The 288358-nt window shown below is 39.7% G+C and overlaps 16 protein-coding genes, 4 long non-coding RNA genes and 1 other non-coding gene across 50 annotated transcripts in view; 14 read left to right on the top strand and 7 right to left on the bottom strand.

Moving 5' to 3' along the window:
- Positions 1–121, top strand: part of bglap (bone gamma-carboxyglutamate (gla) protein) — a 1796-nt gene extending 1675 nt beyond the window's left edge. The window contains exon 4 of the mRNA XM_017482009.3: positions 1–121. This exon is cut by the window's left edge and continues 234 nt beyond it. The gene's annotated coding sequence lies outside the window, so the exon portion shown is untranslated.
- A 1841-nt stretch (positions 122–1962) lies between these two features.
- LOC108273049 (WW domain-binding protein 11) lies at positions 1963–8724 on the top strand. The gene is made up of 12 exons (XM_017482006.3): positions 1963–2126; positions 2715–2800; positions 3162–3193; positions 3291–3384; positions 4249–4445; positions 4562–4695; positions 4931–5052; positions 6299–6472; positions 6553–6666; positions 7009–7296; positions 7383–7568; positions 7862–8724. Exons 2-12 carry the CDS (start codon positions 2737–2739, stop codon positions 8464–8466), a joined length of 2010 nt encoding a protein of 669 aa, XP_017337495.1. The 5' UTR covers positions 1963–2126; positions 2715–2736; the 3' UTR covers positions 8467–8724.
- A 130-nt stretch (positions 8725–8854) lies between these two features.
- ddx47 (DEAD (Asp-Glu-Ala-Asp) box polypeptide 47) lies at positions 8855–14212 on the top strand. The gene is made up of 12 exons (XM_017482007.2): positions 8855–9315; positions 9439–9532; positions 10848–11036; positions 11259–11330; positions 11420–11538; positions 11630–11701; positions 11860–11976; positions 12276–12422; positions 12832–12969; positions 13109–13179; positions 13640–13769; positions 13976–14212. Exons 1-12 carry the CDS (start codon positions 9199–9201, stop codon positions 14117–14119), a joined length of 1410 nt encoding a protein of 469 aa, XP_017337496.1. The 5' UTR covers positions 8855–9198; the 3' UTR covers positions 14120–14212.
- Positions 14213–19089: 4877 nt separating this feature from the next.
- On the top strand, positions 19090–19171 carry trnas-cga (transfer RNA serine (anticodon CGA)). Its single transcript has one exon. It is a non-coding gene; the product is annotated as a tRNA-Ser (tRNA).
- Positions 19172–20294: 1123 nt separating this feature from the next.
- Positions 20295–28195, top strand: LOC124628729 (uncharacterized). Of its 4 annotated transcripts, none has more exons than XM_053683996.1 (8): positions 20295–20486; positions 21590–21656; positions 21780–21821; positions 23489–23618; positions 24026–24133; positions 24261–24629; positions 26317–26473; positions 26740–28195. In XM_053683996.1, exons 2-8 carry the CDS (start codon positions 21600–21602, stop codon positions 27242–27244), a joined length of 1368 nt encoding a protein of 455 aa, XP_053539971.1. In that variant the 5' UTR covers positions 20295–20486; positions 21590–21599; the 3' UTR covers positions 27245–28195. The 4 variants fall into 4 exon arrangements, with proteins under 4 accessions (XP_053539971.1, XP_053539970.1, XP_053539973.1 ...); XM_053683995.1 differs by having other exon boundaries at positions 23471–23618; XM_053683998.1 differs by lacking the exon at positions 21780–21821.
- An 8126-nt stretch (positions 28196–36321) lies between these two features.
- LOC108272979 (zinc finger protein ZFP2) lies at positions 36322–51282 on the top strand. 2 transcript variants are annotated; one of them, XM_053683946.1, is made up of 12 exons: positions 36322–36596; positions 39149–39215; positions 41390–41537; positions 42197–42304; positions 42432–42539; positions 42665–42772; positions 42889–42999; positions 43552–43823; positions 46271–46338; positions 46467–46657; positions 47024–47089; positions 49433–49565. In XM_053683946.1, coding segments are annotated over exons 2-12 (1239 nt in total). In that variant the 5' UTR covers positions 36322–36596; positions 39149–39158; the 3' UTR covers positions 49435–49565. The 2 variants fall into 2 exon arrangements, with proteins under 2 accessions (XP_053539921.1, XP_053539920.1); XM_053683945.1 differs by lacking the exon at positions 47024–47089 and having other exon boundaries at positions 36335–36596; positions 49433–51282.
- Positions 39233–40866, top strand: LOC128634058 (uncharacterized). Its single transcript, XR_008397247.1, has 2 exons — positions 39233–40111; positions 40237–40866. It is a non-coding gene; the product is annotated as an uncharacterized LOC128634058 (long non-coding RNA).
- A 1354-nt stretch (positions 51283–52636) lies between the features above and the next one.
- On the top strand, positions 52637–83337 carry LOC108272479 (zinc finger protein 665). The gene is given in 12 exon segments (XM_053683992.1): positions 52637–52832; positions 53167–53343; positions 53887–53953; positions 57684–57831; positions 57935–58042; positions 58142–58252; positions 59654–59925; positions 60578–60645; positions 60774–60964; positions 63492–63593; positions 64292–65362; positions 82087–83337. Coding segments are annotated over 10 exon segments (3093 nt in total). The 5' UTR covers positions 52637–52832; positions 53167–53343; positions 53887–53896; the 3' UTR covers positions 83052–83337.
- A 5638-nt stretch (positions 83338–88975) lies between these two features.
- On the bottom strand, positions 88976–94031 carry LOC124628719 (zinc finger protein 239). The gene is made up of 6 exons (XM_047158928.2): positions 93875–94031; positions 93665–93733; positions 93152–93246; positions 92719–92845; positions 91632–91897; positions 88976–89969 (listed from the first exon to the last, which is right to left on the bottom strand). Exons 3-6 carry the CDS (start codon positions 93218–93220, stop codon positions 89238–89240), a joined length of 1194 nt encoding a protein of 397 aa, XP_047014884.2. The 5' UTR covers positions 93221–93246; positions 93665–93733; positions 93875–94031; the 3' UTR covers positions 88976–89237.
- A 5852-nt stretch (positions 94032–99883) lies between these two features.
- On the top strand, positions 99884–110632 carry LOC128634057 (zinc finger protein 883). The gene is made up of 5 exons (XM_053683993.1): positions 99884–100338; positions 100619–100753; positions 100844–100938; positions 101663–102334; positions 109443–110632. The coding sequence occupies exons 3-5, from the start codon at positions 100870–100872 to the stop codon at positions 110406–110408; spliced, it is 1707 nt and encodes a 568-aa protein (XP_053539968.1). The 5' UTR covers positions 99884–100338; positions 100619–100753; positions 100844–100869; the 3' UTR covers positions 110409–110632.
- Positions 107435–141248, top strand: LOC108273002 (zinc finger protein 850). Of its 2 annotated transcripts, none has more exons than XM_053683955.1 (3): positions 107435–107588; positions 128130–128224; positions 139284–141248. In XM_053683955.1, exons 2-3 carry the CDS (start codon positions 128156–128158, stop codon positions 141051–141053), a joined length of 1839 nt encoding a protein of 612 aa, XP_053539930.1. In that variant the 5' UTR covers positions 107435–107588; positions 128130–128155; the 3' UTR covers positions 141054–141248. The 2 variants fall into 2 exon arrangements, with proteins under 2 accessions (XP_053539930.1, XP_053539929.1); XM_053683954.1 differs by lacking the exon at positions 107435–107588 and adding an exon at positions 127900–128039.
- On the bottom strand, positions 114875–127836 carry LOC108273019 (zinc finger protein 239). 2 transcript variants are annotated; one of them, XM_017481985.3, is made up of 3 exons: positions 127681–127836; positions 127496–127590; positions 114875–117787 (listed from the first exon to the last, which is right to left on the bottom strand). In XM_017481985.3, exons 2-3 carry the CDS (start codon positions 127565–127567, stop codon positions 116849–116851), a joined length of 1011 nt encoding a protein of 336 aa, XP_017337474.2. In that variant the 5' UTR covers positions 127568–127590; positions 127681–127836; the 3' UTR covers positions 114875–116848. The 2 variants fall into 2 exon arrangements, with proteins under 2 accessions (XP_017337474.2, XP_053539938.1); XM_053683963.1 differs by lacking the exons at positions 127496–127590; positions 127681–127836 and adding an exon at positions 123035–123252.
- Positions 141249–147718: 6470 nt separating the features above from the next.
- On the top strand, positions 147719–149413 carry LOC124628722 (uncharacterized). 2 transcript variants are annotated; one of them, XR_006983357.2, is made up of 4 exons: positions 147719–147808; positions 147940–148101; positions 148395–148556; positions 149366–149413. It is a non-coding gene; the product is annotated as an uncharacterized LOC124628722 (long non-coding RNA). The 2 variants fall into 2 exon arrangements; XR_006983356.2 differs by having other exon boundaries at positions 147940–148556.
- Positions 149414–153935: 4522 nt separating this feature from the next.
- On the bottom strand, positions 153936–159438 carry LOC108273035 (uncharacterized). Its single transcript, XR_001814223.3, has 3 exons — positions 158733–159438; positions 158548–158642; positions 153936–154651 (listed from the first exon to the last, which is right to left on the bottom strand). It is a non-coding gene; the product is annotated as an uncharacterized LOC108273035 (long non-coding RNA).
- A 2107-nt stretch (positions 159439–161545) lies between these two features.
- Positions 161546–187595, top strand: LOC108273032 (zinc finger protein 420). Its single transcript, XM_053683994.1, has 3 exons — positions 161546–161645; positions 169623–170243; positions 185836–187595. The coding sequence occupies exons 1-3, from the start codon at positions 161577–161579 to the stop codon at positions 186493–186495; spliced, it is 1350 nt and encodes a 449-aa protein (XP_053539969.1). The 5' UTR covers positions 161546–161576; the 3' UTR covers positions 186496–187595.
- On the bottom strand, positions 187491–214498 carry LOC108272977 (NACHT, LRR and PYD domains-containing protein 12). 4 transcript variants are annotated; one of them, XM_047158915.2, is made up of 14 exons: positions 214352–214498; positions 211925–212061; positions 209604–209720; positions 209051–209167; positions 208576–208692; positions 205905–205958; positions 203921–205702; positions 203115–203309; positions 202361–202537; positions 199983–200156; positions 196453–196626; positions 194174–194347; positions 188777–188950; positions 187491–188119 (listed from the first exon to the last, which is right to left on the bottom strand). In XM_047158915.2, the coding sequence occupies exons 2-14, from the start codon at positions 211975–211977 to the stop codon at positions 188113–188115; spliced, it is 3315 nt and encodes a 1104-aa protein (XP_047014871.1). In that variant the 5' UTR covers positions 211978–212061; positions 214352–214498; the 3' UTR covers positions 187491–188112. The 4 variants fall into 4 exon arrangements, 3 of the variants coding, with proteins under 3 accessions (XP_047014871.1, XP_047014870.1, XP_053539918.1); XM_047158914.2 differs by lacking the exon at positions 214352–214498 and having other exon boundaries at positions 210551–212057; XR_008397237.1 differs by lacking the exons at positions 187491–188119; positions 188777–188950; positions 194174–194347; positions 196453–196626; positions 214352–214498 and adding exons at positions 198980–199275; positions 199383–199713 and having other exon boundaries at positions 210551–212057.
- A 7188-nt stretch (positions 214499–221686) lies between these two features.
- LOC108273006 (zinc finger protein 135) lies at positions 221687–225075 on the top strand. The gene is made up of 4 exons (XM_017481943.2): positions 221687–221874; positions 221957–222015; positions 223767–223819; positions 223936–225075. Exons 3-4 carry the CDS (start codon positions 223799–223801, stop codon positions 224872–224874), a joined length of 960 nt encoding a protein of 319 aa, XP_017337432.1. The 5' UTR covers positions 221687–221874; positions 221957–222015; positions 223767–223798; the 3' UTR covers positions 224875–225075.
- A 2882-nt stretch (positions 225076–227957) lies between these two features.
- Positions 227958–232660, top strand: LOC108273023 (zinc finger protein 501). Its single transcript, XM_053683964.1, has 3 exons — positions 227958–228087; positions 228178–228272; positions 231463–232660. The coding sequence occupies exons 2-3, from the start codon at positions 228204–228206 to the stop codon at positions 232384–232386; spliced, it is 993 nt and encodes a 330-aa protein (XP_053539939.1). The 5' UTR covers positions 227958–228087; positions 228178–228203; the 3' UTR covers positions 232387–232660.
- A 5558-nt stretch (positions 232661–238218) lies between these two features.
- Positions 238219–245837, bottom strand: LOC108273033 (uncharacterized). Of its 13 annotated transcripts, none has more exons than XR_001814212.3 (10): positions 245684–245834; positions 244670–244920; positions 242248–242344; positions 241909–242058; positions 240904–241626; positions 240334–240666; positions 239905–240067; positions 239683–239812; positions 239311–239478; positions 238219–238687 (listed from the first exon to the last, which is right to left on the bottom strand). It is a non-coding gene; the product is annotated as an uncharacterized LOC108273033 (long non-coding RNA). The 13 variants fall into 13 exon arrangements; XR_001814217.3 differs by having other exon boundaries at positions 238219–239478; positions 240904–240997; positions 241155–241626; XR_001814211.3 differs by having other exon boundaries at positions 238219–239478; positions 245672–245835.
- Positions 245838–254489: 8652 nt separating this feature from the next.
- On the bottom strand, positions 254490–270035 carry LOC108273009 (zinc finger protein 239). 7 transcript variants are annotated; one of them, XM_053683967.1, is made up of 5 exons: positions 267857–267894; positions 267672–267766; positions 266857–266950; positions 259225–259585; positions 254490–256296 (listed from the first exon to the last, which is right to left on the bottom strand). In XM_053683967.1, exon 5 carries the CDS (start codon positions 256294–256296, stop codon positions 255526–255528), a length of 771 nt encoding a protein of 256 aa, XP_053539942.1. In that variant the 5' UTR covers positions 259225–259585; positions 266857–266950; positions 267672–267766; positions 267857–267894; the 3' UTR covers positions 254490–255525. The 7 variants fall into 7 exon arrangements, 4 of the variants coding, with proteins under 4 accessions (XP_053539942.1, XP_053539941.1, XP_053539943.1 ...); XM_053683966.1 differs by lacking the exon at positions 266857–266950; XR_008397240.1 differs by lacking the exons at positions 254490–256296; positions 259225–259585 and adding an exon at positions 260058–261922.
- Positions 270036–286363: 16328 nt separating this feature from the next.
- LOC108272478 (zinc finger protein 239) overlaps positions 286364–288358 on the bottom strand; it is a 10381-nt gene continuing 8386 nt past the window's right edge. For both annotated transcript variants that reach the window (XM_017480898.3, XM_047158932.2), the window contains one exon: positions 286364–288358. This exon is cut by the window's right edge and continues 186 nt beyond it. In XM_017480898.3, coding sequence (XP_017336387.3) covers positions 287606–288358 — 753 coding nt within the window. In that variant the 3' untranslated portion in view covers positions 286364–287605.

The following is a 288358-nucleotide window of genomic DNA, read 5'->3' as shown; positions in this document are numbered from 1 at the left end:
TGTGTGTAACCCGAGAGTGGAAATGTCAATAATGACATCACACGATGACATCATCAGTCGTGCGCATCATTGTGTTAGAGATGAAAGAGGACGTAGTAATTCACATGTCCATATACTTTCTGTAACAAATAAAAGTTAACATTTCAAAAATGCTCTGATTTCCTGATTGTTCTCTTCAGTGATTTTCATTTTAATCTAAAATAAATAATAATAACATATAACTGAGACATGGCGACTTTCACACACACACACACACACTCACACACACACACACACACACGCACGCACACACACACAAACATACACAAATACACATACACACACACGCACAAACATACACACATACACACACACGCAAACATACACACGCAAACACACATGCAAACATACATGCAAACATACACACATATATACACACACACGCAAGCATACACACATACACACACACATACACACACACACACACATACACACACACACTCACACACACATACACACTCACACACACGCACACACACGCACACACACATAGTGTTAATTACATATTCACCCTCCTGCTTTTCCTGTTCTATGTGTTCCTATTTTCTGTCTTGCTTAGCATTTTCTTTCTTTTTACTCTTCCCTTTTCTCTTTTCTGGTCTTTCTTTTCCAGGACCTCTCTCTCTCCCTCTCTCTGTGTCTCTCTCTCTGTCTCTCTCTCTGTCTCTCTCTCTCTCTCTCTCTCCCTCTCTATGTGTCTCTCTCTCTCTCCCTCTCTATGTGTCTCTCTCTCTCTCCCTCTCTATGTGTCTCTCTCTGTCTCCCTCTCTCTGTGTCTCTCTCTCTGTCTCTCTCTCTCTCTCTCCCTCTCTATGTGTCTCTCTCTCTCTCCCTCTCTCTCTGTGTCTCTCTCTCTGTCTCTCCCTCTCTCTCTCTCCCTCTCTATGTGTCTCTCTCTCTCTCCCTCTCTATGTGTCTCTCTCTGTCTCCCTCTCTCTGTGTCTCTCTCTCTGTGTCTCCCTCTCTCTCTCCCTCTCTATGTGTCTCTCTCTCTCCCTCTCTCTCTGTGTCTCTCTCTCTGTCTCTCCCTCTCTCTCTCTCCCTCTCTATGTGTCTCTCTCTCTCTCTCTCCCTCACCCTCTCTCTCTCTCTCCCTCTCCCTCTCTATGTGTCTCTCTCTCTGTCTCTACCTCTCTCTCTCTCCCTCACCCTCTCTCTCTCCCTCTCTCTCTTTCTCGCTGTGTCTGTCTCTCTCTCTCTCTCTCTCTCCCTCTCTATGTGTCTCTCTCTCTCTCCCTCTCTATGTGTCTCTCTCTGTCTCCCTCTCTCTGTGTCTCTCTCTCTGTCTCTCTCTCTCTCTCTCTCCCTCTCTATGTGTCTCTCTCTCTCTCCCTCTCTCTCTGTGTCTCTCTCTCTGTCTCTCCCTCTCTCTCTCTCCCTCTCTATGTGTCTCTCTCTCTCTCCCTCTCTATGTGTCTCTCTCTGTCTCCCTCTCTCTGTGTCTCTCTCTCTGTCTCTCCCTCTCTCTCTCCCTCTCTATGTGTCTCTCTCTCTCCCTCTCTCTCTGTGTCTCTCTCTCTGTCTCTCCCTCTCTCTCTCTCCCTCTCTATGTGTCTCTCTCTCTCTCTCCCTCACCCTCTCTCTCTCTCTCCCTCTCCCTCTCTATGTGTCTCTCTCTCTGTCTCTACCTCTCTCTCTCTCCCTCACCCTCTCTCTCTCCCTCTCTCTCTTTCTCGCTGTGTCTGTCTCTCTCTCTCTCTCTCCCTCCCTCCCTCTCTCTCTCCCCTTGCACTGTTTCTATTATTTTTGTTATTATTAATTCTATCGTGTGTTTCTGTGTGAGTGAGTGAGTGAGTGTAATGAGGCACTGTGGCCGGTCGGAGGAGCTGTAGGCGTTGTACTTGTGAAAACGTTCAGTCTTGGCTTTAAAAACAAAAAAAAAATCCACCGCCGAAGAAGAAACCCGGAAGTAGTTGTTGAGTGTTTTCCGCTCTGTGTAAGGTTGTGAGTGAAACATGGCGGATTTACAGCATGCTAGCTCTGATTTTGTGTTGATGTAAAGCTGTTAGGAGCAGTGTTCGGGCTGGTTTACACTTTACACTCCGGAAAGGGGATTTTTAAATCCCGGTCTTTTCTCTGAGACTGAGGTGCAGTAATGTTAAATCTGCTGTTTAATCTGTAACGCTAACAGGATTAGCTCAACTAGCATCAGCTGCAGGAGATTAGCCTCAGGCTAACTGTTTATGAGCGGCTGATTTGTGTGTGTTGATTATTTGACCAGAGATCGCATTATTAAAAATATAAGGCTACAGTTCCTCCTCCTGAGAGGCGTTGTTAATTCCCCTGGGGAGATCATTAAAAGTTCAATATTCAGGGCTGTGTTTGTGGGCTAAATGGATTTTTCCTTCTCTATAGTTGGATGTTTAGTATGTTTTTGTTCTTTTAAACACACCGCTTCATATAATCTGTTTGATTAATACCAAACACAAGCTCACACCAGGGGATTAATGTGTTTTTATGTGCCATGGAAAGCTCGTACTTTACTCTGGAGTATTTACGTAATAACATCTCGCGAGATTTGACATGATGAGATCGAACTGTCCTTTCGTTCATCACTGAACTACTTCTCTCTTCACTGGAAATCATGTTATTCACACTGTAATCCCGGATCTTTATTTCAGGAGCAACAGTAATGTGGATTGAAAAGTAATAATAATAACGTGTGTGTGTTTTAGGTGAAGGTGTGCGTTGGAGATCATGGGGCGTCGATCCACCTCGTCCACCAAGAGTGGAAAATTCATGAACCCTACTGACCAGGCCCGTGAGTGTACACACACACACACACTCACAGTTGATCCTGGTTACCATGGTGATTAAACTCCTCCATCTAGGACGATGTGGAATTTACATGAGATGAATAAAGATGTTCTCAATGAGGTCTGATGAGATACTTCTACAGAACGCAGAGAGAAAACACTGGATCCTGAAATAATGGCATTTTGTTGGTTACAGACATTACCATGTCTACTGTAAACATTTTAGTGTTATTCACGGGATAAAAGTTTCCTGACGAAACAGAATGTAATCAAATTTCAAGCTGCGTGAGATTTACATCCATGATTGGAATTTGCTTTAATCATAAGCTGTACTTTGTGTGTGTGTGTGTGTGTGTGTGTTTGTAGGTAAGGAGGCCAGGAAGAGGGAGCTCAAGAAGGTAAAGGCATCTGTCTTGTGATGACTGAACAGAGTTCATTTATATCATCCTGTGTGTGGCATCAGATTGTGTGTGTGTGTGTGTTTGTGTGAGACAGAACAAGAAGCAGAGGATGATGGTGAGAGCTGCTGTTCTGAAGATGAAGGACCCCAGACAGATCATCAGAGACATGGAGAAACTGGATGAGATGGGTGTGTATACTTTTCTTTTCACCCCTGACCTCATGGGGACAAAGGGCTTAGGCCCTGTTTACACTAGTACGTTTTCGTTTTAAAATGAACGGATCCTCGTCCACACTGGCATTTCCACCGTGTTTCAGAAACGATCTCCGTCCACACTACTCAACCGAATGCGCCTGACACATGATCATTCATGCACACTGGACATGCGCATACAAGTGTAAACAGGTGATCTGTGTAAGAATGACAACAAAGCAAGCAAAGCTTGGGGTTCAGTATGCGTGTTGTTGTGTATACGATCAAGGAAGCGTAACGGTCATGTGGTAGGGGCTTGACAAACCAGGGAAGGACACGCAATGATCCAGAAGATCCAATCAGGGGGTGAATGTGGGCGAAGCCACTCCTTCGTTTTCAAAAGTCTTCATTTTGGTCTGTTTACATTGAAATGCAAGCCCGGAGTTTTCAAACTAATATGGGGTCTTCGCCGTTTCCAAAAGTCTCCGTTTTCCAGGGTTGGAAACACCGGAGTAGTGTAGACGACAAGCATAACCATAGCAACGGTTATGCATTTTAAAACGAAAATGCACTAGTGTAAACACAGCCTTAGTACCCTGAAGAAGTGATTAGTCGAGTCCCGGTTCCCATAAATAAGTGATTCGTCAGTAAGGGAACACCTGAATGAGTCCCAGTCCCCGTAAGGGAACACACAGGGGGGATTGAAATTAGCTACACATTTGTGTTTGTATGTAAGAAACCCTGTGAATGGGGAAAAAAAAAATTTAAACTTCAGGTCCAGGTCAGTTATTTCCACAAAATGAGAATGTTTGGTCTCCAGTTCATTAAGACAATCATGAGCTTGGTTTGTGTGTGTGTCAGAGTTTAACCCAGTACAGCAGCCCTTGCTGAACGATAAAGTGCTCCGTGATAAGAGGAAGAAGTTGCGTGAGACCTTTGAGAGAATCGTGCGTCTGTATGAGAGAGAAAATCCCGAGACGTATAAAGAACTGCGGAAACTGGAGCTCGAGTACGAGACCAAACGAGGACAGCTATCCCTGTACTTCGACTCTGTCAAGGTGAGCGTGTGGAACTCGTTTTTACATTATTTATTAATTCAGTTATACTCATTATAACATGGAATTTTCACCCACATGTAAGCACATTTTTGAAGTCTCTTTCTGTTCTCCATTAGAATGCCGAGTCGGTGGAGGTGGACAGTATTCCTCTTCCTGATATGCCTCATGCACCTTCCAGCGTCCTAATTCAGGACATCCCGCTGCCAGGAGCCCAGCCGCCATCAATCCTCAAAAAGACCTCCACCTTTGGGTAAATTAAGAAGAACATAATTAAAGTCATTCTTAACTAGTTAATAACTCTATTTGTAATCCTTAACCTATTCCCGTTCTGAATGTCCCGAACGTTTGGTACGTTGAGATTATCAGGAGAAAGTCCCAAAAATATTTGGGAATTTTTGTGGCGGGGGGATTGCACCGTGACCGGTTCTGATTTACAGTGTGTAAACGCCTCGCTGAATAAAATATACTCACTCTCTCTGTCTCAGTAAAGGGACCACGATGTCATCTGCAGCAATTGCTGGGGTTCCTCGGTTACCACCTGGACGTAAACCCCCTGGACCTCCACCTGGGCCTCCACCACCACAGATACTTCACCTCTATAAACCAGGTGCACAGTTACAGACACACTGGGACCTGTCTACACCAGACCTTATAAAACCCAGACATTGAGACGTCCCAAGACAGTGACACAGAACCAGAGCACACGGTGTGGTTTGAGGAAAAGACCAGACACATCTACAGTATGTCCATCCCAAGACCAAGAACATAATTCTGGAGGTTCAAACACTCCACAGAATGAGGCATGAAATTGCAAAACCCACTTAAAATCAGGCCTAGTCTGAGATTAGATGAAGATATAGTCAGACATGGACAGTGGGCCAGAACTAGACCAGACATACCGAGGTCCAACCTGTGACCAGACGTGGCAATTTCCAGCTCCTTAAGAACAACACAGTAGTTGCATGAAGATGCATGGTCTAGCCTGAGACCAAGAATTGGTATTTCATGGTCCAACCCCTTAAAACAAAGATCAGACATGTCAGTGTCCAGTCCCATAAGACCAAGACTAGGTTTGCTGAGGTCCAACATCTCAAAACCAAGACTAGATGTTCTGAAGGTTCAGACACTTCACAGAATAAGATTTGACATCGTAAAACCCACTTAAAATCAGGCCTAGACTGAGATCAGATGCAAATATACTCAGATATGGATAGTGGGCCAGAACTAGACCAGACATACTAAAACCACATATGCCAAGGTCCAACCTGAGACCAAATGTGGTAAGTTCCAGCTCCTTAAGAACAATGCAGATTTACATGGTCTAGCTTGAGACCAAGGACTGGTATTTCGTGGTCCAGCGACTTAAGACCAAGACTAAATGTTCTGAGGTCCGACATCTAAAAAACCAAGACCAGACGTACCAAGTTCCAGCCACTTAAAACCTCCTAGTCTTCATAGACAAAAACCTATAGAGATGTCTCTAAATCATATCCCTTAAGTCACTAGAATACCAAGACTAGACTTCTTTAGACTAGTCTAAACACCAAAGTTCTCCTTCCAAAAAACATGGACAAAAATCGGCCTGTTTAAAACGTGCTTGCTATCGTCTTTGCAGATCTAGAACAAGTCATATACGTGACAGACCCCCCAGGCTCACAGTTAACTTGCCCTCTCCACACCAGTCACCTCAAGATCTTTAGATCAGTGCCTGAGTTGTTTCTAACTAGTCACTTAGCTCTAGTTGATTGTATGTGGAGTTTAGGATTAAGAACAACGGTCTGAGTCACACTACTAACCCTCTTATACCCACATTCACAGCTCGGTCACATGATGTTTGCTTGTGTTGGGTACAGGAGGCGAGGCTGACGTGGACATGGCTGATCGAGACAGCGATAGCGGCTCAGAGGGAGGAGAGGAAGACAGTGAATCGGACGACCAGAGTGACGGAGAGGGGGATGAGCTGTCGGAGAAGAGGGGCATGGGAAGCCGACAGGATGAACGAGAGAGGGATGAGGAGAGAGAAAGAGGTCAAAAAGAGAGAGAATTGCTTTGGGATGGTTTGTGTCATACTGCATGTGGTGCTCATGTTTATGTGGTTGGTGTTTAGGTCGCACTGTGCGTTTTGCCGATATTCCACAGCCGGCGAAGAAGCGAAAGAAGAGGGTTGTGAAGAAAACGAAGGCTATTACACCTCTACAGGCCATGATGTTGAGGATGGCAGGTACTCTGTCTCTCACTCACAGACAAACACACCCTACATCTGCTCCGCTTAATCAGAGGTGGAGAAACAATTTATTGTCATGAACTCTTGAACTGGATTACTCTCACTTTCACAAATAAAAGCATGGCAGTCAAACTTTCTGCAAACATGCTACTTGTAAGACTGCAAACAGCAGCTAGTTACGTTATCTAGCTAGATCAGGCTATTTGACTCAAATGAAACAAATATGGTGATGTTCTTTGCTGAAAGTCTATACCATGGATATCTAGGGTCCTTATAGTAATCTCTCTGTCTGTGTGTGTGTGTGTGTGTGTGTGTGTGTGTGTGTGTGTGTGTGTGTAGGTCAGTCGATTCCAGAGGAAGAGGAGGAGGTTGAAGAGGAGGAGTACACAGACTCCGATCAGTCCGACAGCGAGAACTTGGAACCCCCCGGCGACAGCCAATCAGCTCCCTCGCTGAACAGACTCCCACCACCGTCAGCACCAATGGGAGCACCGCCACCTCAGCAGCAGCCACCACCTCACCTGCAGCCACCGCCAATCACCGGCCCTCCTCCTTTAGGACCTCCCCCTGCTCCTCCAATGAGGCCTCCAGGCCCACCCTCAGGTCCGCCTCCCGGGCCTCCACCAGGTGAGTCAGGAATATCAGTGTGCCAGAATTCAATCCAACTAGATGAAGGAAAAATTGAGTGTGTTGTATTGTGTTCGTATCTACAGGTGCCCCTCCATTCCTCAGACCTCCCAATCTACCTGGTGCTCTGAGGGGGCCGATGCCTCGTATGTTGCCCCCTGGTCCCCCTCCTGGGCGACCTCCAGGCCCACCCCCTGGCCCACCACCAGGCCTTCCTCCGGGTCCACCTCCAAGAGGACCTCCTCCCAGGCTGCCTCCCCCAGCGCCACCAGGTGTGTGTTGTTAGTATTATTACTAGTCTTTATGAGGCTCACATATCCTTAAAAATGGGAGTCTAGCTTTTCGTCATACCCCTCAAGTCAGTTATAGAGACGTACTAAGAAACTGGAAAAAATGTGACTTTAATACTATGGTAAAGAATTACCCCAAAAACATTGGTCATTCTTATCAGTGGCTCAAGTTAAGCTGTACTGCATGTCTGTTTTTCACATGTGGACTGTTTTATTTCTGTCCATAACCTGTTCTTGTGTGTGCGTGCGCGCGCATGCTCACGTTTTTCCTGTAGGAATTCCTCCCCCTCCTCCTCGCGCTGTTCCTCCACGGATGGCTCCGCCTCTCTCCATGTTCCCGCCCCCTCTGAACCCCAATATCCTGAGTGCCCCTCCCAGCATTGTTCCTCGTCAGAAGCCGCCAACTTCCTCTGCCACATCTTCCTCCAGCGATCCCTCCATCTTAGCTCCACCTTCTCTCTCTCTCTCCATCCGCCCATCGTCTCTGCAGATGCCCCCCCCTCCGGGTACCGTTCCCACCCCTGTCAATCCCGCCACCCACACCATAGAGAAGCGCGCCAACATCACGAGTGTCCCCGGAGCTGCAGGCCAATCGGGCGCTGCCACTATATCTGCAAAACCGCAGATCATCAACCCCAAAGCGGAAGTGACAAGATTTGTTCCCACAGCACTACGTGTGCGCCGAGAACGAATGGGCCCACAGGGGGCCATGTCCACCGAGAAAGGAGGGAGGAGGGAAGAGGAGAGGGTGGGGCACGGCCTCAAAGCAATGCCCTCAGCAAATCTTGCCAAGCCCGGTTCAAGCTCCGCCCCTCCCAGCATGAAGACGAAGGACCAAGTGTACGAGGCCTTCATGAGAGAGATGGAGGGGTTACTGTGAGACAAAGGGGGTGGGGTGGGAAAGGTGAAAGATGATTGGTCGAAGAGGCGAGGTTAGCGTTAGCATTTCATTTCTATGCTAGCATCCATTAAGTGAACCATTGTTTGTGAGATCAACAGAGCGATTCGGTCCTTACGGGAGTTTGAAGCACCATTTTTATATTGAGTTTGTTTTTCTGTATGTAGATGTTTAGTGTCGGAGTTGGAGATGGAATAATGTGATTGTTTCTGAACTAAAATAAACACCAAAACCCTCTGAGACTTTTTCCCTGTGCTTTTCTGTTTGTTTTTCTCTGCTGATTTGAATTATTTCTTAAAAATTAAGAATAAATCAGTCCAGAAAAGTCTTCATATTTATTCAGACATCTACAGTAAACAGGTCTGTATGGAGATGTTAAATGTTAAGTGTGATTCTCTGACAGTAGGACTAAAACATACTTTACATCAGGAATTATGCGTCCTAATTATACTGTATTAATCAGCCTCAAACTTATCAGAATATTTTAAATAATTTGTGCAGCTAATAAAGTTTTAATAAATAAATAATGCATTTTTATATTTTTAAAAAAAATAAAATAAAACGTTTTATGTCACGGCGTTTCAACGGTTTTTCATTTATATGTTTTTGCCACACGCTCCCCTGGGAACGTCATTGCCCATAAGCCATCGCGGCCACGCTTCCGTCACTTCCGCTCTTGCGCAGTTCGTCTTCACAACACGTTGGTCCTGAAACATGGCGGAGTCACCGGACAGAGCTGAAACCTGCAATCCAGAAATTTCTGCGGAATCAAATGAGGATGACGTTAATGTTATAAACGCGGAGGAGCCGACAAAGAGCTTTAAAGACCTGGTAAAGAGGATTATTAACATTTATACACACAGGAAATGAGTTAGAGATACCGAGCGATGTAACATTACTTGTGTGTGTGTGTGTGTGTGTGTGTGTGTGTGTGTGTGTGTGTGTGTGTGGTAGGGAGTAACAGAGGTTCTGTGTGAGGCGTGTGATCAGTTGGGATGGAAAAGTCCTACCAAGATTCAGATAGAGGCGATTCCTGTCGCTCTTCAAGGTGAGACTCGTGTGTTATCTCCAAAAACCTGTGCCTCTCTCTGTCTGTGTCTGTGTGTGTCTCTCTAACTGTGTCTGTCTCTCTGTCTGTGTGTGTGTGTCTCTCTGTCTGTGTGTGTCTCTCTATTTGTCTCACTCTGTGTCTCTCTATCTGTGTCTGTGTGTGCCTCTCTATCTGTGTCTGTGTGTGCCTCTCTATCTGTGTCTGTGTGTGCCTCTCTATCTGTGTCTGTGTGTGTCTCTCTATCTGTGTCTGTGTGTGTCTCTCTATCTGTGTCTGTGTGTGTCTCTCTATCTGTGTCTGTGTGTGCCTCTCTATCTGTGTCTGTGTGTGTCTCTCTATCTGTGCCTGTGTGTGCCTCTCTATCTGTGTCTGTGTGTGTCTCTCTATCTGTGTCTGTGTGTGCCTCTCTATCTGTGTCTGTGTGTGTCTCTCTATCTGTGCCTGTGTGTGCCTCTCTATCTGTGTCTGTGTGTGTCTCTCTATCTGTGCCTGTGTGTGCCTCTCTATCTGTGTCTGTCTGTGTCTCTCTATCTGTGTCTGTGTGTGTCTCTCTATCTGTGTCTGTGTGTGCCTCTCTATCTGTGTCTGTGTGTGTCTCTCTATCTGTGTCTGTGTGTGCCTCTCTATCTGTGTCTGTGTGTGTCTCTCTATCTGTGCCTGTGTGTGCCTCTCTATCTGTGTCTGTCTGTGTCTCTCTATCTGTGTCTGTGTGTGTCTCTCTATCTGTGTCTGTGTGTGCCTCTCTATCTGTGTCTGTGTGTGCCTCTCTATCTGTGTCAGTGTGTGCCTCTCTATCTGTGTCTGTGTGTGCCTCTCTATCTGTGTCTGTGTGTGCCTCTCTATCTGTGTCTGTGTGTGTCTCTCTATCTGTGTCTGTGTGTGTCTCTCTATCTGTGTCTGTGTGTGTCTCTCTATCTGTCTCACTCTGTGTCTATGTGTGTCTCTCTATCTGTCTCCATGTGTGTCTCTCTCTGTCTCACTCTGTGTCTCTCTGTCTGTTTCTATGTGTGTCGCTCTCTCTGTCTATGTGTGTCTCACTCTGTGTGTCTCTCTCTGTCTCACTCTGTGTCTCTCTATCTGTCTCACTCTGTCTCTGTGTGTCTGTCTCTGGCTCACTCTGTATGTGTGTCTCTCTATCTGTCTCACTCTGTGTGTCTGTCTCTATCTGTCTCGCTCTGTGCGTGTCTGTCTCGCTCTGTGCGTGTCCGTCTCGCTCTGTGCGTGTCCGTCTCGCTCTGTGCGTGTCCGTCTCGCTCTCTGTGTGTCTCGCTCTCTGTGTGTCTCACTCTCTGGGTGTCTGTCTCTCTTTAAGGGAGAGATGTGATCGGACTGGCCGAGACCGGTTCGGGGAAGACGGGTGCATTCGCTTTGCCCATCCTGCAGTCTCTGCTCTCGTCTCCTCAGCGTCTCCACACACTCGTCCTGACGCCCACCAGAGAGCTCGCCTTCCAGATCTCAGAACAGTTTGAGGCCCTGGGTTCCAGCATCGGGGTCAAGACAGGTCCGTTACAGCGTCCGCTCTACACGTTACTATAAAAACGATAATGTATTCGACTGAGCGCGTTAATATAAACCTGTGCTACTGTCAGAGCTGTTGTAGAAAACCTTCTGACCAATCACAATCCAGAATTCAACAGCGCTGTGGGATAATGCACATTGCATTTCATGTGTTCTCTTTTCATGAGAGAGAATTTTTAACAATTACCGTGTATGTTTCTTACAGCCGTCATCGTTGGTGGAATTGACATCATGTCACAGTCGATGGTGCTAGCTAAGAAACCCCATGTTGTGATTGGTGAGTGTGTGTGTGTGTCAGTCAGTTACTCCCATTTCACCTTGAGAACACTAAAGAATTTAAACTGTTTGTGTTTGTGTGTTTATCAGCTACTCCTGGTAGATTAATTGACCATCTAGAGAACACAAAGGGATTTAACCTTCGAGCTCTGAAGTTCTTGGTGATGGACGAAGCAGATCGGATCCTCAACATGGACTTTGAGTCTGAGGTAAATCATGATTACACACGCTACTGATGAAGCTGTTTCTCAAATCCTGATCTTCAGCCCTTCTGTCTGTGTTTCTCTCTCTGTCTCTCAGGTGGATAATATTCTGAAGGTGATTCCCAGAGAGAGACACACATTCCTGTTTTCTGCCACCATGACGAAAAAGGTACACATACTTCATTTCTCATTCATATTACAATTCTAGTGAGACGCTTAGTTACTGCTGATAAATACTGATGAATGTGCACTATCCATTTCAAAACGTGTGTGTTGTGTATGTGTGTGTGTGTGTGTGTGTGTGTGTGTGTGTGTGTGTGTATATAGGTCCAGAAATTACAGAGAGCTGCCTTAAAGGATCCGGTGAAATGCACCGTTTCTACCAAATACGCCACAGTGGAAAAGCTTCAGCAGTATTACATATTTATCCCGGCTAAATATAAGGTAACTTACAAGAAGGAAATAGCAAAAACATTATAAATATTTAGAATCGGGGTGTTCCTGTTTGAAAATTGCACGGAAAGATAATCTAGTATAAAATATCCTGGTTTCACGATTTTAACCGACTAATGATAGGGGGAAATGAATAGGTCGATGTTAATAGATGGGAATGTATTTACCTGATGTTTTGAGAAAGTCAGGTGGTGCTCATACATTGTAACTAATGATCACAACATTAATTTAAACATAAGATTGCATACCCACTCACTTACTGTGTGTGTGTGTGTGTGTGTGTGTTTCAGGACTGTTACCTAGTCTCCATACTGAATGAATTAGCTGGGAATTCATTCATGGTTTTCTGCGGTACTTGTAACAACACACAACGGGTGGCGCTGTTACTGAGGAACCTGGGAATCACTGCCATCCCACTCCATGGTCAAATGAGTCAGGTACACACATACACACTTGATACACTCGTACTTCTATTGTTGTACTTTGTGCCATCTAGTGGGGACCGGGACTGCTGCGTGTCCCCTAGTGGGGACCGGGACTGCTGCGTGTCCCCTAGTGGGGACCGGGACTGCTGCGTGTCCCCTTAGTGGGGACCGGGACTGCTGCGTGCCCCTTAGTGGGGACAGGGGACTGCTGCGTGCCCCTTAGTGGGGACAGGGGACTGCTGCGTGCCCCTTAGTGGGGACAGGGGACTGCTGCGTGCCCCTCAGATATACATATTCTAGACTTATGTAAATGCGTTGTTGCCTGTTTGAGAAAATATAAACACATCCACTATTACACACCTAGGGATGGGGTGCTGCTTCAAAGAAACCTGGGACTCACTGCTTTGTGTTGTTTCTGTAGAATAAACGTCTAGGTGCTCTGAATAAGTTTAAGTCGAAGTCTCGATCTGTGCTGCTGGCGACAGACGTGGCCTCTCGTGGGTTAGACATTCCACATGTGGACTGTGTCATCAACTTTGACATCCCCACACATTCCAAGGTAAAACAAAAACGTTAGTCAACACAGACATATAGATACACACCACAGACCACTAAAGTTAATAAAAAGACAGAAATTGTTATATATTCCATCAGTGTATGTGGGCTGGTTGTAAATTTTGTGTGTGTGTGTGTTTCAGGACTACATCCACCGTGTGGGCAGAACGGCCCGAGCAGGACGATCTGGAAAATCCATCACATTCGTTACACAGTAATCCAATAAAGCACACTCAACACACTGTTCATAAACCGTATTTGACACACTGTAAATAAATAAACCACACATAGTGTATGAATGGTGGCTCAATCAGTCATAAATCTCACCCTGCTAATAAATCACACTTTACACAGTCTATAAATAAATTATGCTTTTTAATACTCTAAATAAACCACAATAAAAACAGGAAATTACTCTCATCCCTGTGAAAGCATTACATTTAACACAGATAAAATAAATTAGATTAGATTAGAGAAGCAACTGATCAAATTAAATCAACACATTTAGTAAGTCACATTTAACGCTGTAAATAAACCATACAGCACTGGGGGGGGGATATCATAACCATCAATAAAAAACACCACATTGTGTAAATCATTAACTGTCAATAAATACAGTCAATAGATACAGGTGCAGCTTTCTCATTGCTGAATGTTGTGTGTTTTGTCTTTAGGTATGATGTGGAACTTTTCCAGCGAATTGAAACTCTGATTGGGAAGAAACTCCCTGCTTTCCCCACACAGGAAGAGGAAGTGATGATGCTAGTGGAGCGAGTGAGCGAGGCACAGAGATTCGCTCGACTTGTATGTCTTTTTTTTTTTAATGATTAACACTGAAAATTGTCTGTATTCGCTTGCAAATTAACCTATTCAGATTAAAAATTGAATAAGTGTGTGTGTTATTTGTCTCAAACACGGAATTCTAGATGACAACTGCTTGCTCAATGATACTATCCTCTCTTCATCTGTCTCTTTCCCTATTCTCTTCCTTCATCTTTCTCTCTTCACAGGAGATGAAGGAGCAGGGAGAAAATAGGAAAAGGAGGGGAAGAGACGAAGGCGATGATGCTGAACACTCGAGCGGTGTGCGGAAAAAAGTGAGGGGAGGAAAATTTGCAAGAGGAAAGAGTGGTGTCTCCAGAAGAGGACGCTAAACGCACACTTCCTCAAATGAAACTTCCTTGTATATAATACATTAATGATACATCTCTGTCTGTTTCTCATTAAATAAATGTTGTTTCTTCAAACTTCTGTGCAGTCAGTTCATTTACTTGTTAATCAGTTAACAGCTAGATTATGGAATATACCTTGAGATGATCAAATTATGCAGCTTCTTTCTAGTTTGGAGCATAAAATCGTTGTTAAACAACTTACCATCTCGTGCATTCACACAATCAGCAATTCTTTACTGTTGTATTTCAGCTGTGTTTGTTTATATCATTAAAACATATGGAAATTATCCAAATTTTAGTCTTTTTTTTAGTCAGTTATGGCATTCATGTATATCTATGAAAGTTGGCAGCTCCCAAAATATCCATAAGTTTTCATCCTCATCTATATGATTTAGAGAAAGGAGTTTACCAGTTAGGAACTCTAAATCCAGTCTTTCATTAAACAGGTGTGTTGGGCTGAGGAAGAAACCACCTTGATCTTCTGTGTAATAGGCTGAGATACTGTCCACTATACTAACGAAGAACACACAGCATGGGCCAACAAGCAAGCGTTCCCACACTTGGGAGGATTTGGGAAGCCGGTTAATTGCAGGAGGCAAAGAATCTATTATGCAGATTCTTTACAGAGGCTGTGCTGTAATAAAAAATAAAAAATATCAAAAAAAAAAAGCCTTGAAGCCTATGGAGTTTCCCTGTGCAGGTTTCAGTCCAGCTTGCAGTGAGCCAATGCTAGCATGGATTTTTTATTGCTCCTCCTGTAGTTGTGAGCCCACCTGTTGAGCTCTTTCTGCAGGAACTGAAAGCTACAAAAAAAAAAAAAATGTGGATGAAAAACGTCTTACTTTCGGTCCATAAGTTCATCATTGGAGTATGGAAATGTATTTACTGCCCAGTATATCTTTTCTTAACCTCTGACCATTCCATGTCATTTAGAGCTCGGAAATGGACAGTAAAATTTCTTCTAGGATTGTACTGCCTTCTTTCACCTATCAGTGGATTAATTAAATCAGCTGTGTTGGGAGAAAACACTAAACTGTGCAGGGGCTCTCTGGCACCTGGGTCAGGAACCTGTACCATAATATAGAGAGAACTGCATTTGACTGAGCAAGAAAGCAGCTTGGAATTCGTTGTCACAATTAATGGTAAAGTAGCCTCTCTATCTGGAAATCAAACTCCTGTCTTCCTTTAAACAGGTGGCAATACTGTCTGAGAGGAATAACAGGCAGGCAATTGTAAAGAAAATTGTCATGTTGGAAAGTTAACATTTACATTTAAATCCAGAGTGATTTACAAGTATCTCATTTGTACAACTGAGCTTGCCAGTGCTGGATTTTAAACTCACAAAATCTTAATCTTATTCACAGGAACACCATTGAGCTTACACAAACCTGTGGGGTTCCTAACCTCTGTAAACAGTATATGTCTGAGCACCTTAGAACAAAAATCATGACAAACTGTTGTGTAACATCCAGCATGTATTAAACATATGATCATGTTTAACAACAAACGATCAGAAAGAAATCAGTTTGATGACATGTGTGTGGGCATGTGTGTACAGAGTCTTTAGAGTCCCAAAGTCCTATGTACAAGCTAGAAATTACTGGAGCACTCTCACCAGCATGGCACATCATCAGCTGCATTACTCCAGCTGAAAGTCTGAGCTCGGCATGACATGTCCTTCTTGGAGTTTAAATGAGATCATTTGGTCCTTCACAAATGCCGACAGTACCGAGCATGACGGGAAACCACAAATTGACCAACGAACCAGTCCGACTCTGAAAGCAATCGTGAAAGCAGTGAAATAGACAGAATAGAAGAAAAAAAGAAGACTCCCTAAGTCGGCATACTAGCTCCCTTTTACAGTAAAAAAAAAAAGTTCATGAACTTCCTGCTTCTGCCTGGTCACATGACGGAAAATCTTCCTACTTGTCACAAGCCTTGCAGAGCTACAGTATACAGTCTAGCTACCATGAGGCATTATTACAGCAAAGGGGAAGCAGTAACAATAATTACTTTTAAAACACCTTATAACATCAATGGAGGTACAGGCAGACATATACAGTATATACATATACAGTATCTCACAAAAGTCTCTCACTAGGCCATCTTTATGTAGAGCAACAATTCTTTTTTTCAGATCCTCAGAGAGTTCTTTGCCATGAGGTGCCATGTTGAACTTCCAGTGACCAGTATGAGGGAGTGTGAGAGCGATGACACCAAATTTAACACACCTGCTCCCCATTCACACCTGAGACCTTGTAACACTAACAAGTCACATGACACCGGAGAGGGGAAATGGCTAATTGGGCCCAATTTGGACATTTTCACTTAGGGGTGTACTCACTTTTGTTGCCAGCGGTTTAGACATTAATGGCTGTGTGTTGAGTTATTTTGGGGGGACAGCAAATTTACACTGTTACACAAGCTGTACACTCACTACTTTACATTGTAGCAAAGTGTCATTTCTTCAGTGTTGTCACATGAAAAGATATAATCAAATATTTACAAAAATGTGAGGGGTGTACTTACTTTTGTGAGACACTGTACATTGTGCCCCTTTTGTGGCCCCACTACAATTTGAGGTAGACGGAGTTATAGTGCCATGTGTAATGGAAAAAAGGGTCTCTATGTAAAGAAATTGAGTCCCTGTCTTGCACATGATAGGCAGAGATACTGTTCGCTATACTAGCAAAGAACACACAATACAGTCAAACAAACATGGACATTCTAAACCCTGTGGATGATTGTGAAAATTGAGAATCATAGCAGGCAAGGAATTGTACATGACAACTCTCTACTGTGAGTGTACTAAGATGGCTGAATGGTTACATTGTTGGTCTTGAAGGCTACTGAAGTTACTTTGTGTTCAAACCTTGCTCTGTGCATCAACTGCAAGTGTTGCTGGTGTGCAGTTTCCTAATGAATGATTTGAAACGATGGTACAGCTTACCACTCACAAAGCATAATAAGAACAACTTGTAAAGACAATGGCATGTTAGAATTATCAGAAATTAAAATCCACTAGGGTTTCCCCATGCAGGTTCAAACCCTGCCTGCAGCATGTCAACTGTAGATTGATATTTCTTGATTACCTCCTTTCTGTACAAAGGTGACCCACGCTTGCATTTTGGAAAATATTATTCCTGCTGACATTGTTTCAGTTGTGGTAAGAAGAATTACCCTGTACTGAGCAAGAGAGCACCTTGAAATTAATTCTTGCCATATTTCGAAAAGGAAAATCTTTCAGAGAATCAAATCCTGGTCTTCCATGTGATAGCTGGTGTCACTGTGTACTAATCTTTACACCAGCAGGACAGGAAGGAATCATCCATGAGTTCTGGGGTGTTATACTGGCAGACACGGCATCCCTTAACATAATCCCAGACATGTTTCCGGACAGTGAGGCCACCAGGCCACCTCCAGCACCCTCAAGAGAGTCTCCCTCTGCGTAACTGTCCCCCTCAAGGATTGTTGTGCAAATAATGTAGAGATGTTTGTATTAATGATTGTGGTATTAAAAACTGATGTTTCTCTTCTTTATCCTTCAAGGGAACTTGGTGGTATAAAACCCCCTGGTGGTCCTAAAAAATAATCCGTTGGTCTTTCTCTTTATGGGGTTGATTTCTGGATTGCTGGTGAGTTATGGTAGGGTCCTTAGCTGTGCTTGCTGGATTTCTTCCCATGTATGGTGTATGCTCGCTGAAACCTTGGGTTGAGTAATGGATACACAAGTGCATCTGGCCCGGTCACCGTCGATCTCAATAGCCCATCCTGATTGTCCGAATGGAGAAGCACCTTGAGTCGTGGAAGCTACTCTCGGGTACAGAGAGGTAGGAAGCAAGGCTTTTTAAAGGTTCATGTGACCAAATGGAGCAAAAGAACATTTGTTCTTGTAGTCAGGCCTGGGGCTACTTGAGGTGGAAGGAATGGATAATAGACCTATCCTCTTTTACTTCAGGTAGAAAGAATTACACTGGATTGAGCAAAAGAGCACCTTGGAATTCATTCTGCCACATTTAATGAAAACTGAACCTACCTGTCAGGGAATCAAAACCAAAGGGCACCACTGCTGTGATGGCTGAGAGCGTTGGACTCGAAATCCAATGGGGTTTCCCCTCGCAGGTTCGAACCCTGCTTGCAGCGTGACAGCCACTGATGCATTTATTTTTATTGACATCGTCTGATTTTACTTGAGGTAGAAAGAATTACACAGGATTGAGCAAAAGAGCACCTTGGAATTCATTCTGCCACATTTAATGAAAACTGAACCTACCTGTCAGGGAATCAAAACCTGATCTTCAATGTGATAGGTGGCAACACTGTGTAACTAAACACTACACAGACTTTCCAGCCCTTACAGGTAGATGTATACATTGTACCCCTTTTATTACCATGTGACATAGACTCCATTGCCCCAGCCGGAAGGGTAGGAATTTCTTCCCATGAATGGGGTATGCTCGCTGAACCCTTGGGTTGAGTAATTGATGCAAAAGTAGCGCACAGCACGGTCGCAGTCAACCTCAATAGCCCATCCTGATTGTCAGACCTCATGATCGGAGAAGTGGCTTCATTCGTGGAAGCTACTCTTGGGTACAGAGGGGTAGGAGATAAGGCATAATGTAAGGTTTACATGACCGAATGGAGCAAAAGAACACCTGGTGTCATAGTTGGGCCTGGGGCTACTTGTGATGGAAGGAATGGATAATAGACCTATCCTCTAGCAGGCTTCAGTCCATAACAGCTGCCCCCAAGGTCCAGGATAACACAAAAGGTGGGAAGCAAATTCAAGAATGTTTGAGCTGAAATGCCATATTAGCATCCTTCATGATGCACGTGTCCACGTTACAATCCCTGCCCTGCCAAGTGAAATTTTAAAGACGATTGGCATGTTGGAATTATCAGAAATAAAACGAGCCAAGGGGTTGCATACAAAGCCTATTTTCAGCACCTCTGCTGTGATGGCCGAGAGGTTAAGGCGTTGGACTCGAAATCCAATGGGGTTTCCCCTCGCAGGTTCGAACCCTGCTCGCAGCGTGACATCCATTGATGCATTTCTTTTTATTGACATCGTCTGATTTTACTTGAGGTAGAAAGAATTACACAGGATTGAGCAAAAGAGCACCTTGGAATTCATTCTGCCACATTTAATGAAAACTGAACCTACCTGTCAGGGAATCAAAACCTGATCTTCAATGTGATAGGTGGCAACACTGTGTAACTAAACACTACACATCTACTTATAGGTAGATGTGTACATTGAACCCCTCTTATGGTCACGTGGCATAGACCACCTTCCCCAGCCGGAAGGGTAGGAATTTCTTCCCATGTATGGGGTATGCTTGCTGGACCCTTGGATTGAGTAATGGATGCAAAAGTGGCACACAGCACGGTTGCCGTCGACCTCGATAGCCCATCCTGATTGTCAGACCTCCCGATCAGAGAAGCGGCTTGAGTTGTGGAAGCTACTCTTGGGTACAGAGGGGTAGGAGGTAAGGCATAATGTAAGGTTTACGTGACCGAATCGAGCTAAAGAACACCTGGTGTCATAGTCGGGCCTGGGGCTACTTGTGATGGAAGGAATGGATGATAGACCTATCCTCTAGCAGGCTTCAGTCCATAACAGCTGCCCCCAAGGTCCAGGATAACACAAAAGGTGGGAAGCAAATTCAAGAATGTTTGAGCTGAAATGCCATATTAGCATCCTTCATGATGCACGTGTTCACGTTACAATCCCTGCCCTGCCAAGTGAAATTTTAAAGACGATTGGCATGTTGGAAATATGCTGTAATATCCGGGCTAGGATAGTATGGTATGTTAAATTATTCCCTATACACTATAGGAAAAAGTGAGTCAGATTGATGTATATATTGTGAAATGGCAGAAACAGTTGAGCACGTGATGTTGCAGTGTGAGGCATACAATATAGAAAGAATTCTGTTTGTGGGGAAATTAAGAGATCTTAGAATAGATATAATAACATTCAAAATATATTTCATAGTGCATTGAGAGAGGTGAGAGTATATATCATTTTCATTAATTCTTGGGGGACATAGGTTTGATTGGAAGGATTTAAGTGTTTTTTGTTTTGTTTGTTTTTACCACCATCTGAACTTCACACTCCATCCCTGTAGGTGGCGGTAATGCGCCTTACTTCTTCTTCTATTGTTTTATGGCGGTTGGCAAAACTGCAGTTGCTGTTTGTTTGGTTGTAGATTTCTGACAAGGCGAATCGTTTATGCGTTAAAATTATATCACAGTATTGCAATTAGACTAGATCAGGTTAACATTAAACCCTCGGCATTGTGTCTGTATTTACGGCTTTAAATCCCGTTCTGCTTTAAAGCCCACGGTGAGTTACACTTTAGCTTGCTAAATTAGCTGCTCGGCTAACAGTAGTGGTTAAGTGCCAAATTGATTTCTACTTGCTGTGTAAGTGCACTACATAGGGTAATAACACGACGGCTTCTAAACCCTATCTAGTGCTCTATATGTCCATTGGAGAGCCATGTGAGATTCAGCCTAGGTGGAGTCGGTTCAGCTAGCTGATTTATAAACACTGACTGGCTTATTTATTATTTATGTTTCTTGATTTATTTATTGACTTATTTGGAAATATTGACTACTAACGAGTCGATGTGTTTTTAAATCTGCACTAACAGCTATTATGAATGTTTCTGACTCATTGTGTAGGATGGGAATTCCAGCCCTTTTGAGTGAATCGGATCATTTGGCTCAGCTTACCAATAAGAGTCGACTCTTTTGGCTCATTGCCTGTTTCTTACCCTGTGTTACACCACCAAGTGAAAGATGTTGTTTGTGGGCGTGGCCTATCTAGTGTTTGTGGTGTTTTCAGTTCCATAGAGAGGGCTAATACCTATATATTGCTTTTAAAGCCAACTAGTTAAACACAAATTAAATAATGCATTAATCAGTGTAAAAGCTGCTTGTCTGATTTACTTGTTACATGCTGGACTCCGTATTAACTTTGTCCTGTGATGAGCAAATAAAGCTAACTGTATACTAGCTGCATAAACTCACCAGAGGCACCAACGATCTCTGCTACTACTTTCCAAGCTTTACTTTTCTTTGTAATTTAATAAAGAGAAATGACAGTACATATAGAATATACAGTGGTGCTTTAAAGTTGAACCCTTTTGAATTTTCTATATATGGGCCGTTCTACAGAATTTGTGCAAACTGCTGTCCCACAACCAAAATACACATTTAAAAAGCCTTTAAGTATTCAATTCTTAAATGTTTACTAAGATCCTTCTATTATCTATTGAAGCCCATAATAATCTTTAAAATATCAGTACGCTTATATATATATATATATATATATATATATATATATATATATATATATATATATATATATACTCATTATTTATTGGGTACATTATTTTACCCAATATTATCTTACCCAATTCATTTGTTATTGCAACCCTTTAGGCTTCTTATAATGAAATCAGCAGACGCCAGTCCATCCTGTGAGCCTCCTGCTGTTACACCTTCACAGGTAAAGTCTATGTATTCATTAAATTTTAATAATAATTATTTACAGTGGGGAAAATATTCAGTAGAATAATCAGAATACACATTGTTCTCCGCTGTCCTCACCACTCTGGTGCCTCCAAACCAGGCAGTGATGCTCCCTGTGAGAAGAGAAGCCCCAGCCCACTGGGTGAGACCTTGAACACTGACATTTATGGCATTTTGCAGACACACTTATTCAGATCGACTTACATTCGTCTAATTTATACAACTGAACAGTTGAGGGTTAAGGCCTTGCTCAAGGGCCCAGCAGTAGCAGCTTTGTGACTCATGACCTTCCAGTCAGCAGTCCACTGAGCTACCACTACCCATGGACTGAACCTGGCCAGACATCGCAGATGTTAGAGACACTGGCAGGCCCTTGTCACCAAGCTGTTTGTGTGTGTGTTGTCCAGAAGAGGTCTTCTGTGAGGTGGACCCCTAGGTATTTGAAGCTGCTCACTCTCTTGATTGTGGCCCCATTGATAATCAGGTGGCTGTAGTTCCTCACCTGCTGTGATTCCAGTGCTGAGGCTGGAGGAGGTATGGTTTCCCATCCTGACCACCTGGGGATGTCCAGTCATCCAGGATCCAATGGCATATGAAGGAGTTCCATCCCATGTTCTGGAGCTTTTTGCATAGGTGTGAGGGGATGATGGTGTTAAAGGTGGAGCATCACAACCAGCATCCGGACGTGCTTCCCTTTCTTCTGGTCCAGGTGGGAAAGGGGAAGGGTGTAGGATGTGGTTGATGGTCTGCAGTTCTGCAATTGTCATTGCCTTATAGCAGTCCCTGTGTTGTGTATAACAGTGATCCAGTGTCCTTTCTCCCTGTGTACTGCAGGTTGTGTGCTGATGAATCTGCCATGACTTTTTCCAAGTTAACCTTGTTGGGGCGGCTGTGGCTCAGGTGGTAGAGCGGGTTGTCCACTAATCGTAGGGTTGGCGGTTCGATTCCCAGCCCACGTGATTCCACATGCCAAAGTGTCCTTGGGCAAGACACCGAACCCCAAGTTGGCTCCTGATGGCAAGTTAGCACCCTGCATGGCAGCTCTGCTACCATTGGTGTGTGAGTGTGTGTGTGTGAATGGGTGAATGAGACACAGTGTAAAGCGCTTTGGATAAAAGCGCTATATAAGTGCAGACCATTTAAAGTCACCGATAATCACCAGCAATGTGTCTGGATTCTTTGTTTGTAGCAGTCCACTGTCCCTGTGTAGTGTCAATAAGCAGTGTCTGTGTGGGCCTGAGGTGGATTATAAACAATCTTGATGATGGCAGAGGTGAATTCTCTGGTTCAAAAAAAGGTGCGACATTGACGGCGAGGTATTCCAGGTCTGGTGCGCATAATTCCATAAGACGATGGGCCCTCTGTGCGTGGTCGTTTTTTTGTCATTGATCATAACACACACTCTACCACCCCGGATTTTTCCTGTCCATGCAGTGAAGGGAGAACCCAGGTAGTTGTACTGTGTGGTCTGTGAGTTGATCTGTTATGTACTTAATTTTCCTTAAATAATACAGTGAAACAGAACATATCTGCTTGCCAAATTCTGTGTTAACAGTCTCCTAAAATGCATTTATTGATAATGCACAAAGGGTCAGGACTAGCAGACCAGCATTCCTCCTTTCAACCTCTTTAGTGTTGAATGGTGTCCAATCTTATCCACAAAGGGTCGGTGTGGTTGTGGGCTTCTGACAAACCAGAGATTACAAACCTAGCAACCAGTTTCATAAAGATTATTTGTTAAATGTGTATTATGTACAGTGTATGTATTATTGTCCTTTGTTCTGACTTTAGCTGTGCAATGTTGTACAGACAAAAACTTCCGTGACTTCAGCTGGAGGGTCAACAAGCTCTGTGGGTCACTTCAGCCCTGAGGACCAACTGAAGGAAGAATTTCAAAAGAAGGTTATAAAAGAAGAACCTGAAGTTGATGACTACCACTGTAAGGAAAGAGGATAAATAACACTACATAAATTTTGACTCAAGTTATCTGCATTTGATATGTTTTCTATGTTTCTATTGTGAATAACATATGGGTTTATGAGATTTGCTAATCATTTGCATTATGTTTTTATTCCCAACTTTTTTTGGAATTGGGGTTGTACAAATATACAAATACAAAAACTAATACAAATATTAGTACTTGGTTATCGGAAAGAGCTGCTATTGTGTTTTTATGTGCTTGTTTGAAACGCTGTTTGCTTTCTTGTTTAATTAGGGTTCAGTTGTGTCTGGGAGTTCATGACATTTATCAGTTGCATTCAGTTCATTATAGACATTTATGTTTCTTCTCATTTTTGTATTTTATAAATGTTACTCATTTATGTCAATTTAAATTTTAAACTTTAGCTGGCAAGGCATCAAGCTGTGTGGGACGTGTCACCTCTGTGGACCAACAGAATGAAGCATTTCATGAGAAGCTTGTAAAAGACGAATCTAACGACGGAGATTACTTCTGTAAGGCAACAGGTCACATTAGAATCCAGCCACTGACTAAATATGATAATTCTGTTCAACCTTTTAATTTAACTAGATTTAATTTGTGGTTAATCTTCTCATATTTTTTCAAATAATGAAACTTTAGGTGGTGAGACATCAAGCTGTGTGGGAAAGAATGAAGGATTTCAAGAGAAGCTTGTAAAAGACGAACCTGAAGATGGAGGTTACCTCTGTACTGCAACAAAACACGCTAGGACATCAAGCTGTGTGGTCCACCTGACCCTTATAGACCAACAGATGGAAGGATTCCAAGAACAACCTTTAAAAAAAGAAGAACCTAATGAAGATGACTATCTCTGTAAGGTGCAGGGAAGAAGCAAGTTTAATGTTGAGCTTCTGGTGTCTTTAGTGTCTAAACACAGAGAACTTTATGATAAACGCCACAGTGACTACAAAAATGTTGATAAAAGGGAGTTGTTGTGGCAAGGAATTGCCGATCAAATAGGATTCGATGGTGAGTTTCATTTTACTTTTTTTTTTTCATGTACAGTGCATCCGGAAACTATTCAGAGCTTCACTTTTCCCACATTTTGTTATGTTACAGCCTTATTCTAAAATGGATTAAATTAATTATTTTCCTCAAAATTCTACAAACAATACCCCATAATGACCACGTGAAAGAAGTTTGTTTGAAATCTTTACAAATTTATTAAAAATAAAAAACAAAAAAAAGCACATGTATATAAGTATTCACAGCCTTTACTCAATACTTTGTTGAAGCACCTTTGGCACCAGTTACAGTCTCAAGTCTTATTGAGAATGATGCTACAAGCTTTGCACACCTATTTTTGGGCAGTTTCTCCCATTCTTCTTTGCAGGACCTCTCAAGCTCCATCAGGTTGGATGGGGAGCGTCGGTGCACAGCCATTTTCAGATCTCTTCAGAGATGTTCAATCGGGTTCAAGTCTGGGCTCTGGCTGGGTCACTCAAGAGTTGTCCTGTAGCCACTCCTTTGTTATCTTGGCTGTGTGCTTAGGGTCGTTGTCCTGTTGGAAGATGAACCTTCGCCCCAGTCTGAGGTCCAGAGTGCTCTGGTTTTCATCAAGGATGTCTCTGTACATTGCTGCATTCATCTTTCCCTCGATCCTGACTAGTCTCCAAGTTCCTGCCGGTGAAAAACATCCCCACAGCATGATGCTGCCACCACCATGCTTCACTGTAGGGATGGTATTGGCCAGTTAATTGGTATTGGCCTGGATTCCTCCACACATGACGCTTGCCATTCAGGCCAAAGAGTTCAATCTTTGTTTCATCAAACCAGGGAATTTTGTTTCTCATGGTCTGACAGTCCTTCAGGTGCCTTTTGGCAAACTCCAGGTGTGCTGTCATGTGCCTTTTACTGAGGAGTGGCTTCCATCTGGCCACTCTACCATACAGGCCAGATTGGTGGAGTGCTGCAGAGATGGTTGTTCTTCTGGAAGGTTCTCCTCTCTCCACAGAGACACGCTGGAGCTCTGTCAGAGTGACCATCTGGTTTTTGGTCACCTCCCTGACTAAGGCCCTTCTCTGTTTGGCCAGGCGCCCAGCTTTAGGGAGAGTCCTGGTGGTTCCAAACTTCTTCCATTTACGGATGATGGAGGCCACTGTGCTCATTGGGACCTTCAATGCTGCAGAAATGTTTCTGTACCCTTCCCCAGATCTGTGTCTTCATACAATCCTGTCTCGGAGGTCTCCAGACAATTCCTTGGACTTCATGGCTTGGTTTGTGCTCTGACATGCATTGTTAACCATGGGACCTTATATAGACAGGAGTGTGCCTTTCCAAATCATGTCCAATCAACTGAATTTACCACAGGTGGACTCCAATCAAGTTGTAGAAACATCTGAAGTATGATCAGCAGAAACAGGATGCACCTGAGCTCAATTTTGAGTGGCATAGCAAAGGGTGTGAATACTTATGTATATGTGCTTTTTTTGTTTTTTATTTTTGATAAATTTGCAAAGATTTCAAATAAACTTCTTTCATGTTGTCATTATGGGGTATTGTTTGTAGAATTTTGAGGAAAATAATTAATTTAATCCATTTTGGAATAACGTGGAAAATTGAAGCGCTGTGAATACTTTCCGGATGCACTGTACATAGGCTTGTAACTTTTTGTTCGCAAACTTTTAACCATCTTCACCGTTTGTGTGTTGTGTAGTGGAGGAGGTTAAAGTGAAGTGGAAAAGCTTACGCGATACATACACGAGGAAAAAGCGTGAGAATGATTGCCGGAGTGGACAGGCTGCTAAAAAAAAGAAGCAGTGGAAGTATATGAAGGTGATGGAGTTCCTCACAACATCAACTGAATTTCAAAGGTATTAACATTAAAACATTACAATACATAGCTGTGTGAGCTATACAGTATGTAGTGGATTGACATCATCACACTTCTAGTTCAGTATATTAGTTTGTTCTATTCTGTGTATAGGTAACATCTGCTGAATTTGGGTTGCCAGATGAATTGTACATTACAATTACTATATTTTTGGTGTTCAAACATTGACCTCAGGAGTATCAGTTCAAGATGGTTATGAAGTGTGGCATGGCCCACACTGAATGATGCTGATTTTTTTCTTTACAGTGTTCACAGGAACATTTCTGAAAACACTAAAGTGGATGACCAAAATGATGCAAGTGAAAGCGAACCAGCAAGCAGTTCTTCAGGAGCATCCATCACCAGCCCAGCAGTGATGAAGTCCAGTGCGAGGAAGAGAAAGCGGTCAGACATGCTGGACTTCTTGGAGAATTACCTGTTGTCCAAAGATGCCAGGAAAAGAGAGAAAGAGGAGCGCAGAGAGCAACGAAGAGAGCAAGAGAGAGAGCTAAAGAAAGATGACATTTACTTTTTTGTTCATGGTTTGGTACCTGCGCTAAAGAGATTGTCCCCATCCAAGCTGTCTTCGGTCAAACTCCAAATACAACAGTTATTGCACGATACTGAGTTTGGTCAGTCCTCTTTTTCTCAGTTTTCTCACAAATCGCCTATGCCCACCCATCAAGTCACCCCACAGACCTCTACAAGCTATGAGCGCTACAACTTTAGAATCAGGACTTCTGATGAAACCACTTTGAAGGCTTCTCATTGAGTACACCCTATGGGCAAATTATTTTGCCACATTTATCACAATTATTTTGTGGTAATAGGATTTTTAAGTGTATTGTGTGGTAGCTGTTGGTCAAAGAACAACTGACGTTAAAGTTAGAATATGCAGAATTGGAGAAATGAGCTAAGATTAAGACTAAGCTAGATTTTTGAAAACAAACAACTGAAAATATTCCACCCCCTACCTTTAGGGCTTCTTTCCAAGCCAAAACTCCAAAACAAATTAACATTGCGCTGTCTGAGTACTGCTGCATCAAGACACCAGGGAAGATCAATGAGTGCATGGGCAGTGTGTGTGCAGGTAGGCAGATATATATTAAGAGAGACAGGTAGAGGACCAATCATGGACAGGGTTTTTATTGGCCTGTGACTGCCATAGATAACGGAATTTTTTCTTTTCATTGTCAGAGCACTTGATTTATTGATTGCTGTAACAATTTAAAGTGAATCTAAAAGTCTAACACAAATTCTTCTCGAATACCTTTGAATGTACTAGCTTTAAATGTCAGTTACATTAAATACAGACATAAAGTACATTTAAGATAAAGATACAATAAATGGGCTGCATAGTTGACGATATTTGTAACCAAAGCCCTGGTTGAATCTTTACTGTGAGGTAGTCTGTAATGATGAAAAATGTGATTATTGTCAAAGTACCACCAAACGGTGGAAGTTTTTTACGCTGGGATGGTGGTGGTTATGGCAGGGTGCTTAACTTTGTAAAAAGACAGGTGCTTCGTGAAGTCCGGTTTACGTAGCAGATATTGACTGACAGTGGATGCAGTGGTAATGCCACTGGTCTGCAATCTAATCCACATCTGTGAATGGTATACCTTAAAACATAAGAATATAGAACTGTAGTATTATTATGATGATGATCATCAGTGTAAATTATGAATACACGAAATCTGAATAAAGAATCTGGTTACCAAAACATAAAGGCAGTTGTTTGGATTCATTGCTCAAATGAAATTGATCATAACATTCAGGCTGCTTTTCATGCATAGACATTATAACTCAATTTGCAAATGATCACACACATACAGCCAAGAAAACAACAAGCATTTTAAAACCGACAAAGTAAAAATAAAAGAAATTGACACAGTATAATTTATAATGCATTAATTAAAAGCAAGAGAAAATAAAAAAGTTTTTAAGGCCCCCTGAAAAGACACTAGTGACGGAGATGATTTTATGGCCAACGGAAGCTTGTTCCAAATTCTAGGGGCGGCCACCACAAAAGCTTGATCACCTTGAGATTTAAGGCAAGATCGAGGAACCGACAGACGCAGCTGATCTCCAGAGCGACGGGACCTTGAAGGTTGATACAGACTTATTAAGTCTGAGATACACTCTGGTGCTAGACCATGAAGAGCCTTAAATACCTATAGCAACACTTTACACTGGATTCTGTATGGAATCGGCAACCAATGTATTGAAATCAATACTGGGGTAATATGGTCTCTCTTCCTGGTGCCAGTTAAAAGCCTAGCAGCTGAATTTTGGACCAGCTGCAGGAGAGAGAGAGAGAGAGACTCCTGACTCACACCCAGATACAAAGCATTACAGTAGTCCAAATGAGAAGACACAAAAGCATGCACAACCTTCTCCAAATCATCAAAACAGAGGATGGACTTCAACTTTGCTATAGATCTAAGATGGAAAAAAGCTCAGTGTCAAAAAGAACACCCAGGTTTTTGACACAGGAGAGTTTTTTCCCTGGAAGCAATGCCAAGTTGTTTACATCCACCCCACATCCCCTTGGAACAAAAAGAATAAACTCAGATTTATCCTCATTTAACTGGAGAAAGTTGTTTGCCAACCAACACTTCACATTGGCCACACATTTATACAGAGATTCAATAGAGGGTTGCTTCTCATGTTTAATAGGAAAGTAAAGTTGAGAATCATCAGCGTTCAGATGGTAGTGTATGCCATGCTTATCAAAGATCTTTCCTAATGGAAGCATGTAAAAGGATAACAAAACAGCTCCCAAGATGGAGCCCTGAGGAACCCCACACATTCATGGAACAACTGATTAAGAACAGTTCTCTAGACAAAGTGAAATTGTTCTACCCTTAAGATATGAGGAGACCCATCCCAAGCCTAATCCCTGAATACCAACCTGGTCTCTTAGGCGATTGATGAGAATATCATGATCGACTGTATCGAAAGCGGCACTAAGGTCAAGCAGCTTAAGAGCAACACGACTACTAGAATCCACACCCTCAATCATTTAAAACCCTCAACAGAGCTAACTCATTACTATGACCAGCTCCAAAACCTGACTGAAATTTATCAAGTATGTTGTTGTTGTTAGTCAGGAGGTGAAAGTTCGGAAAGAGGAGCCGTGTTGCCAATGAGCAGCCAAGTCTCCATAACAAATAGAAAATCCAATTCATGAGAGAAAAAGATTGTTCAAAATAAAGGATTTGTTAGAAAGAGATCTGACTTTAAATAGAGTTAGACAAAAGTTGAGAAGTACCATACCTATTTCCCAACCCAGGGAATATCTTCTACCACTTCTACCACTTCTACCACTTACTCCTTCTTCAGGGTCACTGGGAAACCTGGAGCATTGGGCACAAGGCAGCATACACCCTAGACAGGGTGCCAGTCCATTGCAGGACACAATCACATGCCAATCAACCTACCATGCATGTCTTTGGACTGGGAGAGGAAACCAGAGTCCCCCCACAGCACCAGGAGAACATGCCAACTCTGCACACACATGGCCCTGGCGGGAACTGAACCCCAGACTTTGGAGGTGTAAGGCAAACAGGCAAACATGCTAACCGCTAAGCCACTGTGTGCCCTCCCAGGCCCTCCCATTTGTAATTTACCACCGTGGACTTCACGCCGCCATCTCAAATTCGACGATCCGCAATGGTTGCCACCCTGATCCAGATGAAAGACTTACAGGTACCTGGTAAGAACCGCTCAAAGTCGGCAGTACTTCAACACCATCTCGCACTGAGACCACAGCGCAGGAGAGAGTATTCCTCAGAGTCTTCTTTGACCTCACTAAGCATCCAGCTCACTTTCTACGCTTCCTTCTGCGTTTCCTCCACAAACACAAACACCCAGGCAGGTTACAGACTTGCGTCAACATCACTGGCACAGCATAGGAAGGGAGAGACCAGTTGACACTGGGATCATGTATCAAACAGTCAGTCACCTCTGTTCGAATATTTAAAAGAGCCAAATTAGCATAGACCAGAACAGAGCAAACCAGGGGTAAAATGCAACAGATAAGAAAGATAGAAACTAGAGTTGGTGTTGCGATAAACTTATCGCAAGCATTGAAGAATTATCCAGTCTAGGGACCATGAGGCATTATTACAGCAAAGGGGCAAACAATAACAATAATTACATATAAAACACCTTTTACCATCAATGGATGTACAGGTAGACATATACATTTTGCCCCTTGTGTGGCCTCGTTTGAACTTGAGGTAGAAGGAATTATGCTGGGCTGAGCAAGAAAACACCTTGGAATTCACACTGCCATGTGTAATAGAAAAAGAGCCTCCCTGTCAGGGAACTGAGTCCCAGTCTTGGATGTGACAGATAGAGATATTGGTCACTATACTAACAAAGAATGCACAGTATGGTCTAAGACACATTGATTTTCTGAACCCTAAGGAAGTTGAGAATCATAGGAAGCAAGGAACTGAACATGATAACTCTACACTGTGGTTGTGTTAAGATGGCTGAGTGGTTAAAACATTGTGTTTGAAGGCTATTGTAATTGCTCTGTGTTCAAACCATGCTTTATGCATCAACTGCAGTTGTGCAGTGTCCTAGTCAATGTTTTAAGTTGCACAAGCTGCATTTAAGGTGGTGGTTCAGCTTTTTCCACTCACAAAGCACCACAAACTAAGTGTTATAAGGGCGACTTACTGGAAATTGTAAAGATTGGAATGTTGGTGTGATCAGAAATTAAATGAAACAAGGAATTGCAGACAAGGCCTCTAAGCACTGCTGTAATGGCCGAGAGGTTAAGGCGTTGGACTTGAAAACCAATGGGGTTTCCCCCACGCAGGTTCAAACCCTGCTTGCATTGTGCCAGCTGTTTTTGAATATGTTGTGAAAACCTTCTTTTTGCACAAGGTGATCATACACAGCATATTCTTTGAAAGCTTAATTTCTTCTAACAATGTTTGTTTTTACTTGAGCTACAAAGAATTAATTTGGACATGCAAAGCATAATAAGAACCAGAAATTGTTAAGATGATTGGCATGTTGGAGTGAGCAGAAATTATATGAGCAAAGAATTGCAAACAAGGCCTCCCTCATTTACTAATGCTGGGATGGCTGAGTGGTTAAGGCATTGGCTTTGAAATCCACTGGGCTTTTCCTGTGGAGGTGTCAGTGAACATGTTATAAAAACCTTCATTTTGCACAAGGTGACCATACACAGCATATTCTTTGAAAACTTAATTTCTGCTAACAATGTCTGTTTTTACTTGAGCTACAAAAAATTGCACATGAGAGCACCTTGGAATTCATAATGCCATGTTTAATGGAAAATGAACCTCCCTGTCAGCAAATCAAACGCTGGGCTTCCGTTTGACAGGTGGCGATACTTTTTTTTACTAAACACTACACAGACTTTCTGACTGCACAGATTGCATCAGTTGGGAATCACAGGAGATAGGGTAACAAACATGACAATTCTGTGTACAGCTTTTTAAGCTTCTGTCTGCCAGGTTAGGGTTAGGGTTAGGGTAATGTTTGCCTTTCTAATGATGACCAAAAAATGGAATCCTAGAAACATGTACTTGATGTCAGCACTACATTATATTTCCTTTTAACCCAGTGTTTCTCAGTTTATATTCCTGTGGACCCTGCCCAGTTTCAAGTATAGGTCTCTGTATAACATAAATACGCATTTCCCAATCAGGGGGTATCTTCAAATCGGATAGGTGTGGTTCAACCATCCAATCAACTATGGTTATGGTTAAGGTTAGGGTTAACACTGTATGATTATGGTCAGGATTTGGTCGTCTGAGACAAATTCTGAGAATCCTAAAAGATTCTTATAATCCTAAACCAAAATCTCTAGTCTTTGATCGCTAGTTTGACATCTTACCCGACAGCTGATTAATGGCCATTGTGATAATTTTTTTTTCCTCCAATTAAATTCTGGCAGTGTCAGATGATTTGAGGCACAGACCGGTAGTGTGGCTTCTCCTACTCCGTACGAGTCTTCTTGTGTGCGTCCGTTTTACACGTCTTGACTGTTGTACAGTCTGACATTAATGACAAGTGAGATACTACAGTGTGACATGGCTTACAGCGGAGATCAGGTTCTTACAGTCTGACAAGCAACAGTCACGAAGGACTATTAAATATCGTACAGTTTGCACCTGGCTTTACTTTAACAAATCAGGTAAAGCAGCTGAAAAATGCCTATTCTGGTTTGAAAACGCCCAATAATAAGAAAATGACTTTTTTTTGTTCTGCAGAGACACCATACTCCCCACTCTCAAGAACTCCCTGCTCCCAACTCACATGACTCAACTGAAGGCTTTACTAATTGGCTGATGTGGTGAATCTGGTGCCCTGCGTGAAGTTTGCCCCCCCCCCCAACGCAAAACGTCAGCAAGATAGTCTCAATCGTTTGTGCTGGTTTGTGCCGTAAAAAATTTCGTTTGTGCTGCATCGGTTCAGGAGATATTAAAAGAATATTCAAAGGTTTAACGGCACAAACCAGCACAAACGGAGCACAAACGATTGAGACTATTTGGGGTGAATTTGGAGCATGTGGGTGGCTGAGTGACCCCAGAATGACCTATAAATATCTTTTAATATCCAGAATGACCTTTTAATATCTCCTGAACCGAAACAGCACAAACGAAACTTTTATAAGCACAAACCGGCACAAACGAAGCAGAAACGATTGAGACTATTTTGAATGAACTTGGAGCATGTGTGAGGCTGGTGACGTCACCGCACCATAATTCAATGCCTAATATTTTAAAAACGAAAGCAGCACAAACGAAACTTTTATCAGCACAAACCAGCACAAACGAAGCACAAACGATTGAGACTATTTCGGGTTAATTTGTAGCATGTGTGGGGGGCTGGGTGACCCCAGAATGACCTTTGAATATTCTTTTAATATCTCCTGAACCGAAGCAGAAACGAACATTTTTACGGCACAAACCAGCACAAACGAGTGAGACTATTTTGCTGACGTTTTGCATTGGTGGGGGGGCCCGAAATTCCAAAGTGCAATGGCCCCTGAATGACTTCTTCAATAGGTTTGATAATAGGCCATCAACTTACTCACTTCACACTGTTGACTGCTTCTCTTCTTCTCATCCTCTATTGTACTGCTGCTCATCTCCTCCCTTTCTCCCCCAAATCTGTCCATCACAACTGCTCAGGTGAGGAGAGATTGGAATAACTGTGTGCAGGAAAAGTGGTGATCTCTGATGGTGTCAACTCTAAAGTACTGAAGGCTTGTGCAGATTAGCTTTGTACATTTAAACTGAGCCTGAAACTGGAAAAGGGTCCCATCACTTTTGAAGTCATCCTGTCTAGTCCTGGTACCCAAGAAGAAAAATGACTACAGACCTGTAGTGCTGACATGACATCTGATGAAGTCCCTCAAAAGAGATTCACCTCAAGATACATGTGGGCACAGCCCTGGACCCCCCACAGTTTGTCTACCGCTCTCATATGGGGTGGAGGATGTTGTGATCTACATGTTGCACAGAACTTAGTCTCACCTAGAGATAATAGGGTGCACCGTTAAAGTCATGTTTTATGTCTTTTAAAATGCCTTCAACACCACCAGCCTACTTTCTGCTTGCAGCACACATGGACACTGACCTGGTGTCTAGGATCATTGACTACTGAACTGCGGGCCCCAATATATGTGGCTACATGTTGGAGAAGACTTTAATCAGTATAGGTACTTCACAGGCTCGCTCCCTTCCTATTACCATTTACACCTCAGATTTCAGGTATGACTCTGAAACTTATGCAAACATTCTCAGATAAATCCACTATTGTGGGGTGTGTTAGGGAAGGGAATGAGAAGGAGTACAGGAGCCTGATTAATAGCCCTGTGGTGTGGTGTCAGCACAGCAACCATCTTCAACTTAACACCTGCAAGACAAAGGAGATAGTGGTGGATTACAAAAAACAAAAAACATATAAGGTAAGAAAAATAAGTATATTCTATAATTCAGTAATGTTCATGTAGCACCTCCTTTAGCAACAATCATTTTGGAGAAAATTTGACCTACTCTCATTTACAATATTCAGTACATTGATGTTTGAGGGCATTCATTTATGCACAGCTCCAGCACAAAGATCCCACCAGAGCATCTCAACGGGGTTGCGGTCTGGAATTTTACTTGGCCATTCCAACATCTTGATTTTTTTCTTCTGTAGCCAGATGTTCATTTGTTGGTGTGCTTGGGATCATTGTCCTGTTGCACAACCCAATTTCAACCCAGCTTAAGCTGCTGGACAGATTGCCTCACTTTTGTCTCAAGAATATTCTGGTATCAAGTGATGTTCATCATTGCCTCAATGACTGCAAGTCCCAGGTCGTGTGGCTGCAAAACAATCCCAAATCATCACCCCTCCACCACCATCCTTCACAGCTGGTATGGGGTGTTTATGGTGATGCGCTCTGTTTGGGTTTCACCAGACATGGCACTGGGCATGATGACCAAACATCTCCACCCTGGTCTCATCAGTCCAAAGAATATTGTTCCAGAATGTTTGTGGTTTGTTCAGATGCAATTTTGCAAACCTATGTCATATTCCATATTCTTTTTGGAGAGACAAGGCTTTTTTTTAGCCACCCTTCCATGACAGCCATTCTCGATTCTAATTGTGCTGCTATGTGCATAAACATTTAATGTGCTTACAGAGGCCTGTAGGTCACATGAGGTAGCTCTGGGGGGTTTTCTTTATATCTCTGAGCATTTAAATGTCTGAGCATGGACTGAATTTGCTGGGACTACTGGGAAGATTGGCAACTGTTCATTTATAAACAATTCTTCACATTGTAGAATGGTGAATTTCAAATTGTTTGGAGATGCTCTTTAACCCTTCTGAGATAGATGAGCAGTAACAATTGGTTCTCTGGGGTCATGGCTGATGTCCTTTCCTCTTGGCATGATGTAGACACACATCTGATTCTCAGAACACCATATGAAGACTTTCTGCTAAAAGTTCTACCTTATAGAGATAGTTGTGTATTTCATTATTAACACCTGGCTGCTACTTACTCTCTTAAAGATAGTGGAAATAGGAAGGGTGTACTTATTTTCCCCACCTGGTTTCTGAATGTTGGTTTACTTTTTGGGGAAAATGACTACATATTGATATCTGTTCTTTTTTTTTTCCTTTTTTTTTTGTCACCTGAGGTTTTTTTGTTTGTTTATAGAAGTTGGTAAAGGTCACCCATTTGTTATTTCCATCCATCCATCCATCCATTTTCTGTACAGATAATCCTACACAGGGTCGTGGGGAGCCTGGAACCTATACCTGGGGACTTGTTTAAGGTGGAGGATATTCTGGATGGGGTGCCAACACATCGCAGGGCACAATCAGACACACAGCCATTTGCACAACCATTCACATCAATTGTTATTTTATAAATAAAAACACAGAACTGATGGAGCATTTACTTTTTTCCCGAATCACTCTATACTGCTACCATTTTGTATAATTATACACTCTCAATTGTCTCTTTTCTGCAGCTGTAACCCTGGAATTTCCCACCTGAAAATCTTATATCATCTCATACAGTGTCCTTTGGGAGTCTCCCTGCACAGCTTCAAATACCACTCAATGATTGATGGTTTTAAACCAGTGACAGTGTAATTCTATGCTTTTTTATATGTAGCATAAAATACTGTTAAATTAAAGCCATTTAACATGCACATGAATCAGTTTGTGTTCTAATTATCACCCCAAAGGAAAGGCAAATCTACATGGATCAGTTAAACTGTTCCACGTAAACTAACCAGATATAAAATGCCTCAGTTGCTGACCTTAGAACTTTTAATACTCGCTAGTTTATTACCAAAATGTTGGGAATTTCAGCCATAATACAGTATTTACAATGACACAATTTGTCAATAGTTTCCAGTAGGTGGCGGTGTTCAGTCTACTCCTGCCCTTTAGATTCAGACGAAGAAGGTGCTTTTTGTCTGGAGAGCTGAGATTTCTGACACAGCGAATCGTTTATGCGTTAAAATTATATCACAGTATTGCAATTAGACTAGATCAGGTTAACATTAAACCCTCGGCATTGTGTCTGTATTTACGACTTTAAATCCCGTTCTGCTTTAAAGCCCACGGTGAGTTACACTTTAGCTTGTTAAAATAGCTGCTCGGCTAACAGTAGTGGTTAAGTACCAAATTGATTTCTACTTGCTGTGTAAGTGCACTACATAGGGTAATAACACGACGGCTTCTAAACCCTATCTAGTGCTCTATATGTCCATTGGAGAGCCATGTTAGATTCAGCCTAGGTGGAGTCGGTTCAGCTAGCTGATTTATAAACACTGACTGGCTTATTTATGTTTCTTGATTTATTTATTGACTTATTTGGAAATATTGACTACTAACGAGTCGATGTGTTTTTAAATCTGCTCTAACAGCTATTATGAATGTTTCGGACTCATTGTGTAGGATGGGAATTCCAGCCCTTTTGAGTGAATCGGATCATTTGGCTCAACTCACCAATAAGTGTCGACTCTTTTGGCTCATTGCCTGTTACTAACCCTGTGTTACACCACTAAGTGAAAGGTGTTGTTTGTGGGGGTGGCCTATCCAGTGTTTGTGGTGTTTTCAGTTCCATAGAGAAAGGCTAGTACCTATATATAGCTTTTAAAGCCAACTAGTTAAACACAAATTAAATAATGCATTAATCAGTGTAAAACCTGACTGTTGATTTACATGTTATGTACTGGACTCCGTATTAACTTTGTCCTGTGATGAGCAAATGAAGCTAACTGTATACTAGCTGCATAAACTCACCAGAGGCACCAACGATCTCTGCTACTACTTTACAAGCTTTACTTTTCTTTGTAATTTAATAAAGAGAAATGACAGTACATATAGAATATACAGTGGTGCTTTAAATTTCTAAAGTTTAACCCTTTAGAAATGTGTATTTTATATATAAATATATCTGCATAAATATGACCTAAAACATCAGATTTTCACATAGGTCCTAAAAGGAGATCAAGAAAACCAATTAAACAAAATATTATACTTGGTTATTTATTAATTGAGGTTAATGATCCCATATTACATATATGTGAGTGGCAAAAGTGTGTGAAGCTCTAGGATTAGCAGTTCATTTGAAGATGAAATTAGAGTAAAGTGTTTTCAATCAGTGGGATGACGATAAGATCTGAGTGAGCGTCCTGTTTTATTTAAAGAACAGGGATATATCAAAGTCTGATCTTCACAACACATTTTTGTGGAAGTGTATTATGGCATGAACAAAGGAGATAGTCCACAAGGTCACAAAGGAACCCAGGGTAACTTCTAAGCAACTAAAGGACTAAAACAACCTCTCTTACATTGGCTAATGTTAATGTTCATGAGTCCACCATCAGGAGAACACTGAACAACAATTGTGTACATGGCACGGTTACAAGGAGAAAGCCCCTGCTCTCCAAAAAGAACATTTCTGCCCTTCTGCAGCTTGCTGAAGATCACATGGACAAGCCAGAAGGCTAATGGAAAAATATTGTGTGGATTGATGAGAACAAAATAGAATTTTTGGTTTAAATGAGATAGAGATATGTTTGGAGAAAGGAAAACACTGCATTCCAGCATATGGACCTTTATCCCATCTGTGAAACATGGTGGTGGTAGTGTCATGGTTTGGACCTGTTTTGCTGCATCTGGGCCTGGACAACTTGCCATCATTTATGGAACAATGAATGCGGAATTATACCAGCGAATGCTAAAGGAAAATATCAGGACATCTGTATGTGAACTGAATCTGAAGAGAAAGTGGGTCATGCAGCAAGACAACGACCGTAAAAACACAAGTCGCTCTACCAAAGAATGGTCAAAGAAAAATAAAGTTAATGTTTTGGAATGGCCAAGTCAAAGTCCTGACCTTAATCCAATAGAAATGTTGTGGAAGAACCTGAAGAATGCAGTTCATGTGAGGAATCCCACCAACATCCCAGAGTTGAACCTGTACTGTACTGAGGAACGGGATAAAACTCCTTCAAGCCGATGTGCAGGACTGATCAACAGTTACTCCAAACGTTTATCTGCAGTAATTACTGCACAAGAGGCTCACGCCAGATACTGAAAGGTTCACATACTTTTGCCACTCACAGTTATGTAATATTGGATCATGATGTAAATATTTTTGTCTCATTTATTTAATTTGGTTCTGTTTAGCTACTTTTAGGACGTGTGAAAATTTGGTGTTTTAGATCATATTTATGCAAAAATGTAGAAAATTTTAAAGGGTTCACAAACTTTCAAGCACAAATGTAAGACGACAGTATAAGATCAAACCATGGTTACAAGTTTTCTTACATTTTTGTGTAAATACTAGGTAAATATTAATTGTCTTATGATTGGTCTGAGAAACTCATTTGGACCACCGGCCTGGATTTATTGCTTTATAGCGTCATACTTAATTTGTATAGAATTAAGAAAGTCACATTCCACACGTTGCTTGTCATTGAAATTGCTGCCATATGCTTTCAACATACACCTACATTAGCTGCCTCAAAGAAGCAACATGTTCGAGTCTCTCGTTTGTTTTTAAACTAAACCATATGCTTAGCACAACTTGTGTTAATTTATTAAACATTCTGAAATTGATCTTGTGAATATTTTACCCAATTAATTTGCTATTACAACCCTTTAGGCTTCTTATAATGAAATCAGCAGAAGCCAGTCCATCCTGTGAGACTCCTGCTGTTACACTTTCACAGGTAAAGTCTATGTATTCATTAAGTTATAATAATAATAATAATAATAATTATTATTATTATTATTATTATTATTATTATTTACAGTGGGGAAATTGTTCACTAGAATAATCAGAATACACATTGTCCTCACCACTCCGGTGCCTCTGAACCAGGCGGTGATGCTCCCTGTGAGAAGAGAAGCCCCAATGTAGAAATTCAATTCAGTTTTATTTGTATAGCACTTTTAACAATGGACATTGTCTCAAAGCAGCTTTACAGAAATATATAAACACAGGATACAGATTTTAAGTGTGATTTTACAGATTTTAAGAAAGCCCTCAGCACACTGTGGGAGACCTTGAACACTGACATTTATGGCATTTTGCAGACACACTTATTCAGAGAGCCTTACATTCGTCTAATTTATACAACTGAACAGTTGAGGGTTAAGGCCTTGCTCAAGGGCCCAGCAGTAGCAGCTTTGTGACTCATGACCTTCCAGTCAGCAGTCCACTGAGCTACCACTACCCTTGGACTGAACCTGGCCAGACATCGCAGATGTTAGAGACACTGGCAGGCCCTTGTCACCAAGCTGTTTGTGTGTGTGTTGTCCAGAAGAGGTCTTCTGTGAGGTGGACCCCTAGGTATTTGAAGCTGCTCACTCTCTTGATTGTGGCCCCATTGATAATCAGGTAGCTGTAGTTCCTCACCTGCTGTGATTCCAGTGCTGAGGCTGGAGGAGGTATGGTTTCCCATCCTGACCACCTGGGGATGTCCAGTCATCCAGGATCCAACGGCATATGAAGGAGTTCCATCCCATGTTCTGGAGCTTTTTGCATAGGTGTGAGGGGATGATGGTGTTAAAGGTGGAGCATCACAACCAGCATCCGGACGTGCTTCCCTTTCTTCTGGTCCAGGTGGGAAAGGGGAAGGGTGTAGGATGTGGTTGATGGTCTGCAGTTCTGAAATTTTTATTGCCTTATAGCAGTCCCTGTGTTGTGTATAACAGTGATCCAGTGTCCTTTCTCCCTGTGTACTGCAGGTTGTGTGCTGATGAATCTGCCATGACTTTTTCCAAGTTAACCTTGTTGGGGCGGCTGTGGATCAGGTGGTAGAGCGGGTTGTCCACTAATCGTAGGGTTGGCGGTTTGATTCCCAGCCCACGTGATTCCACATGCCAAAGTGTCCTTGGGCAAGACACCGAACCCCAAGTTGCTCCTGATGGCAAGTTAGCACCCTGCATGGCAGCTCTGCTACCATTGGTGTGTGAGTGTGTGTGTGTGTGAATGGGTGAATGAGACACAGTGTAAAGCGCTTTGGATAAAAGCGCTATATAAGTGCAGACCATTTAAAGTCACCGATAATCACCAGCAATGTGTCTGGATTCTTTGTTTGTAGCAGTCCACTGTCCCTGTGTAGTGTCAATAAGCAGTGTCTGTGTGGGCCTGAGGTGGATTATAAACAATCTTGATGATGGCAGAGGTGAATTCTCTGGTTCAAAAAAAGGTGCGACATTGACGGCGAGGTATTCCAGGTCTGGTGCGCATAATTCCATAAGACGATGGGCCCTCTGTGCGTGGTCGTTTTTTGTCATTGATCATAACACACACTCTACCACCCCGGATTTTTCCCGAGTTCTCCGTCCTGTCCATGCAGTGAAGGGAGAACCCAGGTAGTTGTACTGTGTGGTCTGTGAGTTGATCTGTTATGTACTTAATTTTCCTTTAATACAGTGAAACGGAACATATCTGCTTGCCAAATTCTGTGTTAACAGTCTCCTAAAATGCATTTATTGATAATGCACAAAGGGTCAGGACTAGCAGACCAGCATTCCTCATTTCAACCTCTTTAGTGTTGAATGGTGTCCAATCTTATCCACAAACGGCCTGTGTGGGTGCGGGTTTTCATTCCAGTCAAGCAGGAGCCACACCTGATTCCAGCTGTTTAATCAGTTGATTTTGGTTTCAATAGACTCAGGTGTTGCTCATATTTGACCCTGTTCTACTGCCTTTCTTTCCTGGTAAGCAGTACTGCTAGTCACTTATACATATTAAACAAGTCTGTTTTATAAGGCATGAAAAAGAAAATTCTGACAAACCAGAGATTACAAACCTAGCAAACAATTTCATAAAGATTATTTGTTAAATGTGTATTATGTACACTGTATGTATTATTGTCCTTTGTTCTGACTTTAGCTGAGCAAGGCTGTACAGACAAACACTTCCGTGACTTCAGCTGGAGGGTCAACAAGCTCTGTGGGTCACTTCAGCCCTGAGGACCAACTGAAGGAAGAATTTCAAAAGAAGGTTATAAAAGAAGAACCTGAAGATGATGACTACCACTGTAAGGAAAGAGGATAAATAACACTACGTAAACATTTTTTACTCAACATATCTGCATTTAAATTTAAATGTTGAAACTTCAGGTGGTGCGATATTGAATTCTGTAAGACAGGTCACCCCTGTGGACCAACAGCAGGAAGTATCAGAAGCCTTTAAAAGAAGAATACTGTAAAGATGAAAACTATATCTATAATGCAGTGCACATTAGAATATAGACTGACTTTAAAAGTTGTGATGGATCAAGCTGATGTTTAAAATGTAGTTATAATAGTGATGATTGCCCCCTGTTGCCCCACAGCCGGTATGCAGACATGTTCTAGACCTGAATAAAATGAAATAACTCACTACAGCGAAAGGGGCCATAGTCTGTATTCATAATCAGAAAGTCCAGCATAACTTACATCACATATGACTATGAAACAGGATATCTAAATAACATAATCTACAAATATTAGTACTTAGTTATAAGAAAGAGCTGCTACTGTGTTTTTATGGTCTTGCTTGAAGCGTTATTTGCTTACTTGTTTAATTAGGCTTCAGTTGTGTCTGGAAGTTCATGACATTTATCAATTCAATTCCTTATAGGTATTTACTTTTCCTCTCATTTTTGTATTTAATAAGTGTTACCTATTTATATAAATTTAAATGATGCAATTTCAGCTGGCAAGGCATCAAGCTGTGTGGGACGTGTCACCTCTGTGGACCAACAGAATGAAGTATTTCATGAGAAGCTTGTAAAAGACGAATCTAACGACGGAGATTACTTCTGTAAGGCAACAGGTCACATTAGAATCCAGCCACTGACTAAATATGATAATTCTGTTCAACCTTTTAATTTAACTAGTTTTAATTTGTGCTTAATCTTCTCATATTTTTTCAAATAATGAAACTTTAGGTGGTGAGACATCAAGCTGTGTGGGATATGTCACCTCTGTGGAGCAGCAAAATGAAGGATTTCATATAAAGCTTGTAAAAGATGAACCTGAAGATGGAGATTACTTCTGTACGGCAACAAAACACTAGGGTCCAGTCTCTGACTAAATATGATAACTCTATTCAACCTTTTAGTTTAACTAGTTTTAATTTGTGGTTAATCCTCTCGCATTGTTTCAAACAATGAAACTTCAGGTGGTGAGACATCAAGCTGTGTGGGACATGTCACCGCTATGGACCAACAGAATGAAGTATTTCATGAGAATCTTGTAAAAGAAGAACCTGAAGATGGAGATTACTTTTGTATGGCAACAAAACATTAGGGTCCAGTCTGAACCTTTAACCTTTTAGTTGAACTAGATTTTAATTTGTGGTTAATCTCCTTTTTTTTTTCATCTTTTCAAATAATGAAACTTTAGGTGGTGAGACATCAAGCTGTGTGGTTCACCTGACCATTGTGGACCAACAGATGGAAGAATTCCAAGAACAACCTTTAAAAGAAGAAGAAACTAATGAAAATGACTATCTCTGTAAGACAACAGTTACTCTCAGTTTACTCTCACATGAGAATGCCTCAAGAGTAAAGATAAGACCTGCATATGGAGCAGTATAGAAGGAGAAATGCAGAAAAACACCAACATGATCACATTTCATTCATTCAGTTCATTAACTGCTTAATCTAATCCTGGTCAGGGTTGTTGTTGGCCAAAAGTTCTAATTGGAAAATGACAAATGTTTTTGCAGATGGACAGTGAGGTGGAACTACTGCTTCTGGTTTAACTTAGGTTAACAAAGTGTTTTTCTGTGTTTTATCCAAAATCTCCATTCACAGTGCACAGAAAAAAAACTATGTTTCAGAAATATCTGTACATGTGGATGGGGCTTAACTGAGTCTAATTTGTGACCAATCACAAACTTTTCACACTGAAAATCACTTTACAGTTCAATACACATAAATCTTACATCGTGGACAGGAAAGACAGGAAAACACCTAGAAGAATGGATCAATTAAGATTTAATCATAAATTCCTCTTGGACCTGTGCGATATTGTATGTTTACTTCCTTTGTTCTGTCCTTCTAGACTGTGAGCACTGTAGATCCTTCTTTCTCAACAAGTGTGAAATACACGGTCCAGCTCTCTTCCTCCCTGATACCCCTGTTCCAATGGGGGTTTCAGATAGAGCCAGACAAACCCTTCCACCTGGTCTAGAGGTTCAGAAATCTGGTATTCCTGGTGCAGGCATGGGAGTGTTTAATAAGGGGGATACTGTTCCAGTTGGTGCCCATTTTGGGCCTTACCAGGGAGACCTGGTAGATAGAGAAGAAGCCATGGCGAGTAGCTACTCTTGGGTGGTGAGTAAGTTTCTTAACAATTATTAAAACTGAAGAAATGACACTTTGCTACAATGTAAAGTAGTGAGTGTACGGCTTGTGTAAGAGTGTAAATTTGTGTAAACTCTTACACAAGCTGTACACTCACTACTTTACATTGTAGCAAAGTGTCATTTCTTCAGTGTTGTCACATGAAAAGATATAATCAAATATTTACAAAAATGTGAGGGGTGTACTCACTTTTGTGAGATACTGTGTATGTATGCCACCATGTGTTTTTATATATATATATATATATATATATATATATATATATATATATATATATATATATATATATATATATATATATATATAAATAAAAGATGTTGGCATATTGAGAGAAAATGAAGACACTTATATGATCTTTTACATGTGATGTGACAAAAGAACCCCAAATCTCATAGTTTAAATATTTTACATGACTTGTGTTTTTCTGAATGTTGTAAACTAGAAACTATGTTAGAAGAAGACAGTAATTATACACATTTTTGTTTAGCTTAGTCTTCATTAACTGAAGTAGCCTACCATGTTATTACACCCTATGGAAATGGTTGGCTTTTTTGACATATCTGACCAGCAAACATTTGATCATCTTTGAAACAGTGCCTAATAATAAAGTTGATATACTTGAAAAAAAACCACAAGGAAAATGAGCTTTTTCAATCATTTATTCAACAGAAATATCAATAGATATGATATTCTTCTGTGGGAAAAAGTAAGTACACCCTTGGTCTCAGAAGCTAGTATTGCCCCCTTTAGCAGAAATAACTTTTTGTAGGCGTTTTGCATAATTGTTCACCGGTCTCTGACATCGACTTGCTGGAATTTTTGACCTCTCTTCCATGGAATGTTCTTTCAGTTACAAGATGATTGAGGGTTTTCTTGCATGTTCAGATCCCTTCATAACATTTCAATGGGATTCTGGACTTTGACTAGGCCATTCCATAACCCTCCATTTCTTCTTTTTGAGCCATTCCTTGGTGGATTTGTTAGTGTGCTTGAGATCATTATCCTGTTGAAAGGTCCACTTTCAGTTCAACTTCAACTTTTGGACAGGTGGCCTCACATTATCTTCAAGCATTATCTTCTCATTTGATATGATGCAGAATTCATAGTTGAAGCAATGAATGCAAGCTGTCCAGTCCATGAGGCAGCAAAGCAAACCCAAACCATAACATTTCCACCACCATGCTTCACAATTGTATGAGGTGCTTCTCCTGAAAAGCTGTCTTTGGTCAGTGGCAAATATGTGACTGTGGTCAAGCAACTCTATCTTTGATTCGTCTGTCCAGAGGACATTATTCCAAAAGGCCTGGTCTTTGCTTATATGCTCATTGGCAAACTGTAGTCTTGCAAATGCTTTTTTCCTGGCACACCTCCCATGCAGGTCAAATTTGTGCAATCTCTTTCTGATTGTAGAAGCATGCACTTTCATACCAACAGTTGCAAGACTTACTAGCAGATCCTATGGTGAAATTTTGGGGTTCTTGGAGACTTCTGTTTGCATTAGGAGGTCTACTCTTGAGCTGAACTTGCTGGGACAGTCAGTCCTGGACAAATTGGCAGTCGTTTGAAATCTGCACCTCTTGTGGATGATGTTCCTTACAGTGGAATGATGTCTTCCATAGAATTTGGAGATCTTTTTCAATCCATTGCCAGACTCCTAGGCATCTGTAACCTTTTATCTGAAGGCCTTACAGAACTCTTTAGATCTTGGTTTGAGGACACCACAAACAACCTTATTAGGAAAGGGAACACCAGATACTAGATATGAGAGAGGTATAAATAAGACCGGTTTCACCTGCACTCCCTAGGCAGGTTCTAATCGCTGGCACACAGTGTTCAACACCTGATTCTAATCTTATGGATTTGAAGGTTTGATAAATGTAGTGGTGTACTTAGTTTCTCCATGTGACCTGATTTGATTTTTTGTTCATTTAAATTGTGAAAATAGCTACAAAATGTCAATTTTATGTGTCATTTGATAGTGCATCACCTTTATTAATAGGCAATGTTTCAAAGTGTTTTTTTGCTTGTCCAAATATGTAAAAAAAAAAAAAAAAAAAACACACACACACAAAAAAACATATTTTTAAACGTATTTTTTTTCACATAACTGTATGTTAGCTACCATGTTTTACATAGTCAGTTAATGGGAAACCAGAATATGGGACTAGGCAGCACATTGGAGCTTTTTACCTGCCTACTGGCCTAAGTAATAAATGTATCGTTTGTCCACCCCTTTATTGCCATTGCAACTGATTTTGGAGTTTGTTCTCATCTACATTCTTTTGTTTTTTGATTGTGTGTGATTGTGTGTAATAGTGTGTATGTGTATTATGTGAATATTATTTGCCTAGACTATCATGATTGTTGCTTTCTTAATTTGAAGACATTGTTAACATTAATACATTTTTTTTTTGCAGATTTGCAAGAGCAGGCATTTTGAGAAATATATAGATGGTAAGAGAGTGACCCATGCGAATTGGATGAGGTGAGGATTACATTACTGAATCTGTGGGCTGAGTTTTTGTTTAGAATGGTTTGACTTTTGTGTTGCTGCACACTGTGGCCTTTTTGTGATTTTTATTCCTGTGTTGTCTCTTTTCCTCATCTCCTCAGATATGTTAATTGTGCTCATAATAATGAAGAGACTAATCTGATGGCATTCCAGTATCAAGGGGAGATTTTCTACCGTTGTTGTCGACCCATCGAACCAAGGCAGGAGCTTTTGGTGTGGTATGAAGAGAAGTACGCTAAGGATCTTGGCGTCACTTTCAACTCCATCTGGGACAAAAAGTGCTCCGTAAGAGGTAATGTCAAAATATTACATTTTTAACACTTATTGTCTCTTGAAACATTGAGCATAACAGTAAATTTCATTCATCACTAATAAGGGTGATAAAGCAATTATAAGCTTACCAACGAAGCAAAATGTTTATGAACAATGTTTTGACAGGCTCTTTCAGATAAAAAAGTTTAAATTTAAAAAGAAACTGATTTTTGTGAAGAAAAAAAAACATCATTTTAGGTAGTGGTCGATTTTAGCTTAACCAGTGGTCCACACACACACTTACACAGAAGTTACACAGAAATTTGGGGGTGAAAAATAGGTTCATAGGCTTAGATATGTATCCATGCAAAATCTTAACGGTCTTTTGAAATATTTTGCATTGCAGACAGTATGGCAGGAGGACAGGCAAAGAAAGGACAAAGAGAGAAGAGAAAGGGAAAGGAAGGAAGATGTCGGTACAACCAGTGGAGAAAGGACATAATGAGGGGTGCCATTAATAAATACCAGGAGATAGCTGAGAGAGGGCAGACTATAAGTTTTTGCTTTTTAGTAAAAAAGTGTCCCACCTGTACCAGTACTTGTTAGAACCATCTTTGGCCGCAATCACAGATACAAGTGCTCTGGGATATGAGACAGATTCTCAGTTTAATTGAAGTCTTGCACCATTCTAACACATTAGCGTTCTTTGGCGGTATGTTTAGGGTCGTCGTCCATTTGGAACATGAATTTCCACTGGTTTAAAGTCTCTTGCAGACAGGAACAGGTTGTTCAGAGCAATTATCCCTGACCAGATTGCCACCAGTTCCAGCTGATGAGAAACATCCCCAACAACACTACGCTACCATTATCATGTTTCACAGTGGGCATGCTGTTTTCAACATATGACTACAGAAATATTTGTAGAAAAATTGTATTCATATTACAATAAATGTTAAATACATTATCTCACAAAAGTGAGTACACCCCTCACATTTTTGTAAATATTTGATTATATCTTTTCATGTGACAACACTGAAGAAATGACACTTTGCTACAATGTAAAGTAGTGAGTGTACAGCTTGTGTAACAGTGTAAATTTGCTGTCCCCTCAAAATAACTCAACACACAGCCATTAATGTCTAAACCGCTGGCAACAAAAGTGAGTACACTGCTAAGTGAAAATGTCCAAATAGCCAATTAGCCATTTTCCCTCCCTGGGGTCATGTGACTTGTTAGTGTTACAAGGTCTCAGGTGTGAATGGGGAGCAGGTGTGTTAAATTTGGTGTCCTCGCTCTCACACTCCCTCATACTGGTCACTGGAAGTTCAACATGGCACCTCATGGCAAAGAACTCTCTGAGGATCTGAAAAAAAGAATTGTTGCTCTACATAAAGATGGCCTAGGCTATAAGAAGATTGCCAAGACCCTGACACTGAGCTGCAACACGGTGGCCAAGACCATACAGCGGTTTAACAGGACAGGTTCCACTCAGAACAGGCCTTGCCATGATCCACCAAAGAAGTTGAGTGCACGTGCTCAGCGTCATATCCAGAGGTTGTGTTTGGGAAATAGACGTATGAGTGCTGCCAGGATTGCTGCAGAGGTTGAAGGGGTGGGGGGTCAGCCTGTCAGTGCTCAGACCATACGCCGCACACTGCATCAAATTGGTCTGCATGGCTGTCGTCCCAGAAGGAAGCCTCTTCTAAAGATGATTCACAAGAAAGCCTGCAAACAGTTTGCTGAAGACAAGCAGACTAAGGACATGGATTCCTGGAACCATGTCCTGTGGTCTGATGAGACCAAGATAAACTTATTTGGTTCAGATGGTGTCAAGCGTGTGTGGCGGCAACCAGATGAGTACAAAGACAAGTCTGTCTTGCCTACAGTCAAGCATGGTGGTGGGAGTGTCATGGTCTGGGGCTGCATGAGTGCTGCCGGCACTCGGAAGCTACAGTTCATTGAGGGAACCATGAATGCCAACATGTACTGTGACACACTGAAGCAGACCACTTCACGACCCCAAACACACCTCCAAGACGACCACTGCCTTGCTAAAGGGTGAAGGTGATGGACTGGCTGAGCATGTCTCCAGACCTAAACCCTGTTGAGCATCTGTGGGGCATCCTCAAACGGAAGGTGGACGGGCACAAGGTCTCTAACATCCACCAGCTCTGTGATGTCGTCATGGAGGAGTGGAAGAGGACTCTAGTGGCACCCTGTGAAGCTCTGGTGAACTCCATGCCCAAGAGGGTTAAGGCAGTGCTAGAAAATAATGGTGGCCACACAAAATGTTGACACTTTGGGCCCAATTTGGACATTTTCAGTTAGGGGTGTACTCACTTTTGTTGCCAGAGGTTTAGACATTTATGGCTGTGTGTTGAGTTATTTTGAGGGAACAGCAAATTTACACTGTTACACAAGCTGTACACTCACTACTTTACACTGTAGCACAGTGTCATTTCTTCAGTGTTGTCACATGAAAAGATATAATCAAATATTTACAAAAATGTGAGGGGTGTACTCACTTTTGTGAGATACTGCACGTATATAACTTAGTATAATGTCAGTCTGTGTGCAGGTTTCTGCTTTGCTCTGCCTCATCTAGAATTCTTAAAACATGTTATATTAATAAATGTTATTTTGTGTGGTGTTTATTTAATGGCAATTTCATTATACTGGTTTTGCTTTTATTATTGTTTGTATTGCTTCACTGGTTGGATGAATAACCTCAGATAACGGTACTGATTCTTTGTGGATAGGTCCTAACAACTAGTTTTGTTTAACATTGCGTTTTTCTATTCATTTTGTGTTCCAGAAACGAGCGGTTGTCCATTGAAAGGTTTCTCTTGCTCATTGTGTTCACTTTTCTATACATCACAAATTGACCTTCACGAACATATTAAGAGATGCCACGATGAGGAAAATACGAGCATGCTGAAATCAGAAGAAATTACACATGAAACTCCAAAAACCACAAGAATCTCTACATTTAAGCAAACACGCACTGGTCCTCGCATTGTTAAGACTTCTCACAGACTGAAAGAAACTTACTGCTGCTCACAATGTGGGAAACGTTTTAATCAGGAGAGTGCTCTCCAACGGCACAGACGCATTCACGGAGGAGAGAAGCTGTATCACTGTTCAGAATGTGGGAAGAGGTTCACTTACCAGAATACACTCCAACGCCACCAGCTTGTTCATACTGGAGAAAAGCCCTATACCTGCTCAGAGTGTGGGAAGAGTTTTACTTACCAGAATGTGCTCCAACGCCATCAGCGCATTCATACTGGAGAAAAGCCCTATGCCTGCACACAGTGTGGGAAGCGTTTCTCTCGACAGAGTCATCTTCAAGCACATCAAACCATTCACACAAGAGAGAAACTGTATCCATGCTCACAGTGTGGGAAACGGTTTGCCGGACGGTATCCTCTGAAACAACACCAGCGCGTTCACACGGGAGAAAAACCGTTTCACTGCACACAGTGTGGGAAGTGTTTCGCTCGACAGAGTCATCTTCAAGCGCATCAAAACAGTCACACAGGAGAGAAACTGTATCCATGCTCACAGTGTGGGAAACGTTTTGCTGGACGTTGTTATCTGAAACAACACCAGCGCATTCACACAGGAGAAAAACCGTTTCAGTGCTCACAGTGTGGGAAGCGTTTCGCTCGACAGAATACTCTGCAAATACACCAGCGCATCCACACAGGAGAGAAGCCATTTCACTGTGGACAGTGTGGGAAGCGTTTTAATCAAGAAACTACTCTCCAGCGGCACCAGCGCACTCATACAGGAGAGAGGCCATACTACTGCTCACAGTGTGGGAAGACTTTTGCTCGACAGTGTAATCTCAAACGGCATGAACACATTCACACTGGAGAGAAGCCGTATCAGTGCTCACAGTGTGGAAAACATTTTAATAGAGAGAGTACTCTCCAACGGCACCAGCACACTCACACTGGACAGAAGCTGTATATCTGCTCACAGTGTGGCAAGAGTTTTACACGACAGAGTAATCTCGAAATACATCAGCAAATTCACACTGAAGAGAAGCAGTAGCACTGCTCACAGTGTGGGAAGAGTTTCACTCACCAGATTACGCTACAAAATATCACCAGCGCATTCATACAGCAGAGAAGCCATATATCTGCTCACAGTGTGGGAAGAGTTTTATTCGATTACGTAATCCCCAACATCACCAGAGCATTCACCCAGGGGAAATGTCATGTTGCTCCTGAAATTTGGTTCAGGCTCCAGACACATCTTCACCTTTCCAGAGGAGAAAATCCATGTCACTGCTCGAAGAGAAGAGTTTTTCGTACTCAAATACAAGTTAAGACACTGTAAAGAGCTGTCAGCATGTGGTACAAAAACAAAACAAGAAGAAGAAGAAAAAGAATTGTGTTCATTTCAGTTCATTCAATTTTTTTTTTTTTTTTTTTTTTTTAGCAATTGTAACCTTGTTGAAAATCAACTATTACTATCAAGTAGTTACATCAACTGTGTTTAATGTTTTTTGTATTTGGTATGGTTTGCTAAATAGAAAACATTAATTACACTTGATTTGTATATTAAACAAAAAATTGGATATAAAGGACCATATTAATATGAAGATTAGTTTGGCTAAATTATCACTTTATTTAAAAAATAAATGAATAAAATATCTTGCATTGACTGTGTGCTTTTCTTATTATATTACCTCCCCAACAGAGTTTTTTTTTTTAGACTGATGGTGTTATGTGACCCAGTGAATTATTATTAAGGTGAATTTCTTGATAGAGACTGCAAAGCGCTTCTATAAGTCACTCTGGATAAAGGCGTCTGCCAAATGCCTTAAATGTAAATGTCTGTGCTTGTTATTGGTTGAACAGGGAACAAATAGAATCAAGAACATGTTAATGTTTAATTGTTTTCCTGTTTCATTTTGTTTTCAATTTTACTCATTTTCCCTAATTCTCAATCTGATGCCAAATTATATAGATTGGCAGCTGAGAAATGTTTTTTTTAAACCCGTTAAATTAATTAGGAAACAGGAAGAAGTTACTCGGTATCCGGTGTTTTACTTTATATGCATAGAGAAAGGAGAGGGCTGTTCCCTTGACTCCAGCAGCAATTTCTAGACTATTGAGAAGAATATTATAAACCAGCCCCATCTTAGTACTGTTATTCAATTCATTTTTATTTGTGTAGCGCTTTCAACAATGTACATAATCACAGTGGCTTTATATATATATATATATATATATATATATATATATATATATATATATATATATATATATATATATATATATATATATATATATATATAAATAGAAATCTGGATATTTTAAATGTATAAATTTGTCCCCAATAAGAAAGCCAGAGACTATTTACATCAGGCCTAAATTCTGGAAGTTTCATTGTTATTTCTATGCAAGTATGAGCATGTCTGCTGACCTTTCCTAGGGTCTTTGAGATATGCACACAGGTTTTTGATTAAACTCTTTTCTTGTCCATGAGGATGTGCACAAATGTATGTACATTACTGATTATTCATATGCAGAAAGGCCTGGTGGTGGAAAAGTGTAATCACAAGTAAACTGAATGTGAGGAGTTTTTCGAAATGTATGTTGGCAATAACAGATCCACATGTAGCCATTTCCTTCTACTTCGTTCCCGCCTCAGATCACAATGTGAGAAGGGTTCTGTAGAAGGTAAATAGCATGAAGGCTGCTGGCCCTAAAGGTATCTAAGGCTGCATTCTGAAATTCTCTACTGACCAGGCAGCCATGGTGTTTACCAATCTTTAATACATCTCTAGCCTAGTCTGTGATCCTCCCACATACTTCAAGCAGTCCATGCTCAAACACTGAACTCATTTTAAAATTAGCCAAATTCCGCGGGATACAAGTTCTCTCGGCGACTGAGATGAGCCGCTCAATTTAGTTTCGGTTTCTCTTTAACCATAATATTTATAATATTTCCAATTGGTGGTGTGATTACACAAGTCTCCAATAGTTGGCGGTGTTCCGTCTACTCCTGCCTTAATAGACTTAATAGACGAAGAAGAAGCTGTTGTTTGTCTGGAGAGCTGAGCTTTCTGACACAACTACTCGTTTATGCGTTAAAGGTATACCACAGTATTGCAATTAGACTAGATCAGGTTAACATTAAACCCTCGGCATTGTGTCTGTATTTACGGCTTTAAATCCCGTTCTGCTTTAAAGCCCACGGTGAGTTACACTTTAGCTTGCTAAATTAGCTGCTCGGCTAACAGTAGTGGTTAAGTACCAAATTGATTTCTACTTGCTGTGTAAGTGCACTACATAGGGTAATAACACGACGGCTTCTAAACCCTATCTAGTGCTCTATATGTCCATTGGAGAGCCATGTGAGATTCAGCCTAGGTGGAGTCGGTTCAGCTAGCTGATTTATAAACACTGACTGGCTTATTTATGTTTCTTGATTTATTTATTGACTTATTTGGAAATATTGACTACTAACGAGTCGATGTGTTTTTAAATCTGCACTAACAGCTATTATGAATGTTTCTGACTCATTGTGTAGGATGGGAATTCCAGACCTTTTGAGTGACTCGGATCATTTGGCTCAGCTCACCAATAAGTGTCGACTCTTTTGGCTCATTGCCTGTTTCTAACCCTGTGTTACACCACTAAGTGAAGGGTGTTGGTTGTGGGCGTGGCCTGTCCAGTGTTTGTGGTGTTGTCAGTTCCATAGAGAAAGGCAAGTACCTATATATAGCTTTTAAAGCCGACTAGTTAAACACAAATTAAATAATGCATTAATCAGTGTAAAACCTGGTTGTTCATTTACATGTTACATGCTGGACTCCGTATTAACTTTGTCCTGTGATGAGCAAATAAAGCTAACTGTATACTAGCTGCATAAACTCACCAGAGGCACCAACGATCTCTGCTACTACTTTACAAGCTTTACTTTTCTTTGTAATGTAATAAAGAAAAATCTCATGATAAGCTGAACCCACGGTTATACATTTTTCTTACAATTTTGTACCTCAAGGAAAATTATGTCCTGCAAGTAAGGACTGAAGTTGCTGGTTCACATGTTGTTTTTCACTGAAATTGCATACATATGCTTTCAACATTCACCTAAATTAGCTGATTCAAAGAACTGGCATGTTCGAGTCTCTCATTTGTTTTTAAATTAAACCATATGCTTGGCACAACTTTGTGTTAATTTATTAAACATTCTGAAATTGATCTTGTGAATATTTTACCCAATTAATTTGCTATTACAACCCTTTAGGCTTCTTATAATGAAATCAGCAGAAGCCAGTCCATCCTGTGAGACTCCTGCTGTTACACCTTCACAGGTAAAGTCTGTGTATATGTGTATATATAATAATTTACACTGGGAAATTGTTCACTAGATCAGAATACACATTTTTATATGGGATATGAATGACAGTTATTGCTTATTAAAGAACATGTTCAACTGTTATTGCATGTTTCTGTCGTGTTCATTTTCTGTTTGTTAAAACAGATTGAAGTGCTGCACACTGTCACTAATTGGATTTTTTTTACTCAGCTCATCACCTATTTTTGTAACCTCTCTCTGTTTAAGCTTTAACACTGTAATATATCTTTCTAAGAAACAACAATTAGGATATTTGTTATTTTTGCATCCAACCCCCTTTGATTTGATCAGATTTGTCTGAATAACAAAAAAATCCTCCTCAAGATTGTGGACCATTTCAAAATTGACATGGTAGAGAAATGTATCCTACAGATACAACATTTCAACGCATTTGGATCAATCGCAGATTTTAAGTTCATTTTTGTCGTTTTCCACAAATGATCATTGTAGAGAAAAATCCATCATGCGGACTTTATGGATTCTGGAGACTTTTTTGTTCCCAATGAGCAACAAGGCATGCATACCAACATTTTGGGCTGTCGGAGTAGAAATGCCATTATTTTGAATGTGTCAACTTTGAAGCGTGACCTTCTATTGACCAGAAAATTATAGCAAACGAATGGAAACCTACTAGGTAATTAAAATTTGTGTCTTAGAACTGTGTAGTGAGCTAAAAATGTAACTGGTAAGAGAATACTTTATTTGTTTACTAATTCTTTTAGACAGATATAATTTTGCATAATTTTACGGACATATTTAGGCAGGAAACTCGTGACGAATGGGAGTTACGTGGATATTTGTATGTGGGTGTGGGAGTTGCGTGTATATGAGTGTGTAAGTAAACATAATTTAACATAGTCTTTACATTTGTGTGGTATGAGTGTGTCATTGTGGGAACAGATCTATGAGGAGGAAGCTTGTGATTAAAGCAGAAAGTATGCTTTACTTTTTACACATATGCTCGGAACAGCGTACAGCGTACGTGTGACACAAATTTCGTCATCAACGGAGTATGCGCGGACTATCTCTAACCCCGCATACTTTGTATGCGCTGGTCGCACATGCGCATTTAATTCTTATGCACTATTTAGTTGTACCACAAGGTGGCAACAGTGACCCACGGCTGTTGATTCTCAAGGTAGTTGAAGAAAAAATGGAAGAGACAGAAACGAGTGCAGGTTAGAAAGTACCTTTTTTTAAAAATTGTATAATGTGTTTGTAATTGTATTTGTATAATTTAGCCTTAAATTGTATAAGGATTGGTATACGGTTGCTAATCATGGCAAGAGATTGCCCAAGCATTGTTCTTCATGTTGCTGCGATCTTCCTTGTTATCGTCCTTCACACCAGAAGACCTGCTTTACTGCTCGGTACTGACTCTTGGTACTCTGGGGGGCTTATCACTTTAGGAAGTTACGCATGTATGTATGTGTGTATGGGAATGAAGGGGTTTTTATAATTAAGATAATTGAGATCATTATAATTGATGATAATTCCGATTATTACTGATTACCTTTGACCGCTAAAACAAATAAATAAATAAACCAACCTCAGGAAGAAACTTCAATTTTCAGCAGGACAGTCGTCCAAACACAAGGCCAAAGCAATGCAGTAGTGGCTAAGAACAAAAAGGTGAATGTTCTTCAGTGACCAAGTTAAAGTCCAGATCTGAATCCCACTAAGAATCTCTAACACTGTTTTAAAATTTCAGTCAACATTCAATCACTCTGAAGAATCTAAAGCAAACCAGCATTCCTCATTTCAACCTCTTATAAATAATGCTGACAAATCACAAATGTATGCTGTTGCTACAGAACCTATGCACTGAGTAGAAATTAAAGTAAATATTGAAATTCTAAAATCAGACCAGTCTTCTATATTTTGACATACTTTCCTGCTAGATTGCAAATTATACTGCTAGTCAACCATTCATATTAATACATTATCTCACAAAAGTGAGTACACCCCTCACATTTTTGTAAATATTTGATTACATCTTTTCATGTGACAACACTGAAGAATGACACTTTGCTACAATGTAAATTAGTGAGAGTACAGCTTGTGTAAGAGTGTAAATTTGCTGTCCCCTCAAAATAACTCAACACAGCCATTAATGTCTAAACCGCTGGCAACAAAAGTGAGTACACCCCTAAGTGAAAATGTCCAAATTGGGCCCAATTTGCCATTTCCCCTCCCCGGTGTCATGTGACTTGTTAGTGTTACAAGGTCTCAGGTGTGAATGGGGAGCAGGTGTGTTAAATTTGGTGTCATTGCTCTCACACTCCCTCATACTGGTCACTGGAAGTTCATCATGGCACCTCATGGCAAATAACTCTCTGAGGATGTGAAAAAAAGAATTGTTGCTCTACTTGAAGATGGCCCAGGCTATAAGAAGATTGCCAAGACCCTGACACTGAGCTGCAGCACGGTGCCCAAGACCATACAGCGGTTTAACAGGACAGGTTCCACTCAGAACAGGCCTCACCATGATCCACCAAAGAAGTTGAGTGCATGTGCTCAGCATCATATCCAGAGCTTGTCTTTGCTTTGAGAAATAGACGTATGAGTGCTGCCAGCATTGCTGCAGAGGTTGAAGGGGTGGGGGGTCAGCCTGTCAGTGCTCAGACCATACGCCACACACTGCATCAAATTGGTCTGCATGGCTGTCGTCCCAGAAGGAAGCCTCTTCTAAAGATGATGCACAAGAAAGCCTGCAAACAGTTTGCTGAAGACAAGCAGACTAAGGACATGGATTACTGGAACCATGTCCTGTGGTCTGATGAGACCAAGATAAACTTATTTGGTTCAGATGGTGTCAAGCGTGTGTGGCGGCAACCAGGTGAGGAGTACAAAGACAAGTGTGTCTTGCCTACAGTCAAGCATGGTGGTGGGAGTGTCATGGTCTGGGGCTGAATGAGTGCTGCCGGCACTGGGGAGCTACAGTTCACTGAGGGAACCTTGAATGCCAACATGTACTGTGACATACTGAAGCAGAGTATGATCAGTACGCAGTATTCCAGCATGATAATGACCCCAAACACACCTCTAAGACGACCACTGCCTTGCTAAAGAAGCTGAGGGTGATGGACTGGCCAAGCACGTCTCCAGACCTAAACCCTATTGAGCATCTGTGGGGCATCCTCAAATGGAAGGTGGAGGAGCACAAGGTCTCTAACATCCACCAGCTCTGTGATGTCGTTATGGAGGAGTGGAAGAGGACTCCAGTGGCAACCTGTGAAGCTCTGGTGAACTCCATGCCCAAGAGGGTTAAGGCAGTGCTAGAAAATAATGGTGGCCACACAAAATATTGACACTTTGGGCCCAATTTGGACATTTTCACTCAGGGGTGTACTCACTTTTGTTGCTAACGGTTTACACATTAATGGCTGTATGTTGAGTTATTTTGAGGGGACAGCAAATTTACACTGTTACACAAGCTGTACACTCACTACTTTACATTGTAGCAAAGTGTCATTTCTTTAGTGTTTTCACATGAAAAGATATAATAAAATATTTACAAAAATGTGAGGGTGTACTCACTTTTGTGAGATGCTGTATATACAAGTCTGTTTTATAAGCCGTGAGTCAGAAAAGTTTACAAACCTTACCACCAATTTTATAAAAATTATTTGTTAAATGTGTCTTATGTACAATGTAGGTATTATTGTCCTTTGTTCTGACTTTAGCTGTGCAAGGCTGTACAGACAAAAACATCTGTGACTTCAGCTGGAGGGTCATTAAGCTCTGTGGGTCACTTCAGCCCTGAGGACCAACTGAATGGAGGATTTCAAAAGAAGGCTATAAAAGAAGAACCTGAAGATGATAACTACCACTGTAATGCAATTCCTTATAGGCAACTTAAACATTTACTTTTCTTCTAATTGTTGTATTTTATAAATGTAACCTATTTATATTAATTAAATTGATGAAACTTCAGCTGGCAAGACATCAAGCTGTGTGGGATGTGTCACCTCTGTGGACCAACAGAATGAAGGATTTCATATAAAGCTTGTAAAAGATGAACCTGAAGATGGAGATTACTTGCGTAAGGCAACAGGTCACACTGTTCTATCTAACCTTTTAGTCTAACTAGTTTTTATTTGTGCTTCATCTTCTCACGTCTTTTCAAATAATGAAAATTTAGGTGGAGAGACATCAAGCTGTGTGGTTCACCTGACCATTGTGGACCAAAAGATGGAAGGATTCCAAGAACAACCTTTAAAAGAAGAAGAAACTACTGAAGATGACTGTCTCTGTAAGACAACAGGACTTATTAGGTGTTCAGCTTCGGTCTAAAATTCTGTCTAGACTTTCAGTCTGAGTCCCCATCTACAAGTAAAAGGATATTTTTGAAAATAATAATAAAAACAATAATAATAACAATAATAATGCTACATTTTGTTCATAACACACTTTTTCATTGACCCAAGACACTTACAAAAGTTAACACAGAGTTATATATATATATATATATATATATATATATATATATATATATATATATATATATATAAGCAAAAGAAAAAACCTGGAGATAAAAACAGAAAAGAAAAAACATACAGCCGGAATTAGCTAAGTTGCAGAAATATAATGTTTGATCACAGAGCTGTGAAGCTTGGAAGGGAACACAGAAAGGAGGCCAGATGTGGAAGACCTAAGAGGATGGTTTGTGTGGATGGGGTAGGTTTCACAAGTAGTACAGAGCATTTTACCCTCGGTTTTATTTATATATATATATATATATATATATATATATATATATATATATATATATATATATATATATATATATAGTTAAATCTTAAATATTAAACAGGTACACAGTTATATCTTAATGCTGTTAACAAAATAAGACGGATCATAAAAACCCCATGTTTTTTATTTAGTTCTGTCCTGCATAAGCTATTTCACATAACAGATGTTTACATATAGTCCACAAGACAAGACAAGATAATAGCTAAATTTATTTTTAAAAATTACCCTGTTTCATAAGTTTACATACCCCTGATTCTTAATACTTTGTGTCATTACCTGGATGATCACTGACTGTTTTTCTGTTTTGTGATGGTTCATGAGTCTGTTGTTTGTCCTGAGCAGTTAAACTGCCCACTGTTCTTCAGAAAAATTCTCCAAGTCCTGCACATTCTTTGCTTTTCCAGTATCTTCTGCATATTTGACCCCTTTCCAACAGTGGCTATATGATGATGAGATCCATCTTTTCACACTGAGGACAACTGAGGGACTCGTACACAACTATTACATAAGGTCAGGGTTGTTGTTGGCCAAAAGTTCTAAAAGGAAAAATGACAAATATGGCATTTCATATTTTTGCAGATGGACAGTGAGGTGGAACTACTGCTTCTGGTTTAATATAATTACAAAGTGTTCTTTCGTGTTTTATCCAAAATCTCCATTCGCAGTGCACAGAGAAAAACTGTTTTCAGAAATATCTGTATACATGTGGATGGGGCTTAACTGAGTCTAATTTGTGACCAAACACAAATTTCACACTGGAAATCACTTTACAATTAAATACACATAATCTTACATCTCAGACATAAACACCTAGAAGAATGGGTCAATTAAGAGTTAATCATAAATTCCTCTTGGACCTGTGTGATATTGTATGGTGACTTCCTTTGTTCTGTCCTTCTAGACTGTGAGTATTGTAGTTCTTTCTTCATCAACAAGTGTGAAATACACGGTCCAGCTCTCTTCCTCCCTGATACCCCTGTTCCAATGGGGGTTTCAGATCGAGCCAGACAAACCCTTCCCCCTGGTCTAGAGGTTCAGAAATCTGGTATTCCTGATGCAGGCCTGGGAGTGTTTAATAAGGGGGATACTGTTCCACTTGGTGCCCACTTTGGGCCTTACCAGGGAGACCTGGTAGACAGAGAAGAAGCCATGGCGAGTAGCTACTCTTGGGTGGTGAGTTAGTTTCCTAACAAGCAATTAAGTATAAATATATAACATTCAATCATATTGAGAGAAAATGAAGAACTTATCTGATATTTTACGTGTGATGTGACAACAGAACACCAACTCGCAGCTTGAACATTCAACAGTGACTTGTTGTGTTTTTCTCAATGGTGTATACTATGTTAAAAGAGGAAATGATTATAAATTGTTTGTTTCCCTTAGTCTGCATTATCTGAAGTAGCCTACCATATGTTATTGTACTGTGTTAGCTACCATGTTTTGCATAGTCAGTTTCTGGGCAACCAGAATATGGGACTAGGTGGCACTTTGGAGCTTTTACTTGCACAGTGGTCTAGGTAATAAATGTATCAATTCTCCAACCCTGTAATGCCATTGGAACTGATTTTGGAGTTTGTTCTCATCCACATTCTTTTGTTTTAATACTGACTTATTTAGAACTTGTCTACTAGTCCAACTCAGCCTTTTCACAGAAAAGAAAACTAAATACTATGCAAAATTTATGTACCAGTCTGGGCAAACGGATCAATTTAGCCTTTATAGTGTGTGTATTATGTGAATATTATTTGCCTAGACTATCATGATTGTTGCTTTCTTAATTTGAAGACATTGTTAACATTAATAATTTTTTTTTTTTTTGCAGATTTCCAAGAGCAGGCATTTTGAGAAATATATAGATGGTAAGAGAGTGACCCATGCGAATTGGATGAGGTGAGGATTACATTACTGAATCTGTGGGCTGAGTTGTTGTTTAGAATGGTTTGACTTTTGTGTTACTGCACACTGTGGCCTTTTTGTGATTTTTATTCCTGTGTTGTCTCTTTTCCTCATCTCCTCAGATATGTTAATTGTGCTCATAATAATGATGAGACTAATCTGATGGCATTCCAGTATCAAGGGGAGATTTTCTACCGTTGTTGTCGACCCATCAAACCAAGGCAGGAGCTTTTGGTGTGGTATGAAGAGAAGTACGCTAAGGATCTTGGTGTCACTTTCAACTCCATCTGGGACAAAAAGTGCTCCGTAAGAGGTAATGTCAAAACATTAATTCAAATCAAAACACTTATTGTGTCTTTTCTTTCATTTAAAATCGAAGAGTATTATGGCTTTTTTTCTGCCTGTTACAACTTATCCACCAAGTTATCAAGCTTGGTGTGTGATATCATTGTAAATCAGTAAACTGTTGTGCAAGGTTTTCCCCAATAGAATCGGAAAATAACTGAATTAATATATCACAAGAGGCAGTGTGAAATGGACAGCATGCGTCTTGTACACCTAAAAAAGGAAATCTTTCAAATATGTAAGTTCTAGGGCCACTGGTTGCCTGATAACCTAGTCACTTACTTCCTAACACACTTACAACGATCAGCCATAACATTAAAACCACATGCCTAATGTTGTCTAGATCCCCCTTGTGCCACCAAAACATGTCTGAGCCTTCGAGGCATGGACTCCACAAGACCTCTGAAGGTGTGCTGTGGTATCGGGCACCAAGACGTTAGCAGCAGATCCTTTACGTCATGTAAGTTGCAAGGTGGGGCCTCCGTGGATCAGACTTATTTGTCCAGCACATCGCACAGATGCTTGACTGGATTGAGATCTGGGGACTTTGGAGGCCAAATCAACTCTTCGTCATGTTCTTCAAACCATTCCTGAACAGTTTTTGGAGAATGTCAGGGAGCATTATCCTGCTGAAAGAGGCCACTGCCATTAGAGAATACCGTTGCCATGAAAAGGTGTACGTGGTCTGCAACAATGTTTAGGTAGGTGTACATGTCAAAGTAACACCAATATGAATGCCAGGCCCCAAGGTTTTCCAGCAGAACATTGCCAAGAACGTCACACTGCCTCCGCTGGCTTACCTTCTTCCCATAATGCATCTTGCTGCTATACTGTATCTTCCCTAGGTAAGCGACACACATGCATCTGGCCATCCACATGATGTAAAAGAAAATCCATTCCATTGCTCCATGGTCCAATTCTGATGCTCACATGCCCATTGTAGGAGCTTTCGGTGGTGGACAGCATGGGTACTCTGACTGGTTTGCAGCTACACAGCCCCATACTGTGATGCACCATGGGTTCTGACTCCTTTCTATCAGAGTCAGCATGAATTTTTTCATCAATTTGTGCTACAGTAGCACTTCTGGGATCAGTCCACACAGGTTCTCCTTCACTCCCCACGTGCATCAATGAGCTTTTGGAGCCCATGACCATGTTGCCAGTTCACTGGTTGTCCTTTCTGCCATTTTTGGTTGCCATTATTGCATAGCATGAACAGCCCACAAGACTTGGCGTTTTGGAGATACGCTGACCCGGTTGTCTTGCCATCACAATCTGGCCCTTGTCAAAGTCTCTCAGATCCTTAAGCTTTCCCATTTTTCTGATTCTAACACATAAACTTTGAGAACTGACTGTTCACTTGCTGCCTAATATGTCCCACCTCTTGACGGGTGCCATATATAATCAATGTTATTCACTTCACCTGTTGGTGGTTTTAATGTTATGACTGATCGGTGTACCAGCTTGGGTTCTGAGTGGTACAATTTAAGGCTTGAAGAACCTGCTGAATGATGGTTCAAAGGTTAATTAAACTAAAAAGAAGACAGTTCTTGATTAAATAGGTATTCCCCCACCTGGGCCAGTTCTTGTTAGAAGCATCTTTGGCTGCAATTACAGATGCAAATGCTCTGGGATATGCCAGAGATTCTTAATCAGATTCTTGGTTTTGACTGCACCATTCAAACACATGAGGTTACCATTATCATGTTTTACGGTGGGCATGGTGTTCTCAGGGTGAACATTGAAGTTTGTGCCAAGTTTAGGTTTAATTTAGACAAGTGGACCTGAAATAACTTATAACTTTGCTAGAGGTTTGGATACATGTAAAAAAAAAAAAAAAAAAAAAAGTATTTGTAGAAAAATTGTATTCATAATTCAATACATGCTACATGCATACATACAGTTGCAATCAAAATTATTCAACCCCCATTGCAAATCCTATTGTCAAAATGTACAGATTTTCAGCTGTTTGCAATGAACAAATCAAACAAAATTAATTGAAATAGTTCAACACAACGAATACTTCAAGTGGTTTCCCCAAATTCAACTGAAAATGCAACTTATAATGACTTTCAAAATCATTCAACCCCTTCATGGCAAGCATATTTAGTACTTATTAGAGCACCCTTTTGCTGTTATGACCTGCTGCAAATGAGATGCTTCTGGCAGTGTTCCTGAGGAATCTTATCCCATTCCTCATGAGCAATGGCTCAGTAATAGTTCAGTAATTTTCTTGGGTTTGTGTGCTGCAACCGCCTTCTTCAAATCCCACCAGAGATTTTCTATGGGGTTCAGGTCAGGTGACTGTGATGGCCCTGTAGAATCTTCCAGGACTTCTTCTGCAACCAAGCCTTGGTGGAATTTGAGGTATATTTGGGATCACTGTCCTGTTGGAAGGTCTTGTGACGCCCAAGCTTCCTCACAGATGGCATGATGTTTTCTCCTAGCATTTCCTGATACTTCAATGAATCCATCTTGCCTTTCACACGCTGCAGGTTTCCAGTGCCTGAGGATGCAAAGCAGCCCCAGAGCATCACCGAGCCACCACCATGCTCGACTGTGGACAGAGTGTTCTTTCTTCATTGTTCTTCCTCCAGGTATACCGCTGATCCATCATGCTGAAAAGCTCCATCGCTCCACAGAACAGAATCCCAAAACTTCTGTGGACTATTTATATGATTTTGAGCGATTTTTCTTGTGCTTTTGAGTCAGTAGTGGTGAACGTCTTGGATTTCTGGCATGGAAACCTTCTGCGTTTAGTACGTTCCTTACTGTGCTCTCTGAAACCTCAGTGTCTGTTGCCACCAAGTCATGCTGCAGGTCTTTTGCAGTCACTTGAGGGTTTTTCACAACCTGTCTTCTCAGAAATCTGGTTGCAGCCATTGATACTGTCCTTTTTCTGCCCTGTCCAGGTATTTCATTAATTTTCTGCCCCTAGCCAGTTGAGGTATTTCATGTGTTCCAGCTCAAGCACACCTCATGCAACTTATGAAGCCCTTGATTAGTTAGGTGATTACATCAGGTGTGCTTGAGACAACACCTGCTTTGCATATTTGTGCTGTTGTGAGTGATTTCTTGTCAGGTGTGGAATAATTTTGAGACTGGAGAAGTCATTATAAGTTGCATTTTCAGTTGAATTTGGGGAAACCACTTTAAGCATTCATTGTATTGAACTAGTTCAACTGCTTTTGTTTGATTTGTTCATTGCAAACAGCAATAATTCTTTACATGTGGATAGGTCCTAACAACCAAGTTTTGTTTAACATTGCGTTTTTCTATTCATTTTGTGTTCCAGAAACGAGCGGTTGTCCATTGAAAGGTTTCTCTTGCTCATTGTGTTCACTTTTCTATACGTCACAAATTGACCTTCACGAACATATTAAGAGATGCCACAATGAGGAAAATACGAGCATGCTGAAATCAGAAGAAATTACACATGAAACTCCAAAAACCACAAGAATCTCTGCATGTAAGCAAACACGCAATGGTCCTCGCATTGTTAAGACTTCTCACAGACTGAAAGAAACTTACTACTGCTCACAGTGTGGGAAACGTTTTGCTGGACGGTTTCATCTGAAACAACACCAGCGCATTCACACAGGAGAAAAACCGTTTCACTGCTCACAGTGTGGGAAGCGTTTCGCTCGACAGAGTCATCTTCAAGCACATCAAACCATTCACACAGGAGACAAACTGTATCCATGCTCACAGTGTGGGAAACGTTTTAATCGAAAGAGTACTCTCCAACAGCACAGACGCATCCACACAGGAGAGAAGCCGTATCACTGTTCAGACTGTGGGAAAAGGTTCACTTACCAGAATGCACTCCAACGCCACCAGCGTGTTCATACTGGAGAAAAGCCCTATACCTGCTCAGAGTGTGGGAAGAGGTTTACTTACCGGAATGCACTCCAACGGCATCAGCGCGTTCATACTGGAGAAAAACCATACATCTGCTCAGAGTGTGGGAAGAGTTTTAGCCAATCAAATTCTCTCCAAATCCATCAGCTCATTCACACAGGAGAGAAGCCATATCCCTGCTCACAGTGTGGGAAGGTTTTTCTTCAACAGAATACTCTGCAAATACACCAGCGCATCCACACAGGAGAGAAGCCATTTCACTGTGGACAGTGTGGGAAGAGTTTTAATCAAGAAAATACTCTCCAGCGGCACCAGCGCACTCATACAGGAGAGAGGCCATACTACTGCTCACAGTGTGGGAAGACTTTTGCTCGACAGTGTAATCTCAAACGGCATGAACACATTCACACTGGAGAGAAGCCGTATCAGTGCTCACAGTGTGGAAAACATTTTAATAGAGAGAGTACTCTCCAACGGCACCAGCACACTCACACTGGACAGAAGCTGTGTATCTGCTCACAGTGTGGCAAGAGTTTTACGCGACAGAGTAATCTCAAAATACATCAGCAAATTCACACTGAAGAGAAGCAGTAGCACTGCTTACAGTGTGGGAAGAGTTTCACTCACCAGATTACGCTACAAAATATCACCAGCGCATTCATACAGCAGAGAAGCCATATATCTGCTCACAGTGTGGGAAGAGTTTTATTTGATTGTCATCTCCATCACCAGAGCATTCACCCAGAGAAAATGTCATGTTGCTCCTGAAATTTGGTTCAGGCTCCAGACACATCTTCACCTTTCCAGAGGAGAAAATCCATGTCACTGCTCGAAGAGAAGAGTTTTTCGTACTCAAATACAAGTTAAGACACTGTAAAGAGCTGTCAGCATGTGGTACAAAAACAAAGTAGAACAAAAAGAATTGTGTTCAAATTATTTGCATAATTTTTTTTTTTTAGCAATTGTAACCTTGTTGAATATCAGCTATTACTATCATGTAGTTACATCAACTGTATTTAATGTTTTTTTTTGTATTTGGTGTGGTTTACTAAATAGAAAACATTAATTACACTTGACTTGTATATTAAACAAAAAATTGGATATAAAGGACCGTATTAATATGAAGATTAGTTTGGCTAAATTATCACTTAATTTATTCTTCTTTTTTTTTTTAAATAATCTTGTGTTGACTGTGTGCTTTTCTTATTATATTACTTCCCCAACAGAGTTTTTGTAGACTGATGGTATTCTGTGACCTAGTGACCCATTTTCAAGATGTAATTTGATAGCTTTACAGAAATATATCAATTCTAGATATAAATGTATAAATTTATTCCCAGTAAGAAAGCCAGAGGCGATGGTGATAATGAAAGACTCCTAAATCCTCCTAGATCAGGCCTAAATCCTGAAGGTGTTATTTCTATGCAAGTATGAGCCTAACTGCTGCTCTTTCCTAGGTTCTTGGAGATAAAGGGGAGATTTGATATTGACCTACAGTTAGACGGGTGAGGCGAGGTTGGGTTTTTAATCAGGGGTTTGATTAATGTGAGTTTAAAGGATTTAGTTTCCTCTAATGGAGGAACTGCTTATTTTTAAGATGGTTGATTGTCTGTTTGAGGAAATGAATAGGTAAGGGATCTGGTGTACAAGTTGATTTTGATGAGGAAAATAGTGTAATTGGTTCGGTCTGTTTGACTTGGAGTGTAACATTCGAATTGCTTTACGGATACGTTTTATTGCTTTCGACATAGTTTGTTAGGAAATTTTATGAGGTATGCATACTTCTCTGTAAAAAACAAATTAGAACTGTAAAGTGGACCATCCATCCATCCATCCATCTTCTACCGCTTACTCGTTGTTCAGGGTCGCGGGGTAACCTGGAGCCTATTCCAGGGAGCATCGGGCACAAGGCGCGATACACCCTGGACAGGGTGCCAGTCCATCACAGGGCACCTGTAAAGTGGACCTCATTGAGAAAAAGATTAACTGCTTTGGATAAAAGCGTCTGCTAAGTGAATAAATGTAAATGTAAATTAACCATGTCCGGAACATAATACAAAATGCTTGATTTTGTCTTTGTCTAATTGTGATAAGCTTCACAACTAGACAAAGACATTAAATGGTAAATAAAGACAGACTAATCAAGGGCTAAAGGCAAAAACATTTGGGTCTCATTTATAAACTGTATGCACACAGTTATTTGCTTAAACTCTTTTCTTGTCCATGAGGATGTGCACAAATGCATGTACATTACTGAATATTCATATGCAGAAAAGTCTAGTGGTGGAAAAGTGTAATCACGAATAAACTGAATGTGAGGAGTTTTTCGAAATATAAGTCGGCAATAGTAGGTATACATGTAGCCATTTTATTCTTCGAGCCCACCGTCTCAGATCACAATGTGAGAAGGGTACTGTAGAAGGTAAATAGCATGAAGGCTGCTGGCCATAATGGTATCTACAGCTGCATTCTGAAATTCTCCACTGACCAGGCAGCCATGGTGTTTACCAATCTTTAATACATCTCTAGCCTAGCCTGTGATCCTGCCACATGCTTCAAGCAGGCCATTGTCCCTGTGCCTCAGAACAACAAACCGTCATGCCTGAATGATCGTCATGACCCTGAACTTCATGTTGATGAAATGCTTCCAAAAGCCAGTGATGGACTACAAATGCTCCTGCCTTCCCAATGAGACTACAATACTTGATGAAGGAAATTCGTCAGTGAACGAATGACATTACTATTTAGGCATGTTTCTTAATGTCTAATGTGTGATTTGGAACACATTGAATTCTCCTTGAATGTTTGGTCGCCTTGCAGCTGTCAGATTTGACTGTGTGGTGGAGAAGGCTGTAGAGAACCCAAATTCAATATGCTCCTATAAGAGGGTGAAACATTCATCCAGCAACCATTTTTAAAAAAATGTTTTACCATGCAGATAAATTATATCTTATCACTACATCATGAACAATGGTCGTGGAGCTCCACATGTCCTGCACATTTGATTGTTTTCCCAGCTCTAACACCCACTTCAACTTAGGAAAGGAAGCAGAGAAAACACATTTAACAGGTGCAGGACAGAGTATTCTCCAAGATCAAGGTAGGGTAACTGTGCTGTAACATAGAGCTGATGTTGAGAATCATGTGGAGCGATTATAAGAAGAAAGATCTCCGGTTGCTCGCATTAGTTAATCTGAAGTCAGAATTCCTTGACGCTCAAACTCATTTAAAGATTTGCCAAATTCCGCGGGATACTTTCGCCTTAGCCCCGACAAGTTCTCTCAGCGACTGAGATGAGCCGCTCAATTTAGTTCCTGTTTCTCTTTAACCATAATATTTATATTTCCAATAGGTGGTGTAATTACAGAAGTCTCCAATAGGTGGCGGTGTTCCGTCTACTCCTGCCCTATAGACTTAATAGACGAAGAAGAAGCTGTTGTTTGTCTGGAGAGCTGAGCTTTCTGACACAACTACTCGTTTATGCGTTAAAATTATACCACAGTATTGCAATTAGACTAGATCAGGTTAACATTAAACCCTCGGCATTGTGTCTGTATTTACGGCTTCCAATCCCGTTCTGCTTTAAAGCCCACGGTGAGTTACACTTTAGCTTGCTAAATTAGCTGCTCGGCTAACAGTAGTGGTTAAGTGCCAAATTGATTTCTACTTGCTGTGTAAGTGCACTACATAGGGTAATAACACGACGGCTTCTAAACCCTATCTAGTGCTCTATATGTCCATTGGAGAGCCATGTGAGATTCAGCCTAGGTGGAGTCGGTTCAGCTATCTGATTTATAAACACTGACTGGTTATTTATGTTTCTTCATTTATTTATTTACTTATTTGGATATATTGACTATTAACGAGTCGATGTGTTTTTAAATCTGCACTAACAGCTATTATGAATGTTTCTGACTCATTGTGTAGGATGGGAATTCCAGCCCTTTCCAGTGAGTCGGATCATTTGGCTCAGCTCACCAATAAGAGTCGACTCTTTTAGCTCATTGCCTGTTTCTAACCCTGTTACACCAGGAAGTTAAAGGTGGTTGTGGGCGTGGCCTGCCCAGTGTTTGTGGTGTTTTTCAGTTCCATAGGGAAAGGCAAGTACCTATATATAGCTTTTAAAGCACTGGAATAAAGTCGGCTTGACGTTTTGGACGTTCGATATTTGCAGATATGCGGAAATTAAGGGACCGTCTATAAAGTTACATACGACATTGTTAAACACTTTTCTAACTTCAGTAGCATTTGAAGAGAATCACATACCTTTTAGATGTTAGATATTTAACAAAATAAACTATTAAATCATATATAAAAATTGCCATGTATTTCACTACAGAACTGGCCCATACACAAAATATACCATAATTTAAAGCTCAATAGCATTTGAAGGGAATGACCTACTGTCATGAAGCCAACTGTAAAGTGTTCATCTAGGTCAGGTAGAAATGACATCATTAAAACTTTCAAGACAGCAGCAAGTCCTAGCACGGAAATAATCCACACCTTCTGATCAAGCCGATTCAAGCATTCAACCATGCTGCGATTCATTTTCTGTAGATCGACACCAATCAGAATCCAGCATTCAACAGTACCGTGGTTCTTTTAATTATTTCATTAATAGGACATCTATTTGTTTAAGAAAACCATTCAATCCAGTATGAGTTAAATGGTTTTCTTCAACAAATTTTTCTTCACATGGAGTGGCTGTGGATCAGGTGGTGGAGCGGGTTGTCCACTAATCGTAGGGTTGGTGGTTCGATTCCCGGCCCACATGACTCCACATGCCGAAGTGTCCTTGGGCAAGACACTGAACCCCAAGTTGCTCCCAATGGCAAGTTAGCGCCTTGCATGGCAGCTCTGTTACCATTGGTGTGTGTGTGTGTGTGTGTGTGTGTGTGTGTGAATAGGTGAATGATACACAGTGTAAAGCGCTTTGGATAAAAGCGTTATATAAGTGTGCCATTTACCATTTTAACAAATAGATGTCCTATTAATGAAATAATTAAAAGAACCGATGATACATGAATGTTTTAATATTTCAAACATTTTTATTTGTTTTCTTTTAATTTATTTATGTACATGTTTAGATTGTGGATGGGAGCCAAAGGAATTCAAAGATTGGTATGAGAAAATCATTCAAACCAACTGTCTGGATTTATTGCTTTTTATAGCATCATACTTAATTTGAATAGAATTAAGAAAGGCACATTTGACATGTTTCTTGTCGCTGAAATTGCCGCCATATGTATTGAGTTAAATTTGCCAAACTAAACAAATAAATATACCATTTCGCAAACAAACACAATCTTCTTTTCAAAGGAGAACTTTCAAACAGAATGCGATTTTCTCAGAAATGCAGGTAAGCAACTTCCTCTTCCAAACCAACAGATGGTGCTATCTGTGAATTTACACTAGTCTGAGAAGCATTACAACATGCATTACATTACACCACAATAGAGTGCAATAGTGTTTTTTTTATTGAACTTTATTTATTTCATTATTTATTTATTTATTTTTTTATCAAACTTTTTATGCAAATAAATAACAATAGTATGTACAGCTTTCAATCATACACATACAAGACACAAACTATTATTTGAAGCAGTTGTATATGCATAAACAGTAACAGTAGCGACTGTCAAGAACAAGAAAAAAAAGGAAAAAATACACGTGTGTGTGTATATGTGTGTGTGTGTATATATATATATATATATATATATATATATATATATATATATATATATATATCTGTCAAAGATAAGAAAAAACACTTGGGCCTATTAATCACAGCACATGAAAGATCTCATCATAGCATAGTAATGACCTCAAGGATTTAAATAATTCCTCCATTTCAGGTAAAAAAAAAAAGAATTCCACAACCCTAGGTCATTTTTTAAGAAACATTTGCTTGTGACTGTAAAATTCTGCCACATGAATAAAGATTCAACCTATCGTCTAGCACCTTGTTTTTATTATTTAAAAAAAAAATAATAATAATTTCCTTTATGCTTAAATTATAACTTAAATTAATTTTAGACAAACAGTAATTATTCAATTCGCTCAAAAAAATAGGTTCTTTTCATGAAAAGAACAAATGTCTCAGGTTTTCACTCTCACCGTTAAAAAAGGTACATGTATCAGTTACATCACAGTATTTTGATAGTAGTGCATTGCATGGGTAGATTTTTTGCAGGATTCTAAAATGAACTTCCTTGATTTTATTTGGTCTGCAATACTTATTTGGGAACAACCAAGTTTTTTTTTAATCTATCAATGAGACAGATCCAAAAAAAAATTTCTCTTAGGGCAATTGGTGAATAAACTTGTTATTGTCATAGAATAAAAACATGAAAATATCTTGAGCTTGTGTTAATCACAGACCTTATTTCAGGATTTATTAAAAAAACAAACAAACAAAACACTATTTACTGCACTCTATTGTGGTGTAATGTAATGTAATGCATGTTGTAATGCTTCTCCCGGGAGACTAGTGTAAATTGCCCAGTAGCACCATTTGTTGGTTTGGAAGAGGAAGTTACTTAGCTGCATTTGTGATTAAATCAAGCCGACGCATTTGTGAGGAGTTTGCCTTTGCAAAGCAGATTGTGTTTGTTTGTGAAGTGGTATATTTATTTGTTTAGCTTTCGCACAAATTTCACTCCATACATATGCGTTCAACATTCACCAAAATTAGCTGGCTCAAAGAACTGACATGTTCGAGACTCTCATTTGTTTTTAAATTAAACCATATGCTTGGCACAACTTTGTGTTAATTTATTAAACATTCTGAAATTGATCTTGTGAATATTTTACCCAATTAATTTGCTATTACAACCCTTTAGGCTTCTTATAATGAAATCAGCAGAAGCCAGTCCATCCTGTGAGACTCCTGCTGTTACACCTTCACAGGTAAAGTCTGTGTATGTAACAATAATTTACACTGGGAAATTGTTCACTAGATCAATTTGTGTTAAAAACAGATTGAAGTGCTGTCACTAATTGGATAATTTTTTTACGCAGCTCATCACCTATCGTTGTAACCTCTCTCTATCTAAGCTTACACACCGTAATATATCTTTCTAAGAAACAACAATTAGGGCATTTGTTCTTTTTGTATTCAATCCTTTTTAATTTGATCAGATTTGTCTGACTAACAAGTAAAACATGTATTTTTCTGTCAGGAAACTCATGTTCTCTTACAGTGAATTTTCAATGTCAAAATTAATTATTGGTCAGCAAGTATTATAAAGAAAAAGTAGGAAGTTACACATGTATGTATGTGTGTATGGGAATGAAGGGGTTTTTATAATTAAGATAATTGAGATCATTATAATTGATGATAATTCCGATTATTACTGATTACCTTTGACCACTAAAACAAATAAATAACTAAACCAACAGAAGAAACTTCAATTTTCAGCAGGACAGTGGTCCAAATACAAGGCCAAAGCAATGCAGTAGTGGCTAAGAACAAAAAGGTGAATGTTCTTCAGTGACCAAATTAAAGTCCAGATCTGAATCCCACTGAGAATCTCTAAGACTGTTTGAAAATTTCAGTCAACATTCCACCACTCTGAAGAATCTAGAACAAACCAGCATTCCTCATTTCAACCTCTTATAAATAATGCTGACAAATCGCAAATGTATGCTGTTGCTACAGAACCTATGCACTGAGTAGAAATTAAAGTAAATATTGAAAGTCTAAAATCAGACCAGTCTTCTATATTTTATTGACATACTTTCTTGCTAGATTGCAAATTATACTGCTAGTCTACCATTCATATTAATATATACAAGTCTGTTTTATAAAGCATGAGTCAGAAAAGTTTACAAACCTTACCACCGATTTCATAAAGATTGTTGGTTAAATGTGTATTATGTACAGTGTATTTATTATTGTTCTTTGGTCTGACTTTAGCTGTGCAAGGCTGTACAGACAAAAACTTCTGTGACTTCAGCTGGAGGGTCAACGAGCTCTGTGGGTCACTTCAGCCCTGAGGACCAACTGAATGGAGGATTTCAGGAGAAGGTTATAAAAGAAGAACCTGAAGATGATGACTACCACTGTAAGGAAAGAGGATAAATAACACTATGTAAACATTTTTACTCAAGATATTGACATTTAAATTTAAATGATGAAACTACAGGTGGAGCGATATTGAATTCTGTAAGACAGGTCACCCCTGTGGACCAACAGCAGGAAGTATCAGGAGTGTTTGAAAGAAGAATACTCTAAATATGAAAATTATATCTATAAATACAGTGCACATTAGAATATAGACTGTTTTTAAAGGCTGTGATGCATCAAGCTGATGTAGTGATTGTCATATCACTACAAACCAGTGACTACATTCCCGCCCATGGGCGGCTGTGGCTCAGGTGGTAGAGCGGGTTGTCCACTAATTGTAGAGTTGGCGGTTCCCATGTGACTCCACATGCCGAAGTGTCCTTGGGCAAGACACTGAACCCCAAGTTGCTCCCGATGTGAAGTTACCATTGCTACCATTGGCGTGTGAGGGTGTGTGTGAATGGGTGAATGAGAACCAGTGTGAAGCGCTTTGAATAAAAGCGCTATATAAGTGTGCCATTTACCATCCTGCACTGGCCTACAAAACATGGCTGCCATGGACTGCAATTCCCCAGAACACATTCATTATAATCACGCACACCTGCATCCATTTCACAGCACACACAACCACAGTATAAAGAGATTGGTTCTACACAATAACTTTGCGAAGTATTACGCTCAGTTACTTAGTCTCCGTCGTATTTCCAAGCCTTATCTTGTGTTTGCTTTTCTGATCATGGACTTTGTTTACCCTGCTGACCTTGATTCTCTGTTCTGCATAGTCTAGACTGTTTGCCTGATTATTGGACCCTAGCCTGCCTTGGACTGTTTTCTGCCTGATCCTTTGTACTTCTTATTGTTTGATTAAAGTGCCATACCTGCACTTGCTTCCATCTCAGCCTGCATTACGTGACAGTGATAATAGTGATGACTGCCTCCTGTTGCCCCACATCCACTGAAAAGTCTGACAGCCATTATGCAGAAATGTTCTAGACCTGAATAAAATGAAGAACTTGCTACAGCAGAAAGTGGCCATAGTCTGTATTCATAATCAGAAAGTCCATCATAACCCACATCACATATGACTGTTAAACAGGATGTCCAATTAACATGATCCACAAATATTTATACTTAGTGGCATACTACTCTGACACATGATCTAGAGCAGTAGTATATGATTTGGAATATAACCAAACAACCATTTTCATGCCACTTTTTAACTGATCTGCTCAGCCATTTTGTTGCAAAAATATAGCTCTCAACAGATCACCTGAATAAGAGAAACGCTGCTGTTTTGCTTTTGTTGGACACAATAGAAAATCTATAGATGATGGTTGGCTTGATGTGTCCCTGCATTTTGTACGAAAAAAAAAAGTCTAATTCGGCTTCAATTGTGATTGTAAGTTCATCACGTATTTACAAATGCAGTTCCTTATAGGCAACCTAAACATTTACTTTTCCTCTTATTTTTGTATTTTATAAATATAACCTATTTATATTAATTAAATTGATGAAACTTCAGCTGGCAAGACATCAAGCTGTGTGGCACGTGTCACCTCTGTGGACCAATAGAATGAAGGATTTCATATAAAGCTTGTAAAAGATGAACCTGAAGATAGAGATTACTTGTGTAAGGCAACAGGTCACACTGTTCTATCTAACCTTTTAGTCTAACTAGTTTTTATTTGTGCTTCATCTTCTCACATCTTTTCAAATAATGAAACTTTAGGTGGTGACACATCAAGCTGTGTGGTTCACCTGACCATTGTGGACCAACAGATGGAAGGATTCCAAGAACAACCTTTAAAAGAAGAAGAAACTACTGAAGATGACTGTCTCTGTAAGACAACAGGACTTATTAGGTGTTCAGCTTCAGTCTAAAATTCTGCCTAGACTTTCAGTCTGAGTCCCCATCTACAAGTAAAAGGATATTTTTGAAAATAATAATAAAAACAATAATAATAACAATAATAATGCTACATTTTGTTCATAACATACTTTTTCATTGACCCAAGACACTTACAAAAGTTAACAGAGTTATACACAGATATACATAAGCAAAAGAAAAAACCTGGAGAGGAAAACAGAAAAGAAAAAACATACAGCCAGAATGAGCTAAGTTGCAGAAATATATCGCTTGATCACAGAGCTGCGAAGGTTGGAAGGGGACACAGAAAGGAGGCCAGATGTGGAAGACCTAAGAGTACAGTATGGTTTGTGTGGATGGGGTAGGTTTCACAAGTAGGAGAGAGCAATGTTATTTATAGTTTTTATCCTTAGTTTTTTAAAAATATTTTTTTTTTCCACACAGCGTGTTTGAAAATATCTCCATTCACATGAAACTACAAGAACAATCTGAAATCCCTCACTTGAGAATGCCTCAAGAGTAAAGAAAAGACCTGCATATGGAGCAGTATAGAGGTAGAAATGCAGAAAAACACCAGCATGACCCCATGTCATTCATTCATTCTATTTAGTAACTGCTTAATCTAATCCTGGTCAGGGTTGCTGTTAGCCAAAATTTCTAAAAGGAAAAATTACAAATATGAGCATTCATAGTTTGCAGATGGACAGTGAGGTTGAACTACTGCTTCTGGTTTAATATAATTACAAAGTGTTCTTTCATGTTTTATCCAAAATCTCCATTCGCAGTGCACAGAGAAAAACTGTTTTCAGAAATATCTGTATACATATGGATGGGGCTTAACTGAGTCTAATTTGTGACCAAACACAAATGTCACACTGGAAATCACTTTACAATTAAATACACATAATCTTACATCTCAGACATAAACACCTAGAAGAATGGGTCAATTAAGAGTTAATCATAAATTCCTCTTGGACCTGTGTGATATTGTATGGTGACTTCCTTTGTTCTGTCCTTCTAGACTGTGAGTATTGTAGTTCTTTCTTCATCAACAAGTGTGAAATACACGGTCCAGCTCTCTTCCTCCCCGATACCCCTGTTCCAATGGGGGTTTCAGATCGAGCCAGACAAACCCTTCCCCCTGGTCTGGAGGTTCAGAAATCTGGTATTCCTGATGCAGGCCTGGGAGTGTTTAATAAGGGGGATACTGTTCCACTTGGTGCCCACTTTGGGCCTTACCAGGGAGACCTGGTAGACAGAGAAGAAGCCATGGCGAGTAGCTACTCTTGGGTGGTGAGTTAGTTTCCTAACAAGCAATTAAGTATAAATATATAACATTCAATCATATTGAGAGAAAATGAACTTATCTGATCTTTTACGTGTGATGCGACAACAGAACACCAACTCGCAGCTTAAACATTCAATAGTGACTTCTTGTGTTTTTCTCAATGGTGTAAACTATGTTAAAAGAGGCAATGATTATAAATTGTTTGTTTCCCTTAGTCTGCATTATCTGAAGTAGCCTTCCATATGTTATTGTACTGTGTTAGCTACCATGTTTTGCATAGTCAATTTCTGGGCAACCAGAATATGGGACTAGGTGGCACTTTGGAGCTTTTACTTGCACAGTGGTCTAGGTAATAAATGTATCAATTCTCCAACCCTGTAATGCCATTGGAACTGATTTTGGAGTTTGTTCTCATCCACATTCTTTTGTTTTAATACTGACTTATTTAGAACTTGTCTACTAGTCCAACTCAGCCTTTTCACAGAAAAGAAAACTAAATACTAAACAGTATGGCATTTATGTACCAGTCTGGGCAAACAGATCAATTTAGCCTTTATAGTGTGTGTATTATGTGAATATTATTTGCCTAGACTATCATGATTGTTGCTTTCTTAATTTGATGACACTGTTAACATATTTTTTTTTTTTTTGCAGATTTCCAAGAGCGGGCATTTTGAGAAATATATAGATGGTAAGAGAGTGACCCATGCGAATTGGATGAGGTGAGGATTACATTACTGAATCTGTGGGCTGAGTTGTTGTTTAGAATGGTTTGACTTTTGTGTTGCTGCACACTGTGGCCTTTTTGTGATTTTTATTCCTGTGTTGTCTCTTTTCCTCATCTCCTCAGATATGTTAATTGTGCTCATAATAATGATGAGACTAATCTGGTGGCATTCCAGTATCAAGGGGAGATTTTCTACCGTTGCTGTCGACCCATCAAACCAAGGCAGGAGCTTTTGGTGTGGTATGAAGAGAAGTACGCTAAGGATCTTGGCGTCACTTTCAACTCCATCTGGGACAAAAAGTGCTCCGTAAGAGGTAATGTCAAAACATTAATTCAAATCAAAACACTTATTGTGTCTTTTCTTTCATTTAAAATCGAAGAGTATTATGGCTTTTTTTCTGCCTGTTACAACTTATCCACCAAGTTATCGAGCTTGGTGTGTGATATCATTGTAAATCAGTAAACTGTGTAGTACACTTCCTAATACGCTTACACCGATCAGCCATAACATTAAACCGACCTGCCTAATATTGTGTAGATCCCCTTTGTGCCACCAAAATAGCTCTGACCCATCAAGGCATGGACTCCACAAGACCTCTGAAGGTGTTCTGGGGTATCGGGCACCAAGATGTTAGCAGCAGATCCTTTAAGTCCTGTAAGTTGCGAGGTGGGGCCTCCATGGGTGGAACTTCTTTGTCCAGAACATCCCACAGACACTCAACCGGTTTGAGATCTGGGGAATTTGGAGGCCAAGAGAGAGAAATAGTTGGTATAGATTGTAACCGTAGTTTTGACAGGTATAGGTCAAAGGTCAAAAAGATACACATTCTAACTCTCTATATCTAGATCAAAGGTCATGATCATAAAAATATGAATAGTTATGTTAAATCTGGATCACATCCATTCGTGACCATACATGGTGCTGCCATGTGTGTTTTTCCGCCCCACACGTTGCGCACACCTGGTACATCTTTTCACATAGAATATGAAACTCTCTGTGGTAGGACACAAAAATATATATAGTTTTGTTAAATCTGGTTCACATCCAAATCGTGACCATACCTGGTACGACCATGTGTTAGATTAAATTAGATTACACAATGTAGTTGAGGTTTACATGAATAAGCAGAAATGTAATCATGCTTATCTTTCCTATAGCACAATTGAAAAGCCCTCTCTAGATGAACAGATTTGTCAAATGAAACTTTTTCCTTCTTTTCCACTGCTACGGTAAACTAAAGAGTGGATATTCAAATGACACTGCTAAATATGACTAGCATTAGCTACGTGTACTAGTGCAAAATAGTCCATCAAATGTATTAGCAGGTGTAGCCTATACACGAGTCCACTATTGGTCATATCACTATTGAGAACATGCCCCAAATTCATTGCTTTAGTAGAATTTAATGGTAAGTGAAATGATAATCACATTGTAATGTCCTTAGTATTTGTTCAGTCTACAGGTCCTCTAACACTCTGTTAAATGAATAAATGTAAATGTACTACAACGTAAATTTTGTTTTAAATCAATTAACGCAGAAATTACACACAATATTAAGTTGATGTAATTATCAACATTATTATGTCAAAACAACTTATCAAAATAATGTGTACAACTTTAAATATTTAATTAATTCAATAAATTAGAATTTTTATCTTGCAACCCCACATTAAATTTAGATTGTGGGGGTTTGTTTTGTATAGCTCCGCTGTTAGAAAATACACGATGGTTGAATGTGAACATAAATGAGCAGAATGTAAGCTTGTGAAATAAATTCAACTTTATTGATTGCACTTTTTGAGAAAGTGGCATTACTTTGAATAAAACTTTACTGAAATAAATACTCTAAAACATTGATATACCCGAAGAAATGTAAAAAAGAAAAATAATAAAAAAATACTTTTTACATACCTTCTAAATAGGTCCCTTTAGGAGGTAAACGTTTTAAAGACGGTGTTTTATAAGAAACGCGCGTATTACATGCCTTCTAAACCTAACCCTTTAGGATGTAAAATGCTGCTTAAAAGAATCGAGAGTTTTGTTTAAACTAGAAGACACATTTTCCGGGGAATGTCTTGTAGGCCTATACACAGTGTCCTCCACATTTGAGGTGTGTGTGTGTATGTGGGTGTGGGGGGGTGTGCGTGCGTGTGTGTGGGTGTGTTAGAGAGAGAGAGAGAGAGAGAGAGAGAGAGAGAGTCATGTGTTTCCTGGGGGTTTGCTGACCAGAATGCTTACAGTGTGTTTATGTTAATGAATCAAGGTACGAGTCGTGTGTTTCAGGGTTTAACGATCCCTACCAATGTGTACATTTGTGGTTTAAGTGAATCTTTGTTTCTGAAATTACTTCTGTGGTAATTATCAGTTTGTGTAACTAATCTATCAGAAAATACTAGACCTGGTGACTGAATGAGGTAGATGTATTAGAATTTTGGACATGTTATGCATGTGTAGCTCCCTATGTGTATGATCTATGTGTAATCCTTCTGTCAAGAAATGAGCAGACTGAGGTTTGTGAAATAATTGAACTGTTTATTGGCTACGTTGTTGAGAAAAACACTGTGATGTGTAAAACATTTCTACAGTCCTTCAAGGCTGTATGATGTCGTTGTTCTCTTTTACTGAAAGAAAGGTCAAAACCATCGGTGTTATTCGTTGTGGAGACTGAAGTGACAATATGTCTGAAGAAAATGAAAATATGTATTATATATCCTACCTGCTAACCAGGTTATTTTAAGGGTGAAAAACCTTTTTTTTTTTTAAAGACGGTGTTTTAAAAGAGTCGTGCATTTTGTTTAAACTATAAACGAGATTTCAGAAAATGGTCCGCCAACGAGGATACTTACACAGAACTATCGCTAAATACATAAGCTTTCGTCTATGCTTTGACATCCCGTGTCCCAGCAGTACATTTATGACCTCTGATGACCATGTGGGTGTGCGGGGGTGGGCGTGTGAGAGAGAGACACAGGTGTTCTTTCGGGGGTTTTGCTGACCAGAATTCTTACAAATGTGTTTGTTAACGAATTAAAGGGAGTCGTGTGTCTCAGTGTTAAAATAATGGTTAAGACATCGTAGTTAAAACACAGAAGAAACTCTGCAACTATCTGTTACTATGTCTGCTCCGAGAAATCCTAATACCCTTAGAAGATTGCTGTGTATTCACCAACAAGAGGACCTGTTGAAATGAGAGAGGACCTGACTTTTGCTCCAAAATTATTATTTTTTTATTTTTATTTATTTTTATTTTTTTTTCTAAACCAAGAGGTTAGATTGACAATTTATTAATGAAGGTAATGTAAAGACGTTGTTGTTTAACCCTGAGCAGGGCGTCAACAGCTCCAAAGATCGTGTCTTAAGTCCGAGGGTTTAGTTAGGAGGTAGAAAAAGATTTAAAGACGATGTTTTAAAAGGGTCGTGCATTTTGTTTAAACTATAAACGAGATTTCAGAAAATGGTTCGCCAACGAGGATACTTACACAGAACTGTCACTAAATACATAAGCTTTCGTCTATGCTTTGACATCCCGTGTCCCAGCAGTACATTTATGACCTCTGGTGACCATGTGGGTGTGCGGGGGTGGGAGTGAGAGAGAGAGAGACACAGGTGTTCTTTCGGGGGTTTTGCTGACCAGAATTCTTACAAATGTGTTTGTTAACGAATTAAAGGGAGTCGTGTGTCTCAGTGTTAAAATAATGGTTAAGACGTCATAGTTAAAACACAGAAGAAACTCTGCAACAATCTGTTACAATGTCTGCTCCGAGAAATCCTAATACCCTTAGAAGATTGCTGTGTATTCACCAACAAGAGGACCTGTTGAAATGAGAGAGGACCTGACTTTTGCTCCAAAATTTTTTAATTTTTTTTAAAAACCAAGAGGTTAGTTTGACAATTTATTAATGAAGGTAATGTAAATACGTTGTTGTTTAACCCTGAGCAGGGCGTCAACAGCTCCAAAGATCCTGTCTTAAGTCCGAGGGTTTAGTTAGGAGGTAGAAAAACATTTAAAGATGACGTTTTAAAAGAAACAAGTGTTTCATCCTTAATGGTAAAAAAGAAAAATGGTTGTACTCCAATAGGAAATAAAACGGCGGAGACACACTGAGTACATTTCTGTTCCACAGTCTATAAGGATCCCCAAACTTCATGTAGTGTGGAAAAATATATACACCCTCCGTGACTACGTTACTTAAGGTTTAAACATTTTTATTTTGTGATGGCAGCAAGACAAAACGGTTGTGCATTTGGTATCTGGTGATTTTAGAATTAGGCCCCAAATGTCAAATATGTTTGTTTGACATCTCTCAGATCTCACATCTCTCAGATCCGTCCGCTTGCCCATTTTTCCTGATATACCACCCCTTGACATGTGCCATATATAATCAATTTTATTCACTTCACCTGTCAGTGGTTTTAATGTTATAACATTAAAGGTTAATTAAACAAAAAAGAAGGCAGTTGTTGGTTGCATAGGTATTCACCCACCTGGGCCAGTTCTTGTTTGGCTGCAATTACAGATGCATGAGCTCTGGGATATGCCACAGATTCTTAATCAGATTCTTGGTTTTGACTGCACAATTCAAACACATGATGCTACCATTATCATGTTTTACGGTGGGCATGGTGTTCTCAGGGTGAACATAGAAGTTTGTGCCAAGTTTAGGTTTAATTTAGACATTAGACAATTTATTTCAAATTTGCTGAGTTTTCAACATACAACTCTTATGACTTTACTAGAGGATGGGTTCAATGTGTTCAAAAAAGTATTTGTAGAAAAATTTTATATATATATTACATGTTACATGCATACATAACTTGGTATAATCTCAGTCTGTATACAGGTTTCTGCTTCTTAAAACGTGTTATGTTAATAAATATTATTTTGTGTGTTGTTTTATTTTATACTGGTTTTGCTTTTATTATTGTTTGTATTGCTTCACTGGTTGGATGAATAACCTCAGATAACGGTACTAATTCTTTGTGGATAGGTCCTAACCACCTAGTTTTGTTTAACATAACGTTTTGTATTCATTTTGTGTTCCAGAAACGAGCGGTTGTCCATTGAAAGGTTTCTCTTGCTCATTGTGTTCACTTTTCTATACGTCACAAATTGACCTTCACGAACATATTAAGAGATGCCACAATGAGGAAAATACGAGCATGCTGAAATCAGAAGAAATTACACATGAAACTCCAAAAACTACAAGAATCTCTACATGTAAGCAAACATGCACTGGTCCTCGCGTTGTTAAGACTTCTCACAGACTGAAAGAAACTTACTACTGCTCACAGTGTGGGAAACGTTTTGCTGGACGGTTTCATCTGAAACAACACCAGCGCATTCACACAGGAGAAAAACCGTTTCACTGCACACAGTGTGGGAAGCGTTTCGCTCGACAGAGTCATCTTCAAGCACATCAAACCATTCACACAGGAGACAAACTGTATCCATGCTCACAGTGTGGGAAACGTTTTAATCGAGAGAGTACTCTCCAACGGCACAGACGCATCCACACAGGAGAGAAGCCGTATCACTGTTCAGACTGTGGGAAAAGGTTCACTTACCAGAATGCACTCCAACGCCACCAGCGTGTTCATACTGGAGAAAAGCCCTATACCTGCTCAGAGTGTGGGAAGAGGTTTACTTACCGGAATGCACTCCAACGGCATCAGCGCGTTCATACTGGAGAAAAACCATACATCTGCTCAGAGTGTGGGAAGAGTTTTAGCCAATCAAATTCTCTCCAAATCCATCAGCTCATTCACACAGGAGAGAAGCCATATCCCTGCTCACAGTGTGGGAAGGTTTTTCTTCAACAGAATACTCTGCAAATACACCAGCGCATCCACACAGGAGAGAAGCCATTTCACTGTGGACAGTGTGGGAAGAGTTTTAATCAAGAAAATACTCTCCAGCGGCACCAGCGCACTCATACAGGAGAGAGGCCATACTACTGCTCACAGTGTGGGAAGACTTTTGCTCGACAGTGTAATCTCAAACGGCATGAACACATTCACACTGGAGAGAAGCCGTATCAGTGCTCACAGTGTGGAAAACATTTTAATAGAGAGAGTACTCTCCAACGGCACCAGCACACTCACACTGGACAGAAGCTGTGTATCTGCTCACAGTGTGGCAAGAGTTTTACACGACAGAGTAATCTCAAAATACATCAGCAAATTCACACTGAAGAGAAGCAGTAGCACTGCTCACAGTGTGGGAAGAGTTTCATTCAATGAAGTCACCCCAACGTCACCAGTGTGTTCACCCATGGAAAAAAAAAAAAACGTAGTGTTGCTATTTCAAATACCTTACTCAAATACAAGTTAAGACACTATAAAGAGCTGTCAGCTTGTGGTTCAAAAACAAAAGAACTTTATTTTGTGCGTGTGTTACAATAATTTGCATTCATTCTCAGCAAGTGTGGATTACTGAATAGAAAACTAATTTCATGATTAGTCTTGTTATCATTTTTTCTCTTGTATATTAAACATGAAATTGTAATTAAAGGCAAATAGTAAGACAGTTTGGCTTGTTACTGGCTCAACAGGGAACTAATCAAGAACAGGTGCCGTAATGTTGAACTTTTTTAGTCATTATAATATTTTAGTGTGCGCTGTTAAATTGATCTAATTTATTAATTTATAGTGTGGAAATATTGGAATTATTTTTTATAAATATTATCCTTACAAAATTGAAGAAATGTAACATTGTGACATATACTGATTCTGTCTCCTGGCCCACAAACCCACATTGCCATTTATTATATGTATTCAGTCAAGACACACATATAAATGTGGCTCAGGTCCAATTTGAAAAGATATGATTTTTCATTCCACAGTCCGGAAAATAAGAATAAAATCTGTCATATCAAATAGAAAAAACTAATTTGTGTCACTTCAACCTGGTAATGTTTTTTAGCCTTAAATCCATCTGAACCAGTACTAACTGTTTTATATTTCATGCCTGCTCCTGATTGTGAAAACTTTAAACTAAAGAAATATACTGTGATGCTGTCGAGACACAGTGTAAAATAAACACTCGCAACAAAGATAACAAAGTGAATCTGTTTCAGTTCAATCTTGGATTTTGATTTTAAATCCTGGGAAAGGAAGAATTTGTAGGTCTTACACATTAATTTTAATTTGCCTGTTTGGTACAAAATATAAAAATAAATGTACTGACTAACCTTGCTAGCTAGGGAAACTTTCATTACGCCAAGTAGAACGTGTTGCCAATATTAGCTGATAGATTCAAGATAAATCTTTAACATTTAATTGTAAATTACACAAACAATGTTATGTTTTGAAATTACCAAGCTAGCTAACTAAGGTTTATTTATTTCTCCTTTTTCAGATTAGTTTCTTTTGAAAAGAAACCCTCACATAGAACCAGGCTAATCAGCAGCCATGGGCACATGGCAGTTCTTCAACATAATATGGTGGGAATTCATTATCTTAGTGACTTACAGTACCTTATTTGCCAAAGGTAATTAAGCTACACATGATGATTGGATCTGCATTTGCATTTTTAAACTACAGCCTCTTAAAGTACAAGGTAGGTTAAAGGGAAACTTCATAGCTCAGCAGCTCTGCTAATAGTAGTACAATCCTAAATAGAGCCTACATCCTATGTAGACACTACTTAGTATATGAAATAATGGCATTTAAACACGATGTACTGTGCTATGTATCCATGAGAGCCATTAGGAACCCGGCCTCAGTACATTTCCTTTCTTTAATTAAAAAATGTTACTTTTTAGGGGTGTGTGTGTACTGTGCTTTTGAAAGGAATAATGGTTCCCCCATTATAATTAAATGTATATAATTGGATTCACTGAGTCTTCTAGCATTTTACCCTTTAGCATCCTTACTGTGAAACTTATGGAAGCCGGAGTTCTTTAGAAAATCTTATTTTATATTTTAGTATATAATAATTTAATATATCATAATGTGAATTGTTTTATTGCATGATTTAGTTGTATATTGTTACCTGGTCCTACTTATACAGTTATGTTAAATCGGGTTCCCATCCATTCCTGACACAAATGTTACTATACATGGAATGGCCATGTAGGTTCCCATCTGTTACGGATAAACACAGACACACATTGCACACATGTTCTTTCTAACACTCTGAGGTAGATCATAAAAAATATATAGTTATGTTAAATCGGGTTCCCATACATTCCAGACACAAATGTTACCATACATGGTATGGCCATGTGTATTACACACACACACATCCAAACAAAAATATGACGCACACAAACACACTTTCTTTTCACATTATTTAAAAGGAATTTAAGTGTTATGTACTAAATTACCATAATTATGAACACAAGTTGTTAAGTTGACAATCATTTTTAAAATTACGTTTCTCCATTTAGATTGTCTGCAGTAGAATGCAGTCTTTTAAACCAGGAAAAATGACTGCCTTTAAGTTTTATAACAATAGTAAGTAAAATCCAGCGTGATTTACATTACAAATCTCATACGTAACATCTCTGCAGGATTTATAGACGTTAAAGCACTGAATGAAATGAGCAATATAGACAAAAAATAAACACTCTGTGTCTACTACTTTTATCTCTCATAGAACTATCCACAGTCCAAAGCCTGTGGAGCTAGAAGGCTACGTGTGCGAATGACAAAAGATTTTAAAAAATAAAATAAAAAATGTATCAATACATGAAATTAGTGTAGTTGAGGTTTACATGAAGAAGCAGGAATGTAATCGTGCTTATCTTTCCTATAGCACAAATGAAAAGCCCTCTCTAGATGAGCAGATTTGTCAAATGAAACTTTTTCCTTCTAATCCACTGCTACGGTAAACTAAAGAGTAGATATTCAAATGACACTGCTAAATATGACTAGCATTAGCTACGTGTACTAGTGCAAAATAGTCCATCAAATGTATTAGCAGGTGTAGCCTATACACGAGTCCACTATTGGTCATATCACAACTGAGAACATGCCCCAAATTCATTGCTTTAGTAGAATTTAATGGTAAGTGAAATGATAATCACATTGTAATGTCCTTAGTATTTGTTCAGTCTACAGGTCCTCTAACACTCTGTTAAATGAATAAATGTAAATGTACTACAACGTAAATTTTGTTTTAAATCAATTAATGCAGAAATTATGCACAATATTAAGTTGATGTAATTATCAACATTATTATGTCAAAACAACTCATCAAAATAATGTGAACAACTTTAAATATTTAATTAATTCAATAAATTAGAATTTTTATCTTGCAACCCCACATTAAATTTAGATTGTGGGGGTTTGTTTTGTATAGCTCCGCTGTTAGAAAATACACGATGGTTGAATGTGAACATAAATGAGCAGAATGTAAGCTTGTGAAATAAATTAAACTTTATTGATTGCACTTTTTGAGAAAATGGCATGACTTTGAATAAAACTTTACTGAAATAAATTCTCTAAAACATTGATATACCCGAAGAAATGTAAAAAAGAAAAAAATAATTAAAAAAAAACTTTTTACATACCTTCTAAATAGGTCCCTTTAGGAGGTAAACGTTTTAAAGACGGTGTTTTATAAGAAACGCGCGTATTACATGCCTTCTAAACCTAACCCTTTAGGATGTAAAATGTTTAAAGTGCTGCTTAAAAGAATCGAGAGTTTTGTTTAAACTAGAAGACACATTTTCCGGGGAATGTCTTGTAGGCCTATACACACTGTCCTACACATGTGTTTTCCCAGGGTGACAGTTCTGTAGATAGTGTAAATTTTACATTTATGAGCTCTGGTGACAGTGTCTGAAGTGTGTGTGTATGTGGGTGTGGGGGGTGTGCGTGCGTGCGTGTGGGTGTGTTAGAGAGAGAGAGAGAGAGAGAGTCGAGTGTTTCCTGGGGGTTTGCTGACCAGAATGCTTGCAGTGTGTTTATGTTAATGAATTAAGGGACGAGTCGTGTGTTTCAGGGTTTAACGATCCCTACCAATGTGTACATTTGTGGTTTAAGTGAATCTTTGTTTCTGAAATTACTTCTGTGGTAATTATCAGTTTGTGTAACTAATCTATCAGAAAATACTAGACCTGGTGACTGAATGTGGTAGATGTATTAGAATTTTGGACATGTTATGCATGTGTAGCTCCCTATGTGTATGATCTATGTGTAATCCTTCTGTCAAGAAATGAGCAGACTGAGGTTTTTGAAATAATTGAACTATTTATTGGCTACGTTGTTGAGAAAAACATTGTGATGTGTAAAACATTTCTACAGTCCTTCAAGGCTGTATGATGTCGTTGTTCTCTTTTACTGAAAGAAAGGTCAAAACCATCAGTGTTATTCGTTGTGGAGACTGAAGTGACAATATGTCTGAAGGAAATTAAAATATGTATTACATATCTTACCTTCTAACCAGGTTATTTTAAGGGTGAAAAAAACCTTTTTTAAAGACGGTGTTTTTAAAGAATCGTTCATTTTGTTTAAACTATAAACAAGATTTCAGAAAATGGTTTGCCAACGAGGATACTTACACAGAACTGTCACTAAATACATAAGCTCTTGTCTATGCTTTTACAACCCATGTCCCAGCAGTACATTTATGACCTGTGATGAACATGTGGTGTGCGGGGGTGGGTGTGAAAGAGAGAGAGAGAGACACAGCTGTTCTTTCGGGGGTTTTGCTGACCAGAATTCTTACAAATGTGTTTGTTAACGAATTAAAGGGAGTCGTATGTCTCAGTGTTAAAATAATGGTTAAGACGTCGTAGTTAAAACACAGAAGAAACTCTGCAACAATCTGTTACAATGTCTGCTCCGAGAAATCCTAATACCCTTAGAAGATTGCTGTGTATTCACCAACAAGAGGACCTGTTGAAATGAGAGAGGACCTGACTTTAGCTCCAAAAAAATGAATAAATAAATAAATAAATAAATAAATAAATAAACCAAGATGTTAGTTTGACAATTTATTAATGAAGGTAATGTAAAGACGTTGTTGTTTAACCCTGAGCAGGGCGTCAACAACTCCAATGATCGTGTCTTAAGTCCGAGGGTTTAGTTAGGGGGTAGAAAAACATTTAAAGATGGTGTTTTAAAAGAAACAAGTGTTTCATCCTTAATGGTAAAAAAGAAAAATGGTTGTACTCCAAAATGAAATAAAACGGTGGAGACACACTGAGTACATTTCTGTTCCACAGTCTACAAGGATCCCCAAACTTCATGTAGTGTTAAAAATATATACACCCTCCGTGACTACGTTACTTAAGGTTTAAACATTTTTATTTTGTGATGCCAGCAAGGCAAAACGGTTGTGCATTTGGTATGTGGTGATTTTAGAATTAGGCCCCAAATGTCAAATATGTTTGTGTATGGCTTTTTCAGGCAAATACCTCAGAGTGTTAGAAAGAACATGTGTGCAATGTGTGTCTGTGTTTATCCGTAACGGATGGGAACCTACATGGCCATTCCATGTACAGTAACATTTGTGTCAGGAATGGATGGGAACCTGATTTAACATAACTATATATATATATATATATATATATATATATATATTTTATGACCTAGACCTACCTGGAGTGTTAGAAAGATGTGTGCAACGTGTGTGGGTGTCTGGAATACACATGGCCATACCATGTATGGTAACGTTTGTGTCAGGAATGTATGTGATCCAGAAATGTGATCCATGAAAGAAAGCCAACACAAATCCATAAATAAAAACTAATAAATAGGACATTCAATTATAGACAAGGAACCGTCTGTGTGCGCAGAGCCGTAAGCTGAAGATTTAGTGCTCGCTTATTAATATTATATTACATTTTACCGCCTTTCCTCTCATGCTTCATTTTGAGTCAAAATAACGTCTACTTGTCTTTTAGAATTTACCCTCATTGTTCATTTCACACTCCCAGCGGTCTGTGCACTTTGCCTTTTGTGGAGTTCTGTTGGTGTCACTTCATGAAAATGAACTGTATCAGGAATAGGATTTACACTTTATGGGTTATCAAGATATGCACACAAGTATGAAGAAAAGTAGTGGTGCTGAAACCTGTGGAAACAGTTGGAAAATGTATGTCTGACTTGGTCTATATACAACTTTACTTAAAAATGTATAAATGAGGCCTGTTGTACCTACATTTACACATATTAATACACTGAATTGTTCTAACTCTGGAACTTGAAAATGAACAGACATTTGTCATTTTAATTTATGCTATGTTTATTGTGTAGTGTAATGAATACATTGTGATTTTACAAAAAAAGACAAACAAAAAAATCATTTCTTTGACAAATATAGACCACATTTCTGCTGGGAAAGTCCATGGGGACCAAATCAATATTTTTTTCCATTCATTCTTTAGTAACTGCTTTATTCTGGTCAAGGACACAGTGGATCCAGAGCAAACTCGTATGTCAGAAGTTGACTTTGTGTTAGTGAATTTGTCTTTCCTAAGCGTTTTGTCCTTGATCACACTGCTTCTCCTGTGTGTGTATGCGCTGGTGTGTTTGCAGACCAGTTAGTTGGGTAAAACACTTTCCACATTCTGAGCAGTGATATGGCTTCTGTCCTGTGTGAATGAGCTGGTGTCTTTTGTAATTACCATAATGGGAAAAACCCTTCCCGCACTCTCCGCAGTGATATGGCGTCTCTCCTGTGTGAGTACGTTCATGTACTTGGAAAACACCTGGTTGGGTAAAAAACTTATCACAAACTGAGCAGTGATATGGTTTATGTCCTGTGTGAGTGCGTTGATGTAACTCGAAGTTTTGCTTATAGGCAAAACTCTTCCCACATTCTGAGCAGTGATATGGCTTCTCTCCTGTGTGAATGCGTTCATGTACATTAGCTTGACTCCAGTTAGAAAAACTCTTCCCACACTGTTTGCAGTGATACGGCTTCTCTCCTGTGTGAACACGCCGGTGTTGTAGGAGACCATTCAGTCGATTAAAAGTCTTCCCACACTCTGAGCACTTATATGGCTTCTCTCCTGTGTGAATGCGCTCGTGGAGTTTGAGAGCAATCTGACGATTGAAAGTCTTCCCACACTGCAAGCATTCATAAGGCTTTTCTCCTGTATGAATGCGTTCATGGGGTTTAAATGCAGACAGACTGGGAAAACACTTCCCACAGTGTGAGCATTGGTATTCCCTTTTAAGCCGCTGGTGTACTTTGACTTTCCTCTGTTGGGTAAAAAAAAAATAAAAAAAATTATACCTTAACATTCGAAGGTTCTGCTTAATTATACCTTAAAATATGAAGGTGAAACTGGTCTTTTCCCACAAAGGTTTAGAAGTAAACCTCTACAGAACTGTAATATTTCACATTCAATGTATCCACTGGTTTCAATATTGCGTTTTTCCTAGTCAGCTATTTTGAATTGTGTGTGTTTTTTTTTAAAGTGGTTCATCTAAAGCACAAGACATTTGCCAAACAGCTAAAGTAGTACCATGCAGATGAAAAATAATTTCTTAACATTAATTAATTTAAAAAGTATTTTCATGGAATATCCCATATCATGTACAGCGCCCTCCAGAAATATTGCCACCCTGGGTAAATATTAGCAAAGAACGCTGTTAAAAATTGTCTATTGTTTAACTTTTGACCTTTTGTTCAAATGTTACACAAAATATTCTGCTCTCATGGACATCAAACAATTGCTAACACAACACAGGTTTATTAAAAAAATTTGTTTGTTAAATATGGGTGCACAACAATTATTGGCACCCCTATGAATTCATGAGAAAAATGTATTTTAAGTATATTCCCATTGAGAGATTTTATTTATATATATATATATATATATATATATATATATATATATATATATATATATATATATATATTTTTTTTTTTTTTTTATTACGTACACCTGGGTTAGGAGGACAGGAAATTGTTCAACCATGTCTATACCATGAGGGGTATAAATATGAGGTAACACACAGGCCAAATTCACTTGGTCATTAATAACAATGGGTAAGAGCGAGGAATATAGCTGTGATGTGCGGCAAAAGGATGTTGAGCTTCACAAAATGGGAAATGTCTATAAGATAGCATTGAAAATGCTCATTTCCATTATCAGGGCAATAATTAAGAAGTTCCAGTCAACTAGAAATGTTATGAATCGACCTGGAATTGGACGTGTCTCTATATCTTCTCAACACACTGAAGAGAACGGTTCGAGTGAATAAAAAAAAATCTCCAAGGATCACAGCTGGAGAATTGCAGAAGTTAGTTGTGTCTTGGGGACAGAAAGTCTCCAAAACTACAATCCGAAGTCACCTACATCACTACTGTAGTTGTTTGGACACGTATACACTACTACACATCTATATTTAACAAAGATGATTTTTTTTTATAAACCTGTATTTGCAATTGTTTGATATTCATGAGAATAAAGTACTTTTGTGATAATTTTTTAAATCAAAGATCAAAAAGGTTACACAACACACGCCTTCTTTTTAAATATTTACCAAGGGTGCCAAAAGTAATAGAGTATTACTAGTAGTATTTTCATAGGATACAACATATCATGTGTCACATGTACATCATGCATTTTCTGTGCATCACTTAAGTAAATATTTCAGCATTGTCTATTTAAGCCCGACATTTTCACAAATAAAAGCTGAATATGCCAACAAACGTGGTAGGCAACAGACAAAATCAGTACGCAATACTTCCCACTGTAAATGGCTGATCATCATAACATTGCTTTTGATAAAATGGCTTATCATTCACAAAGGAAAATAATTTACAATTTAAAAACACAACCTGGACCCTAATGATCACCATTCATTATTATATTGATAAGTGCACAATTATTAAAAACTGAAAACCAAACCAACCACCCAAGAGAAGGGACTCGTCATAACATCCTCTTGTTCAGTTGCGTCTCCCTGGCTAGGCCCACAGTGTGCAGCTGAAACAGTCTCTCCCGTATTAAACACTGCATCAGGATTAGCAGGGTCCTGGAGTTCTACCCCTGGTGGACGGGTCTGTCCAGCTTGGTTGGTGACTCCTATTGCAACAGGGGTGTCAGGGATGAAGACATCTGGAGATGACACCACCTTACGATTGTCGAAGAAGGAACTGCAATAGTCTGCAAGACTATCTGAAACGAGAGGACGTGACATCTAGAAAATTAACTTCATCAAATAAAATATATAGTAAAAATACACACACAACATACATAAAAATTCACAACCATAAGAGTGGCTACAGTGAAAATTAAGAAGGTTCTAGCCCATTTTTGAATGTTTTTCTTTTTAAAATATCATAATTACAGTTATATACATGTTGTATGTTACTTATTTGGCAGAACTTTCTAGGTTTCTCAGGTACATCATTTGTTCAATCTAAAAGAATGGAGTGAAAGTTTGTTAAAATTAAAATTTTGTATTTGTTTTGTTGTACACCGTGTTGCTTCCAAGCTGAAAAAAATCACACTCGGTCAGTGATACGTTTTCCAATGCCGGTCGTAAGAATGGTTATGGCAGTTGATAATACAGAAAGTGTTTACCATGTCAACCCGTTTTTAAATTGGATCATCAACATCTAATGCCACAACTACTTGGTCTAAACCTAAAAATCCCACAATGCATTGCATATCTCACTTCGGCTGATGTCACGATTCCATTCTCTATAATTCCTTTCCCATACCCTTTAAGGTATGAAATACACAAACTGACACAAATTTTATGGTTTCAATGGCTGAAAAAATGTTCACAGTAAGATGTGAACACAGAATTATGTCAATAATAATTTGATTTTAAATTACAGTGGTCAGGACTCAGTGTGAGGAAGGCATGATGATGAAAGACAGATTACAGTGTGGGCTGATGCTGGTCTTTGGTTGGTGTGATGTGTCTTATTATTACACCTAGAATATCTGTTTAAAAACAAAGAAACACCCCCACACCAATATTATCTTACATAGAGAGTCTTGTTTAGGTTCTTCTTTTATATGTTTCTCCTGCATTCCTCCATTTTGTTGATCCACTGAGCTGTATGTGTCTTCACCTAAAGTGGTAGAAGTGCTTGCCTGCACATTTTCCCAAAGCTAATGACCAGGGGGAAAAAAGCATTGATACACATTTAGAACAAAACAAGTTATAAATCTAAAGTTAATAAGTTTTAGCTTCTCAGTCTGAAAACAGTTATAAGTTACTTTTCTACTCAGCCATTACTATGATGGATTAGCAAGCTAGCTTTGTTGTTAAGGTTTAGGGAATATAAAACATGTACCTTTTTTTTTTTTTTTTTTTTAACAGTTCCCCTTGAATACATAAACTGCTAAAAGATAGGTCATGTGCATATCCATTCTAAACATTATGTAAAAAGTGCCTTGGCTTTTCTTTTCACCAACCTGTGAGCAAGCAGCTGTGACAGTCGGTGACGATTTCCTTAAACAGTCTTGTCTGGCTTCTGATTTCATTATAAGAGGTCTAAATGGTTGCAAAACTGGAAATAAAACAAAAAACAATGATTCATGACCACCCAACTCCAAAATCCTCAGTAAATTAACACTCATAATCAGGCATATAACTAACATTTAATTACAAAGTACTTAACAACTATATAAATAAATAACCAGAAAAGCCATTGTTCAAGCATAAACAAATTCAAATACAATTCAGGACAATTCAGTTCAGAAAGACACAAAAATCAATTATATACACATTTTTCAGCAAAAAAACAACAACAAATGATACACACACACACACACACACACACACACACACACACACACACACACACACACACGAGTTACTGTAACATTTCACTGAAAGTGAATCCCCGAAGACTTTTTGTATTTTATTCTATCAGACTGTTATACACTACACTGATATATGCACTACACAGACTGTGTTAATCCTACCTGCTGCACTTAGGCTACAAATGACGTAGAGATTCACGTGGGATTCAGTTCCGTTTAACTTTCCTTTAACTTAAAACAAAATATAGCGAAGCACATAAAAAATATATATATATCATATCTTATATATATAAATATCTTAAATATATAAATCATATATAAATCATATATATATATATATATATATAAACTCCGGATAATTTCAATAGAAACCTGATTTGCTGTGCAGGATACCGAACTCTCCACGCCACAAAATGGAGTAGAATGAATGACCGCTTCTCTCTTCTTCCTCTTCTTCTACTTCTACTTCTTCTTCTTCTTCCTCTTCTTCCTCCTCCTCCTCCTCCTCCTCCGCCTCCTCCTCTTCTTCTTCTTCTTTGGTGTTTTACGGCAGTTGGCATCCATAATGTTGCATTACTGCCACCTGCTGTCTGACTGTAACTTACTACTTCTTAATTAAATTCGTCCTCCTTAAGAAATTAAACAAATATCTCCGTCCTGGGTCATTATTTCCACTATCTACTATACTTTTTTACATTATACTCTATTTCTAGAGCTGATTCTTCAACTCTTGTCTTCTTGTATAAATGTCTTACATGATATAAGGATGTGCTTAATTAATTGTCTCCTCCTGCTGACATTCATCACACAGTCCTGTCGGGTGTTTTCCTATATGAAGAGTTTTGTTTAACATGCAATGTCCAATCCTCAGTCTGCTTATTATGACCTGTTCCTTCATTTTATTTCCTTTCTTACTTTCCATACATATTATATTTTATATCATGTAGGCTACAAATGTCTCCCTTTGATTTCATTATCCCACTGCTGCTGCCTTTTTCCCCATTATTTTCTTCCACACTAGACTCTTCCCTTCTGCTTTTGATCATTTAATTTTGACCTCAACGTGTTCTTTTTTTCTTTTGTTTTTATTCTTATGCCAGTCTACTTTCTCGTTCATGCCCACATGTGCTGGTACCCACATAGATATGTTGCTTCTCCCTTGCCTGCTTATTCTTGAGTTTGTAAATAAAATCGCATAAAGTAATTCCTGATGGTTTCTAGTTACACCAGACTTTATACTCATAAGGGCAGGTTGTGGGCAGGGCTTAAATAAATAAAAACCTAAAAACCATGTACGATCATGTCTGTAACTAATTCATGGCTTTAAGTTTAACAGGCAGTTAGAATATAGCCCAGTCCAGATCCATTTCTCATGGTTTAACACATGTATTAGGAGTGTAACGCAAGGACACTTTCTGTATCTGCATTTATTTATTGCTCCAAATACTGATATCTGTATACAGAATCCAGGAAATATTTGTTTCTTTGTTTTTCAATTAAATACCAAGTGGTCACTTATAGGCCTACTATATAACACTATAGTGTCATGTGTTTATGTTGATTGTAAAATATGAACTGACGTTATTATATAATTCTCTGGGTCTGTATTTTATCTCAGACTCTGAGTTAGGGTTAGCTACCTGGATGCATTCATCAATCACATTAGGGATGAGTGATGCTAACCTAGACCCTCACCTGAGGTAATAACTTTACTTTAGCATAAAGCATGCAGTAATGTTAGACATTCCCATGACCTTTATGAAGGTTAACGATGAACTTGCATTACAGCCATTCACCATGATGTCATACAGAGAGTGGGTTAACGTTAACTTAAATTAGCAAGTGTTCTGGACAAGGCAGGGAGATTTGTAAGAAGATGCATCAAGTCCATTTCTTACATCTGTCAAATGTTTTAATGATTTTAATGAATGTCACCTGAATTCCATGCAATTGTTTGTTTATTTTGTGAGCATTTTAGCATACAACACAAACTGAATTTTAGGATAATTGTAGGGGGAAAAAATTATAAGCAACACATCTTTGATTGGAAATGTACTAATACACTGGTTGTCTTGAAACCAACACAAAATGTGTTGTCCTTAATTAGACACGCAGGTGTGTTTACAATTAACACATGATGAGGTGATTTTTTTTTTAACGCATTTGTTTTAAGAGGGGATCCATGTGTGTGGCGAATATTCACCGAAGCTGATTTGCTTTGTTTACTGGTTTGATGTTTACATTGCCAGAAGGCATAGCAACAACACACTATGTTGATTTTTAAGTTGTGCAAGCAAACTTCGTCTGTGGAGACGATTACACCTCCATCTGACGGTGACTGAGGTCTTGTTGGGCATAAAAGGAAACATTAACATAAACAGTTAAATGCACTAATTCAGTGGTTTTCAAAGTGAGGGCCGCCAGGGGGCGCCTTAACAATTTGGTGTGAAAAATAAATATGTTTTCTTTTTCTCACTTCAGACACACACACAATTAATTCCTAATGTAATGTAAAGATGTAATTATTAATCCAAATAATATATTCAGAAGTCGGTATTTTTTAATGTGTTTTAAAGGCATCTTGCAAAGGGGGGCCTCGGTCAAATTTTAACGCCGTTTGGGGGGGGCTTGCCCTGGAAAGTTTTGGGAACCTCTGCACTAATTCATTTGTTATCTGTTTGGCTATTTTGCTAATGCTAGCACCATCGCATTATGTACGTCTGACGTAATTTTCCCGCGACCGGAAAATAACATTAACTTCCAGTTAGTACAATACCGAAAGTGTGACATTTTGTACGATAACTTCCTTCTAAAATCCACACACTAGACTGCAGAGTATAAGTGTATGTATAGTATGTAATTTGGGACAGAGTAAGTCGCTTGTTTACAGAATAACAACAAAAAAAGCGCTTCCGGTTGTCATCGATGACGTCATTACAGGAAACCAACACACGCTTGTTTGTGGAAGTTGATGGGAAAGATCTCTTCCTTCTCCACATGCGCTTCGGATCTCCGATACAGTTAAAGTACCAGGGGAGACCAACAGTCAATGCACAGATGTAAGAGAGAAATAATTTGTATATAATGTAACCTTAGTTAAAGGTCAAAAAGATACATATTCTCACTCTCTATATCTAGATCAAAGGTCATGATCATAAAAATATTTATAGTTATATTAAATCGGGATCACATATATTCCTGACACAAGCGTTACCATACATGGTACGGCCATATGTATTCCAGACACCCACACACGTTGCACACATGTTCTTTCTTTTCACATAGAATATGAAACACTCTGTGGTAGGTCATAAAAATATATATAGTTATGTTAAATCTGGATCACATACATTCCTGACACAAACGTTACCATACCTGGTACGGCCATATGTATTCCAGACACCCACACACATTGCACATGTTCTTTCTAACACTCTGAGGCAGGTCATAAAAATATATATAGTTATGTTAAATCGGGTTCCCATCGATTCCTGACACAAACGTGACTAGTTATGTTAAATCGGGATCCCATCCATTCCTGACACAAATGTTACCATACATGGAATGGCCATGTGTATTACACACAGACATAGCAAACAAAAATATGACGCACACAAACACACTTTATTTTCACATTATTTAAAAGAAATTTAAGTGTTATGTACTAAATTACCATAATTATGAACACAAGTTGTTAAGTTGACAATCATTTTTAAAATTATGTTTCTCCATTTAGATTGTCTGCAGTAGAATGCAGTCTTTTAAACCAGGAAAAATGACTGCCTTTAAGTTGTATAACAATAGTAAGTAAAATCCAGTGTGATTTATATTACAAATCTCATACGTAACATTCTGCAGGATTTATAGACGTTAAAGCACTGAATGAAATGAGCAATATAGACAAAAAATAAACACTCTGTGTCTACTACTTTTATCTCTCATAGAACTATCCACAGTCCAAAGGCTCTGGAGCTAGAAGGCTACGTGTGCGAATGACAAAAGATTTTAAAAAAATAAAATAAAAAATGTATCAATACATGAAATTAGATTACACAATGTAGTTGAGGTTACATGAATAAGCAGAAATGTAATCATGCTTATCTTTCCTATAGCACAAATGAAAAGCCCTCTCTAGATGAACAGATTTGTCAAATGAAACTTTTTCCTTCTTTTCCACTGCTACGGTAAACTAACGAGTAGATATTCAAATTACACTGCTAAATATGACTAGCATTAGCTACGTGTACTAGTGCAAAATAGTCCATCAAATGTATTAGCAGGTGTAGCCTATACACGAGTCCACTATTGGTCATATCACAACTGAGAACATGCCCCCAATTCATTGCTTTAGTAGAATTTAATGGTAAGTGAAATGACAATCACATTGTAATGTCCTTAGTATTTGTTCAGTCTACAGGTCCTCTAACACTCTGTTAAATGAATAAATGTAAATGTACTACGACGTAACTTTTGTTTTAAATCAATTAATGCAGAAATTACACACAATATTAAGTTGATGTAATTATCAACATTATTATGTCAACACAACTCATCAAAATAATGTGAACAACTTTAAATATTTAATTAATTCAATAAATTAGAATTTTTACATACCTTCTAAATAGGTCCCTTTAGGAGGTAAACGTTTTAAAGATGGTGTTTTATAAGAAACGCGCATATTACATGCCTTCTAAACCTAACCCTTTAGGATGTAAAATGTTTAAAGTGCTGCTTAAAAGAATCGAGAGTTTTGTTTAAACTAGAAGACACATTTTCCAGGCGATGTCTTGTAGGCCTATACACACTGTCCTACACATGTGTTTTCCCGGGGTGACAGTTCTGTAGATAGTGTAAATTTTACATTTATGAGCTCTGGTGACAGTGTCTGAAGTGTAAATTATAAACAAGATTTCAGAAAATGGTTCGCCAACGAGGATACTTACACAGAACTATCGCTAAATACATAAGCTTTTGTCTATGCTTTGACATCCCATGTCCCAGCAGTACATTTATGACCTCTGATGACCATGTGGTGTGCGGGGGTGGGTGGGTGAGAGAGAGAGAGACACAGCTGCTCTTTTGGGGGTTTTTCTGACCAGAATTCTTACAAATGTGTTTGTTAACGAATTAAAGGGAGTCGTGTGTCTCAGTGTTAAAATAATGGTTAAGACGTTGTAGTTAAAACACAGAAGAAACTCTGCAACTATCTGTTACAATGTCTGCTCCGAGAAATTCTAATACCCTTAGAAGATTGCTGTGTATTCACCAACAAGAGGACCTGTTGAAATGAGAGAGGACCTGACTTTTGCTCAAAAAAAAATAATTAAAAAACCAAGAGGTTAGACTGGCAAATTATTAATGAAGGAAATGTAAAGACGTTGTTGTTTAACCCTGAGCAGGGCGTCAACAACTCCAATGATCGTGTCTTAAGTCCGAGGGTTTAGTTAGGGGGTAGAAAAACATTTAAAGATGGTGTTTTAAAAGAAACAAGTGTTTCATCCTTAATGGTAAAAAAGAAAAATGGTTGTACTCCAAAATGAAATAAAACGGTGGAGACACACTGAGTACATTTCTGTTCCACAGTCTACAAGGATCCCCAAACTTCATGTAGTGTTAAAAATATATACACCCTCCGTGACTACGTTACTTAAGGTTTAAACATTTTTATTTTGTGATGGCAGCAAGGCAAAACGGTTGTGCATTTGGCCCCAAATGTCAAATATGTTTTGTGTATGGCTTCGTCAGGCAAAGATCACGATGGTACGGAAAGAGTATACAAGAGTAATTGGGGTGATCTAATGCTTAGGACTTGTACAGTACTTCAACTCGCGAAATACCTCAGAGTGTTAGAAAGAACATGTGTGCAATGTGTGTCTGTGTTTATCCGTAACGGATGGGAACCTACATGGCCATTCCATGTACAGTAACATTTGTGTCAGGAATGTATGGGAACCCGATTTAACATAACTATATATATATATATATATTATAACCTAGACCTACCTGGAGTGTTAGAAAGATGATGTGTGCAACATGATCCAGATTTAACATAACTATATATATTTTTATGACCTGCCTCAGAGTGTTAGAAAGAACATGTGCAATGTGTGTGGGTGTCTGGAATACATATGGCCGTACCAGGAATGGTAACGTTTGTGTCAGGAATGTATGTGATCCAGATTTAACATAACTATATATATTTTTATGACATACCTCAGAGTGTGTCATATTCTATGTGAAAAGAAAGAACATGTGTGCAACGTGTGTGGGTGTCTGGAATACATATGGCCGTACCATGTATGGTAACGTTTGTGTCAGGAATGTATGTGATCCCGATTTAAGATAACTATAAATATTTTTATGAGCTTGACCTTTGATCTAGATATAGAGAGTAAGAATATGTATCTTTTTGACCTTTGACCTATACCTGTCAGAACTAAGGTTACATTATATACAAACTATTTCTCTCTGATGTACAATTAAATTTTGGACACTTCTCATTCCATTGATAGAAAATAGATTTGGTGACAGTGAAGTCATTTTTCAGGATGATAATGCCTCTTGCCACAGAGCAAAAAGTGTTAAAGCTTTTCTTCAGGAAAGACACATCGACAAAATTACATGGCCGGCAAATAGTCTGGATCTCAATCCAATTGAAATTTTATGGTGGAAAGTAAAGAACTGGTCTACGACAAGGTCCCATCCTGCAAATCTGATCTGTCAAGCGCTATTCAAGAAAATTGGAAGCAGCTTGGTGGAGAATATGGTTTTTCATTAGTGAAGTCCATGCCTCAAAGAATTCAAGTCATCATATAATCCTGAACAGGAGTAACAAAGTACGAATTGTGATTTGTTTTATGTTGATGATTCCATATTTTTTTCCCTCTACTTTATCTGGAAAATGTATGCTATTTATAAATATAATTACATTTAATTTGTTTTAGGTATGTTTAAGCTATTAAACAAAATATAATTTTGTGTCATATCTGTGATTTTTTTATTTGCTACGAAGTAAAAAATCTGGGTGAGCATCCTCTAAGTGTGGTGATTCCATCATTTTTGCCAGGAATTGTACAAATGTTTAACCTCCTTTCGGTGCTCCACTCTCCTGTCCAGTTGGTGGCGATAATTCACCAATGCCGGTTTGCTAACCACCAATAAACCTCTGAAGAAGAAGAACAAAAACACCACACGCTTGGACTCACATCTTCATGTGAAAGAGCGCTTCGGATCTGCGTAACATCACTAAAGGTGAGTTCATCTGAAACTTACCACCTGAGCTGCTCGGTTAACAGGTTAGTGGAGATTCTGGAGTCATGAATCTCTGTATTTTTCTTCCAGTGTCCTGATTCTTTACACCTCTTATAATGAAATCAGAGTCCAGATGCCGCTATTTAGGAAAATCTCCACAGACTCCTGCTGCTACTGGCTCAAAGGTAAAGTTTAGTCATGTGTCACTGAGCTGCAGCACAGTGGCCAAGACCATACAGTGGTTTAACAGGACAGATTAAAATGAACATTCACAGTGGTTTTGACATTAGTAAACTTGGGCTGAAATAAATGGAATTATGTTAAGTACAAAGCTGTTAAAACACCTTTTCACAGGTGCATATTAATTATATTTGAGCATGTAGAGAATGATGTGTATGTAATGAATATATTGGTGTGATATGTTTAGGTCACAGAAATTGGGCTCGGTGGATGTTCCCTGCGTTCCCGAAGGAGAATTCTGAGATAAATGACTGTCCCTTTGAACTTTTCTGTGTGGACAGTTGGGCATTCTGAGTACAGTGCATCGCAGTATAATTATACCATAGTACAGTTAAATTCAGAAGGTGTTGATCAATTTTCCAATAACATCACAGATCTGAATATTTTGGACATTCTATTATGTTATTATTCCCATAACAGCTCATTTACAGAGATTTCATTCTCAAAGGCTCCACATAATCGAAGCCTAATAGCACTATTTAACATTTATGGAAGGAGTGTTAACACTTGGTAGAAAGTAAGTTTCCAGGCACTGGAGTGAGTTCCTGTTCTCAATTACATTGTAGCAGCTGTAAATAACAGTTGTTCCCTGACCATCCTCACTTCTTTTCCCTCTTTTAAAATGAAGGAGATGATCTTGAATGTTTTTTTTTTGTTGTTGTTTTCCAGATGTACCAGTGCTCAGATTGTGGGAAGAGTTTTACTCATCAGAGTGTTCTCCGACAACACCAGCGCATTCACACAGGAGAGAGGCCATATGACTGCTCACAGTGTGGGAAGAGTTTTACCCAAATATATACTCTCCAACGGCACAATCGCATCCACACAGGAGAGAAGCCGTATAACTGTGGACAATGTGGGAAGACTTTTGCTTACCAGAGTACTCTCCAACAACACGAACGCCTTCACACAGGAGAGAAGCCGTATCACTGTGGACAGTGTGAGAAGAGTTTTGCTTACCAGAGTACTCTGCGACAACACGAGCGCATTCATACAGGAGAGAAGCCATATTATTGCTCCCAGTGTGGAAATAATTTTACTCGTCAGAGTCATCTCCAACGACACGAGCGCATTCACACAGGAGAGAGACCGTATCACTGTGGACAGTGTGAGAAGACTTTTACACGAGAGAGCCATCTCAAACGACACGTACTCATTCACACAGGACAGAGACCGTATCACTGTGGACAGTGTGAGAAGAATTTTAGTCAAGAGAGTCATCTCCAACAACACCAGCTCATTCACACAGGAGAGAAGCCGTATCACTGCTCACAGTGTGGGAAACGTTTTCGTGACCAGAGGGCCTTCCACAGCCACCAGCAGAGTCATACAGGACAGAAGGCGTACCTCTGCGGACAATGTGGACGGAGCTATACTTATGCAAAATCATTAAGGCGACACAAGTGCTGCTAACATAAAGCCATCAGATCTTGACACGTGAATTTGTTAAATTAAGATACGTTTTTAATTTTCTCAGATAAATTCTGGCATAGGTCATTTTCCTGGTTTCACCTGAATGCGACAATACCAAGGATGCAGTACACCAATACATTTATTTAACCAATGGGGATCCCTACTTTAATTGATTTTTAAATGCGAGCTAGAATTTGTTGTCTAAAATGTTGTGTTGTGCATACTATCGAATTGGACACCTTTTCAAGCCAACAGAAGATGCTTGTGTTTATAGGCAATTTGAAGAGATAATTCTGGTCCAAGTTACTCTGTCTTTGCAGCGTCCATTTAACTACAGCTAACTCCACTATATGGCCAAAAGTCTGTGGATGCAAGACCACCACACCCATATATACCTTTTGAACATGCTCTGATGGAACGGTGTCCAATCCATGATCCCTTGAGCCCAGTGATCCTGATATAGTTTTCAGATTTCCATGACCATCCCAGTCCCCTGACTTGAAACCCATAGTCCACCTGTAGATTGAACTGAAGAGGAGCGTCCACCAGCGTGGACCTCAAAATTTGAAGGATCTGGATAGATTCTGTATGGAGGAACGGTCAGATCCCTTGGCATATATTCTCCAACTCATCAGGCATTACTCAGAGCTGTTTTATCAGCAAAGGAAGGTAACACAAATTATTCACTAAAAAGTGCTAATAATTGTTGCACATCTATATTCAATAAATATGATTTTGTTCGATAAACCTGTTTTGTTTGCAATTGTTTGATATCCATGAGTGCAGAGAATTTTTGTGATTTTTTTTTTTTTTTAAAAACAAAAGATGAAAAGGTTAAACAATTAAGACCTTAATATTAATTAAGAACATTTAAGATTTTGTTGTGGATAAAATGACATGAAATAAACACGAGGGAGACCTAGTATGAGTAATATGTAATTTTATTGAAAATTCACAGGACTGGTGGGATTCACACTTTAAGATCTTTAAGAGTTACACACTATAGTTTGTTAGTCACAGAGAAATATAAGAGCTGAGGAGGGCAGGCTGAGAAACACACACACACTCTCGTACAGTCAAGGGCAGGCGTGCAGACATAACACACACAAAGGCCCCAACACGCACACACAACATTATGAGATAACAACATGAGACTAAGGTCTCTCTATAATTGTTTTCTCTCTCTCCCACTTTCAATCCTAATGCTAGTCTGAAAGTCCTCTTTCAAAACATCATGGTAAATTTGATAAGCCTTTTCTTAAACATCATGGTAATGTAGATGAGCTCTTTTTAACCCTATTGGTATTGAAATCATAGTCTTTCTAAAATATATTGGTTATCTACTGTGTAAATACAGTATAAATACTGGAGCTTGAGCTCCAGGTGTCAGATCACTTCTGAGAATTCTCACTGGTTTGGATCTCGTGAGGTGGAAATAAAATCTGGGACCTTGCTTCTTCTCACTCACGGCTGGTGTCTTTTTTCTATCTCCAACTGGGTTCACAGATGTGAGTATTTGCTTCTATGTTGAATTTTAAGTGTCTTGGGTAATAGGCTAAATTTACTACAGCATTTGGCACCCCAGATGGGACTGGGTTAAGATCTATATGTCTGTAATCTCTCCCATGGGACTTCACTCTCTAAGCAACAGATAGGCCGTGTAGAAAGAAGAATGAAGGCATTGCAATTTACTGCATTCTTTTGCTCTTATTTACCAAGGGTGCCAATATTAGTGGAGGGAACTGTACATACATACATACATACATATGTACTCACCATCAATCTTAATTTTGCAGGTGTAGGTCAAATGTTAATGTTCTTAGGAGTTTTCCCACAACCTATAGATGTTAAAAAACTTATCTAAATGATAGGACTGTTACAGTTACAAAACTACTTCAAACAACTAGACAATTTTTTTTTTTTTTAAATTAGGAAGAAAAAAATAAAGGGTAGAAATAAAAGTAACAATAGACTCTTCTGAGGCCATCATGTTACTATTCTTTTAAGACTGACCAGAGACCCTACTTCCTCCCAAGACTCCTTCCACATGATGTATATAAAAAAATGTTTGCCTACATATTGAGTCAAAAGCCTGCTGAGCATCAAAAAATCATTATGGCCCATGAATTCAGAACCAATTTTTACAGCTCCATTGCTACCTTGGATAATGATGTGACCAGTTCGGGTTTGAAGACTGCAAAAACATCAGCTAAGCCCTCGGAAAAAAATTTAACCTATCTGTCAACACATTATGAAACTGACAGGTGCATAACCATCACCATGCTAGCCATCATCTGTGTAGTGTCGGGAGAACTGTTGGACAGAATTATTGATCAAGATCTGAAATACAACTGCTATGGCTGCGTGATTGATCACCGAGTCAACTCCAACACACACGGTTGAAATACACGTTGGCTGGAGGTCTGAAATCGTGTGCTATCAAACACAGTCCATCCCTGAAAAAATTCAAGGTATCCCTGAAGCCATCATCTGTGAATGGTGAGATGAGCCTCACATCAAAATTGTTCTGAATGACGTCGAAGACAAAAACATGAGAAATTTGCAGTGACCAGGTGTATGAAGACACGATGGACTACTGGACCGTGTGTTTGTCTAAAACAGCTTCACTCTATGGCAATAAAAAATCAATTAGGCACATACCAGAAACTGGGTTTCTAAACAAAGCACCTAAGCTTGCAAATCAGTGTCAAAAGAAAAGATAAGATTTCCAGGAGGAAGGGTACCAGACTGAGACTATAGGGTAAATTATGTGACACAGTAAAAAACCCAGGTCTGGGAAAACTTTTAAAGAAAATACAACAGACTATGCATGCACCACAAATATAAGGTATCATATGGATGTGAATAATTAGTTAAGGCAATGGAGATTGGTTTGTTTCTAGACAGAAAAGGTGAATTCCCCGCCTAGGGATCATTTTACTGATTCAGAGAGGTATATGAAGACATATTTGTGCACGTACAATTCAGAACCTTTGCAGGCTGTCTCACTTTATTGTTTCAATAAAGTTCATTTACTTTTTTTACATCTACAAACCCTCTGTCTCTGAAGTTTTTTTTGACTTAGGCTGGAAAGACTGATTTTCGACTACTATTGAAAATTTAATGCATAAAAAGATCAGGCTTGCTCACGTCATAAGTGTTCTGAAATAAAGATGTTAATCATTCTATACCTGAGTTTCATCATTCTTGTCTTAACACTCCAAAATGACTGAACGATTGGTGACCAAAATATATTATACGCCGTTAGACCCTGGGTTGTATGGTGGCGCTGAGAGTTTGTAGAGAGCTGTTGTGGAAACAATAGATGAGAGTTAATGATGCTGAAATAAAAACTGGTTAGCAGACCAGCATCTACAAAGTTTAAAAGAAAAAAGGTTTTTGTAAAGAACATCGATGAACAATGGTAAGCTGATTTTGTTGTCAGAGAGTAATGATAATGTGAAATTTATGATGTGTATAGATATTTTATCCAAATATGCCTGAGGTAACTAAAGCTTTCGATTCTATTCTAAACTAATCTAGAGTTCCTGAAAAAACTGACAAACGGAAAGATTTTAAAAAAAAAACATTTTCAACTTTATGAAAATGTTTAATGAAACTTTAATGAAAAAACATGGGTATGGGGTAAAAAAGCGTATTCAATTCTATTCAATTCAGTTTTATTTATATATTGCTTTTCACAACAGACATTGTCACAAAGCAGCTTTATAGAAATATATACATTTCAGGTCTAAATTTTAAATTGATCAATTTATCCCTAACGAGCAGCCAGTGGCGACGGTGGCAACGTAAAACTCCCTGAGACGATACGAGGAAGAAACCTGGAGAGGAACCAGACTCAAAAGGGAACCCGTCTTCATCTGGGTGACACCGGACAGTGCAACCACAAACAACTCCCCCATACAACTGTGTGCCACATGAGAAAACAAAGAGTGCTACTCTGCACACATCAGGAAATTCACCACTGTCTCAACATGAAGTCTGTTCTGACGAAGTCACAAACTGTCCAGTGATGGAGGCCTGAGCCCAAAGTCTCTTTGTGCACCTGCAGTCCCAAGACACAACATCAAAGCTGCTCGCATCAATTGCAGTCCAATGCCATCCCCATGGCCTCCAAGTGTGTCCTGCATGCTGTCCATATGGAGCCATCCTCAGCGACTGTGACTGGCCCCCAAGGGATGAGAACCCAAGAAGCAGAGCACCAGGACAGAGCTTTTTCCTACAACTTGAATCTGGAATGGAGTCGATTTAGAGGCAGTCTGTAATTTCTCATAACAATCACATACACCCACTCATTTATGATATGGGTTAGCATGTCAGTTAAAGTACCAGGGGAGACCAACAGTCAATGCACAGATGTACAATTAAATTTTGGACACTTCTCATTCCATTGGTAGAAAATAGATTTGGTGACAGTGAAGTCATTTTTCAGGATGATAATGCCTCTTGCCACAGAGCAAAAAGTGTTAAAGCTTTTCTTCAGGAAAGACACATCGACAAAATGACATGGCCGGCAAATAGTCTGGATCTCAATCCAATTGAAATTTTATGGTGGAAAGTAAAGAACTGGTCTACGACAAGGTCCCATCCTGCAAATCTGATCTGTCAAGCGCTATTCGAGAAAATTGGAGCCAGCTTGGTGGAGAATATGGTTTTTCATTAGTGAAGTCCATGCCTCAAAGAATTCAAGTCATCATAAAATCCTGAACAGGAGTAACAAAGTACGAATTGTGATTTATGTTGATGATTCCATATTTTTTTCCCTCTACTTTATCTGGAAAATGTATGCCATTTATAAATGTAATTACATTTAATTTGTTTTAGGTATGTTTAAGCTATTAAACAAAATATAATTTTGTGTCATATCTGTGATTTGTTTATTTGCTACGAAGTAAAAAATCTGGGTGAGCATCCTCTAAGTGTGGTGATTCCATCATTTTCGCCAGGAATTGTACAAATGTTTAACCTCCTTTCGGTGCTCCACTCTCCTGTCCAGTTGGTGGCGATAATTCACCAATGCCGGTTTGCTAACCATCAATAAACCTCTGAAGAAGAAGAAGAAGAAGAAGAAGAAGAAGTACAACAACAACAACAACAACACACGCTTGGACTCACATCTTCATGTGAAAGAGCGCTTCGGATCTGCGTAACATCACTAAAGGTGAGTTCATCTGAAACTTACCACCTGAGCTGCTCGGTTAACAGGTTAGTGGAGATTCTGGAGTCATGAATCTCTGTATTTTTCTTCCAGTGTCTTGATTCTTTACACCTCTTATAATGAAATCAGAGTCCAGACGCCGCTCTTTAGGAAAATCTCCACAGACTCCTGCTGCTACTGGCTCAAAGGTAAAGTTTAGTCATGTGTCTGATTTCTCTTTTAGTTTTTAAACTCTGAGAACTTATTTATAATTAAATAACCATTACAATACTGCAAAAAACATACAGGAATATTATGGTGATATTCTACAGGATTTTCAGCTCATTTTCCTGTAAAAATACAAAGGCAGAATGTAGTAAAAATATGATATGGAGCAGGTCCTACTGACATCCTTCACAGCCGTATTAGACTTGTACATCCAACAGTGCAGTGAGTGTGATCTGTTTGGAATGGATTGTGTTTTGGATAGTTCAGTATTAATAAAACATTCAATGTCCATCTTTAATAATGTTTGATGTTTTTAAGCTAAACATAATTCAAATTTATGTTTAACTAAAGGTTTAGTATAATTATATTAAATAATTTAAGTGATATGTGCACACATACTAATCATAGGTCAAAATATTGCTAAATTTGGCTGAAGCCAGAAGTGGTCCTAAATGAAGAGCCGTTTGGGAGCCAAAAGAGCTGGCTATTATTGCTGAGCCAAATGGTCTGGCTTAATAAAAAGAGCTTGAATTACACTCTGCAGAACTGTTGTGCAGGATAGAGATGACGTTCTGCAGGACATGGTGAGTGTTTGTGTCCTGCAGGACCCTGATGGGGAAATAACTTCACAACAAAAGCAAAATATTTTCTTGATTATTTTCTTAATTTTTAAAAATTAATTAATGAAATTATGTCACATAGGGACTGCAATCTGTAAAGTTTCCAAGCCGGAGTGCATTCACACCTAAAGAAACATATATAATAAAAAGGGTGAGCTATATATTTTTTTTTTTATGTGAAAGAATAAAATTAGCTCCCTTACTAGCAAACAAAGCTTTGCCAACCGCTGTGTATGAGACATCCCACCTCTTACCGAAGTTCCAGGAGTCTCCTGTATAGCGGCTCCCTGTGGCCTGCAAATTTTATACCAGAAATGGTTTTTGGCTGTTTTTATTTTTTATTTTTAGAGAGAGAGAGAGACAGATTCTGTTGGTCTCTCTTTCTGCTAACTACACCAATCACATTTACAGTCCATCTCTCTCTCTCTCTCTCTCTCTCTCTCTCTCTCTCTCTCTCTCAGAGAATAATTATACCATAGTATAAGTTCTGAATATTTTGGAAATTCTAATGTTATTATTCCTATAACAGCTCATTTACAGAGATTTCATTGGCAAAGGCTCCACATAATCGAAGCCTGATAACATTATTTAGTATTTATGGAAGGAGCATTAACGCTTGGTAGAAAGTAAGTTTCCAGACACTGGAGTGAGTTCCTGTTATCAATTACGTTATAGCAGCTGTAAATAAGTTGTTCCCTGACCATCCTCACTTCTTTTCCCTCTTGAAATGAATGAGACACAAGAGTTTTCCCTCTTGACAGAGAATGTTCTGTTACTTTAAATATAACTATGAACAGTTAAAATTTAATTTCTAACAATTTTATGTTTATCTAGATATTTTTATTAATTTAGCAGCTCTATCTGCATTTGCATCCATAAAATTCATGGTGTTACAGACATTAAAGTTGGGTGATTGGATGGTGAAAGCCGTATTACAGTATTGTAGGAGACATTTCCAGTAATAATTCCATAACCACATGTGGACAATCTAAAATGGTTTAAGCATCTTGAATAATTTCGTGTTTTCCAGATGTACCAGTGCTCACAGTGTGGGAAGTGTTTTACTAATCAGGGTAATCTCCAACGACATGAACGTGTTCACACAGGAGAGAAGCCGTATCACTGTGGACAGTGTGGGAAGTGTTTTACTAGTCAGGGTAATCTCCAACGACATGAACGTGTTCACACAGGAGAGAAGCCGTATTACTGTGGACAGTGTGGGAAGAGTTTTAGTCAGCAGCGTCATCTCCAACGACACGAGCTCATTCACACGGGAGAGAAGCCATATCACTGCTCACAGTGTGGGAAGAGTTTTACTCGTCAGAGTCATCTCAAACAACATGAGCGCATTCACACAGGAGAGAAGCCATATCACTGTGAACAGTGTGGGAAGAGTTTTGCTTACCAGAGTGCTCTCCAACAACATGAGCGCCTTCACTCAGGAGAGAAGCCGTATCACTGTGGACAGTGTGAGAAGAGTTTTGCTTGCCACAGTACCCTGCGACAACACAAGCGCATTCACACAGGAGAGAGGCCATATTACTGCTCCCAGTGTGGAAATAGTTTTACTCATCAGAGTCATCTCCAACGACACGAGCGCATTCACACAGGAGAGAGACCGTATCACTGTGGACAGTGTGAGAAGACTTTTACACGAGAGAGCCATCTCAAACGACACGTACTCATTCACACAGGACAGAGGCCATATCACTGTGGACAGTGTGAGACAAGTTTTAGTCAAGAGAGTACTCTCCAACAACACCAGCTCATTCACACGGGAGAGAAGCCGTATCACTGTGAACAGTGTGGGAAACGTTTTCGTGACCAGAGGGCCTTCCACAGCCACCAGCAGAGTCATACAGGACAGAACGCGTACCTCTGTGGACACTGTGGACAAAGCTATAGATATGCAAATTCATTAAGGAGACACAAGTGCTCTAACATAAATCCATCAGATCACAAAACACAAAGGCAGAATGTAGAATCTGTAAGGTAAAAATATCATATGGAGCAGGTCCTACTGACCACCTTCACAACCGTATTACTCTCTCTGTAGACTTGCTTAAAGTTGTAATGGAATAAAAACAATAAATGAGTTGAATTACATAATATAATGGTACATATTAAGTACACATTCTAATGTCACATTTAGCTTTTAGCTATTAAAAGACCGTCATTGAGACTGTCAAAAATAATAAAAAATGAGTGTATATGTGGGGCCTCCAGGGTCCGGGGTTCGATTCCTGCCAGGGCCATGTGTGTGCGGAGTTTGCATGTTCTCCCCGTGCTGCGGGGGTTTCCTGCGGGTACTCCGGTTTCCTCCCCCAGTGCAAAGACATGCATGGTAGGCTGATTGGCGTGTCTAAAGTGTCCGTAATGTATGAATGGGTGTGTGAGTGTGTATGTGATTGTGCCCTGCGATGGACTGGCACCCTGTCCAGGGTGTACCCCACCTTGTGCCCGATGCTTCCTGGGATAGGCTCCAGGTTCCCCGTGACCCTGAAAAGGAGTAAGCAGTAGACGTTGGATGGATGGATGGATGGATGGATGGATGGATGGATGGATGGATGGATATGGGGGACCTAGGGTTGCAAGAGTGGTGGAGCTACCTACCTTAAATTAGTTGTTGCAGGGTGTGATATCTGGAACCAGTATAGAAAATATTTATGAATTGTAATCAAGATGTACAACTAACTTTTGGATATGTTAATGAAGTGCACTCAATATGTAACCTACATTTAGAATTACTACTTAAAGTAAGAACCTGTGTTTGTCTAAACACAGCTTCACTTTGTGGCAGTAAATTAGACACATTCCAGAACTGGGTTTCTGAATTGGGCCCCCTGGGCTTGCAAATCAGTAACGTAAGAAGAGACAAGAGTTCAAAGAAAGGGTACCAAGATGAGGCTATGGAATGAATTATGTGACATAGTATTAACCCAGGTCTGGTAAAAACTTTTAAAGAACATGCAACTGGTTATGCATGTGCCACAATTATAATGTATCATATGGTTGTGAATAATTAGTTAAGGCAATGGAGATTGGTCTGTTCTAAAAAGAAAAGGTAAATGCCACACCTAGGGTTAATTTTACTGCTTCAGGGAGGTATATAAAGACATGCTTGTGTATGTATAATTCGGACTTTCTGCAGACTGTCTCACTTTATTGGTTTTCACTAAAATTTATTTACTTTTTGACTAAACTCTCTGCCTCTGAAGTTTTTGACTTAGGCTAAAAAGGTTGATTTTATTCACAACACCAGCTCCATAGTTCAGTAGTGCAGGGCACTGATCAGGGCATCGGCCATTTTATGGGCTGTGTCAAGTGCAAAATCCATAAAACGAAAATCCCACAACACGCCACACAAACCAGGGTGCATTGATCTTCACTATGTTCCCTTATTGGAAAGGATGTCATGCTTTCTGAAGCCTCTCAGCTTGAAAACAAGGGCGAATGAACCCTCAGCCAACTGCTGGCTACAAATGTAAGGAACTTGTAATCTTTATTGTAGCTCTCAAATGATTACTTACATTAGCAATTAAAATTTTTGAGTGTTGAATGATTTTTTTTTTTGAATGCACTAACTTGTTTACGCACTTGTTTGGTGTATCATGATAGAAATGCGTGTGACTAAGCTAACCCATTTATGACACATAGAATGTAAGTAGTTTTAATTGTTTTTATTTTTGGTGATGTTTTATAATGCGCGTACGTAGTCATGTCGCCAGAAATGGAGTTATCATTGTCCCAATGTGTAGTGAGCCAGGGTCCTTACCAGTGCCCCAACTCGTGTATACCATATACTGCTTCATGACCTACTGAACCAAGGCGCTGACCTGAACTGTCACGTGACAAAAGTATGAACGACACGGACCGGAGGATCCAGCTGAGTGGTGAATTAATTATTCCTTGGCTACATAATCGTTTCCTTATTTCGGAATATGATCAAAGTTTGGGTAAGTAGATGTGTTGGGGGGGAATTTGGCTATTGAAAATGTAACATTTTAATTTAATTCTGCTCAAATGAACAAAATGACTTGAATAAAGATTCGTTCATTTTGCTGACCGAGATTCAAAGATCCGAATCAGTAAAATGACCTGATCTTCCCATCACTAATACCTGTGCGACTGCAGTCCCAAAGGGTTAAGTCATTTAAAAAAAAAAAAAAGTTTTCTCAAAGAAAGATCATTACACCAGTATGTGTGAAAAGTGAGTCTTTTTTTGAGCTTGACTCACTGTATCATTTAATCACCTAATTCGTTAAAACACTGCATCGTTCACAACTTAAAACATGTCTGATTATCCTAAAATGAACATGCATACATATCCACTAAAAGACTTGCGTGTTTAAGCCGTCTTTTTTTTTTTTTTTTTTTTTTTTTTTTAAAACTTAATTTTGCCAACTATATAGCCTGCAGTATTCTTTTTTCATTTACAGGACATAAGTTGTCCTTCAGGATAGATTATGTAATTGGAAACTTTATTTTAATTCTGCAGGAGGTGTTGGACATTCCTGCATCTTTCTGTTCTACTGAAGGCTACGCTCTAAAACTTATCTCCTGCACAGTTGGTCAGTGTGGGCTGCAGGATTTCAGTTAAAGTTGTCACTGTCCAAATACTTATGGTCCTGACTGTACACTACATTGACTATTTCTGTGTGATTAGTGATGAGAAATGATGTGCAAGTTAAATCAACTGTCTTTATCTTGGCTCTTTAAAATGATCAGTCACAGTGGTTTTGACATTAGTAAACTTGGGCTGAAAACAATGTAATTACATAAAAATTGCATATTGATTATATTTGAGCACGTAGAGAATGATGTGTATGTAATGAATATATTGGTGTGATATGTTTAGGTCACAGAAATTGGGCTCGGTGGATGTTCCCTGTGTTCCTGAAGGAGAATCCTGAGATAAATGACTGTTTCTTTGCACTTTTCTGCATTTCTGCATTTGCATACATAAAATTCAGGGTGTTACAGCCATTAAAGGTGGGTGATAGGGTGGTGAAGCCGTATTATAGTATTGTAGGAGATATTTCGTGATAATTCCATAACCACATGTGGACAATCTAAAATGGTTTAAGCATCTTGAATAATTTTGAATACTGATTTCACCAACAGAAATCATCTAAATTACACCAACTATTCTACAAAGTTGAAAGGACTTGCTTATGTAGAGATGACAGAAAAGAGAAGGGAGGGGAAATAGATAAGAAGGAAGTCTGAGCCAGGGAATGTTATTATCTGTGACCTTGGTGTGTTCAGTCATAAAGACCCACTGTACCAAAAAACACAAGGCAACAAATAATATATACACAACATACTCAGAGACAGCTCTACATATAAAACTATGTCATAATCATAAATACAATACATACAAATCTTCTTGAATCTTTAATCTAACTGTATAATCATCAAGCTAACAGATGGTATGTGAGGAACATAAAGCACATTTAACATAAAGTTTGTGTATGTATAATTCAGACTTTCTGCAGTCTGTCTCACTTTATTGTTTCAATAAAGTTTATTTACTTTTTGACATCTACTAACCCTCTGTCTCTGAAGTTTTTGAATTAGGCTGGAAAGATTTTTTCCATGGCAAAGGTTTCTGGTCTGTTCCACTACACACTGAAACACAACCTTGACCTGCATTCACAGTGGGGGATGTGCAGCTTCAGTGGATTAAAGTACCAGGTTTCTGAACAGCCCGAACATTTAATCAGCAGACAGTTACAAAACATCTCTCGTATCATTCCAATCATAGATAACATGCTTCTATTCATTGAGGATTAGAAGACTGAAGGGCATGGTTAGATTTCATGGTGAGTAAAGATCTATACATACATTTATATTTATTATATTTAACATTCTTTATGACAGTTTTATACCTAGAGCTGTCTCTGAGTATGTTCTATATTTTATTCCTTGCCTTGTGTTTTTTGGTACAGTGGGTCTTTTTGACTGAACACACCAAGGTCATAGATAATAACATTCCCTGGCTTAGACTTCCTTCTTATCTATTTCCCCTCCCTTCTCTTTTCTGTCCTCTCTACAATAAGCAAGGCCTTCCCACTCTGTTGAACAGACTGGTGTAAACATTTAGATGATTTCTGTTGGTGATATAAAAGAGATTAATAAAGAGATTGTGTGAAGATCAATCCAGTCTCTTGACCATCTTTGCTGAACGTCTAACATGGCAACACAGAATCGATGTTCTGCAGTGGTTTATCTCCGTCTCCTTATTCAAATACTATCAAAATACTTTGGTCTGAATTAAACCTAAGAATATGACAATGATGTGAGGAAGTGTCAGATTTATTCTGAAATATCAGAAATGTTTAGCCTGTTCTACTAGAATCCTTTTGATGGATTTTGGCCCAGCGTTCAGTATAATAGCATCATTACAGATCTAGTAAGGGATAAACTGATAGTAATGTAATTTGACTAATCAACTCAAAATATTCCACAGGTAAACTTTATTCAAGTCGGAGAAACATAAAGGATGATTAATATGCATGAGCTTACCTGTGAGTGTCGAGACAAAACAACTGAAGATTTATAAATGTAATATTTTATGTTTTTAAAACCTGTTGAGAAATTGCATCATGGAGAATTTTTGTTGATTAATAAATAAAGTATAAAATTGATGCATGATTAAACATGTGATTTACCAAAGTGAAGGGGTCATCAAACCCAGACCCTCCATTCACTGTATATCCACAATTGTGATAGAGATCCTGCATTAAAAATTCTAAGATTTACAGGGCATACAAATATTTTCTTACTACTTAAAGGAACATATATACAACAAAAATCCATTCCTTGATCTTACTGTGTAACTGTTGTCCTGGTCAGGGTTTCAGTAAATCCGAAAAATATATCAGGAACACTTGGCTCAAAGGACCATGGAGTGGATTAGAGAAAATTTCATATCATGATTACCGTGACTAAAACTATCATGGTTATCAGTATTGTTAAAATGTGCTGAAAATGTACAAAAAAGTACTGATACACACACTGAAATCATTTAAACAGGTTTTATATTTGACGATAAAGTGATGGATGGTTGTCACTGGGCTTGCTGCGATAGCCGGTGTTCCCGGTGTTCCACGGTATTCGGCCACACACCGATTACATCACTTGCGCACCACAGCATCGCCCCACACTCATTTAGCTTTTTTATAGTAATAAAAATGATGTAGTTCATTTACAGCATACTGATTGACAGAATGCAGTGACAGTACTTGGGAGAATTTCTAACCTTACAAGAACTTTTGTTACTGTAAGTCACTCTCTTCAAATGCTATTCAAGTTAGAAACGTGTATACCACTGTTGTATGTAACTTTATATAAAGCCCCTTAATTAGCGAATAACGAACATCAAACCTCAAACCAATTTTATGCCAGTCTTTCCCCCCCTTGCTTTTAAATCGCTTATGAATACCCTTGTGGCTGTACACATTTCACTTTTGCTTTCAAATTAGCGGCAATTCGGGGGAGACAAGTGCTTTAATGGTGGGTTCATTATTGTTCTTAATGAAAAACACAACAAAACAGTACAATGACAAACTTGCTTATATTAAACCAAATCTTCAGCCATCATCATATCAGTCGCCTCGACTCACTTTCGTCACGTCATAAATGAAATCTGACTACTGTTGATCTGTGCTGTTGATCTGACTCACTCAGCTCATGCTGAATTGAGCAGCCGCACTTGGTTTTTAATTGTAACGTCCATTTTCATACTCAAAAAAAAAAAAATGTGCATGCTGTGCCTGCGTCAGACTCATGTGTGGACAGCATTTACCGTGAGTTTTACAAATCACGATAATCGCACACGGTTTTAATGATAATTAAATGTGACACGGTAATACTAACTGTCTGGGAATTTCATCAGGGTTTATCGTGAAACCAGTATCAGTGGATGTTCAAAAGGCATATATGGGTGTGGTGGTTAAGCATCCCCATACTATTGGCCATACTGTGTAGTTAGAAGTACTTAAATGGACCCTGCAAAGACAGAGCAACTTTGACCAGAATTATCTCTTCAAATTGCCTGTAAACAGAACCATCTTCTGTTCGCTTGGACAGGTGTCCAGATTGCATGTATGCACAACATGACATTTTCGAAAACAATTTCTAGATGTTTGCTTTTGTTGGAGGGAAATGTCTTTTGTTAGAGTCACATGTCTAACTCAGAGGTCTGGATAAGTTGATTAAAGTGGGTATTCCATGTGTTGCATCGAAGAGTTTGGAGTAAAACAGGAAAACAACATAATGATTAATTGCTGCTAAAACCAGAGAGTAAGCAATTAAGTCCCACGTAACAGAATACTATAGTTCATGACAAAAAATATCATATAGTTTTATGCCAGAATGTCACCTTACCTCCCTTTAAAAAATGTAAATTAAAAACATCTTAATTTGACAAATTCACGTATCAAGAGCTGATGGCTTTATGTTAGAGCACTTGTGTGTCCTTAATGAACTTGAATGAGTATAGCTCCATCCACATTGTCCACAGAGGTACGGCTTCTGTCGTGTATGACTCCGCTGGTGGCTGTGGAAGGCCCTCTGGTCACGATAACTTTTCCCACACTGCGAGCAGTGATATGGCTTCTCTCCTGTGTGAATGCGCTGGTGTCGTTTGAGATGACTCGGGCAAGTAAAGCTCTTCTCACACTGTCCACAGTGATACGGCCTCTCTCCAGTGTGAATGCGCTCATGCTGTTGGAGATGACTCGGACGAGTAAAAGTCTTCCCACACTGTGAGCAGTCATACGGCTTCTCTCCCGTGTGAATGCGCTGGTGACGTTGGAGAGTACTCTGACGTGTAAAACTCTTCCAACAATGTGAGCAGTAATACGGCTTCTCTCCTGTGTGAAAGCGCTCGTGTCGCTGGAGAGTACATAGTTGGGTAAAACTCATCTCACACTGTCCACAGTGATACGGCTTCTCTCCTGTGTGAATGCGCTCGTGTATTTGGAGATTACGCTGGCAAGTAAAACTCTTCCCACACTGGCAGCAGTCATATGGCCTCTCTCCTGTGTGAATGCGCTTGTGTATTTGGAGATTACTCTGACGAGTAAAACTCTTCCCACACTGGGAGCAGTCATATGGCCTCTCTCCTGTGTGGATGCGCTCATGTCGTTGGAGATAACTCTGACGAGTAAAACTCTTCCCACACTGTGAACAGTAATACGGCTTCTCTCCTGTGTGAATGCGCTCGTGCTGTTGGAGAATACTCTGACGCGTGAAACTCTTCCCACACTGGCAGCAATCATATGGCCTCTCTCCTGTGTGAATGCGCTGGTGACGGTGGAGATTACTCTGGTAAGTAAAACTCTTCCCACACTGTGAGCAGTGATACATCTGGAAAACACAAGAAAATTATTTTAGATGCTTAAATAATTTTAAATTTTGTCGCCATGTGTATATGGAATTGCAATGGGAAACATCTCCTACATGAGCCAAGATGAACAAGACCAAATTTACACATCATTTATCATCACTAACCACAAAAAAATAGTTAATGTAGATCTTTATATACAGTATCTCACAAAAGTGAGTACACCCCTCATATTTTTGTAAATATCTGATATCTTTTCATGTGACAACACTGAAGAAATGACACTTTTCTACAATGTAAAGTAGTGAGTGTACAGCTTGTAAAACAGTGTAAATTTGCCGTCCCCTCAAAATAACTCAACACACAGCCATTAATGTCTAAACCGCTGGCAACAAAACTGAGTACACCCCTAAGTGAAAATGTCCAAATTGGGCCCTATTAGCCATTTCCCCTCCCCGGTGTCATGTGACTTGTTAGTGTTACAAGGTCTCAAGTGTGAATGGGGAGCAGGTGTGTTAAATTTGGTGTCATCGCTCTTACACTCCCTCATACTGGTCACTGGAAGTTCAACATGGCACCTCATGGCAAAGAACTCTCTGAGGATCTGAAAAAAAGAATTGTTGCTCTACATAAAGATGGCCTAGGCTATAAGAAGATTGCCAAGACCCTGACACTGAGCTGCAGCACGGTGGCCAAGACCATACAGCGGTTTAACAGGACAGGTTCCACTCAGAACAGGCCTCGCCATGGTCGACCAAAGATGTTGAGTGCACGTGCTCAGCATCATATCCAGAGGCTGTCTTTGGGAAATAGATGTATGAGTGATGCCAGCATTGTTGCAGGGGTTGAAGGGGTGGGGGGTCAGCCTGTCAGTGCTAAGACCATACGCCACACACTGCATCAAATTGGTCTGTATGGCTGTTGCCCCAGAAGGAAGCCTCTTCTAAAGATGATGCACAAGAAAGCCCGCAAACAGTTTGCTGAAGACAAGCAAACTAAGGACATGGATTACTGGAACCATGTCCTGTGGTCTGATGAGACAAAGATAAACTTGTTTGGTTCAGATGGTATCAACCGTGTGTAGCGGCAACCAGGTGAGGAGTACAAAGACAAGTGTGTCTTACCTACAGTCAAGCATGGTGGTGGGAGTGTCATGGTCTGGGGCTGAATGAGTGCTGCCGGCACTGGGGAGCTACAGTTCATTGAGGGAACCATGAATGCCAACATGTACTGTGACATACTGAAGCAGAGCATGATGCCCTCCCTTCGGAGACTGGGCTGCAGGGCAATATTCCAGCATGATAACTACCCCAAACACACCTCTAAGACGACCACTGCCTTGCTGGAGAAGCTAAGGGTGAAGGTGATGGACTGGCCAAGCATGTCTCCAGACCTAAACCCTATTGAGCATCTGTGGGGCATCCTCAAATGGAAAGTGGAGGAGGACAAGGTCTCTAGAATCCACCAGCTCCGTGATGTCGTCTTGGAAGAGTGGAAGAGGACTCCAGTGGCAACCTGTGAAGCGCTGGTAAACTCCATGCCCAAGAGGGTTAAGGCAGTGCTGGAAAATAATGGTGGCCACACAAAATATTGACACTTTGGGCCCAATTTGGACATTTTCACTTAGGGGTGTGTATAGGCGAAAGGCAAAACAGTAGTATGACGCATTTAAACTGAAATCAGTTCCTGTCGAGGGGCTGACAGTCACTATAGTGAGTTGTAAATGTGCCGCTGAACCTAAGTTTAAGTTAACGGCCAAGAGACAAGCCTTACTAAAAGACTCATACTCAAGTAAATTCCTTTAGATTGCCAAGGGGATTTGGAGGTGCAAAGAGTACCGCTCGGATCAAGATAGGAGGGGAGAGTGTCCATTGTTTATTAGATACAGGCTCCCAAGTCACTACAGTGCCCCAATAATTTTAACAGAGTCATTTGACGAAGCATGAGATTAAACCACTCTTCAAGCTGCTAGAAGTTGATGGAGCAAATGGGCAATACGTGCCTTACCTTGGGTACATTGAGCTCAGTGTCAATTTTCCTAGGGAGTTCCTGGGGGTACAAGCTGAAGTGCCAACCCTTGCTCTAGTAGTTCCAGATATGAGTGCAGCTTCGCAGCCCTTGATGTTAATTGGAACCAACACCCTGGATGTATTGTATGAAACCTATGCTGAAATCACTGCTGTGGACGTCAACATCACATGGCTACAAAGCAGTACTGAAAGTTCTTGAACTGAGACATCATCAAAATAGATATGGTAGAACTGGATGGGTTATCATGCATGAAAAGAATTCCTGCCTTGTTCCGGCTGATCAGATGGTGGTAGTAGATGGTTCAGTTTCTGCACCTGGACTGCTATCAGAGAAAACTGCTGTGCTTGAACATCCGTTCACATCATCTTTGCCAAGAGGATTACTTGTGAAGATCTGTTTCATTGATGTACCAGCTAAAGCATTCCGTAAGATTCCAGTAGTACCGACCAATGAAACCAATCATGACATCACGATTCCTCAGAAATGTGTCATCGGGGAAGTCAGTACCTTCCAGAGAGTTCTCTCACAAAAACAAACAGTGTGAATACACAGAAACCCAGCACCAGTTTTAAGTCTACCCTGAACTTCAACTTTGATGGTTCTCTAATTGATTTGGAGTTGAAGGAAAGAATTGTGCAACATTTCCATAGCATGCCACAGGTCCTTGCACAGAATGACCTCGACTTTGGGAGAACTAATAAAGTGAAACACCAGATTAAACTTTCAGATGAGACACCTTTCAAACACAGAGCTAGACCTATCCATCCTAATGACCTGGAAGCAGCGCGTAAGCACCTGCTAGAGCTGCAACAAGCAGGAGTCATTCATGAGTTGTCTTCACCCTTTTCTTCACCTATTATGGTAGTGAGGTAGAGGAATGGGGATGTTCATCTCTGCATTGATTACAGGAAACTTAACCTCCAGACTATTAATGATGCTTATGCGCTCCTAAATCTGGAAGAGACATTTTCCACTTTGAATGGATCCAAATGGTTTTCAGTCCTTGATCTATAGTCCGGATATTACCAGATTGAGGTTGACGAATCAGATAAACTAAAGACCGCTTTCGCCTTCCCCATGGGCTTCTGGGAGTTTAACCACATGCCACAAGGTATTACAAATGCTCTGAGCACCTTCCAGCAGCTAATGAAAGTGCATGGGGACATGAATCTTAAAGTGGTCATTGTGTTCCTTGACGATATTATTGTGTTCTCCAAGATGCTTGAAGAGCATGAAGCTAGGCTACTGAAGGTCTTGAACCGTTTGAAAGAGTACGGACCGAAACTTTCATCAGAGAAATGTGTATTTTTCCAAACTTCAGTGAAGTACTTAGGCCATACAGTATCGAAGAATGGGGTAGAGACAGACCCTGACAAAGTGGAAGCTCTAAAAACTTGGCCAGTACCTTGTGACCTAAAATCACTGAAGATTTTCCTTGGTACGGCTGGATACTATAGACGTTTTATCAAAGACTATTCTAGCATTGTGAAACCTCTTACTGACCTTACTGCAGAGTATCCGCCTCTGCGCAAGAGTAATACCCCTAAGACAAAACCTCAGAACTACCATGATCCCAAGAAACCCTTCGGTGAGCGTTGGACACCTGCATGTGAGCGCACTTTTAAGGCAATCATGGAGAAGCTCACTACTGCTCCCATACTGGGCTTTGCTGTCCCCAAGTTGTCGTACACTCTGCATACTGATGCCAGTACAACAGGGATAGGGGCAGTGCTATATCAGGAACAGCAAGGTCAAATGCGAGTACTTGCTTATGCTAGTAGAGGGTTATCTAGGAGTGAATCACGGTACCCAGCCCACAAACTAGAGTTGTTTGCCCTGAAGTGGGACGTGACTGAGAAATTCAGTGACTACTTGTACTGGATTCAGTTCACCGTCGTCACTGATAGTAACCCCCTGACATACATCTTGACCACAGCAAAAATGGATGCTGCGAGTTACCGGTGGCTGGCGGCCCTATCCACTTTCAACTTCCGATTTCAGTATCGAGCCGGGAAGTTAAACTTTGATGTGGATGGTCTTTCTTGGCGACCACATGGAGGGCTGAGCACAGACACCATATCCCAGAAGGAGCAAGATAGTATCCCTCAATTTGCACAAACTCACTTGAGTGAGTCATTACCCTGCCTTGACCCAGATGTCGTGAGTGCCATCTGTGAGAAACATCTAGTTCGTAAACCAGCAGATACTGACTCCGGTAGCGAGGATGTTTTGACACTTTTGCAGTCATTAGCAATGTCTGCAGAAGCTTTACCAACTGCGTTTGTGAATGAAGATCAGGGTGGTGGTTTACCGATAGTTCCCTTCATGTCCGCAGAGCAAATTAGAGATCAACAGCTTGTAGACCCTGGTATAAGAGGAGTAATAGCTCAGCTTGAAACTGGTAAAAGGTTACCTTCTACTGTCCGAACAGAGATTCCTGACATCCATTTACTACTCAGAGAGTTGAGTCACCTAGAAATACATGATCGGATTCTCTACAGAACCAGTCATGAAGGTGCCCAAAAGACTTGCCAATCTTCCCGAGATGGCTAGGCCTGTCGTTTTGCTAGGTCTGCATGATGACATGGGCCATCTTGGTACTGAGCGTATGCTTGATCTTATCAGAACTCTGTTCTATTGGCCGAGAATGGCTGCAGATGTGGAGAGACACAAAGACTTATGATAGGTGTGTTAGGAGAAAAAGAGCTCCAGAGCGAGCGGCTCCATTGGTGAATATCAAGACTACCAGTCTGCTTGAACTTGTGTGCATGGACTTCTGGTCCATTGAACCGGATAAAAGTAACACCAAAGATGTGCTTGTCTTTACCGATCATTTCACTAAGTATGCTATTGCTATGCCAACGTCAAAGCCCAAACTGTTGCAAAGTGTCTATGGGACAACTTCCTAGGTCATTATGGTATTCCAGAACGATTGCACAGTGATCAAGGCCCTGACTTTGAATCGCATGTCATCAAAGAGTTGTGTAAGATGATGGGTATCCGCAAAGTACGTACCACACCTTACCATCCCAGTGGATACCTGATAGAACGTTTCAACCGAACCCTTCTGAGCATGCTCGGGACGTTAACAGCAGAAGACAAGACACAGTGGCATAAATCTGTCAAACCTTTGGTGCATGCATGTAACTGCACGAGGAATGATGTGACAGGGTTTTCACGCTATGAGCTAATGTTTGGCCGTCAAATGTGACTACCGGTTGACTTAACATTTGGCTTACCAGTGAAGAGGAGTGACAGCAAGATGCACTCGCAGTATGGTAGAGACGGATATCCATGTGGTAGTGAAGCAAGTTGGGAGTCTCCCTGTGTACACTATACGGCTAGAAACTAAGGAAGGCCCTTGGAGAACAGTCCATCATGACCTCCTGCTACCGTGTGGTTTTCTTCTGGTCTCTGTAGAGGTAGACCTGCGGGTTCAGCCAACACCACGTAAACCCAGGCCAGACAGTCGGCAGATCCTGATCCTGAGGAGGATACTTTTGCCTACTCTGATGCAGAGAATGATAACTCTGTTAGTTGGTCCCCAGACCCATCTATATGAGAGACATTCACAGTAACTAAGCTGTATGAAGTTCCAAGCCATAGGCATGACACTAACGATCACCCACATGTGGATGAGTTAGTGGGTGAAGTTGACATGCCTGTTGTGAGTGAGTGATACTGATTTACCAGCAGATACAACTGACCTGCCTGAAAGTTCACCAGTTGGGGGTACCCTGTTTGAGCTTACTCCAGTGAATGACGAGAGTTACAGTGCTGATGTTCCGGTGAGCGGAGTGGATGAATTGCCGGATTTGGACCCTATCTCTAGGTCTGGAGGTGACTTACTTGTGGCTGAGAGTGAGCTTGTACTGGAAAAGGTGTCCGGGCATGTGTCAGAGCATTGCACTGATGCTAGAGAAGCAGAGCAGGTTGAACCTGACGGATTAGATTTTCTCCCGCGATCAGAAAGACACCAAGTTCCCCCTGAGAGACTACAGTACACTCAGCCAGGAGGGCCATTGTTAGCTATTGTGCAGTCTCTGTTCAGGGCTTGAGTTTAGCTTTCTCTGATGCGCTACAAGAGACTAGCGTTACAGAACCCTACTTGGGACCCCTTCATTCTTCCAATGTTGTTTTCAAGCAGCCGCACCAATACACAGGGACGTGCATGGAATCAAGGGGGCAGGGTGTAACCCAGGGGTAAAACTTGGATATAAATAGATTAAATAAATAAATAAGTCCTGAGTGACTATTAGTATCATCCAATACGAGGTCTGGGTGCTGTTAGGACATCAGCCTGTAGGAATGAGAGTTGCTACATTCCAACCAATGGGATGGCTGAGCCCGCCTTTCAGCTAGCGAGGGAGATAGGAAGAGATGTCATTAGTAACTGAGCCATCGTAGCGGTATGTTGATGCTGCTGATACGGGTGTAAATTACCAACAGTGTAGAGTGCCACGAAAGAGTCTAAGTTGGAAGGCATGCTGGAGTAATGTGCCGTTCTCTTGCACTGGTGAGTTTATATCCGTCAACTTATATGCGACAGCCGCCATTTTAGATTATTGACGTCCGTGTTGCTGTATTCTAGCTGTGAGCTGTAAGCTAATGGCTAAGGTGCCTTATCTTTGTTGATAAATTGTGTATATATTAACTGATAAGAACAGGATATTTCATGGTATTCTGTATTTAATTCAATTCAATTCAATTTTATTTGTATAGCGCTTTTTACAATAGACATTGTCTCAAAGCAGCTTTACAGAAATATCAACATCGTATACAGATATTAAAGGTGTGAATTTATCCCAACTGAGCAAGCCACTGAGTGGCGACAGTGGCAAGGAAAAACTCCCTAAGATGTTTTAAGAGGAAGAAACCTTGAGAGGAACCCGACTCAGAAGGGAACCCATCCTCATCTGGGTAACAACAGTTATTGTGAAAAAGTTCAGGACTGCTACCATTGGTAAGTGGAGTAGCTCAGTTGAGATGTATGTTTGTAATTATAATTTATGTCAAATGTTATTGAGTGTACTAACTGTTACGCCTTGATGCCTAGTAACTGTTGAAACACTGATGTTAGTGAATATTAGCGGATAGCTAGTTTTCATGCCCTACATTCACACAGTTAAATTATTAAGTGTATTATGAATGTGGTTACTGAGTTACTGATATTAACTCCAGTTATGCTGACCATGTTAATAGTTTGCCGTTAAGTAATTTTATGTGACCTGTCTCATGTAGGTCAGGTTTTAATGTTAAGTTCAGATGCTGATTGACCGCGGATACGGTGGAGTCCTACCCGTCGGCGAAGCTTCTGGGTAACCTCGGAGAAACTGTTCCAGTAATGGATTGCGAGCCAACCCCACTCGATCTAGAACCTGACCGTAGCTAGGAGGTTGCAATTTCAGTACACTGCTTCTCAGAACTTTGATTTATTTTTCCCTTTACCCAAGGGATCAGGTAGAACTGTGTACACATTGACACTAGTTTCCTTTGAAGGAGGACACTCAAGAGTGCACTGACTCTGTACTCGGTAAACCGAGGGACTGTGAACTCTGTCTCACCAAGACCCGAGTTTAGTTAAGTTAGTAGTTCAATGTGATCTGATTTGAGTATCACTTTGTTTGAACGATGTTTTGTTAACTTGATAATTGTTTAGTGTACAAGTTTGGGATTCTAAGTTTTATTTATTTCATTTATTTTCTTCCCTTACTGTTATATTTGTTTCTATTGGTTATTTTATACAATATACAAAGTTAATTTAATTTACGTGTCTGGCGTATTACTTCACTGTCGTCATCCAACTCGTGGCTCCAGCGAGTGAAGCTATTGTCTTTTGCTCTGGCCCAATTCCAACCATCTAGGTATCTCGACTACTCATTACGGTCATCACACGCTGTAATACCGCAATAAGTGACCCGCCCTCGACAAGTGGGTTACAGGTGTACTCACTTTTGTTGCCAGCGGTTTAGACATTAATAACTGTGTGTTGAGTTATTTTGAGGGGACAGCAAATTTACACTGTTTTACAAGCTGTACACTCACTATTTTATATTGTAGCAAAGTGTCATTTCTTCAGTGCTGTCACATGAAAAGATATAATCAAATATTTACAAAAATGTGATGGGTGTACTCACTTTTGTGAGATACTGTATGTTTATAAAATTCAGAGACTAGCCATACAAAGGAGACCTTGCTTTGTGCATCAATGGTTATTCAAGCTGAACTACTGAATTTCTTTAGCCGATGGAAAATCAACAATAAACTTTTTGTGTTTCCAAATACAATGGGTTACAGCATTATTGTAATCAACACACATTGTATGTGTGAATGTGATATTGTAATTTGGGTGGGCGTCAGGGCAGTAAATGTGTGAGGGGCCACAGAGAATTTGCTTTTTTTTAATCTGCTGGCTCAAACGTTATTCTTTAGTTTTTGTCTGTGGAAGTAAAATGGACTGGAATAAATGGCACCCATTAAGCAGCACTCTTTTCTGGCTCATCTTCATGAAGAGAAAGGACCTGAAAATATGGATATTACCCAAAAGTGGCAGAAAGTTTACAGCACTGTGGCTCTGGAGCTCTCAGAGAACAGAATACAAACTTCTGCTCATCACAGTGAAATGTTGTCATATCACCTCACACTGTCGTGAATAATTATTCAGAAACCTACATCTATAACACTAGAATTGTATTACAGTCATTTATAGATGTTTCTGAAACAACAATGAAGCCAAACATCTGAACGATAATGTATATTTTTGTGAATTGCTATGAAACTATGGACATCTGCATAAATCTTCTGCACCGCCCAAAAAACAACAACAACAAAGTCTTCTGAATAAAACCATAATAAGACCTCATTTTCATCCACATCTACTATGGAATATTTTAATAAATCAGAGTATAATTCACTCATGTATAACCAAAGTATAAGGTGTGAAATATTATCAAGTTATTGATAATATTGATAATATGAAATATTATCAAGTTATAATCAAAGAAATTAGTTAATTCACTAAAACTTATGCTTAAAAAGAGTATAACCAAATGTTAATCAGTATACTGGTACCTGTTCATGCTGGGAACGCATGTAATCTTTTTAGAATGTAATCTTTATTTAAAAAGAGAGCTCGCTGTACCATGCCACCATTAAAAACAATGTAAGGACGGAGGACGAAGTCTTAGAATTAATGGTAGTGCACAGCCAAGGTCTGAATAAATAACAAAAGAGGAAAAACCCCACCTGATGAGATGAGTGTTTTAGAATTGTATAACAGCATGTATTGAGGATAAGTAAGGGAGTTGATCTGCAGACCAGCATGGCTTTGTTGTGTGAATAATAAAGTCTATCTTTTCACATCAAGACCCCGAGACTCTTAGAGAGCTTTTTGCTGAAGATTCCACGACACTATCTCTAACAAGTGTTACACATTTCCATCTAATGAACTGTATTTATCTAGCGAACAGTTAGCAGGCTTGTCTTTTGGATTGCTAATCTGCTAATTGTTTCAGAATTTACAACAGAAACATGCAATGAAATAAGTTGCTTTATTAATAATCTGAAGACCACATAAAGTGTGAGTCCTGACCTGAAGTCTTCTGCTTGTTGTATATAGTGTTGTAATGGTTACTTAATTATAAATAAGTTCTCAGAGTTTAAAAACTAAAAGAGAAATCAGACACATGACTAAACTTTACCTTTGAGCCAGTAGCAGCAGGAGTCTGTGGAGATTTTCCTAAAGAGCGGCGTCTGGACTCTGATTTCATCATAAGAGGTGTAAAGAATCAGGACACTGGAAGAAAAATACAGAGATTCATGACTCCAGAATCTCCACTAACCTGTTAACCGAGCAGCTCAGGTGGTAAGTTTCAGATGAACTCACCTTTAGTGATGTTACGCAGAGTATCAGAGATCCGAAGCCCGTGTGGAGAAGGAAGCGCTCTTTCACATGAAGATCTGCGTCCAAGGGTGGTGGTGGTGGTGGTGTTGTTGTTGTTGTACTTGTACTTGTACTTCTTCTTCTTCTTCTTCTTCTTCTTCGTCACCGTTGTATTCTTCTTCGGAGGTTTATTGGCGGTTGGTATACTAGTTTTGGCGAATTACCGCCACCTACTGGACAGGAGTGTGGAACACCGAAAGGAGTCTAGAAAACAACGCTTGGACGCAGGTCTTTACATGAAAGAGTGCTTCCTTCTCCACACGCGCTTTGGATCTCTGATACTCTGCGTAACATCACTAAAGGTGAGTTCATCTGAAACTTACCACCTGAGCTGCTCGGTTAACAGGTTAGTGGAGATTCTGGAGTCCTGAATCTCTGTATTTTTCTTCCAGTGTCCTGATTCTTTACACCTCTTATAATGAAATCAGAGTCCAGACGCCGCTCTTTAGGAAAATCTCCACAGACTCCTGCTGCTACTGGCTCAAAGGTAAAGTTTGGTCATGTGTCTGATTTCTCTTTTAGTTTTTAATCTCTGAGAAACTCCTGCAGGAATCCTATGAAGGATATATATATATATATATATATATATATATATATATATATATATATATATATATATATATATACACACACACACACACACAGTATCTCACAAAAGTGAGTACACCCCTCACATTTTTGTAAATATTTGATTATATCTTTTCATGTGACAACACTGAAGAAATGACACTTTGCTACAATGTAAAGTAGTGAGTGTACAGCTTGTGTAACAGTGTAAATTTGCTGTCCCCTCAAAATAACTCAACACACAGCCATTAATGTCTAAACCGCTGGCAACAAAAGTGAGTATACCCCTAAGTGAAAATGTCCAAATTGGGCCCTATTAGCCATTTCCCCTCCCCGGTGTCATGTGACTTGTTAGTGTTACAAGGTCTCAAGTGTGAATGGGGAGCAGGTGTGTTAAATTTGGTGTCATCGCTCTCACACTCCCTCATACTGGTCACTGGAAGTTCAACATGGCACCTCATGGCAAAGAACTCTCTGAGGATCTGAAAAAAAGAATTGTTGCTCTGCATAAAGATGGCCTAGGCTATAAGAAGATTGCCAAGACCCTGACACCGAGCTGCAGCACGGTGGCCAAGACCATACAGCGGTTTAACAGGACAGGTTCCTCTCAGAACAGAACTCTCTGAGGATCTGAAAAAAATAATTGTTGCTCAACATAAAGATGGCCTAGGCCAGTGGTTCCCAAACTTTTCCAGGGCAAGGCCCCCCAAATGGTATTAACATTTGACCGAGGCCCCCTTTTGCAAGAAGTCTTCAAAACACATTAAAAATACAGACTTCTGAATATATCCCGCTTATTTATTTATTTATTTATTAATAATTACATATTTACATTACATTAGGAATTGATTCTCTGGGTGTGTGGTTGTCTGAGAGTGAGAAAGAGAAAACATACTAGTGGGAGGGATGGGCTTGGTGGCTCCAACACACTTTGTCAAGCCTGGGTTTTATTTCTGTCAGTGCCATACGCATGTCATTGTCCACATGTAGACATGCTCTGTGTTTTGTTTTAAGTATTTTTAAAGTGGAAAAGCCAGACTTACACAAGTAAGTTGTTGCAAAAGGGAGAAGGCATTTCAGAGCCCTCTCAGCCAGGGCAGGATAGTCTTTTCTTACACACAGCCTGTAGTTAGAAAGGGAAACAGACTCAAATTTCATTTTTAAATTACATGAATTTGTCATGTCAGTCAGTTCATCCTGTGCCTTTAAATCGAGACTTTCACCTACAGCAGAAGCAAAGGGGTTCCTAACCCAGTTTAGATGTGTGTTTTCAAAGTCAGGGAAAAATCCCTGTCTCTGAAATATCCCTGTAGGTGCTGAAGGTGGGACTGGATCAGTGGAGAGATGGTGCCCAACTCACCAGATGATAGGAGCTCTTGGTGAAGTAATAGAAACATTTCTGTAATTCCCTCTTGGAGCTTGTTTGACCATAGCACTATCTTCTTCGAAAAAGCACACACTTTGTCTTGCACATGCAATATGTAGGTGTCACGCTGGGATCCAGCTAGATCCTCACAGGTTTCTCAGGAAAGTTAATATAACTCAGCGGGGCACAGAGTGAAAGTGCTGTTCTCCGTTTATTACACGAAGGATACCATAGGCTTACGCTTGGTTACAGGTAGGTCATTAGAAGAGGATTAACAGAGAAAAAATCCCAAAAATGGTACCTTGCATGAGACCGCCTGTCAGCACACAATGTGGAGGTCACACAGAGAGAGAGAGAGAGAGAGAGAGAGAGAGAGAGAGAGAGAGAGAGAGCGAGCGCGAGCGAGCGAGCTGGGAAGTGACCACGCCCCATGACCCCCACATGACATCATCATAGCCGATCATTACATATCCCCCCCACTTAAACAAGGGCTGTCCTCAGCCCGTAACATAAGGGAAACTTAACAGTGCCTAGGTGCCTGTGTGACAGCTGACATAAGTAGGGCTACAGAAAGCAGTACCATTAATCACACCTTTGCCTGTTCCACATAACTATAGTCCAACATTCTGCAACAAGAACAGCATTTTTTTTTTCCAATTAACATTTTTGGATCTTCACATTGTTTGAAATAATAACGTAACATCAAAACCTCAAGGCACAGAGGCATTAACAGTATTTCAAAAACAAAGCAGTATGTCACAGTACCCAATTAAGAAATGTATACTTTTGTAAGACAATAGACTGCCAAACCAATATAAGGACTTCACAGACATAGCATTTAAAAAAAATAAAGCAGAATAAGACCAGAGAATGAGAGAAACTGAAAACAAATCACTTCAATATTCAATTAGAGGAGCAAAATAAGGATTTGTCCACCTGTTAACCTCCCAGTTACAGGTAACCCTTGGTGTGTGCCTAGGGCGAAGGGTGTATGAGTGCGTGGGCTGTGTATGCATATGTTTGAGGTAAGGAGCCTCTACATGCCTAGGGCCAAGGTCGTATGAGTGTGTTTGTGTGCACAGTCTGTGGGTGAGTGGGGCGCACATCAGTGTGAGGTAAGACAAAGTCAGGTTGTGTGGACACAGGCGTATTGTCCAAGGGAGCCTGTGCCACCACTGGCATTAGGTAGCCCGCCGGCTTCTGGTTGGTCGGTTTGGACAGCTGGCAGGTTACACAGGACAGTAAATACTTCTTAACATCACCCCGCATACCTGGCAAGTAGACCCGCTTCTGCAATCGCCCAAGTGTCTTGGTTACACCCAAGTGGCTAGCCATGGGGTGATCATGGAAGTATTTCAGCAGAGTCCCCCTCAGAGCTTCTGGCACATAGAAGTGTAGATCCTTGTGTGGGTGAAGCCAACAGGAAGTCCTCTTGTCCATAAAGTAAACCCGCCCATCCTGAAGACAGAAGTCTGGCGAATCCACACAGGAGCCGCTCTCCAAGTCAGTATATATTGATGAGATGACTTTGTCAGCCTGCTGGAGTGACTGAAGCTGTTCCTTGACTTCCCACACCATTAGTGGCTAGCGCCTTAGGTTTAATGTGTCAACTGTGGCGTAAGGTGTTAACAGGTCTATAGGTCCCAAAGGGTCACTGGTAGGGTTTCACGAGAGTGCATCCAGAACTAGATTGGCTGAGCCTGGTCTGTGGACAACCTCAAAGTCAAAGTCCTGCAGCTGCAAGCACCATCTAGCCAGCCATCCTGAGGGGGAGGGCCTTGTCATCAGCCACCTCAAGCTATTGTGGTCCGTCATCATTGTGATACTAGAGGCCTCAATGTATGGACGAAAATGTTCCAGAGCCCAAAGTACCCCCAGGCACTCCTTCTCTGAAGTGGAATATGGGCGTTCCGACTTGTGCAGGGTACGGCTCGCAAAAGCGACAGCCCTCTCCAAGCCATCCTCACCAGTCTGCGTCAATGCAGCACCAAGGCCCACATCACAGGCATCTGTGTGTACTGCAAAAGGCTTCTCAAAGTCAGGCAAAATTAGTACTGGGGCACTGATTAGCTGCTGTTTTAAATAATCAAAAGACACCTGGCAGTCAGAGAACCACACAAATGGGGCATCCTCCCTCATGAGGGCAATCATCGGCTCGGCAATATGGGCGTACCCTAAGATGAACCTACGGTAGTAACTTGTCATTCCTATGAATTGTCGCACATTTTTAACTGTCTTCAGTGTGGGAAACTGTTTAATTGCAGCCACCTTACCCTCATCAGGGCCAAGGCCTTCTGGTGTCACCAGGTAACCCAAGTAGCGTAACTTTGGTGTACAAAAATGGCACTTAGCCAGCTTCAAGGAAAGGCCTGCATCTGCCAAATGCCCTAACACACTGGCGAGGACTTCCAGGTGCTGGTCGAAAGTTGGTGAGGCGACCACAATGTCGTCCAGATATACCATACAGCAGTTGTGGGTGAACCCTGCCAATACAGTGTTCATCAATCTTTGAAATGTTGCAGGTGCATTTGATAACCCAAAAGGCATAACTTTAAACTGATGGAGCCCTTTGTGTGACACGAAAGCTGTCTTTGGTTTTGTGTCTGGGGCCACTGACACTTGCCAGTAACCCCATGCAAGGTCTAGTGTGGAAATAAATCTACTACGTGCCAAAAAATCTAAAGAGTCATCCACTCTTGGAAGTAGGTAGGAGTCCTTCACAATTTGTTCACTTTCCTAAAGTCTACACAAAATCTTGGATCTGCGCCTGGCTTTTCGACTATTGGAGAGACCCAGAGCCCTGAAGCGGGCTCAATAATGCAATCCTCCAACATTCTGGAAATCTGCTTCTCAGTAATCTTTCTTTTTGCAGGTGAAGCACGGTAGGGGGGAAGACACACTGGCTTTGCAGTCCTAGTGTCTATTGTGTGCTCAACCAATGAAGTACGTCCCAGCTTTGCCCCAAAAAGATGAACAAAGTCTCCCAATAGGTGTGCCAGTTTTTTTCTTGTCCACTGAAGGCAGGGCTGCTTTTTCCACCACTGGACCAAAATCAGTCTGGACATCCTTAAAGGTGAGGCTAGCTACGTGGCCCTCCAAATCATCAAACTCTAGCAAGCATAGGTCTGGCACTGAGGTGGCATTATCTCCCAATTTAACGCTTCCTGTGGCTGGGTGGATGTAGACATCAGCCTGAATCATAAAATCTGTCCTTAAGAGAATGGGACAAGACAGGTCTGGAATCACGGCAAAGCGGTGAGTAAACGGTTGCTCCAGTAGTTGAACAGGTAGCCATACAACACCAGATGGGGTGCATTGTTTTGAGTCTGCCAACCCCAGCGGGGAAAAATTCCAAGGAAGAACGACATCTTCTATCCCACATTTAAGAAGGGTGAATGGATGGTCTGCTGAAATGGATGCGCCTGTATCCCGGGGTCGCCTTCAGTGAAACCTGATTGACGACCACCACTGCCGTCAGTCGAGTATTCTTTGACCTCTTTGGGCTTTTTCACACCAAACTAACTCTGTTGTGCACTGTTCCCTGACTCCGCTCTCTGCTTACCCTCACGAGCCCTTTGAAACCTATGAGGCCAAGCACCAGTCCCACCTCTAGTGACCTCAGAAGTACCTGGAGTCTCCTGGCCTATCTTAGAAACTACAGCTACCCCTCCGGTAGGTTCAGCACTACCACTCTCCCTATTTTTCCTACAGTTCCCACAGTTGCGTGTGGTGACCCCCGGAGTCAAACATTTGTAGCAGTGCAGGTCCTGGTGAGGAGGTGTCGGGGAATTGGGGGCTCTACTAGAAGAAACGGGCCCTAATGCAGCATGTAGTTCATGGGCGGTCAGAAGTAGCTCTGTTAAAGTTGTAGGTGCGGTAGCATGAAGGGCTGATCTATACTGATCAGAGACATTCCGGCAGATTACTTCAATCTGTTCTTGCTCAGAGGGCGGTTGCTTTAGTTGCTTGAACTCTGTCACTAGGTGAGCTACAAAAGTCGGGAGTGGCTCATTTGAAGTCTGAACTCTCTCCAAAATCCCTCTCCATATTTTCTCTACATTGTCTGCAGGCAGGAAGGCCTGTCGAAAGAGAGCTGAGAAATGCTCCCATGAGACTAGGTGTGGCTGCATGGCAGAATACCACTTCCGAGGCTCCTTTCCAAATAACCTTGTCAACTCGAGGAAGAACTGAGTGTCAGATAAACCAAGTGTTGTCTTGTACAAAGAAACAGACTGAAGCCATTCTTCTGGATCAAGAGATTTACCCCCATCAAACATGGGTGGCATAAGTCCAGGGAGATGGGCTGAATGAACAGCTGATGTCTGTGCATGTAGCAGCTCAATGTGGCTAGTGAGAGTGTGTGTAACCGCGGTTGAGTTAAATACAGGGTAGGCATTAGAGGCTTGTCCCCGTGTCTGTTGAGAAGTCTGATGATCTTGGTGGGTGTGGCTAGTGAGTGTGCACGTTGCAGGGGTTGAGGTAAGTATAGGGTGTGCCTTTGTGTCCTGTCTATGTGAATGCTGAGAAGTCAGATCTTCTAACTGCTGCAGCAAGCTGCTTTGCAAATCAACAGACATACTAAATGCTGAGGTCAGTGTGCCTACCTGTCGTTGCGGCTTATCTACCTGAGCAGCAAGACGCTGAACTATGAAAGACCCACCATCCAAAATTTCAGGCGAAACCAAACTACCCTCATCATTACCACCCCCAAATGTGAATATATCAAAACGCTTAGCCATTGCAAAAGTTGAATAAGAATCTAGGGTGATATGTGGTTATACTATTGCCGAACACCCCATCAATAATTAAATGAGAAGGGGGAAAAAATGCTTAACATTAGTTAACATTAGTCAGACAGCGCATCTCAACGGACAGTGGTGATGATCCCAAGACACATATATAGAAGAAAAAATATATGCATGTGTATATATACATGTATCCTAAAAGACCCAGTCACTGCATGTACTCCCAATAGCAACAGATAACCTTAAATCCAACAGTAACAGTTTAAATGAATGTTTGTTTGTTTGTTTGTTTGTTTTTTCATTTTAAATCACCTGATCACATAAGTATTAAACACACGGTGCGCTTTTTCTCTGCTCACGAAGTGCTACTTAGCTCGCTTGTCCATAGAACCCAGACACAAAAGTCCTGCCTTGTCCTCTCCTCCACTACGCAGGCCAGTATTGTCTGGAGCTCGCTGAGGTGTGTTGTCAAATCAGTCAATCAAAAACATGCCTTTCCTTTTCCAAAGTCCTGCCTTGTATGCATGGGTCTCTGACGATGCCACTACACACAATTTCTCACAGCAAATCCACACAAACAAAAGTCACAAAATGGTCCTTTTTTTTAATGTAAGAACTCGGAAACACACAGAAAAACAGCAAGTGAAATTCCCTTTTAAAAACGTACACGGTAACAGTTAGAAAACCTATAGTGGCAAAAAAATAAAATAAAATAAATTATCCCATGGTAGGTTTTCTCCTCCCACACAGTAGTGAGAATCCGGTGGTTGCTAGCATGCGTGCCAGCTAACTAAAGGTCCAGTACGAATGAAACTTCGCCTACACTTCACTTCACTTGCCTTATGAGCATCGAGTATGAAAGCCACATTTAAAGTTCACTCACTATCTGGTGTCCAAACTTTTTTTCTGAGGATGTTCATTCACAGTTCGGGTGCCAATTGTAAGGATCCAGCTAGATCCTCACGGGTTTCTCAGGAAAGTTAATATAACTTAACTTTCCTGAGAACACAGAGTGAAAGTGCTGTTCTCCGTTTATTACACAAAGGATACCATAGGCTTACGCATGGTTACAGGTAGGTCATTAGAAGAGGATTAACCGAGTAAAACATCCCAAAATGGTAAGTAAGCGGTACCTAAATGGTACCTTGCATGAGACCGCGTGTCAGCACACGATGTGGAGGTCACAGAGAGAGAGAGCAGGGCGGCGCCCATGCCCCCGACCCCACATGACATCATCATAGCCGATCATTACAACGCCCTTGCATGCTTTGATTCAGTACATTTAGATGGCGGAAAATATCTGACATGTATGCAAGTTTACGAGTCCAGTCTGCATTTGTATAACAGTCTGCCAGCTGATGCTTTTCACATGAGAGGAACTCCACAATCTCCCCCCTAAGTTCATATACGCGGTTCAGAACCGTGATAACCAACGCATATTGGAATGAAGCAGCAATCTGTCAAAACAGGCACCCATCTCGTTGAAAGCAGAGTGAACAGTCTTTGTTTCATGGGGCGGGCTTTGATGTAATTCACAACTTGTATAACGTCTTGTAATACTTAATTAAGCTCGTCGTCGGCTTCGTGGCGAGAGCCTCACGGTGTAGCATACAGTGTGTGGCAACTGCATTCGGGGCTTTCAGTTTGATATGAGTGGTCACTCCACTGCTCTTCCTAGTCATAGCTGCAGCCCTGTCCGAACACACCCCCACACAACGAGACCAGTCAAGTCCATTAGATTCTATGTATTCATCCAAAACTTGAAAAATATCTCTCCCAGTGGTTCTACCTTCAATGGCTTTGCAAAATAGTATTTTTTCAACAAAACATTACTGGGAAATGAACCTGGTGTGCACAAGCAGTTGAGGAGCATTAGATACATCCGTGCTCTCATCCAGCTGAAGAGCGAAATATTCACTGGTTCTCACCTGCTCCAAAAGTTGAGCGGACACATCTTCAGCCATTTCACCAATCCGTCGGCTTACGGAATTATCAGAAAGTGGTACTGCATCAGTTTTCCGAGCAGCATCATCGCCAAGCAGTTCTCTTACTATGTCTTTGGTAGCTGTTAAAATCAGATCTTCTCCAATTGTGTGTGGCTTCTTGGCACGAGCTACCAAAAACGATGCCTTCAATGCCCTTTTGGGGACAGTAGCTTGCTGCACGAATATGGTGGACTGTCTAGCCAAATTCTCTTATTTTCGTTTGAAAAAGTCCACTGTCTTTTCAGCCTCTGTTGGGTGCTTTGTTTCAAATAACGCTGAAGTTTTGAAGGCTTTAAACATTCGTTGGAGAGAATCTCCAGGCAGAGAACGCATTTCGGGCACTCATTGCCATTCTTATGTGCTACAGTAAATCCATACTTTATTTATGCAGCCTCATACTTGCGAGTTTTATATGGCCATGAGGTCTTCCTTTTTTGTGCAGCTGAGCTTGGTTCAGCTGGGCTGTTGGTCTTGTCTTCAGGGCTTTTTCTTTTTAAAAACTTGTCCATTTCTTTTGAGGTAGCTGGTAGTGTGTGTGTGTGTGTGTGTATGTGTGTGTATATATATATATATATATATATATATATATATATATATATATATATATATATATATATATATATATACACACATACCCATCCATCCATCTTCAACCGCTTACTCCTTTTTAGGGTCGCGGGGGAACCTGAAGCCTGCCCCAGAGAGCATCAGGCACAAGGCGGGGTACACCCTGGACAGGGTGACAATCTATCACAGGGCACACAATCACACATTCACACACCCCTTCATACACTACGGACACTTTAGACATGCTAATCAGCCTACCATACATGGGGGAGCCGTGGGAATCGAACCCCGACTCTGGCGGTGTGAGGCGAACAGGCGAACATGCTAACCACTAAGCCCACACTTTGAAAACCACTGCCCTAGGCTATAAGAAGCTAGCCTAAACCCTGACACTGAGCTGCAGCATGGTGGCCAAGACCATACAGCGATTTAACAGGACAGGTTCCACTCAGAACAGGCCTCACCATGGTCGACCAAAGAAGTTGAGTGCACGTGGTCAGCGTCATACCCAGAGGTTGTCTTTGGGAAATAGATGTATGAGTGCTGCCAGCATTGCTGCAGAGGTTGAAGGGGTGGGCGGTTAGCCTGTCAGTGCTCAGACCATACATGGCACACTGCATCAAATTGGTCTACATGGCTTTCATCCCAGAAGGAAGCCTCTTCTAAAGGTGATGCACAAGAAACCCCGCAAACAGTTTGCTGAAGACAAGCAGACTATGGACATGGAGTACTGGAACCATGTCCTGTGGTCTGATGAGACCAAGATTAACGTATTTGGTTCAGATGGTGTCAAGGGTGTGTGGTGGCAACCAGGTGAGGAGTAACAAGACAAGTGTGTCTTGCCTACAGTCAAGCATGGTGGTGGGAGTGTCATGGTCTGGGGCTGCATGAATACTGCCGGCACTGGGGAGCTACAGTTCATTGAGGGAACCATGAATGCCAACATGTACTGTGACATACTGAAGCAGGGCATGATAACAACCCCAAACACACCTCCAAGACTACCACTGCCTTGCTAAAGAAGCTGAAGGTGATTTGACTGGCCAAGCATGTCTCCAGACCTAAACCCTATTGAGCATCTGTGGGGCATCCTCAAATAGAAGTTCAAGGAGCTCAAGGTCTCTAACATCCACCAGTTCCGTGATGTCGTCATGAAGGAGTGGAAGAGGACTTCAGTGGCAACTGGTGAAGCTCTGGTGAACTCCATGCCCAAGACGGTTAAGGCAGTGCTGGAAAATAATGGAAAACAAAATATTGAGACTTTGGGCCCAATTTTGACATTTTCACTTGGGGATGTACTCACTTTTGTTGCCAGGGGTTTAGACATTAATGGCTGTGTGTTGAGTTATTTTGAGGGACGGCAAAGTTACACTGTTACACAAGCTGTACACTCACTACTTTACATTGTAGCAAAGTGTCATTTCTTCAGTGTTGTCTCATGAAAAGATATAATCAAATATTTACAAAAATGTGAAGGGTGTACTCACTTTTGTGAGATTCTGTGTGTGTGTGTGTGTGTGTGTGTGTGTGTGTGTGTGTGTGTGTGTATATATATATATATATATATATATATATATATATATATATATATATATACAGGAATTATATCCTGCAGGTCTATTTCAAACACACAATAAAAAGGTAAGAATTTTTTGGTAAATAATAAAATTAGCCATATTTGCTATTAAGGAAGATAACGTTATGCTAACAGCTAACACATAACAGTAAGTTAGTAAACCATAACTATTAAATTAATAAATTAATAAAAGCGAGATTATGCCTCTCTGGACATACAACGATTGGTGACAGGTGAATTGGTGCATTGGAATACCTGTCAGACAGTATGTTTACATGGACAACAATATTTCGATATTAAGAAAATATTCTGATTAAGAAAGTACCATGTAAACAGCGATTATTGATCACCTTAATCCGGCTAAAGTCATACTCGAAGTAAACACAAATTGAATTAAGACATGTGGAGTATTCCGATTTCTTTAAATGTGTGGATTTCTTGAGTGAATACTGATGTCTGGTGAAAATTGAATGTGAATAGCCTCATTGGAAATATATTTACTGAAAAAAATGTTGACGCGCCCAATACTTATTTCTCCCACTGTAAATTATTAATTTAGCAGCTCCGTCTGCATTTGCATTCCTAAAATTTGGGGTCCTACAGCCATTAAAGTGGGTGATTGGTTGGTGAAGCCGTATTACAGTATTGTAGGAGACATTTCCAGTAATAATTCCATAACCACGTGTGGACAATCTAAAATTATTTATTTAATTATTTATTTTATTATGGTTTTTTTTCAGATGTACCACTGCTCAGATTGTGGGAAGAGTTTTACTAAAAGTCATCATCTCAAAAATCACAAGCGTGTCCACACAGGAGAGAAGCCGTATGATTGTTCCCAGTGTGGGAAGAGTTTTACTTGTCAGAGTTATCTCCACCGCCATGAGCGCATTCACACAGGAGAGAAGCCGTATCTCTGTGGACAGTGTGGGAAGAGTTTTAATCGAGAGGGTAATCTTAGGGAACACGAGTGCATTCACACAGGAGAGAAGCCGTATCACTGCTCACAGTGTGGTAAGAGTTTTACTTGTCAGAGTTATCTCCAACGACATGAGCGCATTCACACAGGACAGAAGCCGTATCACTGTGGACAGTGTGGGAAGAGTTTTAGTCAAAAGGGTCATCTTCGGACACACAAGCGCATTCACACAGGAGAGCGGCCGTATGACTGTAGACAGTGCGGGAACAGTTTTAGTCAAAAGGGTCATCTTCGGACACACAAGCGCATTCACACAGGAGAGCGGCCGTATGACTGTAGACAGTGCGGGAACAGTTTTAGTCAAAAGGGTCATCTTCGGACACACCAGTGCATTCACACAGGACAGAAGCCGTATCTCTGTGGACAGTGTGGGAAGAGTTTTATTTACCAGAGTTCTCTTCAACAACACCAGCGCATTCACACAGGAGAAAAGTATCACTGTGGACAGTGTGGGAAGAGTTTTACTTACCAGAATGCTCTCCAACGACATGAGCGCATTCACACAGGTGTAAGGCCGTATCACTGTGGACAGTGTGGGAAGAGTTTTAGTCGAGAGGGTAATCTTCGGGAACATGAGCGCATTCACACAGGACAGAAGCCGTATCACTGTGGACAGTGTGGGAAGAGTTTTATTTACCAGAGTGCTCTCCAACGACACCAGCGCATTCACACAGGAGAGAAGTATCACTGTGGACAGTGTGGGAAGAGTTTTACTTACCAGAGTGCTCTCCAACGACACCAGCGCATTCACACAGGAGAGAAGTATCACTGTGGACAGTGCGAGAAGAGTTTTACTTACCAGAGTCATCTCCAACGACATGAGCGTATTCACACAGGTGTAAGACCATATCACTGTGGACAGTGTGGGAAGAGTTTTACTTGTCAGAGTAGTGTCCAACGACATGAGCGCATTCACACAGGTGTAAGGCCATATCACTGTGGACAGTGTGGGAAGAGTTTTAGTCGAGAGGGTAATCTTCAGGAACATGAGCGCATTCACACAGGAGAGAAGCCATATCTCTGTGGACAGTGTGGGAAGAGTTTTATTTACCAGAGTTCTCTTCAACAACACCAGCGCATTCACACAGGAGAGAGGCCGTATCACTGTGGACAGTGTGGGAAGAGTTTTATTTACCAGAGTTATCTTCAACAACACCAGCGCATTCACACAGGAGAGAGGCCGTATCACTGTGGACAGTGTGGGAAGAGTTTTACTTGTCAGAGTAGTGTCCAACGACATGAGCGCATTCACACAGGTGTAAGGCCATATCACTGTGAACAGTGTGGGAAGAGTTTTATGCAAGAAAGCCATCTCAAACAACACCAGCGCATTCACACAGGAGAGAGGCCATATCATTGCTTGCAGTGTGGGAAAAGTTTTCGTGAACAGAGTACCTTCCACAGCCACCAGCAGAGTCATACAGGACAGAAGCCATACCTCTGCGGACACTGTGGACGGAGCTATACTCATTCAAGTTCGTTAAGGACACACAAGTGCTCTAACATAAAGCCACCAGCTCTTGATATGTGAATTTCTTAAATTTAGATGCATCTTTTTAATTTTCCTCTTTTTTTTTTATGGGAGGGTAAGGGAAATTCTGGCATAAAACTTTTCTTGCAAGGGACTTTATTGCTTACTGTCCACTTTGTAGTAGAATTCATGTAATTTTCCTGGTTTCACCTGAATGCTATGCACCAAGAATGCAATACAACAATACATATTTAACCAATGGCTATCCCTACTTTAATCGACCAATGATTTTTATTTTTTTTAATGTGAGCTAGAATTTTGTTTCTTAGATGTCACGTTGTGCATACTATCGAACTCTACACCTTTCCAAGCCAAAAGAAGATGGATGTGTTTACAGGCAATTTGAAGAGATAATTTCCAGTTGCTCTGGCTTTGCAGCGTTGGTTTAACTACAGCTAACTACCCTGTCTGGCCAAAAGTATGGGGATGCCAGACCACCACACCCATATATGCCTTTTGAACATCCTCTGATGGAACTGCATCCAATCCATGGTCCCTTGAACCCAGTGTTCCTGATAAAGTTTTCAGATTTACTACAACCCTGACCAGGATAACAGTTATGCAGTAAGGTCAATGAATGGATTTTTGTTGTATATATGTTCATTTTAAGAAGTAAGATGATGTTTGTATGACCTGCAAGTCTTTTATGCAGGATCACTATCACAATTGTGGATATACAGTGAATGGAGCATTGCGAGAGTACATTACCAGGGGTCTGTGTTAGATGACCCCTTCACTTTGATAAATCACACGTTTAATAATGCACCAAATTTATACTTTCCTTATTAATCAACAAAAATTCTCCTTAATGCAAATCATAAACAGGTTTTCTCATAGTTGTGTAATATCTTTTTAAAAATCTGAAATATTACATGTATAAATCTTCAGATGTTTTGCTTTGACACTCACGGGTAAGCTCATCATATTAATCATACTTCATCAAACTTGAATCAAGTTTACCTGTTGGATTTTAATGAGTTAGTCAAATTACATTACTACCACTTTAATCATCAATAGATCTGTAATGATGCTATTAGATGGTGGACAAAAGTCCACCAAAGGTACTCTAGTATTACAGGTTAAATATTTCAGATATTGCAGAATAAATCTGACACACTTCCTCATAGCATTCCCATATTCTTAGGTTTAATTCAGACCAAAGTATTTTGATAGTATTTAAATATGGAGACAGAGATAAACCACTGCAAAACACTGATTCTGTGTTGCCATGTTAGATGTTCAGCAAAGATGATCAGGAGATTGGATTGATCTTCATACAGTCTCTTTATTGTCCACTTTGAGTGTCTTTACAGCACCAACAGAAATATCAAAATGTCTACACCAGTCTGTTCTACAGAGTGGGAAGGCCTTGCTTATTGTAGAGAGGACATAAAAGAGAAGGGAGTGGAAATAGTTAAGAAGGAAGTCTGAGCCAGGGAATGTTATCTCTGACCTTGGTTTGTTCAGTGAAAAAGACCCACTGTTCCAAAAAAAAAAAAAAGGCAATGATTAAAATCTAGAACATACTCAGAGACAGCTCTAGATATAAAACTGTCATAAAGAATGTTAAATTTAATACATGCAAATGGTCCAGAGTCCTGAAACATTGTTGAGCTTTTGTGATCTTTACTCACCAAGAAATTTAACCATGCCTTTCAGTCTTTCTCGTGTGTCTTCTAATCCTCACTAAATCGATGTACATAGAATGAATGGAATGATTTGATGTTTTGTAACTGTCTGCTGATTAAATGTTCGGGCTGTTAAGAAACCTGGTAATTTAATCGACTGAAACTGCACATCCCCCCCTCTGAATGCAAGTCAAGGTTGTCTTTCAGCGTGTAGTTGAACAGACCAGAAACCATTAGCCGCATCAGTGACAGAAAAGCTGCTGTGACCAGTGAATACTGCCAAAGATGGTTAATGGGTTGGCAACCAACAGAGTTAATTCGTCAGTATACTGACTGGCTGTTCTGTAATACATGGTGAGATTGGGACTTGGTGTGTGGGATTTCGATGAGGTGGGTATCTTACCCAGAATTTCACCATAGTCATTCTTCTCCTTAGACCTGGGTAATGAACTAAATTTCAGAGAGGCAATGCACCACACAGTGTAGAGATGGGGATGTAGTGTGTAGCTCAACTTGGGTTCCAAATGGGGCAAAAAGTTCCTGGTTGTTTGCTTACAATAAACGTGTATTATAGTGAAATGTATTTCTGAACTGTACATATCCAATCAGGTCCATAAGTATTCTAATGGATTTTAAATGAAGTGTAGTGTAAAATTGCAGCTTTAATTCAAGAGGTTTAAAAAATATATTGCATTAACCATTTTAGTATTACAGCTTTTTATTTTAACAAAGTGCCTCCATTTTCACAGGCTCAAAACTAATTGGACAAAGTAACAATCATAAATATTAGGATTGTTTTTAATACTCAGATGCAAATCCTTTGCAGTCAATGACTGTCTGAAGTCTGGAAGCCATAGGCATCACCAAATGCTGAGTTTCCTCCATTGAGATGCTTCATCAGGCCTTTACTGCAGCTGCTCTCTATTGTTGATTGTTTGTGGGTCTTCCTTCCTTTAATTGTGTGTTCAGTAAGAGAAAAGCAGCTCAGTTGGTTTGAGGACATTGGACATTTAACTTCCTTGTCTTACGTCCTTGGGATCACAGTATGTTTTAGGTCTAAATTTATCAGTACTGTGAAGTGCAGTCTTATCAGTTTTGCAGAGTTTGACTGAATCTGAGTAGAAAATAGAGCTCTATACACTTCAGAATTCATCCCGCCATTTCTATCAGAAGTCACATTATCAAAAAACACCAGTTACCCAGTTCCATTGGGAGCGCTGTATGCCAATGCCATAACACCACCTCCATGTTTGACAGATGATGTGGTATGCTTCACAGATGGGGTAACGTTCTTATGCTGAAATGCAATGTTTTCCTTTCTCCAAACATAACGCTTCTAATTTAAACCATAAAGAGTGATCTTTATTGGTCTCCACTCTTGGGGAGGGTAACAAGGGTCTTGAATTTCCTCCATTTGTACACAATCTGTCTGACTCTGGATTTGTGGAGTGCAAACTCTTTCGAGATGGTTTTGTAACCTTTTTCCAGCCTGATGAGCTCTAATTTCACCTTCAAAAAAACTGATAATCCTAGAGGTTCACATACAGGTGCATTAAAAAAAAAAAAAAATGACCGTGAATGCTTTTCACAATTTGTACTTTACGCACCCAGGGGTGGGCGATAAAACCTCTGTGAGGAAAAATTCCCACCCTGCCAGCACCCTTTGCTCGACAGCACCCCTTTACCTTTTCCTGTGCCTGTTTGCATTTACAATTCTTTACACGTTGCATGTATCGTCATAAACAGTTCATAACAACTCCATTAAACAGTTTGTTTCAACAAGTCAAAGTCCATTCTCCTCCATTCGGCAGTGTCCTTCAGTATGCTGGTTGTCTTCGGCCCAGGCACTTTACATACCGTAGATGGCCGCCCTTGGGGAGATGTTACGCTAGCACTTACACCCAGGGCATGGCTCATCACTTCTTCTTCACTTTCTGGAACACACATGCACATTCAAGCAAACACTAAACATAACCCACATGACATGGTAATCATAGCTGAATCAAAACCTGGCTTCACTAACTCCCACCCTTACTCATATCGATACATGTTGTTTGGATTACTTATATTTAGTTGTGGCAGGCTGGACATAAAGATCTGTTATCTGGCTGCACTCAACTCACATACCTGTATATTGCCATGTTTAACACTGATATCCCTTTGTCGGCCCTGTCTTATTCTCCAATAGGTCGTACAGACCACTACCTTGCATTTCAGGGCCTAAGGATGACAAATCAATAACAATAACACACTTCCGATAAATCAAAAACAATAAATAAAATAACCAAACCAATAAAACAATTCAAATACTGTTTCATAACACTGTGCATCAGCTCCTCTTATCCCGGAGGTGGCTCTGGTTATTGCTTCGTACACATGATCACTGGCATCCTCCTCCCCCCATGAGGCGGTGATGCCTCACCACAAGAAGGGCCAGGATGAGAATGAGACCACTGAGGGCCACCGCAAGACATTCTAATGTTTGTCCCGGACATTATTCCCAATGCACGTTTCACAGTTACTGAGAGCGTGGTCCACCGCACTGGCCAGATATGGCGACCACTAGTCTATGGATCTTTCAGATTGTTTCTGTTCTGTTAGTATGATCTAAACCATGGGCTTCGTTTATTAACTGCCGGAGAAAGCTTGCTGGGGTCACGCACAACCCATCTATACTACGTCACAGCCCTGTTCCTGTTTTTTCTTTGCCCCCCGTTTTATACAGCCATTGTACGGCGTTCAACAGTTAGTTCTGTGGCCGATAGAATAGAATCATACCCCGTACGACGAGAGTTTGTTATCACGAACGTTTGGTTTGTTAAAAGCACATTCACAGCGTGCTTAGTGTACAGTATAACCGGATGTCCCATTTTCTACATTATCAAGCGCCGTACTGTAATACGCTATTGCTTGTTTACCCATGCCCTGTTGGTGTTGGACAGCCGACATCATATCCCTTTCTTTCGGAGACATAGAGATGAAAAGGGTTGCTGTAATCTGGGTTCACTAATGCGGGCGCGGTCAGTAGAGCATTTTTACAAAGGCTGCTAAGGCCTCAGAAGTCCAGACAAGTGAAGCATTTGGTTGTGATTGATCAGCTGCTTTTTATCATGTCTCTTAACGGTTGAATCCTTAAAGCAAACTTACACACCCAAGGCCTACTAAATCCTGCCATACCCAAAAAGGCCATCATTTGTTTTACCGTCTGTGGTTATGGTGCTCTACTTATAGCTTCCACATGTTTTGGTTTACTTGTACGGCTTTCCCCTTCCAATTTGTGACCCAAATATTTCACTTTTTGTCTGCAAGACTACACTTTCCCTTTGCTTACCTTTTGCCCAATTTCGGCGAGCATCGTCAGGATTTTCAACGAATCCTGCTGACACTGCTCTTTGGACGGACTACAGATCAAAAGATGATGACGTATTGCAACACAGTACTTTGACATTCCAGGGTTGGGAGATCTTGAGCTAGTACCTGATTAAATATTGACGGGCTCTCACAGTATCCCTGTCGGAGTATAGTGTATGTGAAGTATGTACAGTAAGTGAGTACACCCCTCACATTTTTGTAAATATTTGATTATATCTTTTCATATGACAACACTGAAGAAATGACACTTTGCTACAATGTAAAGTAGTGAGTGTACAGCTTGTGTAACAGTGTAAATTTGCTGTCCCCTCAAAATAACTCAACACTCAGCCATTAATGTCTAAACTGCTGGCAACAAAAGTGAGTACATCCCTAATGTGAAAATTTCAAAATTGGGCCCAAAGTGTCAATATTTTGTGTGGCCACCATTATTTTCCAGCACTGCCTTAGCCCTCTTTGGCATGGAGTTCACTAGAGCTTCACAGGTTCCCACTGGAGTCCTCTTCCACTCCTCCATGACGACATCACGGAGCTGGTGGATGTTAGAGACCTTGAGCTCCTCCACCTTCTGTTTGAGGATGCCCCACAGATGCTCAGTAGGGTTTAGATCTGGAGACATGCTTGGCCAGTCCATCACCTTCACCCTCAGCTTCTTAAGCAAGGCAGTGGTCCTCTTGGAGGTGTGTTTGGGGTCGTTATCATGTTAGAATACTGCATACTGATCATGCTCTGCTTCAGTATGTCACAATACATGTTGGCATTCATGGTTCCCTCAATGAATAGACTATGAATGCTGCCAGTATTGCTGCAGAGGTTGAAGGGGTGGGGGGTCAGCATGTCAGTGCTCAGACCATACGCCGCACACTGCATCAAATTGGTCTGCATGGCGGTCATGCTTGGCTGCATGGCTATTCTTAGGGGTGTACTCACTTTTGTTGCCAGTGGCTTACACATTAATGGCTGTGTGTAAAGTTATTTTGAGGGGACAGAAAATTTACACTGTTATACAAGCTGTACACTCACTACTTTACATTGTAGCAAAGTGTCATTTCTTCAGTGTTGTCACATGAAAAGATATAATCAAATATTTACAAAAATGTGTAATCTCACTTTTGTGAGATACTGTATATCAAGCAAAATTCCAGATCTAACGACCTAACTAATAGAAATTAATTGTCATTTTAAACTTATAATCAAAGTGTCTGCTTCTAAAATCAATGACAGCTTTAACGTTGTTAATTGTGGAAAGACCATGGTATAAGCGGGGTAATCCATGGCTAGGTGTGCATTAAACGATGCATACCTAGCCGTGGCTTACCCCTTACATATCATCTGAGAGAGACAGCTAATTCTGTAGGTAAACAGACATACTTACCAATCACGACCTCTGCGAGTTGGAGAGCGGCCAGTGAAGTCTTTCCAGAATTGTTCGAGTCAGAGGATGTGTGCTGCACCACCCAAACAAATTCTTCCACCTGCCCCCACTGTTAACTTCCCCACAGTCACCCCAAAAGTCACTTTCACCCCTGTTCCCACCACCGCTTTACCAGCAGCACATGGCTCGTTCACAGAGATGCTGCAGAACTGGCAGCTGACAGACGATATGCCATGTGAGTATATTCTTCTGCTTTCTGATTGACTTTCTTTTGTAGGTATTCATTTTGTAGAACATTTTCCCCCACTTCCCTTAACACAGTGTTCTCTTGTAGCGCTGTCAGTCTTTACGGGGGGCCCCCCAGCAATCATCAGAACCAGGTAGGACCAACCGTGATTTCCACTCAGCCATCTTACTGGAATTTGTGTAGGTTAGGAATAAGACTGAGGATGGAGTTGTATAATTTTGTAGTGTGTATCATTTGTAAATATTGTTAACTTCTTTATCATAGCCATGCTGAGGGAGGTGTTGACTAAATTAGAGATGGTGCTGGACCAACAAACCACTGAGATTGCTTCAACTACAGGAGGTCCAGGTGCAGCCTTTGGATATTGATGAACTGTTTAGTCTGGAGTAAAGGATGAAACAGAGCCCAGATTACAAGTAAAAACTGGTGAGAATATTTTGGTTAACAATTGTTTGCACAATTACACAGCTACTGAGAGCGTTTCTGTTTTCTCAAGGTGACACACTCATACTCAAAGCACATTCAACACCACTTTGATATGAGGGAACTGTTATGACCTAATCTTTGGTAGAAGAGGAAAACATGGAAAACACACAGGGCAGGGTAACTGCAGAAGTAGTGAGAAGCACTGACACAGTTGATGAGGCAATACATGCTTGTTAATTATTTATTTTTGTTATTTTATATGATATTATTGTTATAAAAATCATCGGTTTCAGGTAAACTGGTTGGCACATATTGACGCGTAATGGATGTGCTCGACTGCATCTGGTGCATATTGAAGAGAGTGATTGCTAACTCCCTGGCAAAGAACCTCAATTGAAGGGGAGTCAATGGAAAGACTTCACTGGCCGCTCTCCAACTCGGAGAGGTCATGATTGGTAAGTATATCTGTTTACATACAGAATTAGCTGTCTCTCTCAGATGATATGTAAGGAGTAATCCATGGCTAGATGTGCATTAAACAATTGTAGTGCATGATGTGGAGGAAAAGAACCACTCATTCAAATCGTTTAATGCACACCTAGCCATGGATTACCCCGCCTATACCATGGTCTTTCCACAAAATAAAGGTAAAGTTGTCATTGATTTTACAAGCGCAAACTTTGATTAGTAGTTTAAAATGACCATTAATTTCTATTAGTTAGGCCGTTAGATCTGGAATTTTGCCCGATATAAATCAGACACAGAGATAAAGTAGTGTGATGAGATTACATTTATTTGAATGAATTGACAGGTATCTATCAGAGAGAGAGATTAAGCATGTATGAATTACCTGCATCATGTGTGCCTCTCAGCAGTCAGTGTTGCGCAGCAGTAGTGTAGTAAAACTGAGAGTTGAATTACTTCATAAACAGTGATGGTAACACCTTGTTGCTGAAAAATATAATGTAGCTTTTCACTAGCAAAGCTATTTTTATTGTTAAAGTTGCAGACAGCACTGGCAAGAAGTGTCTGTGCATATGAATGTGTATGCTCGAGTGTCTGTGTGTGCGTGCGCATGTAGTCTGCACATTGATTTAGAAATTATTGCGGTGATCAAACTGACTGGAACTACCTGTGCAATAAACAGTTATAATGCACACCTTCCAGTCAATCAGAATCCAGTATTCACACTGACCATGGTATAAGCATAATTAATACCTAAGATTCATAATGACCTCATGATATGTATTGCTTTATTTCAAAGCTGCAGTTCATTGAAACCTCTTCACGGCTAATGCTGCAGAGATGGAGGTCGAGGGGACCATGAAGAGGTGGCTCCAGCTGGCATCAGATCGAGAGTGTGGGCTCAAGAGCAGACTTTTGCAAAAGGAAGGTATTTAGAGTGTTTTAACTGTGGTGCATGGTTTTTTTTTTTTTTTTTTTTGGGGGGGGGGGGGGGGGGGGGGGGTGCAATTTGCTAATTTGTTAAAATGTTCATATTATATTCTATTTTTAATTGTTTATAAAGGTCCTTGCTGTTTTTAAGTGGTTGAATTTGTGTGTGTGTGTGTGTGTGTGTGTGTGTGTGTTGGTAGTTGGGTGGGTATACAGTTGTGTTTTACATGTTTACATACCCCTTGCAGAATCTACAAAATCAGATTGATCATAAAAATCCCATGTTTATTTAGTACTGTCCTGAATAAACTATTTCACATAACAGATGTTTACATATAATCCACAAGATAATAGCTGAATTTATAAAAATTACCCTGATCAAAATTTTACATACCATTGATTCTTAATACTGTGTGTCATTACCTGGATGATCCACGACTCTTTTTGTGTGTTGTGATAGATGTTCATGAGTCTCTTGTTTGTCCTGAGCAGTTACTGTCCTTCAGAAAAATCCCCCAGGTCATGCACATTCTTTACTTTTCCAGCATCTTCTGCATATTTGAGCCCTTTCCCAACAGCTATATGATGATGAGATCCATCTTTTCACAGTGAGGACAACTGAGGGACTCATACACAACTATTACATGAGGTGCACACATTCACTGATTCTCAAGAAGGTAACACAATATATTAAGATCCAGGGGGGTCTAAACTTTTGAACAGGATGATCGATGTAAATTGTTATTTTGTCTTCTGTGAGACATGTAACTATCTTATTTAACTTCTGAAGGACAGTACTAAATGAAAAAATAAGCTCTTATAAACAAGCTAATAACAATTTACACTGATCCTGTTCAAAAGTTTAAAAAAAATAAAAAATCCCTAAATAAAAAACATGGGATTTTTATGATCAGTCTTATTTTGTTAACAGTTTTTGCTGATTCCGCAGCAGGTATGCAAACTTCTGACCGCATCTGTATGTTCTCTATATGTGTTTTCTTTACAAAATGTAAATATATTTGTTTGATTTATTTTATTTGTTAATAAATATTCATATTGTTCATATTATATTTTTGAATCATTTATAAAAGTCATTGATGTTTTTGTGTGTGTGTGTGTGTGTGTGTGTGTGTGTGTGTGTAAGAGAGAGAATTTTTTTTTGTCTTTAAATATACTGTAAATGTATTTACTTATTATTTTGTTGCTTTAAAAGTGTGTTAATAAATGTTCATATTGTGGTGTACTTGTTAATGTTTAATAAAAGCCCTTAATCATATTAAATGGTATGTGTTGGTTTTCAGTGTGTGGGCCAGTTTTGGGCCGGGGATCCAGGCGTACATGAGGCCAGAAATAAAGCAAGTATTCAGGCAAATTTTGCTATATGTGTTGTGATGGTGTCACATGAAACAATAAGCACCCAAATAAAGAGAGCTGTTTACTGGACGTCAATATGGATGTCAATCTGTGTCTCAGTTTTGTTCAAATGAATTAAACAGGTGTAAGACAACACACTAAACGATTAACCTATGACCCCTTCAGTTAAAAGGCCTATACTATATTTTCATTAGAAAGTGCATCTCAGACTATTTACGGGGTAACAGTAGTGCATATATGGAAAATAAAATGATTACTCGAACATTCAGATATCAAGTGTTAATAAAACTAAACTACATTTGTTGGCCTATACAAAAACACATTTATACCTCCACCCCACCTGTGTAATTAATCTAGAATATATGAAAGTTCCACTTTTTGTATTATTTATGTATTAAATTTAGGGGGGGGGGTGAACTTATTCTAATATATGATTGATAATCAATTTTTTTTAAATGCACCTGTTATTTTGAAGGTGAACTTAGAGCTCATCAGGCTGGAAAAAGGTTACAAAACCATCTTGAAAGAGTTTGCACTCCACAAATCCACAGTCAGACAGATTGTGTACAAATGGAGGAAATTCAAGACCATTGTTACCCTCCCCAAGAGTGGAGACCAATAAATGTCACTCTTTATGGTTTAAATAAAATTTAAATTTAGAAGCATTATGTTTGGAGAAAGGAAAACATTGCATTTCAGCATAAGAACCTTACCCCATCTGTGAAACATGGCGGTGGTAGTACCACGGTTTTGCTGCATCTGGGCCTGGACAACTTGCCATCATTGATGAAACAATAAATTCTGAATTATACCAGCGAATACTAAAGGAAAAGTTTTTTTTTTGAAGGGGATCACCCAAATAAGAACACAGGAGATGAAGAAGAGGAGCACAACACTGCCACTGTAAATGCTAACGCTGTCCAGAGGACCTTATTTGGAAACCGTTTCATGGCATAATTGCATAATATAGTTAAAAGTGGTCACTTGTTAAATCTTTGTATATGGCACATTTACTATTGAATAAAAATCAATTTCTGTATTCAGGAGTTCCCTTTCTTTTCATCAATAAAAACAGATGGCCAATTTCAAACTGTAGCTTTCACCTTTTCCTTATTACAATAAATGTGACAAGTAACATCCACATAACACTTATTTAAAAAAATAAATAAATAAATAAAAAAAAAACCCTTAAAAGGCCTGACAAGTTCTGATGCCAGAATGATGGGAAGAGAAGTGGATGGAGAAGGAAAGAAATGTTCCAAAGCATACCACATCATCTGTCAAACGTGGAGGAGGTGTTATGGCATTGACATGCATGGCTCCTAATGGAACTGGGTAACTAGTGTTTTTTGATAATGTGACTTCTGATAGAAGTGGCAGGATGAATTATACTCTACTCGATTTTCTACTCAGTCAAACTCTGTAAAACTGATAAGACTGCACTTCACAGTACTGATAGATTTAGACCTAAAACATACTGTGAACCCAAGGACGTAAGACAAGGAAGTTAAATGTCCAATGTCCTCAAACCAACTGAGCTGCTTTTCTCTTACTGAACACAAAATTAAAGGAAGGAAGACCCACAAACAATCAACAATAGAGAGCAGCTGCAGTAAAGGCCTGATGAAGCATCTCAATGGAGGAAACTCAGCATTTGATGATGTCTATGGGTTCCAGACTTCAGGCAGTCATTGACTGCAAAGGATTTGCATCCGAGTATTAAAAACAATCCTAATATTTATGATCATGTTACGTTGTCTAATTAGTTTTGAGCCTGTGAAAATGGAGGTACTCTGTTAAAAAAAAAGGCTTTAATTACTAAATGGGCAATGCAAAATTTTTATGAAATCTCTTGAATTAAAGCTGAAATTCTACACTACACTTCATTTAAAATCCATTAAAATACTTATGGACCTGATTGGATATGTACAGTTCAGAAATACATTTCAACATAATACACGCTTATTGTAAGCAAACAACCAGGAACTTTTTTCCCCATTTGGAACCCAACTTGATCTACACACTACATCCCCATCTCTACACTGTGTGTGATGCATTGCCTCTCTGAAATTTAGTTCATTACCCAGGTCTAAGAATAAGAATGACTACGGTAAAATTCTGGGTAAGATACCTGGTCTGAATTACACCTAAGAATATGACAATGCTATGAGAAAGTGTGTCAGATTTATTCTGTGACATCTGAAATATTTAACCTGTAATACTAGAGCACCTGTGGTGGACTTTTGCCCACCATCTAATAGCATCATTACAGATCTATTGATGATTAAAGTGGTAGTAATGTAATTTGACTAACTCATTAAAAATCCCACAGGTAAACTTGAATCAAGTTTGATGAAGTATGATTAATATGCATGAGCTTACCCGTGAGTGTCAAAGAAAAACATCTGAAGATTTATACATATAATATCAGATTTTTAAAAAGATATTACACAACTATGAAAAAACCTGTTTATGATTTGCACTATGGAGAATTTTTGTTCATTAATAAAAAAAAGTATACACTTTATAAATGATAAAATATGTGTTTTATCAAAGTGAAGGGGTCATCAAACCCAGACCCCTGGTAATGTACTCTCTCAATGCTCCATTCACTGTATATCCACAAATGTGATAGTGATCCTCCATAAAATAAAAGACTTGCAGGTCATACAAACCTCATCTTACTAGAAAAATCCATTCATTGATCTTACAGAGTAACTGTGTTCTCCTGGTTAGGGTCCAGTAAATCTAAAAACTTCATCAGGAAAACTGGGCTCAAAGGACCATGGATTGGATGCAGTTCCATCAGAGGATGTTCAAAAGACATATGGGTGTGGTGGTCAAGCATCCCCATACTTTTGGCCAGACAGGGTAGTTAGCTGTAGTTAAACCAACGTTGCAAATCCAGAGCAACTGGGAATTATCTCTTCAAATTGCCTGTAAACACATCCATCTTTGTTTGGCTTGGAAAGGTGTAGAGTTCGATAGTATGCACAACGTGACATCTAAGAAACAAAATTCTAGCTCACATTAAAAAATTTTTTTAAATCATTGGTCAACTAAAGTAGGGATAGTGATTGGTTTAATATGTATTGTTGTATTGCATTCTTGGTGTACAGCATTCAGGTGAAACCAGGAAAATTACATGAATTCTACTACAAAGTGGAGAGTAAGCAATAAAGTCCCTTGCAAGAGAGGTTTTATGCCAGAATTTCCCTTAACCTCCTGCAAAAAAAGAGGAAAATTAAAAAGATGTATCTAAATTTAAGAAATTCACATATCAAGAGCTGGTGGCTTTATGTCAGAGCACTTGTGTGTCCTTAATGAACTTGAATGAGTATAGCTCCGCCCACATTGTCCGCAGAGGTACGGCATCTGTCCTGTGTGAATGCGCTGGTATATCCGAAGACGAATCTCTTGTCTAAAACTCTTCCCACACTGTCCACAGTGATACGGCTTCTGTCCTGTGTGAATGCGCTCGTGTCGTTGGAGATTACTCTGACAAGTAAAACTCTTCCTGCGCTGTCCACAGTGATACTTCTCTTCTGTGTGAATGCGCTGGTGTTGTTGAAGATAAATAAAACCCTTTCCACACTGTTCACAGAGATACGGCCTTACACCTGTGTGAATGCGCTCATGTTGTCGGAGATTACTCTGACAAGTAAAACTTCCCACACTGGGAGCAATCATACGGCTTCTCTCCTATGTGAACATGCTCGTGATTTTTAAGATGATGACGACTTTTACTAAAACTCTTCCCACAATCTGAGCAGTGGTACATCTGGAAAACATAATAAAAGAAATAATTAAATAAATAATTTTAAATTGTCCACATGTGGTTATGGAATTATTACTGGAAATGTCTCCTACAATACTGTAATACAGGTTCACCAACCAATCACCCACATTAATGGCTGTAGCACCACAAATTTTAGGAAAGCAAATGGAGATGGAGCTGCTAAATTAATCATTTACAGTGGGAGAAATAAACACTGGACGTGTCAACATTTTTTTCAGTAAATATATTTCCAATGAGGCTATTCACATGAAATTTTCACCAGACATCAGTACCCAGCAAACACAAACGCGCTTTCGACGAAGCCAAGCGAACCCCTGGCGTTGAAATGAAAGTTACAGTTAGTCGAAAAGAGGCTTGGTCATGATGAAAAATATCATCGACAGCATTTTGTCTGAAGTTGTAAATAGCTTATTTTTTGCATGCTTTTTATAGTTCTCAGTGAACATTAGCACTAGCCTGCTGCTAGCTGAAGTTCAGTTGGTTAATTACACAAGATGGCGGTTTATAGTTACACAAGATGCTGTCTGTCTTACCTCAGGGGCTACGAGCGCGCGCATTACTGCTGCGGTTCAGCGCCGCTTTCTGAGAGAAGTGTTTAAGGCTCTTATTGTTAACGAATTCATTACTGATCAGGAATGTAATTTAATGTGTTTAACGGAAACTTGGATTAAACCAAACGAGTACATAGCATTAAATGAAGCCAGTCCTCCTGGATACAGTTATGTACATCAGCCTCGTTCGACTGGTAGAGGAGGAGGTGTTGGTCTCATCCATAGTCAAAATATAGGCATCACACAAAAACCTAGTCATTAATTTAATTCTTTTGAAATTCTTTATACCAGTATAACATGTAGCCACAAAAAACAAGTCAATTCCTCTAATTATTATTTACAGACCCCCAGGGCCATATACTGAATTCCTTACTGAATTTGCAGACTTTATCTCAAACCTGGTTGTGTCTGTAGATAAAGCATTAATCGTCTGTGATTTTAATATTCACTTTGATAACCTGGAAGACCCTCTGAGAACAGTGGTTGTGTCCATCTTAGATTCAGTATGTATTAATCAGAACGTAATCGGGCCTACTCATAATGGTGGTCACACTCTTGACCTCATACTAACATACGGATTAAATATAGAAAATATTGTAATTTTTCAAACGCGTACCTTAAATCAGACCACTCGACAATTAGAACGTAAATGGCGCCAAACCAAATTGGTAATATTTCAAACAGCATGGAAGGAGAGCCTCCTGAACTATAGAAAATCTCTTAGCGATGCTAGAAAAGTCTATCTCTCCACCTTAATAGAGAACAAAAACAATTCTAGATTCCTATTCAACACAGTAGCAAAATTAACTAGGAAAAAAACCACTACAGAGAGAAACACTCAATCATTACATAGCAGTGAAGATTTCATGAATTTTTTGATTGGTAAAGTTGAAAATATTAGACGTGAAATACAGGCTATTAAATTAAAACCAGACAGTATTATAACTCACCCTGTAGACGATAATATAGCAATAACAGATCAACGTTTAGAATGTTTTACTCCCCTTAGAGAGACTGAACTAGCTTCATTAATCTCTTCAGCGAAATCATCAACTTGTATACTAGGTCCTGTACCTACATGTTTCTTTAAACAGATTATTCCAGAAGTAATCACACCCCTTCTAAATATAATAAGATATTTCCTTAGCACTGGCTATGTACCTAAATCACTTAAATTAGCAGTTATTAAACCCCTGCTTAAAAAACCTGACCTTGACCCCTCTCAACTGTCCAACTATAGACCAATATCAAATCTTCCCTTCACATCCAAGATCTTAGAAAAGTTTGTAGCACAGCAGCTATGCTCATACTTGCATAGGAACAGCATTCATGAAATGTATCAGTCAGGATTTAGACCTCATCATAGCACAGAGACAACGTTAGCTAAAGTAGTAAAGGACCTACTACTGACCTCTGATCTGTAGTATATATAAATCATACTATTCTCCTTGATAGATTAGAAAATGTTGTTGGCATTAAGAGAACGGTCCTCTCCTGGCTCAGGTCTTATCTGACCGATCGTTTTCAGTTCGTAGATGTAAATGGAGACTTCTCCACGCACACCGAGGTTAAATTTGGTGTTCCACAAGGTTCTGTTTTAGGCCCACTGCTTTTTACTTTATATATGCTACCTCTAGGTCAAATTATTTGTAAACATGGAGTTAGCTTCCACTGTTATGCTGATGATACACAGTTGTATGTTGGCAACTGAACAATAACAACAATAAACAACAACTGAAGAATAGCGAAAAACTTCGCAACTGTTTTGTAAGTCACCCTTTTTACTGTTCACCCGGAGTTTGATTCAGAATAATAATAATAAATCTCAGAATAATAAATCTATATGTTTGTATGAACTGAAGTTTTTGATCATAATATCAAAATTATGTCATACAATCCTATGTGATTAAATGACAGAATTGTATCTTATGTTGGACCATGTATTCCAGAGATTTTTTTTATTTGAATTTCTTGTAGCGTGCTTACTTGAAGACAATGAGGGGGAGCAGCATCGGAGAGACAGTTCGCTCCATTCTCGGGGAGAACAGCCTGTGTTGTAAGTTTTCATTGAAAGGGTCAAAAGGTGGGAACCTGGCTTTGACTGATCATGATGAAGTGTATCGCCTTGTACACCGAGTATGAATTATAAAAAATGTATACATGACAGTATATGCCTCCTTTTGCAAACTCTTGAAAAGAAAGTTTTGTCTTCAGAAATTGGACATTTTCTCAGTTATTGCATTCCAAGGCTGAATATTTTTGTTGATATTTATGTTACAGATATTGCCGAACGAGCCCATGGACGTGAATATACTGTTGCCAGTTGCAGAGAGGCCAACGGCAACTACTTAGAGGCTTGGTTTCGATGTAGAATATCCGCTTAGAGCCGTTACATTTAGAGGCTTGGTTTTGACATAGCATATCCGATTAGAGCCGTTACATTTAGAGACTTGGTTTCGCCATATAATATCCAATTAGAGCCTTTACATTTAGAGGCTTGGTTTTGCCATATAATATCCTATTAGAGCCGTTACATTTAGAGGCTTGGTTTCGCCGTATAATATTCGCTTAGAGCTGTTACATTTAGAGGCTCGGTTTTGACATAGCATATCCGATTAGTGCCGTTAGATTTAGAGGCTTGGTTTCGAGGTAGAATATCTGCTTAGAGTCGTTACATTTAGAGGCTTGGTTTAGACGATAAAATGAATATAAAAGTGTCCCCGTTTTACGGCTTGAAAGCGGCTTGATTATACATCATATCGACGGTAATCTTTGCGACTTTTCACGTCTTTATTCGATTTGTGTTTACTTCGAGTATGACTTTAGTCAGATTAAGGTGATCAATAATCGCTGTTTACATGGTAGTTTTTTAATCAGAATATTTTCTTAATATCGGAATATTGTTGTCCATGTAAACGTACTGTCTGACAGGTATTCCAATGCACCAATTCACCTGTCACCAAAAGGTATAATCTCTCTTTTATTATTTTATTTTATTAATTTAATAGTTATGGTTTATTAAATTACTGTTATGTTTTTATACAAAAATTTGTTAGCATAACGTTAGCTTCCTTAATAACAAATACGGCTAATTTTATTATTTACAAAAGAAATTCTTACCTTTTTTATTCTCTGTGTTTGAAATAGACCTGCAGGATATAATTCCTGCATATTATTTATATATATATATATATATATATATATATATATATATATATATATATATATATATATAATTGTTTTGTTTTTTGCCTTAATAGAATTCCTGCAGGTGTTTCTCAGAGTTGAAAAGCTAAAAGAGAAATCAAACGCATGCCTAAACTTTACCTTTGAGCCAGTAGCAGCAGGAGTCTGTGGAGATTTTCCTAAAGAGCGGCGTCTGGACTCTGATTTCATTATAAGAGGTGTAAAGAATCAGGACACTGGAAGAAAAATACAGAGATTCATGACTCCAAAATCTCCACTAACCTGTTAACCGAGCAGTTCAGGTGGTAAGTTTCAGATGAACTCACCTTTAGTGATGTTACGCAGAGTATCAGAGATCTGAAGCGCGTGCGGAGAAGGAAGCGCTCTTTCACATCAACTTCCGCAAACAAGCGTGTATTGGTTTCCTGTAATGACGTTATTGATGACGACGGGAAGCTTTCAATTCATCCTCTTCACTCTTTTTCTCAACCAGCTCCCTAGTTCAGTAGTTCAGGACACTGATCAGGGAGTCGGCCATTTTAAGCTGTGTCTCAATCGCAAAATTCTTCCAGTGCACTGGAACATTCGCTCCCTAAAAATCCCACAATGCACAACAAAAACCAGGGAGTATCGATGCTTACTATGTTCCCTTACTGGAAATGACGTCATGTATTCTGGAGCCTCTCAGCTTCAAAAAAATGAACTCCGGCTACAATTTATGTATCCATTGATTGATTGATTGATTGATTGATTTAATTCAATAAAAACAACACAATAAGGCAGTACATGTTAACAAAGGTTTTTAGAAAATAGAGCACATGCACAGTATAACAAAATTAAATGGTAAAAATAGACAAATAAAATAAATGTAAAAAATTCAAATAAATAAACAATTTTGAAAAATCATGATGCAGGTTCTTCTATTAAATTAAGATCCTGGACCAATTAAAGAGTCTTTTGGCCATTCTTGTTTTAACATGTTTCAGAGATTTATAAAAATAAAATAAAAAAAATTATTATTCTTTTTGAAACACATGTAAACAATGGTTTAGATTTAAGGCACTTGCATTTATGGGTATAAAACTTTCCTAAAATACAGAAGTTATTTAACACAAACTGAGTCCATTATTAAACAAAATTTTATATTGTTTCTAATGAATGGAGTTAAGCAATTAATCGATTTTTTCCCCCAAAATTATACGTCATGCCAGAAAGTAGAACTGTACAAACGATAGGAATTTATTTATAGTTGTAAATAAAAAAATAAATAGTTATGAGATATATGAGATTGTTATGAGATTGAGATTGTTCACCATATGAGATTGTTAATGGCCTCAAGAATGTTTGCTCATTCTTGTTTCAGTCTGTATACAGAGAAGTATTACAATTTAGAAAACATGTATACATTCATTCTCTCTCTCTCTCTCTCTCTCACAACATGAGCAGCTGAACCTCTGGAGTTGTTTTGCGTTTAAAATTAGATAAAATGAGATAAACCTCAAACATATGGTGAACACAATTTAATTAATTTAGTGAAGAAATTTAGCTACGCCACTTTTGAAGAACGAATAAAAAAATACAGCAAGGACGGGCCCAAGCACTATGGTGCCATCGCTGCCTGGTCGGTGTATGAAAACATTGCATAGTGAAGCGAGTGCTATAGAGTAAAACACCTGAAAATACAAAGAAAAGAGTATTAACGTTTGATGTGTTACCATGGCAACAAACAGTGACTTACCTTTTCATCTAAGTCCTCTCTTATAGACCTTCTATTTGCATTTTTTGGGGTTAATAAACGAATTTAATCATTTTGAACTTACCTTGGGTAGTGAGATTCCTTAACGCAGGTCCAACGACAGTATTTATCCATTCCTGCAACACAGGAGGATAATTTACTGTATCACATTGTTACAGTTTACATCTAAAACAAAGGTAAACAATAGCTTAGCTCAGAAGTAAATTAAACACTACAGGGTATAGAATATAAAGTGTAATGAATGTGTGTAACTACAAAGTTTACCAATGTTTGGATATGTTAATAAAGTATAATCTAATTTGTATAACCAACAGTTAGATTTATTAGTTAGAATCATTATCTAAATCCATAGTGCACTTGTTGATCAAGTTATATTCTGAGTGTGTAACGAGTTAGATGAAATCTGTGTCTTACTAAACAGTTGGCCTAATTGTTTTTCTGTGTCAGTCCGTACCTCTCTGCACAGTAAGCATAATCTAAAACTATAAAACACTTTCTAACAAGTGACATTCTAAGTGTGTACATTAAGTGTGTACATGTGTTTTGCCTAAAGCAGCTTCACTGTATGGCAATAAAAAAAGCACTTAGACACTCACCAGAACTGGGTTTCCAAACAAAGCCCTCTAAGCTTGCAAATCAGTGTCAAAAGAAAAGATAAGATTTCCAGGAGGAAGGGTACCAGACTGAGACTATAGGGTGAATTATGGGACAAAGTAAAAAAAACCCTGGTCTGGTAAAACTTTTAAGGAAAATACAACTGACAACGCATGCGCCACATATAAAAGGTATCATGTGGATATGAATAATTAGTTAAGGCAATGGAGATTGGTTTGTTTCTAGAAAGAAAAGGTGAATGCCCCGCCTAGGGATAATTTTACTGCTTCAGAAAGGTATATAAAGACATGTTTGTGTATGTATAATTTAGACTTTCTGCAGACTGTCTCATATTATTGTTTCAATAAAATTTAATTACTTTTTGACATCTAACACTCCGTCTCTGAAGTTTTTTGTTAGGCTGCGAAGCGTGTTCGCCACGGAAGGGGAGCAATATTTTAATATTTAAGTCGATAGACACACTAACTGAACCCATAATTTAAAAAAAATAACAACAACAAAAAAAAAACCTTCTTTCAATGCGCCACACTCCTGTCCAGTAGGTGGCGGTAATTCACCAAAGCTGGTTTACCAACCGCCAATAAACCTCTGAAGAAGAAGAAGAAGAACAGCCGCTTGGTAGCGGAAGTGTTGATGTGAAAGAGCGCTTCGGATCTCTGATACTCTGCGTAACATCACTAAAGGTGAGTTCATCTGAAACTTACCACCTGAGCTGCTCGGTTAACAGGTTAGTGGAGATTCTGGAGTCATGAATCTCTGTATTTTTCTTCCAGTGTCCTGAATCTTTACACCTCTTATAATGAAATCAGAGTCCAGACGCCGCTCTTTAGGAAAATCTCCACAGACTCCTGCTGCTACTGGCTCAAAGGTAAAGTTTAGTCATGTGTCTGATTTCTCTTTTAGCTTTTAAACACACAGAATAAAAAGGTAAGAATTTTTGGTAAATAATCAAATTAGCCGTGTTTGCTAGTAATGAAGCTAACGTTATGCTAACCGCTGTGTGAATGAACACATAACAGTAATTTAGTAAACAATAACTATTGAATAAATGAATGAGTAAAAGAGAGATTATACCTCACCGGATACACGACGGTTGGTGACAGGTGAGTTGGTGTATTAGAATAGCTGTTAGTGATGGATCATTCGTTTTGCGTTGGCTGCGCATGTGCAGCATCCTTTCGTTCTTTTGTCTGGTTTCTGTTGTAAATTCGAGGAGCTCCAGAGTAAAGTCCCGCTCCACAAAATATATATATATGTTATCTTCTCCCACTTCCGCCCGCAACATTCACGCGTTGCCCCGCTACCTCATAGAAACATAGAATAAACACAAATGTTTCGTTTTCCCTTTCTGTTTAATTCAATGTGTCAGTGGAAAATGTTTTAGAACATACATTTAGGCCGTCAGAAAATATGATAATTTTATATAATAATAATAATAATAATAATAATAATAATAATAATAATAATTGAATAAACCTGGATTTCTTAGATAGACTTTTAAAGCCAAACAGAGAAGCATTTAGTTATATGCTTAAGAATATAGAGCCTTTTTTGCTTTTAGCAATGCCTGTCCAAAAATGAAACCAACACTATTCACATCCTCAGGGTCGGCTCAAGACTTTTGGGGCCCTAAGCAGAATTTGATTTGTGGCCCCCTCGGTCCCGCCAATACAATTGTAATATGTTGTATTATGATATATTTTGATGTCAAGGCTGTTTACGGACGTTTAATGAAATTTGAGCTTTCCTAAAACAATTAGATCTGCTACCTAGGCTATGTTAACTAACTAGCCAGCCAGTTAACGTTAGCTCGCAACATAGCCTAGCTACTTTAAAAATAAATAAATAAACAAAAAGCTACTTAACATGCCTTCATCTTGCTGTTTTCTTCTTTTTCCTTTTCTCTGCACCAGAGGGATATGTGCTTTTTTGTGACATGTTTTGCTGGGGTAGAAACCTCGTATCTCCCATATTTTGTCTTTTAAAAAAAAATGTATTATCAATGCCGCTGGTCAACATTTTTGTTTGTCTCTGTGTTTTTATAAATATTTAACCAGTGAGAAGTATTAAAAGAGCTTGTGACTCATAACTCTCTTGGATCCTCAAACTGTCAGTAAACCTCAAAGCTCCACCCCCCTCCTCCATCTTGAATGAACTTCTGCACACGCCATAGACAGCTCGCAAACACGAGAACTGGTTGTTTGAATAGGTACAGCATTTTCATTATTCAAGAGAAACTGTATGTCTATAAAGGCTAAACTGTGACACCTTGCTTTTCATTGAGATATATATATATCACACACACGTGACAAGTTGTTATTTCATGTGCTCTTGGGGGGGTCCCATGGTGGCTATAGGGACCCTTAGCAACCACTTGGTTTGCTTCCCTTAGAGATCACTTGGGCCGGCTCTGCTTATCCCTGAAGTTCTGGACTGGTGCCCATGGTATGTGAGTATCTTTCTGCATTTGTTGCAGCATGCAAAAGGAAGGTGCTTTCCCTTGCTGTCTCATACAATCGAAATACATCTCCAAATATCAGATTTTACTTTGGTTGGTTTCATAGTTTTAATAAAGAATGAACTGTAATCTGTAGCATTAAGGGATCCACTTATGTCCTGCTCAGACATTTTGCTTCAGTGTGGTAGGCTATTTTCCGACGCATGGAAAACGTGACCTGCACCTGTATATAGTTTATATTTTATTTGAGTAGTTGTTGCTCTTGTTCAATAAATGAATAACAGTTAGCTTTTGTAGATTATATTTTTCAGATTTCTTTTTTGCCGTTCGAGTCCTGCAGGCCTCTACCCTAGAGTGCAGTATGGATGATGGTGTGGGGTTGCCCCGCCCACTTCTACATTTATTGGTTCACGATACAGCACTGCTTATTAGTGTTGAGGATTGTGACCGTAGGCGCCTCATTGACTGCTTTGGCCCGTTGCCTTACGTCAACACGTACACCATATTGATCCGGGCAAGTGTAGCATATATTAAATATAATATAAAGACTAAAGGGTACATAGGAGGTAGTGGATTGAAGCAATAACAGTGACAGCACAACTGATAAGTTAAATATAGAACGATTTATATACAATTTAGAGTGAGAGAAATTAAACATGTACAATGTATACATAATACCCTAGGGTGCACCCTCTAAGTTAAGCCTAAGATAAAATATATATACACACACGGAATATAACAAAACTTAAATAAAATACAATCACACCCAGAATTAAAATGTCTTTTTCAATGTCTCTGCAATTTCTTTTACTCTGAATGAAGGCACTCCTCTAGAGTATTTTCAGTTGTAGTCCTTTGCAGAAAAAAAATAATATAAAATAAAAATACCGTCCTTCAAGACACAGTGGTTCTGGTTGGGTGGCCGCCATCAAACTGTTAAAATTGTTGTAAACTTCTTCCCATGGAATTAAAAAACCTGACCAAGTTTCACGTTCGATAAAACTACAAACCGAAGTTCCTCAGCACTCCAACTGGCAGTAGTACTGATTCGACCTATGTTTTCACTCTTTCAAACAGTTAATTATAATATAATTATAATTTAGGCTTTTTCTATTTTTTTCTGTCTCCTTTTCTCTCCTCGCTTTGGCTGTGTGCACGTCTGCGCAGTAAAAAAAAACCTCTCCTGCTGCCACCTGTCAATCTAGGTGGGATCTACGTGTAGAATGGTGTTAATTGGTCGAAATTATCAACATGAAACATTTTAACTGGTTCAAGTAATGTATTTGAAAGTATAGTAGTTTACATTCTGCTTCACTTTTAATTAATCTATATTGTTTTAAATTTGGTTTTAAATATTTATTTGTATACATTTTATAGTGGGCTACACAAGACTGCCCTATAAATAAACACAAGTAAATGGAGCAGCTGTGTTTTTTCTGGATACAAAGTGTTTACAGTCCACTGACAGGCGCTCTCCAGCTTTCATTGAGGCTTGTGTTGTCCTTGTTGCCACTGGCTTAAATGGAAGGTGTGTGTGTGTGTATGTATATATATATATATATATGTATATATGTATATATGTATATGTATATATATGTGTGTGTGTGTGTGTGTGTGTGTATATGTATAAAATAAACACTAAACACACACACACAGTGAGGGAAAGAAGTATTTGATCCCCTGCTGATTTTGTACATTTGCCCAGTGACAAAGAGATGACCAGTCTATCATTTTAATGGTAGGTTTATTTGAACAATGAGAGTCAGAATAACAACAAGAAAATCCAGAAAAATGCATGTCAAAAATGTTATAAATTCATGTGCATTTTAATAAGGGAAATAAGTATTTGACCCCCTCTCAAGCAGAAAGATTTCTGGCTCCCAGGTGTCTTTTATACAGGTAACGAGCTGAGATTAGGAGCACACTCTTAAAGGGAGTGCTCCTAATCTCAGCTTGTTACTTGTATAAAAGACACCTGTGCACAGAAGCAATCAATCAGATTCCAAACTCTCCACCATGGCCAAGACCAAAGAGCTCTCCAAGGATGTCAGGGACAAGATTGTAGACCTACACAAGTCTGGAACGGGCTACAAGACCATTGCCAAGCAGCTTGGTGAGAAGGTGACAACAGTTGGTGCGATTATTCGCAAATGGAAGAAACACAAAAGAACTGTTGATCTCCCTCGGCCTGAGGCTCCATGCAAGATCTCACCTCGTGGAGTTGCAACAATCATGAGAACAGTGAGGAATCAGTCCAGAACTACACAGGAGGATCTTGTCAATGATCTCAAGGCAGCTGGGACCATAGTCACCAAGAAAACAATTGGTAACACACTACGCCGTGAAGGACTGAAATCCTGCAGCGCCCGCAAGGTCCCCCTGCTCAAGAAAGCACATATACATGCCCGTCTGAAGTTTGCCAATGAACATCTGAATGATTCAGAGGACAACTGGGTGAAAGTGTTGTGGTCAGATGAGACCAAAATGGAGCTCTTTGCCATCAACTCAACTCGCCGTGTTTGGAGGAGGAGGAATGCTGCCTATGACCCCAAGAACACCATCCTCACCGTCAAACATGGAGGTGGAAACATTATGCTTTGGAGGTGTTTTTCTGCTAAGGGGACAGGACAACTTCACCGCATCAAAGGGACGATGGACGGGGCCATGTACCGTCAAATCTTGGGTGAGAACCTCCTTCCCTCAGCCAGGGCATTGAAAATGGGTTGTGGATGGGTATTCCAGCATGACCATGACCCAAAACACACGGCCAAGGCAACAAAGGAGTGGCTCAAGTAGAAGCACATTAAGGTCCTGGAGTGGCCTAGCCAATCTCCAGACCTTAATCCCATAGAAAATCTGTGGAGGGAGCTGAAGGTTCGAGTTGCCAAACGTCAGCCTCGAACCGTTAATGACTTGGAGAAGATCTGCAAAGAGGAGTGGGACAAAATCCCTACTGAGATGTGTGTAAACCTGGTGGCCAACTACAAGAAACGTCTGACCTCTGTGATTGCCAAGAAGGGTTTTGCCACCAAGTACTAAGTCATGTTTTGCAGAGGGGTCAAATACTTATTTCCCTCATTAAAATGCAAATCAATTTATAACATTTTTGACATGCGTTTTTCTGGATTTTCTTGTTGTTATTCTGTCTCTGACGGTTCAAATAAATCTACCATTAAAATTATAGACTGATCATTTCTTTGTCAGTGGGCAAACGTACAAAATCAGCAGGGGATCAAATACTTTTTTCCCCTCACTGTATATACATACATACATACATACATACATACATACATCTCGACACACCTGCTCTTTGGAGATGAGTTGGGAAACTGAAGACAGATGGTTTAGCTCCATCTCTAATCCTGACAGTCTGACATGTCCTGTGAAACTCACTGGCAAACAATCCTTCCCTTCTTAAAGCTACTTTCCACTGCCTCCTTAAGTGTTTCTCTTTGGAAAACCTTGAATGTGTGAGAAAAGATAGCTAGCCAGTGAACTACAGTCAGATTCAGTTTTTGTCTTGTTTTTTTCACTGTTTTATAAGTGATTTATACACATTTAACTGTATAATAATTTAATACTTGCAACTGAACGAAAGTGTATAATGTTTCTTGAATGTTCATGTTCATGTTTCTTGAATAATATATTTTTTTTTTTTTTAAAGACAAGTAACTATATGTTCTGAAGATTTTTAGACCCACTTTATTGCAAGGGCTTCTCTTTCTACAGTGGCCTACTTCCTCTCTGCAGGGGTCAGCTTTCAGCTGATAAACAGGACTGGGTGTTCTTCATCGGATGTTTGTGAGAGGCCGGTGCCCATCCCTGTTTCTGATGCATCTGTGTGGACTGAGAATGGGATGTTAAAGACAGGAGTATTGGGTAGTATTGGGGTTCTGGTGAGTGCCTGAGACCTCTCCAATGGGAAATAAATGGTCCGCCCATGTGGAGGCGTGGATGATTACGTTCTTCAGCTACACTGTTGCATATGTGCGATGGGGATGTAGGACGATATCCATCCCCCTAATAATCCCCATCTTTGAATTGACTACATCACTCTTTTCTCTCCACTAATAGGTTGTGAGTGTTCTAGCACACTATGGCTGCCATCGCCTCATCCAGGTGGATGCTACACACTAGTGGTGGTTGAGGAGATCCAACCTGGTGCTAAGTGTAGTTTTTGCCATTGCTTCTAGAGCAAGTGTTACCTGCTTATACCCTTTTGTGAGATACAGCGTGGAGATGAACCTAGCTCTCCCCAATGATTTTTTGTTCTAGTTGAGCGGACTCCATATGCCCTCTAATGATTGGTGCTACTCAGTCAATCCGTTCCTGCGTGTCTTTGATGAAGTTGATGTCTGAGCGGAATGGTGAGGGCCACTCCTCCCATGCCTCCTGGGCCACGTCTAAGAGTCCCTGAGGTAGCTGTCCAAAAAGCAGCTCAAATGGTGTGAAGCCAGTGGATGCTTGGGGGCTCCCTCATACGGCAAACTGGTAGGAGAAGGTCCCAGTTCCTCCCTTACACCTACACCATCCATTCGAGGGTCTGGTTGCAGGGTCAGTCCATCCATCTGCATGTAGTAGACGGATGTCCTCGGCTGCTTCACCTGCAACAGCCTGCACAGATTAGTTAGCACAACCATTAGCACATGGCATTGCCAGACTAATGGTTACCTTTTAGTAATGGTATACCTTTTGGTCAGTCAGTATCCTTAGTGATCCCCACACAGCTAAACAGGAGCACAAGTTCTTTGGCACTGTTGCAGGATATGACTTTCAGAAGTGGCACTGCCTCTGATTATCTGGTGGAGTAGTCAACAATCATGTGGACATACTCATGACCCCTGGCCGACTTCAGCAGCTGGCCGACTTCAGCAGTGGCCCCACGAGGTCCATGCCTATTCTTTCTTTCTTTCATCGTACCCGCAGCATTCCACTCCTCGGCCAACAGTGCTCTCAAGAATCGATCCCTGCGTACCCTCTCAACCACCTCCGTGGCAGTACAATGGGTGGGCGGTAGTCATCTTTTGGTGGTCCACAGCAGGCTATCCATCTGTGTCTAAGGGGTGGCTTCAGGCCGGTAGACCCATCACTGGAAGTCTGTCGCCGAGTTGGTGGGAGACCGACCACCTCGGACCAGGACTTACTGTTTTAGCAGGTCGTAGTCTTTGGCCTCGAATGGAGTGAGTGCGTAGTAGGCCGCCTGAGCCTCCCCTGAGAGTAGAGGTGCGAGGGTAAGGGTTAAGGTTTTTTTTTTTTTTTTTTTTTTTTTTTACACATACCAACTGGTGTTCATTTTTTTTTCATTTTTTTTTTTCTCTTTTTTTTTTCTTTTTTTTTAACGATAAACTTGTTTATTTTTTGACAAAACGCTTCATGCTTCTTGCTGCTGTGTTGAGTCAGCAGCCACACTACCACACTCGGGCACCATAAAGAGCATCAAATCAACATATAATGTTTGAATTTTGAGTTAAAAAAAAATACATAATTTGGAAGCCGAGACTTTCTTCACAAACAGCTCATTATGAATTCCGACTTTAAATGGTAGAACACATCGCATGCACCCGATAGTGTGAATAAGGTCTCCGTGACCCAGACCATGGCATTGACGATATGAAGCAGGCCGATGCTGCACTCAACAGGATCATAATACAGAGCGCGAGACAATGGTGGTGCAGCCGCTGATTGTGGAATTAAATTCTAAAAGAAGACAGACTGCTTGACGTGTTAATTTTTGTTTGCGTCCGTGGATTAATATAATAATTTGATCCAAGGTGAATTTAATACATTTGTGCGGAATGGTTTAAATTATGTGCAATCCCGCGCCGAAATTCAAGCCCTGGGAGTGATTGATGGCTAATAGTAACCAATCTAAAATCTGCATTAAAGTTAAGAATGTAAAGATGAAGTTTAATTGTTTATGTAACGTTGGATAGAACGGTGGACTGATCACTGTATAAGCTAACAGCAGGCACGTGCTGTGCAGTAATTAGCGAATGTTTTGTAGAGAAATGAAAACCGGTCCCACTACAACAGTTATTTTCACTCGCGCAAATGCTTTCAGAAACCAGAAAGCACAAACTCCTGTCTTGAAGACACAAGTATTGAGTGTTCTGTTGCATTCAATATAATTATGAACAGTTAAAAAGTGTGATGTACTAAAAATACTTAACTTTTTTTGGCCTATTCTATAAGGTATATTATTCTATATCTGTATATTATTAATTTAGCAGCTCTGTCTGCATTTGCCTCAATAAAATTACATCTATTAAAGGTGGGTGGTTGGGTGGTGAAGCCGTATTACAGTATTGTAGATGTTTCCAATATCCATAATCATATGTTGACAATATAAAATTGTTTAAGCACCTTGAATATTTTTATGTTTTCCAGATGCACCAGTGCTCAGATTGTGGGAAGAGTTTTACTCGTCAGAGTACTCTCCAACGACACAAGCGCATTCACACAGGAGAGAGACCGTATCACTGTGAACAGTGTGGGAAGACTTTTACTCGTCAGAGTCATCTCCAAAGGCACGAGCGCATCCACACAGGGGAGAGGCCGTATCACTGTAAACAGTGTGAGAAGAGTTTTATGCGAGAAACTCATCTCCGTCAACACCAGCGCGTTCACACCGGACAGAAGCCGTATCTGTGTGGACAGTGTGGAAGTAGTTTTACTCGTCAGGGTAATCTTCAACAACACCAGCGCATTCACACAGGAGAGAGGCCGTATCACTGTGGACAGTGTGAGAAGAGTTTTACTTACCAGAGTCATCTCCAACAACACCAGCGCATTCACACAGGAGAGAGGCCGTATCACTGTGGACAGTGCGAGAAGAGTTTTATGCGAGAAAGCCATCTCAAACAACATGAGCGCATTCACACTGGAGAGAGGCCATATCAATGCTTGCAGTGTGGTAAAAGTTATCGTGACCAGAGTACCTTCCAAAGCCACCAACAGAGTCATACAGGACAGAAACTGTACCTCTGCGGACAATGTGGACGGAGCTATGCTCATTCAAGTTCATTAAGGACACACAAGTGCTCTAACATAAACCCAACAGATGTTGACATGTAAATTAAGACATGCAGTATCTCTCAAAAGTGAGTACACCCCTCACATTTTTGTAAATATTTGATTATATCTTTTCATGTGACAACACTGAAGAAATGACACTTTGCTACAATGTAAAGTAGTGAGTGTACAGCTGGTGTAACAGTGTAAATTTCCTGACCCCTCAAAATAACTCGGCTCACAGCCATTAATGTGTAAGCCGCTGGCAACAAAAGTGAGTACACCCCTAAGTGAAAATGTTCAAATTGGGCCCAATATGCCATTTTCCCTCCCCGGTGTCATGTGACTTGTTAGTGTTACAAGGTCTCAGGTGTGAATGGGGACTAGGTGTGTTAAATTTGGTGTCATCGCGCTCACACTCCCTCATACTGGTCACTGGAAGTTCAACATGGCACCTCTTGGCAAAGAATTCAATTCAATTTTATTTGTATAGAGCTTTTTACAATAGACATTGTCTCAACGCAACTTTACAGAAATATCAACACGGTATACAGATATTAAAGGTGCGAATTTATCCCAACTGAGCAAGCCACTGAGTGGCGACGGTGGCAAGGAAAAACTCCCTAAGATGTTTTAAGAGGAAGAAACCTTGAGAGGAACCAGACTCTGAAGGGAACCCATTCTCTTCTGGGTAACAACAGATATTGTGAAAAAGTTAATTATTGACTTATATGAAGTCTGTCTGGCCTTCGGAGCAGCCATAGTCCCAGCAGTCTGGAATTGGAGAAGATTTGAGCTCTATCCAGAGGCAGAAAGGATCTGGATCTCTAGTATCTCCATAAAATCGTGTGTGGCTCGGCAGAAGGAGAGAGGGAGAAAAAAGATTATTAGGACTGGGAATTAGTATAATAGAAAGTCTAGTCAGGGTAGGCTTGAGTAAACAAATATGTTTTAAGCCTAGACTTAAACACTGAGACTGTGTCTGAGTCCCGAAGACTGTTCCATAACTGTGGGGCTCTATAAGTGAAAGCTCTCCCCCCTGCTGTAGCCTTCACTATTCGAGGTATGTCAAATAGCCTGCATCTTTTGATCTAAGTAGGCGTGATGGATCATAGAAAACCAAAACATCGCTTAGATATTGTGGTGCGAGACAGTTTAGTGCTTTATAGGTTAATAAAAGTATTTTATAGTTAATGCGAGGTTCCACTGGGAGCCAATGCAGTATTGATAATATCTGTGTGATATGGTTGTATCTTCTCGTTCTAGTTAGGACTCTAGCAGCTGCATTCTGGACTAACTGGAGTTTGTTTATATTCCTACTGGAACACCCAGACAGTAAGGCATTACAGTAATCTAATCTAGAGGTGACAAATGCATGAACTAGTATTTCTGCATCATGTAGTGACAATATATTTCTTATCTTAGAAATATTTCTGAAATGAAAGAAGGCTATCCTAGTAATATTATCTACATGAGCATCAAATGATAGGCTGGAGTCAATAATCACTCCAAGGTCTTTAACTGCTGTACATGTTGAAACAAAGTCCATCCAGAGCAACCATGTGATCAGAGATTATTTCTAGCTACACGTGATCCTAATAATAGTATTTCTGTTTTATCAGAATTAAGTAAAAGGAAGTTAGTTAACATCCGATGTCTAATGTCCTTTACACAATCCTCAACCTTACTAAGCTTCTGTCTGTCCTCTGACTTCGCTGAAACATACAACTGTGTATCATCAGCATAACAGTGGAAGATAATTCCATGCTTACGAGTAATTTGTCCTAGGAGTAGCATATATAAAGTAAAAAGCAGTGGGCCTAAAACAGAACCCTATGGAACTCCAAAGGTAACCTCAGTATGCGTGGTCTTCATTTACATCTACGAACTGATAACGATCGGTCAGATAAAACCTGAGCCATGAGAGGACTGTTCCCTTAATGCCAACAACATTCTCTAATCTATCAAGGAGAATAGTATGATCTATAGTATCAAAAGCTGCACTAAGGTCGAGTAACACAAGCGGCGAGACACAACCCTGACCAGAGGCCAGTAGTAGGTCATTTACTACTTTAACTAACGCTGTCTCTGTGCTATGATGAAGTCTAAATCCTGACTGATACATTTCATGAATGTTATTCCTATCTAAGTACGAGCATAACTGCTTTGCTACAACCTTTTCTAAAATCTTAGAGATGAAGGGGAGATTTGATATTGGTCTATAGCTGGACAGTTGAGAGGGGTCAAGGTCAGGTTTTTTAATCAAGGGTTTAATAACTGCTAATTTAAGTGATTTAGGTACATAGGCAGTGCTAAGGGAAGAATTGGTTATATTTAAAAGTGGTTCAATTACTCCTGGACAAATCTGTTTAAAGAAACATGTAGGTTGATGAATTGGCTGAAGAGATTAATGTAGCTAGTTCAGTCTCTCTAAGCGGAGCAAAACACTCTAAACATTGATCTGATATTGCTGCATTATCATCTAATGGGTTTGTTTCAGTACTGTTAATTTAATGGCCTGTATTTCACGTCTAATATTTTCAACCTTATCAATGAAAAATTTAATGAAATCTTCACTGCTATGTAATGATTGAGTGTTTCTCTCTGTAGTGGTTTTATTCCTAGTTAATTTTGCTACTGTGTTGAAAAGGAATCTAGAATTGTTTTTGTTATCTCCTATTAAGGTGGAGAAATAGATTTTTCTAGCATCGCCAAGAGATTTTCTATATTTCAGTAGGCTCTCCTTCCATGCTGTTTGGAGTATCACCAGTTTGGTTTCATGCTATTTACGTTCTAATTGTCGAGTTGTCTGTTTTAAGGTACGCGTTTGATCGTTATACCAGGGTGCTAATTTTTTCTCTCTAATTATTTTTCTTTTGAGTGGAGCCACTCTATCTAGCGTGTAGCGGAGTGTTGACTCCAAGCTTTCAGTCGCCTGATCGAGTTCTATCAGATCTGACTGTGATCCAAATCTAATTAATGTTTCTGCGAGGTTATTTATGAAGCTTGGTGCAGTAGCTGATATGTAGGTACGTTTTACGCGGTAGCGAGGCGAGGTGGAAATATTATGATCAATATGTATTATGAATGAGATATGATAATGGTCTGAGACAACTTCAGACTGCGGGGAAAAATTACAATATTTTCTATACTTAATCCGTATGTTAGTATCAGGTCAAGAGTGTGACCACCATTATGAGTAGGCCTGATTACGTTCTGATTAATCCCTACTGAGTCTAAGATGGACACAACCGCTATTCTTAGAGTGTCTTACAGGTTATCAAAGTGAATATTAAAATCACCGACGATTAATGCTTTATCTACAGACACAACCAGGTTTGAGAAAGTCTGCAAATTCAGTAAGGAATTCAGTATATGGCCCTGGGGGTCTGTAAATAATAATTAGAGGAATTGACTTATTTTTTGTGGCTACATAACTTATACCGCTATAAAGAATTTCAAAAGAATTAAATTTATATCTAGGTTTTTGTGTGACGCCTATATTTTGACTATGGATGAGACCAACACCTCCTTCTCTACCAGTTAAACGAGGCTTATGTACATAACTGTATTCAGGAGGACTGGCGTCATTTAATGCTATGTACTCGTTTGGTTTAATCCAAGTTTTCGTTAAACACATTAAATTACATTCCTGATCAGTAATGATTTTGTTAACAATAAGAGCCTTAGACGCAAGAGATCTAATGTTTAATAGTCCTAGCTTCAGATTAAAAGTGCTGGCTGTGCATTCAATATGATTTAATTTTATGTTAATTAGGTTACAAAGACAGACTTTCCGAGATTTTCTCTGTATTTTTATAGCTCGGGGAACAGACACAGTCTCTATAGTATGTATTACAGGTGCTGGACTATTAGTTGAACATTGATTATAATCAACGTTGTTATTGTCGGAAGATGTACTTATGTTAGGCAGTCCCTTGGAGATGTTGTCTGACAGCAGTTCCGCTCCGAGGCTGCTGGGGTGCAGGGCATCGGGAGGAAACAACCTAGGACGCTCCCAGAACAGATTCCAGTTATTGACAAACACCAGATTCTGCTCATTACACCAAGAAACTAACCAATCATTTAAAGCTAGAAGTCTACTGAACTCTTCGGCTCCACGTCTGTATGTGGGAAGAGGTCCAGAGACGATGATCTTCGCGGTGGGTGATCTGCCTCATACCGTCTCGATCAGGCTGGAGAAGTCCCTCTTCAGAATCTCCGTCTGCCGCAGCCTGATGCCGTTCGTCCTCGTGTGCAGCACAACCGCTCCAATGTGCTCGTCCTTCTTCAGGATCCCAGATACCTGCGCAGCAACATCAAGGACACGAGCACCAGAAAAACAGTGTGTGTGCACCTTACCTTTAGATGAAGCTACACGGATGTTCCGCACAATGGAGTCCCCGACGATCACAGCGTTAAGTCTGTTCTGACGGGGAGGGGCGAGGCGGTTCCTGGTTGGAAACTCGAATACTGGAGGTGGAGAGGTCCGCGCCTTCCGCTGCTGGTTCACCCAAGGCCCATGGTGTGTTGGCGCCAGCGTGACTGAGACCTCGGCTGGGAAAGTCCTAGGTGCACGGTCCCTGCACAGAGAAACACACGGCGTAGAGGGTCTGGGAGTGGAAATACCACACTATGTGCTTACCTTGGATGTGTAGGCAGAGGCACAAGATGTTTCCAGCACAGTTTGTCGCTCCAGCAGCTGGGCCTGCTTGTCGAGTAGGCCACGGTTCTGCTTCTCCACATCCTCCAGTTCCAACAGCACCATGTGAAGCTCGAGCGAGTCCTCATCTGCACTCAAAACCGGAGAAACAGCAGACATATTTGTTTTTTAAACAAAACGGCAGTAAATGAGATGTGAAATGTAAACGGCTAGCGGTAGGTGATGCTAGCGGGCTACAAGCTAGTTGCGGATGTTTGTAAAAACGGATCAAATTTAGCGACAGCGCAACGTTACGATTGTTTTATCTAAAGTAATGTCAGTTATATTTGTATAACGTAAGGTAAATAATTTTAAAGTATAGAGATTAGAAGAATGAATATAATAGTGTTAGCTTGAAGGACACTGCTTCCTGCTTGACGACGCTTCCTGCTTTCCTCAGAAAGCAGAACTCTCTGAGGATCTGAAAAAAAGAATTGTTGCTCTACATAAAGAAGGTCTAGGCTATAAGAAGATTGCTAAGACCCTGACACTGAGCTGCAGCACAGTGGCCAAGACCATACAGCGGTTTAACAGGACAGGTTCCACTCAGAACAGGCCTCGCCATGGTCGACCAAAGAAGTTGAGTGCACGTGCTCAGTGTTATCTCCAGAGGTTGTAAGGGGTGTACTCATTTTTTTTTGTGAGATACTGTACATGGGTTTAATTGATTTTTTTTTTATTTTTTTTTATGGGAGGTTAAGGGAAATTCTGTCATAAAACTTTTCTTGCATGGGACTTTATTGCTTACTGTCCACTTTGTAGCAGAATTAATGTCATTTTCCTGGTTTCACCTGAATTCTACTATTCCAATAATGCAATACACCAATACATATTTAACCAATTGGTGTCCCTACTTTAATCGAACGATGCATCGACCGGTGAGAGAATTTTTTGTTGTGCATACTATTGAACTGGACAGTTTTCCAAGCCAACAGAAGATAGTTGTGTTTACAGGCAATCTGAAGAGATAATTCTGGTCCAAGTTGCTCCATATTTGCAGCGTCCGTTTAATTACAGCTAACTACACTATGTGACCAAACATATGGGGATGCCTGACCACCACACCCATATATGCCTTTTGAACATCCTCTGATGGAACGGAATCCAATCCATAGTCCTTTGAGCCCAGTGTTCCTGATATAGTTTTCGGCTATACTGTAACCCTGACCAGGATAACACCGCTACACTGTAAGTTCAATGAATGGATTTTTGTTGTGTATATATGTTCCTTTAAGAAGTAAGATGATGATTGTATGACCTACAAGTCTTAAAATCTTTACTGCAGGATCACTATCACAATCATAGATATAAAGTGACTGGAGCATTGAGAGAGTACATTACCAGGGGTCTGGGTTTGATGACTTTTGATAAATCACATGTTTTATATCTTATAAAATGTATACTTTTCTTATTAATGAACAAAAATTCCCCATAATGCAAATCATAAACAGGTTTTTTCACTGTGTAATTTCTTTTTTAAAATCTGAAATTTTCAGATACTTTGCTTTGACACTCAAAGGTAAGCTCATGCATATTAATCATCCTTCATGAGTTTATTAGTCAAATTACATTATTACTGGTTTATCCATCTGGAATGATGCGATTATACTGAATGCTGGGCAAAAGTCCACCAAAAGGATTCTAGTAGAACAGACTAAACATTTCAGATATCTCAGAATAAATCTAACACACTTCCTCACAGCATTGCCACATTCTTAGGTTTGTAAACCCCCCCCCCCCCCCCCCCTTTCTCCTCCTCTTTCTCTTTCTGGATTGATCTTCACATAATCTGTTTACTGTGTTTTTAGATAACCAACAGAGCTATCAATGTCTACACCAGTCTATTCTGCAGAGTGGAAAGGCCTTGCTTATGCAGAGAAGATAGAAAAGAGAAGTGAGGGGAAAATGGATAAGAAGGAAGTCTGAGCCAGGGAAATGTTCTCATTTCTGACATTGCTGTGTTTGTTCACAAAGACCCACTCTACCAAAAAACACAAGGCAAGGAATGAAATATAGAACATATTCAGAGACCGCTCTAGCTATAATCCAGTTATGAAGAATGTTATACAGGTGCATCCCAAAAAAATTGAATATTGTAGAAAAGTAAATTTTTTTCCATAATTTTAATTAAAAAAGTCGAATTTTAATATATTCTACATTCATTACACATGAAGTGCAATATTTCAAGCCTTTTTGGTTTTAATCTTGATTACTTCTTACAGCTCATGGAAATCAAAAATCCAGTATCTCAAAATATTACAATAAAGGAATTTTTATACAGAAATGTCAACTTGAGAAGAGCTCTAATCAGTGAATTAACTCAAAACACCCGCAATTTACAGTGACCAGGTGTATGAAGACATTGTGGACTACTGGACCTTACACTCGTCTGTGAAACCTGCTGACAAGCCCCATACATGGCAAAATTCAAAACATGGCATGTCTTTTCTGACTGCAAGAAAAGCCTGAAGACTGAGTTTACCTCTGCTCTCCAAACAGTTGTTGAACAGTTGTTTGAGTCAGTGATCAAATTATTTCTACTAATCATCTTCCTGTTGATATAGATGTTTTACTGACTTGAAATGTTTATGAACAAAGTGTGAGATTTTACTTAAAATTGAGATTTTTTTTTTGCAATAGGTTTTATCTTTCATGTTTGCTGACCCTGTTGAATGCAAAACTACTCCTGTATTATGCATCGTAACCTATGTAACCGATATGTGTTTTAAAATGGCTTAGAAAGGAAAATGTTAATGTTGCTAAAATCTTTGAATGCCTGATTCAAAATTTTATGCATAAAATATAAACCTTGATCATGTCATAAGTGTTGTGAGATAAAGATCTTAAACTATAACTGAGTGTGATCATTCTTGTCTTGACACTACAAAATGACTGAACAATTGGTGGAGAATAAATATTATACGCTGTCAGACCCTGGGTTGTATGGTGGCGTTGAGAGTTTGAAAAGAGTTATTGTGGGAAAAAAAATAGGTAAAAGTGTTAATGAAGCTGAATTAAAAACTGGTTAGCAGAGCAGCATCTACAAAGATTAAAAGAAACAAGGTTTTTGTAAAGCACATCGAGGAACCATGGCAAGCTTCTTTAGTTGCCAGAGAGTAATGACAATGCACAATTTATGATAATATTTTATCTAAATATGCCTGGGTACATGTGTTATGAAACAAAACCTGAACTAAGGTAACTAAAGCATTTGATTTTATTCTAAAGGAAAGTTGAGTGGCCAAAAAACTACAAACTGACCAATGGAGGGATATATTTATTTATTTATTTATTTATTTATCATATTTTCAAACTTTAATGAAATAAAATACTTGTACAGGGCAAAATGTATTGGTGTGTGAAAGGTCAGACTGGAAAAGTAAACGATGCCAGAAGCTGTCGGAAAGAGAAAAAAAGACGTATTCTCTGTTGATGAATGGGAGGTGGGTATGGCACAGGGAGTGGAACATCATATCAGGCTAAGTGACCCCAGACCCTTCAGCGAGGGATCTAGGCACATTGCACTTGCTGATATTGTTGATGTAAGAAGGTGTCTAAAAGATCTCTTGGCGGCCATTGACAAGTGCCAGTTCTGTCAATCTGAAATATGTAGGGCAAATTGTTTCTACAGCCAATATGGCACCTGACCCAGAAAAGGTTGAGGCCATCACTTGCTGGGAGATACCAAAAGATCCTCTGGGATTTTGTGGGTTCTACAGAACTATGCAGCTGTAGTAAGACCCTTGACTGAATTTACCAAAGGTCATCCTCCAAGCATGGCCAGAAGTAATGTTGGTCTGGAAAGAAAAAAGTATTTGAAAGAGGCTGCCCCCTTTGGATAGAGCTGGGATCATTCCTGTATTGAGGCCTTCAACAGCATCATCCATTGTGTCACACATGCCCCTGTGCTTGTATTCACAAACCCAGTAAAACCCTATGTTCTTCACATTGATGCTATTTTATGTGGTCTTGGTGCTGTGTTGAACCAGGAGCATCCTAATGCACTTAGGCCAGTTGCTTATGCCAGCAAATTTAGGTGCATCTGAACAGCACTACCCAGTCCACCAGCTTGAGTTTCTGCCTCTCAAGTGGCCCGTCATTGACTAAATCCACAACAGCCTGTATGGTGCAAAATTTGTTGTGAGGACTGATAACAACCCACTTACTTATGTGTTGACAACTACGAGATTGAATGCCACAAGACAGCAGTTGGTTAGTTGCTTTAGCAACCTACAAATTCAGCCTATAGTACAATCTAGGGCGTGACAACACAGGTGCAGATATGCTGTCCTGTTACCCGCAGAAACCCAATGCTGACAAAGGATGGAAAGAGATTCCACAGTCTGGTGTTAAGGCCATCTGTCAGTTAGCCACCACTCACTTGTGTGATGAGTCATTCCGGCTTGTTGACCAGTTAGGTGTCCATCCACAGGTCATCCCACAAGTGTATGATGGGTGCCACTACTGATGGGTCAGTTGACTAACAAAGACCGGAGATCTGCTCAAGATCAAGACTCAGAAGGTGGAATTGTGAAGAGAAAGGTAGAAATTGGTACTATCCTTACCTCTACTAAAAATCCAAACCATACCATTGCCCTTCTAAACCATAAGGGTCCAAAGCTAGTTATACGGGACAACATTCTCTGCAAAATGACTAAAACTTAAACTGAAAGGGAAAAGCAACAGCTAAAACTGACATAACAGCAAATATAAAAGCATATAATTAAAATGAAGAGCAAGCGAAACAGGACAGAGCACTCAAAGGAAGGCAACTAAACGATAGTCTATAATACATGACAAGAGGAGCAGAGACAGTGGAACATGTGTTCCTTCAATGTGCAGCTTATCAAAAGGAAAGATCTGAACTTAAAGAAAAGTTACTCACTATGGGTGTAATTCTTCTAAAAATGGTCCAGGACAAGGGAAGGTATATACTACATTATTAAATTATTTAACATTAACAGGATTGTACAACAGGATTTAAGTTTGAAATGTACCATTTTTAGCCTCCTTTCAGTGCGCCACACTCCTGTCCAGTAGGTGGCAGTAATTCACCAAAGCTGGTTTACCAACCGCCAATAAACCTCTGAAGAAAAAGAAGACGAAGAAGAACAGACACTTGGATGCAGAACTTCATATGAAAGACAGCTTCGGATCTCTGATACTCTGCGTAACATTACTAAAGGTGAGTTCATCTGAAACTTACCACCTGAGCTGCTCGGTTAACAGGTTAGTGGAGACTCTGGAGTCATGAATCTCTGTATTTTTCTTCCAGTGTCCTGATTCTTTACACCTCTTATAATGAAATCAGAGTCCAGAGGCCGCTCTTTAGGAAAATCTCCACAGACTCCTGCTGCTACTGGCTCAAAGGTAAAGTTTAGTCATTTCTCTGATTTCTCTTTTAGTTTTAAAACTCTGAGAAACACCTGCAGGAATTCCTTGGAGGAAATATATATATATATATATATATATATATATATATATATATATATATATATATATATATATATATATCCCCTACAGATCTGTTTCAAACACATGCTCAAACAAACAAACATACACAGAGAATAGAAAGGTAAGAATTTTTTTGGTAAATGATAAAATTAGCCGTGTTTGCAAGTAATGAAGCTAACGTTATGCTAACCGCTGTGTGAATAAACACATAACAGTAATTTAGTAAACAATAACTATTGAATAAATAAATGAGTAAAAGAGAGATTATACCTCTCCGGATACACGACGGTTGGTGACAGGTGAGTTGGTGTATTAGAATAGCTGTTAGTGATCATTCATTTTGTGTTGACTGCGCATGTGCAGCATCCTTTCGTTCTTTTGTCTGGTTTCTGTTGTAAATTCGAGGAACTCCAGAGTAAAGACCTGCGCGGGATTTGTTTTGTCCCGCTCCACCAAATATATGTATATGTTATCTTCTCCCACTTCCGCCCGCAACATTCACGCGTTGCCCCGCTCCCTGCCGCAAAATTCCTCAGGTAAAAATATACCTAAATTATTTTAGTAGGTTACGGGGTTTTCCACTTGCTCATAGAAACATAGAATAAACACAAATGTTTCGCTATCCCTTTCTGTTTAATTCAATGTCTGAGTGGAAAATGTTTTAGAATATATATATATATATATATATATATATATATATATATATATAACACTTTTAAAGCCAAACAGAGAAGCATTTAGTTATATGCTTAAGAATATAGAGCCTTTTTTGCTTTCGGAATGCCTGTCCAAAAATGAAACCAAAACTATTCACATCCCCAGGGTCGACCCAAGACTCTTGGGGCCCCTCTGTGCCGGCAATACAACTAACTATTGTCAATGCTTGATTATTCACAAATATAAATCTAACACACGCATTATACGTTTTATTAGTTGTATTTGTGTTGTCTACACCATACCAATATTAGCTATGTGCAAAAGTGCAGAACAAACAACTACAAATAAAATAGCTTAAGATAAACAGTATCTTCTTATGTAAATGTACAACAAAAATTAACAACATTATTATTTACAGCAACAAGCCATATGTACACCTAAAACAACTCTTAATCTATAACTATCTAATGATATTGGAATATAATAACAAATATCCCAAAATGACAGGTTAATGTAAATAATGTTAAGCTGTTAACAGTACCAAGTTTATAGAAAAGAACCCTTTTTTTTTTTTTTTTCTTTAACAAAAATATACACCCAGGAGCAAATTATTTTTACACTGAAGACAACAAGTTTAATCTAAAACTAGATAATATGTTGTAGTATGATATATTATGATGTGAAAGCCATTTACAGATGTTTAATCAAACGTGAACTTTCCTAAAACAAGAAGATATGCTACCTAGGCTATGTTAACTAACTAGCCAGTCAGCTAATGTTAGCTTGCAACATAGCCTAGCTACTTAAAAATAAATAAGTAAATGAATTTAAAAAACTACTTAACGTACCTTTTATCTTGCTGTTTTTTCCCGCACATACATGAGTGCTCTCCCGCTTGCACCCACCCATCAAATCTTGTCCCGCATTGGACTCTGTTGCATCAGGTCCTGCAGGCCTCTACCCCAGAGTGCAGTCTGGACGATGGTGTGGAGTGGCAAATTTGTCGCCCCTCCCACCTCTACATTTATTGGTTCACGATACAGTAAGGTTTATTGGTGTTGAGGATTGTGACCATAGGCACCTCATTGACTGCTTTGGCCCGATGCTGCGATACGTCAATGTGTACGCCATATTGCTCCGGGCAAGACTGCCTTATAAATAAAAGTAAACGGGGCAGCTGCAGTTTTTCTGTATTAAAAGTACAACATTTACATTTCTCAACCGATTTCAATGGTTCATGATCTGCGTGTCTACAGTCCACTGACATGCTCTCTTCAGCCTTTATTGAGGTTTGTGTTGTCCTGGTTGCCACTGGCTAAAATGGAAGAAATATATAAATGAGCCACGATTGGATGATAAGCGATCAAATCATTTTAGGCTATCGATACACTGACTCTTTGGAGATGAGTCATGAAACTGAAGACAGATGGTTTAGCTCCATCTCTAATCTTGACAGTCTGACCTGAAAAACTCACTGGTGAAAAATCCTTCCCTTCTTAATGATGAGTCTTTATTGGTCACATATAAAGTACAGCACAGTGAAATTCCTTTTCCCTTGCATATCCCAGCATGTTAGGAGGTTGGGATCAGATGCACCCCTGGAGCAAAGAGGGATAAGGGCCTTACTAAAGGTCCCAACTTGGCAGTGCTGGGGCTTGAACCCCCGACCTTCTGATCAGTAAGCCAAAGCCTTGAATGTGTGAGGAAAAATTAGCTAGCCTGCTAAGTACAGTCAGGTTCACAGTATGTACGTCAATTTCTCAGCTGAAACGAGTTGCTTGTCACTACAGTCGGTTGGAGGAAAAACAGAAATATAAATCTTGACTATAGTGTATGTCTCTGTGGCATCCTTCCGTCTTCGGGAGACAATGGTGTAGCATCCGTTTCCGGTGAATTTATTTTATACCTTCTCGAGTGGCTGTACAAGCCAACCTGTGAGTGGCAGTCCCGGTTGCAGTTGCCGCAGACAAATTGAGTCACATGCTGTGGCTGAAATTGCCGCGCCTTCCTCCTGTCTCTCTTGTCAGCAAGGTGCTTAAACCTGTCCTCCTCCACTTTCTGAGTGCCCCATCTAACGGCAAAACACCAGGCTGTATGGTCTTCAGCGCTGGATTCCCAAGAACTAGGGTTGATGCCACATAATCTCATGTCCTTCTTGCAGAGACCTTTGAATCGCAGTCGGGGGTGTCCAGTTAGCCGTGAACCCTCAGCCAGCTCACCATACAGAAGATCTTTGGTGTACATCCGATCCACATCCAAAGTTGTGGTGGACATCCGATCTTCAGTAGTTTGAAAAGTCTTCTCCGGCTAACCAGGTCAAATGCCTTGGTCAAATCAATGAAGATGATAAAGAGGGTTCATCTGCTGCTCTTGACATTTCTCCTGAATCTGGCATAGTGAGAATATCATATCTACGCTTGACCGGCCAGCTCAGATGCCACACAGAGATCTGCAGACGTGTCAGGACAACCCTGGCAAGCACCTTTCCAACGACGCTCAGCAGGGAAATGCCCCGATAGCTATTGCAATCGCTGCTGTCCTCTTTGTTTTTATATACCATGAGGATGTTTGCGTCTCACATGTCATGCGGGATATATGCCTGTTCCCAACACAAGCATAGAAGTTCATGCAGGGGCTGGAGTAGTGCAGGTTTCCCGCTTTTCAAGATTTCTGCCTTCTTGATACCTTCATACATCGCTCTTGCATCCCTGGTATCAGCAGCTGCCTGTAAACTGCTGCAGAGATTCAGCCAGTAGATGTTTGCGCAGTGGCGGGCAGTCTGCTGGGCGTTTCTTCTAGCAACCCTGAGGGCTTCCAATGTGCTGGGGTTAGGTACAGCCTTGTATGCCAGAAGAGCCTTCCTCTTCGCATCGGTTACAGGCTCCATATCCTCCCAGTGGGCTTCGTACCAGTCGGCACTTTTCTGCTCCTTCTTAACGTGAGCGTTGATCAGAGTTATACGCAGCTTCACGGATGTGTGTCCATTTGGAGTCAATAGTACTGTCAGGTGACTTCTCAGTGAGGGCTCCCTGCAGCTTACTGATGTACCGCTCAGATTTTTCTGGATGGTTTATACAGCAGGTGTTGATGCGAGGGCGACCTTTCTTCTTGGAATATTGTAGTTTCTTTGGCGCTACACGCACCTGGATAGCGACCAGGGAGTGATCAGTGTTGCAATCTGCACTGTGATAGCTGCGGGTGAGGAGAACGTTTGCAAGGTCCGCATGCCTGATGATGACTAAATCTGCAGCACAATTCTAGCAGTCGCTGACCATTCTCGTTGATCTTTCCACATCTGTGAGAACCAAGGGAAGTGGGCCAGGCCTCATGATCAGCTCCCACCCTAGCATTAAAGTCCCCAAGCAGATAAAGGCTTTCAGCATTGGGTATCCTGGAAATCACTACATGTAAGACCTCGTAGAACTGGTCTTTTTCATCTGGAGTTGAGCATAGTGTCGGGGCCCGAGTCTCTAGACAAATGGAGGGAGAGGATTCTTACTGTGCCTGATGACGGTGGCTTGATGAAGGGGACAAGCGAGTTCTTCACAGCGAAGCCAACACCATGCTGACGTGATTCGTGCTAGGGCTTCCCTTGCCAAAAGAATGTGTAACTAACTTCTCTTATAGTGCCACTGTCAGCCAGTCGATTTTCCTGAAGGCAGGCCATGTCGATGTTGAGTCTTGAGAGTTCCTTGTCAATGACGACAGTCTGGCGTGCGTCGTCGATATGCTGCAGATCAGCAGTGAGACCAGGATACATGGTCCTGACATTCCAGCTTGCGAAGTGAAGAGCTGGAATATTCTTGTTTTTTCCTTGATTGTCTGGTGCAGAATATATGGCCTACTTGTCGAGATGATTCTCTAAGCTCCACGCACCCAAGTGAAGCAGGCAAGCCATGGCGGGACAGCACGTTATTGGCTGGGGACTGCCTAGCTTAAGGCGGGCGGTAGCTGTCCGGTGAGATACAATGATCTCTCCCACCGAAAGAAGCGCCCCCTGGCGCCGTTTCCTCCACCAATCGGATGAGCTTAAAACCGGTAACTGCCGCTTCCCGTGTTGTCGGTACCTTGCGATGTCACTGGAGTGTCCTCTCCATTTGAAGACTGGACAGGGTGATATGGAGGATTAGCTGTTGCCCATGCAGCAGACCCCCCCCCCCCCCCCCCCCCCCCCCCAAGCAGCTGATGAACCCAAGGGGACAATGAAAGCCGATACAGCTTGGCACCGACAACGTCGCACGGGACTTTACCAAATATTTACAACTTTCCAGTAAAAGATAGTAACACATTTAGGAATTGTTATTGTGAAAGATTAGCTGAAACAGTGTTCTCTCAACTTTAACCATCTTCACTTGTTTTCCATTTTGAAATGAATGAGAAACAATAATGCTGCTTGTCAGGACAATAAGAAACCGGAAAGCACAAACTCCTCTGTCTTGAAGACGCAAGTATTGAGAATGTTCTGTTGCATTAAATATAATTATAAACAGTTAAACAGTGTGCTGTACTAAAAAAAATACTTAACTTTTTTTGTCTTTGTTTAGTATATTTGTTTCTGTATATTATTAATTTAGCATCTCTGTCTGCATTTGCATCAATAAAATTCAGGGTGTTACAGCTATTAAAGGTGGGTGGTTGGGTGGTGAAACCGTATTACAGTATTGTAGAAGATGTTTCCAATATCCATAATCATATGTGGACAATCTAAAATTATGTAAGCATCTTGAATATTTTTATTATGTTTTCCAGATGCACCAGTGCTCAGATTGTGGGAAGAGTTTTACTCGTCAGAGTAATCTCCGACGACACAAGCGCATTCACACAGGTGTAAGGCTGTATCACTGTGAACAGTGTGGGAAAAGTTTTACTCGTCAGAGTCATCTCCAAAGGCACGAGCGCATCCACACAGGGGAGAGGCCGTATCGCTGTAAACAGTGTGAGAAGAGTTTTATGCGAGAAACTCATCTCAAACAACACCAGCGCATTCACACAGGAGAGAAGCCGTATCTCTGTGGACAGTGTGGAAATAGTTTTACTCGTCAGGGTAATCTTCAACAACATCAGCGTATTCACACAGGAGAGAAGCCGTACCACTGTGGACAGTGTGGCAAGAGTTTTACTTACCAGAGTCATCTTCAACAACACCAGCGCATTCATACAGGAGAGAGGCCACATCACTGTGGACAGTGTGGGAAGAGTTTTATGCAAGAAAGTCATCTCAAACAACACCAGCGCATTCACACAGGAGAGAAGCCGTATCACTGCTTGCAGTGTGGGAAACGTTTTCGTGACCAGAGTACCTTTCACAGCCACCAGCAGAGTCATACAGGACAGAAACTGTACGTCTGCGGACAATGTGGACGGGGCTATGCTCATTCAAGTTCATTAAGGACCCACAACTGCTGTAACATAAAGCCATCAGACCTTGATATGTGAATTTCTTAGACTAAGATTCTTATTTATTTATTTTTTTTACGAGAGATTAAGGGAAATTCTGGCATAAAATTTTTCTTGCATGGGACTTTATTGCTTACTGTCCACTTTGTAGCAAAATTCATGTCATTTTCCCGGTTTCACCTGAATTCTACTAATCTAAGAATGCAATACACCAATACATACAGTATCTCACAAACGTGAGTACACCCCTCACATTTTTGTAAATATTTGATTATATCTTTTCATGTGCCAAACCTGAAGAAATGACACTTTGCTACAATGTAGTGAGTGTACAACTTGTATAACAGTGTAAATTTGCTATCCCCTCAAAATAACAACACATAGCCATTAATGTCTAAACTGCTGGCAACAAAACTGAGTACACGCCTAAGTGAAAATGTCCAAATTGGGCCCAAAGTGTCAATATTTTCATTCATTTTCATGCTGGCATATTCATGTCATATTCATGGTTTCAGCTGAATGCTCCTATTCCAAGAATGCAACACACCAATACATATTTAACCAATGGGTATACCTACTTTAATTGATCAATCAACAACTGGACATCTTTCCAAGCCAACAGAAGATGGTTGTGTTTACAGGTAATTTGAAGAGATAATTCTGGTCCAAGTTGCTCCGTATTTGCAACGTCCATTTAACCACAGCTAACTACACTGTGTGACGAAAAGTATGGGGATGCCTGACCACCACACCCATATATGCCTTTTCAACATCCTCTGATGGAATGGTGTCCAATCCATGGTGCCTTGAGCCCAGTGTTCCTGATATAGTTTTTGGCTATACTGACCAGGATAACACAGTTACACTGTAAGATCAATGAATGGATTTTTGTTGTGTGTTTGTGTGTCTGTATGTTCCTTTAAGAAATAAGATGATGTTTGTATGACCTGCAAGTCTTAGAATTTTATGCAGGATCACCATCACAGTCATGGATATACAGTGAATGGAGCATTGAAAGAGTACATTACCAGGGGTCTGGGTTTGATGACCTCTTCATTTTGGTAAATCTCATGTTTAATAATGCACCAAATTTATACATTCCTTATTAATCAACAAATATAATGCAAATCATGAACAGGTTCTCTCATAGTTGTAATATTACAGATTTAAAAAAAAGAAATGACACATTCTGACATGATACTCTGCGTAACATCGCTAAAGGTGTGTTCATTTGAAACTTACCACCTGATCTGCTTGGTATTTACCAGCTAATGAAAACTCTGCCTCAGTCTCTTCAAAGTACAAAATGGATATCAGATGAACATTCAGACTGAACGAGGTGTTCAGTGAGCAGGAGGATCACTGTGTTTCCACGGTCTGATTGTGACACTCAGTAAGTTCAGGTGTTATAATCAACCCAGAGTCTCCATTCCAGCTGTTCTGATTTCAGACGTAATGTCTGGATCCTGTTCAGTCTAAATGTAGAATTGTGTACCGTCTGATTCACTGCATGATGAACACACATGTCTCACTTCCAACACATTAAATATACACTGAGAACTAATTGACTGATGTGTCTGTAAACATGTTCTCTATTCTCCAACGCGGAAATGCAGGAACACTGGAGTCTTCATGAGACACACACACAGCTGCTCATCACCAACTGAACATAAAAGAAAAAATGTAAATTAATAAATACAAACTGGACTGTGCTACTTCATGTCAACAGCATGTAATCGTCTCGGTGGGTGGGTTCAAGTGTCAAGTAAAGTGGCTGCTTAAAAACATTTATGGCAGTGTATTATAAAGAAAGTGTGCTACTTATCAGAAACAGAGGGAAAAGCAGCAGTAGGAAGTCAGAGACAGCAGGGTCACAAGATCATTTAAAATCACTCATATGCACTAAAGCAGGGTTTTCCAATCTCATCCGGAAAGGGCCGGTATGGGTGCAGGTTTTCATTCCAACCAAGCAGCAGCCACACCTGCAAGCCTCAATTGGCTTTCAATTGATTCAGGTGTGGCTTCTGCTTGGTTGCAATGAAAACCTGCACCCACACCAGCCTTTTCCGGATAAGATTGGACACCCGTGCTCTAAACTGTGACATTTTGTATACTCTGTCTGACTCCCTGTCTTCTGCCTTCACACACATTTCAATTCAACTCTCTACTGAATGAGAAAAAGCATTAAAGCCAATTGTCGGAAACATTCTTATTAAATAGAATGTAGCAAAATTTTCTAAAACTGGTTTCCATTCCTACCCTGATAATCTGACATTTACTCGAACTAAAGAGAAATGTACAAACTAATGTTGTTACTCACTTCAGTTCCTGCAGATTGTAATTTTCATCATCCTGAAGAGCAGAGAGCATCTTCTTTCCTGAATCTCCAATTTTATTCCCCTTCAGCTCCAGTTCTCTCAGGTGTGAGGGGTTTGATCTCAGAGCAGAAACCAGAACAGCACAACCTTCATCTGAGACACCACAGCCACACAACCTGCAAAAACAATGACACACACTTCACTCTCTGAGTTTGTGAACATTTACATTTTGTAAGTCTTTAACCCTATGAAACCGGGAGTGTCGTTGCCGACACATCCAACCAAGCTCTATTCATGCTGCCATAACTCTTCAACCGTCTGTGCTGAAAACCTAATATTCAACAATATTAATACATAAATATAATCTTTTATAATTCAAATATTTCTACTGATTAATGTCTGCCAATAATATATATATATATATATATATATATATATATATATATATATATATATATATATATATTGTCCTCTTCTGCTGTATACCCCTTCTTCATCATGGTTCTGTTTGCTTTTTTAAATGATTTTATGCGGTCCAAAACTCTCTAACCTGTTGTGCTCTGTATATCTCTGTTTGATTCCCTCGTTTCGCTCTTCCTGAAAGCTGCATGAAGTTATCACATAATTGGTGACATAAATCAGTACATTTCAGAGGTAATTTAAGTTATTGTGATAGCGCAACCGATTGAAGAGGTACGGAGACATGACATGAATATGACTTGGATGGATGTGTCTGTGGCAATATACTCGGTTTTATAGGGTTAAATACTTTGGAGGTCTGTGAAAGAGTGATTCTAGAAGAGGAATTGATTACTGCGGAAGTGAGGGCATGGTCGAATGCTGGTTTGAGAATGTAGGATGGAGTTTGAGAGAGTGAGTATTAAGGATTAAACACCTGTGCAGAAAGTGGCAAATGGATGTTCTGTGTTTCACTGAGCGGTGGCAAGGATAAGGAGGGGAGAGACAAGAGCCTTGAGAAAGAGAGAGCTGAGCTGTGGCGAGCCATTTTGTTAAAATAATATCATTGAAAACCAAGTAAAATAGTTATAGCCAATAAAGAGCCCTATTTTGAGATGTCCCTGGCCTGCCTCCCATTTCCTCCTTTCCTTCGCAACCCAGGGAAGTCCTATATTGGTGCCGAAAAGCGGAGTGAGGAAAATCCACCGCCATTAAGTCCTCACCAATAGCAAAGATCATCCCTTGCCAATCTCCACCATACTCACCAGGCCCTTCTCCAAGACCAAACAAAGGACCGGCAGGCACTCCAGAGCCTGGTTCAGCCAGTGGGTACTCCAGCAGCTGCCCTACCCCACATCACAGGGTCAAAAATGGGACTGCAGAAGCGTTTGTAGAACTTTTTGAAAGTATGGGGCCGGTCTGACTCCGGTCCACATGCTGCCACTACTGACGGGGGAAGCTCAGCTCACTGCCCAATAGCTTCTGGCTGCAAACCTGGTAGAGTACCTGGACCTGAAGCGGGCAGTATTACAATGGGTCGGTTACACCTCCGAACAGCACTGTCAGTGGTGTCACATGGCACAAAAGTAGCCGATTTTGCGGTGCTGGAGCAGTTTGTATCCTGACTATCGGAGGGGTTGGTAGATTAGGTCCAGTACCACCATCTGGTGCCACTAGATGAGATGGTCCAGTTGGACCATCCATCCATCTTCTATACCGCTTAATCCTTTTCAGGGTCATGGGGAAACCTGGAGCCTATACCAGGGAGCATTGGGCACAAGGTGGGGTACACCCTGGACAGGGTCCAGCTGGACCACTTGATGGTATATTGGGGCAGGCAAACCCCTAACTTCTCTCTCTCTCTCTCTCTCTCAATCTCGTGCTTCCCCTCTGGGGGCCATTTCCCTGAAACTAATCTCACAAACCTATGCTTTCCCTCCCGCTCCCCATGTGTCTGTCTCTTCTTTCCCTCAGGTAGGTCTAGATCCCCAATGTGCCACAGGCCACCCCTTATCAAGCTGGGACATTCCCCAATCAAGCTGTGTGAGTGTTCAAGGGTGTACATAATGTGCATTGGTGGGTTCAGGCTGTAACCAAACTTCAATTCCCCAATTCCTGGTTCAAGGTGAGGTATTGGAAAATGCAAGTTTGGTAAAGGTGAGTTGTGTGCACAGGGATTCTGGGTGCAAAAGCACAAAGTGGGGCAGCAGTTAGTCCTCACCTCACCCATCCACTAATTCTGGGGACAAATTGGCCAAGGTTTTAGGCGTTACTAAGAGAAATATTTGTGGATGGTGTAGAATGTGCACAGCACTGACTGGAGAGGTGGTGCCAGGGCCATCAATGTCAACTCTGTGTCCCCAACCAAGAATTAAGGGGCTCCACCCCTCAACTCTTGGCGGGGATTCCCCTCTGGGATGTCCCCTTGGAGCAGTTGCATGATGAGATCCTGAGGCATGCCTTCGACCAAGTGAGAGTAAATGATGGTCAGAAAATTCAGCCAAATGTTGCATTATCCCACCCATATTTTTTAATTAATAAGGTAATAATATATAGATTATATTGAGTGATGCAGGACACTCAGACTAAAGAAGAGATGACCCAGTTGTTGGTCCATAAGCATGATTTGATTCAGAAGTTCGTTCCCGATGATGTGCGGAATTGGGATAAGTTGTGCGAACCCCTGTTATTTGCAGTACAAGAGGATCCTCAAGCCTCCCCAACATTTCCCCCCTTCGTCTTAGATGTCATTATTGGGAGAAAATTGGGGGGAGGAAGCTTCTAGCAGCAAAAACAAAATTCAGTACACTCTTGACCTGCAAGCAAAAGTCCACACACTTGGGCAGTTAACACAGTAGAATTTGATACAGACACAAGAAAGTCAATACCAGCTGAATAACGGAGTATTCAGTTATGGGAAATTGCACTGTGCGATAAAGTGCCTATTTTACTGTCCACTTCAAGCTCTAAATTATTCACAAAATGGCAAGTGTGTTTCCTTTATTTGGATTTGACAAAGGGAGCCCCTTGACGCCAATATCTTATGAGAAAACCTGGAAAGTTTTTTCTACTCTCTATGGGTTACACCTACAGTGATGATTTTGTCCATTTGCCCACTGACAAAGAAATGATCAGTCTATAACTTTAATGGTAGATTTATTTGAACAGTGAGAGACAGAATAACAACAAGAAAATCCAGAAAAACGCATGTCAAAAATTTTATAAATTGATTTGCATTTTAATGAGGGAAATAAGTATTTGACCCCTCTGCAAAACATGACTTAGTACTTGGTTTAAAAACCCTTGTTGGCAATCACAGAGGTCAGACGTTTCTTGTAGTTGGCCACCAGGTTTGCACACATCTCAGGAGGGATTTTGTCCCACTCCTCTTTACAGATCTTCTCCAAGTCATTAAGGTTTCGAGGCTGACGTTTGGCAACTTGAACCTTCAGCTCCCTCCACAGATTTTCTATGGGATTAAGGTCTGGAGACTGGCTAGGCCACTCCAGGACCTTAATGAGCTTCTTCTTGAGCCACTCCTTTGTTGCCTTGGCCGTGTGTTTTGGGTCATTGTCATGCTGGAATACCCATCCACGACCCATTTTCAATGCCCTGGCTGAGGGAAGGAGGTTTTCACCCAAGATTTGACGGTACATGGCCCCGTCCATCGTCCCTTTGATGCGGTGAAGTTGTCCTGTCCCCTTAGCAGAGAAACACCCCCAAAGCATAATGTTTCCACCTCCATGTTTGACGGTGGGGATGGTGTTCCAGGGGTCATAGGCAGCATTCCTCCTCCTCCAAACACGGCGAGTTGAGTTGATGCCAAAGAGCTCCATTTTGGTCTCATCTGACCACAACATTTTCTCCCAGTTGTCCTCTGAATCATTCAGATGTTCACTGGCAAACTTCAGACGGGCATGTATATGTGCTTTCTTGAGCAGCGGACCTTGCGGGCGCTGCAGGATTTCAGTCCTTCACGGCGTAGTGTGTTACCAATTGTTTTCTTGGTGACTATGGTCCCAGCTGCCTTGAGATCATTGACAAGATCCTCCCGTGTAGTTCTGGACTGATTCCTCACTGTTCTCATGATCAATGCAACTCCACGAGGTGAGATCTTGCATGGAGCCCCAGGCCGAGGGAGACTGACAGTTCTTTTATGCTTCTTCCATTTGCGAATAATCGCACCAACTGTTGTCACCTTCTCACCAAGCTGCTTGGCAATGGTCTTGTAGCCCATTCCAGACTTGTGTAGGTCTACAGTCTTGTCCCTGACATCCTTGGAGAGCTCTTTGGTCTTGGCCATGGTGGAGAGTTTGGAATCTGATTGATTGCTTCTGTGCACAGGTGTCTTTTATACAAGTAACAAGCTGAGATTAGGAGCACTCCCTTTAAGAGTGTGCTCCTAGTCTCAGCTCGTTACCTGTATAAAAGACACCTGGGAGCCAGAAATCTTTCTGATTGAGAGGGGGTCAAATACTTATTTCCCTCATTAAAATGCAAATCAATTTATAACATTTTTGACATGCGTTTTTCTGGATTTTTTTGTTGTTATTCTGTCTCTCACTGTTCAAATACAACTACCATTAAAATTATAGACTGATCATTTCTTTGTCAGTGGGCAAACGTACAAAATCAGCAGGGGATCAAATACTTTTTTCCCTCACTGTATTTGTGACTCTTCTGTTTGGGTTGTTTGGAGCCCCAGCAATGTCCTACAATTACAAAATTGTGTATGTGTGTGTGTACATTACATAAATCATATGTGTTTAGTAAAGCATACAGTAGTGAGCATGCACTGTGATCTCCTTTTATACACACACTTATTGATCCTGTTCTCTACGTTAGCTCTGTGTTACTATAATCAGTGGATTTATTCAGACATTCTTTATTTATGACAAATTGTGGAGTAATATGAGACCATTTTAGGACTTTAATGAAAGAACTATGGGCTACTTTGGGCTGTTCTGTAACACAGATCTGGCAACCTTGTTCTTAGTAGCTGCAAAGAGACCTACTGAAAAAATATTCACTAATAGAATAAACAACCTTTAAACTTTACAATTACTTTAAATCAACGATTATTTTTACATAATTTTTTTGATTATTTTTTTTTTAAAGAAACAAAAAAATTGTTGCTGTGGCAGATTTTGCTCCCTTTGAACCCTCAACCTTTTCGGCCCTGTTGCATTATGGTTTAAATTCTATTTTTGAGATCACCTCCATTTCATTGTTGGTTTTAAGCCCCACAGCTCAAACAGATTCTATTTGTTTTTCTGTTCCAGGTACAGTTTGTGTGATTAGATATGGCTTTAGTAAATTTCACAGTAGTTGCAGACACATGAAGAACCTAAGACTTCTGGCTCAATATATTATTATTCAGTCTCTATTTTATTAGAGAAGCAGGAGGAACAGTCATGTGACTCAAAGAGAGGTGATCTTACCTCAGTGTCTCCAGTTTACAGTGAGGATTCTCCAGTACAGCAGAGAGACACCTCACTCCTGAGTCTCCTAGATTATTTTCAGACAGATGCAGTTCTCTCAGGCGTGAGGGGTTTGATCCCAGAGCTGAAGCCAGAGCAGTACAGCCTTCATCTGTGACACCACAATTAAACAACCTGCAGAGACACAATGACGCTCTTCACTAGAAATAAACTGTGAAATAAACTGTCAAGAACTGTGAAATAAATGTGGTCTGAAAAATTAATGTTCAAAATATTGAATTATAATTTTTGGAGATATTTAAAATGATTGGTGAAGTCACATTGGGGAAAAAAATCAACAGTAGCACTCATGGCTATCTTTAATGGTGAAAGTAAGAGCACTGGGATTAAACAGCTCTGTGGCCTAATCATTGTGAGGCTAATCAGATAAAAATGACTTAAATTTGCTAGGGAGCATAAATATTGGCCTGTGGACCAATGGAGAAAGGTCATGTGGTCTCATGAGTCGAGATTTACTCTATTCCAAAGTGATGGAGACATCAGGGTAAGAAGGGAAACACATGACACAATGCACCCATCAGTCAAAAATAAGTACATCACATGGAAATTGGTGGCATTTTTATTTATTTATTTATTTGTATTTATTTATTTATTTATTTATTTTTACATATTTGGACAATCAACTATTTGATCATCTTTGAACCAGTGCCTATTAATAAACTTGAAAAACTTGAAAACCATGAGAATTAGATTTTTCAATAATTTATTCAACAGAAATATCAATAGATAAGATATTCTTCTGTGGAAAAAGTAAGTACACATTTGGCCTCAGAAGCTAGTATTGCCCCCTTTCACAGAAATAACTTTATGTAGACTTTGTGCATAATTGTCCACCAGTCTCTGGAATTTTTTTTGTCCACTTCTCATGCAATATTCCTTCAGTTGCAAAATGTCTGAGGGTTTCCTTGCATGTACTACCCATTTCAAATCCCTCCACAACATTTCAATGAGATTCAAATCTGGGCTTTGACTAGGCCTTTCCATAGCATCCATTTCTTCTTTTTGAGCCATTCCTTGGTGCATTTGCTAGTGTGCTTAGGATAATTATTTACATTTACATTTATTCAATTAGCAGACACTTTTATCCCAAGTGACTTACAAATGAGGAAATACAGGCAAAGCGATATATGAAGTGGAGAACAATACAAGTAGTGCTACCATGCAAGATTTATAATTGAGTTCTAGAGAAGCAAAGTGTGGAGTAGAGGTATAAGAACCAGAGTAAGTTTTTTTGTGTTTTTTTTTTTTTGTTGTTGTTTTTAGAGGCTAATTAAGTGCTCATGGAAGAAGTGGGTCTTTAGCTGTTTTTTTGAAAAACAGATTCTGTGACAGATTCTGCAGTCCGGATTGATGTTGGAAGTTCATTCCACCACTGAGGAACAGTTAATATGAAGGTTCTGGCAAGGGACCTTGAGCCACGCTGAGTAGGCACTACTAAGCGTCGGTCGTCAACAGATTGCAGATTGCGTGAGGGAACGTAAGCCTTCAGGAGAGTGTTGAGGTAGGGCGGTGCTATTCTAGACAAGGTCTTGTAAGTGAACATCAAGGCCTTGAATTTGATACAGGCAGTTACAGGAAACCAGTGAAGGGAGATGAAGAGGTGGTGTGACATGGGTTCATTTAGACTGGTTGAAGACAAGGCATGCTGCTGCAATCTGAATCATCTGAAAGGGTTTGATGGAGCTGGCTGGGAGGCCTGAGAGTAGTGCGTTCCAGTAGTCCAGTTTTGAGATGACAAGAGCATGACAAGAGATCATTTTTTTGTTCCAAGGAGCTAGGACCATCCTGAGCCAAGATATTGAGATTTCCATAAACAGTTGTATAACCAAAATTTGTTTTGTACCATGACACAATGATGGTCACTGAAGTTAAACCAAGTAAAATAAATAAATAAAAATCTGGTGGTTTTGCAATAAAGGTAATCACTCAAATGAAAAGAAATGAAAAACAGGCAAGCAAATAACTTTGCAATTATTGGACCACTTATACGTGATGCCTATAGATTTACTAAGGTTTGTGAGATTAACAACCAGGATCAGGTCAGGATCAGGGTGTAGTCGTCAAGCCCCAAAGTTAGTCAGGGTCTAGGAAATCAGGGCTCAAATAATGTAGTGTGCACTACGCCTACTGTCAGCCAAATGTTCCCTATTACTCATGCTGACATTCAATTAAATTAGTTTATTAAATCATTTAGTTAATTTAATCAGAGATGATCTTACCTCAGTGTCTCCAATTTACAGTGAGGATTCTCCAGTACAGCAGCGAGATACTTCACTCCTGAGTCTCCTAATTTATTCTCAGACAGATGTAGGTCCCTCAGGTGAGAGGGGTTTGATCCCAGAGCTGAAGTCAGAGCAGCACACCCTTCACCTGAGACACCACAACGCTGCAACCTGCAGAGAGACAATAAGACACTCAATAGCATATTGGTTGAATACATTAAAATGGTTTTATTATTTAGAATGACACAAGGATTGAATGAAAATAACTGTTTTGAGCAAAAGCGATTGGTCACTCAAGGTGAACAGTAGTTGGTAAGTGTTTTTTTCTTGGTTTTTAGTTGAAACTAGTCTTGGAATTGGCTGTCAGATAGGAGCTGTAACTGTGCTTCCTAGTTACTACAAACTGTTTACGCGCTGCTTGATTAGAGTGATTCAGGTATTCATATTCAGTTTTGGCCCCGGGCTGCTCGTTCATGCATTTAGACTTTGTTTGGTAATTAAAGAGGTGTGCTCAACTGGGAAGCACTCCCACCATAGTACTCGAGAACTAGGAAGCATCAGTAGAAGAATCAGCCCTCACGTGAAGCCCTCCTTGTGTGAAGACCAAAATCATGTAAAGACCTGCGAGTGTGCCTGCATGAGTCCACTGAGCAAGGACACCGATAAGGCACTACTCACACCATTAAGTAGCACTTTCTTACTCTCTCTACCCCTTTTTTTTCAATCTTTATCTTCTAACAGGCTAATGTGTGTCATCAGTTTATCCCTGTTGTTTACCACAAGTACAGGCCATGGCACACTCCTAGAAAAGTATGCAATTTAGACAACCTACAGTCTCTGCAGGTGGAATTTAGCCCTTGGCTCTCAGAAGCTCTTCGTAACAACCAAACTAAGCTAAGGGCAGCCGGAAGCAAATGGCATGAATCAAACAATCTGACTAACCTAACAAATTACCAGACATGTCTCTCCTGTTGTTCCCACAGTATCTCTACCACATACTACCAGGAGACGATTGGCAGTTCCCCTAACACATGTACTCTCTTCACAAACTTTTTCTCTCTTCTTTGTCCACCTTCTCCCCATTCCCCTACCTCTCACCACTTTCTTTTCCAACAAGGTCACATCAATCAGGAACCAGTTCTCCACCCCAGACACCCAAAACTGGCTCCTCCTCCATGTAACTCTCAACTGTCCTCCTTCTCCCCTCTCTCAGAGACTGATGTCTCAAAACTCTCTAGCCGTCCTACAACCTGTCCTCTAGACCCCATCCCTTCTCACCTTCTTCCGGCCATCTCTCCCACGCTACTACCTGCACTCACACACATCTTTAATACATCTCTTGACTGGCACATTCCCTACCTCATTTAAGTAGGCCCGGGTTACCCCACTGCTTTAAAAAAATCAACATGTAACCCTGCTGCTGTTGACAATTACAGACCTGTCTCCCACCTCCCTTTTCTGTCCAAAGCCTTTTAAAGAGCTGCTTTTAATCAACTTTCCATTTTTCTCACACAGAACAACCTACTGGACACCAAGCAGTCTGGATTTAAAAGCAGTCACTCCACAGAGACTGTTTACCATAACTGATGCCTTTCAAGATCAAACTCAAGATCATCTGTTCTCATCCTACTCAAACTCTCTGCTGCCTTTGACACTGTAAATCATCAGATCTTCCTGTCAACTCTCTCCAGTCTAGGTATCACTGGAATGGATCTGCACTGGGTGGGATCCTATCTCTTAGGCAGATCTTTCAAGGTATCATGGGGCGACTGTGGCTCAGGTGGTAGAGTGGGTTGTCCACTAATCGTAGGGTAGGCGGTCCGATTCCCGGCAAACATGACGCCACATGCCAAAGTGTCCTTGGGAAAGACACTGAACCCCAAGTTGCTCCCGATGGAAAGTTAGCACCTTGCGTGGCAGCTCTGCTTCCATTATTGTGTGAGTGTGTGTGTGAATCAGACACAGTGTAAAGCACTTTGGATAAAAGTGCTATATAACTGTGCCATTTACCATTTATCATGGAGGGGAAGGGTATCTGAAACTCAGCAACTCCCAAATAGGGTTCATCAGGGATCAATTTTGGGTCCACTGTTCTTTTCTATGTATATTACATATCTGGGGCCTGTGATTGAGTCTCATGGCTTCTCATATAAGTTAACGAATGCCTGGTAGTGCCTACTGAGCGATGCATGAGGTACTTCAAAATAACTGTCCCTGAGTGGTGGGATGAACTTCCAACCTCAATCTGAACAGCAGAATCAATCACTGTCTTCAGAAAACACAGCTCAAGTCCCACCTCTTCTGTGGACACTTAACTAACCCCTAACTTGTCTCCTGGTCTCCCTTGCAAGCGTAAGGATCTGAGTCCCTTTGGCAAGGGCCAAATTGTGATGACTAGATGACTAGGTCAGTGCATCTCCAAAATGGCAGGTCTTGTGGGATGTTCCCTGTATGCAGTGGTCAGTACCTACCAAAGTGTTCCAAGGAAGGACAACTGGTGAGCTGAGACCAGGGTCATGGGCACTCAAGGCTCATTGATGGAGGGAAGGCTAGCCGACTGGTCTGATGCCAAAGAAACTTGCTTCTTGCTTCACAGCTTGCTATGTATGGGGCTGTGTAACTATAGATTGGTCAGAGTGCCCATGCTGATGCCGGATCATCATCAAAAGCTCCTACAATGGGCATGTGAGCATCAGAACTGGACCATGGAGCAATGGAAGAAGGTGGCCTGGTTGGATGAATCACCTTTTCTTTTAAATCACGTTGATGGCTGGATACATGTGCATCATTTGACTGGGGAAGAAATGGCACTAGGATGCACTATGGGAAGAAGGAAAGTTGGCAGAGGCAGTGTGATACTCTGGGCAATGTTATGCTGAGAAACCTTGGGTCCTGGCATTCATGTTATTTTGACACGTACCACCTACCTAAACATTATGGCAGACAAAGTACACCCCTTTATGATAAGGGTATTCCCTAATGGCAGTGGCCTCTTTCAGTAGGATAATGCGCCCTGCCACACTGCAAAAATTGTTCAGGAACGGTTTCAGGAACATGACTCAAGGTGAGTTCAAGTTGTTGACTTGGCCTCCAAATTCCCCACATCTCAGTCTGATTGAGCATCTGTTGGATGTGCTGGACAAACAAGTCCGATCCATGGAGGCCCCATCTGGCAACTTACAGGACTTGGAAGTTTAAATATTGCTTCTCCATTGGGCTGCTTCTGTAACACAGATCTGGCAAGCCTGTTCATAGTAGCTAGAGGGAAATAAATATTGAACGACTTGACTGACATCATATTCAGTAACAGAATAAAAACTATTTCAGCTTTAAAAAAACAAAAATAAACAAAAGAATTGTTGCTGTGGCTTGCAATCTATTGTAATCTCTTTTTTACTCCTTAAATTTTTTTATTTTATTTTTTTTTTTTTTACCTTTTCAGTCCTATGGCATTTGTTTGAGTTCCAAATTCTATTCCTTTTTATTATTTCCACCATTGTACTGCTGTTTCAGTCTGATGATCTTACCTCAGTGTCTCCACTTTACAGTTAGGATTTTCCAGTACAGCAGAGAGACACTTCACTCCTGAGTCTCCTAGCTGATTCCTAGACAAATTCAGTTTTTTCAGGTGTGAGGGGTTTGAGCTCAGAGCTGAAGTCAGAGCTGCACAGCCTTCATCTGAGACACCACAATCGCACAACCTGCAGAGACATAATTAGAGGTGAGTAGTAACACACTACATTTACTTTATTACATTTACTTGAGTAAATTTTGGAAACAATTTTACTTTTAAGAGTAGGTTTAACTGGCCATACTTATACTATTACTCAAGTTAACTTTTAAATCACAGAAAAGTATTTTTATTTTGCTACATTACTGTTAAATATTAATGAATATATGTAGTTTTAATCATTCGTTTATATCACATATAATGAGGTCATGAGTCTCGTGATACCCTGCAGTGATCTGAATGCATCTGCAACAATCGCTCACGTTTTTAGCGGCTCAGTCCTGGAGATGGGGAAGAAGCAAGTGCGTCGAAGAAGGCAGGATACGGATACACACACTAAGATACACAAACACTCTCTTCCTACACAGACGTTCTCTTCTGTTCTGTACCAGATTCTGTTCTTTTGTTCTCTGTTGTCTTGTTTAAATGCAGGTGTTGACAAGTTTGTGTTGTTAACATTTTAAGGCAGTCAGCCATTGGGAAAATGACAGGTTCTGTGTTATTGTACCCATCACAGGACTGGGACATGCTGCTTCACCTTGAACACATCTTGAACAGACAGACTTTCAAAGAGAGGTGTGACAGTTCTCCATGTAGTCTGAGATTCAGGATGTTCCCTTCATTTTAAACTAGTAACTTGCTGCTTGAGTAGTCTCATTAGATACTTTACTACTCTTACTGAAGTAATTATTAACATTATTACTTTTAATCTTACTTGAATAAATATTTTTATAAGCAGTTTTACTTTAAATTTAAATTTCTGGCTAGTCTACCCATCTCTTGTCATGTCACAGCAAACAGCGACTACCTTTCCCATCCTGCACTGCAGCCTACAAACATGGAACGGGACTTGGAAACGGAAGCAAGTGCAGATTCAAGTCTTTATTCTCAAACAATAGTTAATAAACATGCAACGCGGTCTAAACTGGAAGATAGAATTGAGGTCTAAACATGAAACTAAATTCGAGGCATGGAACAAGAACAGGACACGAAAACACGACCGCTTAGCATCAAGGTAACTAACACATACATAGCACACTTAAAAGTATTCCCCTATACATTCATTTATATATTTACATCTATACACTCACATTGTTAGCTGGTTAAACGTAAATAATACTGCGCTAAGTGCACAGCAACAAGAGGGGTTTAAATAACAAACATAATCATGCTTGAATACAGACAGCTGAAACCAATAATGACACACCCTCGAACATCAACCAATACCTGAACAGGAGGAGAACAAAAACCAAAACAAAGGCACGTGTCCATAGAAAAGTCCTAATTACGTAATCTTGTGCACGTGTGTGCCCTCCAGCACTCTGTGCACATCGCGCGCCATCTGCAGGGGAGATCGTGACACCGCCATGGACTGCAATTCCCAGAACACTCACATTCATGCTAATCATGGACACCTGCATCAAATTCACAAGCACTCACAACCACAGTATAAAAAGACTGTTTGAACACAATGACTTTGCGAAGTATTGTGTGTTATCACCATACCAAGTGTTTGTACTCTGTTCCTAGTTTTGATTCATGGTCTTTGATGTTGTTTCTAGTTTCTCGTTCTCGATTCTCGCCTTGCCTTGTTTATCCCTGTTTGTTGATCATCTGTCCCATTGCCTGTTTTTGACCACGCTATTGTCATATGATTTCGATTTGTCTGCCTGTCTCTCTTTATTAAAAGCTCTTACCTGCACTTGCATCCGTCCTAACCTTCATTACGTGGAATACATGACAGCTCTGGACACAATGACACACTCTTCACTCTCAGTTTATGAACATTTATATTTTGTGAGTCTTTTGGTGGTCAGTGAATGAGTGATTCTAGAAGATGAGTAGAGGAGTTTATTACCATATTACTATTGTAGGAGTGATCTCCTCTCATACACACACCTATTGATCTTGTTCTCTACTTTAGCTCTGTGTTACTATATGAATGTATTTGAGTCTGTGGGTTTACTCATAGACACTAATTGTTTATGACAAAATGTAGAACAATAGGGCAGCATTTTATGACCAGAGTGAAAGAACTATTGAGGAAAGCTGCATGGTTTAATACTGAAACATTGCAGATGCATAAAGAACCTAAAATCTCTGCTTCAGTCTCACTATTTGAGACCGAGTCTTACTCAGGAGCAGGTCAAGTGACTCTCTGAAAGATTATTATACCTCAGTGTCTCCACTTTACAGTGAGGATTCTCCAGTACAACTGAGAGACATTTCACTCCTGAGTCTCCTACATTATTATTATTAGATAGTTCCAGATCTCTCAGGTGTGAGGGGTTTGATCTCAGAGCTGAAGCTAGAAAAGCACAGCCTTTATCTGAGACACCACAATGCTGCAACCTGCAGAGAGACAATAAGACACTCAACATTTAAACAACAACAACAAAAAAAATCTTTCATCACAATGACACACTCTTCATCAACAAATCTTGGTTTAAAGATGATGTATGTGTGTAATGATTTTATATTATTCCGAATTAATTTGAGGATTTAATATCATTTGTTTGTGCCATTTACAATGTAATTTAAAATGATGGGGTACTGAGTGTTGTATTTAGTTTCTCTCATCTGTACAGAAGAAAAATTCTGACAATATGATCACCAAACTGACTGCCTCTTACATACTGCAATGATTCTCATGTTGGACTGTCTCCTTTCTCTTGAACAAGTATATGGTATAATTAACACTGACTCACTAGACATTACCACTGTTTTTGTGAGTTATGGACATTAAGAGTACTAAAGGTGCAAAAGTATTGCTGGTTTAATTTAACAGTAATCGGCCAGGTTTTGCACAACTTTTCTGTTTCACTGTACTTTTAATGCATATGTATATAATTGTAAGTAAATTCAATGATTCCTTTACTGTACAAGTTAATCTGAGGAGAAATAATAATCAACATACTGCGACACTTACCTCAGAGTCCCCACTTTACAGTGAGGATCCTCCAGTACAGCAGAAAGACACTTCACTCCTGAGTCTCCTAGATTATTCCCAGTCAGATCCAGTGTATTCACAGTCAGATTCAGTTCTCTAAGTTTGGAGGTTTCTGATCTGAGCACTGAAGCCAGAGCCGTCCAACTTCTCCCTTTAATTGTACCACAACTGATACTGAAGGAAATAAAACAATACATAATGATAGCTCCTCAAAGCTTTCACTCACTGTACCTTCTTATTTTTACAAATACCAAAAAAAAAAAAAAAACGGAAATAACAGGCTTGAATTAAACCTTTTACAAATTCAAAATAACAGGAAAGTATTTTGCATTTTTTTATACACCACGTGTCTGCTTAACTGCACTGCAAAAATTTTATGTGGAGCAACGCAAAGGAAAAAAATGTTCAAAATACAAAGGGAAAATAAAGTATTGTACATATAAGTATTACATTGGTAAGGTTTGCAATTTCAAAAACTTCTTCATTAAAGTCATAACTTTGAGACATAAATGTTTTCTTCTCAAATGACAGCAATTGACTTAAACATATTTTATACTTGCCCTTCAATCATATTGATTTGCTCATGCAACTGTTATTCTCCAAATCATTTCAGTCTTGGTCTGATTACACTGTCTGTGCTACATTTATCTGTTCTCATTAACACCAACCTGTATGAACTGAATTGTCAAAACATCACAAACTGCATACTGTACATGTCAAAGTTCTGTCAGTTTCTCTATTTCTAACATTGTAACAGTATAACAGTTATATTCAGCTTTACTTACATTGCTTTTCTGGATTCTGCAACCACAGGCATCACCTTCACAAGAACCCAATCTGATATGCTGTCTGTACTGGTATATTTGCTCAGGTCAAATTCTTCCAGCTCCTGTGCTGATGTCAGTAGCACAAACACCAGAGCAGACCACTGTGAAGAAGAGAGTTCACGTTGTTTTCCAGATTTCAGGTAGTGTTCGATTTCCTCCACTAGAGAATTGTCACCCAGTTCATTCAGACAGTAGAAGAGATTGATGGATTTTTCTGTAGGAGGATCTCTACTGATCTCATTCTTAATGAACTGAACTGTTTTCTCTTTGCTGTGGGAGCTACTTCCTGTCTGTGTTACTAAGTGATGTAAGAGATTCTGGTTGGACTCCAGTGAGAGACCCAGAAGAAATCGAAGGAAAAGGTCCAGATGTCCAGTCTGACTTTGTAAAGCTTTATGTACCGCACTCTTATGGACATCCGAGATTGTAATTTCTTTCATTTCCAGTTTTGAAGGCTGACTCTGATCTAGAACATTTCTCTTTTCCATCATGAATGTCAGGTGCACATACAGAGCTGCAAGATGCTCCTGAACGCTCAGATGAACAAAGCAGTACACTTTACTCTGATGAAGCCCAAACTCCTCTCTGAAGATTTGTGTACACACACCTGAGTACACTGCTGCTTCTCTCACATCAATACCACACTCTCTCAGGTCTTCCTCATAGAAAATCAGGTTGCCTTTCATCAGCTGCTGAAAAGCCAGTTGTCCAAGTTTGAAAAGCATGTCTTCATCACTCTCCTGCTTCTTTGAGTACTTTTCTCTTATAATGTTTATCTGAATGATGAGGAAGTGTGTGTACATTTGAGTCAGAGTCTTGGGGCTCTCTCCACTCTCTGCTTCACCCAACATTCTCTCTAGAACAGTGGCTGAAATCCAGCAGAAGACTGGGATGTGGCACATGATGTAGAGGCTTCGTAATGACTTCAGGTGTGTGATGATGTTATTGGCCAGGTTCTGATCAATGATCCTCCTCCTGAAGTACTCCTCCTTCTGTGGGTCATTGAACCCTCGTACCTCTGTGACTCGACAAAACCACTCAGAGGGGATTTGATCAGCTGCTGCTGGTCGGGAGGTGATCCAGATGAGAGCAGATGGAAGCAGATTCCCTTTGATCAGGTTTATCAGCAGCACATGCACTGATGCTGATTCAGTTACATCATACAACCTCACTGTATTCTGGAAATCTAGAGAGAAACGGCACTCATCCAAACCATCAAAAATAAATAGGACCTTTTCCAAGCTGGAAATGTCTGTTTCTTTTACCTCCTTAAAACAGACATGAAGGAGCTCCATCAGACTCAGTTTTTGGTCCGGAATCAAATTCAGCTCTCTGAAAGGAAGTGCAAATATGAGGTAGACGTCCTGATTTGCTTTCCCTTCAGCCCAGTCCAGAATGAACTTTTGCACAGAGACTGTTTTTCCGATGCCAGCAATTCCCTTTGTCAGCACAGTTCTGATGGGTTTGTCTTCTTCAGATAAAATCTTAAAGATGTCATTGCATTTGATTGGTGTGTCCTCTGTTGTTGTTCTTCGGGATGCTGCCTCGATCTGCCTCACCTCATGCTCATAATTGATGTCTCCACTGTCTCCCTCTGTGACATAGAGCTCTGTGTAGATCTCATTCAGGAGTGTTCGGTGTCCCTGGTTTATTATCACTCCATTCAAACACCGGAACTTCGTAATCAGATTTAACTTGAAGTTCTTCTGGAATTCATTTAAAGCAGTTTCTGGGTCGTGCCTGTGGTCACATTATTAGACGTTAAAATTACAATTCTTGTGACTGGCTACCGCACACAGTTAAAAAAATATTTAGATAGTTACATTTGCCTTGCCTTATACTCCTGTATGCTTTCTGTAATCGAATGTATTAAATGACATGAGAGGATTCTTTTAATACCATCATGTCAGTGTCACAGTTGTGGTGTTGTTTTTGATCTTACCCTGTATCTGTGATGATGTTCTTTGGAGTTCTGTCTTCTGACTTCTGCTGAACACTGTGGACAAAAATTGTAATAAATAAATAAATAAATAAATAAAAATGTCCCATTTCAATTCTATTTTCTCTTCTGTGTGGGTATTAGCAATGTAACTAAATATGAACATAAAGAATAAAACTGAGAACTTTAGAATAAAAAAAAGAGCCGGGATTATACTAAAGACTGGATGTTTTGGCATCCATCACACATAGAAGACAAACAAAAAGGACTCCTACAAAGTCACACCCCTGTTAACACCAGCTTACACACCACTCCTCAAGCGAGCTAAACCGGACACAAAAACAAATCAGAGTTTGGCCAGAGGGAGCTACTTCCGCACTCCAGGATTGCTTTTAGTGCAGGAACTTACGTATCTTTAGAGAAGCCGCTACCAAAAAGTCATCTCACCAACATAACTGAATATACAGTGACAGTGACTGGCTACATTAACAGAAGCACTTATGATGTCACAGTCAAAAAAAAAAGTAATCAGCACATATGCCAATCAGAAGTCATGGTTTACAGCTGAGGTCCACAAACTGCTGAAAACCCAGGACTCTTAGGGCAGGAGACGAGTCAGAGCTAAAGATGGTTAGAACAAACTTGTCCCATGACATCAGGATAGCAAAGCACCACCACCTAAAAAAAAATCTCCACCTGCTTCAACAACACCAGAGATGGCAAGGTATCCAGTCCATCACAGACTACAATATTCCACCAAGTGCCACCGAAGCAGACGCTGATGCCTCCCTCCCTGATACAATCAGCTCCTATATACAGATTGAAGCACTGCACACTGTGCCAGTGAGGAAAGCTACCCCTCCCTAGGACGGCCAGATGCATTTCTTGAATTAACATTTGTTCACACATTACCAGAACGATTATTTACACACTTTCCTCTAAAGCAGGTATGTCAAAAATATGGCCAGATGGATCTGGAATACCTAAATAATATCATCGTAGAGTGTAAATGAGTTAAAAGATTTGAAAAATGAGCTAGCCTCTAGGTGTTATTCTACTAGGACTGGTTGGTTAATTGGAAAGCTGTGGTCCACAATAAACATATGTATATAATAGTTTATATGTATATGTACATAGTTTATATGTATAAACTATATATATATATATATATATAGTCTCTGTTCCAAGACTGCTGCATTAGTCAAGTGAAGTGCTACACAAAACAAAACATGACCCCTTCAAATTAACCTTCCCACAAAAATCTGTTCTGAGGACAAATAATATGAGCCAATGTTTAATATGGAAGGTCCACCAGAGTGCTAGTACATTCTCTTACAGCTGAGGAGTTGTAATTAATTAATAATTAATTGTAAATTAATGCTTATTAACATTAGCCTTTATTTCAGCAAATGAGCTTCTAATCTATATTCCAGTAGGAATATAAATAAACTCCCGTTAGTCCAGAATGCAGCTGCTAGAGTCCTAACTAGAACTAGAAGATACGACCATATCACACCGATATTATCAATACTGCATTGGCTCCCAGTAAAATCTTGCATTAACTATAAAATACTTTTATTAACCTATAAAGCACTAAATGGTCTCGTGCCACAATATCTAAGCGACCTTTTGGTTTTATATGATCCGTCACGCCTACTTAGGTCAAAAGATGCAGGCTATTTGACGGTACCTCGAATAGTGAAGGCTACAGCAGGGGGAAGAGCTTTCACTTATAGAGCCCCACAGTTATGGAACAGTCTTCCTATTAGTGTTCGGGACTCAGACACAGTCTCAGTGTTTAAGTCTAAGCTTAAAACATATTTGTTTACTCAAGCCTACCCTGACTAGATTCTGTTCTACTACTTCGCAGTCATAATTATCTTTTTTCTCCCTCTCTCCTTCTGCCGAGCCCCACACGAATTTATGGAGATACTAGAGATCCAGATCCTTTCTGCCTCTGGATGGAGCTCAAATCTTCTTTAATTCCAGACTGCTGGGACTACGGCTGCTCCTAACGCCATACAGACTTCATATAAATCCATAATGAACTTTTTCACACTATCTGTTGTTACTCAGATGAGGATGGGTTCCCTTCTGAGTCGGGTTCCTCTCAAGGTTTCTTCCTCTTAAAACATCTTAGGGAGTTTTTCCTTGCCACCGTCGCCACTCAGTGGCTTGCTCAGTTGGGATAAATTCGCACCTTTAATATCTGTATACCATGTTGATATTTCTGTAAAGCTGCTTTGAGACAATGTCTATTGTAAAAAGCGGTATACAAATAAAATTGAATTGAATTGAATTGAATTAATATGTAATTTAATCATTTATAATATTTTTAATATTAGACAGCTAACATTTGATGCTGTAACCATGTGTCTTTCCAAAATAACTATTATAGGAGTGTGAATAACATGTTTGAATAACAAACACATTTAAGAGGAGTAGAGGATTTTGGTGGTCGGCTGCACTGATATTTTTGGTCCAGCCAACACTGGACTAAACATAATGTAACCAAAAATGTCTTTGACACCTCTGCTCTAAAAGAATGTACATTTACAAAAAGAATAGTAGTATCACTAAAAAACAAATAATGTATAATATAAATATCACAAATATCTAGTATTGCTAACATCTGTGTAGCATGGCCTTAGCATGGCCAAGGAGCAGATGTTACCTGTGTACAGAGGAGGAGTCTCCATCTTTAAATTTTGGAGGAGGATTTAAAGATGCATCACTCTTCATGGAGACACAGCTGGGTGTTGGGGAGTCTGATCCCTTTATCTGGATTTTACTGAACAACACAGACATAAAGCAATGACTTATATTATCTTTATCAGTGTCATAAATGTTTTTATTAGCCATTACTATTATTATTTTCAAATCAAGGGACTTCTGACCCTGTTTTGAAACTCTGGGTTTTTTTCTTCTTCATTATCATCATCATCATCATTATTATTACCATCTGTATAAATATTTACACTTTTTTCTCTAAAATATATAGTGAAAGTATTGTAGTATCATTATGCCCTAATTAAAATATAGCATAAACTGATAAATATCAAAATGCTGTTAATGACTCTAAACTGTATAAAACAATGAATATCACAGCTTTTCCCTCAGCAGTGACATTAACAAGGAGCAGATGTTACCTGTCTACAGAGGAGGAGTCTCCATCTTTAAATTTTGGAGGAGGATCTAAAGATGCATCACTCTTCATGGAGACACAGCTGGGTGTTGGGGAATCTGACCCCTTTATCTGGATTTTACTGTACAACACAGACATAAAGTAGTGATTTAAATAGTCTTTATTATGGCATGAATTATTTTATTAACCACTAGTATTCTTTTGTTGTCACATCAATATTGCCTCAATTGCAAAAACAAGGACATCCAGACAGAATTTGTTTTTTGAAATGTTACAAAATTGTTTCTAAATGTTACTTCTGACTCTGTTTTGAAACTCTGTTTTTTTTCTTCTTCATTATCATCATCATCATCATCATCATTATTACCATCTGTATAAATATTTACACTTTTTTCTCTAAAATATATAGTGAAAGTATTGTAGTATCATTATGCCCTAATTAAAATATAGCATAAACTGATAAATATCAAAATGCTGTTAATGACTCTAAACTGTATAAAACAATGTATATCACAGCTTTTCCCTCAGCAGTGACATTAACAAGGAGCAGATGTTACCTGTCTACAGAGGAGGAGTCTCCATCTTTAAATTTTGGAGGAGGATCTAAAGATGCATCACTCTTCATGGAGACACAGCTGCGTGTTGGGGAGTCTGATCCCTTTATCTGGATTTTACTGTACAACACAGACATAAAGTAGTGATTTAAATAGTCTTTATTATGGCATGAATTATTTTATTAACCACTAGTATTCTTTCGTTGTCACATCAATATTGCCTCAATTGCAAAAACAAGGACAGCCAGAGAGAATTTGTTTTCTAAAATATTACAAAATTGTTTCTAAATGTTACTGGGTATGAGTATTGGAAACATGTTCACAAATATATAGTGGGGGAATACGTTTTTAACACATCAACAATTTTAATTAAACATATTTCAAATGCAGCTATTCACCCGACACTGCTATTAACTCAGTAAGACTATACAGCTAAAGAAATCATAATATTCCAATCCATAAAAAAGTTATGTGCAAAGACACAGAACAAAAGTATTGAAGACAATAAGAAAAAAACCCCCACTAAACCAGCTAAGAAGAATTAATGTTATTAATGTTATTTATGTTATTAATGCTCCTACGAGTTACTAATGCTCCTATGGACCCATTATCCTCAAGTGGAAGGAACATTACTTGACCATCAACCAGCCATGCACAGGAGCTCCTCACAAGATTTCTGATTGGGTGATCAGAAAGTTAGTCAGAAGAGTAGCCCAACAGCCAAGGTCCACTTAAAAAGAGCTCCAGAAAGACCTGGAAGCTGTGGGTTCAGTCAGCACAAAGAAAACAAGAGGTAGTGCACTCTACAACCACAGTCTCCACCAGTGATCACCCCAGAAGACTCCATTGCTGAAGAAAAGGCATGTTGAAGCTCATTTGCCACATAACATTTGGAGAAGCCTGCAGATTAAGAGATAAAATATCTACCTTTGACCCTAAAAATAACATACCTTGAGTGAAGTTTGCAGGTGGAAGCATCATGGTATGGGGCTGTTTCTTTTCTCAAGGTACCGGCAAAATACAAATTATTGAAGAGAAGATGAGCCATTTACCAGGAAATTCTTTAGAAGAATCTGTTCCCATCCACCAGGTTGATGAGGACGAGATATGGATAGACCTTCCAGCAGCACAATGATCCAAAACATAATTGGTTTCTTTGTGTGGAAGTGGGGGCATGGTCGAGTACCAGTTCAGGGCGGAGCCAGAGAAGGTGAGTGGTAAGGAGAGATAGAGAGAGAGAGCAGAGCTGTGTGTGTGTGTGTGTGTGTGTGTGTGTGTGTGTGTGTGTGTGTGTGTGTGTGTGTGTGTGCATGCACTGCTTGGTTAAAATATCACTGCTGAAAAGTGAGTAAAATAGTCACAGCCAGTAAAGAGCCCTGTTTTGAGATGTTCCAAGCCTGTCTCCTGTTTCCTAAGGAGGACCGGTTGGAGGACAGTTGGTGCCCAGTTGGAGGACCAGCTTTTGCATTGGAGCCTGGTCCAGCCGGAGGGTTCTCCAGCAGCGGCTTCTTTCTCCCCATCCCCCCCCGTCCCTGCACCATGGAAACAAGGGCCATTTCCCCCAAAACCAGACTCTTGAACCAGTGCTTTCCCTCCCCTCCCTTTCCCCCTTGTCCATCTCTTCTTTCCCTCAGGTAGGTGAATCCGGTGGCAAAAACAAAGTGGAGGCAGTGACTCTTCCATGTCATCTCCTGAGTCAGGATCCCGAAAAAGCATCCACAGGGTTTCCTCCCCTCGCAGCATCCCAGATGTCATTTAAAAAATTGGGAGGAGAGACCTTCTAACAGTAAAAGTGAAATTCAATATGTGCTGGACCAACACACAATGCCTGGGTTTGATAATGGGTTGAGTCCTGGTTTTAATACTGAGCTTGGGTGACTGTGCCAAGTTGGATTTCATTCTAGAGCTTTGAATATACATGATCAAATTATGTTGGCTGTACAAAAGCAAATTTTATTAATGCAACTCAGTTCATTCAAGTGGAACAAAAATACACATTTGAATTAACAAATTCAACAAACTTTTTTTTTGTGTGTGTGTATTTTGGTTCCCTGAACATACCATTATCTTATGAGCACTGCCCCCATGCACCCCTTCTCCCCCATTCCCCTCCCAGAAAAATATCCACCATAACCACCTCAAACAAGAGGAAGTTTCTCCAAAATTCAAACTGGAAAATCTCTCTACAGAGCCCACTGCGTCATCGCCGTAAGAAGTGAGTGGACATGTTTACAGGTGTATACAGTTTTTTTTTATGCCAGAGTGTGTCTTTAATATTATACATGAATGGTTAATGATTAAAATAAAAGGACATAGTTGGTTACCCCTTTTTTGAAGGTTGGCTCCCATTTTCTGTGTCCAGATCAGAGGTCTCCATCTTTGAATATTAGTAAAGTATGAACAGACACATAGCACAGAGTCCTGAAGAGTCTGATCTCTTCTGCTGGAATGGCTTATACTCCTAGAAAACATATCAAAGAAATGTGCCATTAACGTGCATGATCATTTTCACTTCTTTGACTGTTCAGCTTACACACTGGGACTGAACTCTCACATTCTGACCACCAAATCATTCATCTTCAGTAAGTGCTTTATCCAGAACAGGCTCATGGAGCTGTTCTGCCAAGGTGGTGCAAATGGCAGAATTTACATTTATGCCCTTATCCAAAGCAACTTACATTTATATAATTTATACAGCTGAGCATTAAGGGCCCATTTTTGACTACTCTTCCATGCAATAGTCTTTCACTTGCAAGATGTTTGAGGGTTTTCTTGCATGTACTGCCTGTTTAAACACCCCCCCCCCCCCCCCCCCCAAGCATTTAAATGTGATTCAAATGCAGACTTTGACTAGGCCATTCCATAACCCTCAATTTCTTCTTTTTGACACATTCCTAGGTGGATCTGATAGTGTGCTTAGGATCATTAACCTGTTGAAAGGTCCACTTTCGGTTCAACTTCAACTTTCTGAACAGATGGCCTCACATTATCTTCAAGCACTCTTTGATATGATTCAGAATTAATAACTGTATCAGTGAATGCAACCTGTCCAGTCCCTGAGGCAGCGAGGCAACCCCAAACCATAACATTTCCACCACCATGCTTCACAGTTAGTATGAGGTGCTTCTCCTGAAAAGCTGTCTTTGGTATGCACCAAGCATGTCTGCTGTTACCATGCCCAAAACAAATTAAATCTTTGATTTGTCTGTCCAGAGCACATTATTCCAAAAGGCCTGGTCGTTGCCTATGTGCTCATTGGCAAACTGTAGTCTTGCAAAAGCTTTTTTCCGGGCACGCCTCCCATGCATGTCAAATTTTTTCAATCTCTTTCTGATTGCAGAAGTATGCACTTTGGCACCAACAGTTGCAAGACTTATTAGCAGATCCTGTAGTCAAATTTTGGGGTTCCTGGAGACTTCTTTTTGCATCAGATGGTCTGCTCTTGGGCTGAATTTCCTGGGACAAATTGGCAATCATTTGAAATCTGTGCCATTTGTTTATTACTATATCACGCTCGATATATTTCAAATAATATGGATATCTTTTTAAATCCCTTGCCAGATTGATAGACATCCACAACCTTTTTCATCTTGGCAAGATGACAGCACACACCTCAATAGTACAGGGAACACCAGACACTAGATGTGAGAGGTTTAAATAAGACAGGTTCCACCTACACTTCCTAAGCAGGTTCTAATCACTGGCACCCAATCTTCATCAACTGATTTTAATTTTATGGATTTGAAGGTGTGAATAATTTAGGGGTGTACCTACTTTTTCCATGTGACTGATCTGTTTTTTGTTCATTTAAATAGGAAAAAATTACTACAAAATCACAATTTTATGTGCCATTTGATTTGGGTGGTTTGAAAGAAAAGGTTTTATGTTGTTTAACACATACAAGGAAATAAAAGCTGAAATCCTAAACTCTCATCTCATATCCATCTTTTGATCTAAAACCCACATGCCTTTGGTATATAGCACAAACAAATGCATTGGTCTTGCTGTTCCAATAGTTTATATATATACATATAAACACCACTGTGCAGTAGAGTTAGGTTTTGTAGTAAGCCTATTGATACTTCATATTTAGTACAGTATAGTTTGTTCACCATGTTGTTCTTGTTGTTGTTGTGCTGTACAGCTTATAGTGTATTTTAGGCTATTGTGTGTATTTATTGACTTTTGTTACATACTGGCAAAGCTATTTTGCCCCAAATTTTTGCATATTTATTTCATGAGACAATATGAGTACACACCAGAAACATGGGGAAGTTTGATATCAGTACCAGCTAACCAGAGGCCTGTTTCACGAAGCGAGTTGAACAACCTCTGGTTAACAGGATTCGTGACGCTGGTTATCAACTTTCTCAGTCAACCCAGGTTTTAACCCTGAATCGAGGTTTACTCATCATGCGCGTGCACATATAAGCAAGACGTTTCCAGCTTAAACAGCCAATAGGTTGAAGAGCAAGAAATTGTTATGCGGAAATATGAGGAATTTAAACTTACACTAACCTCAAAAAGCAACACCGTTTTGGCTGCCAAAGCTCGGGAACATTGCTGATTGTGTAAATGCCCAAGTTTACTTTTATAGGCTTACAATGAGAATAAACGGATTGGAAACTTATATCCACATTTTTTTTTTTTTAATGAAATATTAATACTCCGCAGACCGTTAACTCAGTTTACTCAGGAGAAGACCCCTTTAGTTTTCCTACTGCGAGGTTTATATAAAAAAATAAACTCACCTTTTGTCAACAGTCCTTGTTGTGTAACATTAACATCACCGTTTCTGTCTGGAGTTGAAGTTTTTTTTTATTTATTTAACTTACCAAACACACCACAAAAAAACGGCTCCAAGTCTGAAGTTACAAATACTTTCACTTTCTGCAGGAAGAATCATTATGATTCATGTGTCGTTCGGGAAAGAGTCGACTCTTTGAGCAGGTTCTTTTAAATGAACGCTAAAGAACAGTGATATATTCAATTCAATTCAATTCAATTCAATTTTATTTGTATAGCGCTTTTTACAATAGACATTGTCTCAAAGCAGCTTTACAGAAATATCAACATGGTATACAGATATTAAAGGTGTGAATTTATCCCAACTGAGCAAGCCACTGAGTGGCGACGGTGGCAAGGAAAAACTCCCTAAGATGTTTTAAGAGGAAGAAACCTTGAGAGGAACCCGACTCAGAAGGGAACCCATCCTCATCTGGGTAACAACAGTTAGTGTGAAAAAGTTCATTATGGATTTATCTGAAGTCTGTATGGCGTTAGGAGCAGCCATAGTCCCAGCAGTCTGGAATTAAAGAAGATTTGAGCTCCATCCAGAGGCAGAAAGGATCTGGATCTCTAGTATCTCCATAAATTCATGTGGGGCTCGGCAAAAGGAGAGAGGGAGAAAAAAGATAATTATGACTGCGAAGTAGTAGAACAGAATCTAGTCAGGGTAGGCTTGAGTAAACAAATACGTTTTAAGCCTAGACTTAAACACTGAGACTGTGTCTGAGTCCCGAACACTAATAGGAAGACTTCCATAACTGTGGAATGATAGGCTGGAGTCAATAATCACTCCAAGGTCTTTAACTGCTGTACATGATGGAACAGAAAGACCATCCAGAGTAACCATGTGATCAGAAAGATTTCTTCTAGCTACACGTGGGCCTAATAAAAGTATTTCTGTTTTATCAGAATTAAGTAGAAGGAAGTTAGTTAACATCCAATGTCTAATGTCCTTTACACAATCCTCAACTTTTCTAAGCTTTTGTCTGTCCTCTGGCTTCGCTGAAACATACAACTGTGTATCATCAGCATAACAGTGGAAGCTAATTCCATGTTTACGAATAATTTGACCTAGCGGTAGCATATATAAAGTAAAGAGCAGTGGGCCTAAAACAGAACCCTGTGGAACTCCAAAAGTAACCTCAGTACGCATAGAGAAATCACCATTTACATCTACGAACTGATAACGATCGGTCAGATAAGACCTGAGCCAGGAGAGGACTGTTCCCTTAATACCAACAACATTTTCTAATCTATCAAGGAGAATAGTGTGATCTATAGTATCAAAAGCTGCACTAAGGTCGAGTAACACAAGCAGCGAGACACAACCCTGATCGTAGGTCAGTAGAAGGTCATTTACTACTTTAACTGATGCTGTCTCTGTGCTATGATGAGGTCTAAATCCTGACTGATACATTTCATGAATGTTATTCCTATCTAAGTACGAGCATAACTGTTTTGCTACAACCTTTTCTAACATCTTAGAGATGAAGGGGAGATTTGATATTGGTCTATAGCTGGACAATTGAGACGTGTCAAGATCAGGTTTTTTAATCAAGGGTTTAATAACTGCTAATTTAAGTGATTTAGGTACATAGCCAGTGCTTAGGGAAGAATTGATTATATTTAAAAGTGGTTCAATTACTCCTGGACAAATCTGTTTAAACAAACATGTAGGTACGGGATCTAGTATGCAAGCTGATGAATTGGCTGAAGAGATTAATGAAGCTAGTTCAGTCTCTCTAAGCGGAGCAAAACACTCTAAACATTGATCTGATATTGCTACATTGTCATGTAATGGGTTTGTTACAGTACTGTCCGGTTTTAATTTAATGGCCTGTATTTCACGTCTAATATTTTCAACCTTATCAATGAAAAATTTCATGAAATCTTCACTGCTATGTAATGATTGAGTGTTTCTCTCTGTAGTGGTTTTATTCCTAGTTAATTTTGCTACTGTGTTGAAAAGGAATCTAGAATCTTGTTTTTGTTGTCTCCTATTAAGGTGGAGAAATAGATTTTTCTAGCATCGCCAAGAGATTTCCTATATTTCAGTAGGCTCTCCTTCCATGCTGTTTGAAATATCACCAGTTTGGTTTGACGCCATTTACGTTCTAATTGTCGAGTTGTCCATTTTAAGGTTCGCGCTTGATCGTTATACCAGGGTGCTATTTTTTTTTCTCTAATTATTTTCCTTTTGAGTGGAGCCACTCTATCTAGTGTGTAGCGGAGTGTTGACTCCAAAGTTTCAGTCGCCTGATCGAGTTCTATGGGATCAGACGGTGATCCAAATCTAATTGATGTTTCTGCAAGGTTATTTATAAAGCTCGGTGCAGTTGCTGATGTGTAGGTGTGTTTTACGCGGTAGCGAGGTGAGGTGGAAATATTATGATCAATACATATTATGAACGAGATAAGATAATGGTCTGAGACAACTTCAGACTGCGGAAAAATGATAATATTTTCTATACTTTGTCCGTATGTTAGTATGAGGTCAAGAGTGTGACCACCATTATGAGTAGGCCCGATTACGTTCTGATTAATCCCTACTGCATCTAAGATGGACACAGCCGCTAATCTTAGAGGGTCTTCCAGGTTATCAAAATGAATATTAAAGTCTCCGATGATTAATGCTTTATCTACAGACTCAACCAGGTTTGAGACAAAGTCTGCAAATTCACTAAGAAATTCAGTATATGGCCCTGGGGGTCTGTAAATAATAATTAGAGGAATTGACTTATTTTTTGTGGCTACATAACTTATACTGGTATAAAGAATTTCAAAAGAATTAAATTTATGCTTAGGTTTTTGTGTGACAACTAGATTTTTACTATGGATGAGACCAACACCTCCTCCTCTACCAGTTGAACGAGGCTGATGTACATAACTGTATCCAGGAGGACTGGCTTCATTTAATGCTATGTACTCGTTTGGTTTAATCCAAGTTTCTGTTAAACACATTAAATTACATTCCTGATCAGTAATGATGTCGTTAACAATAAGAGCCTTAGACGCAAGAGATCTAATGTTTAATAGTCCTAGCCTCAGATCAAAAGTGCTGGCTGTGCATTCAATATGATTTAATTTTATGTTAATTAGGTTACGAAGATAGACTTTCCGAGATTTTCTATATATTTGTATAGCTCGGGGAACAGACACAGTCTCTATAGTATGTATTACCGGTGCTGGATTTTCAATTGAACATTGATTATACTGAATGTTGTTATTATTGGAAGATGTACTTACGCTAGGCAGTCACTTGGAGCGTAGCGCCTTGAAGATGTTGTCTGACAGCAGTTCCGCTCCAAGGCTGCTGGGGTGCAGGCCATCAGGACGAAACAACCTAGGACGCTCCCAGAACAGATTCCAGTTATTGACAAACACCAGATTCTGCTCATTACACCAAGAGACTAACCAATCATTTAATGCTAGAAGTCTACTGAACATTTCTGCTCCATGTCTGTATGTGGGAAGAGGTCCAGAGACGATGATCTTCGCGGTGGGTGATCTGCCTCGTACCGTTTCGATCAGGCTGGAGAAGTCCCTCTTCAGAACCTCCGTCTGCCGCAGCCTGGTGTCGTTCGTCCCCGCGTGCAGCACAACCGCTCCAATGCGCTCGTCCTTCTTCAGGATCCCGGATACCTGCGCAGCGACATCAAGGACACAAGCACCAGAAAAACAGTGTGTGCGCACCTTACCTTTAGATGAGGCTACACGGACGTTCCGCACAATGGAGTCCCTGACGATCACAGCGTCGGGTCTGGTCTGACGGAGAGGGGCGAAGCGGTTCCTGGTTGGAATCTCGAACACCGGAGGTGGAGAGGGTCCAGCCCGCGCCTTCCGCCACTGGTTCACCCAAGGCCCGAGGTGTGTTGGCGCCGGCGTGACGGAGACCACGGCTGGGAAAGTCCTAGGTGCACGGTCCCTGCACAGAGAAACACACGGCATAGAGGGTCTGGGAGTGGAAATACCACGCTGTGTGCTTACCTTGGATATGTGGGCAGAGGCACAAGATGTTTCCAGCACAGTTTGTCGCTCCAGCAGCTGGGCCTGCTTGTCTAGTAGGCCGCAGATCTGCTTCTCCACATCCTCCAGTTCCAGCCGCACCATGTGAAGCTCGAGCGAGTCCTCATCTGCACTCAAAACCGGAGAGACAGCAGACATATTTGTTTTTTAAACAGAACAGCGGTAAATGAGAAATGTGAAACATAAACAAGGCTAGCGGGCTACGGGCTACAAGCTAGTCGCAAGCTAGTCGCGGATGTTTGTAAAAAAAAAAAAAAAAAAAAAAAAACAGATCAAATTTAGCGACAGCGCAACATTACGATTGTTTTATCTAAAGTGGTGTCAGTTATATTTCTATAACGTAAGGTAAATAATTTTAAAGTATAGAGATTAGAAGAAATTAATGTAATGGCGTTAGCTCGAAGGGTGCTGCTTCCTCAGTGACACTTCCAATATATAATTATACTGAAAATTCATCTGCATTATGTATTCATAACTCTCTAATGTATTTAATCACAGTGCAACATGCCCATCTTTACTTGTGAGAGACTCTGCCTCTCTAAGATACTCTTTTTATACCCAATCATGTTACTGATCTGTTGCTGATTATACATACACAAACATGTCTTTATATACGTCTCTGAAGCAGTAAAATTATCCCTAGGCGGGGCATTCACCTTTTCTTTCTAGAACAGACCAATCTCCATTGCCTTAACTAATTATTCACATCCATATGATACCTTATATATGTGGCGCATGCATAGTCAGTTGTATGTTCTTTAAAAGTTTTACCAGACCTGGGTTTTTTACTGTCACATAATTCACCCTATAACCTCATCTTGGTATTTTTCTCCTGGAATTCTTATCTCTTCTTTTGACACTGATTTGCAAGCTTAGGGGGCTTTTGTTTAGAAACCCAGTTTCTGGTATGTGTCTAATTGATTTTTTTATTTCCATAGAGTGAAGCTGCTTTAGACAAACACAAAGTTCTTAATTTACTGCCATAGAGTGAAGCTGCTTTAGACAAACACAAAGTTCTTAATTTACTGCCATAGAGTGAAGCTGTTTTAGACAAACACAAAGCACTTAATGTACACATTTCGAATACCACTTGTTAGAAAGTGTTTTATAGTTTTAGATTATGCTTGCTGTGCAGAGGTACGGATTGACACAGAAAACAATTAGGCCTACTGTTTAGTAAGACACAGAATTCTTCTAAATCAATACATACTTATAACTTGATCAACAAGTATCAGTATGTGCACTATGGATTTAGATAACGCTTCCCACAAGTAAGTCTTAATTGTTGGGTATACTGTACATTGGGTATACACATCAGATTATACCTGATTTACATATCCAAACATTAGTAAACTTTGTAGTTACACACATTGAAACATTAGGCAGCTTTGTAGTTACACACATTGATTACACTTTTATATCCTATATTCTCCCTGTATTTTAGTGCCCAAGGCTGAGTCCTCATTTTGTTTTTGTACCAATTACCAAAAAGTATGTAAATGCTGTAACTAAGCCTGAGTTGTTTCCCATTCCCAGAATGGAAGATTGTGTTGGCATAGCCAAGTTTACAAGTATGCTGGGCCTTTTGAAAGGTTACTGACAGGTACCTCACCCCATGGGCATCTGAAATTTCTGATTTTGCTACAACAGACAATTTCCTCCAGTATACGGTCATGGCTTTCGGCTCCGGAATGCACCTTGCACCTTTCAGCAACATGAACCATGTACTGGGGGAGATCCTCAATTGTGCTGCTTACCTTGATGTGAAGGTATACTCGGACACTTGGGAACAGCACCTGCAACTGCTGGAGCCTGCATTCACATGCCTGTCTGATGCTTCCTTGGTATTGAATTTGGATAAATGTGACTATGGCAAAGGGGTTCTCTCTTACCTTGGTAAAATTGTTGGGCAGAGTATGGTGAAATTTTTGGATGCAAAAATCCAAGCTATTTGCGCAGTTCCTGCGCCAAAGACAAGACAAGACCTCTGCCATTTTTTATGTATGGTTGGTTATTATCGTTGTTTATGTATGAGCTTTTCTGATGTTATTTTACCCCAGACTAACCTCTGTTACAACCCATGATATTCCTCAGATATGTTTTGGGTGTTTTGTATGTGTTAAGTCTGTGCAGGTCAGGCCATTCCAGACTCCAGTCCAGGCCTTCCTTCCCTGCCTTAGATGCTGCTCCATCACCTTTGTGTGCTACTTCCACCCCAAAAATGACGTCATCAATAGGCGACAGTATTTAACAGAGAAGAAAGCCGGTTCCCACAGCTTCATTTTGCAGATGCTCACTTGTTTGCATTTGTGGTTGTGCTTATGAGTCCGCTCCATATTTCTGTTGTGATATTTCTGGTTTTTGATCTGTGCCTGTCCCGATACCAAGCTTGAGCTGTCCTTTGATTTCTTTTTGCTGCCTAGATTTGTAAATAGTCACACTGCTTTATTTTTGTAAATATCAAATACTGTATCTATTCACTGGTGGTAGGGGTGTGACTGCCATTTCTGTTGGGTGTGAGTTTTGTCTCTGTTTTGTTAAGGGAGTTTAGGGAAGCTTAGGGAAGTATTATGTTTATGTATTTCTTTTTAGGTAAGTTTGTTTCCCCTAAACAGCGTTTTTTCTTTGTTGTTGTGGGCTGTATCCACCCTGAAATATTGCAGGTTTATTTTGTGGTGTATAGTATGTATATATTGTAAAAAGATCACTATTATATATATATATATATATATATATATATATATATATATATATATATATATATATATACACACACACACACACACACACACACACACACACACACACACAGTATATATAATCTCACCTGTTGAACCTCATTTCTGCAAGCATTTCTGGCCGCAACAATCACAAAAATAAACAATAGTATGAAATCCTGTATGGACTGATTATACCTCATCACAGAATAGGGCATTCAAGTGTAAATCATTCAGTATTTATAACAGGAAAACATGAATAAGGACAATGTGTATTACAGCTGAGCAGAGACAGTGGAACATGTGTTTCTTCACTGTACAGCATATGGAAATTAAAGCTCTTTAATGAATAAAAGCTACTTACTATGAGTGTAATCAACATTACAATGCAAACAAAGTCTTCTAAAAAGAAAGTGGTCCAGGACAAGGGAAATCATATACTACATTATTAAATGATCTAAGATTAACAGGATTGTATAACAGAATTTAAATTTGAAAAATACCATTTTTAACCTCCTTTTAGTCCCCACGCTCCTGTCCAGTAGGTGGCGGTAATTCACCAAAACTGGTTTACCAACTGCCAATAAACCTCTGAAGAAGAAGGAGAACACACGCTTGGACGCAGGTCTTCATGTGAAAGAGCTCTTCCATCTCCGCACGGGCTTCGGATCTCTGATACTCTGCGTAACATCACTAAAGGTGAATTCATCTGAAACTTACCACCTGAACTGCTCGGTTAACAGGTTAGTGGAGATTCTGGAGTCATGAATCTCTGTATTTTTCTTCCAGTGTTCTGATTCTTTACACCTCTTATAATGAAATCAGAGTCCAGACGCCGCTCGTTAGGAAAATCTCCACAGACTCCTGCTGCTACTGGCTCAAAGGTAAAGTTTAGTCATGTGTCTGATTTCTCTTTTAGTTTTTAAACTCTGAGAACTTATTTATAATTAAGTAACAATTACAGTACTGCAAAAAACATACAGGAATATTAAGGTTATATTCTACAGGATTTTCAGCTCATTTTCTTGTCAAAATACAAAGGCAGAATGTAGAATCTGTAAGGTAAAAATATGATCTAGAGCAGGTCCTACTGACATCTTTCACAGCCGTATTAGACTTGTACATCCAACAGCGTAGTGAGTGTGATCTGTTTGGAATGGATTGTGTTTTGGATAGTTCAATATTAATAAAACGTTCAGTGTGTAATAGTGTTTGATGTTTTTACATTATTATGCTAAACAGTTCAAAATGATGTACAATTACATTGAATAATTTAAGTGATATGTGCACACATACTAATCAGGTCAAAATATTGCTAAATTATTATTTGGCTGAATTATATTAGTCACGAGGTGCTAAATGAAGAAACGTTTTCAAGCTGAAAGAGCAGGCTCTTATCTCTCTCTCTCTCTCTCTCTCACTCACACACACACACACACACACACACACACACACACACACACACACACACACACACACACACACACACGGCAGAACTGTTGTGCAGGATGGAGATGAAGTTCTGCAGGACATGGTGAGAGTGTCCTGCAGGAATATAAAGGGGAAATAACTTCACAACAAAAGCAAAATATTTTCACAAATGAATTATTGAAATTGTCACATGATGACTGATGCAGTCTGTAAAGTTTCCAAGCCGGAGTGCATTCACACCTTAAAAAAGAAAAGAAAAAACCCCAGAATAAATAAGGTAAGTATTTTGTGTAAACAATAAAATATCCCTTATTCTTTTATTTCATAATGAGTGTATGACTGCTCATGTGACCTATGCATCTGTTTTTACCATGATGTATCGTTTGTTTTCACCACAATATGCCAGTGTATTAATGTTACAAATAAAGTGAATTAATTGAGTTTGATTAAGCACACACTAGTGTACATGCTAGCCATGATTATTTGTAAAGAAAAAAACAGGACAAGTAAAATATAATGACTAGAAAGTAATAAACTCGATGTTAAAGAAAAAATAGATGCCCTTGCTTTTCCTTGCCATCATGCTCATTTTTGTGCCTGCAGGTGACTTGCAACCAACTTCCTGTTTACAATTGTGTGTGCATGTCCAGTGTGCATGAATGGTCATGTGACATGCGTATTCTGCCGTGTAGTTTGGATGGAGATCGTGTTCATTATAAAACCAAAATGCACTAGTGTAAACAGGGTCTCTCTCTCTCTCTCCTGTCCAAACAAAACAAAATACAACGCACTTCACCCCAGACAACACTTAAGTGTGCCTCTGCTTAATAGGGGTCAAAAATATCGACAGTTTTGAACATTGACTTTTTGACCATTTGGTTGTAGCTCTCAAACGATTACTTACATTAACAATTTTAACTTTGAGTCTAGCGACTTAAGTGTTGAATGTTTTTTTTAAGCACTAACTTGCTTATGATCTATTGAGCAGTTTTTGGAAAATATTTGAAAACACCCGTTTTCTCTTGAAATGAATGTGACATAATGATGCTGCTTATCATGATAATGAGAAACCAGAAAACACAAACTCCTCTGTCTTGAAGACACAAGTATTGAGAATGTTCTGTTACATTAAATATAACTATGAACAGTTAAAATTTAATTTCTAACTCTTTTATATTTATCTGCATGTTTTTTATTAATTTAGCAGCTCCGTCTGAATTTGCATCCATAAAATTCATGGTGTTACAGCCATTAAAGGTGGGTGATTGTACAGTGAAGTTGCATTGTAGGAGACATTTCCAGTAATAATTCCACAACCACATGTGGACAATCTAAAATGGTTTAAGCATCTTGAATAATTTCATGTTTTCCAGATGTACCAGTGCTCAGATTGTGGGAAGAGTTTTACTAAAAGTTGTCACCTCAAAAATCACGAGCGTGTCCACACAGGAGAGAAGCCGTATCACTGTTCACAGTGTGGGAAGAGTTTTACTCATCAGAGTGCTCTCCGACAACACCAGCGCATTCACACAGGAGAGAGGCCATATGACTGCTCACAGTGTGGAACTAGTTTTACTCATCATAGTGCTCTCCAACAACACGAACGTGTTCACACAGGAGAGAAGCCATACCACTGCTTACAGTGTGGAACTAGTTTTACTCGTCAGAGTGCTCTCCGACAACACCAGCGCATTCACACAGGAGAGAAGCCATATCACTGTGGACAGTGTGGGAAGACTTTTACTTATCAGAGTGTTTTCCGAAAACACCAGCGCGTTCACACAGGAGAGAAACCGTATCACTGTGGACAGTGTGAGAAGAGTTTTGCTTACCAGAGTCATCTTCTACAACACCAGCGAATTCACACAGGAGAGAAGCCGTATCACTGTGGACAGTGTGAGAAGAGTTTTGCTTACCAGAGTATTCTTCAACAACACCAGCGCATTCACACAGGACAGAAACCATATTACTGCTCCCAGTGTGGAAATAGTTTTACTCGTCAGAGTCATCTCAAACGACACCAACTCATTCACACAGGAGAGAGACCGTATCACTGTGGACAGTGTGGGAAAAGTTTTAGTCAAGAGAGTTATCTTCGGATACACCAGCGCATTCACACAGGAGAGAAGCCGTATCACTGCTCACAGTGTGGGAAAAGTTTTCGTGACCAGAGTACCTTCCACAGCCACCAGCAGAGTCATACAGGACAGAAACTGTATGTCTGCAGACATTGTGGACGGAGCTATACTCATGCAAGATCATTAAGGAAACACAAGTGCTCTAACATAAAGCCATCAGATCTTGATACGTGACTTTGTTAAATTAAGATACATGTTTTTGAATGTTTAATTTTAATTTTTTTTTTTAAACGGAAGGTTAAGGGAAATTCTGGCATAAAATGTTTCTTGCACATGACTGTATTGCGTATGTTTCATAAAGAACCAAGTTTATACTTTCCTTTATTAATCAACAAAAATTCTCCTTAATGCGAATCATAAACGGGTTTTCTAATAGTTGTGTAATTTCTTTTTTTTAAATAGATGCTTTTCATTGACACTCACAGGTAAGCTCATGCATATTAATCATCAGAAGGAACGTTAAGCCAGGGAATGATATCATCTCTGACCTTGATGTATTCAGTCAAAAAGACCCACTGTACCAAAAAACACAAGGCAAGGAATAAAATATAGAACATATTCAGAAACAGCTTTAGATATAAACCTGTCATAAAGAATGTTATATACTGCATACTCTGGTCTGTATAAGTCAGCAAACTTTATTTTTGACAGGTGTCTGTCAAAGGTAAATGATCATGGGATTTTTCCCACATCCCATATATCTAAATGATAGATCTATTTCCCACACATGCATACATATACCCCTCGGCTTTCCCACCAAAAATATGTCCCCCATACCCCCTCCACATTCATGCACCCTTACAAAAAGAGAAAGAGATAGAGAAGCTACTCATCATCAGTCTTAATTATTTGACAGGTGTAGGCCAATCTTTAATTATCATAGGGCTGTTCCCACACCCAGTATATCTTAACGATAAAACCATTCCCACATATAAATACAGTGCCCTCCAATAATATTGGCACACAGAGAGGTATCCATATGGAAAAGTACCTCATGCCCACAGTTATATATGGTGGTGGCACTTAAATGTTTTGGGGCTGTTTTTCTGCCAGAGGACCTGGGCATTTTTTTTAGGAAACATGGCATCATGGACTCTATCAAATATCAACAGATATTAAATGAAAACCTGACTGCCTCTGCCAGAAAGATTCAAATGGGCAGTGGGTGGATCTTCCAGCAGGACAATGGTCCAAAACATACATCAAAATCAACACAAAAATGGTTTACTGACCACAAAATCAAGGTCCTGCCATGATCTGAAGGATCTGGAGAGATTCTATATGGAGGAATGTTCTCAGATACCTTGCCATGTATTCTCCAACTTCATCGGGCATTATAGGAGAAGTCTCAGATCTTGGTAAAGGGAGGTAGCACAACTTATTGACTTAAAGGGTGCCAATAATTGTTGCACACCTATATTTAACAAAGGGTTTTTTTATTTTATAAACCTGTTTTGTTTGCAGTTGTTTGATATCCATGAGTGCAGAGAATGTTTGTGAATTTTTTGAACAAAATATTAAAAGGTTAAACAATAAAGACAATTTTTCACTGCCTTCTTTGCTCACCATATTGGCACCAAGGGTGCCAATATTAGTGGAGGGAACTGTACATACCTACATACATACATTCATAGAGAGAAGCTACTCCCCATCAAGCTTACTTATTTTGCAGGTGTAGGTCAAATGTTAATGTTCTTAGGAGTTTCCCCACAACCTATACATGTTAAAAAAATATCTAAGTGATAGGACTGTTACAGCTACAAAACTACTTCAAACAACTAGAATTATTTAAAAAATTGAGAAGAAACAGCAGAAATAAAAGTAAGACTAGATTATATCTTCTGCGATCATCATGTTACTACTCTTTCAAGACAGAAACCCTACCTTCTCCATAGACTCCTTCCACATGATGTATAAAAAAAGAGTTTGCCTACATATGGAGTTAAAAGCCTTCTGAGGGTCAGCAAACATTAGGCTCATAAATTCAGACCTACAGCTCGGTTGCTTCCATGGATAATGATGTGACCAGTTCGGGTTTTGAAGACAGCAAAACATCAGTTAAACCTTTGGAAAAAGAAATTTAACCTATCGGTCAACAAATGATGAAACTGAGAGGTGCATAACCATCACCATGCTAGCCATCATCTGTGTAGTGTCGGGAGAACTGTTAGACAGAATTATTGATAAAAATCTGACAAACAACTGCCATGGTTGCGTGATTGATCACAGAGTCAACTCCAACACGTGGTTGAAATACACATTGGTTAGAGATGTTTATGAACAAAGTGTGAGATTTTACAAAAAACTGGGATACTTCATTCACAAAAGTTTAATCTCTCATGTTTGCTGAACCCTTTGAATGCAAAACTAGTCCTGTATTATGCATCTTAGCCTATGTAACCGAATGTGTATCTTTGAATGCCTGATTGAAAATTTTATTCATGTAAATAAAACCTTGCTCACATCATAAGTGTTCTGAAATAAAGATCTTAATCTATACCTGAGTTTCATCATTCTTGTCTTGACACCCAAAATGATTAAACGATTGATAAAGAATATATATTATACGCCGTCAGACCCTGGGTTGTATGGTGGTGGTGAGAGTTTGCAAAGAGCTATTGTGGAAAAAAGTAGGTGAGTTAATGATGCTGAAATAAAAAATAAACTGGTTAGCAGAGGATGTCTGCAGTCTGTATAAAATATTATGTACAAAATGTTAAAGTAACAAGGTTCTTGTAAAGAACATTGATGATTAATGGTAAGCTGATTTACCTGCCAGAGAGCAATGACAACACAAAATTCACTGTTGTACTATCTCTATACACACTGATAATAGATAATGTGTATAGATATTTTATCCAAATATGCCTGGGTATGTGTGTTATGAAACAACACCAGAACTGAGGTAACTAAAGCTTTTGGTTCTATTGTAAAGGAAGGTAGAGTCTGCCCAAAAATACAAAGTGAACAATGAAAGTAGTTTAAAAAAAACAAAAACATTGTTCACTTTGCTACGATTAGGGGACAAAAGGCATCTGTGTGTGAAAGGTCAGACGGGGAAAGTAAATTAATCCGGAAGCTGTCGGAAACAAAAAAAAAAGTGTTCTCTGTTGATGAATGGGATGTGGGGTTGGCACAGGGAGTGGAACACCCTATCAGGCTAAGTGACTTCAGACCCTTCAGACATTTTTTAAACTCCTGTGCGCTACACTCCTGTCCAGTAGGTGGCGGTAATTCACTAAAACTGGTTTACCAACCGCCAATAAACTTCTGAAGAAGAAAAACAACAACACAAACGCACGCTTGGACGCACATCTTCATATGAAAGAGCGCTTCCTTCGCCACACGCTCTTTGGATCTCTGATACTCTGCGTAACATCACTAAAGGTGAGTTCATCTGAAACTTACCACCTGAGCTGCTCGGTTAACAGGTTAGTGGAGATTCTGGAGTCATGAATCTCTGTATTTTTCTTCCAGTGTCCTGATTCTTTACACCTCTTATAATGAAATCAGAGTCCAGACGCCGATCTTTAGGAAAATCTCCACAGACTCCTGCTGCTACTGGCTCAAAGGTAAAGTTTAGTCATGTGTCTGATTTCACTTTTAGCTTTTCAACTCTGAGAACTTATTTATGATTTAAAACATTGTTAAGAATGTGAGATGACATATTCCACTCCGTGGCTGCACTGTTAAAACACGTGTTTAAAATAACTTCATGATGTGTTCATTGTGAACACACCTGGTGTCTAATTAAGGACTACACATTTTGTGTTGCTTTCAGCACAACCAGTGTATTAGTACATTTAACACACACTGTGTGTTCAGCATCACACAAAGATTTAAAAAAAAAAAAACACAGATGTGTTGTTTCTACTCCTGTGTTGTTTCCACCTACAATTATCCTAAAATGCAATTTGTTTGTATGCTAAAATGCTCACAAAATAAATGAACAATTGCATGAAATTCAGGTGACTTGGTTAAAATCATTTAAACATTTGACAGATGTAAGAATGGGAGTTGATGAATCATGTTACAAATCTCCCTCCATCTGGGAATACAGGAGTCCCACTTGCTTCCATGTTAAAAGCTGTAAAAGAACAAAGAGTGTTTAGATGTTTGCTACAAAATATGGAAAATTCTCTTTGGGTTTAACTGAGAAATTGTGTTACAGAATTCCAAATTGTGTAATTTTGGAAATGTGACCTCCACTCTCCTGATGAACAAAATGGTGCTGTAGACTCACCTGGAGAATATATCTGACTTGTTAATATTTATTTTCCTGCCTTTAGCACCTCACTGCCAGTTTTTTCAGAACCTAATTATTTTAAGCTACCTTACAGAGATGGGGGAAAGCATTACAACCTACTGTAACCCCATCCTCTCTCTGTCATGTTAACCTTGTGAAGAACTTTTGGCCTCGACATTACTGAGCTAGCTAAGTTCCGTTACCCAGCATTAACATTCACCGAATACATGAGGAAACACTGCTCTAATCCATCCTCCTGATGCTAATTACTAAAGCTTGTCCAGAACACCTGCTAAATGTATTCTCTCTGTATTACATCATGGTGAATAGCTGTAATGCTACGTTATTGTTAACTCTCAAAAAGGTAAAGGGAATGTCTAACATTACTGTGAGCTGTATGCTAAAGTAAATTATTACCTCAGGTAAGTGTCTAGGTTAGCATCATTCATCCCTCCTGTGATTGGTGACAGCATCCAGGTAGCTAACCCTATTTATACAGAGAAGCAAGTGAGAAACTGATAGAGAACAGGTTCAAACTAGATCAGCGTTCTGTGACGGGGAGTGAGGAATGTGTGCTCAGTGGTTTTCTACTCTAAGGTTGCATCACTTTATCCTTTCAGTAACCATTACCACACTACAAAAAAAACCCAAATAAAGGTACAAGAATCCTGCAGGAATATTATGCAGATATGCTACAAGATTTTCAGCTCACTTTCCTGATATTATTAATAAAGGAACTGATCTTTCTATTGTAAATTTTGAAACAATTAGCAGATTAGCAAACCAAAAGACAAGTCTGCTAACTGTTACCTGACTAACTAAGTTCATTAGAGAAGGAAATGTGTAACACTTATTCCAGATTATTATATTTCCACAGACAAAAACACTTGGAGCTAATCTAAACACATTTGGTGTTTCATCTTAGCAAAATTTTGATGCCAAAAGCAAGGTTATCTTTTTATGACTAGTCTCTGAATTTTATAAACTTATACAGTTTGGTCCACAAGTATTTGGACAGTGACAATTTTTGTAATTTTGCCTCTGTACACCACTACAATGGATTTGAAATGAAGCAATCCAGATGTGATTGAAGTGTAGACTTTCAGATTTAATTCAAGGGGATTAACAAATATTTCATTAACGGTTTAGGAATTGGTCATTTCTTACACAGTTCCTCCATTTTCACAGGCTCAAAAGTAATTGGATAATTGACTGATAAGCAGCTTCATGGCCAGGTGTGGCCTGTTTCCTCATTATTTCATGACAAATTAACCTCTTAACCATCCTGTACAATTGGCCTAAATTCATATCCAAGGCATACCTAAAGTAAAATGGTTTTGGTCTCTTTTGAAGGGTACCACTGAAGTCATAATCAGTGTAAGTGCTGCTAGTTTTGAGTAATAGAAGTTTGAACACACTGAAATCAAAGGTTTTTTTTCCCACTTGATATTTTTTGCATACCGACACCTGCAGATATTAGCTGGAAAACACAATTGGACCACCGCATGAAGCCTTTCCTAGTCCAAGCTCAAATTTGATAACAATACTAAAGAAAATTAATGTTTTACTTGTTTTTCTAAGGGTATGTCCATGCGTTTTACCAAAGTCACTTTTTGGAGACTCCAAAAGGATCCTTGGCAACCATGGACACATAGCTAGGATAAAAAGGCTACTACTCTTGATTTTCTCATTATTTTGGGCACTAATGAAAGGGGGACACTAAGAGCCATCATATCTCACATCCAGTGATCTACAAAATGTGTGTTCATAATTTAAACTTTAGGTTAATTATGTCTGAATATACAGTTTTTATTATGTGTATTAGGGATGTCACGAGAACCAATACATCGGTACCAGCATTGTTAAAATGTGACGGTACTTGTTTTTCTGCGGTACTGATGGTAGCGATTCCAATGAATGTACCGAGGTTGCAATTCTTCTGGAACTGAAGGGTGCAGCAAATATGTGCAAGTGTTTTAGTCCTTCTACAAGTGGTTATGACCTACTGCAAATGAGATGCATAGCCAGACACCAGCTACTGGCAGTGTTCCTGAGGAATCTTAGCCCAATCCACATGAGCAATGGCCTCCAGTTCAAGTAATATTCTTGGGTTTGTTTGTTTGTACAATTGAGTCTGTGGGACTGTGTAAAACAATTGTCTTTAATTCCTAGAGTTAAAGCAATGTTTTTGTTAAACTGCTTGAATTAATGCTGAAATTCTACACTCAAATCATTTATTGATTGCTTCATTTTAAATACATTGCAGTGGTGTACAGAGGCAAAATTACAAAAAAAAAAAAAGTCATTGTCCAAATAATTTTGGACGTGACTACACTATGAGAAATGATGTGTAAGTCAACTGTCTTGGCTTACAGTAAGTCAACTGTCTTGATCATCTTTGCTCATAAAAATGATCAGTGGTTTTTGTATTAGTAAAATTTCCAGCAAATATTCCATAACCACATGGGGACAAAATCTAAAATTATTTGAGTATCAAGAATAATTTTGTTTTCCAGATGTACCACTGCTCAGATTGTGGGAAGAGTTTCACTGGAAGTCTGAAATATCACGAGTGCATTCACACAAGAGACAAGCTGCATCACTGTGGACAGTGTGGGAAGAGTTTTACTTCTCAGAGTCATCTCCAACGACACGAGCGCATCCAAACAGGTGTAAGGCCATATTTCTGCTATCAGTGTGGAAATAGTTTTAATCCTCGCAGTCATCTCAAACAACACCAGCATATTCACACTAGAGAGAGGCCCCATCACTGTGGACAGTGTAAGAAGAGTTTTTCTTTTCAGAGTGCTCTCTACCGACACCAGCACATTCACACAGGTGAAAGGCCGTATCACTGCTATCAGTGTGGAAATAGTTTTAATCGTCACTGTCATCTCAAACAACACCAGCACATTCACACTGGAGAGAGGCCCTATCACTGTGGACAGTGTAAGAAGAGTTTTTCTTTTCAGAGTGCTCTCTACCGACACCAGCATATTCATACAGGTGAAAGGCCGTATCACTGTAGACAGTGTGAGAGAAGTTTTACTCGTCAGAGTTATCTCCTACAACACGAGCGCATTCACACCGGTGTAAGACCGCATCACTGTGGACAGTGTGAGAGAAGTTTTACTTGTCGAAGTACTCTCCTACGACACGAGAGCATTCACACAGGTGTAAAGCCGTATCACTGTGGACAGTGTGAGAAAAGTTATGCTTGTCTGAGTCATCTCCAACGACACGAACGCATTCACGCAGGAGAGAAGCCGTATCGCTGCTCGCAGTGTGGGAAAAGTTTTCGTGACCAGAAGGCCCTCGACAGCCACCAGCAGAGTCATTCAGGACTGAAGTCATACCTCTGTGGACAATGTGGACGGAGCTATATTCATGCAAGTTCATTAAGGCGACACAAGTGTTCTAACTTAGTCATCAGTTCTTGATAAGTGAATTTGTCATTTAAATTTTTTTTTTTTTTTTTTTTAAGGTAGGTACAGGGAAATTTGGGCATAAAATTATTATTATTTGCCATAGGATGTAGTATTCTGTTGCATGGGACTGTATTGCTTACTGTCCACTTTTTAGCAGAATTCATGATTTTGTCATTTTCCTGGTTTCCCCTTACTGTAATCCATCAATCTGCGCCTCTGAGTGAGACACATGACACTTTTTCTGACAAAAGCAAATAAAATCAAAACAGAGGCATTGTATTATTAATATAGGGACCATTTTCATTTTAATTGATTTTTAAATACAAGCTATAATTAGTTTTTTCAAATGTCATGTTGTGCATACTATTGAACTGGACACATTTCCAAGCCAACAGAAGATGGTTGTGTTTACAGGCAATTTGAAGAGAGAATTCTGGTCCAAGTTGCTCTGTCTTTACAGTGTCCATTTAACTACAGTGAACTAAAAAAAAGAAGTATGGGGATGCCTGACCACCACACCCATATGTCTTTTGAACATCCTGTGATGGAATGGTGCCCAATCCATGGTCCTTTTGAGCCCAGTGTTCCTGATAAAGTTTTCAGATTTACTGCAACCCTGACCAGGAGAACACGGTTACACTGTAAGATCAATGAATGGATTTTTGCTGTATATATGTTCCTTTAAGAGGTAAGATGATGTTTGCATAACCTGCAAGTCTTAGAATTTTTTACCACAGGATCACGATCACAATTGTGGATATACAGTGAATGGAGCATTGAGAGAGTACATTACCAGGGGTCTGGGTTTGATGTTTAATAATGCACCAAATTGATACTTTACTTATTAATCAACAAAAATTCTCCATAATGCAAATCATAAACAGGTTTTCTCATAGTTGTGTAATTTCTTTAGAAAATCTGAAATTTTACATTTACACATCTTCAGATGTTTTGCTTTGACACTCACAGGTAAGCTCATCATATTAATCATCCTTCATGTTTTTCCAACTTTAATAACGTTTACCTGTGGAATATTTTGAGCTTAGTCAAATTACATTACTATCAGTTTATTCATTAATAGATCTGTAATGATGCTATTTTATTGAATGCTGAGCAAAAGTCCACCATAAGGATTCTAGTAGAACAGACTAGACATTTCAGATATCTCAGAATAAATCTGACACACTTCCTCACAGCATTGTCACATTCTTACGTTTAATACAGACCAAAGGTTTTTAATGTTTTTTTTTTTTACTTGATTGATCTTCACATAATCTGTTTACTGTGCACTTTCAGTGTCTTTAGATCACCAAGAGGAATATCCATGTCTACACTAGTCTATTCTACAGAGTGGAAAGTCCTTGCTTATGTAGAGAGGACAGAAAAGAGATGGGAATGTTATCTCTGACCTTGACATGTTTGGTCACAAAGACCCACTGTACCAAAAAACACAAGGCAAGGAATAAAATATTCAGCATACTCAAGAGAAAGCTTAGAAACTCGTACTCAGAAACTGCTCTAAATAAAAACTTATGAAGAATGTCATATGTATATAATGGTGGGTCTAAGTCAACAAACCTTATTTTGACAGGTATGTTAAAGGTAAAGATCATAGGAGCCCCCCCCCCACACACACACAAACATACATGCGTCTCTATACCCCACATGTTTCTTGCCATAAATCTCCCCATACACCCCCCCGCAAAAAGAGAGGGAGAGACACACAGAAAATATACTCTTCAGAATAATCAATCTTAATTATTTGTCAGGTGTAGGCCAAACTATATGTTAATTATAGGACTGTTCCCATACACAAGTACAGTGCCCTCCACTAATATTGGCACCATTAGTAGATATGAGCAAAGAAGGCTGTGAAAAAAAGGTGGTTTTGGCACACATAGAGGTAGCCATGTGGAAATGTACCTCATGCCGATGTTTAAATATGGTGGTGGCTCTTTAATGCTTTGGGGCTGTTTTTCTGCCAGAGGACCTGGAAATTTTGTTAGGATACATGGCATCATGGACTCTGATGGAAACTGACAGGTGCATAGCCATCATCCGTGTAGTGTCAGGAGAACTGTTGGATAGAATTATTGATCAAGATCTGAAATACAACTGCACTGGTTGCGTGATTGATCACAGAGTCAATTCTAACACACGTGGTTGAAATACACGTTGGTTAGAGATGTTAATGAACAACGTGCAAGATTTTACTAAAAACTAGGTTACTTTGTTCGCAATAGGTTTTATTTTTCATGTTTGCTGAACCCTTTGAATGCAAACCTTCTCCTGTATTATGCATCTTAACCTGTGTAACCGATTTGTGTGTTTTAAAATTGCTCAGAAAGGAAAATGTTGGTCACTAAAATCTTTGAATACCATATTGAAAATTTTATGCATGCAAGTGTAAACCTTGCTCACGTCATAAGTGTTCTGTGAAAGTTCTTAATCTATAGCTGAGTTTGACCATTCTTGTCTTTGTAAGGCTGGTGACAAGATGTCTGAAATTAGAGAGACCTGCTCTCTGAGGAAAAAGGACTCGCACGGGAATTAACACTCAAACTCTCTCCCACAGAATTAACATCGTCACCTGAGAGAACACATCATGCTGAGTGGAGACTGGAAGATCCTCTCTACATTGTTTCCTTCTTCCTTTCCTCACACCCTTCTCTTTCTCTGTATTGAGATCACCTTAAACACACCCAAGGTCTACAGTGCATCTGGAAAGTATTCACAGAGCTTCACTTTTCCTACATTTTGTTATGTTACAGCCTTATTCATCAAAAAAAATCCTCAAAATTCTACAAACAATACCCCATAATGAAAACATGAAACAAGTTTATTTGAAATCTTTGCAAATTTATTAAAAAATAAAAAACAAAAAAAAGCACATGTACATAAGTATTCACAGCCTTTGCCATGACACTCAAAGTGCTCAGGTGCATCCTGTTTCCACTGATCATCCTTGAGATGTTTGTACAACTTGATTGGAGTCCACCTGTGGTAAATTCAGTTAATTGGACATGATTTGGAAAGGCACACACCTGTCTATATAAGGTCCCACAGATAACAATGCATGTCAGAGCACAAACCAAGCCATGAAGTCCAAGGAATTGTCTGTAGACATCCGAGACAGAATGTATCGAGGCACAGATCTGGGGAAGGTTGCAAAAACATTTCTGCAGCATTGAAGGTCCCAATGAGCACAGTGGCCTCCATCGTCCGTAAATGGAAGAAGTTTGGAACCACCAGGACTCTTGCTAGAGCTGGCTGCCTGGCCAGACTGAGCGATCGGGAGAGAAAGGTGGTGACCAAAAACCTGATGGTCACTCTGACAGAGCTGGAGAGAGGAGAACCTTGCAGAAGAACCATCTCTGCAACATTCTCCCAATCAGGCCTGTATGGTAGAGTGGCCAGACGGAAGCCACTCCTCAGTAAAAGGCACATGACCGCCAAATTGCACCTGAAGGACTCTCAGACCAAGACAAATATTGAACTCTTTGGCCTCAATGACAAGCGTCATGTTTGGAGGAAACCAGGCACTACTCATCACCTGGCCAATACCAGCCCTACAGTGAAGCATGGTGGTGGCAGCATGATGCTGTGGGGATGTTTTTCTTGGAGAAACTTGGAGACTAGTCAGGATCGAGGGAAAGATGAATGCAGCAATGTATGGAGACATCCTTGATGAAAACCTGCTCCAGAGCGCTCTGGACCTCAGACTGGGGCGAAGGTTCATCTTCCAACAGGACAACGACCCTAAGCACACAGCCAAGATAACAAAGGAGTGGCTACAGGACAACTCTGTGAATGTCCTTGAGTGGCCCAGGCAGAGCCCAGACTTGAACCCGATTGAACATCTCTGGAGAGATCTGAAAATGGCTGTGCACTGACACTCCCCATCCAACCTGATGGAGCTTGAGAGGTCCTGCAAAGAAGAATGGGACAAACTGCCCAAAAATAGGTGTGCCAAGCTTGTAGCATTATTCTCAAAAAGACTTGAGGCTATAATTGGTGCCAAAGGTGCATCAATAAAGTTTTGAGCAAAGGCTGTGAATACTTATGTACATGTGCTTTTTTGTTGTTTTTTTTCAAACAAACTTCTTTCATGTGGTCGTTATGGGGTATTGTTTGTAGAATTTTGGAATAGGGGTGTAACATAACAACATGTGGAAAAAGTGAAGCGCTGTGAATACTTTCCGGATGCACTGTATATGCATTACATAACATGTTTTAATGTGAATAAAATGTTGACTATACATGTTTGCTGTATTATTCAAAAGGTCTCAAGGCATCTGGAAAATATGCTCTCATTCCCTCAACAGCAGTTCAAATGAAAATATTACATGTCGTTAAAGGCATACCCACCCAGGGTCCCTCACTCAACTTACCTCCTGTATGTAAATAAGGTACATGCTTCCACAAATATCAAATTATAATCACAAACACCACCATTTGGTAGACCCACAGAGCACATAGATATTTAGGGGAGAGCTGGCCAAAGATTCAGGGAATAGTAATGCTGAATGTAATTCTTTCTTCTTATTATTAATAGTAGTATTGGATTTGGATGTGTTCATACGTGGTTAAATAAATTCTTAAACTTGATTATATTCTGACTTATTCTGAAATTATTGTCTCTAGTAGATTACATTAAGTCCTTGTTACCGCAAATCTGCGACCAGGTTAGTACAGGCTAAAATCCAGGTTTAGGTGGAGCATTGGGGCATGCCAACTGAGATATTAGAGTCCAGGCTAAAACTTTGGTGTTAAGTGTACTTCGTGTGTACAGGCTCGATATGAAATTTCCATTTAGGACAACATCAAGTTGATGGACCAAGTATAAATAGCGTGAAGTCTAAACCTCTGATTATTATATTTCTCTAGTGAAGTGTACATAGGAAACTATGGCATGATTTATATACAGCTAATGTTACTTGGATATCATTGGTCTATCGCTGTAGATTTTAGTGGTCATGACCTCTGACTAGAAATAATGTTACTATAACTAAATGTTACTATCTAAGGGGACTAAATAGAGTACTATTTAGGAAAGGGCAAGCATGGGGCGGTCATCTAAATAGTATTAGTCAATTACCTCTGACTAATGACTGGAGAGTTTGTGACCGTGAGATCCGCGTACATGGCTGGTGCCAGCCAATGAGCGACATGGAATCCGAATGAACGAGCACAATTTAAAGTATAGAATAAACTAGAATTAATCAAATGTAAAAGATAAAAAATTTCAAAATACAACATTGAGGTTTTTACAAATGGAGTCAGATTAAATTTAAGAGAGTCAAACAGAATTGTCATAAAAAATTTTAATATTCTAAATGTATTCACATTGTTCGAAAAGAAAGAAGCACGTGGGAATCGTTCTATCACGTCATTGGATTCCGTTGTTGGACCAGGGTATGGACCCTTACATCTTGACACTCCAAAATGACTGAATGATTGTTGAATAATATATATTATACGCTGTCAGACCCTGGGTTGTATGATGGTGTTGAGAGTTTGCAAAGAGCTATTGTGAAAAAAATACGTAAGAGAGTTAATGATACTGAAATTTAAAAAAAAAATGTGGTTAGCAGTGGATGTGTACAGTCTGTACAAAATATCTACAAAATTTTCTGTTATACTATCTATACACACTGATAATGTGTATAAATATTTTGTACAAATATGCCTGGGTATGTGTGTTATGAAACAAGACCACAACTGAGGTAACTAAAGCTTTTGATTCTATTGTAAAGGCCGGTAGAGTCCAACAAAAAATACAATATATATATGTATATGTATATGTAACACACACACAGTATCTCACAAAAGTGAGTACACCCCTCACATTTTTGTAAATATTTAATTACATGTTTTCATATGACAACACTGAAGAAATGACACTTTGCTACAATGTAAAGTAGTGAGTGTACAGCTTGTATAACAGTGTAAATTTGCTGTCCCTTCAAAATTACCCAACACACAGCCATTAATGTCTAAACCACTGGCAAAAAAAGTGAGTACACCCCTAAGTGAAAATGCCCAAATTGGGCCCAAAGTGTCAATAATTTGTGTGGCCACCATTATTTTCCAGCACTGCCTTAACCCTCTTGGGCATGGAGATCAACAGAGCTTCACAGGTTGCCACTGGAGTCCTGTTCCTCTCCTCCATGACGACATCATGGAGCTGGTTGATGTTAGAGACCTTGTGCTCCTCCACCTTCCGTTTGAGGATGCCCCACAGATGCTCGTGCTCAGTGTCATATCCAGAGGTTGTCTTTGGGAAATAGACATATGAGTGCTGCCAGCATTGCTGCAGAGGTTGAAGGGGTGGGGGGTTTACATTACAGGAAATTATGAAAGCAGTCTCTTCATATATTATTATCTCACAGATCTTTTTGAACACAGGGAGATCATAGGTACATCCAGTGCATATGAACAAACCAACCTGATACTCACTACCATAATGTCTGTACTTGAAAAACTCTTTAGACAGGCTTCTAAATATAATGTCTGACAGTTCTTCCCCACCATGCAATTTACAGATGGTTTTTAATGTTGTAGGACCAAATTCAAACCTTCTAAAACAATAATTTTCAGAGTTAAATGCCAATTGACGATGTTGCTCTACTAATGATTTAATGAGATTCTTGAAATTGTTGCCACATCTTTTGAAAATATGGTGCTTAGCTTCAAATCGCATGCACCACATAAGAGGGCCAATTTTTTTATGCATCTCGTTTAGTGTATCATCAAGTGGTGCTTGGGAATCAACCTCTTGTCAGCAAACAATTCTTTGAATAGAGCATGGTGATCACAGATCAGATGTTTTAAGTAACATCACATCAGTTATGGTGTAAGAGAACACTATATTGACAATCTGTATCAAAAGCAGGTGAAAGTTCCAGTGATTGTTATTCCTTTCAATGGCCTCACCAAATATCAGTGGAGTGTTGCGCAGAAGACACCATGACTGTATGGCATTCAAACCAGGTGGTCGATAACGTAGAACTTTTGGATATCCTTCTTTCGCTCACTGATGCAGAGGAGGAATGGTTGTCTTGTGTCAGCACTCTCAGTGAAGGTAGTCACACTGGCTCCTTCCTGTAGGTCAGCAAAGGGACACAAAATAAATATGAAAATAAAACTCGTTGCATGTTTTTTTTTTACATTATCACTAGCACCTTCACATCTTGTTTGCAGGTGGAGTAAGCAAAAGGAGATGCAGGTCTCAGAATCCCAAAATAATCTACACCTCAAGAATTTCTAAAATTAAGATCTGATATTTAAATATTAACTCTTGCATACCTTAAGATATCTCACAAGATGGCTGGTTGCTTGAGCTGAACTAATCTTGGATGTTTTTTTTTCTGGCCTCTTGAGGTTGGAGGGAGCAGATGCAGCAGCAAAAGGATTGAGGACATATCGCTGTCTCATCCTAAAGACATCACAAAATAATTAAATGACCTCTCTTTAATTATTTTTTTAAAGACTGGAATATTTTTAAAATACAAAACCGTTTATATTGACCATTGTAGTCTTCAGATTCAGGTTCAGTTCCTGACAGCAGCTCCCCCATATTCTTAAGAGTCTTGCAGTTTGCAATGATTTTTGGCTTGAAGAATGTTGACCACTTTTCCAGGATCTTCTGAGACACTTCGTCACCAACCATCATGGAGAAATCCTGGTTGATCTATGAACAAGGTTTATACAGGTTTATACATAACGGACATAAATGGATGAAAGGTAAAATACTAAAAATTAAGATCTGCTGTGTTATTCATGCATACATTTGGGATATAAAAGATTAGAAGGTTGAATTTCTCAGTTTGGACCGGCCTGTTGGTGTTATGGTGATCATTGAACAACTCATTTCTCTACTGTACAAGTGAACTCATTTAATAACTACAGAGAAGGTAATTTCCTTTTCAAAACTACTTCCAAAGTTAAAGATTTTACCACCAATCCAGGTACATCAAGGAAACGAGGGAACAAATCCAGGACTGAAGATGATGCATCCTCACCAACCATCTTTTGTCGATACTGGAAAGGCGCTCTCATCTTCTCTTTGACCACAGATTCATCAGTGGAATATCGTATTGTAGATATCGCCTCCCTGCACTCCTCACCAAACAGCTGTTGACAAGTTAACAGAGATTCTCATCTGGTTTTTGGACCATCCTGAAGAACAGTCTTGGAATGACACCGGGAGCCAGCACAGGTGTTACGTTGAACTGTCTTGATCCTCCATTCAATGAAGAGAGTATTACCCTCAGGATCATAGTAGTGTTCCTGTTTAAGAAAAGACCCAAACAGAGGCATCTCGTGCTTGGCTTCAAGAATGAATTACTCAACACAATAAGTTCACACAATGACTATATAACATTACAAAAACAAGTGGAAAATAGAAAGCTGAGCAACCTATAAACACTCATCTAAAACAAGATCATTTTAACTTTAAAACTATAAAAGGGAAGAAAATATAAAAACACACTGATTTGGGTTTTCAGACAGAATACAAGAACTTACATATCCACGTTTGGAGAAAGGATCTTGGACGTATGGAAAAAGTGTCACAATTCCCAGTGCTTAACTGGTCCTCACACTTGACGATGGAACCCTCCTTTCAAAATAAATCAGTTTACTTTGCAAGCATGTATGTTTTGCAAGAAGTTAAAGAATAAATGCCCCTTTTCCACCAACACAGAATATCATTCTTTAGCTGCGCCACATGAATACGTTGTGATGACAAAGGGAGGGAAGTGACCTCCATTTCTTACCCATGTAGCTCTAACATGTCTGCAACCAGGACGTTCACCATCTTTTTATGTGTGGTATCTGTTAGTGTTTTGGTCTTTTCATACTCCTTGAAGATTTCCTCACCCTTTGGATTGGCCCTCAGAGCACAATCAACTTTCTGCCAAAACATCTTACATTGGTATGTAAGATGTATGTAATTGTATGTAAATTTAAGAGGATTTTTAATGCCTTTCCTTTATGCCGAGAATACATTTACAAAACACTTCTACAGATAAGTATCAATAATAAACAATTATGTAATTGAGGAGTTTAAATGCATTTATTCAAAGCTTAACTGTCTTGCTTCATTCCGGTCCATTAACCCTGTTGGATTCCTCCTCTTTCTTGTGGACTCAAGGACAATTGTGGAATCTGATGAATGGGATGAAGCTGGGGATAGTGGAGTCAGTACAGAGGAAGATGCTTGATCTGAGACCAGCTGAACATCCAGATCTACAAAATCAATTTAAATGTACATGTATTTATCAGTAACAAAATCATTTCAACAAATACTTGAATGGTTACATAAAAAAATATAAAGTATATTATCTTCATTAAGTACTTTCCATATACAAATAAGATGTACTTAACATAATGGTCAATAGTAATACAAATGATAATAGTTTGAGGTCCCTCAAAAAGATATTTTAGATAACACACTATATGCCTCTTAGTTTGCACTGCCTGTGATAACTCATCAAACCCCTGCCTTTTCCCATGCCCTGACATCCTTACCCATTACTGGTAAAGGGACCTTGAAGGTCAAGACACCTGACTTGACAAGTTCATCAAAGACATCTCCTTCCACCTCTGTTCCTGACACATCAGTGACTGAGAGCTGGCCCTCACTGAAACTGTCTGGCTGCAGACTAAACTTATCTGTTACTAGGAGAATAAAAAGTGCAGTACACTGTGATAATACAATATTAAATAGGCATGGAGGCGATTTTTGTCATTTATATGCTAACACTATAGCACTTGAAAACTCTATTTAGAGAATCTGTAATATTGCATGTTCAACTACGGTGATAACAGTATTAAATGCAAAAATATTCCCATAAATAAACTACAAACCTTCTTGAAGGAACTTCTCAAATTGAAAGAATTCATCAGTCTGTGGAACTTTAATATATTTCTGCACTCCTCCTATCTCCACTTTCAACAGCACTTCCTGTAAATGGATATAGAATAACTATTTGTTAATCAAGCCAGGGTAACACAGTCCAAATAGGAGCCAGTTATAATGCCTCTCTAAAACAAAACATTGTTACACAAAAGTGCATTGCGTAATGTGAATTCATGTCAAAACATGCAATAAACATGGCAGCAAATTTCGCACATTTTCTGTCTGTCAGGTAGATTATTGCTTGCTTATGAAAAGTGAGAAATAAAATTGATCATTTGAGGACTATCGCATTCATTTGTCTGGGTTTCGCTATAATTCCTGCACCTGTATAGATTAACATTGTTCATTTCGGAGGCGGGCGGACATGCTCCTTGTGCACTAGCGCCAACTCTCTCGGGACTGCCGTAACGTTATCGCCACCGACCTGCCCGCTTCCCATTGAAAATGAACTGAATACTAGCGGTGTAGGGGTGCACGGTGGCTTAATGGTTAGCACGTTCGCCTCACACCGCCAGGGTCGGGGTTGGGTTCCCACGGCTCTGTGTGTGTGCGGAGTTTGCATGTTCTCCCCGTGCTGCGGGGGTTTCCTCCGGGTACTCCAGTTTCCTCCCCCAGTCCAAAGACATGCATGGTAGGCTGATTGGCGTGTCTAAAGTGTCCGTAGTGTATGAATGGGTGTGTGATTGTGTGCCCTGCGATGGACTGGCACCCTGTCCAGTCCCCCGCGACCCTGAAAAGGAGTAAGCGGTTGAAGATGGATGAATGGATACTAGCAGTGTGGCTTCCCATGTGAAAGTGCCTTTAGTATGCATGAAAAAACCTCTTTGTGAATGAGTCCTTCAAATTTACCCTCCTAACTTCAAATTAACTACCCACACATGTCTGATAATCTGAATTTAAGTTTGATATGCCCAGTCCTCATATCAGGATCTTTCTTCCGTGCAGCTAACACATGCACAGTAAAATCCCTAGTGTTGAATTAACACCCAGAGTGTTCATTTGTGTCCAGTGGACTTATATAAACACTGTAGGGTATAAATTTAACACTATGTCTGTTAAATCAACACTGGGGATTTTGCTGTGTGGGGGCAGGATCTTGTCTAACTTTAGCTAATTAGCTCGCTAATTTTAGCTGTTCTCTTATTCAAAAGACTATTAACATAACTGATGCAACGTCAAACTCAAGGAGATTTTCATTTAGTTCACTTATAGACCAGTAATCAGAAACCATATGAAAGTAGAAGAAACACTTAATTAGGAGCTAATGATAATGTTAGCTAACGTTAACATTAGGTAACTATTAGTTTGTCGGTTCTAGCTTTACTGTTGCTCTTCCTTGCAGTGTCTATAAACATCATACCAATGTATAAATACCTATTTTCATCTGTATATAACAATAGCACACATTGGGTCATCTAATAAACTGTTACTTACTGACACAATGCGAAAAGTCTTCTTTCACAAAATATCCTTCCTTCCACCTGCTATGCATTCCACTAGGGTTAAGTCTCCAAGTCCTCTAAGGGGAGCATTTTAAACACCGTGGAAATCAAACTGATGCACGAGGACAAACGTATGTTCGAAAATACTCCACTGTGTGTAAGGGGAAGGGGAAACTGGTGCAAGCTGCTTAAAAGGTTTCAGATAATTGTCATTATATGTTGTATTTGCACGCTTGCAGTGTAAATTCTTTTGTTTATTATAACGGAAGTGATGTGTTAGTAACGAGGCCGCGTTGCTGATCACGCGCGGTGTAGACGCGCTGATAGAGTGCGAGCACGAGTAAGATCTGTAATGTCTAATTAAAACATTATGATCAAAAATAAACATAAGTAAAACAATATTCCTAAAGGCAGCGAGTAACAGAAACCTCAAGGTGCAGTGAAAGGGAGTTTTTATTACTAATATAGGACTATAGTTTAATTGGGTGCTTTTTTGTGCATCCATAAAAATAATGCATAAATACTATAAAATAAATTTTATATATATATATATATATATATATATATATATATATATATATATATATATATATATATATATATATATATATATATACACACACACACACACATACATTAATAATATTTATTCTGGTGTGTGTATAGGGTTCTTTTCTGTTTTGGACAAACAGTTGTGTAAAGTTTTAATCTGACGTTTATATTTCTAACACTCATTTTGTGGAATTTATTTTAAATAAACAAAAAAAATGGTATTGAAAGCTTGCCCCGCCCCATAAAATTAATCGAAAAAATAATCGGCCAACTAATCAATTATGAAAATTATCGTTAGTTGCAGCCCTAATTCAATCTCTCCTGGCTCATGCTGTTTTTCAGAAAAATCTGCATTCCTTTCAAGGTAGAGCAGCACCTCTCAGCTCCTGCTGTGGTCATGGGTGTGGTGATGAGGATCTTTAGGAGAGTGACGTCTCTGAAAAGACTTCAAGATTCAGCTTACTTCTATTGAACACTGGACAAGCATTCAAAGTGTTGCTCAGTGCATCTTCAGGATACACCATCCATTACTGTTCAAACCTGTTCCCTTGCAGCATGGGGGAACTAACAAAAGTGGTTTGTGAAGGAGAACCGTTCCATTGTGTGTCCCAGTATAGTATCACAGACCTACAGTGAGAAGGATAAAAACATAAAAATTATTTAGTGATGACAAAATGTCAATTTCACTGCAACATTTAAAATGACCCGTTAGTTTACTGACACTGTTACAGTTTATTAACTCACAAAGAGAGTAGTTAGAAATTTCAATAATACAATAGCTATCTCCGACGGCATTTACAGAGCCATCTTCAGGACAAAATGTGTAACAGCATTCTTGGAGGATTTTTTTTTGGGGGGGGGACAAGCTTATCCACATTTTGGGAACGAATGTTATGAGAAAATAATTATAAACAGTCCACCGTTTCTCTATCCCCGTCATTTTCTGAGATTCAGCACATGCAAAATTACAACACAGTCATAGAGCAATAACTGTAAAACACACACATGCACACACTATTAGACAAATGTATGGACGAGTAGAGGAGAATGGACTGAAAATGGCAGAGTTTAGCGTGGGATTCTGAAATCCCAGAGTGAAGCTAAAACACCGAACTAGTTAGCTAGACAAATTTGCGATACATAAAAAACAAAAATGTCGTTTAAAATTTGTGTTACAGAATTGATAGCGAGCAACTACGGCAACATTGAAAACAAACCCGGGATAGACATTCATTTAATGTTATCATCAGAGAATGAGATTATAAAACACAAAGCTGTTACGTCACACATGGCCAACTTTTAAAGAAACATGAATGGTGCAACAGACTAAATGAAGTTTTGAACATCCTAAATAAGTTACATCAACAGTGCCACCTACCAGCGGACTTACCACTAGGACATACTACAGCAGAAATGCGTGGGAAAAAAATGCACAGGTTGCACTGCCTAAATCTGCAAGGTGTTGAATTTCATCCCAAATATTAATCCTCTACTTGCTACTCTGTCATACAACTGATAGAGCATGTGACAACACTTCCTCTTACCTTCTCAGAGGCGGAGTCTCGTGCTGCTGGGCTAGAGAACCAATGAAATCCTTTCCCTTTCGCTGAAGGTGTGTGTAGCAAAGGAATTTTACTCACGGAGTAAGATATATGAATCGTCCCTTTAAATGGACTTCGGTTTATTAAAGAACAATAAGGATTACAATTATCTTAACTCAGAATATATAATGAAAGTAAAATAAATTAAAACCAGAGACTTCGCAGAGTCTGAAAATAGTTTTCTTTTAAGAAGAGACATAAAAATATCCCCTTTTTTGATCGCACCGGATCAGATAGTTTTTCTTCCTTCACAAGAAACTAAAATGAATAACCTTCACCCGAGGCGCAGCCCTGAACACTCGTCTGGTCGAAGCTTATATACACCTCTCGCTTGTGGTTTCAAGCGCTAGAATCTAAGTTTTCGCTCAAAACCCCAACGCCTTCTCCACGGTGTTCGGATTCGGTTACGAGCGAAAACTCTGAAGCTGCATGTAGAAAAAGGAGGCATGCCCTTATCTGGGTCTTTAACAGATAAACAGAGGTTGGGGGATTGTGGTTTTTGAGTACTCACCTTTTAGCGCTGGCTGAAAAAAAAAAACACACCTGTTCATACACTACAGACACACCAATCAGTCTACCATGCATGTCTTTGGACTGGGGGAGGAAACCAGAATACCCAGAGGAAACCCCCCGCAGCACAGAAAGAACATGCAAACCGCATAAACATGGCCCCGGCGGGACTCGAACCCCGGACGTGTGAGGCGAACATGCTAACCACTATTTAGCATGTTCTTTTAACATTTCAACATTTCAGCTTCAGCTGTCATTTGATTTAAGGTACTCAGTATTCTATCACACTCTTTCACTACACAATCATTTTTCCATATCAGCTTTTCAGTTCTTTTTATATCCAGCATGTCGAGCTGTAAACCTCTCAGGTCTTGCTGGATGGGCCTAATGTCCAGAACAGCTTTCTCAGCGGCCCGCGATCCAGAAGACTTTCCAGTCCGTCTTTCTCCATGTTGTTGTCTTGCCCCCCCCTTCTCCTCCTTCTTCTTCTCCTCACGTGGTTCTGTTTCCCCAGACTGTCAAGGTTGGGGTTCTTGACATAGTTCAATTATAATACAGTTTTAATCATTTTCACATAACATCACATAACATAATACATCAGATTGTATTTTACAATAAGCTGAAAATAACGGTAGGACGGAGGCTACATATATCTGAGATCTAAATCTCCTATAACACCCCCTCTAGAGACTTAGTTCTACAATTCCAAATAACATTATCTATTAACCCCACAGAAGCTGGGTAGGGTACTACAAACGGAAGGTAATCATCACACCACATCTGGACACCTAGTTCGAATTCGGCTAGAATTTGAAAATGCCATTGGCCATCATTAAATTTAGGAATCAGGGTACACTCCCACCATTCTGGGTCCCTGTTCAAAACATGTGAATTTAAGGGGCCTAATCCATGTAAAAACCGTGGTTGGAAGCCTTCAGAATCCTTGGGCAATGAGCATAAGTAATTATTTATCTGAGATCTAAATCTCCTATAACAAAGGGCTCCAGAAATGAGCACCAGTGCATAAAATACTGTAAATATCTCCAGTGGAGGAATGCAAAGAATGACTAAATATTTAAAATAAAATAAAATGGAAGCATTTCACTCTGCTACAATAACATTTACTTAATTAAATGGACAAAATCACTCTGAAATAGCAAATGTGTGTAACCTAACTAGCAACAAGCCACCTGAATTTCTTTGCCTCTTCTTCGTTAATCTGTATTCCAGCTTCAATTATTTTCTTAATTAATTCATCCGTGGACTAACTGTTTCACTTTTTCTCTGTCAGATGTTGATCGTTTCATGTCCGGGAACACGGACACCTGCTGGTCTTTCAAACTAATGACATGAGAGTGACAGCTTCTTGCTATTTGCTATTTGCTATTGCTATTTATTATTTATACAGATAAATGATATTAATATCATTTATCTGTACCTTAAGCTTGTTAAATAATTATATAATAATTATATTATATATATTTTTCATATGTTTGTCTTTGATGATTGTAAGCCACAATGTATGCATTTATATATGCAAAGATTTAAGCTAAAAAAAAAAAAATTAATACCCACTGCTATCAGAAATGATTTTGTACCTTTAAAATTAAATACAGGTCCACAGTTATCACCTTAAGGACCATTTACTGTACCTTATAGGGTACTTTCATGGCAAATATACCTTTGGCTATATAAACAATGCCCTTATTTCTCTGTGTAGGTGAAATGTACCTCACGCACCACCTGTTAGCTTGATGATAGTACAGTTATATTCAGATCATTTGTACGTATTATTATTTTTACACAGAATCCGTGTTTTGCAGTGGTTTATCTCTATCTCCATATACTCCATAATACTGTTAGAATCCTTTGGTCTGAATTACACCTAAGAATATGACAATGCTGTGAGGAGGTGTCAGATTTATTCCGAGATATCTGAAATATTTAACCTGTAATACTAGAGCACCTTTGGTGGACTTTTGCCCACCACCTAATAGCATCATTACAGATCTATTGATGAATAAACTGGTAGTAATGTAAGTTGACTTATAAACTCATAAAATATCCCACAGGTAAACTTTATTCAAGTTGGAGAAACATGAAGGATGATTAATATGCATGAGCTTACCTGTGAGTGTCAAAGCAAAACATCTGAAGATTTATACATGTAATATTTCATGTTTTTAAACCTGTTGAGAAAACCTGTTTATGGAGAATTTTTTGTTATTAATAAGGAAAGTATAAACTTGGTGCATTAAACATGTGATTTACCAAAGTGAAGGGATCATCAAACCCAAGCCCCTGGTATTGTACTCTCTCAATGCTCCATTCACTGTATATCCATTGTTGCATTAAAATTTACCCACTAACTGAAGACAATTAACACAACACAGAAACAGATACTAACATATACTAAACAGTTGATGGTAGAAAGCAAGACACCGAGCCAGTGAGTGAGAAAAAGGAAAAGTCCAAGTTTATTGTTCCAATTCACATGAGATCCACACAGTTGAGACGTCCCAAGGGTGATCTAAAATACCCAGAGCTGAAGCTTTCCTATTTATACCGTTTTCCTTAGGTTCAGGCAAATACCAATATGTTTTGAGTTAGCTGGTGTCAGAACACTCTTACGTACGCTAATCGATGTTTTTGAGTAACTCTTATCTCATGGAATTCGCGTACCTCAGAGTCCCTTATCTTGCGGGCGTAGCTCAGTTCCAATCCCTTTAAGTTCAACCCAGGTGGTCTCCCTTTTTTTTTTTAAAACTGACCCACGTACTGTGTCAGTTCTGACTGTACTTTCATTGAGAGAGGATCTCCGCACCTTTGCCTACACCATCCCTACATTATGGGTAAGTTTTATGCTTTTCCTACAATTCACTTTTAGTACCTGTATGTACATTACCTATAATAGTTTTTATCTGTTTTTCTGCATACTCATCAGGCCTCTGTGTGTGTGTGTGTTTTGTTCTAAACTCTTAGTTGAACTTCTGCCTGCTCGCGCCCATGTATGTGCCTGCGTGCAGATGTAATCCACTTAAGCTCTATGGCCTGCCTCACTGATCAAGTACATGTGTTGTTATTCCCCTGCGCAGTGCTTATCTTTGTTTTTCCTGTGTGTTTTAGGTAAACGTCAGTTCTTCTTATCTCCTTTACTGAAGGGGCCAGAGCTTTCATTTGGATCTGAACACTCGCTATCAGCTTGCGCATCTTACTGCCAACATCATTATGCTGCTCAAAGTTCTTCGCACCCCCTTTGAGAATGCAGGGTTCCCCCCACTGCTCAGATACAGTATTTACCCAGCTAATGTGTGTGTGAATGCTTCTACTCAGACTGACCCTCTGCCTGTCCCTTCCTCCAACTATCAGACTGATGATGATATGGCCTTCTCTGACCCGGGCTCTGACCTTTCTCCTTCTTTTTCGCCTGCCAGCCCTGAGTATTCACCTCTGTACACATCAGCCGTTTTACCAGCCGTTTTCACCCTACCACTCATCTTGGCCCACAGACTAATGTTCCACTAGTCCAGTGAATTCTCAATAAAATTACATGCTACTCGCACTTGGTCTCCTCATGTTTTTATTTCATATCTAATTTGCATACAACACCACGATTGTGATAGTGATCCTGCATAAAATTCTAAGACTTGCAGGTCATACAAACATCATCTTACTTCTTAAAGGAACATGTATATACAACAAAAATACATTAATTGATCTTACTGTGTAACTGTTCTCCTGGTCAGGGTTGCAATAAATCTGAAAACTATATCAGGAACACTGGGCTCAAGGGACCATGGGTTGGATGCCGTTCCATCAGAGGATGTTCAAAAGACATATTTGGACGTGGTTGTCAGGCATCCCCATACTTTTGGCCATATAATGTAGTTAGTTGTAAGTAAATGGACCCTGCAAAGATGGAGCAACTTGGACCAGAATTCTCTTCAAACTGCCTGTAAACACAACCATCTTCTGTTGGCTGGAAAATGTGTCCAGTTCGATAGTGTGCACAACACAACATTTTAGAAAACAAATTCTATTCAAATGAAAAGTGTTGCTATATATATATATATATATATTACAATGCCGCTGTGTTTTGGTTGTGTTTGCTTTTTTTAGAGGGAGATGTCAGAGTCATGTGTCTCACTCAGAGGTCTGGATTGGTTGATTAAAGTGGTTCCCACTGGTTAAATATGTGTATTCAATGCTTGGTAGCATAGTGTTTGGGGGGAAAACAGGAAAACAAAATCATGAATTCTGCTAAAACCCAGAGAGAAAGTCCCATGCAACAGAACATTAAAGTCCATGATAAATATTATGATATCATAGTTTTATGTCAGAATGTCACTTTACCCTCCTGTAAAAAAATGAAAGTGAAAACCATGTATCTTAAATTGACAAATTCACATGTCAAGAGCTGATGGCTTGATGTTAGAGCACTTGTGAGTCATTAATGACCTTGAATGAGTATAGCTCCATGCACATTGTCCACAGAGGTACGGCTTCTGTCCTATACGACACTGCTGGTGATTGTAGAGGGCACTCTGGTCATGAAAACCTTTTCCACACTGCAAGCAGTAATACTGCTTCTCTCCTGTGTGAATATGCTCCTGTCGTTGGAGAGAACTCTGGCCAGTAAAACTCTTCCCACACTGTTTACAGTGATACAGCCTCTGTCCTGTGTGAATGCGCTCATGTTGTCGGAGAGCACTTTGGAAAGTAAAACTTTTCTCACACTGCGAGCAGTGATAGGGCCTCTCTCCTGTGTGAATGCGCTGATGCTGTTGGAGAGTACTCTGACGGGCAAAACTCTTTCCACATTGTGAGCAGTCATATAGCTTTTCTCCTGGTTCGAATTCGGAGTTCGATGGAGTAGAACGCGAACTTGGAGTCTCCTGCTGATTTCGATTAAAATTGTAATAATTAGCGCTTTTTGGTCATATAATATATTTTGACTTATTCTACTTCTTTTCCTTGTTTGCACTTTTAACTTTGTGGCTCGTTAAAATGTCTGGAAAGAATACGAAAACCCGCGAGCGAGCCCCCTTCTCCCTCTGAATCTGCGTCCGCATCACCGAGCAGTGACCCTGACTTCGTCGCACTCAAGCTTGAGTTGCTGGCTTCACTGAGGAAGGAGATTGCCGATATTTTTAAAAAGGAGCTCCAGGAGACTCTCGGGGGTGCACTGTCTACTGTCCAGCTTGATCTGCAGAGCATGAAAACACAGCTGGCTAGTGATAAAGTTGCTACTGAGGCCACCATATCAACACTGAAAGGTACTGTTGGGGAAATGCAGCATGCGCTCTCCGATTGCACCGATGACATAGTTCATATGAAGACTACTATCGAGTCTCTCACTGCGCCCGTGACTCAATTAGAGAATAAATGTGAGGATTTGTAGTCGAGGCCATGGCGCAATAACGTTATTCCAGAGGGTCCTGACACCCGTACAACTGCTGCTGTAGCGGCCTTTTTAAAGGAGGCGTTTGGTCTGGAGAAGGAGACAGTTCTGGACCGGTCCCTCCGGACCCTTCAGCCGAAGCCCAAGCCTGGTGAACGACCATGAGCTATTGTGCGCAGATTCCATTATCACAGTGACTGTGTTGACATTTTACGCCGTGCGAGAGAGATCCAGCGGATTAAAGTGAAGGGTCTGACCATCTCCGTTTACCCTGACTACACAGCCAAGATAGCCTGGGCCCGGGCCGCGTTTAACAAGGTTCTGCGTCAACTTCGTGGTATTGAGGGCGCTCGCTATGGAATTCTTCACCCAGCTCGGCTTCGCATTACATATAACGGTGCTCAGAAGGACTTTATTTCAGCGAAGGAAGCAGGAGACTATGTTAAACTCTTGATATCGGGGTGAATTGTATCACCTATATAGTGGAGTATTTCTTTACTTTTTTTTTATTCTTTTTTTGCACTCGGCCTTCCAGCTCTACAGAATTCGGATTCTTATTGAAGATATTGTCGATGCATTACTTCATCTAGATTTTGTGTAGACTTCTTCGTAGATTTCTTCGTCTAGACTTACTCCTCTTAAATCTACTTCTGTATTAATGTGCTTCTCTGTTTTGTTGCTCTGACCAGGTTAGAGTCTCTGTTTATTTCATTTTATTAGTGCTATTTCCTCAACTTTACGTACTACACTGTTATATTATTTGTTACAAGTCTTTAAAAGGTAAGGACATTATATTTGTTAATGTGTGCAGACTATTTATCAGATTTGAAGTCAGTAGGGGACTTTTCTCTTACTGGAATTTTTTTTTTTATTTAGGTAATTTTGTTTGTTAATTCAGCTTACTCTTTGAGTTGTTTTCACATTGTGGACAACTCTTGGTGGGAAACACTGCTGTCTCCCTTGTTTTATGGAGACTTTGGGTGTGTGTTTGGGGGGGAGGTCCCACTTCGTCTCTAATTGACTATTTATATTCCTATGGTTTACTTTACTTAAATGGTTAGTAGTAATATGGATCCCAGCATAGCTGGGACAGGCATGCCTTTAAGATTTATTGTTGGAACATCAGAGGTATGGGTAATCCTGTCAAGAGATCTAAGGTTTTTACACATTTGAAACATTTAAACTCCAATATAGTATTTTTACAGGAGACACACCTACGTATTAAAGATCATCAAAGGTTACACTGCCCTTGGGTGAGTCAAGTCTACCGCTCGAACTTTAATTCAAAAGCAAGAGGGGTCGTTATTTTTATTGACAAAAGGTTACAGTTTTCATCCACTAACGTTATCGCTGATGCGAATGGTAGATATATTATAGTTGCTGGTACTCTGATGCAAAGACAGGTGTTGTTGGTAAATGTATACGCTCCAAACTTTGATGATGTGGAATTTGCAAATAGATTGTTCAGCAATCTCCGTTTCTTAAATACTCACCTGTTGATTTTCGGTGGAGATTTAAACTGTGTAATTGACCCAAACTTAGATCGGTCTAATCCCCGTTCTCTGAATCAATCTGCTATGTCTAAAACATTTTCAGATTTTATTTGTCATAATGGTCTCGTTGATCCCTGGAGATCCCGTAACCCCTTTCTTAAAAAGTTTTCTTTCTTCTCCCAGGTGCATCATTCCTATTCGAGGATTGATTATTTTTTATAGACAGCACTCTTGATTCTTGTGTAGTTTCTTCTGACTATTTGGGTATTGTAATTTCTGACCATGCGCCTCTACAATTAGATATTCATCTTTCTATTTATAAACGTAGCCCACCGCCTTGGAGATTTAATTCTCCTCTTTTAGCAGATAGTGAATTCTGTGAGTTCATTTCTACTTCTATTGATGACTTTCTTTTCTTCAATCAGAATGACTCCACCTCTTATTCATTGTTATGGGAGACACTTAAATCCTATATCAGAGGGCAGATTATTTCTTATTCTGCTCGCTGTAATAAAAAACGCACTGCTAGGCTTAATGAACTTACATCTGCGATCAGTAACCTCGATCAAAGATGTGCATTGAACCCCTCTCCAGAACTTCTTAAACAATGTCTCGACTTACAGGCAGAATTTAATCTTATTTCGACTAAAGAGGCGGAACACTTGTTGTTACATACTCGTGGTTCATATTATGAACATGGCAACAAGCCGAGTCGTTTACTGGCACATCGACAGGCTACTTCCCGTCTCATACCTAGTATAAAAAACACTTATAATATTGTCACTACATTCTTGTCACAACGTTCTTCAATTCATTCATCAATTTGTTGACAACTACAAAAGCCATTGTCACAACATTCTTTCAAAATTAAAAAAAAAAAGCTAATTTGCTAATTGACATTACAACAGAGTTAACAAAATCTGCTTGATATCAGCCCTCTTTATTGCAATGGAAAGCATTTCTGCCACCAATCGGAAAAACAGTGGTGCGATAGGACACCTTTATTTAATTCCACGGTTTATATTAAAACGCAGAGAAGTGCCTTCTGTCAAAGTAACTGAACAACTTATATTTTAATAAAAAGGATGAATAATTCCCCTAAAAATGTTCCCTATAGCCCCAAAGCTCAAAAGTGTGGAAGATAACAGGGTGCTGTTGTGGACATTAGACAACACTCACGGACTCGTCCTCTCAGGTGAAAAGGTTTATTACAGAAGGATGAATACAGGATAGAATAATGAGAGTGCTCTGGGGCACTTGTGCTGAACATTTACTATGTCTATAAAGCGCAAGACATAATACACTTCTATGTACCGATAAGGAGCAGTCTGAGGCAATTCAAACAGGCTTTGTTTCAGGGTCGAACCCTCAACAGAAAAACATGTTTGTGTCTCTGTAAGGAGATGAACATTCTGTACTAATCTAAATGACTTGACATGACCTTCTTTGACGTTATCCTCAGATGAACATGAACAGAACAAGAACAAAACTATTACAAAGTAAAAATTAATAATTTCCATCACAGTGCTCAACCGTGTCAAATGCTTTATAAATGTCAAGAACCAAAATAAAGCCACCATTCCTTAACCTGACTCTGTAATCAATTAAGTCTTGCACAAAGCATTTATTGTTGTGAATAATCCACTCATGCAAACATACCAACATGTACTGTGACATACTGAAGCAGAGCATGATCAGTATGCAGTATTCCAGCATGATAACGACCCCAAACACACCTCCAACACAACCACTGCCTTGCTAAAGAAGCTGAGGGTGAAGGTGATTGATTGGCCAAGCATGTCTCCAGACCTAAACCCTATTGAGCATCTGTGGGGCATCCTCAAATGGAAGGTGGAGGAGCACAATATCTCCAACATCCACCAGCTCCGTGACATCGTCATGGAGGAGTGGAAGTGGACTCCAGTGGAACCTGTGAAGCTCTGGTGAACTCCATGCCCAAGAGAGTTAAGGCAGTGCTGGAAAATAATGGTGGCCACACAAAATAGACACTTTGAGCCCAATTTGGACATTTTCACTTAGGGGTGTACTCACTTTTGTTGCCAGCGATGTAGACATTAATGGCTGTGTGTAGAGTTATTTTGAGGGGACAGCAAATTTACACTGTTACACAAGCTGTACACTCACTACTTTATAAAAATGTGAGGGGTGTACTCACTTTTGTGAGATACTGTATATATTTAAAGACATGTATCTTAAATTGACAAATTCACGTGTCAAGGGCTGATGGCTTTATGTTAGAGCACTTGTGTATCCTTAATGATCTTGCATGAGCATAGCTCCGTCCACAGTGTCCACAGAGGTACGGCTTCTGTCCTGTATGACACTGCTGGTGGCTGTGGAAGGCACTTGGGTCATGAAAACATTTCCCACACTGTGAGCAGTGATAAGGCTTCTCTCCCGTGTGAATGCGCTGGTGTATCCGAAGATTACCTTCTTGATTAAAACTCTTCCCACACTGTCCACAGTGATACGGCTTCTCTCCTGTGTGAATACGGTGGTGTTGTTGGAGATGAGTTTCTCGTGTAAAACTCTTCCCACACTGTGAGCAGTGATACGGCCTCTCTCCCGTGTGAATGAGCTCATGTCGTTGGAGATGACTCTGACGAGTAAAACTATTTCCACACTGGGAGCAGTAGTATCGCTTCTCTCCTGTGTGAATGCGCTTGTGTACTTGGAGATTACTCTGGGAAGTAAAACTCTTCCCACACTGTGAGCAGTGATACGGCTTCTCTCCTGTGTGAATGCGCTCATGTACTTGGAGATTACTCTGGAAAGTAAAACTCTTCCCACACTGTGAGCAGTGATACAGCTTTTCTCCTGTATGAATGCGCTGGTGTTGTTTGAGATGACTCTGACAAGTAAAACTCTTCCCACACTGTCCACAGTGATGCGGCTTGTCTTCTGTGTGAATGCACTTGTGATTTTTAAGATGATGAGTTTTAGTAAAACTCTTCCCACAATCTGAGCAGTGGTACATCTGGAAAACACAATAAAATTATTCAAGATGCTTAAAATTTTTAGAGTTTGTCCCCATGTGGTTATGGAATTGTTACTGGAATCATCTCCTACAATACTGTAATACAGTTTCCTCATCAAATCACCCACCGTTAATGGCTATAGCACCCGGAAATTTAGGTATGCAGATGGAGCTGCTAAATTACTAACAACAAAACGCACAGCATAAATAAAAGCAAGGTGTAATATAAGGTGGAGTGAGTGACTCACATTTTTTGAATATATACATACTTTATACAAGTAAACCGGGAAAACTTCAGGGTGGACAAGGCCAAAGCAACAAACAAAAAACGCTGTTTTAAGGAAATTAACTTAACTAAAAAGAAAAGCAAACAAAAGACCATCAGTTTCCCTAAACACCCTTACCAAAACAGAGACAAAACCCACACTCAATAGAAATGGCAGTCACACCAGTGAATAGATACAGTATTTGATATTTACAAAAATTCAGCAGGGAGCCCAGGGTCAGGAGGGTTACTTTAAAAATGTATTCTGTTACAGTTACAAATTACTTCATAAAATAATTTAATCAGTAATGTAATCTAACTATCACAATATAAAAGTAATGTAATCACATTACTTCAAGGTCACATATGTAAATAAAGTCAAGAGAAAAGCAATATGATCTAAAATACTTTAATTTAGAGCTTAAAAACCATGTTCAATGTTTGGATTTCTTTTTTAATACAATAAGTAAATTTGTTGCTCATGTGAGTCACAACTGGCAAGAGAGAACCAGAACTATACTCATGCAGATGTCTATATTGTCTTGTCAAAAGCAGGGCTCCAGACAAAAATTAATAAATAAATAAATCTATTAAGGAGACATTATCTCCTATAAGGGAAATATATATATATATATATATATATATATATATATATATATATATATATATATATATATATATAATTAAAAAAAACAAAAAAACAAACAAAACAAAAAAAAACACACAGGCACTAGATGATTTTTTTAAGTGCCACATGAATGAACACCAGTCATCCCATCATCTGTGTATGTCTGGGCTCCTTTTACAGCTTCAGCATTTTCATTCAAGTTCACTTAAAATGGGAACTGAATGTCATGAAGTTCACATGTACGAGACATGCTTGTGTTAACATTGTTTTTTGTAGCACACTCTGCGACTACAGTGTCATGAGCTTTTTTGGTCAAAAAAAATCTAATAGAAAAATGGCACGCTTATAGCGCTTTACACTGTGTCTCATTCACACACACCAACTGTAGCAGAGCTGCCATGCAAGATGCTAACTTGCCATCAGGAGCAACTTGGGGTTCAGTGTCTTGCCCAAGGACACTTCGGTATGTGTAGTCATGTGGGCCAGGAATCGAACCTCCAACCCTACAATTAGTGGATTAGTGGACAACCTGCTCAACCACCTGAGCCACAGCCTCACGTGACTAGAGGCATTTTTTTAATGCTTTTGACTATAGCCTTGTCCCCCCCAGTCTCTTTCTTGAAATGGTTCTTTCCGATAATGAAATCCGTGTCCCCCGCCATTTCGGAACAAAAGTGACAAAACATTATCTGCGCGTGATGATCATACTTGAGCCATGCAAACTCTTGAATTCAAGAAGTCTTAAGATGCCTTTCTGTGATGATCCTCAGTATCTCCATTGTTTTCTCTCTCATGCTGGCACTACTGGAGCCTGCTTTTTTTATTAGCAGGTGTGCCATCAGCATTGGTGCTCAACAGAGATAAGGATTGTTTGGAAAATTTGGATATTTTTAGTTCTGACACGGAAAGCTGATCCTTGCTTTTCCTGTGCATATTCATGCGCATCGTCTTTTCATTACGTCAACAGAATAAATGATGTGATAGGCCACTCCTCACAGGACATGCAATTAAAAACAAATTACATGCAAATTTTTTAAATCAAAACATTTAATTTCTTGGGTTTTAAATGAAAACAACTGTAATCCTGATAGTATTCCTTTTTTTTTTTTTTTTTACAAAATGTACCTGTAATGTGATTATTTTGTTTTTTGACGTAACCAACAGTTAGCAGTTTTTTGTACCCTGATTATGTAACATTGTTACGCATATTCCGCCACTCCCAAAGCCATCAGTGTGACTATTTACAAATCCAGGCAGCAAAAAGAAAGAAAGGACAGACCGAGCTCAGAGACTGGACAGGCACAGATGAAAAAAAACAGAAATACGGAGCGGAGTAACGAGCACAACCACAAATGACAAGTGAGCATGTACAAAACGAAGCTGTGGGCACTGGCTTTCTTCGCTGTTAAATACTATCCCCCATTGATGACAACATGCACACATGAACTGGAGCAAGACTATCACCAAGGTACACTTACAAATCTTGCAAAGCCATTAACAGGACAAGGGTCTCCTCCTTGATGGTGCTGTAGTTACATTTGCAATCAAACTTATTCAACCCTCATTGCAAATCAGGTTTATTGTCAAAACTTAAATAATTTTGAGACTGTAGAAGTCATTAGAAGTTGTATTTTCAGTTGAATTTGGGGAAACCACTTGTAGCATTTGTTGTGTTGAACTATTTAAATTACTTGTGTTTGATTTGTTCATCGCAAACAGCTGAAAGGCTGTCAAATCTGACACTAAACCTGATTTGCAATGGGGGTTGAATAGTTTGATTGCACCTGTATGTTTTCTTTTGTCAGAAGCAGTGTCATGCGTCTCACTCGGAGATTAAATACGTATCGTTGTGTTGCATGCTTGGTAGTGTAGCATTCGGGTGAAACAAGGAAAACAACAAAATCATGAATTCTATTAAGAAAATCAGTATATCATGAAAGTGGACAGTAAGCAATATAATACTACATCCACATACTATATTACAATTTTATGCCAGAAATTCTTTTTAGAAAATTAATTAAAAGATGTATCTTACTTTGACAAATTCACATGTTAACAGTTGATGGCTTTATCTTAGAGCACTTGTGTGTCCTTAATGAACTTGAACGAGTATAGCTCCATCCACATTGTCCACAGAGGTACGGCTTCTCTCCTGTATGACACTGTGGGTGGCTGTAGAGGGCACTCTGGTCACGAAAACTTTTCCCAAACTGTGAGCAGTGATACGGCTTCTCTCCCGTGTGAATTCGCTCGTGTCTTTGGAGAGTACTCGGACAAGCAAAACTCTCCCCCCACTGTCCAGAGTTATATGGCTTCTCTCCTGGATGAATGCGCTCGTGGTATTCGAGACCATGTCATTTAGTAAAACTCTTCCCGCAATCTGAGCAGTGGTACATCTGGAAAACATAAAATTTATTCAAGATTCCTAAATAATTTTAGATTTTGGTTATGGAATTGTTGTTGAATATTTTACTAATACAAAAAGCACTGTGACTGATAATTTTTATGGACAAAGATGAACAAGACAGTTGATCTAACATACACATCATTTCTCAGCACTAATCACTCAGAAATAGTTAATATAATGTACACTCAGGCCAATAAGTATTTGGACAGTGACAATTTTCGTAAGTTTGCCTCTGCACACCACCACAATGGATTTGAAATTAAGCCTTCAAGATGTGATTGAAGTGTAGTCTTTCCACTTTAATTCAGGGGCTTTAACAAAAATATTGCATTACCCATTTAGGAACTACAGCCATTTTTTTAATCACAGTCCCTCCATTTTCACAAGCTCAAAGTTGGACAAACTAACAACAATATATATTAGGATTATTTTTTTTAAATACTTGGATGCAAATACTTGCCTGATGTGTGGAACCCATAGACATCATATGCTGAGTTTCCTCCCTTGAGATGCTTTGCCAGGCCTTTACTGCAGCCTCCTTCAGTTGCTGCTTGTTTGTGGGTCTTTCTGCCTTCATTGGGTCAACAGCATGCTCAATTGGGTTGCTTTCACGGTACGGGTCATTATCCATCTGTACTGTGAAGTGCTGTCATATCTGTTTTGCAGCATTTGACCGAATCTCAATTCGAGTCAATGACTGTCATTTCAACCATATACAGCTGGTGCAGTACACAGTGAAATAAAACGTTCCTCCAAGACCATGGTGCTACATGAAACAACACACTAAACCATATGAGAAGACATACAGTTGCAGTCAAAATTACTCAACCCCCATTGCAAATCAGGTTTATTGTCAAAACTGACAGACTTTCAGATGTTTGCAATGAATAAATCAAACAAAAGCAATAGTTCAAGACAACGAATGCTTCAAGTGGTTTCCCCAAATTCAACTGAAAATGCAACTTATAATGATTTCTCCAGTCTCAAAATTATTCAACCCCTTCATGTCAAGCATCTTTAGTACTTAGTAGAGCACCCTTTTGCTGTTAACCTGCTACGAATGAATATTCTTGGGTTTGCGTGCTGCAACCGCCTTCTTCAAATCCCACCAAAGATTTTCTATGGGGTTCAAGTCAGGTGACTGTGATGGCCCAGTAGATTCTTCCAGGACTACCTCTGAAAACAAACCTTGGTGGAATTTGAGGTATGCTTGGGATCATTGTCCTGTTGTAAGGTCCAGTGACGCCCCAGCTTCAGCTTCCTCACAGACGGCATGATGTTTTCTCCTAGGATTTCCTGATGGATTCATTGAACTATCTTGCCTTCCACATGCTGCAGGTTTCCAGTGCCAGAGGATGCAAAGCAGCCCCAGATCATCACCGAGCCACCACCATGCTTGAGTGTTGAAAGAGTGTTCTTCCTTCCTTCTTCTTCCTCCAGACATACCACTGATCAATCGTGCCGAGAAGTTCCAGGTTTGTTTCATCGCTCCACAGAACAGAATCCCAAAACTTCTGTAGCTTATTTATATGATTTAGAGCAACTTTTCTTGTGCTTTTGGGTCAGTAGTAGTGAAAGTCTTGGAGTTCTGGCATGGAACACTTCTGCGTTTAGTACGCTCCTTAATGTGCTCACTGAAACCTCAGTGCCTGTTGCCACCAAGGCATGCCTGTTGCCACCAAGTCCTTCTCAGAAATCTGGTTGCAGCCATTGATCCTTTTCTGCCCCATGCAGGTATTTCATGAATTTTATGCCCCTAGCCAGTTCAGGTATTTCAAGCGTTCCAGCTCAAGCACACCTGGTGCAACTAATGAAGCCCTTGATTAGTTGCATCAGGTCTGCTTGAGACAATACCTGTTTTACATATTTGTGCTGTTGTGAGGGATTCTATTCAAGGAGTTGAATAATTTTGAAACTGGAGAAGTCATTAAAAGTTGCATTTTCAGTTGAATTTAGGGAAACCACTTGAAGCATTCATTGTGTTGAACTATTTCAATTTCTTTTGTTTGATGTGTTCATTGCAAACAGCTGAAAGTCTGTAAATCACTACAATAAACCTGATTTGCAATAGGGTCAAATAATTTTGATCGTAACTGTAGAAATAAATATGACCTACACATTTTTAAATCAAGTGCATGGGCAAACAACACAAGACAAAACAGCACAACTAAAATAGGACCATGGGCACAGTAAAGCCACTTTGCCACTGCATGATATGACTGAACTTGCTTTACTTTCCTTGCTTTTCCACTGCAGTTTAATGCCGTCACACCGTGGGTGCCATCTTCCACTCGCCTTCATGCAGGAATAATGCATTATCGAAACCCTGTACAAATACACGGTCAGGCTGTATTACAAGCGCCTTTCCTGTTAACTGAACATGTGCCCTATTAAGGATGTAAAATAATGGCATTCTAGAACCTACATAGTGTTCTATATGACAAAGTTAGATTCAGCCATGAGAGGAATTACTTCTGTCGTGGAAATTAGACAAAACTCGCAGACTCAACCTCTGAAGGTAAAAAGGTTTATTACAGAAAGATGGTTAATACAAGATAGAATAATGAGAGCGCTCTGAAGCCCTTGTACTAAACCACTACTATATATATGAAACACAGAGCATGATATAATTCTGTGTACCGATAAGAAGCAGTTTAAACAGGCTTTGTTTTAGGATCTTGGACAGAAAAACCCTGAACAGAAGAACATGTTTGTGTCTCTATAAGCAGATAAACATTCTGTACTGATCTCAGTGACATGAAATGGCCTTCTTAGGTGGTATCCTCAGATGAACATGAACAAAAACAAACTTATTACAAAGTTAAAATGTGTAATTTCCCTCACACTTCGATAAATGCCCGTTTGGAAATGGGTAACAAGAAAGAAGTAAAAATCTAAGGACTAGATTAATAGAATATTACCATATGCAAAGTATGTATTAAGCGACATGTCTATTCAGTGTCTCATCATGAGCCTCTCGAAGCACTTCATGATGATGGATGTGAGTACAATGGGAGGGTAGTCATTGAGGCATGACCCTTAAGACTTCTGTGGCACAGGGCCAATGGTGGTGGACTGTTGGATGTTGGAATGATGGGTGTTGCTCAAGGAGATGTTGAATGTGTCAGTGAGAACATACACAAACTGGTCTGCACATCCTCTGAGCACTCTGCCAGGAATGTTGTCTGATCCAGCAGCTTTCCGTGGGTTGATTGTGTAGAGTTTTCCTTACATCAGCGCTGGTTAGACAGCACCTGGTCGTTGGTCGGAGGGGTGGATCACATCATTCTGCACCTCAAAATGAGCATAGAAGTTGTTCAGCATATCTGGAAGGGAGACATCATCGTTACAGGCAGGTGATGTCCTTTAGTTGCTGCCGTCCTGAATACCCTGCCACATGCGCTGCAGTTCACTGCTGTCCATGAAGTGGTCATGGATTTCCTGAGCATGTGCATGCTTTGCATCTCTGATGGCCTGGGACAGTTTGGCCCTCGCTGTTCTTAGGGCCGTCTTGTCACCTGCCCTGAAAGCATCTTGGGTCCTCAGCAGTGCACACACCTCTCCAGTCATGCAAGACTTCTGGATAGAGCATGCAGTGACTGTTTTGGAGACAGTGATGTCATCAATGCACTTGCTGATGTAGCTGGTCACTGATGCTGTGTATTCCTCCAAATTGGTGGTGCCGCCATCAGTTGCAGTCTCCCTGAACATGTCCCAGTCAGTGTGCTCAAAACAGTCCTGAAGATCAGAGATGGCTCCCGTTGGCCAGGTTTTCACCTGCTTCAAAGCCAGTTTGGAGCGTCTGATGAGTGGTCTGTATGCTGGGATTAGAGATGTGGTCTGAGTAGCCGAGGTGGGGGCAAGGCTCCGCCCGGTACACACTGGGGTTGTTTGTGTAAACAAGATACAGTGTGTTTACCCCTCTCGTTGCAAAGTCCACATGTTTGTGGAATTTAAGGAGCACTGACTTGAGATTCACATGGCTAAAATCTCTGGAGATGATACAGTCCATTGGGGTGTGCATTCTGCAGTTCACCAATAGCCACATACAGTTCACAGAGTGCCTCCTTAACATTAGTGCTGGGGCGGGATGGGTGTACATACACACCGATTATAAAGACAGTTGTGAATTTTCATGGTAAATAAAAAGGTCTGCATCTAACAGTCAAACTCCACCAGTGATTAGCAGTAACTATAAACAAATGCAGAGTTCTTGCATCATTCCATGTTGATGTAAACACACAAGCCACCACCGCGAGCCTTACCGCAATGAGCTACATTTCTTTTGGCACGGAATGAGGGAAACCGTCTAGCTGAATGGCTGCGTCCGGAACTCTGATGCTGAGCCATGTGTCCATGAAAACAAATACGCAGCAGTCTCTAAACTCGCACTCTGTAGTCTACTGGAGTTGGATATAGTCCAGCTTATTGTCCAGGGAACAGACATAGAGAGCAGGATGGACAGGAGAGCTAGCTGCCTAGAGTTTGCTTTTCGTCTAGCATGGACCCCCACCCTTTTGCCGTGCTTTCGCTTCCTTGCACACTGCTTATCCCATCACCTGGCCACTGGCATCAGACGACACAGAGGACTGGAGGCCTAGGCCCTGAAGCAAGATTGAGCAGCGTCTCCAACAGCTCATCATGCAGGTTGGTTGTTGCATGATTTCTGCATTTTATCAGTGTCTGGCAATGGCAGACAAACACCAGTTGTCCATGTGTCAATCTGAGCAGAAAGTATAGCTCTATACACTTAGAATTCATCCTGTTACTTCTATCAGCAGTAACATCAATGTACACCAGTGACAGCAGCCGTACATGCCCATGCCATAACATCAGGCTTGACAAGTCTAATCTGGCCTTTCTGTTCGAGTGTTACCAGTGGTTTGAATCTTGAGGTAAACCATGTGTATTTACATTCTCGAAGATGTCTCTTGATTGTAGACTTTGAAAATGATATGCCTACCTCCTCCAGAGTGTTCTTGACTTGGCTAGATGTTGTGAAGATGTTTTTCTTCAACAAGGAATGGATTTTATAACCATCTACTTTAGTTATCTTCTGTGACATTCCAGGCCTTTCAGTGTTGCTGAGCTTGCCAGTGCATTCCTTCTTTTTAAGAATGTACCAAATTGTTGATTTGGCCACTCCTAAGGTTTCTGCTCTCTGGCCAATATCATGATGGCCTCCTTCACTTGCATCAACACCTCTTTTGACCAGATATTGAGAGTTCCCATGAATAGCTACCAAAAGCAAATTCAACACTTAGAAACAGGCCACACCTGGCCATGAAACTGCTCATCAGGCAATTGTCTGGTTACTTTTGAGCTTGTGAAAATGGAAGAACTGTGTAAAAAATGGCTGTAATTCCTAAACGGTTAATGCAATATTTTTGTTAAACCCCTTGAATTAAACCTGAAAGTCCACACTTCAATCACATCTTGATTGCTTAATTTCAAATTTATTGTAGTGGTGTACAGGGGCAAAAGCACAAAAATTGTATCACTGTCCAAATACTTTTGGACCTGACTGTATACGTTTATAAAATTCAGAGGCTAGCCATACAAAGATGACCTTGCTCTTGGCATCAACATTTTTCTAAGTTGAAGGTCTTTTGTTTTTGTCTGTGGAAGTATAACAGACTGGAATAAGTGTTACACATTTCCTTCTAATGAAGTTTAGTTAGTTAGGTAACAGTTAGCACACTTGTCTTTTGGTTTGTTAACCTGCTCAATGTTTCAGAATTTACCACACAAAGATCAGTTCCTTTATGTATAATTGATCACAAATCAGTTCCATTATTAATAAATGATCACAAATCAGTTCCTTTATTAATAATTTGAAGGCCACATAAAGTGTGAGCCCTGACCTTAAGTGTTCTGCTTGTTGTACCCCTTGCAAAAAACAACAAAAAAACAAAACAAAACAAAAAAACCTACACGAATCCGGCTGGATTTTAATTTTTCTGCATAATGTTTGCTGGAATCCTGCAGGAATGCTAAAATCCAGCAGGACACACTGGCAGACTGTGCAGGAAATTCCTATAGGTTTTAAAGTGGAGCCTTCAGTTCAATAGAAACATGCAGGAATGTCCAACACACTTGCTGCACAACGGGAAAACATCCTGCAGAACTGCTGCACACCTCCTCATTTTACAATTTACATGAGTTATTACACGACAATTTCAATAAATAAAATACTTCATTTGTGAAAATACAATGTTTTTGTTGTGAAGTTATTTAAAATGGTCCTGCAGGAAGAGTGTGTGAGTGTGTGAGTGTTTTAAATAGACCTTCAGGACATACTCCTAGAGGGTTTAATACCTGCATAAACTCCTAGAGGGTTTAATACCTGCATATAATTTTTACTGTTAAAATTCCTGCACACATTTCTACAGGAAAATTAGCTGATATTAGCTAATTTTCCCATAGGTTTTTTTATTGTAGTGTGGTAATGGTTACTGAAGGGATAAACTGATGCAACTTTAGAGTAGAAAACCACTGAGCACACATTCCTCACTCCACGTCCCAACACGCTGATCTAGTTTGAACCTGTTCTCTATCAGTTTCTCACTCATTTGTATATGTATAAATTCCCTGCTGTTCTTAAACTTGTTTAATAAAAAAAAGAAAGAAAGAAAAAAAAATTCCAACCAAGTGACCAACACAACGTGCTGCTGACATTATCCAAATCTAAACTCGCCTCAAAGCGAATGTTTTTTGCTTTGAGCTTTTGATCGTGACGGTGGAGACGGTATCCTGAGGCGAGGAAAACAAATAACCATCAGTAAGTTAGCGTTCATCACTATTCAGCATTAAAGCTGCTGAGAACGCCTGGCCGAGTTTGTGATATTTAGGCAAGGAACTCTGGAAAATGTATTCATTGGAAAACAGTAACTCAGCGAGTGATCATTAACTTTACCTATTGCTACAGTGAACATCATGTACTGCTTCCTCAGTGTTGGTGTTACACTACTAGTGTCATGTGTTTATGTCAGCTGTGAAATATGGACTGAGGTTATTATATAATTCTCTGGCACTGCATCTTGTCTGAGGCTCCGAGTTAGGGTTAGCTACCTGGATGCTGTCATCAATCACAGTAGGAATGAGTGATGCTAATCTAGACCCTCACTTGAGGTAAGAACATAACTTTAGGCATACATCTTGCAGTGATGTTAGACATTCCCATTCCCTTTTTGAGAGTTAACGATAGCATTACAGCTGTTCACCATGATGTAATACAGAGAGTGGGTTAACGTTACTTACAGTTAGCAAGTGTTTTGGACAAGGGAAGCTGTAGTAATGATCGTTATGAAGATTGGTTAGGGCCGTGTTTCTTCATGTATTCTCTATATTCCTGCTAAAGGCAGGAAAATAAATATTTACAAGTCAGATAGATTCTCCAGGTGAGTCTACAGCACCATTTTGTTCATCAGGAGAGTGGAGGTTACATTTCCAAAATTACACAATCTGGGATTCTGTAACGCAGTTTCTCAGTTAAACCCAAAGGGAATTTGTCCATATTTTGTAGCGAACATCTAAACAACACTCTTTTTGTTGTTTTACAGCTTTTAACATGGAAGCAAGTGGGACTCCTGTCTTCCCAGATGGAGGGAGATTTGTAAGATGATTCATCAACTCCCATTCTTACATCTGTCAAATGTTTAAATGATTTTAACTAAGTCACCTGAATTTCATGCAATTGTTCATTTATTTTGTGAGCATTTTAGCGTACAAACAAATTGCAGGATTTAGGATTTAGGATAATTGTAGGTGGAAAAGTATAAACAACACATTCATGTTTTTTTAACATCTTTGTGTGATGTTGAACACACAGTGTGTGTTAAATGTACTAATACACTGGTTGTGCTGAAAGCAACACAAAATGTGCCGTCCTTAACTAGACACGCAGGTGTGTTCACAATGAACACATCATGAAGTTATTTTAAACACGTGTTTTAACAGTGCAGCCACGGAGTGGAATATCTGTCATCTCACATTCCTAACAATGTTTTAAATCATAAATAAGTTCTCAGAGTTTAAAAACTAAAAGAGAAATCAGACACATGACTAAACTTTACCTTTGAGCCAGTAGCAGCAGGAGTCTGTGGAGATTTTCCTAAAGAGCGGCGTCTGGACTCTGATTTCATTATAAGAGGTGTAAAGAATCAGGACACTGGAAGAAAAATACAGAGATTCATGACTCCAGAATCTCCACTAACCTGTTAACTGAGCAGCTCAGGTGGTAAGTTTCACATGAACTCACCTTTAGTGAAGATCTGAGTCCAAGCGTGTGTTGTTCTTGTTGTTCTTGTTCTTCTACTTGTTATTCTACTTGTTCTTCTACTTGTTCTTCTACTTGTTCTTCTCCTCCTTGTTCTTCTCCTCCTTGTTCTTCTTCTTCACATGTTTATTGGTGGTTGGTAAACGAGTTTTGGTGAATTACCGCCACCTACTGGACAGGAGCGTGGAGACTAAAAGGAGGTTAAAAATGGTATTTTTCAAACTTAAATCCTGTTATACAATCCTGTTAATCTTAGATAATTTAATAATGTAGTATATACCTTCCCTTGTCCTGGACCACTTTCTTTTTAGAAGACTTTGCATTGTAATGTTGATTACACTCCTAGTGAGTAGCTTTTATTCATTAAACATCTTTAATTTCCATATGGTGTACAGTGAAGAAGCACATGTTTCTGCTCAGCTGTAATACACGCATTGTCCTATTTCATCTTTTCCTGTTATAAATACTGAAAGATTTACACCTGAATTCCCTATTCTGTGATGAGGTATAATCAGTCCATACAGGATTTCATGCTGTTGTTTTTTGTGAATTGTTGTGGCCAGAAATGCTTGCTTTAGCTGCGGCTTTTTTCAAAATCAGTGATGAAATTTGCAGTTTTTGTGCTTTTTTGCAGAAAAATAGTTAATTGGCGAAATTGCAATTGCAGTGATATTTGTTGGTAAATGAGACCTTTTAGCTGTAGCTGTACATATGTTCGACGCCCAACCATATATATATATATATATATATATATATATATATATATATATATATATATATATATATATATACACACACACACACACACATATATATATATATTACTTTTTCTCAGTAAATATATTTCCAATGAGGTTATTCACATGAAATTTTCTCCAGACATCAGTATTAACTCAAGAAATCCAGAAATATAAAGAATTCACAGCCTTAAAGTCCATAAATAAAGTTAAATTAATAAACAAAGGGCTTCATGATTCTTTAATGATGCCGGCAGTCAAGAGATCTTTTAGATGCCTTTTACATCATCAATATCAGCAGATCGCTCCCTGAAAGGTCTGAGGTCACTTAGCCTGATATGATGCTCCACTCCCTGTGCCAACCCCACATCCCATTCATCAACAGAGAACACTTTTTTTTTCCTCCCGACAGCTTCCGGCATAATTTTTTCCCAGTCCGACCTGTCACACACAGATGCTTTTTGTCCTGTAATTGTAGCAAAGTGAACAATGTTATGTTTCTTTTCTTTAAATATTGATAATGTTTTTAAAAATTCCTTCCATTGTTCAGTTTGTATTTTTTGTTGGACTCTACCGGCCTTTAAAATAGAATCAAAAGCTTTAGTTACCTCAGTTGTGGTCTTGTTTCATAACACACATATACCCAGGCATATTTGGATACAATATGTATACACATTATCAGTGTGTATAGATAGTATAACAGTACATTTTATGTTGTCCTCACAAAAATCTTGTTACATTTTATTTTGTAGATAATATTTTGTACAGACTGCACACGTCCTCTGCTAACCCGATTTTTTAAAAAATTGTAGCATCATTAACTCTCTTACGTATTTTTTCCACAATAGCTCATACAACCCAGGGTCTGACAGCGTATAATATATATTCTTCATCAATCATTCAGTCATTTTGGAGTGGCAAGATGTATTTTTATCTTTATTTGTAGATGTATATGTATCTTTATTTATCTATCTAACAGTTAGCAGGCTTGTCTTTTGGTTTGCTAATCGTTTCAGAATTTACAACAGAAACCTGCAATGAATTCAGTTCCTTTATTAATAATCTGAAGACCACATAAAGTGTGAGTCCTGACCTGAAGTCTTCTGCTTGTTGTATATAGTGTTGTAATGGTTACTTAATTATAAATAAGTTCTCAGAGTTTAAAAACTAAAAGAGAAATCAGACACATGACTAAACTTTACCTTTGAGCCAGTAGCAGCAGGAGTCTGTGGAGATTTTCCTAAAGAGCGGCGTCTGGACTCTGATTTCATTATAAGAGGTGTAAAGAATCAGGACACTGGAAGAAAAATACAGAGATTCATGACTCCAGAATCTCCACTAACCTGTTAACCGAGCAGCTCAGATGGAAAGTTTCAGATGAACTCACCTTTAGTGATGTTACGCAGAGTATCAGAGATCTGAAGCGTGTGTGGAGAAGCAAGAGCTGTTTCACGAAGTTCTGCATCCAAGAGTGTGTTCTTCTTCTTCTTGTGTTGTTTAATGGTGGTTGACAAACCTATTGAATTGTGCCCCAGGACAGTCAAAAATACAAAGAGAAATACTTAATTATATCAGGAAAACAGGACTGGACATTTTATTGGACATTTAAAAGAACAAATGTATTTCTTGATGACTGATGACTCCCTGCACACTGGATGTTCGAAGCGTGGTAACTTGCATGTGCATATAGCCAAAGTACTGTGTGAGGGTAGAATGGAACCCCATGTATGGAGGGCATCAGAGGCAACAAAGCTGATGGATTTTGGAGATCCTGAGCCAAGCCATCTTCCTAATTTGGTCACCCTGCACAAAACAAAGCATGAGAGAAATGACTTAGAATTAGGTGACAAGGATCCTATTTTGTCACTGCAGATGTTAAAATATAGTGCACCTCACAGTGGTAGCATTAAAGACATTGGACTGGACAAGTTCTTCCATCACTACTGGAGTCAAACACAAATGTTTATGTACAAGTCATTATCAAATAAGTCTACTAATCCCACTGTGAGTTTTGATGCAACTGGCTCAGTGTTGAGGAAACTACAGAGACCAAATGGCATGTCTGGCCATATCTTCTTATATCAGGGTGTTCTGGCAAGGGATAAGACTCCCCCTGCCTCAGGCCAATCCAAAAGTCCATCACAGTGTCCCTCTGCATTCAAGACAGACTCTACCTCAGGAATAGTACTCTGTGCAGGGAAAGTTTCTCACAGTTACAGTCTGGGAGAACTTCTGTGGATTGACACTGACCTGGGAAGCACCTCCACAGAATTTTCTTTATGTGATTTTCCCTCCAATCTGATGCTCCATGGAGAGAGATTTACTTTAAAGGCAGTCATTGCTTTCAGAGGAGGCTTAACCCAGGATGCTCTTGGACATTATGTGGCCTACTGCAGGAGGTCTCCATGTGTCTGGGAGATGTATGATGACCTGAGAAGTGGAGTGACAGTTATGTCAGAAAAAACTAAATATGCCCACATGCTGTGTTATACACAAAAGACTGATTGCATTGTTTAAATTTACTTTCACAAATTCAAGTATTTTTGTTCTAAGTGTTTTTAAGTTTATCTCAAACGATTGAGACTATTTGGGATGAACTTGGAGCATGTGTGGGGCTGGTGACGTCACCGCACCATAATTCAATGTATAATATTTTAAAAACGAAAGCAGCACTAACGAAACTTTTATCAGCACAAATGACTGAGACTATTTGGAGTGAATTTGGAGCAAAGTCGGCTTGACGTTTTGAACATTCAATATTCGCGGATATGCAGAAATTAAGGGACTGTCTCTAAAGTTACATACAACATTGTTAAATACATTTCTAACCAATAGCATTTGAAGGGAATGACTTACAGTCACACATCCAACTGTAAAGTGTTCATCTAAATGTCAGGTATGATGCACACCTTTTAGATTTTTTATATTTAATAAAATAAGCTATTAAATCATATGTAAATTAGATATGAATTTCACTACCGAATGGGCCTATACACAAAATATACCATTATTTAAAGCTCAATAGCATTTGAAGGGAATGATATACAGTCGCACAACCAACTGTAAAGTGTTCATCTAGGTGTCCGGTATGATGCACACCTTATAGATTTTTGATATTTAACCCTACAATGCATGAACCAAAAAGACCTTCACAAATGCGGAAGAGGGTCGAAGAGGGTCAAAATGACCCGTACTGCATTGAATGGTTTTCTTCAAAAAATAGATTTCCTATTAATAAAACAATTTAACCAACTGATGATCCACAGATCTTTTAATGTTTCAGACATTTTTATTTGTAATCCTCATCCCTCCTTTCTTCTGTACCATCCTGCTTATTGTGCCCTGACCATGTGTCACCATTATTAGCATTATCATCTTCATCCTCATTTCAGCAATTGTCAGGAGTTCAAGAGGTTAAAATGATGTTTCATACTGTTCTCTTTATGTATGTATGTATGTATGTGTGTATATATACAGTATTTTCACTTAGGGGTGTTCTCATTTTTGTTGTCAGCGGTTTAGACATTAATGGCTGTGAGTTGAGTTATTTTGAGGGGACAGCAAATTTATACTGTTACACAACCTGGACACACACTACTTTACATTGTAGCAAAGTGTTATTTCTTCAGTGTTGTCACATGAAAAGATATGATCAAATATTTACAAAAATGTGAGGAGTGTACTCACTTTTGTGAGATACTGTGTGTGTGTGTGTATCTATATCAAATCTATTTTTTATTTATAGTCTATAATATACACACACTTTTACTGCCACTACCAAAACACCAAGCATTATTCTTGTGGAAATACGTTTTAGAAGCCCGGTTTAGAAAATGCAGTTAGGTACTGACCCAAACTTTTTTTTAAATTCAAAGATAGGGAAAATGTTGAGAAAGATGAAGAAATTGATGAGATGAGTGAATGGCACAATAAACTCAATAAAAGACAAAGGAAAGAAGAGATGAAGACTATCTGTATTACAAGGAAGATGACGGCAACAGCACTAGTGATAAATATGAAGATGATAATGCAAATAATGATGTTCAGGGCACAATAAGCAGAATGGTACAGTAGAAAGGAGGGACGAGGATTATTCTTGTGACAGGGAAGTTGAGGGCTCAAAAGGTTGACTGGAAGTGCTGCCTATGTAAATAATTTTGAATTACTTTGGCTCCCATCCACAATCTAAACATGTACATAAATAAATTAAAAGAAAAAAAAAGAAAATGTTTGAAATATTAAAACATTCATGTATCATATGTTCTTTTAATTCTTTCATTAATAGAACATCTATTTTTTAAAGAAAATTATTCAATCCAGTACAGGTCATTTTGACCCCCTTTATGCATTTGTGAAGGTTTTTTTGGTTCATGCATTGTAGGGTTAAATATCAAAAATCTAAAAGGTGTACATCATACCCGACACCTAGAGGAACACTTTACAGCTGGCTTCATGACTGTACATCATTCCCTTCAAATGCTATTGAGCTTTAAATTATGGTTTATTTTGTGTATGAGCTCATGCAGTAATAAAATACATGGCAATTTTTATATATGATTTAATAGTTTTTGTTAATACGTTTGTTAATATCAAAAATGTGTGCATTATAACTGACACCTACATGAACACTTTACAGTTGGATGTGTGACTGTAAGTCATTCCCTTCAAATGCTATTGAAGTTAGAAACGTGTTTAACAATGTTGTATGTAACTTTAGAGACGGTCCCTTAATTTCCGCATATCTGCAAATATCGAACGTCCAACGTCAAGCCAACTCTATTCCAGTAGGTCTACATAGCATGTGCAAACATTTACACCACATCTCCCCCTTTTAAGTTTTTCAAAACAATGATAATGAACATGGCTCTAAACTCAGCCCTTAAGCCGTTCATTTCAGAACATTTAAGTAAAAAGGGTAAACTGTAAATTTTTCACACTACATTAACATGGCAACAACTTATGGTATTTCCACATAAACATCAGTATATATTTTTTAAAATGTCAATTTTTTCCAAACTAAATCTTTCAGCTTTTTTATTTTATTTTATTTAAACTCTTTTATGCAAGTCTAATCGACATGGTTTCACCACTTCACGGCCAGATCTGGTTCTGACTGTAGAGGAAGCTGGACCAGGTCCAGGTGTTGGTTGTTCAGGGGAAGACACAGCTGTGTGTGTCGGTGTAGGCATCTGAGTGTCCTGTGCGCTCACGGGTTTGTCCATGGGCATAACGTGATGACGGTTCCTCCGAACAGTCCCATGCGGCACATCCACCAGGTATGACCGGGGTGTTGAGTGTTCCCCCACCACAGTCCCTGTTACTTTAGCATCAGCCACCCACACTTGTTCTCCCAGTGAGATGTTTCTGAGCTCATGTGCTCGGTGGCACTCACTGAAGCATTTTAAGTCCGCACTCCTTCTCTCTTTTTCCTTTGTAACGCCTGCTGCGCTGTTGGGGAGTGATGGGTTCAGTAGAGATGGGAGAGTCAGCACAGTAGAACGGTCCTAGCATCCCATTAGCAGTTGAACTGGACTGAAGCTGTTGTGAAGTGGGGTGACACGATATGCCAACAAGGCCAGATATGGATCTGCAGCCTTTTTGAGAAGGTTTTTGACATTTTGCACTGCCCGCTCTGCCTCTCCATTGCTTTGGGAGTATCGTGGACTGTTGGTCACGTGTTTGAATCCGTATGATGCAGCGAAGGCTGGCATGTGACTCCCTGAGAACTGTGGCCCATTATCACTCATTAGGATCTCAGGATTCCCATGGTATACAAACAGATTTTAGATGGGCCAAAATGTCGGTAGCTTTTGTAATGCTGAGGTTTGCTATCTCAACATACCTTGAGTAATAGTCCACTACCAACAGATAGGTTTTCCCTTTTAGTGTGAACAATTCAATTCAATTCAATTTTATTTGTATAGCGCTTTTTACAAAAGACACTGTCTCAAAGCAGCTTTACAGAAATATCAACATGGTATACAGATATTAAAGGTGTGAATTTATCCCAACTGAGCAAGCCACTGAGTGGCGACGGTGGCAAGGAAAAACTCCCTAAGATGTTTTAAGAGGAAGAAACCTTGAGAGGAACCCGACTCAGAAGGGAACCCATCCTCATCTGGGTAACAACAGTTAGTGTGAAAAAGTTCATTATGGATTTATCTGAAGTCTGTATGGCCTTAGGAGCAGCCGTAGTCCCAGCAGTCTGGAATTAGAGAAGATTTGAGCTCCATCCAGAGGCAGAAAGGATCTGGATCTCTAGTATCTCCATAAATTCGTGTGGGGCTCGGCGAAAGGAGAGAGGGAGAAAAAAGATTATTATGACTGCGAAGTAGTAGAACAGAATCTAGTCAGGGTAGGCTTGAGTAAACAAATACGTTTTAAGCTTAGACTTAAACACTGAGACTGTGTCTGAGTCCCGAACACTAATAGGAAGACTGTTCCATAACTGTGGGGCTCTATAAGAGAAAGCACTTCCCCCTGCTGTAGCCTTCACTATTCGAGGTACCGTCAAATAGCCTGCATCTTTTGATCCAAGTAGGCGTGGCGGATCATATAAAACCAAAAGATCGCTTAGATATTGTGGCGCGAGACCATTTAGTGCTTTATAGGTTAATAAAAGTATTTTATAGTCAATGCGAGATTTTACTGGGAGGCAATGCAGTATTGATAATATCGGTGTGATATGGTCGTATCTTCTAGTTCTAGTTAGGACTCTAGCGGCTGCATTCTGGACTAACTGGAGCTTATTTATATTCCTACTGGAACATCCAGACAGTAAGGCATTACAGTAATCTAATCTAGAGGTGACGAATGCATGAACTAGTATTTCCGCATCATGTAGTGACAATATGTTTCTTATTTTAGAAATATTTCTGAGATGAAAGAAAGCTATCCTAGTAATATTATCTACATGAGCATCAAATGATAGGCTGGAGTCAATAATCACTCCAAGGTCTTTAACTGCTGTACATGATGGAACAGAAAGACCATCCAGAGTAACCATGTGATCAGAAAGATTTCTTCTAGCTACACGTGGGCCTAATAAAAGTATTTCTGTTTTATCAGAATTAAGTAGAAGGAAGTTAGTTAACATCCAATGTCTAATGTCCTTTACACAATCCTCAACTTTTCTAAGCTTTTGTCTGTCCTCTGGCTTCGCTGAAACATACAACTGTGTATCATCAGCATAACAGTGGAAGCTAATTCCATGTTTACGAATAATTTGACCTAGCGGTAGCATATATAAAGTAAAGAGCAGTGGGCCTAAAACATAACCCTGTGGAACTCCAAAAGTAACCTCAGTACGCATAGAGAAATCACCATTTACATCTACGAACTGATAACGATCGGTCAGATAAGACCTGAGCCAGGAGAGGACTGTTCCCTTAATACCAACAACATTTTCTAATCTATCAAGGAGAATAGTGTGATCTATAGTATCAAAAGCTGCACTAAGGTCGAGTAACACAAGCAGCGAGACACAACCCTGATCGTAGGTCAGTAGAAGGTCATTTACTACTTTAACTGACGCTGTCTCTGTGCTATGATGAGGTCTAAATCCTGACTGATACATTTCATGAATGTTATTCCTATCTAAGTACGAGCATATCTGCTTTGCTACAACCTTTTCTAACATCTTAGAGATGAAGGGGAGATTTGATATTGGTCTATAGCTGGACAATTGAGACGGGTCAAGATCAGGTTTTTTAATCAAGGGTTTAATAACTGCTAATTTAAGTGATTTAGGTACATAGCCAGTGCTTAGGGAAGAATTGATTATATTTAAAAGTGGTTCAATTACTCCTGGACAAATCTGTTTAAACAAACATGTAGGTACGGGATCTAGTATGCAAGTTGATGAATTGGCTGAAGAGATTCTCCGCCGACGCCGGTCCCAAGCCCGGGTGAAAAAGGAGGAGGGTTGGGCATCAGGCTAGCACCCTGATCCCGTAAAATCTATCTTGCTACGGAAACAACAAGCAGCCTGGCAGAAATGGTCGTAGAGCGAAGAATGCGCTTTGCAGGACACATTCTACGGATGTCTGACCACCGCCACGCAAAGATCGCGCTGCGCTGGACGCCGCCACGGGGGAAGAGAAGAGTAGGGTGGCCGCAGAATACTTGGCGACGAACGTTCATGGAGGATCTACGAGCGCTCGATGTCAAGTGGGAAGATGTGGAAATCGACGCTTCCGACCGAGCCCGCTGGCGAATGCTTGTTGCCCGATGCGCCCCGCTGCGCGGACGGAACTAACTACTAACTAACTAGTTCAGTCTCTCTAAGCGGAGCAAAACACTCTAAACATTGATCTGATATTGCTACATTGTCATGTAATGGGTTTGTTACAGTACTGTCCGGTTTTAATTTAATGGCCTGTATTTCACGTCTAATATTTTCAACCTTATCAATGAAAAAATTCATGAAATCTTCACTGCTATGTAATGATTGAGTGTTTCTCTCTGTAGTGGTTCTATTCCTAGTTAATTTTGCTACTGTGTTGAAAAGGAATCTAGAATTGTTTTTTTGTCTCCTATTAAGGTGGAGAAATAGATTTTTCTAGCATCGCCAAGAGATTTCCTATATTTCAGTAGGCTCTCCTTCCATGCTGTTTGAAATATCACCAGTTTGGTTTGAGGCCATTTACGTTCTAATTGTCGAGTTGTCCGTTTTAAGGTTCGCGCTTGATCGTTATACCAGGGTGCTAATTTTTTTTCTCTAATTATTTTCCTTTTGAGTGGAGCCACTCTATCTAGCGTGCAGCGGAGTGTTTCAGTCGCCTAATCGAGTTCTATGGGATCAGACGGTGATCCAAATCTAATTGATGTTTCTGCAAGGTTATTTATGAAGCTCGGTGCAGTAGCTGATGTGTAGGTGCTTTTTACGCGGTAGCGAGGCGAGGTGGAAATATTATGATCAATACGTATTATGAACGAGATAAGATAATGGTCTGAGACAACTTCAGACTGCGGAAAAATGATAATATTTTCTATACTTTGTCCGTATGTTAGTATGAGGTCAAGAGTGTGACCACCATTATGAGTAGGCCCGATTACGTTTTGATTAATCCCTACTGCATCTAAGATGGACACAACCGCTATTCTTAGAGAGTCTTCCAGGTTATCAAAATGAATATTAAAGTCTCCGATGATTAATGCTTTATCTACAGACACAACCAGGTTGCACCATGTGAAGCTCGAGCGAGTCCTCATCTGCACTCAAAACCGGAGAGACAGCAGACATATTTGTTTTTTAAACAGAACAGCGGTAAATGAGAAATGTGAAATGTAAACAAGGCTAGCGGTAGGTGATGCTAGCGGGATACGGGCTACAAGCTAGTCGCAAGCTAGTCGCGGATGTTTGTAAAAAATAAAAAATAAAAATAAAAAGATCAAATTTAGCAGCAGCGCAACATTACGATTGTTTTATCTAAAGTGGTGTCAGTTATATTTCTATAACGTAAGGTAAATAATTTTAAAGTATAGAGATTAGAAGAAATTAATGTAATAGCGTTAGCTCGAAGGGTGCTGCTTCCTCAGTGACACTTCCCTGAGCAGAACAGATCCGCCCCTAGTTTTTGCCAGGGTCTCTCCTGGAGGTCTGTTTGAATCAGTGGCTCTGTGTGGTTAGTACGTTCTTTAACGCATGTTCTACAGTTCAAAACAAGTTTGTTCAGTTGCTGGCTCAAACCCGGCCACCACACACTCTGCCGTGCACAAGCTCTAAATTTTACCACACCTTGATGCCCCTCGTGCAGCTTGCTGAGGATATCATTTCTTAGAGCTGCTGGGATGACCATCCTTGTCCCTTTTAAGCCCATCTTGAACTGTGAGGAAGGCTCGCTCTGCCCAGTACAGCTTTAAGGTGCCCTCACATGAGCTGAACTCTGGCCACCCATCCTGACACATGCCCATGACCTTGGAGCATCTTAAAGCAGACAGTGCGTGCTCCCTCAGATTGTCGATGTAGGAAGTGCTCATCGTCATGTTTTCCATGATGCTATCCACACAGATATTTGTGCTCTCCATGACATTGTTTTTTATGGTGGCATGGTACAGCCAGGTCTCTTTAAATAAAGATTACATTCTAAAAAGATTACATACATTCCCAGCATGAACAGGTACCAGTATACTGATTAACATTTGGTTATACTCTTTAAGCATACGTTTTAGTGGATTAACTCATTTCTTTGATTATAACATGTTGATGCACTTTCACACCTTATACTTTGGTTATACACGAGTGAGTTATACGCTGACTGATTAAAATATTCCACAGTAGATGTGGATGAAAATGGGGTCTTATTATGGTTTTATTCAGAAGATTTGTGCACATTCAAAACTATTGTTTGTAGTTTCGTAGCAATTCACAAAAATATACAATATTGTTCAAAAGTTTGACGTCAGTGTTTTGTTTCAAAAACATCTATAAAATGATTGTAATACGATTCTAGTGTTATAGATGTAGGTTTCTGAATAATAATCCATGACAGTGTGAGGTGATACAACAACATTTCACTGTGATGAACAGAAGTTTGTAGTCTATTCTCTGAGAACTCCAGAGCCACAGTTGTGCCACTTTTGGGTAATATCCATATTTTCAGGTCTTTTCTCTTCATAATGATGAGCCAGAAAAGAGTGCTGCTTAATGGTTGCCATTTATTCCCATCCATTTTACTTCCACAGACAAGAACAAAAGAATAATGTGTGAGCCAGCAGATTAAAAAAGCCAATTCTCTGTAACCCACTCCCACCCACCCCCACTCCACACGAACACAAACACTTACAGCCCTAACCCTAAATTAGAATATCATGTAGGAATGATTGCATCATTACACAGTTCCTCCAATTAATGCAGCTTAATGCAGAATCAAACAAACTGCAATATTCAGGGGAGCTTGCAATTGTTTAAAATTACAGATTTTCTGCAGATTTGGCCAAGATCCATCATGTGACATCATCACAATTCAGTCAAACCCCTCTTTGATTCATGTGTGCTGAACATGAGTACAGCTAAAAGGTCTCATTTACCAACAAACATTCCTGCGAAAGACTGTGCTAAACAATTTCACCAATGATCCAGGTTGCGTTGGAATTTTTTTTTAAAAAAGCCTCTGTAAAATCAAGCATTTTTAACTAATCAAAACGCAGATTAGTGCTGAGAAATGATGTGTAAGTTTGGTTAACTCTCATTCATCTTGGCTCTCAAACATGATCAGTCAGTGGTTTTGGCATGAATAAAATTGGGCTGCAATCAGTGGTATTACAATACAAATATAAAATTATAAAGTTGTTACTGTCGTTAAAAGGTGAGTGATTTGGTTGTGAAGCCATATTACAGTATTGTAGGAGACGTTTCCAATTACAATTCGAGAAACACATGGGGACAAAATCTGAAATGATTTAACCATAATAATTTTGTTTTCCAGATGTACCACTGCTCAGATTGTGGGGAGAGTTTTACTAAAACTTATCATCTAAAAGATCATGAGCGAATCCACACAGGAGAGAAGCCGTATTACTGCTCACAGTGTGGGAAGAGTTTACTTGTCAGAGTCATCTCCAAGTACACGAGTGCATTCACACAGGAGAGAAGCCGTATCACTGCTCACAGTGTGGGAATAGTTTTATTGACCAGAGTGCTCTCTACAGCCATCAGCAGAGTCATACAGGACAGAAGCCATACATCTGCGGACACTGTGGACAAAACTATACTCATTCAAGTTCATTAAGGAAACACAAGTGCTCTAACATAAAGCCATCAGCTCTTGATATGTGAATGTCAAATTTACATACATGCTGTTCATTTTCATTTTTTAAAGGCAGGTAAAGAGACTTTCTGGCATAAAACTATATTATATCATTTGTCATGGACTGTAGTATTCTGTTGAATGGGAATGTTATTGCTTACTCCCTGGGTTTAGCAGAATTCATGATTTTATGGGAAACACCCTGACTTCCACTGAAACGTATTTAGTTTCATAAGGCCAAAACCAAAATGCCACCCACAGTGGTTAAAAAGGCAAATGTTTTGATTAACTGAATGCATATGCATTTAATTTCCTGAAATTCACATTTGGATGTGTTAAACAACTTAATATATGGCAACTTTGGTGGCAAACCACCCAGTATTACGTGAGCAAAAGTATAGGTACAGATGGTCTTAAAGTAAATAATACTTAATCTTTGGTTGCATATCTCATGCTTGCAATAACTGCATCAAGTTGGTGACCCACTAACATCACCAAACTGCTGAATTATTCTTTTGTCATGCTTTTCTTGGCTTTTACTGCAGCCTTTTTCAGTTGTTGTATGTTTCTGGGGGTTTCGACCTTCAGTTTCCCTCGTCAGGAGGTGAAATGCTCCTCAACTGGTTTAAGGTCTGGTGATTGATTTGGCCATTCTAAAATCTACCATTTTTTCGCTCCTGATGAAGTCCTTTGTTGAATTGGTAGTGTGTTTTGGATCATTGTCTTGCTGCAGGATGAAGTCCCAGATTGGATCAGATTTTTTTTGTAAACTTCTGAATTCATTCTGCTGCTATCATCATGAGTTACATCATCAATAAAGATTAGTGAGCCCATGCCAGAAGCAGCCATGCAACTCCAAGCCATGAGACTACCTCCACCATGCTTGACTGATGAGCTTCTATGTTTTGGATTATGAGCAGATCCTTTCTTTCTACACACTTTGTCCTTTCCATCACTTTCCTGTAGCACCAATTGTATCATATTTGCTACATGAGTTCTGACACCTCTATGTAGTCAACATGATCAGTACTTTGCTGAAAACACCTGTTGTATGGATTCTGACACATCTTCTGCCTTCGTGGATTATCCGTGCACTGCCGGAAGTAGCAGGCTTTTGAAGGCCATATGTCTGCTTTCATGTAGCGACTCACAAGTTTTAGGCACGGGATTCTTTGCTAATTATGAAAGTTACAGCTAGAATTTATATTGTTAGTAATATTTCAATCTGAATTTTTACAGTATTGAAGCAGTGTATAAATACTTAACATTTTGTGGCTTTTTTTTTTTTTAATAATAAAATCGTGTTGAAAATGTGTCTGAAATATACAGCAGGTATATAAGGTAATAAACCCCTCAATTGCCAATGTATTGTATTTCATGATGCAATCCACCTTATGCCTACCACATTATTGATTATTTAATTAAACTAATTAACGATTGGAATGTTATCAAGATATATTTATAGTGGAAATTGAGGTGTGTGTTTGTGTATTTATGTGTTTTATTTGTGTGTGTATATTATATACACACACACACACACACACACACACACACACACACACACTGTATTTTGGCAAACCATAAGTGGTACAAAACTTGACAAGACCTCTGATGACAGCACGGGACTTTATGCTATGCAGGGGTATAGCTTCAGGGTACCTAGTAGCAGCACAAATCAAAGTTAGTAGGTATGAATTACCAGACTTGGTTCGAGGAAGGGGACCCACACAATCTATTAAAATTCTTTCAAAAGGCTCTCCCATAACAGGTATAGGTTGAAGTGGATCAGGGGGAATGACCTGATTTGGTTTCCCTGCAACCTGACACCCATGACAGGAGCGGCAATACCTGGCAACATCTGGCCTCATAGCAGGCCAAAAAAATCCCTTAACACACGGTCATATGTCTTCCTCACACCAAGATGACCAGCAAGATCATGGTCATGGGCAATACTCAACACCTGTGTTTGGTATGGTTTTGGAAGCACAACTTGAAAAACTGACCTCCAATCCTGCTCAGAGTTTGGGGGTGTCCACTTATGCATTAAATATTATGCATCCCCATCAAAGAAATACGGTGTAGATCATTGAGGTAACTGTGCCTCATCTACAGCAGCAGCCACACAGTGAGAGAGTGAAACATATGTTTTCTGGCCCGCCACAAGCTGTTCTCGCCCAACACCCTATTTACCACACTCTTCTTCCAATACTGAAGAAGTTTTAGATTCGGGAAGAACCCCAGGACTAGAACACAAATCTTGATTTTCAAACAAGGAATCGTCACTACACATAAAAGAGTCTGAAAAATCGACAGTGCCTTTCATTTTACGAACTTGGGCGCGTCTCAACACAGGAACTGAAGAAACGCACGTAAAAGCTCATTGCTCTCATGCAACACGGGAGCTTCTGTTACAACAGGCAAATGGAAAACTTTTCCACCGGCTAAATCATTACCCAAAATAAACGAAATTCCCTTAACTGGCGACTGAGGTCAAACTGCAACCTTAATAAAGCCAGACACAACCTCAGAACGAAGATAAACCATATGCAATGGAGCCTTTACTAAACCAAGTTCAATACCTTGAACTAGAAAATCTATACCACAGCTAGAGTGTTCAGACAAAGGAAGGGCGCCTTCCAGCATAAAGGACTCAGCGGCTCCAGTATCTCTCAGAATACACAGTGATTTACAGTCCGAATTGGTATCAGAGGGTGAAACTACGCCATCCAGAATAAAAGGTTGAAATGCAATATCAACTGAGGAAAGTGAATGCAAACTGTCAGTGTTGTCATTGTACATGCACTAACCCCACACTCTTAGGACTGTTTTGTGCTTTCCGTCGATTTTTGTGCATTAAAACGGGACCAGCAGCAATGAGGTGACCAGATTCGCAACAGTTAAAACATTCACAGGACTCACTAGCACTTTTAGGTGCGCTCACAGGAGCGTTCGAGCTGTAGCTGCGATCAGAAATATCACGACGCGGAGGGGAAAACACAGTTTTGTGCGTGAGCACAAAATCCTCAGTCAAAATGGCAGCATCAGTGAGCGAAGAGACTTTTTGCTAATTCAAATAAACCACAGTTTTGTCAGAAATACAAGTCTTAAATTCTTCAAGCAGGATCAATTCTTTTACCTGATCAAAAGTAACAACCTTATTTGTGGCGCACCACTTATCAAATAACACAGACTTTTCACGCGCAAACTCAACATATGTTTCGCTGACGGTTTTGGCATGCTTTCGAAATTTCTGCTGATAAGCTTCGGGGACAAGTTCATATGCCCATAACACAGCCGATTTAACCGTTTCATACTCCAAGCTTTGTTCCAACGTTAGAGCAGAACATACTTCTTGAGCTTTTCCCACAAACTTGCACTGTAGCAATAAAGACCAAATATTTCTACTCCACTGCAATGTGGCAGCAATGCGCTCAAACACAGGGAAATAGGTGTCCACCTCACTTTCCCTAAACATAGGAACTAGTGAAATGTGTTTACTAACATCAAAACCAGCAGGACTCACAGACGAGGTGCCACGATGCGCAAGCTCTAGCACAGGTGATGACTGATGAACAAATACAGGAAGCGCAGGTGCAGGAGACGCAGGTGAACTGGGAGCTGGCCTATTTTGCAGCGCCAACTCTAACTCCAGCTCCTTCAGCTTTATCTCATTCTTGGTTTCCAGCTCCAGTGTTTGGAACTGCAGTAGCTGAGCTTGGTACTGCTGACGACTTAACTCAAAGTCAAGTTTCTTTAGTTGCAGCGCGAGCATGGGTTCCTCTAATGGAGAGTCTACTACCGTGGGATCTATGCGAGTCAGTTCCTCGGGCTTGGCCCCAGCCACCGCTGCAGCCAGATCCTCAGAACCACTGACCGGTGATGCAACACCCGCCTCGGTAGGCTCAAGCATGACTCGCTGTTTTACAAGCTCCTCATACAGCAGCTTTTTGAGGTCTCGCTTAGTGGCGCTCTGTGCAACCAATGTGCTGTAAAAGTACGCAATGAGTTTCAGATCAACCTTACGGCATCGCTCAAACTGCTCTAACGTGGGACAAATGCTAAACTGATCCAGGTTAAATTTAGTAGCCATATCTTTTAACCTGTACACACACACACCCGACCACAAAGACAAAACCACCAGACAAATGCGCAAAAAGAGAAACGGGACGAAATGAGAAACAGGACAAAACGAGGGAAAGCACAGGATAAGCCCCCAATTCTGTTATGCCGGATGAACACAGGATGAGCCCCCAATTCCCCCAATTGACAGGATGAGCCCCCAATTCTGTTACGACCTGGTCTAGGTCGGGCCGCAACATACAATAAAATAAAAAAAGAAAAGGGTTGGCGAAACCAAGATTGCATTTGTTTAGTTTATTCGCCAAACGGAGCACCTTATATATATATATATATATATATAGTGGTTTAAATCTTCAGAAGTCGGCCAGGCCAAGGTAATAAACAAAACTTCCCTCTAACTTTACCAAAGAAAACTAACTAACCTACAAGGAAAGAAAACAAAAACACACCATCTTCCCTCACTCCCTAGCTAACCCAAAAACAGGAGAAAAGAAGAATCAACATAAATGGCACTGACATCCTACAAACCACTCTTAACCGTGCACTATATACAGACGTGACTATTAGTGGGTTAATTAACAAAAAATAATATGTACATATATATATACACACAAGGGTATCACATGAATCGTAACGGGGCAGAGCATAAACAAAGTCAAAAGAGGTATAAGGTCGTACACAGGCGAAAAGCACTTCTCTGTATACACAAAGCAATGGCAATGATCTGCCCTGGGATGGAGACTGACGAGGCTTAAATACACTACCGGAAACGGGCAGGCGACCAATCCTGTCGCACAAGGCTGGAGCAGGCGTAGACAAGACATGATCGTCCAGTAGCATCGGAATATTTATAAATATAACATTTCACATTTTAAAAAAGAAATTACACAACTATGAGAAAACCTGTTTATGATTTCCATTATGGAGATTTTTTTTTAATCATTATTAAGGAAAGTATAAACTTGGTGCAATATTAAACATGAGATTTAACAAAGTGAAGGGGTCATCAAATACAGACCCCTGATCATGTACTCTCTCAATGCTCCATTCTCTGTATATCCATGATTATGATAGTGATCCTGCATAAAAGACTTGCAGGTCATACAAACATCATCTTACTTCTTAAAAGGAACATATATACACAACTAAAATCCATTCATTGATCTTACAGTGTAACTATTATCCCAATCAGTGTTGCAACAAAGCCGAAAAACACATCCAGAACACTGGGTTCAAGGGACCATGCATTAGATGCAGTTCCATCAGAGGATGTTCAAAAGGCATATATGGGTATGATGGTCAGGCATCCCCATACTTTTGGCCATATAGTGTAGTTATCTGTAATTAATTAAACGCTGCAAAGACGGAGTAACTTGGACCGGAATTATCTCTTCAAATTGCCTATAAACACATCCATCTTCTGTTAGCTTGGAAATGTGTCCAGTTCAATTGTATGCACAGCATGACATTTTAGAAAAGAAATTCTAGCTCGCATTTAAAAATCAATTCAAATTAAACATGTCGCTATATGTATAATACAATGCCTCTGTTTAGGGTTGCGTTTGCTTATGTCAAAGGGAGATGTCAGAGTCATGTGCCTCACTCAGAGGTCTGGACTGGTTGATTACAGTAGGGGGAAACCAGGAAAATGACAATCATGAATTCTGCTAAAATGTAGACCGTAAGCAATATAGTCCTGCGCAATAGAATACTATTTTTTTTTTAGTTTTCCCTGGAATTCCTTATCCCACTGTTCTGTGTTTTACCCGCTACTCTGTCATTCAACTGATTATCAGTTTATAGAGTTACTTCGTCTTACCTCCTCAGGAAGTGAAGCTTCCATGCCTCTGGGCTCGAGAACCTTTTGAAGTCCTTTCTCTTCTCTGAAGACGTCGAAAACAAAAGGAGTCGTACTTTTGCAGTGAGATATATGAATCGTCCTTTCTATGGACTTCGGTTTATTAAAGAACAAAAGGATTACAATTACCTTTAACTCAAAATATAAAGAAAAATAAAATAAAGAAAAGCCTTAGACCACGCAGAATCTGAATAGTGGTTTTCTTTTCCAAGAACTTAAAAACAACCAAACCTTCACCCGAGAAGTGGCAACTCTATGCTGGCTTCTTCCAAGTATTTATACCTTTATCTATTTCGGTTTCAGGTGCTAGGGTTTAAGCTTGATGCTCAAAATATCATGTGGTTTTTGTTCGCCAGCTCACTTTCTGAAGAGAAAAACTTAGAATATAGCAGTCTTTTCACAGAAAAGCGTACAGCGCTAGCTCGCTTTCTTAAGAGAAAAACAAGAATGTAGTAGTCATTTCACAGAAAAGTGTACAGCACTAGCTCGCTTTCTTAAGAGAAAACAAGAATGTAGCAGTTATTTTTCAGAAAACCGTACAGCATAAAGTTCAACATATTGGTAAAGAATGCTAACTTACTGTCTTAAGACAAAAACAGGAAGGTGTGGTGTTTGAGAAAGCAAGATGCATGTTCTTTTATGGTTCTCTGACATGCTTGTTTTATATCAATTTGGTTTATCAATCTTTCCAGTTCATTCACCCGTGTAGTAAAAGCAGAGGACCTTGGCCTCTCAACACAGGTGTGCGCTTTTTTCATTTTCTGTGTATTTTTGCCTATATCTCTGATTTAGTCATCTAATGGTTTCAGCAAGTCTAAATTTAGCACAGTCTTAACATTACAGCTTCGGCCCCCTTTCTATTCAGGGCACTCCTTATATTATCACATTTCTTCATTAAACAATTACTTTCCAATATTAGTTCCTCAGTTCTCTTAACATCCAGCGTGTCGAGTTGTAATCCTCACAGGTCCTGTTGGAGAACGTCAGGATCAGCCTTCTTGGCGGAACATTTTCCACTCCGTCTTCCTCCATATCGCTGGATACCTTGGGGCAGGCTTGTTCCCTTTTTTCTTCTTGGACCTCATTTTCTCCTGACGTGATTGTATTTCCCTGGGCTGTCAAGGTTGAGGTTCTTTACATAGTTTAATCATAAAACATATTTCAAGGCAGTTATAATATATGAACATATATCAGCTTGTATTTACATTAAGCAAGAAATAACGGCAGGGCTGAGACTACAAATTCCGGAGATCCAGGTCTCCTAGAACAATATATATTTAAAAACATGTATCATAAATTGACAAATTCACATGTCAAGAGCTGATGGCTTTATGTTAGAGCACTTGTGTTGCCTTAATGATCGTGCATAAGTATAGCTCCTTCCACAGTGTCCACAGAGGTACAGCTTCTGTCCTGTATGACACTGCTGGTGGCTGTGGAAGGTACTCTGGTCACGAAAACTTTTCCCACACTGTGAGCAGTGATAAGGCTTCTCTCCTGTGTGAATGCGCTGGTGTGTCCGAAGATTACCCTCTTGATTAAAACTCTTCCCACACTGTCCACAGTGATACGGCTTCTCTCCTGTGTGAACACGGTGGTGTTGTTGGAGATGACTTTCTTGTGTAAAACTCTTCCCACACTGTGAGCAGTGATACGGCCTCCCTCCTGTGTGAATGAGCTCATGTCGTTGGAGATGATTTTGACGAGTAAAACTATTTCCACACTGTGAGCAGTGATACGGCTTCTCTCCCGTGTGAATGCGCTTGTGTACTTGGAAATTACTCTGGGAAATAAAACTCTTCCCACACTGTGAGCAGTGATATGGCTTCTCTCCTGTGTGAATGCGCTGGTGTTGTTGGAGATGACTCTGACAAGTAAAACACTTTCCACACTGTGAGCAGTAATACGGCCTCTCTCCTGTGTGAATGCGCTCATGTTGTTGGAGATGACTTTGACGAGTAAAACTATTTCCACACTGTGAGCAGCGATACGGCTTCTCTCCTGTGTGAATGCGCTTGTGTACTTGGAAGTTACTCTGACAAGTAAAACTCTTCCCACA

Source organism: Ictalurus punctatus, chromosome 12 (genome assembly GCF_001660625.3).
Source record: "Ictalurus punctatus breed USDA103 chromosome 12, Coco_2.0, whole genome shotgun sequence".
Lineage (NCBI taxonomy): Eukaryota > Metazoa > Chordata > Actinopteri > Siluriformes > Ictaluridae > Ictalurus > Ictalurus punctatus.
The sequence above is the reverse complement of the archived record's forward strand: the minus strand, read 5'-3'. Positions and strand labels throughout refer to the sequence as shown.

Excerpts from the sequence above, each read along its gene's own strand:
- LOC108273049 (XM_017482006.3), top strand. The coding sequence starts at position 2,737 with ATGGGGCGTCGATCCACCTCGTCCACCAAGAGTGGAAAATTCATGAAC. Across the intron at positions 3,194-3,290 it reads GGAAGAGGGAGCTCAAGAAG|AACAAGAAGCAGAGGATGAT; the intron begins GTAAAGGCATCT and ends TGTGTGAGACAG. Across the intron at positions 7,569-7,861 it reads GCCTCCCCCAGCGCCACCAG|GAATTCCTCCCCCTCCTCCT; the intron begins GTGTGTGTTGTT and ends TTTTTCCTGTAG.
- ddx47 (XM_017482007.2), top strand. The coding sequence starts at position 9,199 with ATGGCGGAGTCACCGGACAGAGCTGAAACCTGCAATCCAGAAATTTCT. Across the intron at positions 11,539-11,629 it reads ACATGGACTTTGAGTCTGAG|GTGGATAATATTCTGAAGGT; the intron begins GTAAATCATGAT and ends TCTGTCTCTCAG. Across the intron at positions 13,180-13,639 it reads TCCATCACATTCGTTACACA|GTATGATGTGGAACTTTTCC; the intron begins GTAATCCAATAA and ends TTTTGTCTTTAG.
- LOC124628729 (XM_053683995.1), top strand. The coding sequence starts at position 21,600 with ATGAAATCAGCAGACGCCAGTCCATCCTGTGAGCCTCCTGCTGTTACA. Across the intron at positions 23,619-24,025 it reads TGAAGTTGATGACTACCACT|CTGGCAAGGCATCAAGCTGT; the intron begins GTAAGGAAAGAG and ends TTTAAACTTTAG. Across the intron at positions 24,630-26,316 it reads CGATCAAATAGGATTCGATG|TGGAGGAGGTTAAAGTGAAG; the intron begins GTGAGTTTCATT and ends TGTGTTGTGTAG.
- LOC108272979 (XM_053683945.1), top strand. The coding sequence starts at position 39,159 with ATGAAATCAGCAGAAGCCAGTCCATCCTGTGAGACTCCTGCTGTTACA. Across the intron at positions 41,538-42,196 it reads TGAAGATGATGACTACCACT|CTGGCAAGGCATCAAGCTGT; the intron begins GTAAGGAAAGAG and ends ATGCAATTTCAG. Across the intron at positions 42,305-42,431 it reads TAACGACGGAGATTACTTCT|GTGGTGAGACATCAAGCTGT; the intron begins GTAAGGCAACAG and ends ATGAAACTTTAG.
- LOC124628719 (XM_047158928.2), bottom strand. The coding sequence starts at position 93,220 with ATGAAATCAGAAGCCAGACAAGACTGTTTAAGGAAATCGTCACCGACT. Across the intron at positions 92,846-93,151 it reads TCACAGCTGCTTGCTCACAG|CTTTGGGAAAATGTGCAGGC; the intron begins GTTGGTGAAAAG and ends CCTGGTCATTAG. Across the intron at positions 91,898-92,718 it reads ACCTAAACAAGACTCTCTAT|ATAGTCTTGCAGACTATTGC; the intron begins GTAAGATAATAT and ends CTCTCGTTTCAG.
- LOC128634057 (XM_053683993.1), top strand. The coding sequence starts at position 100,870 with ATGAAATCAGAGTCCAGATGCCGCTATTTAGGAAAATCTCCACAGACT. Across the intron at positions 100,939-101,662 it reads CTGCTGCTACTGGCTCAAAG|ATGTACCAGTGCTCAGATTG; the intron begins GTAAAGTTTAGT and ends GTTGTTTTCCAG. Across the intron at positions 102,335-109,442 it reads AGAGTCATACAGGACAGAAG|ATGTACCAGTGCTCACAGTG; the intron begins GCGTACCTCTGC and ends CGTGTTTTCCAG.
- LOC108273019 (XM_017481985.3), bottom strand. The coding sequence starts at position 127,567 with ATGATGAAATCAGAGTCCAGACGCCGCTCTTTAGGAAAATCTCCACAG. Across the intron at positions 117,788-127,495 it reads CTGCTGCTACTGGCTCAAAG|ATGTATCACTGCTCACAGTG; the intron begins GTAAAGTTTAGT and ends TGTGTTTTCCAG.
- LOC108273002 (XM_053683955.1), top strand. The coding sequence starts at position 128,156 with ATGAAATCAGAGTCCAGACGCCGCTCTTTAGGAAAATCTCCACAGACT. Across the intron at positions 128,225-139,283 it reads CTGCTGCTACTGGCTCAAAG|ATGTACCACTGCTCAGATTG; the intron begins GTAAAGTTTGGT and ends GTTTTTTTTCAG.
- LOC108273032 (XM_053683994.1), top strand. The coding sequence starts at position 161,577 with ATGAAATCAGAGTCCAGACGCCGCTCTTTAGGAAAATCTCCACAGACT. Across the intron at positions 161,646-169,622 it reads CTGCTGCTACTGGCTCAAAG|ATGCACCAGTGCTCAGATTG; the intron begins GTAAAGTTTAGT and ends TATGTTTTCCAG. Across the intron at positions 170,244-185,835 it reads GACAATGTGGACGGAGCTAT|AGTTTTACTCGTCAGAGTAA; the intron begins GCTCATTCAAGT and ends GATTGTGGGAAG.
- LOC108272977 (XM_047158914.2), bottom strand. The coding sequence starts at position 210,648 with ATGGCTCATCTTCTCTTCAATAATTTGTATTTTGCCGGTACCTTGAGA. Across the intron at positions 202,538-203,114 it reads TGTAAAGTGGGGACTCTGAG|GTTGCAGCATTGTGGTGTCT; the intron begins GTAAGTGTCGCA and ends GTCTCTCTGCAG. Across the intron at positions 188,951-194,173 it reads TGTAAACTGGAGACACTGAG|GTTGTGTGGCTGTGGTGTCT; the intron begins GTAAGATCACCT and ends TTGTTTTTGCAG.
- LOC108273006 (XM_017481943.2), top strand. The coding sequence starts at position 223,799 with ATGGTGTTACAGCCATTAAAG. Across the intron at positions 223,820-223,935 it reads TGGTGTTACAGCCATTAAAG|ATGTACCAGTGCTCAGATTG; the intron begins GTGGGTGATTGT and ends CATGTTTTCCAG.
- LOC108273023 (XM_053683964.1), top strand. The coding sequence starts at position 228,204 with ATGAAATCAGAGTCCAGACGCCGATCTTTAGGAAAATCTCCACAGACT. Across the intron at positions 228,273-231,462 it reads CTGCTGCTACTGGCTCAAAG|ATGTACCACTGCTCAGATTG; the intron begins GTAAAGTTTAGT and ends TTTGTTTTCCAG.
- LOC108273009 (XM_047158959.2), bottom strand. The coding sequence starts at position 267,740 with ATGAAATCAGAGTCCAGACGCCGCTCTTTAGGAAAATCTCCACAGACT. Across the intron at positions 256,297-267,671 it reads CTGCTGCTACTGGCTCAAAG|ATGTACCACTGCTCAGATTG; the intron begins GTAAAGTTTAGT and ends TGTGTTTTCCAG.